This window comes from Rhinolophus sinicus, linkage group LG09 (genome assembly GCF_036562045.2).
Source record: "Rhinolophus sinicus isolate RSC01 linkage group LG09, ASM3656204v1, whole genome shotgun sequence".
NCBI lineage: Eukaryota > Metazoa > Chordata > Mammalia > Chiroptera > Rhinolophidae > Rhinolophus > Rhinolophus sinicus.
The window spans coordinates 33,035,620-33,320,910 of record NC_133758.1 but is presented as its reverse complement, the minus strand read 5'-3'; the positions used below and the strand labels follow the sequence as shown (position 1 = coordinate 33,320,910).

The 285,291-nt window shown below is 38.9% G+C and overlaps 2 protein-coding genes and 1 long non-coding RNA gene across 10 annotated transcripts; 2 read left to right on the top strand and 1 right to left on the bottom strand.

Moving 5' to 3' along the window:
* The first annotated feature begins 14,066 nt into the window (after positions 1–14,066).
* On the top strand, positions 14,067–22,163 carry LOC141573070 (uncharacterized). Its single transcript, XR_012498639.1, has 4 exons — positions 14,067–14,132; positions 14,232–14,446; positions 15,697–15,898; positions 21,891–22,163. It is a non-coding gene; the product is annotated as an uncharacterized LOC141573070 (long non-coding RNA).
* A 2,410-nt stretch (positions 22,164–24,573) lies between these two features.
* On the top strand, positions 24,574–47,969 carry MEP1B (meprin A subunit beta). 6 transcript variants are annotated; one of them, XM_074340192.1, is made up of 15 exons: positions 24,587–24,740; positions 26,373–26,391; positions 27,452–27,496; positions 27,582–27,625; positions 29,555–29,633; positions 32,286–32,403; positions 33,144–33,322; positions 34,873–35,091; positions 35,708–35,860; positions 36,977–37,192; positions 39,470–39,913; positions 41,377–41,556; positions 43,665–43,800; positions 44,343–44,547; positions 46,777–47,969. In XM_074340192.1, the coding sequence occupies exons 1-15, from the start codon at positions 24,678–24,680 to the stop codon at positions 46,789–46,791; spliced, it is 2,115 nt and encodes a 704-aa protein (XP_074196293.1). In that variant the 5' UTR covers positions 24,587–24,677; the 3' UTR covers positions 46,792–47,969. The 6 variants fall into 6 exon arrangements, with proteins under 6 accessions (XP_074196287.1, XP_074196293.1, XP_074196290.1 ...); XM_074340186.1 differs by lacking the exon at positions 26,373–26,391 and having other exon boundaries at positions 24,574–24,740; XM_074340189.1 differs by lacking the exons at positions 24,587–24,740; positions 26,373–26,391; positions 29,555–29,633.
* A 20,227-nt stretch (positions 47,970–68,196) lies between these two features.
* Positions 68,197–258,092, bottom strand: GAREM1 (GRB2 associated regulator of MAPK1 subtype 1). Of its 3 annotated transcripts, none has more exons than XM_019714080.2 (6): positions 257,515–258,092; positions 188,944–189,084; positions 107,930–108,060; positions 89,586–90,758; positions 74,989–75,155; positions 68,197–73,493 (listed from the first exon to the last, which is right to left on the bottom strand). In XM_019714080.2, the coding sequence occupies exons 1-6, from the start codon at positions 257,633–257,635 to the stop codon at positions 72,596–72,598; spliced, it is 2,631 nt and encodes an 876-aa protein (XP_019569639.2). In that variant the 5' UTR covers positions 257,636–258,092; the 3' UTR covers positions 68,197–72,595. The 3 variants fall into 3 exon arrangements, with proteins under 3 accessions (XP_019569639.2, XP_019569640.2, XP_074196286.1); XM_019714081.2 differs by having other exon boundaries at positions 68,197–73,490; positions 257,515–258,091; XM_074340185.1 differs by lacking the exons at positions 107,930–108,060; positions 188,944–189,084; positions 257,515–258,092 and adding an exon at positions 107,749–107,877.
* Positions 258,093–285,291: the final 27,199 nt, after the last annotated feature.

Genomic DNA, 285,291 nt, shown 5'->3' with positions numbered 1-285,291 from the left:
TAATGATAGGTACATTATGACTCGTTTTATTTTTTAAATGCTTGTTTCTTAGCCAATAATTAACATGAAGAAACCGCTGTCTAGAAGAAAACTTGTTATATTTGCAATGTTAGCAAATCACTTGAATAACATGATTACCTAGACTAGTGGTTAGTATATTTAAGAACTTAGATTTAAAATAGTTCTGACCTTTTTGCAAAGTCTATGAGTGTTGAGAATATTACTTTATTCCAACTTTCGTTTCCTGTTTGCGTGTAGAATAATAAACTCATTACAGTATTTTTAATGAGAACTTCAAAAATATTTCAATGAGAATAGTGGCATCGTTGGGTACTTTACAGATCTCCCCTATCTGGCATAGTGGAAGACAGCTGGGTACTTTTATTTGCGTCCGCATGGAATCTGTTATGATAGATTGTTTTGATTGAAGGATAGGAAGGCAATCTAATCTCACACATAATGTAGTTGGAAAAAGGAATATAAACCTGTTTTTAGATGGCTGTGGATATTTGTATAGTATCAAAGAATACTTTGATACTATACCAAAACTCAACAAATGGTAACCTCTTAAAAGTTAGTTGCAATCCGAAATCAGGTCAAAACTTTTTGTACACTGGTAACAGTAAAATCCATTTGTCTTCCACTTTGAATGGATTTTTTACCCGTACATGATTTTGTAACATTGTGTAATAGTTGGAAGATGGTGGTATGATTATGTAGATAACCCAAATATTGACACTTTTTTTACATCAAATAATCATGTTTGTTAATATCATCACTGATCTTACCACTTTAGAAAGTGGGAAGCTGAGAAGATCACAGCTTTTCCAAAATTCTAATTTTTGCTTAGAACCTCAAATTTTGTCATTGGCAACAAATGGTTGCTTCTCTGAAGTGATGGGCTCATTTCCTCCACACACGCAAGTCTGAATAAACTTGGTTTGTTCATCAGTTGCTCTTTTAAGCAAAAATGATGGTGCCATGGAAAAAGCTCAAAATTCATCAATTGCACAAGTACATTTCTTTGAGACAATCATTGCACCTTTTTGTGCAGGAAAGTGTGCATATTACCTATTATACAGGATTTTAAAAATTCTTGTACTTAAGGGTTGTTAAATGTTAAAAGATTTTACTGTTTGAGTAAAGGTATTCACTTGTTGAGCATCAGAGTGAACCTGCCCCAGCCAATCTTGTGCATCTGCACCATAACGGTTTTGATTTTTGCATTTTTGAACCCTATTTTCTTACCTGGTTCTTCATTTTTTTCTTATTTTCAATTTTATTATCAATATCCATTTCAATTTTTTTTATTCTCAATCACATTTCGTTGTGCCTATTTTTAAAGGATATATATATATATATATATATATATATATCATATACTGCATTAATTTGAGTGTGATTTATTATAGATCTATGCTCCATTCAGATCTACTGACTAATCATTTACTCATTCATTTACCTTTTTTAGTATTCAGTCCAAAGGACAAGATTTTAACCGCCCCCCCCCATACTAAGTAAATGCCAATTTAATTTCAAGGAAAACTTGATTAACTTTTTTTGTGCACAATTATCTCTTAGTTTTGTTTCCTTTTTAATGACTGACCTTGCCGTGGCTTATAACCCAGTGAACTTCACAGGGATCTACCATCTTCCTTTAAAGGATTTACCCTTAGACCCTCAGGTGTGCTTCAGGAAAATCTCATGATCACTTCAGGGCTTTCAAATGGGGGAAACCAGCCCAACAGTGAATGAAATTACCCAGAAGCCTAAGTTCTTTTGACAAAGATTTAATAATATATTTCTTATGTCTCCTTGAGAGCAGCTGGGTGCCCAGGAAGGAATTTTGTCAAACTGGTGAAAAGACATTTGAAGGCAGTGTTAAAGTCATTGACTCATGTAGTTCATAGTCTTTCTGTTTATAGAAGCTCAAAGAGAATTTGGATGAATTGCTCATGTCACAACAGCCAGTGAGCAGCAGAAGCAGAAAGTGAACACAGTCGTTTTACTCCTGATCCTGTGACAATTCTATTTTACTCAATTGTAGAATTGTGAATGTCGCTTCAAAATCTAGTTCTCTATAGTCTTTTTGCTAATTGCCTCTTCTGTTCATGTGCCTTCTGGTTTTGAGCTATAAAAAATTCCAGGCATAGGGTACTGAGATTCATAACATTGTCTCTAAGGTTTAAAAAGAAGGGGGTATGTGTTCTTAGTTATAGAAGTTATAACTGCCCAATGGAGAAATTGAAAGGCAATGAAAAGCATCTAAAACAACACACATACAAACTTGCCATCTAACGTAATGATTAAAAATTTGGTTTATGAGAGAATGCTTTATGTATATTTATATGTTTAACTTTTTGTAGTTTTTACTAAGATGGGTATGTTTTGTAGCCTATGTTTTGTTTATCATTTTCCAATGTCAAAGATTCTATGATATTTTTAATAGTTTCATGCATTCCAGTGTATAGCTGTCCTATTAGTCTCCTATTTTGCACATTCAGATTGCTTTCTTAAAATTATGTCTGTGATGATACTCTATTCAATCTTGCCTTTTGCTACCTTGCAACCAATCTGGAAACCAAACAACCAAGCTTGTTAGAATTGTGTAAATAATAAAAAAGCTCTGATTGAAGGGATGTGGATTTCTCCAAAAGTATTGTAAATTTAACTTCACGGAATTTTTGAATGTCATAATAATTAATAGAGCCCTAAGTTATTCAACCTTGGGTTTGAAACCAGGTCGCATCATTTATTAACTATCACCTTGGGGAAATCATTTAGTCTGCATAATGCAATCTGTTTCCTTCTCTGTAAGTGAGGGTAGCAATGCCCTACTTCATAGAGTCAATGTCAAGATGAAGACAATGCCTGATAGGTAGCAAGCACTTGGTTTCAGCCATTTTTTTTAAATCTATTTCTTTTCTCCTGAAAAAAACAGGCTAGAGTCACTATGTATTTCAGCTTTTGTAAATACCTTACCTATTTATTCATCTTTGTGTTATAGTTACAATTGTATCTAAAAATAAAATACAGCTTAAAAAATGTACCCTGTGTACATGGTGAAAACCACTGGTTTCTAAATGGTTGAGAATGTGTGGATCCACAGCAGGAAAAATTGCTTTATAAACGAAACTAACTGGGCAACTGGAGAAATTTGAATGCTGACTATATATTAGATAATAGCATTATAACACTAAAATTGTCTTAAGTTGGTAGTTGTATTGTGGATATGTATGTATAGTTTTACAAGAAATTGCCAAACTGTTTTCTAGATTGGTTGTACGTTTTATCAGCAATGTATGAGGAATTCAGTTTCTCTGCATCCTCACCAGGATTTGGTAGTTTGATTTTTTTATTTTATTTTAGCCATTCAGTAGGTATCTAATCATATCTTATTGTGGTTTTAATTCATATTTCCCTAATGGCTAATGCTGTTGAACAACTTTTAATGTACGTACTTATTTGCCATTTGTATATCCTCCTTAGTGAATTATCTGTTCATATCTTTTGCCCATTTTCTAATTGGGTTGTTTCTCTACTGTTGAGTTTAGAGAATTCTTTATACATTTTATATCCAAGTCCTATGTCAGATGGACTGGTTTTCGATATTTTCTCCCAATCTGTAGCTTCTCTTTCTTTCTTAAAGGGGTCTTTCACAGAGCTAAAAGTTTTTTTAATTTTGATGAAGTCCAATTTGTCAGTATTTTTCTTTTATAGGTTATACTTTTGGTGTCTTATGTAGGAACTCCTCACCTAGACCTATGTCTTGCAGATTTTTAAAAAGATTTCTCCTTAAAGTTTTTCATAATTTTACGTTTTACATTTAAATCTATACTCCATTAATTTTTGTTTAAGGTGTGAGGTTTAGACTGAGTATTTGTTGTTGTTTGTTTGTTTTTTGCCTATGGATATCCAATTGCTCCAGCAAAATTTATTGAAAAGACTCTCCATCTTGGGTGGGCTTTTTTTTTTTTTCTAACTATTTTTATTAGGAGAAAGAGTATAAATTGTGTCCTGCCTTTTGAAATTTAAGACCAAACTGTCTTCAGTTAACAAGCTGCGGCACTCCAGCAGTCTATGCAAAAGATTACAGGGAAGATGATGGTTTAGCAAAAAGAAAATAGTGATTAAGTCTGTGAGCCGACTGCTTATTTGTGTGATGTGGCCTAAGATGATGATAAGGAAGGAAGTTGATGTGAGGTTTGTGAAAGTTATAATACAGGAAAGGGCACGTTTATTGTATAACAGTTTTGAATTGGGTTTCAGACATCATATCATTTAATCCACTGATGGAAATGTACACATGATCCCAATGTCGCTTGTGTCTTGGTTATTCTAGACCTGGGACTTTCTAGTTTACTCGTCTCCCCTCTTGCCTTTATCATTCCTCAAGGATTATTTGCAGTAGTCCTTTGATAAATTGCTTTAAATTTGATTAAATTTAAAGGTGATTATTGCCATAATCATCATAGATTGATATTCAACCCACCTTGGGAATATGACAGGGTGGGGTTCTCCTTGGCTGTACATCTTGGGTTATCTGTGAACCCAGATCCAAAAACAATCCTGAGGTGAATGATGTCAGAGGGCAGTTAATGTGTAGTCAGTTCAAAAACTCTGAGACAAGAGGGAAGAGAGAAACTGCAGTGAACTGGTGGGAGGATGGAGATGCTGCTCAACACAGGCAGACACCGAGCAGGAAAAGAAGGAATAAAACATGAGTATGATGGAACACAGGCATCCCTTTCATTCTTTTCATGCTGCCTGCAGATTGGATGTGAAGCTTTAATGTGGAAGGTTCTCAGCAAACAGTTGCTATTGTCATTGTCATGGGGCTGTCACTCTCATCCTTATCATACTGGGATGTGATTTATCTGAACCTAGAGATAGGAATTCATCTGAAGCAGCTGTTCTATTCATGCATCTCGAGATTCAATTCTATATTAACTATGTTTATGCCACTCTTTCTGGTTAAGTATTATTTTCCTGAGTAGGAAAAATGGAAATCAGGGTTTGTATCCTAAGAACCTTAATGCTGAAAAGTTCCTTATTTCCTAGATGGAGGTCTCACAGCTACATAGTACTTGCTTTATTTTATTGTGTTGAGATGGTGTTTTTTTCTTGGCATGTGGGGCACTCTGCTTTCTTGTTCTCCTTAGATTCCTTTTCTATTCCTTCTTCTTTGCTGGTTCAAGTAGCCATTTAAATGTTAGACTTCAGTGCTCAGTCTTATCCCTATCAAGGGTTAGCATCCTTGTACACCGGTGATCATATTCATATAGGTTTCAAGTACCATCTTTATGTTAATCAATCTCAGATTTTCATCTGCACCTCTCCTCTGAGCACCGGACCTGCGTATCCGACTATTTGCTCAGCATCTTATTGTCTTGCAGTCCTCTCAAACTCATGATAGCTAAGGCCAAACCTACCTTTTCCTCACGCCTAGTTCTCCGTATTCCAAAACTCAGAATTATAGTACCTTCCCGCACTTGCTTAAGCCAAAGAAGCCTTGGAGTCATCCTTGGCTCTTCTCTTTCCTTACCGCACATACCCAAATCATTATCGTCTTGTTTATTTTATCTCCTAAATATCTCTTAAACCTCTTTGCTTTCCTTCCTATTTACTGTCATTCCAACTACCCAAAGATATTTTCCCTATTTTTGGACTTATCAGTCTTCCTGAATCTGCCTTTGTGTCTCTTATCCTTGAATTTCTCATCATTTTCTGGTTAAAATCATCCAGTGACTTTCATTGCTGTCATGAAACAAAAGTTCTTAACTTGGCCTACAGACCTACATGGGTTGCTTCTTGCTCAGCTTCCCAGCCTCACCTATCACCACTGGCCTTTCTAGAGACCAGTGCATTATGACCACAAATTGCATTCTTCCAAAGTTGATGGCAACTCTCTTCCCATCGGAGAGTCTTCACACATGCTGTTTCCTCAACATAGGACACTCCCACCATCACCCCCTTCCCCGTCTGGCTATGTCTGATCTGTTCATCTGAGAGCTCACTTCTCACCTTATTTGCTCCTGACGGCCCTTTCTTGGTCACGTCTTGCTATATGCTTGGAAATTTTTGAGTCTTGTGACTATGCTATTCACTTGGTATTATTGCCCAATACCTAACATGTAGTGGGCAATCGATAAGTGTTTGTTGAACTGTTTTGTGGCAGTAAGGAGAAATGGTATTGGCTCTCTCTTCACTCAGCTACTAAGACGTTGAGATGGATAGTCTATGCGGTCTTTAAGAAATTGGGTTCATTTTTGGTGACTATTAAGCTGTGTAATCAATAAAACCTAACAGGTAGATAATATCCAGAAAAAACTATAGAAAGCATTTCAGAAAAGAAACTTGAGAAAAAAACCTGAAGGTTTAAAAAGGGAAGATAAGGCATGGATTATAAATTAGGAGAAGGTGAAGAGAATCATGAAAGAGTAGTTAAAAAAATATCACCCTTATATTTATTAAACACTACAATTTTAATGTACTTTTGAGCCCATTGTTTTTATTGAGTCTCACAATGGGGATGTAGACGGAAAAATATCACTCCCATGTTACAGGATTCTGAGTCGAAGTAGATGAGGTGAGGTGACTGATCCAAGCTTATATACCAGCCGGACAGTAGATATATCCCAGAGTAGACACTTGTCGCTAGTTCTTAATCCAATGCTCTTTCCAACACACTGGCTATCCACAAAAGGGAAACTTACTCATGAGTTTGGCTGTCAGGCAGAGACATTAATGAGTTCCGTATTCCCCTTCTATGTGTCTGGGTCTCCCCTCCAAAGAGACCTTCTGGATCCAGGTCTCTGGAGTTATCTGTTACCCACCGAGGCCCTAGGTGGTGCTTTTGATGTGCTCTCCCTGTATTTATCTCCCAAGACTGAGACTAAGGGACTCTGGCTTGTTGAACTTACTTAATAAGTGATGTATATTTAATGAGTGGTTAGCGTATTTCAGGAGCTGTGCTATCCCCTGGACAAACAATATTGAGCAGGAAGACATTGCCCCTGCCCATATGACATTTTACAGTTGTGAGTGAGGGACAAACATTAAGTATTCATGCATGCAGATACCCACACATACATACATACACATGATTCTAAAATTGCAACTGTGATAGTTTCTACAGAGGAGAGTTACATGATGCTATGAGAGCAGAAAATAGCAGGATTTGATTAGGTCACAGGCCACAGAAAAGATCCCAGGTGAAATCTTATCTGAAGGAGAAGTAGGCATTAACCACATAAAACGGGTAAAGAAGCAAACCAGTTCCAATCTTTTCCAGCCTTGCAAACTTCTTTCGAACTTCAAAAAATTTCTCAGACCTCCCCAGGATGAGTCACTGATTTTTGTGATTGAGAAAAGATGTAGTGCTGTTTGTTAATCCAGTAACGACTCTAAATGGGTTTACAATTTATTAACCACTCAACATTTCTATACATTTAAACCATATCTCTTATTTTCATCGGATATTATGCATTGACTAGGGTTTCTGGGTGGGAATTATCAACCACCTGGGTTCAAGGAGCTGATTTTCCCGATTTCCCGACCAACTTTTCTTGGGATTTGGGAACAGAAAAGCGAAAAAAATTCCCCAGAACTGGCAGGAATTCCCAACTGGAAACCCTAGCAATAAATAGGAAAAATGTCTAAAAGATACATTGTGAGTAGTACGTTTATTTCCCATTGTGGGTTTTACTGGGTTCAAGGAGCCGACTTTCCTGATTTCCCGACCAACTTTTCTCAGGATTTGGGAAAAAAATTCCTGAGAGCGGGCGGGAATTCCCACCTGGAAACCCTAGACTGACTACAGGGACAATATGCTACAATGTGTGGCCTGTTTATACTCTTGAACTCCTTAACATTTGGTGCCTGTGGTTGTCTGTCTCTGAGCAAATTTGTGAGCATCGACCATCCGGAGAAGAGAAAGCAGGACCTTTCTTCTCCTCTCTTTGTTTCTCCCCTACTGGGTACATGTATTTTTCAGTGATTTCTTGGGAGATGTCAGTGTCAACCAGTCTCCAGTCCAATTTCAAGGGATGCATGGGCTGTGAAAGACTTAGTGTTGTTTAAGAATAAGTAATCTTGAAATGGGAACATTATATTAAGGAAAGAAAGAGCAAACATTGGCTATTGCAGTGGTTGGTCAAACTATCTCAGGAATACCCTATGATTCAGTGTAAGATTTTGTTCAAAAAAAAAAAAAAGTTCTCCTAAGAATATTGAAACATTCTGTAAAAACCAGATCCTGGAGTGCCGCTTGGGCTGGTGAAACTCTGGGAATAAAGTCCCAGAGTGGTGGAGTGTGTGTTTCCCACCCAAACAGAGCGGCTCTTACTTCTGCATAGAATGTCTAACCTCCCCCCAACCTTGAGCCCTCGACCTTCTGGCTTAAGCCTCAGCCTCTGCTCTTCCGTGAGGATATCACTGACCTTTTCAGAGACCCCAGGGCTCTTTCCAAGACCCCCAATATACAAAGATCCCCAATGTAACAGGACTGCATTACAATTGTCCTGTGGTCCTGTATGTTTCCTCACAATGCTGGGAGATGCTCAGGGTAACCGCTAATAGCTAGGTGCTCGATAAATGCTTGTGAAAGGAATTTGTTACTGCTCGTGGAACTGGGGTTATAACATAAAAATTACATGGTAACTTGGGAGAAAACTATAATTATGCCTAACTCCAAAGTAATGGGTAACCCTGCCATGATTTTAATTTAAGCTCCTGGGACATTTGTTATCCTAAAGGATAGAAAGTATTTGTAATCCGTTTTCATGAGTCTATGACAGGAAAACCGGCAGCTCTGGGGGAAGGAAGCACATATTTCTCCTCTTTACCTGTCACATAAGTAACATGTTGTTCCTAAGTGGCCGGCGGAGTTAGTGGTAGTGATGGAAATGCGGAAGGGATGACGAATGGCATCGGATTACAAACGTAGCGAGGCCCGCGACTCATTCACAAGGCTGGTTAAAACACATACACGTCTCAGCCACAAGGGGGCATCTTAGAACTATGATATTACGGAGAGATCCTTCAAAGACCAAACTGTTTGGACTATGGCCAGAAAAGAAAACAGAGCCGGTAATATGGGGGCGATTCGAACCGGGAAAGGAAGAAAGAGACTGTGACTTGCAGTACTTGCTGTGCGCATCTTTAAAATTTTGTTTCCCCTGGAAAAAAGGACAGGCACACAATGTACACACTCATACACAGCAACACCTCATCAAATGCACGCTTGTGTCACTCAGGAAGCCCCACATTGAGTCTGACGTTTCAAGCATGAGTTGGCAGTTTCCTCTGGTGGGCCTCACTTCCTTTGTACCTTTCGCAGTATGCTTTTTTAATAGGCTATTCAAGCATTGCCTTGGGGGGGTGGGGGTGGGTAATTTTACTTTATTTGGTTGTCACTTGACGGATTTACTTTCGAACCTAACCCTCTTATTAAATACTACTTTACTCTGCTTATAAAAATATACATATATACACATATACGTTATATATAACGTATTTTATATATTATAAAAACGTAATACATACTGATAAATCAGGGAACCAGTGCTTTCCATCATGCCTCGAATACAGTAGGTGCTCCATGTGTGCTTGCGGAACCGGACTGAAAGGAAACAGAGATAAAGTGTCCAGGAAAAGGAAGGGGCAGACTTAGCAGCAGAGCAAAAATTCAACATAGAGTGGGGAGTCATAGGGGGTCATAGACTATTCAACACAGTGGAGGAGGGCAAAAAGTCACAAGGGAGAAAGAACGCTGACTTCTCTTCCCTTTCTTGGAATAAACTTGCTGTGTCCAGAGATCAGTGAAATTCAGGATCCCGCCTCCGATTTTGATTCAAACTATCACCATGTCCACGTCCTTCTGGTGATTTGAATACCAATCCTTCTAACTTGATTGTGAAACACTGGGAAAAATAAGGGTATCGTGGAGGCGATTGCGAGAAGGCAAAGTTTATGAGAACAAACATGCTGTTTGAACTCTCATATTTCCAGTACCTTGTATACAGTAGGAATATAATAAAGACTGATTACAAATCCAGCCTGCCCTCCAAAAGTCCGAGGTAATCACTGAAACACGTGAATGTAGGGAATTACTGAAGTAATTAAAAGGAAATGTTATTTATAGTAAACCATTTATATACTACATAAAATATAGTTTTTGTGAAGTATCTAAGAAGCCAAAATTACATTTTAGCAAAATCACCTTTTCTCAGACCCACACTAAGCTAAAAACTATGAATATAGGGCAAAGGGTACTGTATCATCCTGCTTTAAAAAACTTATAACTTAGTGGGAAAAGATTGCATGTCCATAAAATGAGTTCAACGATGTACGGCAAAAATAAATTCTGTAGAATTTCCCAGGAGGGAGAGATCTTTTTGTTGATGTTGAGGAGGAGGCTGACATTGACCTGGTCCTTGGAAGGTGAGCCGTACCTAGATAAAAACAGGAGGTGGAAGCATTCTTGGAGCGCAGAGCCAGGAAACAGATGCAGAAAGGTGTAGTCAGGAAAGTGTGCTGGGAGGAGAGTGGACAGACCGGAAGTTCATGGAGGGTGTGGTGGGAGATAAGACTGAGATGCAGATGGTACCGAGCGTGAGGACTCCTGGGAGCCAAGCTCAGAGTCTGTTCTTTACCCCAGAGACACTGAAGGTCTTCGAAGAGGGTAATGACCTGGTAGAGGTTGAACTTTTGAAAGATTATGCAGTGTATGTTGGCTTGGGTATGATGAGAGATTTAGATGGTCTTCTATTTTGTTTTCAAAACAAAAAACACCATGAAATACAATCTGTAGCTATGATGCATAAATAAATGTTCAAACAATAGATTTATCACCTGTACATGAAATGATGAATGCATAAATACAATGTGGCATATTCATACAATGAAATATTATTTGGCAATAAAAATAAATGAAATTCTCATCCATACTACAACATGGATAGACCTCGAAAATATTATACTAATTTAAAGAAGCCAGACACAAAAGACCAATATTGTATGATTCCATTTACATGGAAAGTCCAGAATGAGCAAATCCATAGAGACAGAAAAGAAATTAAGGTTGCCAAGGTTTTGGGGAGATTGTGCAGAAGTGGAGAGTGACAAAAGGTACAGGGTTTCTTTTGGAGGTGATGAAATATTCTAAAGCTGATTGTGGTATGGTTAGACAAGTCTGTAAATATACTAAAGCCATTGACTTCTACACTTCAAAAGGGTGAATTATATCTCAATAAGACTATTTATTTCCAAAAGAAAAACACCTGCTGCAATATCATAGTACACACTGGAAAGGACTTCAACATGGCATCTAACGTATTTGGTCAATTAGATGTAGTTCATCAACTAATTCATTGAGCACCTATCACATGCTAACATTTGGATATGATGTTATGAGAGCTCTGAGGAAGGGCACTCAGCTCAAGCTGGATCAGAGAGAGTTCCCTGGGGGAGACAGTGCCGAAGCCAAGTTGAATGGTAGTCAGGCATTAGCATGGAGGTCTTCCACAGCGTGAGTGATGTTGTTTGCGGGAAATTTGTGCAGGGAGGTCAAAAAGGCTTGGTATAATTGGCATAAAAAGTACCAGATTGAAGGGGCAGGAGATATAGCTAAAGATGTAAACATAGCGTGGAAGTACCATGCTGCATAGACTGGACTTTATGCTGTAGCTTCTGGGACGCCACTGAAGTGTTTACCCCAGAAACTGACATACTCGTAGTGTTTGTGTTTTGAACAGCTATCTCTGTACATGGGGAAGAGAGATTCAACGGGGGCTATGTTGACAGAAGGGGCCAGGGAGGAGACCAAAATCCGGAAGAAAGAGATGCTTGAGAGTCCGAAAGAGGGGAGTGGTAGGGATCATGGGTGGGGAGGAGAGAAAGGGTTCCCAAAATGTTGAGGAGGAGAAATGAGGCAAACTTGATTTGGCTCAGATGTGTAAAGTATAAGGAGGATAAAGGAGAGGTGGAGATCGAAAGCTGGTATTCTGGTTGATGTGCTGAGGTAGAAGGAGGCACTGTTAACTGTGATAAGCTTGCAGGAGATAGAGTTGCCCTGGGAGAAACAGAATGAGCTGAGTTCTAGATCTGTTGATTTTGAGGGATGTCCAGCAGGAATTGCTGAATTTTGAATCTGAAGCTTAAGGATAGGAGGTCATTGAAACCATGAGAGCAGATTAAATCACCCAGACTAACATATAATACTATTTATTGGTTGATAACGTTTATTACATACCTCCTTTGTGTTTATGTGTATTACTTATTTAATCTCCCCCCCCCAAATCTATTCAGTTGAAACTCTTACCCCATTTATGTAGAAATTAGAGATTTGAAATAACAGTTTCCACAACCTTTTTACCCTCATCTACCTACCTGCCCTGTGTACTTGGTCTACTACGAATGAAAGTGATTTTTTTCGGAGTACCATCTCCCTACTTGTGTACTAGATCTCATCCTTGCTACCTACTAATTGTTTCAACAATTGTCCCCTCTCTCTGTCCATGATAAAAATTTTCCTTCCTACTGGATCATTCTTATCAGCCTATATTCTGATGTTCTTTCTTCCGGTGCAAACAAAACCAAAAACAAAACTCTCTCTTGATCCCATTCTGCCTTCTAACTCACATCCCATTTTTTGTTCTTCCTTTTACATCTCCAAAGAGTTGTCTGTACGCATTGTCTCTAGCTTCCCTATTCCAGTCTTGTTTGACTCACTCCAGCATGGCTTTATGGCTTCTAGTCTGCCAAGACTGTTCTTAACAAAGTGGCCAAAAACCTCCACTTGGCTAAAGGCAGCAATCAGCTCTCAGCTCTCATCTTATTTGACCTGTCTGCAGCATCTGACTCAGTTGATCTCCCCCTCCTTTTCGCCACTTGCTTTGGAGGCTACCACGCTCTCTTGGTTCTTCTCTTGCCTCCCTGGTCACTCCTAACTTTCTCTTGCTTATTCCTCCTCATATCCCTGAGCTCATTCTGGCATTCCTGATTGCCTATGTATGTGACTGTTCTTCAAACTCTTGTTGAAATGGTTCTTACATCTTAGGGTTCTGTATTAATAAATCAATTAAAATCTTTAATATGTATACGTATGTAGTTGCATGAGAGTCATGATTTTACTTTATGGAAAATGATACCTTAGCAGCATTGTGTCTTAACAGACTATATGGGAATTGTGATCAAAGCAGAATTCATTTGCCTTCAATCTTTAATGGAATTAATTTATAGAAGTCATATATGCTTATAAAGTAATTCTACAGAAGCCAGCAGGCTTAGAGATCTTAAACCCTGGAACGATCATGATGTCCAACCCCTTACTTTAAAATAAAAACAATATTAATGTTAAAGAAAACTTTTCAGTTTTTTTTTTTAGTCACAAGGACAACTTAGTTATGAGCAGATACCAAAGTTTTATGACAGTCTCGCATGCAAAGGAAGAGGCCTTTAGGAGGCTAATTCAAAGGTTTATTCTCAGTAGGGGTATTTTATAGGAAAAGAGAACATTTTTATAATCCTTGTAAGCTCAAGTCCATAAATAAGCTCAGGTTGGCAGCAGGCAGAGAGTGCTCAAATGGCGAGGTAGAGAACGACATTCCTTGAACTAATCTCAGTCCCATTAAACATCGATCAGCAAAGGGCTTATGTATTTTATCAGGAACGCTAATTTCTTCCCAGGAAGACGTTCTTTCCAAGCCCAGGTCCAAGACAGTTTTTTGTTTACCCTAGTCTTAGAGTTTAGTGTAAGTATAAGAAAGTACACGAAAGTTCTGAATTTTCCTTGGCTTCTTTGGTGCTTTCAAATACACCTATCAAATTTCAAATACGTTTAAAGATTTTCTCTTTCGGGTCCCCAAGCACACACTAGTCCAACTAGCTAAAAGGTCCACAATTAAACAAACAAACAAAAAGCCCTTTTCTTGCTCCTGTGCTTCAGTTCCTTTCTTCAGAGTGGACTCTTGCTGTCAGTTTCTTGTGTATTTCTTGTATATGTTCTGGGCACAGAGGAGAAGGCTCATCTGAAACCTTTATTTATCTTTCTCCTTCTCAACTCTAGAGATGACCCCCTGCCACCTTACCACAGGTGAATGCCCAATGAGATCCAGATGGAGGAAGAACAGGTAGGACAATTTCTCCCCGCAGTGTGGCTTGTCACTACTCAAAGTGAAAAAGCGAAAAAGATGGGCTTATCTGGCTCTTTTTTATTTTTCCCCCTTCAGGAAACCAGCCACACAGCATTTTCTGGTGGAGCGAGAGGAAAAACCAAGAGAGATGACTTGAGAATCCCCACTTGCACAGGACATGGCACCCTCCATTAGAGGCTCAGAGATCTGGGCAGAGGAAAGCCTCGATAACCTCTCAGGAAGCCTGAAATGGCCATTTGCAAAGACCTGAAGGAACATTAAGACTGGGGCTCTTTTATCTTTCTCAGAAGGTGAGGTGCTGCGGGGCAGGCAGGGGAGTGAGGGTGAAGGGAGGGGAGCGGAGGATGGGGAAGCCCATAAGAGGAAGGGAAAAGGGATGCCGTGGTTGGGAGTCTTCCCAGAACCTGTGTAACCTCTGAGGCTGTTCTCACGGGAGCCCAAAGGACATGGTATAACTCCAGGTCAGCGCGGATTTGAAACTTTTGAAGGCCTGGGATCACCCTCTCATTTGGAACTCCAATCCCATATGCTTTCAAAATACTAGAATGTACTGATTTTCCACATTATCGAAATATGTTTTTCCCCCCCATAAAACATCGGGTGTATTTTTATAATTCTGCGTTTGAAATCGATGGCTGTAAGTCACTTTAAATTTTTTTATTGCCTTGCTTCATAATCATGTTTACTTGAGATTTCTTGCAAAGTGAGAAAATCTGATCTGTAGATTTTTTTTTTCAAATGCGAACATATTGATGAATAGTAAATGTAATGACAGATGAGTTTTACATACGAGATTTGGTACAAGATTTAATTAGACATTTATTAATTGCACATCTGTAGCTTTATTTTTAGTTTACAGCAAAATCTCCCCCACCCCCCTAGGTCTGTCTCAAGCATTTGTGCAGACAGCATTGTTCAAGCTCATTGGCCCTACGCCCTGTTTCTATGGCGCCTAATGGAGAAAACAGCTCTCAGTCCTCTGGCTTGAAGATTAGAGCTGCTTTCTGGAACTGTTGTGAAAAATTGCCTATTCCTTCATGAGAATTCAGTATGATGTCCATCCAGGGAAGATGGGATACAATGGAAAGAGGCAGCTCTGCCCCTAACATTTTGGGGCCACGGGCCCCTTTGTTAGTCTGGTGAAGCTCACGGATCCCTCCTCAGAATAAAGTTTTAAATGCACAAAATAAAATAGGTAGGGTTAAAAAGGAAATCAATTGCACTGAAATACAGTTAGCAAAAAGACTAAATTTGTGATATAGTAACACATGTGTGTATTACTGTATTAAATGACAAGGTCTAGCTGTGGGCCAAATAACTACCATAATTCAAAGCAGCAATAAGTATAAACAATATTTTGAGATATCAACACTTACTGGGCTCTGATATGAAAATATGTGTTGTTTCTATGGGTGGCAGTCACAGATTCCGACACTACTATTAGGGTTTGTTGCTTATTTTTGCAATGGAGGTAAATGCTACATTTTAATTAGAGGTTGATGAAATTGAGCTGTATCTATTTTCTCCACTGAATTCACAGAACCCCTGAATTCTATCCATGGTTGTGAACCTCAGCTTAAGATCAATGGAGGGTGAAGTATGCTCTACTTTCAGGAATTATTATGTGTGAGGATTACAGACACCAACAGACGATCAGCCTGAAAGATGTTAACGCTGCGTCTCTGGATCTCTCCACCCAGAACCGCTGCCGCCAACTCTCCTGACGTAGCATCAGTTAGAAAGTAAGTGCCCTTGAGTATGTAAGATCTTCAAAGTGATTTCCAATCTCCAGTTCAAGTCCAGTGCTATGACTCTGAATTGTACTTTCCATTCTCTGGGCAAATGACCTCCAGCTAGCTCTCCTGAGCTACCCTACTTTAGAAGATTTTAATTTCCTCCTAAAATTTATCTCATCTTTAACTCTCAAGTTCCCATTTCAGACCATACCACCACTAACTTACCTTCTCATCCATCCATCCACTTAAACATACCTTTAATAATGACACCATGCTATAAGGGTATTAATGTGTAACATGTCTTCTTTGTTCATAATCTCATATTGGGAAATTTCTACATTAGTGCAGAGGATCATATCTATGATAGAGCCCTCCTCAGAAGTTTCTAAGATAATTAAATCATTTCACATAAGACCAATCTGTGAAATATGCAGGTTATTCTTGGCTTCTAGTCCTCAGATCTGAAGTGTCTAATTCTTGATAGTGAAATTCGCCAGTCCACATGTAAGATGACACTTGTTTCCATGGTTGCTCATTACCCCTTTTTTCCCTTTCTCCTTTCTCGAATGAAGGTGGATCAGCGACCTGTACCGCCTGTCTGCTTTGTCAGAAAACAATAATGACTCTATCTGCTGTGTCTGTGAGGGGTTCCTTCATGTTCTAGGCCTACGCATAACCAACCCTTCAGAACTCTCATGTGGGGAGCCAGCTCCACGGAAACACTGAGCAGTGGCTTAAATTATGACACTTGAATTGTAACACTTGAAGCAAATGTTGTTTCTTCCCTTTTTGCAATGAATCACATCTCCCCTAGTCCATGCACACCTTGCCCTTCTGGCCACACAGAGTAAAGTCAGCAACTGGAGGGCCCAGAATCCAGAGCAGCACCTGCCAAAGGAGAAGTCCTTGGTCATAGAACAGCTGAGCATTATTTTTGTATATCCAGAGGTTCCCACAATGTATGGGTGAGGGATCCCCTGCTCCTGCACCTCACCACTGTGGTGGGGTTCTGAAAATCTGGTGCTCACAACACTATTGCCCTGACTCTCTCCCCCATCCAAGGGCATAGGCTGCGCAGTTCAGAATGCTGAGGCTCCATCTGTCTCTCTTAGTTCATCAGGCACTTTGGTGACCAGTAAACCTTGTCAAAACCAGGCTCTCTGTTGTCTAGTCCACTTGGGCTGGCCCAAGAGTCCATTTTCTCTTTTCAATTGGCTTCCTAAATCCAGATAGAGATCATATGCAAGTATTTCACTGCTTGATCTTGGCAGTTCACACAGACCTTTTTGTTTTATATAACACTGATCACATTGAGTCCTTACAGTTGATTTCAATGCCAAGTTGTCTTGATATAGATTTTCTAAAAGACAAATGAATGATGTCACAAATCATACCTAGGTAAAGGATTCAAAATGAAACATAGACCAATGGATTTTAATATTACAGAGTATGACAAGTTCATTGATGTGGTTTAAGAAACTACAGCTTGTCGAGTTTAGGTATAGTATTTAAGAAAACCCACAATTATCTAAAAAGGATATTAAAATACTCCTGTTTTTTCAAATACATTTCTGTTTGAGGCTGAATTTTCTTCATATACGTTAATTGTGGCAACATATTGCAATGGGTGGAAAGCAGCAGCAGATCTGAGAATCCAGCTATTTTCGGTTAAGCCAGACGTTAAGAGATTTGCCAAAATGTAAAACAATGCCACTCTTCACACTATTTTTGTTTTTGAATATATACTTATTTTTCATTAATATATTATTTATGTTAACGCACAATTTCGAATTGGCATTTTTATTTACTTTATTAGTTTCAAGTGTAGAAAATAACATAATGATTAGACATTTACACCCCTCACAAAGTGTACAACCCATCTGAGATCGTACGTAGCTATTACACTACCATTGACTATATTCCCTTCAAATTGGCATTTTTAAATGAATTAATAAATATTTAAAATTTTTCTCAGTTTTAATTTCTAGTCAAGTCATTATTGATAGAGAACTCAATATGTCTTTGGGGATCTTCAATCATTTTTCATAATGAAATGGGGTCACAAGACACAAAAGTTTGGGGACTGCTATGGAGGAATGCACATGTGACAGGAAGGAACAGGAGCCAAACACATACAGCAGAATGCTTAGGAGACCTTTCCTAGTCACAGCTGAGAACAGAGGAATGAATCATACATTCCATCATACATCTGATGTTTTCTTTCTCAATAATTCTTGTGGTTAAAGTGGCCCAGGCTGAGTGTGACTGTGAGTTAAAAGCTGGAGCCCAGAAAAACAGAAGGAAGAAAAAAGACTATGCTCTCAAATTTCCTTTGCGTCTATCCAGCAAATTTTCTCCCGCTGGATGCAGCAACCATTTAAGCAATGTGCCATTGACCCTCATGCACTTTAGCAAACTAGAGTTGAGTTCATCCCCAAGGCACCAGTCTAGTCCTGTGTCATGTGTGCCACCCTGTTTCCCTTTTGCTCTCTTTCTGTTGTCTCACTGCAGGTAGTGTCATTTACACATTCTTTAGAAACTGTCATTTTAACACTTGTCTGGGTGGCTTTCCTCGGCAACCACACACTATAAAAAAAAAGAAGCCATTGTGGTGGAAAACAAGCTAGATGATGCATAGAACTGTACACATAGGAGGCACCACCTTCTCGCTGTTAAACCAGATTAATTGAACTTTGGTGATCGTATACAGTAGTCCCCCCATTATCTGCAGGGGACATGCTCCAAGGCTCATGGTGGATGCCAGAAATTGCGAATAGTCCTGAACCCTCCATATACTATATTTTTTCCTATAGGTACAATACCTTTTCACTTACGGGAGAATTTAACCGCCCTCGTTGGCATATCCTAGTTGCCAGCATCACTACTCTTGCACTTTGGGGCAACTATTAAGTAAAATAAGGGTTCCTTGAACACAAGCACTGGCTATGGCGACAGTTGATCTGATAACCGACATGGCTACTAAGTGACTAACGGGTGGGGAGTGTATACAGAATGGATATGTGGACAAAGGGATGATTCATGTCCCGGGTAGAATGGAGCAGGATGACGTGCGATTTCTTCACGCTACTTAGAATGGCACACAAATGGAAACTTATCAATTATTTATTTCTAGAATTTTCTATGAAATATTTTCAGACTGTGGTTGACTGAAAATGACTGAGACCACAAAAGGTGAAACTGTGGACAAGGGGGGACTACTGCATAAGGGGCCTATAACAGCATCACCTTCGTTGTCTCAAATAGCCACTGAGACCCTCAACTTACATGTTTTTGAGGAAAAGCACTTGTGTGATTGAGATGTGAGCTGAACTAGCTGTTTTTTTTTTTTTTTCATATTTATTTGAAAAACAACCGACAGACAAACTATGGTTATTGGTATTTGGCAGCAATTTTCTTGAAAATGAATTGAGTGAGACTACACTGGAATATATTCATATTGAACATTGGCTTTTTAAACCACATTAGTGTTGGGCACACATAATTTCACTCTGCAGAAGTACTTGTCACTTTGTTCGTAAGTCTGATTTGGCCGAACCAAATCATGATGCAGTGATGGGCACACAGGAAACCCATACTAATATATGACAACAAAGCCTTGCATTATTTCCGAGGGGAAATATTAGTTCTTGAAGAAAAAACAATATGTAGGACAAAAACATGTAATTTTATTGGCCTCTGTGCCAATAAAATTTTTTTTATGTGTCTAGCAGATAAGGTAGGCTATGAAAGCAATTCATAAATAGACACGGATTTTTAGTAGTTCGTTCTTTCAACAAATGTTTAGCAACTGCCAAGTACTGGAGTTACATATTTCAGTGACACTGGTTTCTGCTTAGTTGCTCGAGAGAGGCAGATTTATAAAATACAGGCATAACTCATTTTATTACATTTTATTATGCTTCATAGATGTTGAGTTTTTTTAACCAATTGTGGGGACAGAGTCCAGAGAGCAATTTCCAGGCTCTCGGCCTCACATGGAAAGGTGCTGGCTCGGGTAATAGATGCCTGTCAGCTGTGGCTAGTTGGCCGTCTGCTGTAACCAGTTAGCCAATTAGCCACTGATATAACTGCTGCGGCTATGCTGGTTGGGGAGTCAGTCGGTTGGCAGGCAGAAAAGCAGACAGCAGGTCGCATGTCGTGTGGCTCCAGCCTCCAGTGAGACTATAGTGATATGACTCCCCTACCTATGGCCCCGTGGGTGTTCCTTTTGGCTTCACCATATCCTGTGGGGAGCAGGAGCTGAGACCCTGCATGCCACCCTGCATGACACCAATCCAAGGCAAGACCCCCCACCAACCCAAAAGATTACAACTCGCTTTATTGTGGTGGTTGGGGACCAAATCCACAATATCTCCAAGGTATGCCTGTAACTATAATCCTGGGTAACGAGTGCTGTAGATAAGTGCAACCAGAACACAGAAGGAGTATTAATCCTTTCTTCTGGGTGTTTGCAGGCCTGAGTAACCGGGGCAGTGTAGGGACGGAGTCCCAGAAAGCAGTTTCCAGGTTCTCCGCCTCACGAGGAAAGGTGCTGGCTTGGTTGTTAGATGGCCATCAGCTGTAATCAGATGGCCATCAGCTGTAACCAGTTAGCCATTAGCCACTAATATAACTGCCGTGGCTATGCTGGCAAGGCGGTTGGCAGAGAAACGGACAGCGGATTGCGCTAGCAAGTGTGGTTAGCAAGTGGATTGTGGAGTGCGGATTGTGTGGATCCTGCTTCCTACATCTCCAATCCAGCCACCAGAGAGAATATAATGGTATGAACCTATTATGCATGGGTCCATTGGTGTTCCTTTTTGGCTTCACCATATCCTGCATTCTTGTGTGGGGAGTGGAAGCTGAGTCCCTGCATTACAGGCGGTAAACTGGACTTGAGTTTGAGGGAGTTAAAACTCTTGAACAGTCCCACAAAGCAGACATACAGGTACCAGTTTAGGAGCAACCGCAGATGTCACTATTTCCATCGCAGACTCAATGGATGCTGACCGTAGGCCTGTTATAGCTTGAGGTGCCAAGCAAGCTGAGCTATATTAGGGTTGCCAAACTTTACAAGCCAACTGGTGATCCTTTTGTAGTGGTGGAAGGAAGCTGTTTATCTCATTATGCTGCAGCAATTTCCCCTCACTGTCCCTTTGTGGACTGGCTCCCAGTATGAAAGCTCCCTATGTAAAACCAGTCCAGGATTTTGACGTAAGATCACCTTGTGTAGGAAGAGAATTGTTCCTCGCTGCCTCAGCCAACTGGCTTCTTGAAATCTGAAGGCTAACTCGTGGTTCTTTAATATTTTCGTATCAAAGATGTGACTCTTGTTATTCATGCCTATCATGAACTATAAGAGTTTAGTGGTTACCAGAGGGTAAGGGGGCAGGGGGTGGTAGATGGGGATCAAATATATGGTGATGGAAGGAGAACTGATTCTGGGTGGTGAACACACAATGTGATATATAGGTGATGTATTACAGAATTGTACACCTGAAACCTATGTAACTTTACTAACCATTGTCATTATATATATATATATATATATATATATATATATATATATATATACATATACATATACATATATATATATAGTATCTTTGTATTATATATGTATATAGTACCATATATATATATATATATATATATATATATATATATATATATGGTATCTTTGTCTTCAGCCAGGAGTGTGGCTGACTGTCAAGACAATTGTGCTAAGTGGCAGCAATAGCCACCTCCTGTGTGACCAGTAGCTACCCCATAAATAGATGATTATGAAGAGTCTGTCATTATGAAGAGTCTGACAAATAGAAGTAAAAAGGTAACTGTGATGGTTCATTTTATGTGTCAACTTCACTAGGCCATGGTATTCAGATATTTGGTCAAACACATGTCTAAATGTCACTGTGAATGTATTTTTTTTTTTTATATGAGATTCATATTTAAATCAGCTGACTTTGAGTAAAGCAGATTGTCCTCCCTAATGTAGGTGGGCCACATCTAATCAGTTGAAGGCCTTAAAAAAATAAAAAAAGATAGAGGTGCCCAGAAGAGGACTGCTTTTGGACCCAAGCTGCAACACCAACTGTTCTCTGGATCTCCAGCCTGCCACTCTCCCCTACAGATTTTGGACTTGCCAACCTCAACAATTCTGAGCCAATTCCTTAAAACAAATTTCTCTATCTACATACCCATCCTACTGGTTTTGCTTCTTTGGAGAACTCCAATACAGTAACACACCACAATTTTGAAAAATGAGGTAAGAGACGGTAATTCTGAGGAGAGGCTTAGAAAATCTGCACAAAGAACATGATTTAATCTGCTCAATCCCAGGGCATGCAAATACCTTATGAACTTTTCTGCCCTTTAATTGTCTGGGGCCCTGTTGCATTCGTGTTCTCATAGCTGCCCAGCGACTTCTTTCACCCCCACACCCTCATTTTCCTCCTTTTCCTAGATCCATTTAAGTTCATTTAAATTCAAATATATATGTGCCTCCCAAATATGTTATAGAATTGTTTGTAAGATTTCATAAAGAGCAAGTATTGGGAAACTCACGAAATTACTAACAAAAGCTTTTTTGGGGGGTGGGGGGAGGAGAATCAGGTGAAGGAAATGGACATTACAAGAGGAAAGCTATGAAGCCTTCTGGATCTTTGGTTGCAATTGCTGCACTCTTTACTGTTAGAAAGCTTTTTACACTCATGATCTGCTACCCTCAGGTCTAGAATGGACTCATTTTCCATGGGAATTTTGAGAATCACATTCCTAAGAGAAATACACTTTCCTAATGGTTCCAGGGGGCTCTCAGAGCAATCCATAAGTCCTAGGCTCTCAAGCACTGGATTTCCTATTCCTGAGATTACCTGGGAGAAATGAAGACCAAGGGGGACCAGCAACTGGAGGCAGAGATGGTTTCCTGGGATCAGACTCCATATGTCATAACGAGGCTTGGAAAGGTTTCCGAGGGGCAGGATACGAGTAAGGGGAACTGGGGAGAGGTTAGACCAGTCAAATGTAGCTTCTGCATTAAAGACCTTCATTGACAACCCAAGAAAGAAGGAAATATAAACGATGTCCATTAATTGTAGTCAAAACACAGTTTTGGAGTTGGATTTCAGCCATGCCTCAATGATTGTCCATGAGATTCCTAGCAAGGCTCTGTCCTTATGCTGAAATTAGGGTTGAAAACAGACTTCAACAGTCCTCAGAACCTTTGCTTCCAATTTCCTCACTTTGAATGTGAGCTGCCTGTCCCAACACATAGAATGCAGCCAGGTGTCTCTGTTACATATCTCAGCTCACAAAAACGTATGTGCAAAATAAATACCTTTATTTTTCTGTAACTGTAATTATTATTTTGGGTCTCCATCCACGTAGGTGGGAGAAATTTAATTGCAGTGAAGTCAGGATTGGCTTGACTTGGACGCCAATAAGGAAGACTAATTGCATCTTTAGTCATCTGCCTGAGCTTAACAGCCCAAGGCGCTGGGAGGGCCCCATCTGATCCGATGCCATCTATCCTCACAGCACCCTCTGAAACAGCCGTCTCTCTGTCTGCTCCTTGGTTGTTATTCTGTCCTTTCTGCTATGGACACATTCGTATCCCTCTCCACATGGCCTTGCAGGCTGGGAGGCTTTCTCTTGTTCCACTGATATTCCTGTTCCACTCTTGGCCTCACAGGAGTTACTCTCCTCCTCCCAAGACTCTTCTGTAGCGTATTGTTTCCTAGTTCTAGCCAGGAAACAGGCCTATTTGGGTTTGGATCCCACAAACTGTCTTGCGGATCTCAGGGAGCAAGTGAGGAATTGGTCCACAGTTACTACAGCTTTTAACTCTCATCCCATCCTTAGATGGTGGGAATGCCTTGCTTGTCCTCATGAAACATCCTTCCATGTCCTTTATCTATGCTACATGTCTTTTCATATCCTTTCTATTAGTACAGAATGGGGCAAAGGCCAGCATTGAGTAGGGAAAGAAATACCATGGACAACAATACTTTTCAAAAAAGTTAACCTGCATCTCAACAGTAAGTTGAGCGTGAAACTGTGGGACCTGAGTTAGAGAGTGGGTTGTCTATAAAGAGAAATTATTCCAAGAAAAGAAGAAAAAAGTGAGACAGAATTGAGAGATGGATTGGGACATTAGTTTATTAGAAAACCAGTAACCAATCCTAGTGTTTTTACCCTAAGTCTCACCTGAGTTTGATTGATGGAAAATTTGAGGAGTGACATATGTTGCTATTTTGCTACCGTAATCTGGATATCAAATATGCACATTATTCTAGCACATGAATGGATTTTGTAACTCAATAAATTTTGGTTTAATGAATGAGTGATAAAAAGCTCTGGATATAACTAGGTACGTGAAAGCCAAACAGGGCTAGATGAGTAGGAGGAACTTCACAAATGTTTACTGTTTGAAAGATTGAAATTCAAAATTCATTTGATATTTTCTTTTCCTCAAGTGACATTTAATAGTGTATGTATACATTAGAGAACTTATTAATAGGTCTCAGCCAGGTATTCAGCTATTGAATGCTGACACAGAAAAAAACAAAAGAAAACAAACAAATAAAACCCAAGCAACCAACCAATAAACTCTACAGAGCTGTGCTAAGGATACCGGACTTTAACTCCTTGATTACTACAGCAATAAGCTGACCAGGAAGATGGATCATTGAGACCAAAGGCTATCAGTTATGAGGTTTGCCGTTTAGAAAGTAAACACAACTCTGAATTTCGTAGTTTGCACCCTTTAACTGGAAGTGACAACATGGATTCATGGTGTCTACCTTGGTTTCTGTTCTCTGCCTCGCTCCTCGTGGTTTCCGGCTTGGTAAGGAAACGATATATGGAAAAAATTAGAAAAATTGGGGGCAGTTGACAATGATTGTTAAAGAATAAATTGTTCACTTTTTGTTTTTTATGAATTTTGAAGCGTTAATGAAATGAGCATTTCTTTTTGGAGAGAAGGGGCAGGCTGAGTAGAGGGAGTGAGAAAAAGCCCCGACAGAGAGAGTCAGAGACATTGACATAAAGTTATGTTTTTCTTCTGGTTTCATTGTTGTGTAACAAGTTTTCTTTTGATAAGATGGGAAATGTGAAAATTAAAAATTATTCCATTTTTAGTGCTGAATGAAATCGTATTGCTGCTACGGTAATGCAAAACACGAATGGAGTGAATGATGATTGTTACAGGCATAGCAAATATTTTTAAAGTTTTGTGGTATGAGATTTCTCTTCTCACTATTCATCAGTTTAGACCAATCTTTCTAGAGTGACAGGTAGTTTGTACCACAAACCAACCTAAGGTTATTAATGAGGTTTCAGATGCTTGGGAGAAAACCTTTAGTTGTGATTTTAAAGTAACTGTTCTTATATTAAGCTGATATTCTATGACCAGGAACTAGAGCACTGAGAACAAGAGACATAGTTTGATACCATTAAAACTGTAATTATAAAAACATACTTGATAATTTTTTTAGTAGGTCCTTTGGCAGTCCTCTGTGACTATGTGCCTACATGTGGCTGAAGTGTGGGACAACCATGGCACTTGTAGTTATCCAAAAAGATGGTAATCATCCAACCAGCTCATTCCCACTACTTTGCTAAATGTTCCAAATGATTCTGTTTATATATGTAAACTGTATTTACATAAAATTGTACTTTACAATTGTGGAACATTTTATTATCAGTTAAAAAGTGCTTTCCATGACATCATAAGCCCCCACAATACTCATGCATCTTACAGATAGTCTGAGTATTAGGAAGGTGAACTAACTTGCTATTAGATGGTGGAATCAGGAATATAACCCAGATCTATTGATTATCAGTCCCATGGGTTTTTTACTAGACTAAACTAAGAAATTTCTCAGGTTTAATTAATTTTTTTTTTACTGGACATGTAGTTTATATAGTCTGGGTTCCTTTTGTGTTTTTTTAATCAGAAAGTATACCCATCGCGTTTTTTTTTCTGAAACATTTTGTATTGTCTTTGAAGGCAGAGACTTGAGAGAAATATGAATATTAACCATGATTAGTGAGGTCTTCAATAAAATTTTAAAAAAATGATTGTTATAAATTATAATAATATTTCAACACTTGAAATAAATTATTAGGTTTTCAAACATTGCTCCATGAATCCTTTAGAAAATCATGTTTAAAGTGAACATTTATTGAGGGCCGGAGTCTTGTGTTTGGCTTTTTCGGTCTGTGAAGTTGTTTTTTTGTTTCTTTCACCTTCAAATCCATATAACTGGCAGTTTCATTTTTTATATGAAATGAGAAGACCCTTTGGTTAAAAAAGTTATCTTAGTCTCCAATTGAACTGTCATGGATATATGTTAGAAAGTAATCCATATTAATGGAACTCCCCTCCCCTTACACACACAAATGGATAGATATAAATGGGAACCAAGAAGACCATTTATATCATAATAATATCTTCTTTTATGTGTTTGTTTCCCAGCCAACTCCAGACAATTTTGGTGAGTCTATTTTGAGATTTACTCTAAGTTATAGTAAAAGAAAGTTATGTGGATAAGAGAAAAACATACAGAAAAACTTAGGACACATTTAATGCTAAATATATGCATAATTGCATTGAACTTTGATCAAATACTGGCTTCTTTTGATTTATTGAGGAACATTTTATGTTTCCTGTTTCAGGGTTTCACATATGCAGCAGAAACATAGATGGTGGTATAGTAAAGGTCAAACACGGTGGCTAACATATGGACATCCCCTATTATTTTTGCTATTTTGTGTCAAATCAGATAAACCTGATGTCCATGTTATTCACTTGCACACTTAGACATTTGGCCATATGATCCACCTTTTTGCAACTTAAAAGAGAAATTAACATTTAAATTAGTAATTTTGCTTGAGAGTTCCAAGATATGCTACCAGTAAAGGATATGCATACTGTGTTTCCTTGAAAATAAGACCTACCCCCAAAATAAGCCCCAGTTAAGATCTCAGCCAGATGGACACATTTAGTACATTATGACGATGTTCCAGTAGAAGATAACATGACTGTATTTGAATAAATGTAGATTGTTGTACATGAAAAAAATAAGACATCCCCTGAAAATAAGCCCTAATGGAACAAAAATTAATATAAAACCTGGTCTTATTTTCTGGGAAACACGGATATATGGGTAGATTGGGCTGGTTTGACCAATTTAAATATTAGTTTTCTATTTAATCTGGTCACCTAGCCTACTCTCCAAATTCAGCTTAATTGATCACATATGGAGTGATCAATTTCTTATTCTTGAAGTCACTTGGCATTCAAGCGACATGAATAAGTCAAGAGCATATATACAAAAGCCCCATAGCCTCAAGTCTGGCTCATGAGACGTTCTTGATCAATCAGTCAATGAATCAATCAACAACTCAATCAATCAATGTATATGTATTGAATCAGAACCTAGTTGTCACTTACTGAGGCAAAAGAACTTTGCTTACTTCTAATTTGGTAATTGATAAAGATTAACTTCTTTCATAAACATAATGTTCAATGTGTTTTTCTTTGTTATTTTAAAGATGTCGATGGTGGGCTTGACCAGGATATATTTGATATCAATGAAGGTTTGTAGATATATTTTTTACATTATTTATTAAGTGGGGAGTTTGAATCCAATTTGCTAACATGAATTTTTATCTTTCCTTTTAGATTTGGGACTGGATCTTTTTGAGGGAGACATCAAACTTGATTGGGTGAGTTGAAATAATGCAAGGAAAAATCTTCTTTTAATAACTGCAAGCTAAAATACAGAATGTTCTAAGAATGGTTGGTCGGCATGGGCTAAGTTATGCCCAACTATCTTTAAGGACACAGAGTCATAGTGACACATTTATTCAATGAGTACATTGTACTGTAAGGGACTCATATAATACTGTCATCCTCCATCACTCAGATTTCTGTGTGGTTAAAGCCACCATCACTCACAATAGATGCATTGGTCTTTTTGATCTTTTTTATTTTAATTATTGGAACAATAGGATGTTTTCATTTTTAAATAGAACCTCACTATTCAATTTAGCTGAAGCAAAGTTAAACTGAATTTGTAAATGTCTTCAATGAATCAGGTCTTTTACCATAAGCGATAGATTTTGTGACTTCTACCCTGACAGTTAAAAATAATATTGTTAAGAAAAGGTCTTCCCAAACCTACTCATAAAGAATACTGATTCTTCACTAGCCATCATGGCACACAGATGACACAGAGGTACCTTACAGGTAGTTTAATTTTGCTGCGTTAATTGATTTCAAGTTCTTTTTCAAAATGTGTCAGAAATCCACAAAAAAACCAGAAAGTTGATATTTTGAGTATTTTGTGCATTAAATAATAACAATTTGAGCTACTTTGTATATAAATGACATTATTTTTATGTATAAAAATTTCCTATTATTCATTCTTGAAAAACACAAAAATATAGAAAAATGTACATCTGCTTTCCTAAACTTCCTTTCTGGAAGTTTCCATCTGCAGTCTGCATGGAAATATTCATTTGGATATATCCCACCGTCGCGGCAAAAGGGTTAAGGGAGCTAAAACATTCGCTATCATAAGCACTACTGACATCCTTCATACCCTCTCTGTAAACCTCAACTCAAGAACTAGAGCTGCAGGGTCTGAGGTTTAGTCCTAGGCCTGCTCTTGTATCTGAACTCTCTTCTTCTGGATCTTACCTTGTGCCAGGGCTTTAGGTGTCATCTCTCTGCTGATGACTCCAAACATATAACTCTACTCCATCCTTTTGCTGAGATCCAGACTGGTCTATCCAGATACCAATTTGTCACTTCCATTTGAATGTCTATAAGATACCTCAAATCTAAAGTGTCCTATAAACTCTGATCTCCCATACAAATTGTTCCTCCCCAGCCGTTCCTTATAGTAAAGTCATCACCACTCCCTCACTCCATGCCAATGAAGAAGTAAAAAAAATCTAGTAGTCACTTTTTCTTCTTCCCTTTCTTCACCTTGCCATCCAGTCCATCAGCAAGTTTTGTCATTTCTATCTCCAGCATAAACCTCAAATCAGTGTTTGTCTCCTCCACTAGATATTAGCTCCATGAATGTAAAAACCTGAGTAGTTTTCTTATCAGAGAATCCCTATTCTCTACAACAGTGTTTATTTTGTTGACTGGATGAATAGAGAAATGAAATATTATTAGTTCTTTATTATAAAAGCTACAAATCCTTTAAAATTATTTGAAAACTTTGGCCTAGCTCATGTGTGACTTTTTCTGATATTGTGAGATCAAGATTATTGAGGTTTTGCTATCACTTTTTTCTTGTATATTTTCAATCTCTTATATAGGAGACTAGTTTATAAATCTGCCAATATTTATAATTCAATTTTCCAATAATAATTCTTTACTTGGTTTTGCATGATTCCTTCTCTAACTCTATCAACATAAGTAATGATAGAAGTTAGTGATTTCCTCCTGGAAACTCTGTTTTAATACAATAAAAGTAGAGGTACACATACATGTGCACAGGTACGTACACACACAGGCAATTTCTCTAGGTTGGCTGAGACAGCTTTACACTTGATTTATTTCTAGATTAACTATTGATTGCTTCATAAATTGTTGGCTTGATTTATTTAATTACCCCCTTTCACATTTGTTTTTGACAGACACAAGATAGAAATTCCATCATTGGAGAAAAATATAGATGGCCACATACCATTCCATATGTTCTAGAAGATAGCTTGGGTTAGTATATACTTTGGAATACCCATAAATAATGTGTGTTCCTGACAGAACATGATTGCAGTATGTCCAAGGTAGGCTTGTATGGTGTTTAAGGGTTTTGTTTGTTTGTTTATTGCTTTGTGTGGCTATATACAGTTACTTAAAAAAATAAGCAAAGTGAACAATGAGAAGAACCTAAGTGATTTTGTCTGCAATATTTGCTGAATTTTGACCAATTAAGGAGTTAATTCAACCAACATTTATGGAGCGCCTACTCTGTGCTGGATTATTTATTCTGTTCTAGGGTCATAAAGATTAGGGAGTCAGTCTTTCTTTTAAAGCAATGGTTTCTCATATGTTCAAATTTTACATATGAGTAAAAACAAAACAACCCAAACAAACTAAACTTTAGGGATTGGCCTTGCTTTACCAACATTTTATTTTGCCAAGTCAGGAGCTTAAACAACAAAAGAACCCACTGTCTTTCATCACCACCTTTTCATAAAATAAATGATGTTTTAATACTAAAAAGTCAGAATATGGAGGATATCAAAAAAAGGATACACATTTTAAGAAAGGAAAAAAATGTATTAAAATTGTAATAGCAGTATATACTGATAACAAAAGATGAATACTGGTCACATTTGACGCCTGCAATTACAAGAGGTGCTCAAAGTGGTTACCGTCAGTGTCCAGACACTTCTGATTACAGAGAAATCCTGCTTGAACAACGTTGACCAAAGTGTCCACTTATATACATTTTTTGGCACCCCGGTATCTGTCTGTCTGTCTCTGTCTGTCTGTCTGTCTGTCTGTCTGTCTGTCTAGATAGATAGATAGATAGATAGATAGATAGATAGATAGATAGATGGATAGGTATATATGATCATGAACTCCATAATGATGTCAATGATGGACTGCATATACAATGGTGGTCCCATAAAATTATAATGGAACTGAAAAATTCCTATCACCTGGTGATGTTGTTGCTGTCTAATTGTATTTGATGCATTACTCACATGTTTGTGGTGCCATGTGGTATATATAGGCCACAAGCCTGCGAGCACCTTACTGTGTAAAACAACAGAGATTAAATCAAACACAAGAGAAAATGATACAATCAGGAGACATGATAAACATGAGATGTTTGAGGCCACTACCAGAGTAACATGGCATACTGTTTTACAGCAGAAATTTTTTCTAAGTAGAAAGAGTACACTCTAAAATAATAATAAAAACTATATTCTAGTGAGTATAAACCAACAACAGTCATTTATTATCATTATCAAGTATCATGTACTGTAAATAGTTGTATGTGCTGTACTTTTAAACTACTGGAAGTGGAGGTTTGTTTACGCCAGCATCACCACAACTCGTGAGTAATGCGTTGTGTTAGAAATTAGACAGCAGGGTCACTAGGCGCTAGGCATTTCTCAGCTCCATGATAATTTTATGGGACTGCCATCGTATGTGTTGTCCACCATTTACCGAAATGTTATTATTGGGTGCATGACTGTAATCATTTTCAAATGTCTGTGTAAAGGTCATGTAAAGGGGAGAATGGAAATGAATATTTGATACATGCTCATTTTACTTGGAACTTCACCTCTGCTTTCTATTCTTATCCTCACAATATCCCTGCAAAGTTGATTTTATTTCCCCACATAAATAATGATAACACCAAAGCTCCAAAGGTGAATTAAATTGGCAAAGGTTACACATCAAAGGGAAGTGGTGCGGATAGAGGAGAACTTTAGGTGTGTCTAGCTTCAAAGTTCAAGTGCTTTCCACTCTGCATTAGTGTCTCCCACCTCCCACAGCCACCATCCTTCACTTCACCAGGAACTGATCCCGTTTGTGATGGTCTCTCCACTTGCATCTGGTACAGTTCCTTCCCTCTGAACATTGTTTCCTCCATGTCTTTGTTGCTTTCATGCCTCTGCCTTCTTTGAGTTCCAGTCTATCTAACCTTGTTAGCATCATTCTTAACTCCAAAGCCATGGTTCTTACCTCTGTTTGGGGCCCTGAACTCACCTGTGAATCTTATGGACACTCTCCCCTGAAAATGGACTTTGCAGATATAGATAGATATAGATACTTTGCATACTGTTTCAGCATATTCGTGGACCCTCCAATCTCAAGGTCCTCAGATTAAAATCTCCACTGCAAGGCTTTAAATACATATGGTAGCTTTTCAGATGAAGTGTACTACAGTGTTTGTTCATTTTGTTTTCCTGTAATCCAAAGTGCTCTGAGGTAATGCACCTCTAATGGCTCCAGAGAAAGAGATATGGGACAAAATAAGGGCTCTGAAGAATAATCAAATAGGTATGTATGATTCAGCAGTTCCTGGAATAATGCAGTTTTGTTCAATGTTATTTTGTTATAACATTGATGAGGTGCTGTAAGAACTTAACTCTTCTTTATATCAATTAGCCGATGGTAAAATTGGTTTCATCATACACAAAATAGCAGAACCAACAGACAATGTTAAAGTGATGACTTATTGTACTTAATTGGTACTGAATATTAAATGTTATTAAAATAAAACATCAAACATTCATGAAGGAACTAGCTCATGATGAACAATGCAATGCACAGACTATTTCCATGGTGAATTGGTCAATGTTGATTATTTTAAAAAGTATATTTTTATTTGTTTTCTTTCTTCAGAAATGAATGCTAAGGGAGTGATTCTGAATGCATTTGAACGCTATCGCCTAAAAACCTGCATTGACTTCAAGCCTTGGAATGGGGAAGCTAACTACATATCCGTGTTCAAGGGCAGTGGGTAAGATGAAGAGTTTGTCTTCTAAAGGTGCGAATGAGAACTGTTGGTCTGGAGCCGTGTATCACAGCAATTGCCCTTGGCTCTGACCTTGAAAGGGAGTGGGGGCCTCTTTCGCTGTTTGTTGGAGAATACAAGACAGCTAGATCTAGTTTCTGTAGGCATAAAATAGTATTTTCATACATACAAGCAGACTACAAATTTCTTTAGATAAGGAGGGTGGGATTGATGCCCCCCATTCTACAATTTTGTGAACTTCAACTCATTTGTAGTTTACATACTCCTTATGTCCCCCTTCAAGTAAAACACGTGTGTATGCGTATGTGTGTGCATTTAAATTTATTTTTACCTAATGACTCTTACTACTCGAGTTAAGGTGACAGTGTTGTCTGGAGCTCAGCAATTCTGAGTGGCTGCTGTACCTATAAAATCTTTATTAATGGTCATCAGCATAGCAAGGACCATCAGAAAGACTTGGAAACTTCTAGGAAAACTCATGACGAGGCTGACTTGGGGATGGCTTGCTCCTATGTTATATTTGGTGTCAGGGCAAGTTCTCCAAAGACAATCTTGTCTGGAAGGTTTTTCATACCTCACCGTGGTTATGAGAGAAATGCACTCTGTCCAGATCTTTCCATTGTGAAGGATCTAAGTGGGTAACTAAGTGGATTAATCGTTGGGGATTTTGCCCTGAGACCTCAACCGGTATCATTGTAACACCCTCTCTCCTTTCTCCTATAAAGCTGCTGGTCTTCAGTGGGAAATCAGCATGTTGGGAGGCAAGAACTCTCCATTGGGGCAAACTGTGACAGAATAGCAACGATTCAACACGAGTTTCTCCACGCACTGGGATTCTGGCATGAGCAGTCGCGTTCTGACCGGGATGATTATGTCAGCATAATTTGGGACAGAATTCAGTTAGGTATATCTCTCTTGTTTCCTTATGTTTTCAGTTAGTTAAAGACTGAGTTTCTAAGCATTATGCCCTCTCCTGCCATGTGTGCCCACTGTTCATCAAGGAAAAATTTTGATGTTTTGATGTCTCTTTTCATTTAGCTCTAACTCAATGCGAAGTGGCTGAAGGTTGTTGGGACAGAGTCTCCGAGAACCCTAGTGCATTTGAGCTGGATATGACCTTAGAAACGAGTGTTTTCTAAAGCATCTTTTATGGAGTGCTGCCCCACAATATGCTCACGGGTGTTGTGTGGAAAGGAAAGAGTGGTCAAATGAGTTTGGGAAATCCTAGGTTAAAAGAACTTGAACTTACAGTTACTTACACTTAGTCTGTGTTAGAGTAACATGAGTTGTAAATCTCCAAAAGAGGAACCTTTCCCAAAGTGACCTGATCGTGGTTGTTTTGTGTTTTCTTTTTGTGGAATATTTGGGTTTATCGGTCCCTGGAGCCCACATTGGGAAAGAAAGACTACAGTAGTCGGACAGCCTGAATTTTTTGTGACTTTGTGTTCCAACTCAGAAAGGTCTTAATACCACATCCAACTAGAGCTCATGTTTGCCACATTTTTTTCCACAGTGACACTTAGTGTGCCGTGTGTCCTGCCTCCGTAGGGTATGGTGGAGAGAACAGCACTGCTGTCATTGGAAGCTCTGTGAAGACTGCTCTGTACTCAGGCCCCCTGACATCACAATTTCAACATCACAGCTTACTCCTTACCACCCCGCCCCCAATATCTAGGGATCTTAACTGGGGTGAGGCACAGCAGCAAACTAAAAGATTTCTAAAGCAAGAGAAGTATTTAGCTTTACTTTCTACTCTCATTCTTTAGGATTCCCAAAATCTTATTTTTGGTTGAAACCTCTGCCTAGATTTGATAACACATCTATATACTTTGGAGATCAGATCTATCTCAACGAGTTCACAAAATCATCCAATTTCAAGTAGCAATCAGTTGCCTATTACTAAGATGCTAAGCAGCCTCGTATCTTCTCTAAATGTATTCATTTAAAATACATCTACTCATATTCCAGGAACCATGAAACCCCTGACTATGTCAATCCTTTCTAATGTCTCCACATTATCATTCTCAGGTCTCATCCCACCATACCTCCCAAAGTCCTCTTACTTTCATCTCCATCTTCTGTAGATGCCCCCACCCTGCCATCATCGTTTGCCAATGACCTTGACTGTTTCAGCAACAAACACTTTTTAGAATTCTCCTTTCCATGAACAGTTCTTAGAACCTGAGGCCAAATACTAACGTCCAAATTTGGGCTGCAGTGAAAACTTAGATATGTTCAGCATGCCTGCTGGTTTCATAATTCGAAGCTTGAATATTATAAGACAGGAATAGATGAAACACCACTGAACTACTATAGATCAATTGCAAAGGTTGCACTATGTTTATTACAGTCTCAATTTCTAAATTAACGGTATTTGGAGTAAAATAAGTTGAATTTTGTGAACATCAAGTGATTACTTTTTTTTTTTTTTTTTTTTTATAATTTATCATCTAGGCAGAGAGCACAATTTTAACACCTATGATGACCAAACCTCGGACTCTTTGAATGTCCCCTATGATTACACTTCAGTCATGCATTACAGTAAAACGGCCTTCCAAAATGGAACACAGCCAACAATTGTGACAAAAATCTCAGACTTCATGGATGTGATTGGCCAACGGATGGATTTCAGCGACTATGATCTCTTAAAGTTGAATCGACTGTATAACTGCTGTATGTGACAGGTTTTTTGAAATGACTTCTGTTTCTCTCTGCTACATAGGGAAAAATTTTGCTGAGCATGGCTGAGTGTTCTGAAATTATAGAAGCTTGATATTCATAATAAAATTAGAATAGCACCCAGATCTTAATCTACAACTTGGAAGCAGCATTTTTCTTCTCACAGGGCCTACCTTTCAGATCTAACAATAAATTGGGTCTTACAAGGAACATGCCCTGCACAGGTTTTTTGAAGCTGTTACTAATTCAAATGTGGACCAACTTGATATTCAAAATTCTTTCTGTCAAAATGAAGTGTACATTTGTAATATAAATGCGATCAAATAATCTGGGTGGTGGCTTACTCCTCTGAATCACTAGAGCATGTAGACTCAGGTTTCTATAATTATATAATTTAATAAAAAAGACTTGGGGCAGGCAGCTTATTCAGATCTACAGAGTTGACCGATGTCTTGGTTCTGCAGATAGCAAGAGATTTCCAAGCCATCACCATCACCCAGAATCATTTAATACCATCGTGGCATTCCTGGTACTGCTTAGATAAACTCAATTTTTATCACTTATATTATCATGTTGTCTGAGTGTCAATAATTGTTTTATGTCTTTGTAGCCTCTTCCTTGACTTTTATGGACTCGTGCAATTTTGAACTGGAGAATGTGTGTGGTATGATTCAAAGTTCAGGTGATAATGCTGACTGGAAGCGGCTGTCACAGGTTCCCAGCGGGCCCGAGAGTGACCACTCCAACATGGGCCAGTGCAAAGGTAACAAGAGGGAGACATTTCCAGATTTTACTTACACTTGGTAGTTCTAGCCTTTCTCTTTGCTATAAAAGCCTGGGATTTTATCTCTAATTTCTATCAGATTTATTCATTATAACCCCGAGGTGGCTACTAAGGAATAGTTTCTGTGCCTTATATGGCTATGGCAAATTTCTTTGCTTTTACTCTCTGACTTTGCTTTTCTTCCTATGAGTCAGAGATGGGCTCCATGAAGCCTTTACCTTTTCCATTATAATTTTGTTTGAATTTATAGACATTTATTTGGTTACAAGAGCCAAATTTTTATTTATTTGCTCATTTCTGGCAGCAAATATATAAAACTAGACTTCAGAATCAAGGGCCATTGATTGACAGCTCAGATGGTCTAAGCAGGGAGTAAGGTCTCTAGTAGTGAAGAGGTGCTTTTCCTTTTCTTTTTTGTGTGGGGGTGGGGGCGGGGAGGAGCATGAGAGGATAGGACAGATGTTGTGTAAGGGTACAAACTTGCAACAAGTAGTAAATAAGCTCTAGAGATTTAATGTACAGCATAGTGAATATAGACAGCAGTATTGTATTATAATCATCAAAGTTGCTAAGAGACAAGAACCTAATTATTTCAACTACTAAAAAGAAATGATTATGTAATGTGATAGAGGTGCTAGTTTTCGCTACAATGGCAATCATATTGCAGTCTGTAAATGCATCAAATTAACATGTTGTGCACCTTAAATCTACACATTGTATATGTCAAATACATTTCAATAAAAATATTTTTCGTTTTTAAACGCAGATTTGGATACTGGGTAGTGGTCCTACATAGGACAGAAAGAGGGAAGAAAAAAAGGAGGGAGGGAAAAAAGAGAGCGAGAGACCAGATCAAGTAGGTGACACTTTTTCCATTTTTGAAAACTAACATCTATAGTAAGAAAAAGGTGGCCTGATGTTGTCTTCCATAAACTTCATGCTCCTAGAACCATATTTAAATGCCCATGGAGACATATTTAAGTGCACAACACAGAGCTTTGCATACGAAGAGAAGTGGAACTGTAGTGCACCCATGACCGCTTTCCTATAACCAGTATCTGTTTTCTCTCCATTTTGCTTTTGTCCTCTTAACAGGTTCTGGTTTCTTCATGCATTTCGACAGTAGTTCTGTAAATGTGGGGGACACAGCAGTGCTAGAAAGTAGAATGCTGTACCCTAAAAGAGGATTTCAGTGCTTGCAATTTTATTTATATAACAGTGGAAGTATAAATGACCAACTGAACATCTACGTCAGGGAATATTCTGCAGACAATGTGAATGGTACTTTAACCCTCGTGAAAGAAATAAAAGGTAAAATATCCACATTCTTACTCTTTTGGTTCAGAGCAGAGCAGTCTTAACTGTTTCACGCAACAACTTACAACAGGGTAGGGGCTCTGGGCTCGTTACTTTTCAACTTGGAACTTGAACCCCCTTGTTTTATGCTGTAGTAAGGAAGCTATTAATAAAATGAGGGTCCTCTGTGTGCTCTAATACATGACACTCATTTAAGAAGCTGTAGATCAGTCTCTGGCACTGAGAAGGTCAGTTCTTGGCAAGTAATAAAAATGCAGTGCAAACTTGCATAGGAAAAATGGGAAGAGTTACTGGCTCAATGCGACTAAATTGTGGAATAAAGGAGGACGTGGCCTCAGGAGGGACTGCACCTTCCCTGGATGGGCTGTATCCTCTCAGATGGGCTTTGTCCATCAGACTGGTGCTTTGGCTGTTTCACTTCCCGGCTTACATCTTACCAAATGTGCCATCAGACTGCAAAGGGAACTCTTCCTCTAATTTCTAGCTGAAACATAAGTCCCAGTGAAGGGTTCCAATTTTTATGACTTGGGTTAAATGTAACTTCTGGAACAATTCCTGAGTGGAGAGAGAGCAATGCTATGATCGAGAGCCTACCCTTCATTTTAGTCACGGGTCAGAGAGGTGGGTCATGTTGACCACCTATTAAAGGAGATGGTTAAGAAGGTTCCCTGAGGAGGAGAGGCTGTGAGCTGGCAACTATATTACTGTCTGCTCCACATACTGACCTCTTGGTTTGAATTAATTGAGTAAAACCTAACCTACTGTAAAATCGATCTACATTATGCTATATGTCATGCCATTTCCACCGTCCCCCCATTTAACTATGAGAAACCATCTGAAAAACGATGATATTTTCCTTTGTAAATACCTCCAGTGAGGTTCTTAATCTGTTTATATATGCACATACATATATGTGTGAGTGTATAATGTATACACATCACATACTATACATAGCCCTTATATGTAATTATATAATATAACATAATATAATATAATATAGTACAATATAATGCAATATAATATAAATAAAATACATTATAGATATAGATATTCCTTTCCATTAGCAATCTGTGGTATTATTCCTGATAGACAAAATCACAAAAGGTACTTAAGAAACTTGCTTGGGTGACTGGTTGGCTCAGTTGGTTAAAGCGCAGTGCTCATAACACCAACGTTGCCGGTTCGATTCCCTCATGGGCCAGTGGGCTGTGCCCTCCACAACTGGATTGAAAAAAACAAAAAAACCCAACAACTTGATGTGGAGCTGATGGGTCCTAGAAGAATACACTGTTCTCCAATATATACAAAAAAGAAAGAAACTTGCTTAAATCAGAATTTAAGTTGGTAATACTCATAATGAAAGCTCTCATGAAAGGTTTTTGTTCAATCTAGAGTCCATCCATGGACAATAGCATTTTCTGTAATTTAGGTATTTCTAACTTATTTTCAACAACTGTGGTTTGCATTAAGTGCCAATATATTTAAATTTTAAATCATTGTATTAACTACCACTTTCACATGAATTCCTGTACTCTTCTCCACCTGGGGATTCTTAAAAAATTTAAATGTACTGCTTCTTATTTGGGTATGTGACATAGGAAGATAAGACAGAATGGTATAGCATGTGCCGCTAGCTAGGGGTCAGGGAAAATAGTGAAGAGAGAAGTGCAGGTTGGGGAGAAAGGAAATGGTAGTAAATTTCAGATCATATTTATAATGCTGAGTCACTGCTAAATGATCTAAGGAGTAAAATTGTAGGATGGAATATTGTAGGATGTAGGCTTTCTAGGTATTGGTGGATTTTGTTTAATACTGCCAAAAAGTTGATTGAAAATCTTGTATGTGAAAGAAGTATTTCAATTAAAGTATAAATATATTAAAGGAGGTTTTGGCTGAGTATCACAGGATTCTTGGGTACAATGTAGAACATTGGGCTTGGTTGACCATTTGCTATCACACAACTAACTTAGCATGAAAGGTCACTTGTAAATAGGGCATGGAGTACTCATGAGGTGCTGTTTGCTCACCCATCTCTGGGAAACGGTGAGCTATCTGAGAAACAGCTACATAAACAGCCAAATATTCCAGAGAGGAGTCCAACCCCACAGAAATACCTTGAAGTAAATCAACGTGGGCCGGAGGAATGAGACAGATGGCTCATTCAGTAGCTCTAGGATGATCATTTATCCATGAAGGTTAGAACTCTCATGTTATTTTGCACATGATTCATTGTCCTTTGTTTTATTTGAAATAATAATGTCTCTTTTGCAGATATACCTATTGGGAGCTGGCAACTTTACTACGTAACACTGAAAGTAACCAACAAATTCAGAGTGGTGTTTGGAGGGGTCAGAGGCGGTGTTACATCATTGGGTGGCCTGTCTATTGATGACATCAATCTTTCGGAAACACAGTGCCCTCATCATATCTGGCGTATAAGGAATTTCACACAGTTCATTGGCAGTCCAAATGGAACTCTATATAGCCCTCCATTTTATTCTTCTAAAGGTTATGCCTTTCAGATTTTCTTGAATCTAACCCATTTGACTAATGCAGGAATATATTTCCACTTGATCTCTGGAGCCAATGATGATCAATTACAGTGGCCGTGTCCTTGGCAACAAGCCACAATGACACTCTTGGATCAAAATCCTGACATTCGACAGCGTATGTCCAACCAGCGGAGTGTAACTACAGACCCATTTATGACCACCGGTTTGTGACTCATTTTCTTTATTGCTAATACATGATCATTGCTCTTGGAGGGACGGATGATCTGGGGATGAGAGACTGCACAGTTCAGTACCTAGAGAATTTTGAGCCCCAAATCTTAGGGACAGAAGATATTTTGCAGAAGGTCTTCAGCAGTTGTGGAGAGTTTCCCAGGCAGGAGACTGTCAGGAATGCCAGCCAGGATGCTGAAAAATAGAGAAGATATTGATTGTATTCCAGGGAATTGATGACCATACCTGAATTTCCAGTGTTGTGCCAGGAGTGTTGCTTTTAGAATCTGATATGCCTGGGTTCAAATCCAAGGCTTGCTTCTCTTTAGCTAAACAATGGACTTTGAGCAAATAATCTCTTGGAGTCCTAGTGTCCTCATCAGTAAAACTGGGGCAGTAATAGTAACCTCACTGGTTGATTATGAGAATCACTACAGATCAAGCATGGAAGCTTGGGGAAAGGCCTGGTATGGAGAGGACCTCAGCTATTGAGTTCTCCTAATCCATGCTACACTGATCTTGCCACTGGCATTGTCAAAACCAAGTCAGCTCTTGTAATGGCGGATGGTTTTTGATCAGAAGGAAGATGTTGAGCCAGCACTCTGTAGTGTTGGGAAGGGTTGGGAATGGATTATTACTTTTTATTAAAGAGTTCTGGAGGACTTGCTAATGGTGACATCACCCTGCATTGTCCAGTCTCAGAAAGGAGCAGCACCCAGAAAGCAATGACCACATCTAATTTTAATAATCCTTTGCCCTCTGGAAACCCAATAAAGGGAAAACAATGGAATTATGTCAAGGCGAATATTATTGCCAAATCTGAATTCTATATATGAAAAAAATGGTCCTACGTGACATAGTAAAAAAAAAAACTGATAGGAAAAAAAATAGTATTCATGAAAAGGGTTGTAGGTACTTGATGTTCCGAATTTCTTTACTTTTTTTTTTTTTTCCCCAAAATTTTTCTTCCTGAGTGACATTGGGTGGGTCATCACCTTATTCTGAAGAAGTGCTTCTCTCTGTCTTCTACTCTTGAAGGACTTTGCTCTGTTAGGTGAATAATTCAGTTAACAAGATAAATTGTTCTATGCTAATATTAAAAACTCTCTCAGCAACATATTGATTTAACTCAGTTAAAACAACTATCTGTACCTCAGAAGGCCTCCAAGGAATGATTCTAATGGGCAGGGGTGTTTCTATACCATCTAGGAAACTTTTGGTACCTCTCCACTCATACTCCAGAATATGGGCCTCCCTGCTCAGCAATCTTGTTTCCTTTAGGACACTATAAATGCACAAACTCTAGAGACTTGCCAGGTCACTACCACAGGTCAACAGTATCATTTAATTATTGTGAGCTCCATCCTAATTGTGTTTCACATTGCCTATTCTTTCCTACCGCCGAAAGCTATGACCATGCTAAACATGATCCATTAATATAAATTACTTTTTCAGAGAATGGAGACTACTTTTGGGACAAGCCTTCCAAAGTGGGAGAAGTGGCTTTTTTCCCTAACGGGACTGAGTTTAGAAGAGGTAAAGGCTATGGAACCAGTGCCTTTATAACCCATGCAAGGCTGAAAAGCAGAGATTTTATAAAAGGAGATGATGTTTATATCCTGCTGACAGTGGAAGGTATGTCAATAAAAATAGTTTTATGTAAGCTACTTTGTTATTGTTGTAGCCACTGATTATTTACTGTGTTCTTATGGTTCCATTTTTAGGTGTATTAGAGATGTGGGAGGAAATGGGCCTAAGTGGGATTTCTTTTGTTGGTATGAATCATTAACAATATGAAAATAATTTAAATGGAAACAGTGAGGTTCCAAGATAAAGAATTTAATTACCACTACATGGAGTAATAGTGGAAAACTTCAAGCTGGAAAATTTCTTTAGAAATAAGTTAAAGTATAGCCATTATACCTTAGAATTATAGACTAGAATTTCAGAAATAAAAATATCACACAAGCACATGAAATTAAACTGAAAATTGATTGTCTTTGTTGTGTCTTTCATCAAACACACACACACACACACACACACACACACACACATACACACACACATCTTGGCAGTAATAACAACTTACTTTCTTTTAAAGTTTCTTAGCCATGGCAGCCAAAAAACACATTTTCCAGGAATACTGGTGGTTTCCATGTTTTATGTGGTAGGATTTTAACTCATTTACTATTAAAGACCCATTCGCATCTCAGTAAATCAGAATCTTGTTTGTGATGAAAAGAGGTGCAATTAAAACCCATGAAATTTTGATTTCAGTGTCAATTAGAGTAAATCTAAATGATAGTTCTTAGAAAAATTATTCAGGAAAGCTTTTGTCAAGGGAGAAAACAATTGATGTAGCAGAGAAAAAGTCACATATTCATCAATTTTGTTTGACCTTCTTTGGATAAGAAGCAACAGAAAACACTGCAAAGAACAGAATCCTGGATATCAGGGGCCTGGTGTCGGTGTCAAATATCCACCTACTACTCCACCAAGCAAGGGACCCATAACTTTGGGTGAGCCCCTGAGCTGCCTTGCAATCTGCACTTTAGTTTTTTTGTTTCCCCCTTGAGGATTGGTAACGTAAAAAAAAATAATAATAATAATAAATGGAGACACTTTAAAATGCAATTGGAACAGCCATTCCAGAAGAATTGCCTTGTGCGTCTTATGCATCAATCCTTTGGAATGTTAAAACGGGACAAAATAACCTTTAGGCTGGGACTAAAGCAACCTTGTGTCCAAAGAACTGTTTGTAGAGATAACGAGAATGCAGATATTATGACTACTGGACTGAAAAGTAAAAACTTTCTTAGAACTAACATCACTATGTTATGTTATCTGCACAATAGAAATGCCTTCCTTCTATTGATAGAATTTCTCCCCTACCTTTTCTCATAAATACCCCTTGCCTTTGTCTCCTATTTGGAACATTATTTGGGCTTCTCCCTGAATCCATGCTTCCCGAATAGCTCTTCTTTTGATCTCAAGAGCTTGTTGCCTCTCACTTTGAAAGAAAGGTCTTATATGTTTAGGTTGACAGTAACAAAAGCTTGGGCCCCTTAGAGTTCAGGCAAGCCCAGGCCCAGGCAAGCCAGACATGGTTTGGTTGTAACACCACAGGCTGACCCAGCTTCCCTCTGCATCTAGATTTCAACCTATTAATATTTATTATTTCATTGCCTCTAAATGTTGCTGGACTATGCTAAAAGATTACCTGAATTTATTATGCTAAGTGAAATAAGTCAGACAGAGAAAGATAAATATCATATGATTTCACTTATATGTGGAATCTAAAAAATACAATAAACAAATAAAACAGGAAGAAACCCACAGCCACAGAGAACAAACTGATGGTTGCCAGATAGGAGGGGGCTTAGGGGGATGGGTTAAAAAGGTGAAGAGATTAAGAATTACAAATTGGCGGTTACAAAATAATCATGGGGAATATTGTCAATAATATTGAGGTAACTATATATGGTGTGAGATGAGTATTAGACTTATTGGGGTGATCACTTCGTACTCAGGTATATAAATGTCTAATCACTATGTTGTACACCTAAGACTAATATAATATTGTATGTCAACTGTAATTGAAAAATTAAAATTAAAGAAAAAAAAGAAAAGAAAAGTTTACCTGAATTTTTCACAAACCCGAAACCCAAGCATTTTGAAATTCAAAGATCAAATGTTAAAGCAAACAGTGATTTCCACCCATGTTCTACCCCTGTCATCCTTAGACATATCCCACCTTAATTCTACACAACTGCTGCCAACCCCAACTACTCCCAAACCCAACATCAGTGACGTTTGCACAAACTTCAAATGTGAGAATGATGGCATCTGCATTGACCGAGATGGCAAAGCTGAGTGCAGGTAAGGGGTCACTTGGATGAGACCTCCCCATTCTTTTATTTGAAATTTTATCATTCCCACAACGTAGGATTAAATACTAATATTTCATAGAAGTGAAATCAGTTCATTCTCATCTCAAAACCATTTTAATTTATTTTTAGCTCTTCATGTGGGATTTTGGATAGCTATAAGGACAATACAATTTTTTATGAAAAAATAGCACATTATATTCAAGTTGCCTGAAAAAGTCCTCATGAGTTACATATCTTAATTAAGTCCTCACAATAGTCTGATGTGGTTGAGTGTCACTGTCCCCCTTTTTTAGATGGAGATACTTAAGTTCTGAGAAGAGCTTGGCCAAGGTGTAAGCTGGGAGGTGCGGTGACCGGGACTCTAAGAACTAAAGTCTCTCCATTCCTTACACTACCTTCCTTTCCCACCTTGGAGCTGCTGGTTTGGGTACCAGATGTCGATGATCTGAATATTCACCCGCACCTTGAAGGGTGAAGATTTTCAGATTTAAATATCAACTCCTAACTCCGAGTCACATTCTGAATGTGTAGGTGTCCGTCGGGGGAAGACTGGTGGTACATGGGAGAAAAGTGTGAAAAGAGAGGTTCAACTCGAGATACCATTGTCATTGCCGCATCTTCCACCGCGGCTGTGTTTGCCTTCATGCTGATAGTCACCCTCGTCAGCGTCTATTGTACCCGGAAGAGATATCGGGCAAAGACAAGTTCAAATACGGCAGATATGACTCTGGAAAATGTAAGTTGAGTCTGACACTTGGTTATTCAAAACGTGTTGATGAAATCATATGAAGAATTCGGATTTTTAAAAATATGCTTAACAAAAATCATTGTTCTCTTCATTCCCTATGGTGGGGACAGCTGCTTGAAGACCACAAGTTCCTGCTACTTTTCACTGTGAATCAATGGTTCTTAAATGGAGGCTTTATAGGAGGAGTTCATTATCCTCCTACAATTGTATCCAGATTTTGTGTGTGGTTGTATGTTGTTTTCTGGGGTGAGGGCCTGTGACCTTCTTGAAAAGCAAAACTGATTTTGCCTATAAGTTTCCACCTTTCTCGTAAAGGCGAGAGGTGACCTGTATGTATTTTTCTTCTAAAAGTCTTTGGGTGATGGTTGAGCTCAGTCTTGTAAAAAGGGGGTGCAAGCATATTTGTGCCTTTTTAATTGAGGAAGTTTCCAACTAATTCTGGCTTCGTGTTCAGTAACTAACTCTAAGGCAAGATTTTCCAAATAGAGGATTTAAAGTCTTGCCTCAGAAGGTTTTGTAAAATGGCAATAGACTCTTGAAAACACCATGTCTTAGATGGGGTTCCTGGGAAGCCGACTTGGACACGGATACTGGCATGCAGGAGGTTTACTGGGAAGTGCTCTTGGGAACAGCTGTACTGGAGTGGGGGAAGCTAGACTGGGCACAGGGCGAGGCTGGACTTGGATGTGATTGCAGCTGAGGCCTCAGCCCAAACTACTGCAATCTCTGGAGCTGGGATGGCCCCTTAGCAGTGTCCTGAATGGAGTCAAGGGGGTACTCCCCACATCAACAGCCATTGCATTGGGGCTGCGCCCAAGAGGGAGCAGAAAATTGAACAAGTGCATTTATGAGAGCCTTCACTTTGAAGGGCAGGACTAAGCAATGGGTCCCAACATCTACTATGTACCCCAATAATAGAGAGCATAAAGTTTCATATGTAGATTCATGTCTAACTCACAACATAGCACAAAGAAAATGGCGTAAAATCTGAACATTGGTAAAAAGGGAAGCTTTAAAAATTTTCCAGTTCTGTTTCATTCACAATAGGGTCTCTGAAAATTACTAGTAAAACTAAAGAAAAACATGCCCAATTAGACTATCTCTGAAAATAAAAATATGAACAATTAGCTATAGCAAGAGTATACCTTCTTAAGAAAAATGATTATTCAAGACGTACTGTATATTAAGGTTACAATTTTTTTGGAAGTGGACAGCACAGTACTGAGATACTAAAATTGTTTGCAAAGTTAGTCAAAAGATGGACAATGATAATGAACAGAAGGCAACTAGTTTTCTTCTCATACACTGCTGTCATCTTTCCTCAACATCAGGAAGCTGTTTAAAGCTAATCACAAGGCAATGGATCTGTTACCTCACAAGCTCGCTAGAAAAGTACTTACAATGTTTACAGGTTGCTTTGTTTTTAGACAGCTATTTGCAGCTTATCTTATGCCTCATAATAAAAGGAACAGATCTGCCAATACAGGACCCAGTAGGTCGACCTGATGGGAGCTGTGTCTGCACGCACGGTCTCCTGGGCCAGGACTGAGGAATCTGAGTGTGGGATTGGGGAAGATGGAGGACTGTTTAGGAAGGAGAGGATCAATTATCTGGGTGAATGCGATTGCCAGGGTATTCCTCAGGAAATATTATAAGAGCTGACTTAAGTAAAAATCGGAAGGAATTAAAGAAAATGATAAAACAAGGGGAGAAAGAAGCTAGTTAAGTCATGAGAGGAGGAAACTACAAAGGTATCAGGGACATGGTAGGGCCTTTAAGTGGACACACACACACACACACACACACACACACATACACACACACACCACAATATTACAGCAGAACCGTTTTGCCTCTGGGTCATTTAAACAACCACAAGAGCAGGGGATCAACTTACATTCTCCTTAGTCTAGGCATTTCTACAGTTGGCTGTCTGATAACAGACTCTCCAGGTCTAGTTTAGATCTGATATCAGTGTGACCTTCTTTCTGAGGCTGAAGTGTGTGCTTACCTGAATGTTCAGCATCTGAATCACAGGAGTCCAACCGTCCACTGCATCTTCCTGGAGACGGGCCGAGCTGCCTGCCAGTTGGGAGGGATGCCAGGCGACTGCCGATGGCATTTCATTTAAAAAATTAGACCGTTCCATTGTAATTCATTTAAATGGCAGTTTTTAAATTTAGAAATTAAGTCATCAATTGTTCTTTCCCCTTTTAGCGGCATGCATTTTGAAGATTAACTCAACAATACCGCCAGCAAATGAAATTGAAAAAGATTCTTCATCGTGGATTTCACCTAAAATGTATTCCAGTCACCTCATTCTCCTATAAATGATCTTCTCTGCAAATAGCTGGATATACTATAGTAAATCATTATTTTGGTAAAAGTCCAATTGGTGAAATGTTGTGTGTGTGTGTGTGTGTGTGTGTGTGTGTGTGTGTGTGTGTTTACCAGAGGGGAAGCAAAAACAAACAAACAAACAAATGAAGGGGAAGCAATTTAGGCTTCTCCAGAAGTATATTGTCTATAAAAGGAGCACAACACCTAGAGTTAGCTTTCCAAATTACCCTTTATTTGGAGGCTAAGGGTAGTGACCTCACAGGTGATTTCCTAGAAGCCCATTGGAAGCATCCAATGGCCATGATCTTGCTCATGCAACTTCACCATTTCCATGCTGTCCTGTCCCAATGGAGGGAAGGTCAGTAGGACATCTCCCTTTCCCTCTGGGGACATGTGCCCCTCCCTCCAAAACGGGCTACTCTCTTGTTTCCTTACATAAATCTTTTGGAATGTGAACTTGGTTTAGAATTTGTCTGAACCCACAACTACGACCAACAAGAAAACTTTAAACTTCTAGAACAGTGGTTCTCAAAGTTTTAGGTCCTGGGGACCTTTACACTCTTAAAAATTATTCAGTGCCCAAAGAGCTTTGCTTATGAACATGACATTTATCAATACTTATCTTATTAGAAATTCAAACCAGAAAAATTTAAAACTGTGTCTTTATTAATCATTAAAAAGAATGCCCATTCATATTAGCATAAATAATACTTTTCAATGAAAAACAAACTATATTTCCAAGCAAAATAAAATTCAGCAAAAGGAGAAATGTTGTTTTACACCTTTTTGCAAATTTTGAATGTCTAGCTTAGTATAAAATAGCTGAATTCTCATATGTATGTCTGTAGTCTGTTGTGATATATTATTTTAGATGAAGGATATGAAAAAAAATCTAACCTCACACAGATACGTAGATGAAAAAGGAAGATACATTTGAATAGCTCTTCAGGTAATTGTGGATATTATTTTTGGAAGACTTTGTTAAAAGCTGACAAATGGTAATTTCTTAAAGGTTCGTTGCAATTGGAATCTGAAACCACATCAATAAACTTTTGTATTCTGTTCAGTAATTCCATTGGTCTAGCTTATATTTTGAATGAATCTTTCAGCTATGTGTGATTTGTCATGTTGTGCATTGCTTATTTATAAAATATTGGCTCACTGGGTTATACATCTCTTACAACTTTTGGTGCATTTCATTATACAGTATCAAAACATATCATTAGTTAATACCACCACTGATGTCATAAAAAAGTCTTTCAGTCTTGGGAACTTGGTGGCATAAACAGATTTTCCAAAATTCTAATTTTTACTTGAAAGCTTAAATCTTATCGACCACAAGTACTGTCTATCTTGTAATGACAGGCTCACACCATTCAATTTTTTTAAATTCAAATTTTATTTTGAGGTCATTGTAGACTCACATGCAATTAGACCATTTCATTGTAATTCATTTAAATGGCAGTTTTTAAATTTAGAAATTAAGTCATCAATTGTTCTTTCCCCTTTTAGCAGCATGCATTTTGAAGATTAACTCAACAATACCGCCAGCAAATGACATTGAAAAAGGTTCTTCATCGTGGATTTCACCTAAAATATAAGAAATAGTACAGAGAGATCCCATGCACCCTTTCCTTAGTTTCCCTCAATTGTAACATCTTGCAAAACCATAGTACAATGTCACAGTCAAGATATTGCATTGATCCAACAAGTTGCCTTCATATAGACACATTCATTTCTTTCTTGTTCCTACCTCCTGCTTAACCCCTGGCAACCATTAATCTGTTCTCTATTTCTTTGTCATTTTAAAGATGTTATATCAGTGGAACCATACAGTAGAGAACATTTGGGGGGTTGCTTTTTTTTTTTTTTAACTCAGCATAATTATCTGCAGATTCATCCAGGTTGTTGTATATACAATAATTTGTTCTTTTTTATTGTGGCGTGGTATTCCATGGTATGAATACACCACAGTTTGTTTAATCATTTACTTGTGATTAAATGATTCACATCGCAGGACATCTGTGTTTTTTCTGCTATGAACTCTCATGTACAGGTTTTTGTATAGACATAAGTTCTATAGAAGTTTTGTATAGAAGTTCAGGAATGTTCAGCATTGTTTCAAGGCAGAGAATAGGTCCCTTCAGTGGAATGTTTAAACCCTGTAGCATGAGAATACTGGCCTTGATGCTCTAAAGACCTTTTCCCATGGAACCATCATTCCATGGTACCATGCCAGCCATATCCGCATGGTTGTCAAGTTATGTATATTTGTGAGGTCCATGATTGTAAGTTGGTGATGCAATTTGTATTTACCGGTTTTGACTGACAAGGGACAATACGTATTTCTGGAAACCAGCTAAAGTGGCACTGCCTGTGGTTTTAGCATAATCACAGTTTTCAATTTATGTGGGCCACTAGCTGTAAAATTATGAGATTCTTGAAGAATTTTAAATTTGAGATGTTTCACACTACTTTAAATTTTGCATATATAAAGAGATACTTTATTAAGACATGTAGTATTGTGTTATTTCAACTAAAATTCACATTTTGCATAGAATTTAATCATATCTTATTTCACAGGCAAAGTCACTCTCTAGTAGTTAAATACTGATGGAAGCACCTGAACTTTTTCATTCACTCTCTTGGGCCTATTGATACCTGGGAATGTTGATGAGTTCACCTGCTTCTTTAAATATCAAGGAGAGAGTGAACACTGTTTGATCTTCGGGCTCAAAATGATCTTAAAATTCCTGTATTTCTAAAGATACTACTGCTTAGGGCCTGGAACGAATAGGGTTCCATTCAAATTATCTTTATTATCATGAATCACATTTAAATAAGAACATGGACTGCAGGAAGGACCAATAGCCATCCTTTGGCACCTAGAATTTTAACATAAAACCAAATTTCAGCATGGAAGTCAAGTCTGACTGCTAAAGCCATTAAGCTAGAAGCCTTTTATAACATTAGCATTAGGGCTCAGATGTACTTTACATTAGAAATTAAGTGCTTGAAGTCATTAGAGTGACTAATTATAGGGAATTTTTTTCAGAGCTCTCAGATGGCTGGGAAAAACTGTTATGGAAACATATAATTGATCATTGTTCACTTAAACACCCATTTCAAACCAACCCAGGTGGTAGAAACAGGCCATGGGGTTGGGGATAGTGCATAAACTTTTGGAACCTTGGAGATCAGTAAGATCAGAAGAAGGAAACTAACCTTCTTGTTCGGAAGAAGTGAGCTAATATTTTTAGGAGGGGTGGGTGCTGTACTCAATTCTAGACTCTATGTGAGGTGTTTTATATATTTAATTCTCAAAATAGCCCCTTGTGATAGGTGATATTGTCCTTATTTGGCAGATGAGAAATATTTAGAAATGTTTAGAATTAGGTCAACCTGGCTTTCAACTTGTGCTTGTTCCACTCTGCTATGTAGTTGTCATGCTGCCGGCAGAATGTGCCACCTCACTGAGTGTCCAGCCACGCCTCAGGCGTGGGTGATTGTACATCTGGTCTACCCTTCAAGGACAACCTATATAGAACCTATATTAAATCATTAAGGTGGTAAATTAACAAGCAGAACCAAACCAAATGAAACCTCTATGCCCAGAACAAATAAAAAGGAAATTGTGTTCCTCAAACTGAGCAGTTTGCTTTACCAAGGAACTTATTTGACCTGCAAATCCAAGGACTAGGCCTCAGGCCTCAGGCCTATCTTTGTTTCTGCTTTTAACTGTTCTGGACTAAAGGCCCAGGTTCCAGGGTCTCAAATTAGTAAGCCCTGCTGTCCCAGAGCTAATGCCCATCGCAGTTTCCAAAGAAATATCTTGAGATTCTCTCCCTTTCCAGCCGCCCATGTGTACACAGCATGCAGAGGCCTCCCAGACGCTTAGGAAAGGCATACATGGGCAGGAACAGGAGAAAGAGACAGAAGGTACAATATTTCCTTGTTAATTTTTTAAATGATTAGATTTTTTACTTGTTTTCCAATCACACCATTAGGATATCTAAATGGTGAGGAGAATGTGTTTTATAAGAATTTCATTTGTACATCTTTCGTATTACTACCTCAAGTGTGTATAGTTTAGATAATGTGCTGAGTTAGATATCTTTAAAAAAATTTTTTTCCTTTCTATTTATTTTCAAATATTATGTGATCTTTTTGGTTTTGTGTTCTTACTCTAATGGTCACAACAAAAATTTTAATTTTTCTGTCATCATTTTTTTGATAATTGTATAACAAACAAAACAAAATCACCTCCAGGTTCTCAAGACCAGCTTTTCTGGATGAACAGCTTTAGGTCAAAGGTGTCCCCTTTCTAGGAAATGACTCAGTCATCATAAACCTTAATGACAGTGATTTGGTACACCCCAGATCAGTAGGATTATGACACATTTCCTTTTAGATGGAGCCTTGAAAAGGTCACATGTAATGAACACCTAGAATTGTCAGGATGATGCTGATAATGCATTAACTGATAAGGCAGTATATACTGTCAGCAATGTACAACCAACACCTGCTTATCTGTGAACCTTAACCATAGAGGCACCTTACGCAGGAGGGGGTTCTTGGCTTTCACAGTTTGGCAGTAGTTCATGAATTAATTTTCATATTCTCCTCTGAAAGCCTCTAAGCCAACATAGAGGCAACTATCAAAAAGGTAGTTAATATCAGAAAAGATCTGAATATATTTCTTTCCTTGGAAGCTCTAATTGTCTGAAGAAACTTATCTATTTTCTGCTTTTAATTTATTTCACTCCAGTTTTTGTCTTCTGTTGGCTGCCGCAGCGTCTGTGTTAGTCTGTCTCTTGGTAGTTGCTTCTTGGATCATTTGCAAGACAATGTAAGAAGGAACAGGCAAGGAAGGAGAAGCTGAAGAATGATGGCCCTGAATGACAGAGTAGGAATGTTTTCTGGAGACAATGCTATGAGAGCCCTTTAACTAGTGACATTCATAAGCTCTGTGATATGCCAACCTACAAGTAGCCCACAAAAAGGATTCTACCATTAAATAGAATCTCTTTAAACAGACCACTTTCCCAGATGTCACCACTGAGATTTTAACCTTCTAGCTAGTAAACGCTCAAGCTGAGATTTGTCCAGGACCTTCTGACTCAAGAGTCCATGCATTTAACCACTGTTACCTGGCAGAGTCTATGAGAAATGAGAAAAGAGTTGTAGTTGTCTTTAAAGGTAATACAATTACTGCTGGTTAGGGATCAACTCCAGAAACGAGTTGAAACTTGACCTTTGGCTGTACAATTCAGGATTCTTTGGGCCATAAATGAAGGAGTTCCAAGTTTGTTTAAGCAAATGAGGACTTTATTGACTTGAAATTCTGACCTTGGGAAGGGTGGGGCTCAAGCAAGAGAATGACAGGAATCAGAAGAAAGCATACTACCAGGACTTCCTCTGGTCCTCGGTTCTCCCATTTCCACCTATCTCTCTGTGTGTTGGCTTTGTTCTATCAAACCAGCTCCTTTCCTGTGGCCGTGGACGTGGCACTGGTGGTGCCAGACTCGAGTTCTAATAGCTCTGCCATGGACAGGATGTGGCGCTTTCTGCCTCCAACCCCATTTTGAAGCATTGTGGGGAAAGACTTTGATTGCCATGGCTTAGGTTATGTGCCAGTGTCTTGTGGCCGGGGTGAAGGTGTGGGGATTGGCCCAATATGGCTCAAGCGCACACCCCTGTGGCCAAGGAAGGGGTGGCAACATGGCTGCTGGGAAATCACTGTAGATTGGGTGCCTGTTCTGTTTTGTGCCTGCTGTAAGTGACTGGTAGTGGAATAACAAACAAATAAACAAGTAAAACATAAGATTGTGGTTTTCAAGCAGTTATGCTAGAAGCCAGATCCTATTCCTTAACCAGTTGATGATAGAACTAGACTCATTGATTATCCTCTTCTCTTTGGGAAAAAAACAAAAACAAAAAAAAACAGGTACTAGGGAGAGAGTCCGGATGGTGAATTTCTGCTACATACTTGCCTGCTGGATATAACCAGCCCTGACTATCAGAATGCCTCTCCTCCCCACCTATTCACAGGCTGTATTATTCTTGAAAACTTCAGGTAATGAGAAGGTAGTTAACGGACCCCCCCAAATTCAGTGATTCCTGCGGTATGTTCCAAATAGTTATTCTTTAAGAGATCTTTTTCTAACTCATTAAAAAAAAAATGAAACACTGCTACTCAATTTAGCATTTAAATGTCTTAATCACATGTTGTTTTTTCCACTTGATCTTAAAAACTGCAGATGTTAAAATTTGCAGAAATGAAAAGAAATAATTAATTTAGCATCAGAGAGTCTTGTTGGACAGAAAGGAAGCCTATTATCATTCAAAAATTCTGATAATAGTTGAGGAGGAAAAATAATTAAAAGTAAAGGAAATAAAAAAAAATAAACATTTGAATTTTGTAGGTTTTATGACCAAAAGAATAAAAATTATCAGAGATAATACATTCCAATTTTATGTATAAATGTGCTACATTTATTATTTGTACATGTGAGTGCCATATGCTAAAATATAAAATGAAAACGAAAGATTCCTTTTTTTTTGTATGTGCAAATATTGAATTACTGAGAATTAACTCAGGACATATAACATTTAAAAAAAATCATAAAACCCTAACATGAAAAATAAAAGAGGACAAGAATAAATGGACAGACATATAATATTCCCAGCTGAGAATTTTAAATAAGGAAGACAATAATTCCTAACTAAATATAGTACACAGGTTTATGCATCATTGATGCATTGTCAATGGACGTTATAACAAAATAGACAATTTGATAGTCACCTAGAGGACTAAAGGACTCAATATGAAACTATAAATACATATTTACATAAAATTATTCTATCACATTTGAAACATTTTAGAAAGCAATGAAGCCAAAACATTATAGTACTGGGTTAAAAGAAGATAAATTGCCCAGAGGAGTCTATTCCATTGTTCATATATTATAAAATTAATGTATGACTGGGGAATGACTAAGTTGTCATAAACCTTAATGACAATGATTTGGTACACCCCAAATCATAGGATTATGAAACATCTCCCTTTAGATGGAGCCTTGGAAAACTATCACATGTAATGAACACATGGAATTGATGCAATGTGACCGCTGAGGGGTGATTCTGCCTTCTCCCTGCCTCTCTGCCTCGTTGCCTCCAGGTCTGAGCTTCTATGCACTTGGCTAAGTGGATTCAGGGCCAGACAAGTCTCTCTTTTCTCTACATTCACATCTAAAGGGGCAGAGCACTATGGTGCTGCACCTTGCATCTGGTTAGAAAGTGGTGTTATTTCAGGCTTTAGCTGGGAGGCCCAAGTTGTATGCTCCAGCCCTGCTTCATCACCGGGAGACACTGGGACATTGAACACTAATGCAGTTCTAAGAACGTGGCACTTTCTTCTAGCAAATATATGGTGATGGTAAGAGACCTGACTCTGGGTGGTGAACACACAGTGTGATATACAGATGATGTAGCACAGAATTGTACACTTGAAACTAACCATTGTCACCCCAATAAACTTCAATACAAAAAAAATTCCTTGGGAGCCTGAGGTAGAAGGAAGGCTTGGATGAATATGGCTGACAGAGATGGGTTTGAGAATTCTTGCCGAGAGTAGAATGGTGGGTGCCGAGGGTGTGGAGTGGGAGAAATGAAGAGATATTGGTCAACCGTTACAAACTTCCAGTTATAAGCTAAATAAATTTTGGGGATCTAATGTATAGCATTTATTCAACAAATAGTTTCAAATCAAAAAGTTTGGGTTCTTAAAATGGTAAGGTTCATCACCTAGATAAGTTCCAATTGGAAGTGAATGAATACTTTTTATTTTGTATCTCAACATACTTGAAACAGGCTATGTGAATTGACTGACTAAATTCATTGGCTCATATTGGGGTTTCGAGTCTTACAAAATGCCAATGGGTGTAACTCAACATGTGAAACAACACAATGCTTTCTGAAATTTATAAAAAACATCCAGCTTTCTTACCCATGGAATTCTTATCTGTATCATCTACCATTTAATAGCAACCTCTGTTCCTTCTTTTGAAAAGCAAACTGAAAAAGAAGGATGTAGAAATCTTTCAGAAAGAAAAAAAAAAGTATATCTGTAGAAATATGGGTTATTACTATCTTTTAAAAAACTTAACCTAAAATTTCCATTTTTCTCCTTCTGTTCAAATCCAATTGTCCATCTGCTATGCATTCTTTGCTTCCCTGTGGCTGCCTTTGCACCTTTTCCTGGGTTTGTTAACACATGTCATTCAATCATCTGTCCTCTCAAATCAGCAGCAGTCTAATTTAACAGCTAAATGACTGGCTGTATTTCTGGCTTTAATGTAGACTAATTTGAACAATCTGCAGTCCTCTGTTGATTTTAATTTTCAGCCTTCTGTGGATATCTTTTAGAAGGGCAGAGGACGCTTTTATTTTTGAGCTCAATGCAACAGATGCTCTGCTAATTTTCCCATAGAGGAGGCAACCAGGAAAACTCAAACCACAACAACAATTTGGGGGGCTGGGTGAACCCTCACTGGTAACGTGCTTCTGTGACATCAGGGCAGCTTTCTCTGACCTTGTTTTCAGTTTGAATACTGAAAACACAAAATGAAAATCGGCACGCTCCTTTTAAATATGGGATGTTGCATAAAAATGTCCTAAAACACATGGTAAGATACTGGGTTTCGGGATGCGGAGATTCCTATTCATCTTTCCAACATTCCTAGCCTCCAGCCCAATGCTTGGAAGCACTCAGTAAATATTTGGGGAATTGAATTGAATAAACGAACACAATCCAAGGCATGGTAAAAGGTTATGCATTTCAAAGAACTATTGTTTAGAAAGAAGCTTTTAAAGTAGAGAAAATATCTAATTTGGATCACTATTATTAGCTGCTAGTTAGGCCTAAATAATAGTCAGGGTACATTTTTCACTTGGCTATCAAATATAATTGTGCCATTTTCCCCTCTTCTTAGAATGGCAGTCCTTCTGTTTGACATAAAATATTAGGAAATGAGCAAATACATCATGCAAAATTTTAAATCCTCCTGAAATTTGAACTGAAAGCCCACAAACTTATAGCTAAAAGACCACACTTCTCTATCTCACTCACTTTCTTACACAGTTGATATTATTTGTTGATTACGAATTATGTTATCATAATTTGATATTTGTGCAGACTTAGCGCAAGTTTCAGGGTTGACATGGGCCTTGGATCCGACTGCCACCCTTGTCTCGGGCATCAGGGCATACTGAGAGGGCATTTGTGAGGGTGTGATGAGCATTCTGTGAAACTTATTTCCCAGTGGAAGAATATTGGCTGTTGATCCAGGGCTAACATGGTTGGGGGAAAAGTGGGTGGAATGGGAAGATTCAAGAGAGGGAAAGTGGCGTGGCCACAAGGCTGGTTTGAGAAAAATCCTGTGAATTAACCATTTATCTATTCAAAAATATTAGTGAGTACCTTCCATGTTCCAGGTGTTGCGTCCAGCACAATGTGGGTTGTGGGGAAGGAGAAGGGCGGCGCAGGGTTAAGAAAAGACAGTAGCCACAAATAGAGTGCAAGCTGGGTCAAGGGGAACAGTCTCAATGGACTGAACCCCGAATTGAGCCAACGTGTAGTTTTTATTGGTAAACTTCTAAAGAGGTAATGATTGTTAATTTCAAGATCTCTGTGTTACGTAGCCTGCTGGCTGTCTCTCCGAAAGTTCCCATTGTGTTCCAGCCTGAACTTTGCCTTCACAAACGCGCACATCACCAAGGAATCCATTGAAGGGAAGGGACTGAAATAATTCCATCAGGCCTCAGTTTGCTGAGGCACTCCCTTGTGAAATCCTGGGAAGAGCTCGGGGAACAAACGGCTTGGCAGCTGTAAGGCAACACCCAGGCACTGGGGATACAGCAGGCAACCAAAGTCCTGGGTGTCTTTGAATTTATAGACAACATATAAAACCGTAAGAAAAGCAGTCAATTTTGACAAATGTTAGGCAAAGGTTATATAAAAAAGAGTGACTATGAGGCTACTCTATTTGGGGAAGTCTGGTCAAGTTTCGTGAAAGTTACAATTAAGTGGCAATCCGAATAAGTTACAGTACAAAATGCAGAAGTCACCAAGGAATACCCTGGAAGTGGTATTCTTTAGGAACATTTTCTAATGAGTTCTTGAAATGAGCATTCAAAGGAAACGCTGAAAGGTAAAATCCTATTCTTGGAAACTTCTGCACCATTCCCACCTGTGTGATCTTCCTTTTCTGAATCTCCTTCTGGTACTTTCTGTGGGTGTGCTGTCAGCGTTTTGCTTATACTTGTGCCATAGAGCCTAGAGCACTTTGATGCACTAATTTCTTTGTATGTCTATCTTTTTGTTCTATACTGTAAGTTCCTGAGGACAAGCTTTGTGTCTTCCATTTTTTGGTTTTGTCTGTGGCTGGCAATTCCTAGCATGGAGTAAGTATTTAATAAGTGCAAGTCCCATAAGTGCAACTTACAGTTGTCTCATCTCCACATTATAAAGGTAGGATTATGTCTCATGTATTTTTTAATCTCCCTGAGTCCGGCATTGAAAGGGACAGAGTATGGGGTGGGTAAAGATTGCCAATCTCAAGTTCTTAGATAGATGAAAGCACCCTGACATCTTTACTCAAACTCCACTTGGCCTTTGAGCCTTTGCTCAAAGGGTAAAGTAAGAAGATGGGGCATAGCCTATGTTAGAGGGAGATTTAGACAATATTCAGGTTTTTCAGGGGTTTATTGGACTTTTGAGTAGATCAAAGTTGGAACTTAGGGCTGAATAAAAGGGGAGAATAAAGAGATACGTGGGGAGTTTAGGGTAGGGGGTTGATGTATTGGACACAAGATATTTGCGAAAAGGTCAAATGATGTCCTCAAAGATAAAACATGTTTCCAATAAAAGGCAAGCACATTTTTATATAAGAAAATGAGGCCACAGTAATTGTGCTAGTTTGGCTTTTTGTTTTCTTGCTAATATTACATCACTGAGTCACACAAGCGTGGTGAGAAGGGGACAATAAAAATAAGTTATCAATGCACTATTAACTCGGCGTGCTCTTACCTATTAATAAGACATTGATGTCTCCTCTTATGCGTGTCCCATTGAGAAGCACTTTCTCATTGCCTCCAAGCGACATACACAAAATAGCTTTTTAAATATACTCATGCTTGTGGATGCTTGGTGCTAAAGACTTGTTTAAATGGTCAAGGGTGTCCTATTTAAGAAACAGGAAACACTTACATTGCACATTATCAACATTAGAATAGAATCTCATTATCCATTAGCTGGTATGTGTGCAGTTTATAACTCACTTTAGATTGAGTTCTGCAGAATTTCATGATTTTTGCCACATCATCGGCTGAAAACATAGGTGCTGTGTCTGCTCATCAGTTTGATATTATTAGCTAGTATTATGGCCTTCTGTTTTCTAGGCTGCAAAATCTTTTACGAGATGCTGCTAATTAACTATTAAATAAATGCTTGGATAAAGTTATCTTCATAACACATAAGTTACTTGGAAATTGCTTTCAATAAAATGGAACGAGTTAAATTTCTTTCTATTTTTCTTAACCTTTCCCTGGTTTCTCCAAGTCTCAGACGGAAAGCTATACTGTGTATTGTTTTGTTTTGTTTTCCCTCGAGACTTGTGCTCTCTTAAACTTTTGAAAGAAGGAACTGGTAAAGAGATCTTGTCTGAAATGGACTGTGGGAAATAAAGATGCTTCAAATGACTACTGGTGTTCTCTTTGCTTTGAGATAAATCTGGCACAATGCGTCTGGTTGTTCACACAGGAAGAGAAGGAAGCCTAAAAGAGGCACATGTTTCTAACCACAGAATGTAAATTACATGATAATTTAGAAAGAATTATATATTCATTAAATATTTTTTCTTATCATTTTCAATGAGAAAATAAAATGAAAAACTAAAAAGCTAGGAAAATTGGGTGACTTTTTCAGGAACTATGATGGATTATTTCACTGGACTGGAAACTAAATGTGGGTATCAATGTTAAGAACACACAAAAAAGATTTCTTAAAGAGGGAAATACAGTTATCTAAAGACATTGAACACTTTTGGCAAACATTTGTTTTCAAATGCAGAACTGAAAAGGGTAATTTGCTTAAATCCACCAATTCAACGATGTAAATATTTATTGAATGTGGCCAGGGAGGGACAGGCTGAGGGGGGCCAGGGTGGCAGTCTTGGGGGTCCAGGGTTAAGATAAAGGAGACATGGGAGCTTACACTCTAGTGACACAACTGGAAGCTTCGACCCAAATTCACCTTCTGGAGGAGAATGGCCCTTTACGGTACTAATGGGAGAACGTGCATTCTGGTTCAGATGGTATTGAGGCCAGCGCCAGGGTAAGGCATCTGTGGCAGAGACCAGGAGAAAGAGAAAAAGGCTGCTCTGACACTGACAAAGAAAAGAGGAAATTGCTGAATTTAAATCCACCAACCAACTCACCCACTCACCCATCAAATAACCAACAGGTACTACTGAACACACCAATTTCCAATACCTCACTGTGGTGGTTGCTGTGGAGAGAGTAAAGACATATAATACCCAGTTGCTGATTCAAAAAAGGAATCTAAATGCCAACTCTTTCCTTCCAATGAAAAGGTCAATCCCTGTTGGTGCCTTACCTTGCCATTTCGCATGACAAATAATGACAAAGAATCTCCTTCCCTCTTTCTGCTAATACATAAATTGTGTTGCTTTTCTTTGCTTTTCCTTTTGGCTTAACACTCCTCTTTTAAAGCAATGAAAGCCTGGTTCTTGCTTCCTAAAGGTAACTTTATTTTTTCAATACTGCTCCCAATGGCACTGGGCTATTATGTAGAACACGCTAATATTTCTCAATACCTAAACTATATCATGAGCTATGTTTTCTTAGGGGACATGAAAAGGATTCTGGATCGCAAATTGAAAAGGGCTGAGTGCAAAGACCAAAGTACCCAGTGCAAAAACCAAGATGGCAATGGGGCATTGTGGGCAAAGAGTACCATGAGCAAAAGGGCTGAGTGCAGCAGGAGAATAACTACACATGCCTAAAAAAGAACTTAATGCCTCCACGCCACAGCCTATAAATACAGAACATTCCTTCCCTGTGGGAAAGAAGGTGCCATTAGCACATTCACTCACCCTTCTCCATTCCTTGATCAAAGAATAAAGTTTCGGCTCTGCTTTAGGAACTGTGTTGTTCTATTGGTGCTAATGGCACTGGGCAGAAGGACCTTGGTTTGGGTCCCAACTCAGAAGGATTGGTAACACCAAGACCCTATTTAAGCTTTTCAAAGTCGAAGAAAGTTAGATGTGGATTATCCTAGGCAGAGAGGTATACTGACTCATACACTATCCTTTGTGGAAGACACCACTTTTTATTTTATTTTTTCCCCTGTGATGTCTTGTTGCCTTTCTTTATGGGGGTTGTAATGATAGAGGTCATTGGTATAAATACATTTTAGGCTGAAAGTGGTAGAACAGGGAAAAAAAAAATTAAAAACCGCATATTTGCCTGGAGCTAAGATTGAGGAAGTAAGCTTCCTTACTATTTTTGTTTCTTGGTTAGACTTGTGGGTATGTCTGTTTATACCATTATATCATTCTTGTCAATATTCAGAGATTTCAAAAGTTCTAATTGAGAAGCTCTCCAACCTAGCTCTGATTATGTGAGTTTTGTTCCAGTTTTTTGGTATTTCCTTCAATATGGAGGACCAGTGAGACTGGTGGTTGCTGTGTGTGTGTGTGTGTGTGTGTGTGTGTGTGTGTGTGTACTCATGTGACTAGTTCCTACTCTGGCATATGTTTGAGTTCCAGAATTTTCCAAAGAAAATTGACAAACAGATTGATTGGCAGTAGAAAAATAGATCTTGGGATTCATCAGAGTCTGTAGTGGGTGCCTGGGTCTTGGCTCTGGCTGCCTAGAGTGTTTCTTTAACATGGGTGAGGTTTGTCAAATTCATTCACTCGTCAACCACTATTTTAATCAATTGGACAGCCGGGTACCTACTATAGACCATGTACTGTGTTATACCTTGCACATACATAAGTTAATAAAACATGATTACCTTCCTCAAAACACTCAAAGGCTTGTGGCTTGATTTTAGTGTTTAAAAAAGGTTTCCTTTAAATTCCTTTTCATATCCATTTATGATAATAAAATGAAGCTAATTTCTTTTTTCACCGCGTCTGATACTAACTTGACATGTCTCTCTTCCTGCCAAAAAAGGAGTGGGGGAAGAGTGTTGAAATGAGAACTCTTCTCTGTTTTAGCATCTTCATATAAATTAATGCATGTCAGCAAGAAGGGCAAATGTATTTAAACTAGCAGGAGACTGCTTCTGAAATAGGAAAAAGCTAAAAATATGAATCATATATATCTGGTCTTGATCTTGTTTGCTTGCGACCAGCTACATAGCTTGCTGAGCTCAATACGAAATGAAAATATAAAGCCCCTTGTTCAAACATTAATTTCAAGGCAGCAAAACTGAGTATTAACTCAAGTGGGGGGCACTGCTAAGCACGAGGCCTTGTGTGACTGCACAGGTTGCACACCCAGGAAACTGGCCTCGTTGGTACTATTATATAGGGTGGAGATCTCATGATTCTTATACCCTGACAGCAGCTTAATTCTTAGTGAAACACATGACCAAGAAGAACTGAAATAGATGACCTCAAGTTACGGGCCTAGACCAGCATTTCCAAAGCATGGTCTGGGGAATGTCGGAGAAATGTTGGGTTAAATATAGTCAAACAGGTTTTTATTGAAAATTTCTCAGAGCCTTTAATACACTCATATACATTTCTAAGAGGTGCAATATAATAGATTTGTTTTCTTTCCTTGAATATCTTTCACCTTCTCCCTCCTCCCATTCATCTTTCTAATTCCTACTTATCCTCCAGAGCTCTGTTTAGATGCCACTTCCTTCAGGAAGCTGACTCTGAGCTTCAAGACCCAGAGAGGTTCTGCCCTGTGAGCTCCCAGAGCACCTTGTACATACCCCCTTGTAAGAGTGTGGACACTGGGTCAGAAATACTTGGGTTTGAATCCAGGATCAACCACTTACTTGCTATGTGATCTTGGATGAGTGACACTTTTAGACTCAGTTTCCTCATCTAAAATGGGAATAACAGTAGTGGCTACCTCTTATTGCGTCTGTGTAAATTAAATGCATGTGATTTCTTATGTTACAATGAATCAAACACAGTAGGCACTCAATAACTGATTTTATTACTGTCTGTAAACCATCAGCTTGTAGACAGAGACTGTGTCTTATTCACGTGGAGTGGCTTTAGCTCTCAGGTCTGTGCTGAAAACTTAATATATGTCCCAAAAGCACTTGCTGAATGAATGGACAGATAGAAGGAATATGTAAGTTATTCCCACCACGACCTTCTCTTCTCCGTCATTTCTAAAGGGGTTTAGTTCTATTTCAAAACAGCATTAAGTTTTACTTTGAACAAAGTGCTATGTTAAGAGCTTCACATATATCAACTCTTTAATTTTTATAACCATTCTAAGAGGCAGTTGCCAGTATTCCCATTTTATAGGTAAGAAAATGAGGCCATAGCCACAGTGACTACCAGCAGCAGAGCTCTGATCCAAACCCAGGCCTGGCTGACTGCAAACGTGTGAAATTATTGTCAACAGAGAAATAAACCCTCCCTGAGGATACGTCCTGACAAGGAGGATGGAAGCACATGCAAAAGCACAATCATGCCTCAATGGGTGGTATTGCAAAGCTTCACCGGGTGTTTGTTAGCTGAGGGTGCAGTTATGAAGAGGTCCATGGTTCCTCGTGGGTTTAGACTGTGAGTCTTTGAGAGAACGTTTGTCTGTAACATATGTATGGGTGTATGTATGTGTATATATCTGCTAGACACCTGGGATGATAAGAAAGCACATTTGTAACTCACCTGATGGAGCAGCTGCTCACAGAAGCTTTATACTGGGGGCAGAAAGGGACAGTGGAGGACAGGAAATGCCTACATGAACATCTAAAGTGGTGTTTGCGTGCAGGAGCAGCTGTCTAACCAGAGGTCATGCCCAGGAGATTCAGGTGGTGATGAGAAACAGGAAGTGACCCTGTGGTCATGGCAGGGCTGGTGTGGTGGCCAGGGCTGAGAATCAGAGAATAACTGAGTGTTGGTCAACCTAGGAGCAAATCAAACACACCTTCCCCTAAACATCCTGGGAATGTCTTCTAGGGGAATGCCAAAGGGTAAGGGGCTGGCTGAAAAATATTTTATTGATACTCAATTTCAAACCTGTCTTTAGCATTCATGCATCTCGTATTAAAAAGGCAACCTTTTACTGCTTGGAAATGATGGTAGGCATTTCCCCCAAATTACTTTAATTAATGAACCCATGGAACCACATACCAGCAGCCCTGCCCTCTTCCATCTGTCTATGAGATCAGTCCACTCTCTCCAGTGTTGTTTGCCTGGTGGGTCGCTGGCTGTGAGTAAGAGCACATTTAGGAAAAGCACGTTGAACACATTTAGGAAAAGCAGGTTAGAGAATGTTTTAAAGCATCATAATGAGCTAACTGGAAAAAGAAGGAGAGAACAAAAGAGGAAATCAGGGAAATGTGGAATTTGGACTAAGTCTGTGTAAAGATCTAAGAAGAAACCAGAATGGGAGAAGACAGAGTAGATGGGTTCCTTTACTTCAGTGGACAATCAGACCTGTCGTGGTCAGTGAGGAGAGCACCTGAGCTAGGTCAGGCGATAAGCTGAAATGAGTTTGGTGGTGGGTAATACACAGCTTGGAACATGGCTGATGGATTTGCTGAGGGCGTGTTGGGTATCAGATTTTCATCTCTAGCAACCACTGCTGTCTTCTCCTTCAGAATCCTTCAGGATCCTCCTAACAAAAATCATACCCTGACACTGGGTGACAGTCAGGATGGGACAAAGCCTCTGGATGGAAGATGAATGCTCTATAAATGGCCAATAGTGGAAGCATGGTACGGCAAAAAATAAACAACACATCTCTCAAAAAAGGCGGCAGGGGTTAAATAATAGCATTTCCCCCCTTGAACATAAATTCTGGTAAGATACCTAAGACTTAACTAAATAAGGAGAACGTGGACTTCATTTTCCCATTCCATATTTCAAACTGTTCTTGTACAGTTAGTTATCTATGAAAGACAAATCAGTTATCTCAACCTTCCAAATAACAAGCTATCAATGATTAACTGATTCACGGATTACGGTACTTTAGAAGCTACTGTAATAGTGGTATTGCTATAGGTTGCCTTTTTCTTCTGTCAGCACAAATAAAGTCCACATCTTTCTATCATCCACAATGATTAATATACAGAAATCGTCTCCAAATTGTGCCCAGATAGCACGTGTACACAGCACTGAACACTTGGTGACAACTCAAGTGCTATTCTCATCACAGGGAAACTAGAAAGACAATGAACAGTCTCTTGGCCTGAGAAAGAATATGATCGAAAATGACCCGATTCACAATTTATGTCCAGGGAAGAATAGGTGAAATTTTAAAGAAATTGCTATAAAACTTACATTCCATAAAATTAGGTGGACAATTGCAAAACAAAGCAGAGAAGGAAGAACTGAGAACCGTTCAATGTAGGAACGGGACCTTCAACTCTGGAGACCTCTCCACACAGGAGTAGATCACCACTGTATGCGAGGGGCTTGAAAATCCTGTCCAGGGCTCAGATTTTGAGACCAAGTGTGCTCATGAGTGATCCTGGCTCAAAGACAGACCAGCCAAATCACTGCTCATGATTGCATTTGCTTCAATGGTAAAATGATAATTTACATTCCTAGCCTATTTCAACTTTAGATGGGGCAAATAAGATGTATGTGACAAATTGCCATAATTCTACCATCTTCACCTAGACGAAAAACCAAAAGTGAGGGCCTTCAGGTGTTTGACAAGTGTTCAATAAAAAGAAACCTGAAACGAGGAGAGCCGGCCATTTTACAATGTGAAGAACAGTGTTTCTGAGACCTTCGGTTCACTCTCAGAACAATCCCATTTTTCCATGACCCTTACTCACCAATCACTGAAATGTGACAAAAACAGGTAAGCATGGTTATATGAAAACTTCAACCGGCAATTATACTCTTTCAAGATGGCAACTTAACCTAAAACTGAAATCATTAGTAGTTTACTGGATTTGTAACATCAGTCGGCTCCTTAAAAGTTGAATTGAAAAGGAGACTTCCTTGATTTTGCCAATAATTGCACTACTGAAAATAGTACAAAGCAGAGAGAATGGAGCATAAACATATTTAGGAAAGAACTAAAGTTTAACATTCTCTGTTAGAATTTATCTTTTCCAGGATCAATTAGGTAAGTTCGTGGTTTGGTTGTTAAGGTGAAGGAGGACTGAAGCAGATGTGCTTTCTCAATCCGCACTTGGAAGTTAACTTTAGTGTAATGACACTGGATACATTTTGTTTCTGGTTTTCGTTGTTGTTGCTCAAAGCCAACCAATGGAATTTTAAAAAATGAAGTACAACATTTTTTCACTCAAGAGCTTCTAATTTGCAATATTCCGTTTCAAAATTCCAGAGACCCTGAACCAAGAAGGAGAAGAGCATCTGAGAGGTCATTTTACACTTTGAAAATCGCTCTACCCTCTTCCCCATGGATGTATGGCTTGCAAAAACTGGATGTGACCCACTTTCAAATTCCTTATCTTTTTAGAGCCACTTCTTTCTGTTTATTGGTTTCCGTAACTTCAGGCTTCTAATGCCTTTGGCTAACTAAGAAAAGTGGAAAAGTGACTGATGGGAAGAGATCACTTCTCACCAATATGTCGGGACTTAAAATTTTACTCTGTGCTAATCCTTGACTCACTATTGCACTCCATCCGTTACGAAGGTAGTCATTAGTGTTGGAAAAGCCTGACACCATGTGGCCATATTTGGTAGTACAGCCGTTTCTCCACCTACGTGACCCACTTTGTAAACTCGAGAGGCAGCCCTGGAAACCCTGGAATGAAAGGTGTGCGTGCTCACATGTTTTCATCTTATATCTGTCTCATTTATATCTCCTCTGAGTCATCCCTTTGGATCAAAAAGTAGGAGACATGCTCAGAGCCTCCATTTTATAAGCAGGAAAGCTTTCTCTTGATTGCCAGCTAGACTATGGAGCATCCGTTCAAGAGCAACTATTTTTTAGCTTTGGAAGAAAGCAGTTGGAGGACTAGGATAGGGCATTCCAAGACTTAAAAACAAAAAACAAAACATTAAATGTTATTTTAAAAAGACAACATCTGAGGAAACGGGAGACAATGTTGTAATGGAATGAGTACAAAGTGAGGAACCGGGAGATGGTATTAGTAGCCCTGGTTCTGTCACAGACCACATGTGGTCTGGGGGAAGTCATTTTCCCTCCAAGGAGTGTATTCCTACAAAGAGGTTGGACCAGATCATTTCTAAAGTTCCCTCTGGCTCTACACTTCTGTGATGTGCCAACCAATGATATTTCCTATGCCTTGCACAATGTCTCCTAGCCAGTTGTGCTTGAACACAACTGGAACTTGTTTCTTATCTTTGCCCATCACTGCGTCTGGTCCTGAGATCACTCTTAGCTTAGGTCATTCAACCTTATCTACTACTCTTCTATTACGTGTGTCTTTTAGAGCCAAGTTTTGAGTCAATCTGTGGGAACACACTGATCTTTTTTAGTTCCTTTTATATTCATTAAACCATTGAAGCTATTGGCTTAAACTGTTAGAAGAAAAATTTATTCATTGGCAAATGATGCAAATTCAACTGGGGATCGCTCTCGTTTACTCTACTCGGAAATCCTATAATCCATACAAGTTTCACCTATTTCATTCTTTTGATTTTGTTATGTGGGTGCAGAATCTTGATCATGATGGTACAAAGACTAGCAGCCATCGGGAATGTGATGGCATTTGTGTTGTCATTCTATAAAACCTCACATTGCATCTACTTGTGAAGATACACAGTAAAGACCTAGACCTGAAACCAAAGAGCTTACAGCTTACTAGGGGTTAGAGATATGCGTCGGAAGCTATGTCAGCACAGAAGAGTGAAACCTAATTAACTTGGGGGATGACACCTGGTAAATTCTGAAGGCTGTGTATGAGTTAGGTAAACAAGAAGGGGCCAAGATGGGGGAGGGGGCTTCTTAAGGGAAAACTCATTCAATGAAGTAAGAATTTACCCAGCACTTACTCTTTTCAAATGATTTGGCTTTTTCTAACCTCAGATATGTAGGATTCAGAGAATATTTGATCCCAATTCAAATTATTTCTAAATTCAAACTTACTTTGCAATATTCAACTTGGGGGAGTTACATGTCCCAGTGTATAAGTGATACAAGCACTCCTAGGACCTTGAGTTAGATCCTTGGCTGTTTTAGCCAACCCACATCAATCTTATAGCTTCTTCCAGCACACATTCCTATAGTCCAGGAAAGTGGTCACCTATGGATTTAGTCACAGGTTTTATTCCTGTGAAACAGGACAGAAGGTTGAAGGTTTAAGTATAAGATGGGATGAATGATTTGTGGGTACATTGTCTAGTAAAAGAAAACAGGAAGATTTTTTTTGTGTGAAGCTGGGGAGGTCCCAACCAGGCCCCATGCTGAGGACATCTGATCTCATTGTCCCGCCAGACCTTTGACCCTCCCCAGAAGGCCCTCAATAAAAATTAAAATGGATTAAAAAAAAAACAAAAAAAACAAAAGAGGAAGACTTACAGCATAAAATGTTGGGAAGCTATTTCATGCTATTTGGAGTCCACTAACAGCTCCCTGAACCAACCTCCACTTGCCATTTGCCAACTTTTCTGTAAAACTTACTCGCGGATGCCACAGTGCGCTAAATGGTCATGACTTTCTCTGGTACCGACAACCATTCCAGCTAACTGTCTGTGCTAGTTGTAATTATCTAACTTACACTAGAGATGTGACAAGAGAAAAGCCAAACAGATATGAATTTGTACTATCTTTCTTTTCCCCATACAAACTTTTTTTTTTTACGCTCACCAGGTCATCCACATTTGTCTTTTGTTCTAACTCCTGACCACACAGGTACTGGATTCTGTTTGCATGCCGTCAGGTTACTTGGTTTCTAGCTCCTTCGGTGTACAACAGCCATAGTTTTCAATCTCTCGTTCATACAGAATGGGATTGCAGCATTAAAATCCCTTCAGACAAGATCCCTTCTCCTTAATGAGGATGGGGAGGAGGTTCTAGAAAACTGTGTACCACATCGGCCTCATGAAGGAACAACTGCAAGAAGAGCAAGTTTTAAAATTTCTTTATTTATAGACATTTCAGAACCATTTAAATCAACAATGAATTATTTTAGACATAACATACCATGTTTATCTTGAGGTACACATTGGGCCCATTAGACAGTGCTCTGGAAAGTAATGCAACTGTTCACTGGTAGTTAACAACCCCCCGTTTTCCAAGCAAAGAAACAGTAAACTGGTTACAAAATTCTTTGAAAAGAATATACCATTTCCATTTAAATTAAGGAAAACTCCCCCAATTTTCAATTAATTGGGTTCAATTTTTAGGCTTAGCTTAAACAATATTTTAAATGGAACTTAATGTGAAATGGGAGGAAAGGTTTATAGCTAAGAAATTATCTGAGCCCTACTACATGAGATTGTAAACAAAGTAAATTTGTAATCTGATGAGCTCATTCCAAAAATCATAGCCTAAAAATTAGAGCAGCAAAATTACAGAAGATATTTCTATATCGTTTTAACTGAAATCACGTTTACCTCTTGTTTCTGGCTTTCACAATTAGACAAAAGTTTAAAACACCAAGTTTTAAAGACTATATATGATGTTTTTTGACAAGAAGCGGCCATAAGAACTCCATCATCTTACAACTTCACACTATATAAAAGTCCCACTTTCCATCATTTGCACTCTGGGCATTTTACTCTTCTTGCCCTAGCAGCCCGGTGCCTCTACGTTACTAGAAAAATAGTGGGAATTGATACCATGGACAACATTTCTGAGCCTCATGTGTCCAACAGCAGGTTTAACTTTTCTGGTGGATGAAGTTGCAAGTTTCTTTGAACAGTTCATGAGGTTCTTTGGAGAACTGTTTTGTTTTCCAGCTTGTTATTCAAAATGTTAATCTTATACTCTTTAGGTGTGATGAGTAGTGACTTGTTATACAAAGTGTTTGGAAAATGAAGAACCCTCTTATCCATCCACACCCACCCCAGAACTTCTCGAGGAGCTGTATGGAGGCTGTGCAGGTGGTTCTGGAACGTGAGCAGAAGGTGTTTATGGACATGTCTGAGAACGGTCGGCATGGACTGTCATAACGTTTTCCCGTAAGATTGTTGTGTGATGTCTATATCAGACAAGAGTAAACACTGCAATTTAGTTGCTCCAACTTCATAAACTTGCATGGTATATGTGGGTTGAAAGAGTACAAATGTAAATTTCACAGTTCAGCAAGTTGAGCAGCTCAACTGAACGAAGAGAGGACGTGCAGGCATTTACAAGATTCCGAAAAGGAATTGATCTGTGGGTATTGGATGGAGCTCTCCCTCCCAACACAAGCCAGGTCCGTATTTTATATTCCAGTTGCTTGGTTTGGTTTATTGCTGATTTTCTTTTCTGATGGGGCCATGATGATTTTAGCCATGAATTTAAGGACCCCCGCCCCCGCCAGAAAAAAGGGTCCTGTTTGGACACTTTCCCCCAAGCACTGTGGTCACTGCACTGTTTGCAGGAAACTGGCCAGAAAATATACTCAGTCTTGACCTGGTTGGTTGGAAAGGTTCTGTTTGTGGGGATCTTTATACATCACTTTTCACTACAAAATCTCAGCTCTCAGAAGGGAAAAGCTGTTTTCTTTCTCCCCCAGCTCTGCGTTTCTTGTCGTGATTCTCTCCGGCTACGCATGCCTTGTCTAGTTAGGGCGCCAAAGTACTCTACTGACACGTGCAGCTCAGGACCAGCAAAGACAGTTATGTGTGGCTTTAGAGATGCCAGAAGATACTGATTACAATGAACAAAATTCCAAATCAGTAAAAGAGAATACTAGCTAGCAGGGGTCAGAGTTCCTGTCTGCCTCCCACAGATTCCAACAGTCTTGTGATGTTTGTTTTATACCCCTTTAATGGAGGTTGCCATTTCTTGCATCTGTGGGTTCTTTGAAGACAGGGCACACTTAACTTTCCACACATCCAACTGTGTAGAGGATTTCATGTCTCTCTTACCCACACATACACAGTCTCTGCAACTGTGATTTTAAATATAATATTATGAGTTCCCAGAGGGCAGGAGCCGTATCCTTTTTTCAGCACTGTTGAGTCATACCAGCATAGGGTCTGGCACACGAAAGATGCTCAATAGATTTTGAAGACATGAATCAAAGGCCACAGTCTCTGCCCTCAAGGAGTCTCTATATTGCTATCAACATAAACTCAATGGAAATATGCCAAGACAAAAAACAGAAACTAATTTGTGTAAAGTTTGGCCGAAAAAAAAAAAAAGATAAAAGGAATCAGTTGTTTACATGGGGCAACCTTCATAGCCAACCCAAACCCACCCTGTTCCTCCCTCCTGAACTTGAGAATTGTGTCCAAAACCTATGTAAGAACAGATTCAGCGAGGCTGTGCTGAAGAAAACATGCAGCTTTTCAATCACATCCTGTCTGTTATTTTAAAGGAAAGTTCTGGGAGTTTAACATGACTAAGGGAGTTGCCCCTGACACAGAAGAATCCTTTCTAAACGAAAGTGATGAGGGGACTCCTTTCATGGGAGTGCAGTACTGCAAACGTCTACATAGATTTGTCAGTTACTTCTGAACAGCTGTTCCAGTCTGACAAGTTGTGCCGGGTACTCTTTTTATGGGCTACTTTTTACTTAGGAGTATAGAATTCACATTTTGGGAGACATGTTTAGGGGGGAAATGCCTTTTCTTTTTAAAGGAGATATAAGATAGAAAATGAGAAGAGTTATCAATTCACCTCAATTCTAAACCATAAGATGGGTTGAAAATATCTCTGATGCTAAGAAATAGAGCCATATTGCACAGGTCTGCCAAGGTAGATGCGTGGGTCTTGTCTTTACATTTGTTAATTTATTTGGGTGAGCAGGAAGAGCGGATGATAAGACAGAAGCCAATTCTGCAAGTCACGCTGACACTTGGTTGGCTGCCCTGTCACAGACCGTCTGTCTGCACATCCAGCATCTGGAGACAGGCTCTGGCGTGGGGGGGTGGGGGCGCGGAGCTATGGGTGATGGCTTGCTTGGAGAACGACAACTTTTCTAACATTTACAGTCCTTCAAAAAAGTCAAGCATGATGACGAGGCCAGTATATTTTGGAATATTTATAATCATATTTGGCAACAATTCTCAGAATCATGTTCTGAAATTCTTGGAATAAAAGTGTAGTAATAATGTATTTTCTTTGAAAGAGAGGCAAGAGGTTTATGAACTAAACACGTACTCTTATCGATACTTTAAAAATTACTCAACAGATGTAGCTCAAATAAAAGACGGTACATTTGGCCCCTGCGCTCTCCTGAAGCATGAAGCATGCCAAGGACACCTGACATGCTCTGAGAAATGCTCTTCAGACCTCTCACCGTCAGACACCAGGAGAATAAGACCCTCAAACCCGAGAAGAACTGTCATTTGACACAAACTGTCATTTCCCCAAACATCAGCATGGGAGTATTATATGCAAAACCCAGCCCTATAGTGGGCTTAAAATTAAATTCTTCACTACAGACTCTCTGCTGATTTCTTCCAAGTTTTCAGTGACAAAGCCCTAAAAAGCCTGAGCTTCGAGGGGCAGGGTTCTGAGAACCTTTGGATCTTTCTGTCCACTCTTCCTAAGACTCAACTTAACTAATGGCTCCAAACCTCAGTGGATATTTGAAAGTGAACAGATGTTACCTAAAATATCAGATTCAAAATGATGTCTAAAACATATACATTTGGACTGTGTATACATACAGATACATATATGCATCTATTCTGTTTTTATCCCCCTCTGCTCAATAAAATTAGCAGCAGTTACAGGTAAATTATTGTAGTCATGATTTGTAGTTTTTCTAAGGACATCATATATCTTCTATCAACACGTGACTTTTGGAAAGTGCCTTTTGATGAAAAGCTCCCCACCAAACACATAACATCAGTATCATTTCATCACAAACACTGTCAGGCACAAGAGTAAAACAATTAGCATTGAGTAATCCAAACGACAGAGCACAGAACAGAGTTAATTGTCTAAAAGTCGATTCCCCCAAAGGAGGGAACTGTTGTTCAAAAGTGTTTTGTTTTTTGTTTGTTTGTTTTTTAAAGATGCTTATGTCTTTCAGCTTTGGCTAGTTTGAAATAAATATCATACCTTCTCGCATAAACCTACGTGGGTAAGAATTAGTTCTCTGAACATGCCTTCTGTCTTTTAGCAGCTATTGAATATTGAGTGATGTACAAGGCACACCTTTAAGTGTTCTGTACAACATTTTTATTGATGTACAAAATAGCCTGTTCACCATTCAAAAACGTAATCTGCATAGTAAGAGTTTCTCTTATCCCTATATACAGAGAAGGTTTTTAGTGCAAAAAAACATGAAACTGTGTCCCAGTCCACCTCTTCTAGCACACAAATTTATCAGTTTTGTTCAATGCTAGCTGGGGTTATTTGGCTATATTTTGGGCCTCCAGCCATTAATGAATTGCATGATTTTCTTCACTTGCAGTTTGCTTAATTTGAAATCCTCTGAGAGGATTTCTTCTGTTAGTTGAACAAGCAAATTCCCATCAATCTTTTCCGTAACAAAAAAGGATATGACATCTTCAGACAAACCAATAAACCGTAATGACTTGGACACTTCTTCTATAGACAGTCCCGACAGGTCAGCAGGGGGCTGCCATGGGGAGCCATCGCCGCAGGACCTGGGGGCCAGCTGGAGGTGGAGCGGAGAGGAGAAAGGGTAAGAGACTGAGAAGATGTCCTGCAGGCCCCTTTTAACAAAATACTGGTCCTCAGAGAGGTCCGGTGACCCAGACTTGGGGTCTTCCTCAGCACCATCGATTTTCAGAGGCAAATGAGAAGTTTCGGAGGCGGCTTTCTCTTCCACTGGTTTTGGGGCCCTGGGGGGTAACGCAGGGCATGACATACTCTGCTTTGTCGCGCCCGCTGCAAGAGTTTTCTCATCTGTGCTCTCCAGAGAGTAGCTGGCTGACTTGGGACAAGCGGAGACACTGCTACCGAATTCTGCAGTGACGGAGCTGGTGGGGCTGGCCGAGAGCTCGCAGCCTTCGAAATCAAAAGGGGCTGGGCAGTTTCTCTTTGGTGTGCCTGGCGTCTTCTGTCTAGGGTAACTGTAACTCCGGCTGGGATCCAGGAGGAAGTCACTCCTGGTCTGGCTCTCCGACGCTCCTGAATAATGGTTAGGCCACGAAAGCCTGGAGGAGAACACGTCCGCAGAAGGACTTCCCAATGGGGACTTTAGGTCCACAGAGTCAGTTTTCACTCGGTGACAGGGATAGCAGGAAACAGGAGCACTTTCAGAAGGACTTGTGTCACTTTTAGTAACGCTGCTTAAAAGCAAACACAAACAGGGAGATTAGATTAGTTCAAAAAAAAAAAAAAAAAAAAGTCAAATCCCAAGCCTTTCTTTATCCCATAGATGTTATTTTCAAGTAGAAAAATGTAGTTAGGAAAATTGTTATTGTAAATTCAATCAAGTACCCGCTAACCTCATTGAGTTTTTTTTAAAAAAGAAACTTTAAATTACTAAAATACATGGGTAATTACGGATATGAACGTAATGATTTAAAATGGTACAGTGGAGATGGCAAATATATAATTATTATTGTTTTTTATTTTTTTAAGTAACAAGAAAATCCTTGTTAGTGGGTGCCTAGATCTCTATGAGAAAAATTCTTCAGCCATGTTTGGGCTTATCACCAACAGGTGCTATGATTGATTAGTGATGTCTGCAGCGGGCAAAGGTGGAGGGAGAGTGCAGTCAGTGGGTGCCTCCTGCGTGCTAGCCTTGTGCTCCAGTGACATAACTGTATCACCACCACCTATGATTCTATTTACACCCAAAAGTCTGATGCAGGAAGAAATGCTTCAGATACAATGTTTATTTTGCCTAGGTTTCTGCACAATTACATAACATTAGCATAAGGATTTAAATGTCTGGAGAACAAAAACACCTGCAAAGATGGGCTACTTTAAACTGCAGAGATCCCAAGTGGAATAGTGCCAGTGCATTCTGCTCTGGGGCCACAGGTTAAGAGTGACAGTGAAGCCAGAGTGCTGAGAGCGGGTGAACAAACTGATACAGGATTAGGAAGTGATGTCAGGGGCACAGCGGATGGAACCGAGGCTGTCTCTTTTGGAGAAGAGGAGACTTACAGCACAGCTGACATCATCTTTTCACAGGCTGACAAACAGAAGGGAGGTGTACCTTTATTTGTTTTTCTAGACACAAGAAAGAGTTGACAGTTCCATGGAGATAGATTTCAACTCGATGTAACGAAAGATTTCTACAAAAAAAGGGACCCGCATTTGCTAAGGATGGAACGAGCTGCACCGCAAAAGAATGAGCTCACAGCGCTGGAAAGATCCAGACAGAAGTGAATGACGACCCGACAGCGATGGTAAGAAGAGATTCCGGGACTGGGTGGATATTCAGAGGAGAGCGCCAAGAGGACCCTTTCAATTCTAAGTCCCTGGTGAAGGTGCTGTCTGCTTACTTGTGTTGAAGTCAAGGTGGAAAGAACTAGATGCGGGTTTGTGAGAACTGATGGCCGTCTGCCGGTGGCTTCTCAGAGAATCCAGTTGGCCTTCATCCCTGAATTGCTCACGGCTTTCTTCCTAGGACCCTGGCTCTTTCATCCTAGCTCCAAACCAACTGGGGCTCCATCGTGCTCTCCCACGAACACTTTTTAAAACCACAAAGAACATGTTCTCTCCCCCCACCTGCCTAGGGTCTGGCTACCTTAACACGGTTCTCAAGATCCCGTGTCCTGGGCGCTGAGCAGAATCGTGTCGGAGGGGGTGGGCCCTGGCATGAACACTTACATGTCGTGCAGCCCTGAAGAATAGTAGGACAAGGTAGGGCTGGGAGAGCGAGTCTGCTGCCGCGCTGGCTTGACTGTGCGAGGAGGGATGGAGGGGCTGGTGGACAAAGGCTTTGCACTTCGGGGCGGAACAGGTGGGGCGTTCAGGAGCCGGCACTCTTCCCTGACCTGGCGCAGAAAAGAACACTCTGGGTTAGCAACAGACTGGCAATGCCACCGGGAGCCAGCTCCATCCTGTAGGGTCAAGTCACTACTCTTACACAGGAACAGCAGGGGTGTCGGGAAGGGAGAGAGAGGACCCAAGCCAACAAGAGTGAAGGGAAACACAGAGGCTGCCAGATAAATCGCTGCCTGTCACATACTTGCTGGGACAAACTGATTTTCAAAGAAACTGTGTGGCAAGGGCCAGCTGCTGCTGAAAGATACCAAGTAATGCGAACTACAGTAAGTGAAAGAGCTAGTGACATGTGAGGACATATGAAAATAGCAGTATGAAGAAAATAAGGGCATAAGGCAATCATGATCTTGGGAGAGGATTAAATTCGCCTATTTGTTTGTGTTTATTCACTGTTCAAGGGGAATTCCATTTGATCCAAACTTTAGGGCACAGTGGACCTTTCCAGTGTCAAAGCTCCTTCTGAAATGTATGCTCAGGGCTTCTCACATGTAAATGTGCACCTGGGCATCTTAATATGCAGATTTGGATTCCGTAGACCCAGGGTGGGGCCTGAGACTGCATTTCTAACAAGCTCTCCGGAGACACTGAAGCTGCCGGACCGGGACCACACTGTGAGAAGCAAGGTTACGCTTGGAATAGTTGAGGCAGCTCTCTAACCGCGCCCCCCGCAGACGCCCCCCAAATAGTACTTGTTACAAGAGATGCCTCCAACTTTCTCAGACTCCCTTCATCTGCACATTGGAGAGGATCTAGGTGACCTGTGATGTCCTCCACTTCTGCGAGTCCAGCCATCACCCCCGTTTGTTTTCCATTCACGGCAGGCATTCAGAATACGATTCTTTTTTAATAAAGTGGACATGTTAGTGTAGTTCTCTGTGTCAGACAGCAGGGGGCAGTTTGTACCTGGCTCTGCCAGCCTACCCTAGCGTACACAGGTAAAAATAGAACCAATTCTGACTTCATCAAAACACCCTCGCCTGCTTTTAGGCTGCACCCCCACCAATTTCTTCATCTTTGTCTTCAAATCCTTTCTGTCTCAGCAGCTCTGGGGTAATAAAGACAACGAAACAGCCAGGCTCCCATTAGCTTTGGTATTGCATTTGCTTAAGACCAAATGAAATGGGTTCACCGTACGTTACATCTTCTACCACCTACACTGCAGGCAGCGCCTCTAATTGGCTTCCCAGGCCTGATTCACGTGCCAGGGAAAATCGGACGGTAAGAGAAGTCATGTGACTGTGGTGACCTGGCAAACCACAATTCTACGTGAAAAGGAAGCACTTTTTAAAATCTCATGTTGGATTTTGTCCTGGGGCTGGGGATTACTGCTCCCATCTGGAGGACCCACCACCCTGCTTTATTGGGACCCACTGGTTACGGTGCTTCACTTAGAGAAGCTCTCTAGGCCCAAACAAAATAATCAGAGCAGCAGCTTTTCTTCTTCAACAGCTGCAGGCTTTCCCCCTTTGAGCTTTTAAAAACGTGGCGGCGGTAGATGCAGAAAGAAAATCTGGGAGGAAATGAGGTCTGGATATGGAAGAGATGATTGTTCAGCCAGCCACGGGAGTCTCTTATACCACTTTTGGGTCTTCTTAAGAGGCTGAGAACCAACTAGGGCATTGAAAACCTCTGGCTGGGTCGCCCCTCTCCCTGGCTTGGGGTAATATATACTGGTTACACAAATAAGTAATATAAGTAACCAATAATCACCTGGCATCTGCCTTGTTAGTGAATTACACAGTAGCCAATTGTGTTTCTTTTCTTCCTTAGGGAATGTCTATAGAGTCTAGAATGGATAGGTATAACTATATTATAGATGTGCTTGGTTCTGTTTATGCTTATAGAAATAGGAATCATGGAAAATGTGAAACGATGAGGAGTCTGTCAGTTAACTTTTTCATTTTTAAAATAAACGCTTAGTCACTCCTCAATATTGGGACAGAGGGGAGGAGCAAGAGGAAACTTCGGTTAATGCTCAGTTTGATTTAGAATTTTCTAAATTTTAGAATTAATCATTAAGTACATTTCATTAGACACTGCTGACCTAGATGTCAATTACAATATGCTGAGATGTCAATTACAATATGCATTTTAATGTAAAGTGATCTGCTGACCTAATTCTTAGAACACAGAAAAGCCACTTGTATTTGATCTATGGGAAGTCCTCTCTTCTGGTTCTTATAGCCAACCCCAGGCACTCAAGGTCACTTCGAGCTGGTTCTGCCACCTCCTTCCATATTGGGAGTCCTAAAGAGCTTTCCAAGAGGTTTCCCACATGAGAGGAGATTGGGGGCAGTGGGGTGTGTAGTGAAAAGAAGCATTTGTAGGCCACAGGGCGCTGTGAGGTGAGGTATGAGGAACGGGGAGTGTGTACAGGTCAACTCCAAACAGCTTTGAGATATAGAAAGCTTTTGGGGTGGCCACACTCCTGAAAGGAGACACAGAATGAATATGTATGTGTGAGAGAGCGTGTGCATGTGTTATTCTTACTCTTAGAAAGTGGGATATGGTCAGCGAAGAGATACTTATATAAGGCCAGAGACAGATTTGTTTTCCATTGTGATGACAGGGCAGCTTGGATGTCATCATGTGAGTTCAAAGGGAAAGAACTAGGCTTGTTTGAAACCCATTTTGGAGAAAAGCTAGTTAAAAACAAAAGAAAACAAAAACAACTTGAAAGGGTCACGTCCATGACACAAATTCAGATGTAGTTTTGTCGAGGCACAAAACAAGGTCTTGGGGTACACCAGGCCGGGGCGTGAGGGTGGTTCTCCATGGGTGAGCGCAGTGGAGGACCCTTCAAACACATCTCCACGTGTTACTTTCAACTTGAGGCTGCATATGTGGTCCTTCAAATGAAGTCACACTTCACTGCATTTTATGGGAAAAAGTATATGCTTTGGTGGAATGAATATATTTTGGGACTCAGAAGTAACAAATAGTGTGGGCTCATTGTACTAGCTTACTTCCTATCTCTCACACCCTTACAGCAGGAAACATTCTACTTTTCTTTGCTTCTTGATTTGATTCAACGTGGGACGTTTATATCCAAGAGGAATGTAGCTGTGTTTGACGTGAATTTTATCTGACAATAAAAGGCAATTTACAAGACTGGATGGCCAATCACCCTATTTCCAGTTTCCCCTCATATTCGATTTCACCTTTAAATGCTATATTTTCAGCACATTCCGTCTAAAAGTCTCAGCATGTGGCTTTCATCATGTAACTTCCCATCTCCAGTGGCCCCCTCTGATTACTGGAAAAAGTCCAGCCTTTCCTGCCTTCACTGGGGCCTTCTGCAGTCTTTCTAGCTATGTCTTCCAGCTAGAAGAAATTACTCCATCTTAGTCCATCTTTCTGGTTACTTCTCCCACTGTTCCTCTATAGTAACACACAGGTCCATCCAACGTGGTGGGTTCAGTATTACCCAAATACCTGTGCTCTCCTGCTCCTGTCTCTGCTTTGGTTCTCACTGCTTGTCCCCACTTAAATGCCAGTTTCTAAGGCCCAGCCCCAAATATTACATGCTCGGTCTGGGAGCATCACAGATATTCTGAACTCTGCTAACAGTTTATAGTTATTATTTTCCATGTATATTCAATCAGCCTGAAAGTAAAAAATGGTATGGAGTGTCCTCACTGTTACTGTTGCCCAGTTTGGGGAATTGTCACTTCTGGCACAAATATGTCATAAGCAATGCCAGGTAGAGGTTAACAGAGGACACACACACACACACACACACACACAAAACAACAACAAAAAAGTGCTTTTATTTTTAAACATATACCATAAGAATGCTTTTTATATCTTTATGTGAAAATGGTCGTTGATACATTATTGGAGCTGGAGGATAATATTTTTGTGTCCTCACGTTAGTGTCAACCTAGGGGAAAAAAGGCGCAGCAGACCTGGCACATATGACCACCATCAACTCCACGACCACCACTAAATTTGACATGGTGTCAGAGTGAAAATGACAATGATGGTACTTCTAACCCGGGACAATGTGGCTTTCATCATCAGCAACCCCAGAGCAATCACTGCCCTAAAACGAGGACGTAACAGAATACACCGTGCCTGGTGGACTACTGCCCTTCTCTTCATTTCCAATGCAGCATCTACGACAGAGCTTCAGGGGGCAGCACAGGGACGGAGACGTACCTGGATTAGCAGGAATAAACCTCCAACACGGGTGCTAAGTGAGGGGTGGGTATTGTTTCGAGGCAGGTGTTACTGCCCATCACAGATTATGGGTGACTTTTGCCTACCGGTAGGTGATATCGGGGTATGAGTAGCGCGGGTGTTCGCAGAGAATCTCCTGGCACCCACTGTTTACGACAGCGTCAACGAGCACAACTTGGATCCAGGAGGCAGCAGGAGCGCTACCTCCCATCCGTACCCAGAGCCTCGCTTCACAAGTGATTCTCTGGTCTAAAGCTCTTCTTTCCAGAGGTTATGCTTCCAGCAATTCTCTCATCCTTGCTCCTTCACAGCAAGTCTTTCTTTTTTCTAAAATGCTCAACAATTCAATGCTTAGCAAACCTAAGATCCCACTACCCAGGATTAAAACAACTGTCCCCACGGATAGTTGTTTTAATAAATACAAAGCTAATTTACTGAAAAATGATGAGTTCTGCTCTTTCTAGGGCTGTCACTTTTCTTTAGTCCATGAGGCACATTCTTAGGGAGGCATAGTCAAATGACTGCCATCTAACACACTGACAATTGAATAGTGGGGGTTTGGAGTAAGCTATAAAAGGTGTCTGTCCTGGGGGCTCCCAGCCAGAATAATAGGTACCATCTACTCCCACTCTCCTTAAAAGTCCAAAGAACACGGACTTTTCCAAAAAACACCCCCTTCCCTTTTCCTGCATACTACATTAATTCCATTTAAAAAAATTTCAGCTATATGTTGAGTGCCTGCCATACTCTCTTTGAGCTAGAGTTGAGTATACAAAAAAGAGTAGCTCATGGAATTAGTTGGGAGGGAGGGAGACAAACACATAATTGAGATACAAATTGGCCATGTAATAATAAAAGTAAGAGCAAGGGTTAGAAGGAGCACCAAGAATTTATTGAAGGTGTCAGGAAAAGAATAAATTCATAGGGAATTTTACCGAGAAAGTCTTGAGGAAAAAGGAATTAGGAATGTCAAAAGGTATAGAGGGATGGCTAAAACCACCAGATACTCTGGTCTGGGGGCTTAGATGGTGAAACAAATGCTGGTGCCATTTATTGGATAAAAAACTTAGAAGGAAGAACGGGGCTTGGGAGAAACCAAGGAGTTCAGTTTTGAAAATACCGGGTTGGAGCTTGATGTTCTACTGATGAGAATCTAGAGTCGTGAAGGCATTGAGTTCTCAAATGAGAAGCGAAGAGGGCCAAAGAGGGTGGGCAGAAGGGCCGACAAAGAAGAAAAACAAGTGACCGCATCTTATTGTTCACAGAGCAGAACCAGGCCTGAATGGTTTCAAAGAAGCCAGGTGGAGGGGAGGGGGCAACAGCCGGAGAAAGACAGTGGAAAGGTTTCAGACGGATGTCAGGAAGTCAGGAAAGGTCTGGGAGATATGTACCAGTTGGCAGGTCACTGGGGATCTTAGCAAATGAAACTTGAGTTAAGTGAGGGGAGCGGAAGCCAGATGCCAGGGAGTCGAAGCAAGAACAGAAAGTGAGGATGGAGTTAGTGAGGACGGACCACTCTTTTCGAGAAAATTGGCTGGAAAGGAAGGGAGGCAGTTATTGGAAAGGGATACTGGCATGAAGGAGGCACGGCCTTTTTCTCTTTATCTTATTAGAAACTCGAAAAATATGCCTGGGTATGTACACACACACAGGTAGCCTGGAGGTCGGGTACACGCGGACTCGGGGGCCCAGTGCTCTTTTCCTTTAAGAAGACAGAAAGAACACACATCTTCCCATTGCTCTCAGCCTTCACCATACCATCGGTGGCCGTGTAAAACTAGAAAAGTGATCAATGGTAGCTTATTATCCAACAGCCAAGGCAAAGATAGAATACACTCAATAGAATAAATGACTGGAAAGCTTTATGTTTCTAAGTGAAGGTGATCAACCATGTCAAAACCCAACTCCAATCTGTGGTCAAAATCAAATCCATCACTGAATGGGACTATTTTCTTTATTTTCAGAGTACTATCCAGAAAGCTTAACTTGATTGCCTGACTCCTGGAATAGGCATTTAACCTTCCTCTCCACTCCCTACAGCTCTAACTCTGTTTAGCTGGGAGGGAACTGAACACAGGATAAAGAACCAATTAATTTGTGAAAAATGGAGAATAAAGTCTTTTTCCTAAATAGGCACATGTGAAAAATAATGCAGGAGAATCTTTTAAAAGTATAAAGCTCATTGTTGCATGGTTGGAAAAGAGGGTTGCATGCAGATGGTTAGAGGACAAAAATTCAAGCATTATATACAACTGGAGTACTTTATGCACATTACCTATGAACCAATTTCTTTCTCCTGTGATATTAACTTTTTTATGACACTTCCTAGGGATTAAAAGAATATAAGAAACAAAGACACACCCACTGTTTATGAAGCAGCATGGTGTGGGACTGGGGCTTTTTGGTATGATACTGTTTCTTGGAAAGTCTTTGTTTCTTGGAACTCCCCATTTGTTTTCTGTGGGAGAAAGGACACTTTCACACCTCTTTACTAACTGGACTAAAGAAACAGCTTAAAAAAAGTAAATGGTACACTTACTATGACATGTTCTTTGCTGAACTTTTTTGGGAAAAAAAAATCAATTTCATAGCAGTGGTTACTCAACTTTTAAATAAAAGGCAATGGAACTGAGATACCTGTCGACAAGGCCCTTCCTTGTCCATAGGCTAAAATTCACCACCATGTGCCTATGGGTGACATCTCCTGCCTCAAAGAATTGTGGGCAGTCACTACAGAGATTTTGGCATACTTAGATGGGTTAAGGATCATTCTCTTTCTATGGGACGATTCAGAAAAAATATGACACTATAGAGGAGTTTGATCTAAAATTGAACTCACCTATCCTATGAGTTTTCTTCTCTAAAAAGCCAACTTCAGGCTCATGTCAGCAATCCAAAGAATGGCGTTTTGTAACCATGCTTCCTTGAACTTTGTAACTTTGCCTTCGCTGCATGCCCTCTGCCCTGTATTTTACATTTCTTCCCACATTCCCTCTCCCAGATAACAAAAATCATTACAGCCTTAAGAAATCTTATTTATAAAGAGGCTTTTATACAAAGAGTTCATAACCCTGTCATATACCCATCAGGGGTATTTTCAGCCAAACAGAAATTAAAGTTTTCTAATGACAAAATGGCAATAAATGAGCCTCTATTTGATTAATGGCGCAAGGGCAGATGTGATTTACAGTCAAAATCTTGATTATCAGATGCATACGTTTCTTGTTCCAGTTTTCTACATTAATGATAAGGACCTAAGACAGACCGGTGTCTGAAATGGCCTCCAATCTCCAAGCCTCAGGGGAGGGAGGCAGGGGGTGCAGGGGCCCACTCACTGGGAGGCAGAAGGGCAAGTGGCTCTGAAAAGAATACTTGTTTAAATTCTAGGGTGCTTCTATGGATTCAGAAGAAAGAATATGCCACTGGGGCAGAGAATAAAGACCTTTTCTGAGCAAGGCATATAATACATGGTAGATATACTTAAATGGTATATAACCTTCCTATTTACATGATTTTATGCAAATGGTATCTGAAAGTGCAGATTTTTTTTCAGCATGCAGATCTGAAACAAGAGCTATCCCATAGAATATTATAATTACTTTAACAGTCTCTTCCTTGAGACTTTTAATGAACACAGGAGAAAAAATTTCTTGGCATAGAAGGTTTCATTTAAAAACAAACAACCTACATGAAACTGAAGGCAATTAGTTTCAAAATTACCAAAACACAATAATAATTTAGACCTTATTTCAATTAACAAGTGGGAACGCAGGTATACGCCTTACTTAGAGGGTACTCCTCAAAAGTTGTAATTCCAATTAATTAAATGTCAAATGCCTTAGGAGACATCATTAATTAGTGGAATCCTGAGTGAAGCCTTTTGTAGAGCAATTATTTTGAAAAGTAAATAATCACTTTCAGATTAATATTTTCAGTACCAAAACTTGAATATTAACGTGTCAGGTTTTTTTTTGAAAATCTGTCTTTTAACGCCTTTTCTAATATTAATATTTGAAAGGAGTTGAAAGCCCCAAGACAAAATAAAATAAAAATTCGGAGTAGAATCAATTTTCATAGCCACTTTCCTTAATTTATAAACAAATATTTTTATAACTTTTTTCCTTTTTTTTTTAACCTTGGGTAGTCACATGAGGCCTATAATTATGTAGGGTGGACATTTCGAGGGTTGTGGCGTCTGAAAGCACCGGGACCTCGTCTAGCCATGCCTGAGGAACAGAATCAGCTCAGGCAACGTCTCAGCTTTAATATTTCTATAGAGGGTTGCCTGGGAATTTCAGTTTCTGGACACGTGTTTGCAGCCTTAGAACCACATGTAGCTTTTTCATAGGCACTCTAGTTCTTCAAAACCCCAATTCCCCCATTAAAGGGTTACATGTTACTGAGGTCCACGGGATGCAGAGCCCTTCTGCAGCTCTTTTTTTGGTTTATGCTGATGACAAATTTGGCTCCACAGATAGGTAACTATAATACAACACCTAGCTTATCAAGAAGTCAGATAAAAAGAATGTTTTGTTGTGTTTAAACCCCATTAGGTTTTGTAATATCTTAAGAGACCCAGTGAAATGAAACAATCACACACAGTTTTGGAATGTGGAGACAACTGGCCCCTGCCTGGGTGCCAGGGCCCTCTGACTGGTCTGGTTATGGAGGTAGATACGCCCATCCCCATCAGCCTCCATGACTCTTTGGAGACGCCTTCTACCCTTAAGAAAGGACAGAGGAAAAAAATCTTCTCCCCAAATCATCTTCTATCTGCCCCAAAATCAGAAACCACCTCCTATTCAGTGACTGCTACTATTTATTGAATGCTTACCAAGTGCCAGGGGAAAGTGCCAAGTACTTTGTACAATACAGTAGTGCAACGAAGAAGTTATTATCCCCACAGGGAATGATTCAGGGAGGATAAATATTTTGCCCAAGGTTTGAAGCTACTAAGCAATCGAGTGTGGATTCAAATCCACGTGTGGTGCTTAGACGCCATGCTACATACCTCTCTATCACACAGTATGGCAGACCACGTCTCTCTCTGCTTCTACTAGTTCAATTCCACTAAGAGGAGACATGAAGACTCTCAAGGTGCCTGATACTTCCTTTCATTTTCTCATCAATTGATCCACCTGTCGGAGGCAGATTCAGACACTCGGACTTACTTCTCTATAGCTCGGTCATTTTTTTCAAGCACCTACTGGGCTAGGTCCAGTCAATCTGCCATGAAGTTTACCCTTTAGTTCTTATTTTCCTCAAACACCAACAACACAGTATGGTCTGTTACAGGAACTTTATTTACGATGAACCTTCAGCCTTATGACAATGAATATAGGCCACCAATCCATCTTCCAACTCAATTCCTACACCCTGTTTCTCTCATAGACTGTGGGGACATCCCTGTCTATGACAAAGGTTAACAAATTCTTCATCAATATTGCAGTAAACCTTGGTTTAAACCGGTGGTTCACAGCCTACAGCTCCTTTTATGATTTTCCTTTCATGAATCTCAGGAATTGCTATAATGTCAACAAGAGTGAATGCACTTTTTCTATTACTGAAGAAGATGAAGGCTATGAATCTCTGGGTTCTGAGGTCCCCAGTTGGATACTGCTGCATAAAGGGTTTTGGAAGAGCTGTGATCCTGTAGTTTTGACAATAACTTATAATTCAATGCATAGAACAGAACAATTTGTAAGTCAAACATTCTATTTATAGAATGTCATGCAATATAAAGTCTTCCCATCATTGCTCTCCAAAATGGCATCTTCTAAAGACGGGGAGAACAAAATGGACTGCTTTGGAAGACTGTCATGCATAGAGTGTATCTGGGTAAATATTTTAGACCTAATTCCCAATACCCAGAAAACTGAGCTTATATGGATAGAGACCCACAATGATATGAAATAGAGGGTGTGCTTAGAATATAGGAAACAATAAGGACAATCCACGTAAGAGGGACTGTCAGCTCATTCTGATTGGAGGGCACTTCCCACAATTTAAAAAAGTGAAAATGTCACCATTCAGTGAGCTGGGCGTGCTCCCTCAGCTTGGGCTCATCTGAAACAATTCTGAGGGATACAAGTGGCTGCTTCCCTTCTATGCCTGGACCCAGGAACTGTTTTCTTTTCCCCAGGACATTCCTGTTAGGAAGAGAATAGTCTCTCATGTTTTGGAGACGTAAGTGGCAATTTTTTTTTTTTTTTGTAAACCTTATTAAACAATCTTTACAAAAGACACATGAGGACTACAGCATAATTCTATATAGCCACATCAAGTACAAAGTATATTAAGAGGGCTAAACCTCTGAGGATTTTCTGCTTGGCCCCACAACATAGTTTTGCACTAAGATACGGGTAGGAAAGCGCTGACAAGCATGACCCAGGTGACGCCAGAACTGCAGCACAACGCAGAAGGAAGCACAATAAGCATTAGCACCGAAGGGGAAAGATTTCTTCTCACTTTTACAGAAGAAACAAAGATCATCAACATTTGCTGGAGAGAAAGAGCAAAAATATATGTAATAACTCAGGACACTGAAGCAAGAAGTAAAGAACAGAATCAGAAGAAAATGAACAGGGTGGTAGATGAGGGCAAAGGGGATCCAACATATGGTGACGGAAGGAGAACTGACTCTGGGTGGTAAACACACAATGTGATATATAGATGATGTATTACAGAATTGTACACCTGAAACCTGTATAACTTTACTAACCACTGTCATCCCAATAAACTTTAATTTAAAAAAAAGAGAAAATGAACAGATTGACATACACTGCAGTGGATCCACTGTACCTCTAGTTCTTGACTGGGTCATAGGAGGTCTGACAATTAAGTTCATGAACTCATCCTAGAAAAAGTGCTACATACCTCATTGCTGAATATCACTATGGTCACCTTCGAAGTGCTCTCCTTGGGAAGCTATGCACTGATGCCAGCGCCTAGTTCACCCTTCAAAGCAATTGGAACTCTTTCTGGAATGGCCATCAGAACTGTCATCGTATTATCCCTTGATGTCCTCAATGTCATAAAAATGTCTTCCTTTCAATATTTCCTTTATCTTCGGGTAAAGAAAGAAGTCATTGGGAGCCACACCAGGTGGGTTGGGAGGGTGTTCCACTATAGTTATTTGTTTACTGGCTGAAAAGTCCCTCACAGACAATGCCATGTGAGCTGGTGTATTGTCGTGATGCAAGAGCCACAAATTGTTGGCGAAAAGTTCAGGTCGTCTAAGTTTTTCACGCAGCTGTTTGCACTTCCAAATAGTAAACTTGGCTAAGAAATTCATAATGAATAATCCCTCTGATATCAAAAAAGGTTAGCAACACCATTGTAAGTTCATGAACTTAATTGTCCAACCTCGTAGAGTACAGCAAAACAGACTTTATTAGCTGCTAATTACCAGCTCTGCTTCCCTTACTGTGAAAGACATGCTTTCTTTGACTGCTCCATTGTTTCAGCACTTCTATTCCTAAAGAACTGGTGGGGGTCATCACCTTCCCAGATACTATCTCACTTGAAAGTGGCCTCACTTGAAAGTTTAATACCATCTTTAATTATTGGGCAGAATAGTTGTTAGACACATGACATGTGTCTCTCCCAGAACTAACTCCACTGTAACTATCCAAAGAACTTTTATTTAATTCTGTGGAAGCATTTGAATTTATGCCCCATTAAAGTTCCCTTTTGAAAATTACAAGCTGAAGCCACATTTAACAATTATGACGTCCTTTGGATCCCACACACATCCTAAAGATGGAAAATTCATTTCATGGACAGAGAACCAATAAAAAATATGACTTCATTTCAAATGCCTAATTTCTCAAAGTAAATTAAATGATTTCAGGTGCTTAAAAAAATCTTTATGATTATAGCATTCTATAAACACTGGACGTGCTCTGTTAAGATGCTCTTATGTCATAAGAAATGACATCTTACACTGGAGACCAAAACCTTTTCTTCTGCTGTAAGATTTGCTTTTCGTTTCAGAACTAACATCTTTCTTTTAGTACCAAGGTCAAAATAGGTCCTCAATATTTATGTTCTTACTCATCTGATGAGCCACAGAAAAAACAAGTGCTGGTTTCCTACCTCTACACTTGGTTACACAAATGACTCTGGGTGTGATCATCATGGATGAGTCAATCAATCAATCAGTCAACAAACAAGAGTCCCCACTATGTTCCAGGTAGGACCAAAGTTCTATAGGAACAGCTCATGTGGTCCGACTCCTATTGAAGATCAGGGTTTCAAGGTTCAAGTAACATCAAATACATAGATGAGTTGAGACATACCTAAAAATTGCATAGAGTACTTGCCAGGAAGTGTCCCCTTAGTTTTTACCTGTTTTTTGGGTGAACATCCTCTGACATGAATAAAAGGACCAAGGACTCTAACCCCACCAAGATTTCCCCCAAATATTCCACGACCCCTACTGGATATAAGGATCTCTGGGTTTGTGCCTTAAGTCCCTGGGAGATCCTGCAAGGAACAGGGAAAAGTCCAGATCCGAAGTTTCTGGGGAGTTCTTACGTCCTGGAATAGTCAGAGATGGGTCCTTTCTCAGGAAGCTTTGCAGCAATGAGGGCTATGCATGGACAGCTAAACATGACGCCTGGCACAAAGTGCTACCCGACATTCAGGGCTGTCCATGACCTGGCTCTAGCCTTTCAGCCACCAGTGCCCTTCATACACCCTATTCAACCCTATTCCACTGGCCCAACAGAACTTCCTGTTTTCCTCACCTGTCCTAGTTTCCACACCTTTGCTCACGCTACTCTGGAATGCTTTTCTTTCTCATCTCTCTGATTTCATGCATACTCTCTCCTCTCATTTAAAATTTCAAAATGTCCACGTAAGGCTTCTCTTATTCATTACCCAACTACAAATGTCTTTCTCCTCTGAACTCCCACACACATTCTCTATGTACACTACTTCTCGCTTCTATTGTTTATCATATGTTAACTTGTATGATAGTCACCTCTTTCCGTCTGCCACCTTCCCTATAAAACTGAAAAATACTAGCATCCAGATCTTATTGATGGTCACATTTCTAGCATCCCACCCTCTAATTCCATGGTTTTGAAAGTGGGTTCTTCCAGAGAGGTGTCCTGAGACCACCTGGTTGGGGGCAGAGAAGGAAGAGGGGTACATGGAGACTCCCTCCTCCCAATCTGTGCTTTAGTCAGATGGGTTTTTATTTTAATTCTTCTACTTATTGTGATTAATATGCTTTATATTTCTTAAAGGATTCTGCCAGAAATAGAAAAAAAAGAAAACCACGGCAACAGATACTGTCAAATAAATAAATGAACAGAAGTACACCCAATACTGCTAGGGCTTTCTCTCTTCAGATATAATGAAATCCAATGACCAGAAATGAACAGCAAAGGTTCAGAGTGCCTGTCAATCAAAGACCATGGTCAAAACAGAGGGCCCTGTCTCTTCTCCTGTGTTGACTTTTTTACATTAAAATTTAATAGAAGCCCCCTCAAGCTTTGAATGAGTTATGTTTAAGGGATTAAACAGAATCACTCTGGCACCTGGTTATGCTCAGGTGTGTGTGTGTGTGTGAGCACACCAACAACTATGCTTTGATCTCAGTGTAACTTCAGGGATTTAGGAAAGAGTTACAAATGATGCTGATGTCGCTTGATCCCTCCTCTCCCCAAATAAATCTCCTCCTTCAGTTTCCCCATCACTGTAATGGCACTAATGTTCGCTCTGTTGCTCAGGCTAAAACTCTAGCTGTCCTTGATTTCTCTTTTCCCTCACTACCCATATGCAATTTATCTGTAAATACGTCAGGTCTACCTCTAAAATGTTCCAAAGCAGCTCATTTCTCCCTGCCAACCACTGCTACCAACCACTGTGGTTCAGGGGACTATCATTTCATACCTCTGGTAGTGTGATTGCTTCTTCTCTAGTCTCTAGGCTTCAGCTTTCTCCTCCCTATTTATTATCTGTTGTCTAGGCAGCAGCAAAAGTCATGTTCAAACCTCTCCTATTAAAAACTCTCAGTTTCTCATCAAACATAGAGTAAAACTCTAACCCCTAACTGGTGAATAATCTAGCAAGCATTTACATTTTACTCCAATTAAGCAAATTTGCTCATTTTGATAATCTTCCATTGAGGGAAGTTATCCTTTTTTTAGGAAAGAAAAGAAATGAGTGGCTGACTGAGCAGAGAGACAGAAGGACCCACGTATCATTCAAAAATGGAAATGACTTACAGCTTCCGATTTGGGAGGCACTGGAGGTGGAGGTAGGGCAATCTCTGAAGACTTCATCACTGCTCCCAGAGTTCCAGAAACAGGAAGTGGAGAAGTTGCACATTTGGACCGGACAGAACCTCTAAACTGATCACATCTGCTCTTCTCACTCAGGGAGCGAGTGAGGGGCTGATGGCTGGGATTGCTTTCCTCCAGCCACAGCTCTTCATAAGGAAGTTCCGACTTCCCTGGGATGCCCGCTGACTCTTCATTCGATTCTGGGAAAAGGTAGTCACTCCCACTATCCCCCGAGTCCTGATGGGGCAGGATGTCATGAGGAAAGGGGGCCCACTCTCCCCCTAGGTCCCTGCAGCCATGGAGGTTCACCTCGCTGTTGCCATGGAGGTTGTTCCCATACACACAGACCGAGAGCCGGTGGAAAGACTGGGTGAGCTCATCGCGAGCATAGCTCAGGGAATTGGGCACGTGGTTGTGGCCCGAGCACCGGCCCTTTTTGGGGCTCTTACAGTCCTCGTTCCAGTCGGTTTTCACATCCCGGACAGCCCGTGAATACTCATCGATATCAAACTGCTCTTGGCAGATACCCAGCCAGTGATGAACCAGGGTTTCGGGCCATACCTCCCCCTTCACCAGGTGTTCTGGGAGGCTGAACTTGGGGACAGTCAAGTGCAAAGGGAAGTGCATGGGGAGGATCTTGTTATTCCGCAGGACGCAGCAAACCACCACTGTCTTGGTCTGGATGTTCACAAACTTGTAGCGGTGCCCCTCGCGGATGAAGTGGAGGTCGTAGGGGTTCCTGGGTGGGGGGCTGGGCACGGTCACATTCACAGGAAGCCGGGTTTTCTCCACGATGTTTCGGATGGTGTGTTCGCCCTCCTGCATCTGCAGTTCCAGAGGACTTCGGGTGCTAAATCTGCCCTTGCACTGGAAGGGAAGGCTAATGCTTTCATTGGTCCGGTGATTCATGCAAATGAGACATGGCATTTTGCCTTTCCCCAGCTTGCTGATGGAATTGAGCTTCCCAATCTTTTTGAAGATTGTGTTGAGTCGAGACTTTTCCTTGAAAGTCTTTGCGTAAAGGATTTCTGCCTGCCCCATTAGAGTGAGTTCATCCCCAGTACACAGGGTGATGTTGTAAACTTCGGTGTCTTCATTGCACTCACCCGAAGCAACCTACGATAGGATAAATCAAATTTTAGGTCAGTTTCCTTTAGTCTCTTCACACAAAGAAGTAGAGAACTTGCTAGTAAGATACATATGTGCGCGCGTGCACACACACACACACAGAGGATATAATGTGGTTTTGTTTAATGTTAAATTTAGCCACTCCATTTTAAAAATAATATTTATGTGGCTAACAATAACAAGATGACATCAGTTTAGACTTTAAAAAATATGTTTTGTTCTGAAGAGAAAAGAAATTGGTGAAAATTTGGGAAATAGGAAAAACACAGAGAGAAAATAACACCATGAGCCTAATTCAAAGGTAGCTGTAGTTAATAGTTTGATAAACATTCTTCCAGTTTCTTTTCCTATATAGAGTAGCTTATCATATGGATAATTATTTTGGAACATTAATATTATCATTATAACTTTTTCAGTTATAAAAATTGCTTTCATGAACACCACTGTAGAAAAAAAAATTTTTTTTTTTAACTATTAAAATTTTACCAAATTGTCTAAAATTGGAATTGGGAAGGAGGATTTAAATATGTTTCATTTCTCCCTCTTCTTCTATTTTATTAGACAATTATTCATGTTTATTGGAAGAAATGTTAGAAAATACAGATATGAAAATGAACAAATTCTATACATCTTACCACTAAAGATAATCTAACAATGTAACACAAATAAAAGAAAAAGAATGAGATGTATCAATCTGTTTCAGAGGCATAAATACATTCACATGCACACACATTTTGTTACTGAGTTTGTCACTATAATGTATTCATTTCCCCATGTATATGTATACACCATCAGTTGTAATACTGACCTAATACACGCCATTATACATGGATATGACTTAATTTATTTGACCAGTTCCTTATTGCTAGACAGATGGGTTTTCCCAATGTGTAGCAATTGTAAATAGTACCACAATGAATATTTTTCCAGTTCAATTACTTCCTTAGGATAAAGGCTCAGAAGTAGAAGTACACAGACAAAGCTATGGATGTATTTGAAAGGTCTAATGTTATTGCCCATTATGCTTCACCAATGGCATTCTTACTAATATTTCTTCCACTTTATGAAATTATCTTCTTCCCTTACTCATGCTGAGTAAGTTTAATGTTTACTAATATTAAAGGCAAAGCACGCGTCTGTATTTATTTATTCATTTTTTATTTTGACTATTTTGGATATTAATATGGTGAATATTTTTTGATATTTATATATCTAGCCATTTAGATCTGTTCCTTTGTGAATTTTCTATTTGTGTCCACTCATTTTTCTATTGAAATGGTTTTCTATTGAAATTAAGCAAATTTGCCCATTTTGATAATCGTCCATTGGGGGAAGTTATCCTTTCTTTTTTTCTATTGAAATGGTTTTCTATTGAAATTAAGCAAATTTGCTCATTTTGATAATCTTCCGTTGGGGGAAGTTATCCTTATTACTTTTTATGTAATATAAATATCATTTATGCTATGTGTTTTTCAATTTGTCACTTGAATTTCAATTTTATAGCTTCTTAAAGTACTGAAGTTTTTACTTCTACTGTGTTTCCCTGAGAATAAGACCTAGCCGGACCATCAGCTCTAATGCATCTTTTGGAGCAAAAATTAATATAAGACCTGGTATTATATGATATTATGCCTGGTATTATATGATATTATACCTGGTATTACCCTGTCCTATCCTACCCTACCCTACCCTACCCTACCCTACCCTATGCTACTCGGTCTTATATTAAAATAAGACCAGGTCTTATATTATTTTTTGCTCCAAAAGACGCATTTTAGCTGATGGTCCGGCTAGGTCTTATTTTCGGGGAAACATGGTATGTAGCAAATATTTTCAAATTTTTTCTTTGTAATTTTACTCTTGAATATTGTGCATCTATTAGTTGAAATGCTGTACATCAGTGATTCTGAACTAGGGATGATTTTACCATCATCCCACAAACTGAAAACATTTGACAATGTCTGGAGATATTTTGGATTGCCACGACTGGGAGGGCTACTTATGTCTAGTGGGAAGAGTCAAGGGATTTTGTTAAACATGCTATAATGAACCAGACAACCCCACAACAAAAAATTATCCAGTCCTAATTTTAATAGTGCTGAGGTTGAGAAATAGTGATATAAATAACCAATATTTTCTTCTAGTATTTCGATAGTTTTATTTATTAACCACTTAACTTACTCAACCAAAATTTCTTTGGTGGGTTATTTAAGGTAGGTATCTAACTTCAGTTTTCCTTAACAGTTAATTGAGTGTTCAGTACACTTCCTGAATAACCATCCCCTTCATCATTGATTTGAAGTGCCACTTTTATCATATACTAAATGATTAAAACACATACACTTAAATGTATACATATATTGATATCTATTTGAGGGCAATTTTATCCTAATGGTCTTTCTGCCTATTTTCCCATCATAACTATACTGTTTTAGTTTACATAGCTTTAACTTACATTTTTGGATCTGATAACAAAAGCCTTCACTTGTGGTTATTCTCACTCAAAAAGTTTTTGGGTGGCAAGAGACAAGAGAAGCAAAGTCACTAAGAGAAAATATATGCCATATATACCACAGGTAAAGCAGCTAAAAATGTTCAAAAATCCATGTGCCCATTGGGGCACATACATCTTCAAGGGTGAATGTTTTCAGATTCCTTCAATAGATGATTGGATAAAGATGTGGTATATATACACAACGGAATATTATTCTGCCATAAAATGAAATACTGCCATTTGTGACAACGTGGACCGATCTTGAAGTTATTATGCTAAGAGAAATAAGTCAGACAGAAAAAGTCAAGAACCATATGACTTCACTGATATGTGGAATATAAAACTGAAAGCGACAAACGAACAAGACAAATAAACAAAAACTCATAGACTCAGACAATAGTTTAGTGGTAACTAGAGGATAAGGTGGTAGATGAGGGTAAAAGGGATCAAAATATGGTAATGGAAGGAGACGTGACTCTGGGTGGTGAACACACAATGTGATATATAGATGATGTATTACAGAATTGTACACTTGAAACCTATGTAATTTTACTAACCATTGTCACCCAATAAATTTTAATTTAAAAAAAAATGACCAAAAATCCTGTAGATAAACAGGCAAAAGTCATGAAAAACCAATTCACTAAAAGATGCAAAATAGACTTCAAATGTAGGAAAAGTTATGTTCAATTTCTCTCAGAATAAGAGACATATAAATTGAAATTATACTGTGGTATCATTTCTCACCAAGAACATTCATAAACATTTAAAAGCTCAACACTGTGCTCAGTTGGTAAGGCTATGGGCAAAGAGGCACTGTTGTTCATAGCTGGTGGAAATGAAAAATGGTACAAGGTCTGTGGCAGGTAATTTGGCAACATCTACCCAAACTATCCGTGCATGCCTTTAAACCTCCACCCAGCAATCCTATTTTGAGGAATTTACCCTGAAGATATTCCTCCAACTGTTTGAAAATACACATGGACAAGGTTATTCATTGTAGCATTATTTGTATTTGCAAAATATTGAAAGTGATTTAAATGTCCAATCATAGAAGGCTGATTAAATAAACTATGGTACACACCCAAAATGGTGCTACGCAAAAAACAATGAGAATGATGAGTTTGATAAATTTATATGAAATAACTTCCAGGATTTATTGGTAAGAAAAAGAAAAAAAAAAAAAGCAAAGTGCATAAAAGTTTATACAGAACTACTTTTCTGTCTAGGACAGTAGGAAAAAAACCTATGTATATACTGTCTGCTTATGTTTATTAAAAAAAGGAATATGAGAAAAATAAGCTGGAAAACAATGAAAGTGGTTACTTATAGGAGGTAGGGGAAGGAAGAACCTGGTGGAAGGGACACGGGAGGGAGTGATACTGCTGTGAGTATGCTTTGCCATCGAGTTTTGACTTTCAGGAAGTATGCTGATGTTCTACATATTCAAAAAATAAAATTATGTCAGTAAGAATTAAAAGAACAACACAAAAATCCTTAAAGCTGAATGTAAATGAAAACAGATGAATCCAACCATATTTCAAATGGATAAATTAAACACATTGAGACAGAGAAATAATCTAAGTAACTCTGTAACACTTTAAATTTATGTGTTGCCTGTAGGGAAGAAAAGACCAACAAATACTGTGTTCTTTTTCGATCTGTTTTGCACAGGGGTATGGGTACAGAGATTCTGAAACAACTTCATGTGTATTGTAGGAATGAACAAATGAGTAAATGTGTTGATATTTTGGGAGCCAGTGTGGAAGGGGAGATAGAAATATGGCAATGGGGAAGGCAAGAAAGAACTCCATGGGGCTGGATTGATATTGGAGGTATCAGTATTAACTCATAATTTAAAAAAAAACTATATATACACATGCACATATATTTCTTAGCATTGTTCTTTTCAAGGGACTAGAAGTAAAGACTCCCACTATCCTCAAACATACCTGTGCCCAAACTATTTCCAACTAAAAGGAATCAGGGCTCTTTGGAGAAATGACTGCTTCCAACGCTAGGGAAAGAAAATGAGCTTGGAACATTTCGTGGTGCCAGAAGGTAAAGAAATGCTCATAAGATGATGTCAAAAGGACACAGAAGCCAGCCTGAATCTGCCCCCACTGGCCAATACTGGGGCGATTTCAGCATCACAATAGACTGTAATGAATTATAATCTATTGAATAAAACAGGAATGTCTAAGTCCATATTATTAACAGATAAATGAAAAAAATAGAGGAAAAGCTGATAAATGTGGAAAAGAGGTAATGTCGGAAACTCCTAATTTTGCAACTATTACAGTGAAGATTTGTCGATTGGACAAAATAAGCCTTTTAGATAGTCCACCAAAAGGTGGGTTTATTCAGGAAAAGAAAAAAGTAAAAAACAGAAAAACAAAACCACCACAGCAGTGTGAGAATGCACATGTCTGGCTGGCAGCCCACGTGCAAAACGAGACCCCTCTTCCCAAGACGGCCCCAATTTATATCCCCACCCCTCTGCAGGAACTTAGAACCATAAAGTTTAACAGGAAGTCGGGACTAGAGAGTAACAGGAAGCCCAGCTCCACCAATACACCTCTCAGTTCCCAGGTCAATTTTCTTAAAGTGCTAGTTTGCTTTTATTAGGTTATATACTAGAATCATCAATGAATGCTAAAGTTGTAGGAGAAGTTTGATTAAGGAGTAGGTTATGTGCATGGTCTTAAAGTGTCTTCCCCCAGAATGTTTATTAATTGCAAGGGGAAAAAAGCAACTATAGAGTAGATGAACTGGACATTTTGACCAAGTGATCACATTTAATAACATCACCAAAGAGAAGCATACCCATGTCGTGTGCCTCTGGATGGGACTGCCTAAGAAGTTCAGATGGAACATTCCATTTATCAGACAAAACCAAATGGAGAAACAGTCTACAACATACCTGGTGTGTATTCTTGAAAAACATTCATGTGATGAAAGACAAAGAAAGGCTGAAGAACTGGTCAGAAGATTAAAGTGAAACAAAGAGAAATGAAAAGTAAATGTAATACGTGATCCTGGAATGGATTCTGTACTGGAAGAAAAAAATGCCATGAAATATGCTATTGGGACAATTGGCAAATTTGGAATGTAGATTGTAACTAAAAATAATTGCATGACTGTTAGCTTTCCGGAATGTACTGTGTCGATATAAGAAAATATCCTAATTCTTAGGAAACATGCAATGATGTATTAAGGGATAAAGGGCATATGCAATTCACTCTCGAATGATTCAGAAAAGTATAAATAAGATTATATATATATAAATGTATACGTGGGAGTGGAGGATGATTACAAAATATGGCAAAATGTTAAAAGTTGGTGAATCTGGCTAGACTGTTTGGGCGATCTTATATTATTCTTGCAACAATTCTTTAAGATCGAAATTATTTCAAAATAAACAGTTAAAAAAAATGACAGTAGGAAAACTTTCAATATTTTTGCCTACCTATTTTTCCAGATCAACTTTAGAATCATTTTGGCCACAGTATGCATCGGTATTGTTATTGGAAATACATCTGCAGTGTTTTTGGCAAGAAGTGGCCTCCTTATAATAGCATTTCTAAACAGGCACATGGTAATTCTCAACATTTATTCAGATCTTTTATTTTCCTTGTTAGTATCTGAGTTTGCCTACATTTTCAACCCCTGAACACTGCTGTTCATTTATAGTTGTTGAATGTGGTTTGTTGCTATTCTGTAAGTCCAGTAATCTTAACTGCAATTGTTTCTTCCAGCTGATTCTCTTGGTATTCCTAGGTGATTATATCTGATGCAATCAATGAAAGTTTTTAAATCAAATGGTGTTTCTGTATCCAATAAGATGGTCATAATTATTTTTTATCTTAATGTATTGATTTCATCCTATAATAAATAGATCCCCAAATATTAAAACAACCCTATATACCGGGAATAATCTCTATATTATCATGGTGCACTTAAAACTATATTGCATGATTCTCTTTGATAATAGATGAGCTACGATTTCTATATCTTACTTGCAGGTGAGATTAGTCTACAATTCTATTCTATTCTCTTTATTAGGATTTAATATCAGGCTTACATTAGGCCTAAGATTGACTTTTTCTTTTATGTTAATAAAAAAGCATCTGGATAAAGTGACGAATAATGCAAACATTGCTTACTGACTAGTAATCATTAGTATGTGTTTAGAAAACTAGGTAGTAACAATCTTTGTAAATAACTTATCCACTATTTTTGATCATCTCTATATAATTTTAACCTTTGGAACAAGCAAATTGTCAATTAACAATAGTGCTATAAAAAACAAACAGCTCTGTTGTCTCTATATTGAAGTGAATTTCTCTGTAGGAGGCATTATCAGTACATAAATGGCAGCACAATATTGTTTTAATGGTAATTCAGGCTCCCAACGTTTAAAGTCCATTTTAGGTGACTCAGGTAAATTTTTTTTTTTTTTTTTTTTTTTAATAAGACCTCAACCTGACTCTGCTTACTTTCAGACTCAATCTTCACCTTGCTCATATGGATCCTAGGCTTCTACATTGGAGTTAAGTTTAGAAATATAAATAAATAAATAAAATTTAACTTTTTCTTTGGAGTGATTTCAGATTTGTAGAAAAGTTGCAAAGGTTGTATAGAGAGTTCTTGTATACTCTTCACCTTGCTTCTCCTGTTAACATCTTATGTAACTATGGTACACTCTCAAAAGTAAGAAATCAACACTTATACCATACTACTAGCTCAGCTACGAGCTTTATTTGAATTTCACTCATTTTTCCACTGATATCTGTTTTCTGTTCCAGGATCAAACCAGGATACCACATTGCATCTCGTCCTTTGATCTGTGAGTTTCTTTCCTTGTTTTTTCATGACCTTGACAGTTCTGAAGAATATAGATTAGATTGTTGTTGTTTTTTAAAGTTAATAAATAATTTATAAATGACAGTATTTGGCACATATGAGGGCTGACTTCCTTTTCCTATGGGACCTGCAGCTTCAAGGTTTCAGTGATTTTATTCTCATGACTTTGGTCACTAAGAGTTCATTTGCTGTTAATTCTAACTTTTGGTTTATCCCTAAGGGCTTTTACTTTTAGCTAGCATCTAATTAAGTTTACAACAATATAGATCTGAGGTCGGCAAACTACTGGCCACTGTCCAAATCCAGATCACCACCTAACTCTGTAAAGAAAGGACACTGCTATGCCCGTTCATTTATGCAGAGTCTATGGTTGCTTTCACTCGATAATGACAGTGTCGAGTAGCTGCAACAGTGACTATATGGCTCACAAACTCACAAATATTTATTCTTTGCCCCTTTACAGAAGAAGTTTGCTGACTCCTGGTATAGGTAAATGGAAAGAACTATGGCCTTTGGAAATTAATTGACGCAATACTAATTATAGTACAATATTATTAATGGTACGGTACCAGCAACTAAAGCAGAAGCTCAGTCTGAATCTTGCCTTTATTGTTAGGTGACCTCACACGAAGTGTTTTATTTTGTTGAGCCTCAGTTTCCTCATCTATAAGCAGGGAATGCCACTATCCACTCTGCAGGCAAAAAACATATGCAAACAACTTCCCACAGTGCTTAGCGCGTGATAGCTCTCACTATATAGGGACCATTATTATTATCACTTTTATTAACAATAAAAACATTTTAATTCTAACAATTCTGTCTCATATAGCCTTCTGTATCTCTGTATTTTCATATTGGTTTCTATTTCTATCCATGACTCTTTTCAAGCCCAAATCACTACTTTTAAGCATGATCCTGTCTTCCGTACTATGAATTGCTCAAGTTTTTATTGAATGTGTTATCCCAGAATAAAACTTAATGTCAGAATAGGGCCTGAAATATTACAGTTATATCTCAAAGGAAGTGAACATACTGAAATGATTCAAAATAGACTGTTTTAGGATGGACAGGTCTCCAAAATGCTCAGCTGCACTGCTATACTTCCTTTTGACTGGAACTTTGTGAAAAACTTGGCAGCTCATCCATTTGGATCAGGATGGAGACAGCGATGTTGAGACAGTGTTCTCCTGAGATTTGAGAAACACACACACATTCCCACTTGTACAACAAACCATTTGCAGTTACCATACAGGGAGCCAATAGTGCTTCTCAAAGATGAAGTTTATGTTCCTTTCTAGCTCTTTAAATTGATACTTACTCTATTTTTTCTTAACTTACCTTTAGAAACACACTCCTTCCAGAATGAATAAGTTATAGGTCTAGTGAGTACTTTATAACAAATGAACTGAAAGAGAATGTCCACACCGTGTTTGAGACACAAATCAGACAGTATGTGCATGGATTAAACAGATCAAAATTATCTTTACTGCTATAAATGGCACGCTCTGGGCACATTCAACAGTTTTGTCAACACTTTGGTGCATGTGTGTGCTTATGCAGGAAGTTATTCCTACTCCCATATATAAAAATGCCTAACACATGTGAGTATAATCTGTAATCTCCATGCTCCCAGTTCTGATGTCATCATTAATGTTAGCAATTAGCTCTGCACAAATGATGAGACTAACAGACCAACCAATCTTGTGGTCACTGTCAGTGACACAGATGAAGAATCTCATAAACAAATGTTCCTCCTTTGGTAGTTGAGCCAGTCTCCTCTGGTTTCTACAGATGTGATTTATTTGCATAATTTCTTTCCTTTTAAAAAAAAAAATTTTTTTTTAATGGCAAAAGAAACAATGTGCTCTGTCTAAGTGCTCTGGTATGCGTGCCTGGTTAACATTTCCAGTTTCAATGTTTCCTGAGAGGAAGTAATTCAAATTGTGTTATCTAAACAACTCTAATAGGTCTAATCCAGGAAACTATCAGGATTTTACTATTCGTAATACCATTTAGAATTAATACCCCATGGTCAAGCAACTTTTAAAAACACTGATGTAAAATTTCTCTCTCTCTCTCTCTCTCTCTCTCTCTCTCTCTTTGATGCTCTAGCAATAGGCAACCTGTTCTCTAAGAAGACTTGTAAAGATCAAACATGTAACAGAGGTTAAAATTTTAACTCCTGGGGGGAAAAAACAGGATTGATCTGATTGATATATACATTAAATAGACAATATTGGATTAATGTTAGATCATTTCTCCCCATACTTCAATTTTTATAATGTTTTCCTTTGGGAAAATGGCAGAAAAGGAGAAAGAAAGGGCATGAAGAGTTCAGATAAATGTCAATCCTGAGTGTCTTTTTATTTCAAAACAGGAAGTAGGGCAAGGATGACAAATACAATGGCAATGATTTAATCTGTGATGGCACTGCAGAGGACTTGCCAACTGGTAGTTTTTCAGAGGAGGTCTTAAAACCTCCGATGACATACTCGTAAAAAGCATGGATCTGTCTTCAAACACTGAAATAATTAACCTCACAATTGTATCCAATTTATCATGCTGAATGAATCTTAAAAATAAATGACATCTGACTCAATGTAAGAAAAACATGCAATTTTTAAAGACTGGAAAGTAAAAATAAAAATGAGCTACCTCTAAATTCATTCACTCTCTATATTTAAAATTCATTTGTACACCAACAAAATTCAGATTGCCCAGTAATTGATCATTTCTGATCTCTCTGGAATACAGTCATGAGCCACATAGCAATGACATCTGGGTCAACAATGGACCGCCTATATGACAGTAGATTATATTAAGATTATAATAGAGCTGACAAATTTCTACCGCTAAGTGACACTGTAGCTGTCGTTAACTTCCTATGGCAATGCATGACTCATGTGTTTGTGGTGATGCCGGCGTAACAAACCTACTACACTGTCAGTTGCATAAAAGTACAGCACATACAATTATGTGCAGTACATACGGTAATACTTGATAATAAACAACTGTTACTCGTTTATGTATTTACTATACTATACTTTTAAATTATTATTTTAGAGTGTACTCTTTCTACTTATAAAAACAAGTTGCTGTAAAACAGTATGCCATGTTACACTGGCAGCAGTTTCAACAATCTCGTGTTTACCATGTCTCTTGGTTGCATCATTTTCTCTTGTGCTTGATTTAATCTCGTGTTGTTTTGTACAGTAACATGCTGTACAGGCTCGTAGCCTAAGAGCACTAGGCTGTACCATCCAGCCTAGGTGTGTAGAGGGCTGTACCATCCAGGTTTATGTAAGTGCACTCGATGATGTTCGCACAATGACGAGATAGTCTAATGACCCTTTTCTCATAACGATACAAATACCCGTTGTTAAGCAGCTCATGACTGTATAGCCAAGAACAAGTGAGCTAAAAGATTCAGAGCAGCCAAAAAAAGAAAAGAAAAAAAGTGATGTTGATGTTAGGGCTTGTAGAAAAACCTTTAAGGACCTTAACTTACTCCTAGCTAATCTCTATCTCACTTGGCTACTAGTTTCCTGCCCACAGTGGAATAGAAATGAAAATTGAAACTAGAATATAGAGTATTAAGGTAAGTATTCTAACAAACACAAGAAGCAAAAAAAAAAAAAAAAAAAAAAAATTAAATGAGACCATAAAACACCACATTTTCAGGGTTGTAGGGTCTCTCCATAGAAAGGCAAGTCATATACATCGCAGGAGATGAGGAAAAATTTAAATTTTGTTCAAGTGCTTCTCCTTAAGATGGCAGAAAAGTGCAATATGTTTTAAGAAACTGAAAGAAAATGATGGTCATTTTTGGACAAGAGTTTTGTTAAAATTTACAGCTACCCCCCCAAAGCTGGCTACCTTGAATTACTTGTGCTCTAAAAAAGGCTCCAGAGACGCAGTAGAAAATGCCAGAGCAAATGATCCCTATCCTTTCAAAAACTCACAGGAAAAGACTGCCTTTTTGCATTATTATAATCCTAACCATGAAGAGATTCCTTTTCCAAATTGTCAAGGAAGAAACTAGGAGTGGTGTTTCAAACCAGGAGTGATGGTTGCGATTAAACTACGGGTACATTCTTAAAACAAAAGAACAAAACCAAAAAACTCCCCAAAGAACACTAATGTTTCATTTAGCACCACTATTCTGTATGACTTTACAGGATGACCATAAGATGGCTGATGAATGCAGAAGAAAGGCTACTAGTAAGCTGTTTTTGTCTTTTAAAAGACAGACATGATCAGAAAGATGGCAGTGAGTACAATAATCACGACAAGAGCAGAATCACAAGCAGTTGAAAACCTCTCCATTGATCTGTTTTTTCAAGGCCTTGTCCATGTTTGTTCTGTTAAAATGAGTAAAGAAAGTAAGATGACATATGTTGAATTTGGTAACCACTTTTATATATGGAAATACGACACAGACTAACTAGTTGGCAGGAGGGGGAAGACCTTTAGTTCTTCAGCACTTTTTCATATGGCAACTTTAAATAGGGTAACTAATATGTTAAGATAAAAGGCACACGGACACCTCAAGTCTATGACTAGGGAAGGGGAACCCCGCTGAGTCTCAGTAACTCAGAAGCCTTGGAAAAAATACAAAACTCAGCATCAAGTTGTGTGAATCATCTTACACTTTAGAACTTTTCTCATTTATTCAGTGATGCACATTTTAGCCACTTCGGTGTATCTTCAACACTTCTTCAAGCAACAATGCAAGAACCTAACTCAGGTTCTTGTTTCTCTATTAATACTGGTTAATCTAAAAAATTCTGGGTTAATACTTTACAGCAGCGTTTTTGAAGGGGTTCATTTTGACACATGTTAATCTAATAAGAAACTGCACTGATGCTGATAGAGAGAAAACATCAAGTTAACTGGTAGGATTTTCTTTTTTAAAACATTGGCATGATACTCTGGTGTGAAGCAAGATGCAAAAATCTACACATATAACATTCATAACAGCTGCCAAATCCTGTGCATCTGACCCTAGGCGTTTCAGAAATACAAAAACAGAAGGATTTGCTAAGTAATAATTATTGAACATGTTTATTTAGACTTTCAACATAAAAATAAGTGTGCAAGCTACGGTGTCAATATGAACGGACATTCTCATCACCATGTGAGCCTTATCTCAATTCCACAAATAGAACGCGAGGGAGCAGAAGGACGACTGGATTGAATTAAGAGACCTGGCTTTGCTGCTAAGTAGTTTTGTGGCTTCTTGTGAATCAGTGAAGTCAGCTAACCTCTGTTTCTTAGTTTTCACAGTTGTTAAAAGAAAGAGGAGGAAGGACTAGGCGACATGGAAGGGCCTTTCCAGACTGAAAAGTTGATGATGATACTCAACTCAATGTCTATAACCTTCTGACCTGCTGGGTTATTTATAATATTTTACATCATTGTACTCTTGGTCATGTTTCTCAGTATTGAGAAGCTCAGAGATCACTTAAGTTCTCTGAATCTTGCATGATTTTTTTTTTCCTATGACAAAAAGACAACCCTGACATCCTTTGCCCCACACTACAGCAGCTCTGCGGCTAGACACGGACACCGCTGCCAGAAACAAGTGCCAAACCGAGTGAGTAATCAGGCGCTGATATGCAGGTGAAAGGACTGTCAGCTCAGCTCCTGCCCCAGACCACATGGTAATGGTGCTTAAGACGTCTGTGCAGGCTGAAGTGGTGACTATGCTCCACAAATGACTGAAGTCCCATGGGTCCTGAGTGGGGGAGCACTTACCCAGCTGAAACCATGCAAACTTGTTATTTTGCCTCTAGGGAAATATCTATGCTAGAACAGCTGAAAACTTGGATCTCACTATCTGGAACGAAAATAGCAACCTTATAGCATCCAGGTTCCCTCCAATTTGAGAGTAATAATTTTAATGCAGAAAGCTTTTGGGTGACAGCAGCGAAGTCAAAATGCTTTTTGCTCAGTTCAAAAGAGTGGCAAGTTACCCGATGCCAAATCGAAGGCTGCCCTTTCTTCCCTCTCTCTCCACAAATGTCACAGTAAAGACAGAACTTAAATTAAGACCTAATTTGTTAGTCATTATTTTGATGGCAGAAAATATGTGTGTGGGGAAATTTCTCATCATTACCGGGCTGAGTTTGAGAGGCTGGAGCACATTTTTAAACAATGTACTAAGTACCGGTGTACTTAAGTTTTCATAAAAGTATTTGAAGCTGAAAGGCATATTTTAAAATGATATCAACAACAAACACACATGATGTACTGAGTTCTTACTATTAAGACACTGGGAATAAGGACTAAATAAAAAGTGAAATAATCTGTGGCGGGAAATTTTTTAAAGAATGTGAAACTTAATTTAGTATGATTTTATGTTCTGAATCAGGTGTTGGCAAACTTTTTCTTACAGGGCCATGCAGGAGTAATTTTAGGCTTTGTCGGCCATATGGTTTCCATGGCAACTACTCAACTCTGCTACTATAAGGTGGAAGTAGCCACAGACAACACTAAATGCATATGGATGGCTGTGTTCTAATAAAACTTTATTGGCAAAACATGTGGCTTGCCCCTATACTTAGATATTTGCAAAGCACTTTATAGTACATTACTTCATTTAATTCTCATGACAAATCTTTGAGGTGGGTAGTGTCACCCCCATTTTGCAGATGAGGACTGGGCTGGGGGGGAGGAGTCATGTGAATACAGAGCCTGAGCTACACTACACAGTCCGACGTGCTTTTGCTAAAGAAAAAAAACAAAAAAAACCCCCAAAAAACAAAAAACCAAAATCACAGCAGCTTGTATAAAGAAAGTTGTATGCCTGAAAATTGTTAGTGTAGCTATTTTTCTTATTAAAAGATAGAGGAATGAGCCTTCGTCCGGGCTGGCCAACTCAGAAACAGGGTATCTTTGGAAGTAACATAAGAATAGAGATGGTTGATGAAAAAAACTAAAAGATATAATTAAGAAAGAAAATGTATTACAGTTAACAACAAATATGCAGGAAAGCAGGTAAATAAAAACCAAATTCTCACCATGGAAACCAAAAACTGGATGGATAAAGGAAAAAAACGTGAAAGAGGCAGGGAACTGTAGTTCTAAAAATATCAAATGCCATTAACTTGGAGGGATTGGAGGAAATGTACACAAATGATCAGTGAGAGGCGACCTGCCCACTTATTCTTTCATTTTCTTGGCCTCATTTCCCGTTTTCTGTTCCTACTACCTCAGCTGCTCACTCAAATGGGCATACTTAGAGTTGAAAAAACATCTACTGTCATTTCCTATATTACTACCTAAAGTTCAATTTCAAGCATTTCACACTCCACCACCACTCCAATTTGTACCTCACTTTCTTAAGCATATCGACTTCAGAAGTACCTTCACTCCATGAGGATCTCCAATTTTCACTGGGGGTACACTTCTTGTATTCCTTACCCAGTGAGGAGTCTAAGGGTAATTGCCACTTGTCACTCTAGAGTATGTTTCATCTGCATCTTGGTTGATCTTTTATACTCACCTGGTAGAACCCCAACTCTGATTAAACTCAACCCTCTCTCTCTCCCTACATTCAGGCAGCTGACGATGGCTAGAAGAAAAAACGTTGGTGCTGAGTGGTGTTACTTGAAATTTACCTTGACCCAGCTCTGGGACCATCCTACTATACTTCTTCCCTGGTTAACTTACTTTCCAACTCTCTGAGCTGATTATTACTTCGTTTCAAAACTACCAAAGGCTTCCATTTTGTTAAATTTAATGGTTTGTTCCCAGTCCTTATCTAATTCAATCACCAAGTAGCATTTGACACTGGTGCCCAATCCTCTTTGAAACCCTTTGTCATTTGGCTTCTGGGACATCTACACGCTCCGCCATCTTTCTCTGTCATTGCTACTCCTTTCAATCTCTTCTGGATCCCAGTGGTGGGGTGTTCCAGGGCCCAAGCCCCAGTCTCCTCTCTTCTTTCCCTAGTCTCTAGGTCAGAGTTTCTCAGCCTTGTCACTATGGACATTTTGTGCCACATCATTTTTTGCTGTCCTGCGCAGTGTAGGCTGTTTAGCAGTATCCCTGTCCTCTTCCTACCAGATGTTAGTAGCAACCGCACACCAAACGCCCCAACCTGTGCCAATCAAAATTGTATCCAGACATTGTCAAATGTCCCCTGGGGGGAAAAATGTCACCTGTGGTTGAGAACCACTGGTGTAGGTGAACTCAACTACGTAACCCCATGGCTTCAAATGCCATCTAGGAGATGAGGAGTTACAAATACATAGCCCAAGCTCAGACCTCACCCCACAGCTCAGACCTGTATATACAATGGTCTTCCTGATCTTATTTAATACTTGATGAAATCTTAAAAGTCATAAAAATAGTTTTTTTCCCCTTCATTTCTTATTACTTATCAACAAATGAAAGGTTTTCAGAAAAGCGTTTAAAAGTATTAGCTTTCCTTTCTAAATGACTTTTTTTTTTCCATTTAGATAATCCTAAACATAAATTTTATGGAGAAATTTAATCATATCAAGACACTAATGGAATAGACTTTGATTAATTTCGGGCCTATCTTGCTAAGTTTAAAAATGAACATGTTCTCACACATCGTTAATGTAAATGAACACAAGTTGTCTTGACAACTCATAGACTGGGCCACTGAAGAACTTAAAAATTATAAATATTTTTAAAATAAGCATAATATGTTTAGTAAAACATTTTACAAAACATAAACTCTCATCCATTTTAATAATAAAACTAAAGGAAGTAAACTATAGCATTTGTATTTTAGAACTGGAAGAGAGAGTGTTTGAGCCAATTAAATGGACTGAACCACTTCTGTAATAGGAGGCTGTCTTGGGCATTTCCCTCCTCTCCTGAGGAGTGTGGGTGGAGTGATTCACCCACAAAGGCACTTGCATTCTTGGGCTAAGATAACATGCAGTTTTTCACATAGAGTGGGTTTCTAAGAAACACGCACCTTGCCCTCTAAATCTTGAAATGTTCAGAGTACGTGACTCAGTTGGACTTCCTGCTGACTTGAGGTTAAACAGAAAATCCTCTCAATGTGCACACTTTCTAAAATGTTTTAGTGTAATCATGGATGCTGCTCAAGAAAATGCAGTGGATTTACAGGCAATAAGGTTGGATCTAGTTGGTGACATTGCTTGTGTGGTTAGTCCGTCTCCGACAGCAAGTCAGTTGAAGGAGCTCACTCAAGATGCAGAAGGGGACAGAACTGTCTCTCCAAGAACACAAAACGAACGTAGCACAGTTAATGCTATTTACCTTTTCTCTCATGAACAAAGGTCAGTAAATACCTATTGGGCAACCTTTCATACATTAATTTTGCCTAAGTACCCTGATACAGATAGTCTACACAGGATGGAATGAATATATGCTGATCTCAGGGCATACTCTGGAAGTCTCTCTCTTTTTTAAAATAAGTATCTGGTATTAGATTCTTCATATGCTTCTTTGCCTGTTCCAACAAGTGGAGCATCCAGACTCACAGAAGATCTGGCCAAACAACTGTTTCATATTAGGGAATAAAGCCCACATGAAACAAACAAACAACCACTTTTTATCTGCCTTAACAGTTATCCTAGCAAAAAAAAAATAATGCTAATTAAGTATAGTTACCTGTCTGGGCACCAGGTCAGCTATAGTATATGTAGTTCTTAAAAGACTCATTTTGGCCATGACATCTACACATTAAGATGGAACTCTTCCATGAGACCCAGATGGACACTCACTGTGTACTTAACAACCTGAAAGTTAAATTATTGTAGTGAGGGTAAATATTTGGTTCTTCCAGAGCTACCTTCACGTTGAATGTTATTTCCTCCATGACGTACACACGTTCAGGAAATGCTTTAGCCACCTCCTCCACACTGTTGAAATATTGCACTGGCTCCTTTATATCTCGGTCTTGTTCCAGCAGCTTGAATTGTCCTAAAATACACGATAAACGGAAGAGATGTGAGATGTTTACACTGGACAGCTGTCACCGTGGCGACAGCATCTCCTTTCCTTACTCCCACTCTTCCTTCTCAAAGGCTTCTGATCATTATCATTCTTCTACCGTGGCAGGAGGTTTTCTTAAAACTCAGCTTAAAAATGAAAACAGACATGTATTTCTTACCCCCTCTTTTTGGCTTACAGAGTTTGTTACCAGAGGACCAAAATCAAACTGAATGATGCGCACCTGTAATTTAATCGCAAAGTGAAAACTTACTGTTATAATGGTCACTCATATTGTTTTTTGCAGTAAGTCACGTTGTTATTTAGTGGTAATACATATTATACTCTAAAATTAAGGCCGAGTGGTCTGGGAGAACTAATTGTTTTAAAGTAGCATTTTAAAAATTTCCAAATAGAATAAAATAATATAATGAATCCTCAGCTTTCACAGATGTCGTTGGTTTCAACAATACATGGGTGATGCCAAGGGCTCCTGAGCTGCTATAACATATCTGTGCTGTCGCTGTGGTACAAGTGTGAAGCCTGAGCACAGAGAGGCTGGAGCGGCGGGGGGATGGTGAGCCTCCTTCCAATGAATGGACCACTTGGCATCTGCAGCAACATGTGGCTTCCTTCTTTCCTTTTTTATTGCTGTGTATGAAATGCATGACAGTAGAATACACTCTCATGGTATCGCTACTTTGGGGGATTTTTGAAGAACTTTGAACATATTCCTAAAAATGTCAAGGGCCTATTATGTTGTTTATACATTTTCAATATTTATGATACTATTGCTACTTTGTAGAGGAGTTGTTTTCAGTTTAGAATAAAAGACTATATACAATCAAGTCAATGACAGTGTTTCTTAGCAGTCATTTTCTGAATGCTGTTTACAACGTAACACTTGAGCAAATTGAAAACAAATTAAAAGCTATTCTGAGGCAGATCTCTCAGCATGTGTCTATGGGGTATCAGGCAGAAATAGGGAAACTTTCATTCATACTCTCAATACATTTTTTTTTTTTTTTTTTTTTGGGCATCTATTAGGTGGAAGCATTATTCTAGATGTTGGAGATAAATCAGTAATAGACCAGACAAAAATCTGTCCTCCTGAAGCTCACATTGTCGTGGGAGATAGATGATAAATACAATAAATGAGTAGAGTCTGTATGTTAGAAGGTGAGAAGTGCTAGTAAAAGTAGGGCAGGGTGAGGAACAGAGAGTACAGGGTGGCCAGAGTGGGTGACCTTTGATGTCGCTGGGAAATGAGTTCTTCAAATTCTAAATACAGTAACAGTCTACACAAAGACCCTCAGGAAGATGGGTGGGTACCTGCTTGGTACCAGATGGCTGGAGTGGGGTGAGTAAAAGGTAAGAAGGAAGAGAAAGAAAGTCAGAGAAATAACAGGTGGTCAGACTGCATGCCTTTGAAGAATTGTAGCTCTTCATCTGAGTGGAATGGGGACCCACCGGGGGAGAAGAGGGATCTAATCGATGTTATAGAAGGATCACTCTAATTGCTATGTTGAGAATGGACTGTAAAGGTGCCAGGCACAGAAGCAGAGTTAGGCGGCTCCTGCCATAACCCAGGTATGAGATGGCAGGGGTTTGATCGCAGTGAGAAAGTGTTAGGAAGCTGGCCTGAGCAGCTAAAGGAACAGAAGGGTGTGGGTAAGGTCAGGGGTTCAGTCTGGACAGGTGAAGGCTGCGATGTCTAGTAGACATGCAAATGCAAACATCCCAAAAGCTCTTAAATGGACATGTAAGTGTGGAGGACAGAAGGAAGGTCTGGCTGGAAATAATACATCCAGGAGTCAGCATCAGCACCTACATGATACTGAAAGCCATGGCCCTTTAATGATGACGACTGTGGGCTTAAGTGTTGACAGAGAAGACGGCTAAGGTTTGAATCCCCGGAGACTGAGGAGGCCTGGTCAGGGGAGGAAGAAGGACATCCAGAAGGAGTGTGTTTGACAGATGTCAAATGCTGCCGACAGGACAGTGAAATGAGGACTGAGAACTGCTGGATTTTGCTGCTTGTATTTAATTGGGAACTTTGATACGAGCACTGAAACAGTTTGGGCCAGAAACCTGACTGAATTAGATTTAAGAGAGACTGACTCACAAAGGAGGGCTGGGAATAATAAGAACGGACACCAAATGATGTTTTGGGGAGTTCTGCTATGAATCCGGAGAAGAGCTATGGACTGGTAGCTAAAGGGATGAAGTGGAATGGGATCTAGGGAGTGTTTTGTTTTCCTTACTATGATGGATGCTGATGGGAATGACCAGCAGATGATGAGAAGAATTACGGGAGCATATCCTTGTGTAGGCAAGGGGGACATCGGCGTGAAGGGTCTGGACTTCAACAGTTCATCTCTAACAATTTCAGTGACCGTTGTGGGAGCTCCCTTTTATTGTTTCAGTATTTCCAGCAAAAGTCAGAAGGAAGGTCTCAGTTGAGAATAAGGTTGAGAGAGGAGGTGTTGGAAAGTTAAAGAAAAGACTGTAAAAAGTCCAGTGAGAGTGAATAACAATATGACTGCTGGGCAGCCATAAGTTCCCCCTTGAGGTTCATGGTCATGAATTAAAAGTGAAATCAAACAGTACAGTTTTGTGTTTTTCTCCAGCTAATGTCTGATTCACAGGGGCTGGCGTGGACCAGGCAGAGATTTGGATTCTGGTAAAATTGCCAAATGAATGTGAGATGTGAAAGAGGGCAAAAGAATCAGGATTCACGCAAGGGCGTGCATATGACGACTGTCCATGGAACTTGAGCTGGACCAACAACTTGGGAGGGAGAGGGGGGATGAAAAAAGTAGTGGGATTAATGGATGGTAGGTTCCGATGGAGTTGATTTCTGGACTTTGGAAAGAATGAGCTCAAGAGCCAAGCACAAGAGAGTGGTCAGAGAGTGGCATGCATGTAAGTGAGAGAATGGAAGCATGCAGTACTTGGTGATGATGTATTCTAGGGAGCAAGCGTGGGAGGTAAGGCTGAGGTAGTGAGAAAATAAGGAACTGAGAAGCCAGGAGTATCAGAAGGATTATATATGTAAGCACTGAAATCCCCAAGAAAGAGGAGAGAAGTATTGCTGGAAAGAACGGTGTGGAAGTGAGCCGGGAGTGAAAATTACGGAGAAATGAGGAAGGAATCCTAGGCTTGGTAGATGCCTGTGACAATGATGGGTTAGTGGGTGATCCAGTCTGATGACAAGAGGTTTAAGGCTGAGAGTTTTTAGGGAGGACTGAAGTGGAATGAATGTTCAAGGTTGCAACGAAGAGCACAGAGACCAATTACACCCCCTCAACTTTGGGGCAAAAAAATAAGAGCTGCCGAGGGGGTGGAGGGCATGGGGGGTTGGGCTTCAGTGAAGCCATGTTTTCAGGGCATATCCAGGTTTGTATTTAACAAGAGGAAAGTAATTTCAGAGAAGAGTTTAAGAGTATAGAGATTTTGCTGGTGATGGACCTTGATGGGAGAGTTTTCAGGAGTTAAGTAAGGGATAGGTGATGAGGACAAACTATAGGACGCACCTGGACATACTATAACGGCTTGTATACCTTTTAGAAGTATATAGAGGTGTGAATAATACATTAGAAAATACAGTCAAAATGTTAATTATATCATTTTCATAAAAAAACCAGAATTTTTTAAAAATCAAAAAGATTATGGCAATTTCAATATACGTATTTAAATAAAACCTGCCACCATAACAAATCAAACTTTTCATTTGTCTCTAGTCTACTTAGTCATGTACAAATTCTTAATTATGATGATGAATCTACAGTTTTATACTGTTTTTTCCCTATATTTTCCTACATTTGAACTATTTTTCTATTCTTACACTAGTCTGAGTTAGACAAATGCCTAATTTAAGTGCAAATGGTGCCACTTACAAGTTTTATGATACTGACAAATTTCTAATCCTGTCTGAGCCTTGTTCCCTTGCCTATAAAGTGGGGACACTTCAAAGGGCTGCTGTGAGGATTAACTGAGATGACTCACTTCAAGTATTTAGCACAAGTCACCATTTAGCAACTCTCAGCACCCTTTCCTCATCTCAAGATGCAGCGATTTTTTCCCCTCTTTTTAGCTCACATTTTTAAGGTAACTTTTCTAGAGTGGGATTATTAAATCAAAGGGTATCACACAATTCTTTGCATTTGACATGCATGGCTATATTGCTTTCCAAAATACCTAAATCAATTTATATTTCTGCCAGTAGCTGACATGCGTCCTCGTTGGACCATAATACTGTGTATTCTTTTAAATTAGATAATTCAATGGGTATTAAACAACATCGTTTTGCTGTGTTAACTTGTATCTCTTTGAAGATCAATGAAGTTAAACAGCTGAATTATTCTTGTGCAAATAACTGTATAAATATATAGTAAGTATATTTGATACAGTCTAAATTTCTCTTAACTCCTGGAGACATACCTCTAAGAGTCTATTGGCTATTTATACTTGCCTATTAGCATCAAATTCAACTTGTCTAAACTCAGGGAAGCACACTGCCTCGCATGCAATAGGTGATTCATAAATGTTTACTGAACAAAGAACAGAAGATTACTTTAGTCCTGGGATTGGCAAACAATGAAGTAATGTATTAGTAAATGCTGGTTTTCAAAGTTATCTGTAAAAGTTGAACTAAATTACTATACACAAAGTTTGTTTGCTTATGAACAGAAGATGAATGTTTCACTCACCAGAGTAAGAAAGCAATGGTATATTATGGGTCTACTTAAAAGTCAGTATCTGAATACTGCACAGAACCTCAAGAAATACTTTTCAGTGTCCTCTCAACCACAAGGTTGCCGGTTTGACTCCCACAAGGGATGGTGGGCTGTGCCCCCTGCAACTAGCAACGGCAACTGGACCTGGAGCTGAGCTGCGCCCTCCACAACTAAGATTGAAAGGACAACAACTTGACTTGGAGAAAAAGTCCTGGAAGTGCACACTGTTCCCCAATAAAGTCCTGTTCCCCTTCCCCTTCTTCAAAAAAAAAAAAAAAGAAAAAAAAAAAAAGAAATACTTTTCAGGGACCAATCCAACCAACGAATAGATAAGCAGTTGAAATTATCTTCCAGGACGAAATAGGCAATCTTTCAGCATCAGGATGTGATATACCAAGGGATACAAGTAGTTGTCAGGGAGAGTTCAAATTTATAGGTCCATTGGGTTGGAATATCCAGAACTATTTGACAGAGACACCAGACACTTGCCAACATTTCCAGTTCTCTGTAATTGTGATTTTTATTTTTCACTTTGGTAGAAGGATAAGAAAAGACATGACAGATTTGGTACCTGAACACAATTCAAGCAGCTGTCTATTATTAAACCAGGTATAATTTATGAAAACCTATCCATGATACCAACTTTTCATTACTATGAAGTAATTTTAAATTTGTGATGAATATTTTAGGAAAAAAATTTTCTGTACGGGGATCTGTATGCCTGCCAAACACTCATTAAGTGGTCTGCAGATGTTCAACCTCTGAGCTAAGAAACTGCCTGAAACCTACGCAACTAAGTTCCATCCTGTCCTTTTGGCAATGCACTCATAGGCCAAGATGTGTCACTGCACCCGAACACTTCTGTATCAAGTGAGACATCACCCTGTAGAACAGTGCTGCCTAATAGAAACACAACGCAAGCCACATACGCAATTATATATTTTCTAATAGCCACATTAAAAAAGAGGTAAAATTAATTTTAACCATGTTTTATTTAAACCAATACACCTAAATTCAATATAAGAATCATTCGTAAGATATTTTACATCCTTTTTTCCCACATAAAGCCTTTTAAATCCTGTGTGTGTTTTACACTGTGGCACACCTCAGTTCAGAGGAGCTACACTGCAAGTGCTCAATAGCCACACGTGACTGGTGGTTGCTCCATTAGACAGTTTGGGTGAACACCATGCGTTCCCTTAAAATTGTGATTGCAGATACTGTTCAAGTCTTTAGACAAAGACCAGGTGATAAAGTCCTCTTAGGGAAAAAATGTATCTCCTGACAAAATAGAATGTTTTCTCTCATGAAATAAGACCTTTGGAACTCTTATATATTTTCTTTTTCTTGCCCTGTTTGTCATGATTGCTGATATTTTGGTTCAAATAATAGCGCCTGGGTTTCATCTACTTCTGTCCTTTTAACACCATTTTTCTTCTTTCCCAGTTTGGGGGCTTGCTCTTTAAGCATTCTTTAGTTAATTTTCTATTGTATTTGTGATCTTATACTATTAGCAGCCTCAAAAATATTTTGGCTTATGGGCCAAATAATCATACTTGGTATGGCTGTGGTGTCAATATTAAGCTGCATAAATTTGAAACTTCTCGTCTCACCTGTGTTTGTCATTTGGACAAGACGACTTCAGAATCACATACACATGGGAGCACTTAACAAGAAACTATTCTGAGAACAATTAACATAAACAGAGGAAGGAATAAGAACAAAAATAAAGCCAACAGCTAAATATGACCAAATGTTACAAGTTTTAACATTTGAACATATTGTACATCAGAAAAATAGAACCCTTTCATTCATTCTTTTAAATGTTTATTGACGATCCAAGAGTCAGTTCACTTCTCTCTCCTCTTTTCCATAGTTTCTTTACATTGTCCTGGAAGATTTTACTTTATACCATTCTTTGTATACATATATTATTGTTTTACACATTTTTCTGTCATATGTTCAATTATCTAAAACCAAATAATTATCTTACATTTCTTACACCTCACAAATGCCTTTAAAATCTAAATATACCAAATGTCTTAATGTAATGTTTTAAATACTGGGTCACAGTATATATATTGCAGATTGACAAACTTGTTCTGTAAATATTTTAGGTTTGTGGGCTAAATGGTCTCCGTCACAACCACTCAACTCTGGTGATCAACTCTGGTGATCTATCTCAAAAGCAGCCACTGACAATATGTAAACAAATCAGAGCAGCTGTGCTTCCATCAAACTTTATTTGCAAAACAGCTAGCATGTTGGATTTGCTGATATGTCCTGCTTCAAGGAGTGGAAAGGACAGATGAGAACAGTGACAAGAAGACAAGACATAAGAAGTGAAAATGACCAGTCCTTACGTTCCAACACTCCTAAATATTTATACCAAGGTCTCTTGTAAGATATTTGAAACCACATCCTAAGTTGCCCCATGTTTATCTTAGAATGGCAGTTTTTCCTTTCAGTAGGAGCGTGAAATCACAAAGTGGAAGCTATAGAAGTGGACTGTATTAGGAGAATAACACAGATGACCAGCAAACATGAATGCCCACATTCTCTTGCTATATTTTACAAGACCAAATTTCTACGAACTTTTACTTAGCTTCTATTCTTTTATAAAAGAACATGACACTGTCAGATGTGTCAACGTGAAGTACTCTGGGAAGGATGCTAAGCTACTGGGTTGCTAGCTCCTCCCTGATGGCTGTAGCCTGGGAGTCAGACTGCATCCAAGTCAAACCTGGGAGACAATCTAAGAGTTAAGAGCCAGTTCCCTGCCAAAATCCGGAATCGATTTACATAACACATATTCCCACAACCCCCACACAGAGGAACTAATTTTTTAACAGACCATTTCATGAATAACAGAGTCTTTGTGCCACCAAATAAAAACATTAGCAGATCCTTTGAAACATCTGTTCTGAGATGTTACTGTCAAACTCTGCTCTTGGAAAGGGAGGAAATTGCATTGTCTTTCAACAAGCTTTGATGATTTCAGAAAAAGTCTCCACTGTGAGAACTGTTCCATCAGCAGGACACCAAAACTCCCAGAAACAAATTCAACACCAATGACATGCTCAATGATTAGAGTTTAAATAAATTTAAGGTAATATTTAAAAAGCAATGATTTTTAAATACAGTGCACCGCTTTCATGATGTGCTTCTGAAATTACATTACATAATTAATATGTTGACAAGAAATAATTGTCATCCAGAAAATATCCGTGTGTGTGTGTATCTCGCAAAAACAATCATAGTGATTTACCTCCAAATGGATACGCATTAAACACAGTGAAGAGGCCCAAGTCTTACCTGAGGCCTCTATGTACAATGCTGAAAGAGCTATACTATTAACACTCTTTTTTACTTAGAGGGAAAGGATCACTTGTCAGAAATGAAAAATGGAAACAAATTTTGCTAATGAAGAAAAGAGAGCAACAATGCTGAGACACGTAGAAATAACAGGGAGAATTAGAAGTGAGCCAATTCAGGTCTGCCATGTTTGTTATTGGCTGGGAAGTTACGGTCAATGGTCTGTGGGAAATAAGTTCCATGCTATTGGTAAAGATGGGACTCCCTATGATTTGTGCTTCCCCGGCCCCCATCCTTGCTGGTAATGAGCACAGTCTGTGGTAAATCTTTTTTTACAGCTCTGCTTTTACTGTGTGCCATCCCTTCAGCACAGTGGTCGACTTTATGTGTGTAAATAAAAAGAAACGAAATGAGAGCTGAGGCCTTTAGTACCCATCTGTGAGACCGTAAGTCAAGCGAACAACATTCGACTGGTGTTTACCTCGTTGCAGGAAGTAGAAAAACGCTGCATCAACCAAAACAAAACGAAGAAACCTTTGAGAAAGCAGCAGCAATAAAAATGGCACTGGAATACCAAAGCAGTCTGAGAATGGCTAAAATGAGCAAAAATTTTTACAAAAAAGGAACCTCAGAAGGTTGAAAATGGCACAACCCTGGCTGTGCTGTTCAGTGTGGTACTACAAACGGCATAAAGTTGGTGTTGATTCAATAGCAAATGAATGAATGAAGTCTTCTCACTTCTCTACATCTTTCAGAAACAGGCCACCAACATTAAATTTGAAGGTTTCAAGTTAGTTGTGCACATGAGATACAATCTGGTTCAAATAATTGAACCTTAAAACCACTGGGCAATTTCCAAAGGTGAAGAAATGAACAATTCTCAAGTCATAGAAAAAACAAACCAATTGCCATTTTTCAGGAAGCAAATAAACCTGGACAGGAATCTGTACTTATACTCAAGATTTAACTTTACAAATACTTTTGTATTTTGAAGGCTGTTGTTTCTATAAGGTTAAAATGTAAAAGTAGGATTACCAGGTAAAAGATATGTACCTTGTTATTTTGAATGGCACCAACCAATAATATATTCCTTTTCAAAAAGTTCATGTAAATGTTCAGTTCCACCAACAATGCATGAAAACTCAAAACTAACACTGTGGGTGTTGGTGAACCCTTAGCTTCCATTTTCTTGAGTAATGTGAAGAGTTTTAAAGATTACTTAATATATGTAACTGCCAAAAAATTCAAACAGTACCTACCAGAGGGCATAGGATGAAAAGTAAATCTCCTTCCCTATCTTATCCCCAGATCTAGCCCCTATCATGGTCTTATATTATACATCCGTCCAGAGAGTATGTTCTATAGTCTATCTGCATACACAATGCCAGTCTTCTCAAAACAAATGGTAGCATTCTGCACGGTTCTTTTGTCATTTGATAAAAATCTGTGTCATTCTTTTAAAGAGCTGTACAGTATTTATTCTACACCATGCAAATACTGAAACTAATTTAACCAGTCCTCTACTGATGGGCATTCAGATTTATTCCAAACTTTTGTAGCCATAGTGATGCAGAAGTTAATATCCTCGTACTGAAGGCTTTGCGTACATAATGCAAGTACAGGCGTACCTCATTTTATTGTGCTTCGCTTTACTACACTTTACATATGTTGCATGTTTCACAAATTGAAAGCAAGACCCTTCACCAGCAAAAAGATGATGACTTGCTTTACTGCGGTGGTCTGGAACCAAAGCCCCCGTATCTCTGAGGTATGCCTATACATTGCTGGGAAATGCCTAAATGTGGAATTGCTGGGTCAAAGGGTACGTGCATTTGTATTTTTGATAGACATTGCCAAACTAATTTTCATAGAGTTTGTGCGCACTTATACTCCCACCACCAATGTGTTTCCTCATATCTTTCTTAATGGTTTATTGCCAGACTTTTTCTTTTATTATCATTGCCAATCTGATAGGTGAAAAATAGTATCTCATTGGAATTTTAATTGCATTCTATTATAAAGATGTATCTGATTATTTTTATGACAATTAAGCAATTTATATTTCATATTCTGTGAATTTTCTGTTCATTTTTTTATTACCAATTCTTAAAATTTCTGCTAATCTTAAGCATAACGTAAAAATTAAAAACAAAAACTTGAAATACTACAACACAGCATTTCCTATTCTAAAATCTGACTCCCTACATCACTTATAGTTCGTTACTAAAAGTTACAATTTGATGGTAGTGGTGGTAGCGGGGCGGGGCGGGGCGGAGGGAGAATGAAAGTGGAATTGGGAGAAAAGAAAGGTAAAGAACAAATCTCAGCACACAGACTCAAAATATATAACATATAACAAAACATAAAAGAATAAAAATTAAGTAAAGCCAAAGAACAAAAAGAAATCATCAACCCCAAAATAAATGAATTTCATAGTAGTCTGTGGGTATATCTTTCTTCATCTGAGAAGATTATATAAAACAAGTGGTCAGACCATTACTTTCTATTATGAAATTCTATCCTCGAACTTAACTGGACGATGCAAAACTAAATCATTCTAGTACACATATTCTAACCAGCCAAGCTATTTCACACCATGCAAATGGTTTCCTTATTCTTTGGAAATTGGGAAAATTGCATTTTTCATTGCTTCTAACTGTTTAGTTGCTTCTTCAGAATTATCAGACATTTTCTGGGGCACAATTATCATAAATGAGATGGAAGCTAAAAAGGTTTTAGATTTGAACATGGTTGCTAACGTTAGGGTGGAAATCTTGGGGTCATCTTCACCTTTCTTCTTCTCCTATACTCGTTTTCCCGTAACTCTTCCCCTTTCTTTCCTTCAAAGCTCTTTGCCCTCAGCACTCACTGCTACTGTTCTGGTTTTGATCCTTATCACTTCATAACCGTATTACTGCTTCGGATTTGAAGCCCATCTCCATCTCTGTCCTTACATCATAACTCTACTCATCTTAAAACACAACCTGAGTGGATTTCATCTCACTCACGAACCTAACTGTTCAATGCACATCCATCCGTAGAATAAACAAATAAAGTATAATAGCTGTTCAATTTCTAATCCAAGCCCAGGCGCCTCTGCCTTAGCTTTCAAGTGCCTCCATGATCTGATTCCACTCTTCTGCCAATGCTTCCCCCACCACCAGTGCAATCAACATTCATACTCTCCCCTTTGCCTGTGCTCACGTTCTTTTTTCAGTCTGTGCAAAACTATGGATCCTTTCAGTGACATTCTAAGTTCTGTGCATGACTGTCTTCCCTCTTATTCTATTTCTTCTCCCACTCTCCCAGGGGACCTCCCCTATTATCTTAGCTTCAGCGACCACCTGTAAGGTGACAATATACCAACATTCCCTCCAGCCAGATTGCTCTTGAATTCCACATCAGTCTACCCCATATCTGGTGCATATCTCCAACAGCTCTCCCACAAAGATCTCAAAATTGATATCTGCAAAATGAAACTCATCTTTTTACTTGAACCAAGCAGCCACCTAAGTCAGAAACCTGGGTGGTCATCCTTGACTTGGCCCTTTCCCTAATCCCTCATTTCCTTTTGGTGTTAATTCAACTCCATTCCCTTCCCTGTATCAATCAATTCCTTTTTATCTCTACAACTATTGCAGATTCCCAACCACATCATCTCTCACTGTCGCCAGTTTTCCTAGTTGATTGTTTTGCCCCTTGACCTCCATTCCAGGAAACCATCCTTCACACTACTGCTTAACATTAAAATCAATCATATTTTAAATGAGGATAACTAGCAAAGAATTTAATCACAATAGAACTATTGATAATATTGTGGGTGGGCTGCAGAAGCAGCACAGAAATAAACTGGGGATAGTACAGAGAAGACGTCACCATCAAAAGCCTGAAGGGACAAGGGGAGGGGCTTGTTGCGGGAAGGAGAGAGTTATGTAAATAAGGTCTCCTTGGGAAGGGGAGAGATAGCTGTTCCCTGCTGATTCTTCAAGGGAAGAAGCCAGGAGAATAAAGACCTTGACCTTTCTCTTTCTGCCCATCTCCTCCTACTGGGACTATGTATTCATTGGCTGAACTCAATGGAAATCAAAGGGCATGAGAGTCTGCTGATTTAGCCTACGGGTCAGCCACAGGGTGGAGGCAGTAGAGAATGGATGGGTGATGTGTGCCCTTCCATCCTGATTAGAAGACTTTGATGGCCCTCTACCTCCTATAAAGTTGAACTTTTTAATGAATATACAGGACCTCACTTCCCTCTCATAATGCTAAAACCCACCTAGATCCACCCATGGTGAACTATGCCGCTTCTCATACTGAACTTGCCACCTGAAATGCTTCTTCTCTGTTCCCAGGTTTGGTCAATCTATGTATCCAGAATCAATTCACTCATCACCTACTCTATAAAAAAAACTTCGTATCTCAGGTATGTAATTGACCACCCTATTTTATGATTTCATTATCTATCTACAGATTTTTATCTAAGCATGTATAACATTTTATTGGCCTTATTTGTTTACATGTTTATCTGTGTACACTAAATAGTAAACCCTCTAAAGAAAGCAAGGGATGTGTCAATCACCTTTTTATTCCCTGTGCCCAATACTTTGCAAGACATATAGTAGGGTACTTAAACGATGGTTGAATGAGGGAGTGGATTTAAGCACCAGCTCAAGTCCAGTGTCATCCATGAAGCTTTCCCTGACAACCTCAGCCCATGCTGATTGTCATTCATATTTATTACCAGGGTTTAATGTTTAAATATTCCCTGCTTATTTTACCTGTTTTTGTATTGTTTTCTTAGACCACAAGTGCCCTGACAGCAGGAATCATATTTTCTGCATCTCTGACAGCACAGTTTGAGTCCCTACTAGAAACTTAATAAATGCTTGCTTTGAGGCGTAGGCATTTAGAGCAGGATGGAGATCTATATATATATAGTAGATATCTATATATCTCTCTATATAAAATAAATATCTATAATATATATCTAGATATCTAGATATATCTAAATCAAATATTTAGGTGACCAGAAGAGTTGTGTAAATTGGTAAAAACGATAAAAACGTGGAGATGGCGATCTCACAGCTCTAATACCTGCTTATTTCCCGAGGCAGAAAATCTAGGTTTTATGTAAATATGTCCAGTTTTTAATAGTTGGCTCTGATGAAACATCTCATCTAACTCAGGGACCTCTCTGTATTTCTAAGAGAAAAGAGGGCAAAGCTGTGGTTTGACCAAGAACTTATGACGTCATCACCTGATCTATGTGAGTGGGTGATTATCCGTCAGGAAATATCCAAGAAATTTAGGTGGGAAGTCCAGGCTCTCATTCTCCCTTAAATTCAAACCATGACCTGAAGTGGGAGGCCTCTGTTTACAGCTTTTGGCGTAAGCATTATGAGTAAGCTCATTTAAAACACACAATGTTGACAGCTTTCTGTGTGGATGTATCCTGAGTTTCTTTTACTTCTGGCCAGCAAATAGATTCAATCTAAAACATGGTAACAAAGGATGGTAGGCCCTGCCTGACTCTGAAAGCCAGAAGATGTTCAATGCCAGCCCTGACAAAGAATTAGAAGAGAGAATTACATACCGAATAACCAGCTTCTTAAAGAAAGAGACCTGATCAGATGTGGAAAGACAAAACAGAAAAGAAAGAGGGACTGCACCTCTGGACCAGAGCCATCTCAGGAAGATTCTTTACAGCCAGCCTGCTTTCACACACACATTACCTCACTCAACAATCCACAGAGGTGGGTGGGGATTATTAGAGCTTTTACCTATGAGGAAACTGAAGGTGGCAGAGATTAAGGAATATGCCTTTGGTGGGTAGCAAATCCAGGATTGTAACTCATGTGTTCTGACTTCACCTCTAGCTTTATTATGCTGCTTCCCCAAAATGTCCCTCTTTAGGATGAAGTCAACAGTGTGAGGAGCTGGCTATGCCTTGTCTGTTACTGAAAAAATATACCAAAGCCAGTAGGAAGAAGGGTCATTTACTATTTATATTTGCAATACATTCTTCTCTGATAGAGTCTGAAATTTGCATGTCTGCTATTCAGATTTGTTTAATCCCCAGAAGGACCCTGGCAGTTGGTTAAATGATAAAACGTGTCTCCATTTAAGTGTAACTTAAGAGTGATTGAAGCATGGAAGGTACATGGTGTCACTGAGAATTCACTCCATTCTGTGGAGTGAGCATCTCGCTCCTCTTCTTAATCTCTGGCCTTGTAATTAATTGCCAGGATGAAACAGCTGCTTCTATTAAGGTTCAAATACCTACATTTTAAAAACCCAGGTTCTAATAAGTAAAAAGCAATTTTAGTTGAGGTAGGATCCTTTTGGAGACATATAAAATGATCTATGTTTCTACATGAAAATAATTAAGAACAGCAAAACTAAAACTTGAACTTCTATTTGTAGAATTTACAATCGTATATTATAAAAAGTGAAGAGGGAAAAAAAGGTGAATAGAAAATGGGAAGAGGAAATGAGGAGAAAGGGAGATATGGAAAGACATGTAAAAAAAGAAACAGGATATAAAAATCTACACAAGAAAAAAATAATTATCCCAGATAAACACAATTTCAATCCAGATGAAGCAAAGGAAGACTACACCAATTCAGACAGACAGAATGTGCATGTACACAACACTGACAGACTTTATAGTTATGTTGTCATCTTACAGGCAAAAAGTAAAGGCGTACTTGTACAGAATCAGAGTTGAGGTCTAGGAGTTTTCAATACCATGGTTTTTATGATATACGCTTTTTTTTCTTGCCTTATGGAAGCATTTAAAAAGGAAAAAGAGAGCCAAACTGCATGTCCAAAGTGTGGGGAGGGTGAGGAAAACACTCAAGGATTTGAACATTCCACTATTATTTCTCTATTGAAACATGACCCTATTCTTGGCTTCTAATTTGCTCCCTTTTCCACAACCGAACAGTAAACTCCCACACACCAGAGGAACCACAGAGAAGAGACAATAATACAAGCAGCTGCTCAAGCTGTGGTTTTCATTAGGAAAAAAAGTGCCTTGATTATAAGATTTAGTTTTTAACCTTTGGGCCCAAATTGAAGTGATTAAAACTCCATGCACAGAAACACGAATTGTTTCTTAAAAGTCCAATTAGAGCATTTTAATTATCGGACTTTTATTATAAGAGTCCGATATAATAAAATTATTGTTTTTTATTAATAAATTTATTATTATATCGGGCTCTTCTTATAACTGGGAGGTGAGGAGAACAGCCTGAATTTTAACACCCACCTTGGCTTAACGCATGGACTTGGATATGGGAAAGCTAGCAAAAACACATTTAAAAACCTATTGTATAGGTTCTAATTTGCATGTCTGCAAAGGTTAGGGATACATTTCCACCAAATTCTTTAGCTACAAAAAGCAAGGCAATCAAGCCATGAAAAGACACGGAGGAACCTTAAATGCATTTTACATACTATATGATTCCAACTATATGGCATTTTGGAAAAGGCAAACCTATGGAGACAGTATAAAGATCAATGGTTTCCAGCGATTAGTGGGAAGGAAGGGATAAACGGTGGAGCCCAAGGGATTCTTAGGGCAGTGAAAATACTATGCATGAGATACAATAGTGGACACTTGTTATACATTTGCCCAAACTCACAGAACGTACACCACCAACAACGAAGCCTAAGGTAAACTATAGACTTTGGGTGATAATGATGTGTCAATGTAGGTTCATCAATTGTAAGAAATGGATACTAGTAATGAAGGAGGCTATACATGTGTGGGGGCCAGGGGTATTTGGGGGACATCTCCATACCTTCCCTTCAATTTTGCTGTGGTCCTAAAATTGCTCTAAAAAATGTCAACTATAATTGAAAAATAAAAATTAAGAGGGGAGAAAAAAAAAAAAGCAAGGCCACATCTTGAAGGTTTGCGTTTGATAGAAGTGCAGAGCTAAGGTATGACACCCCCAGAGCCAGGCATGTTTTGTTCTCATGGCTCAGTACAAGGGCTGTGATTCCCTATCAGACATGTACTCATTGGTTATCGTTTTGCTTCCCATAGCAGTAAAGGGCATACACTTCTGGAGAGGAAATCCTGGCTTTAACCTCCTATTGTGTAATTCTGGTTAAGTCCTAATCATCTACACCTCCGTCTGTCTCCTAGTGCTATAATATAATACAAGGGCAATAACACCAACACAAGTTATTGGGATAATTAAACATATACGTGTCTAAAGGGCTTACGTAACACAATAGGTGCCACCTGCTAAGGAAGGGCTCAGTGAACATCAGAGAGAACTCAAATGTGACAACGATATCTCCCTGTCATGAAAGAAAAGGAGTACAATCATGCCATCATTTTGAATTTCTTACTGGTTAGGGGAAAAATGTTAGCTCCTTCTTACATTAATCCTGGAAAACTTCCTCCAGAAGAGCCATTAAAAAGCATTCTAAATTTGACATAGCTACATAAGTGGCACAGTTGGTAGTGAGGTAGGTGGGATAAGAAGAGAGGAGAGAGGTGCAGAAGATGGGGATTTAAGGTGGTGCCCGACCTCGTCAGAGACCCGGTTGTGGAAAAGATTGAGAAGGAGAGATACATGTTATCTTTTCTAGGACAAGCTGCCTAATGAACCTGCTGCTCAATGAAGAGCCATTCCAGTTAAAATGTCTCATGCTTAAAATATAATTACTCTAACACATTTGTGACCACAGTGACTGTGGATGAGTCCTAGCCTCCTGAGCAATTCGTCAAAACTGCAGTGAAAACGGAAACACCAGTAAAATAAAAAGGCCCTATACGACTGAGAGGCCCTCATTCTTGTCAAATCTTTCCCTTTTAATTAAAGAATGGAGACGCAACAGCCATGCGGGTTGCTCTGAGACTTGGGGGCCCCATTTTTGTTCAAGTGTGCAGTGAACGAGCAAGCTTTCCACTAGTAAATACATACCTTTGTCCTACACTCCAGAACCAGCCAATTGTTTTCCCCTCCACCCCCTCACACAAGAACTACTCTCTTGTTTTCTTTAGTCTTTGCTGACAAAATGACCCTGCTCTTGCTCCCTTCTTCCAATATACTTCATTTTCATCAAAATGCCTCCCCTTTTCTTCCCCACAGACCTAGCTTATTGAGCATTCTGTATTGCCTTTCAGGTTTTGTCCCTGTTCCATGGTAAACAGGCTGGGGTGCAAGCACAGGACTTTGCTCAGTAAAATATTCCATCCACCAAGGGCAGTTATGTAAACAGGGCTGCTTCTGGCAGGAATGCCTGATGGGATAAACAAGGCTGGAGGGAAGAAGTTCTCTTTGGGAGGAGTGGCTTTGTCGGCACAGAGATACGTTTCAAATAAAAATACTCTTGTTTCTGATGTGAGATCAGGCTTTTAATAAGCCTAAACCACTGAGGGAAAGTTAAAAAGAGCAATGAGGACTGAGTCAGCAGCTCTGATTTCTGAAACTGTACTAAGGGGACTTTTTCATTTTCTGGTTTTACAATTTTTATTTCTTTAAAAATAAAACCCCCAAAACATTTAACGTGCCAGGGATAGTAAAAGACTATTTTAAGAATGTATAACATTTACGAATCTATGTAGATGCTGAATGGAAATTAGGGCTAATAATCTATCAATTAAATAAAACACGTAATCATCAGAAAATTAGTATACCTGTACCCATGTTGATGTTTAGTGCTGATACTGTCTTCATTAATATTTGGTCCATTGGAAGAGGGATGAAAACGCAGTATTTACTTCGCAAACAAGAGCATATATAGAAAATGCACTATAGTAAGGTGATGATAGCTCGTAATGAAGAAACCAGGTATCACTAAAAACAAACAGGAATTGCAGTAGCTGAAGCTGGACACCAGCGACCAGTATGACAAGGAGAGTGACTACAAAGTTAATAGGTTTTGTTTACAATTTTATTATAAAACATAGTGTAACTGGATACTGAATGTCTGAGCCCAAGTTCTTAGTATGAAATGCACAACATGCTGGTCAGGTATTTCTGTGTAAATATAAACACATCTTCACTTAACAAGATATTACTTAGGTTTAGTTTGCATTAATAGGAGGTACCTTGAGTGGTGAGCAAGAGCCAAGCTTAGGAGCAGGCAAACCTGGGTGTGAATCTCAGCCTTGTGCCGTAGTAAATGTACAACCTTGGGAAAAGGGCATCTCTCTGGGCTTCAGTTACCTCATGTATTAAACAGGGACGGTAATACCTACCTACTTCATGGGATTGCTGCAAGGATTAAATGAGACCATGTATACGAGATCAGACAATTAAGTTCATGAACGCATCCTAGAAAAAGTGCAACCTACCTCATTGCTGAATATCACTACAGTCACCTTCGAAGTACTCCCCTTGGGAAGCTATGCACCAATGACACTGCCTAGTCCATACTTCAAAGCAATTTTGGAACTCTTTTTCTGGAATGGCCATCAGAGCTGTCATCGTATTAACCTTTGATGTTCTGAATGTCATCAAAATGCCTTCGTTTCAATATTTCCTTTATCTTCGGGTAAAGAAAATCATTGGGGGCCAGATCAGGTGAGTAGGGAGGGTGTTCCAATACAGTTATTTGTTTACTGGCTGCAAACTCCCTCACAGACAGTGCCCTGTGAGCTGGTGCATTGTCGTGATGCAAGAGTCATGAATTGTTGGCGAAAAGTTCAGGTCCTCTAACTTTTTCACGCAGCCTTTTTGACACTTCCTAATAGTAAACTTGGTTAACTGTTTGTCCAGTTGGTACAAATTCATAGTGAATAATCCCTCCGATATCATAAAAGGTTGGCAACGTTGGTGCAATAAGTTTGCGAACTTAATTGTCAGACTTCGTACACAATACTCAGCAAGGACCAGTGTGTACTTCATTAATAGTAAGATAATTAATACTATTGTTTTATTATCAGAATTTAGTAACTGAATTAAAAATTAAATTTTCCTCCCTATTTTAGCTATTAATCAAAATAATAAAACAATTCAAAGAATAGTTATGTAATTACTACTCTGTTCAATGCAGTGTGCAAAGTGCTGAAGATATTTCAGGTACTCAGAAAAACAGTAATCTCCATGTTTCTTTCTCTTTCATTTACATACACATTTGAGTTTTTCCAATGCCTATCCAATTTTTAAGATGTCAGTGATTTAGGGTGGCACATTTATTTGGTATGCTTTGTAAATTAGTCTTAAAAACAAAACAACTGGATAGTTGATAAATTGAATCACTAAAAGATAAAGTGGGATGGGACCTGAATTCATGCTGGCGGATACGGTTGACAACCTGTAGGTGGAACCGACAGTGTCAACAATAGTTTCTTTCAGCAATTATACTGTATTTCCACCTGGGGCCTGGCTGAACGTTTCCAAGGCTGGGATAAGGGCGTGTTGACATTGTTTTCATGAGTGTTATTTTTACTAGTCATCTAGGGGCTGCGGCTTCTTCTAGACTTCTGAGTCATTTCAACTAATACAAACATTTTTGCGGAATGAATTAAGTTTGAGAGGGTTAGGGAAATGGAAAAAGAAAATCTATGATAAAGATAACTGGAAAAGACTATTTAGTCTTTGTTGGTAAAACTGGCTCACTAGATGGAGAAAAACTAAAATGAATCCCTACCTACACCACCCACGGGCAGGGAAGGGCTTAAAAAATAAACTATAAGGTAAAACAATGTTGCATTCAAATTAGAGTTCTGTTCAATGAAGGATATTGTGGGGGAAATGGACAGGTGATAGAAGAGATGATGCTTGCAAAGCCTAAAATTGAAAAGAAACTGAAATCTGAATTATTCAGTGGAATCCTGCAAATCCCCCAAAAAGAAGCCATTGCCAATACAACGAGGGGCCAAGAATATGAACAAGCAATTTACTAAGGCTATTCTAAAGACTAGCAAGCATGTGAAGAGACGCTGAACAGTCAAATAAATGTAAATTAATAGCTATTACTTCACATCTATTTGAATGCAAAATTGTAAATCCCTTATGTGGGTAAGGAATCCTGTTGGGCTGTGGTGGGAGTAAGGCTTGGGCAGCCATTTTGGAGAGTGACCTAGCACCATTTAATCAAATGAACTCTCCATATTTCTAAGAGTCAGCCATTCCACTCCTGCGTGTATATCCCAAAGAAATGTTCACACAGACCATAAGGGGAACACATGAAGATGCTCACGACAGCATGATTTTCTTGCTGCCTACCCTTGGAGTCCGTACAAACACACAGCAACAAGAATGAATTTTAAAACATAGTATCTTTAAAATAGTGCTGAAATATATATATATATATATATATATATATATATATATATATATATATATATACATATATACATATATATGAAATTTAAAACAATACAGTTCATGTAAATTTAAAATATCTGAACACAAATCATTACACTTTTGTAAACACATATCCAAAGGAAAAAAGGCACAATAAACACAGCTGAATGGTTGCATATGGGAGGGTAATGTACTATTAGGATGAAACAGAATAAAATGAAATCTTCCCTTACACTTTTATTTCTAGAGAGAAAACTCTATCACTAGTATTTTTTCTTTTAACAATTATTTAATATATCAAGAAGCAAAGGGTTGGCCCAGTGGCTCAGGTGGTTGGAGCTCCAAGCTCCTAATGCTGAGGTCGCCGGTTCGATTCCCACATGGGCCAGTGAGCTGCGCCCTCTACTGCTAAGATTGCGAACAACAGCTCTCCCTAGAGCTGGGCTGCCATGAGCAGCCGAAGCTCGGCGTGAGCTGCCACAGGCTACCGTGTGCTGCCAGGAGCGGCTGGTGGCCAGCGTGAGTGGGAGCACAAGGCCCATAATACTAGCATGGGTCAGGGAGCTGTGTCCTACGCAACTAGACTGAGAAACAACGGCTTGAACCGGAGTCGGGTAAAAAAGGGTGAAAAAAAAAAAGGAAAAAAAAAGGAAAGAGTGAAGGACAGGAAAAAGAAGAATTAGGCCAAGCATTAGGTTTGATCAACAAATTAAAATGTTCTTTTTTGAAACAACAGGTGCCTTCCACCACTCTCTACAAAATTCCATATAGGCCCCCACAGAGATAGACTCTGACATAACTATACCTGAGCCTTTGGAAGTGAATGGGAAACACCTCCCAACCTAACCAAGTGCTTTAGCTCACACACAAAAATCTATCGTTCCTTCTTCTATTTGTTCATTTCCAACAAATTGATGATACACATATTTCCCCCCCTCTTCAATTCTATTACCATTCACTTTAGGGATAGCAAAAACGTAATTATTTCAAGAACATTTCTTCCTCAAATTAAAAAAAAACCCCACAAAGAATGGTTTTTGGAATTGTAACATAACCTGTGGGGACAAAGCCCCAGAGAGCAGTTTCCAGGCTCTCGGCCTCATGTGGAAAGGTGCTGGCTCAGGTAGTAAATGCCCATCAATTGTGATTGGATGGCCATCAGCTGTGGCTAGTTGGCCGTCAGCTGTAACCAGTGAGCCACTGGCCACTAATATAACTGCTGTGGCTACGCTAGCAGAAAATGGGGACTAGCAAGAAGATGGTGGCTGGCAAGCATGTAGTGTGGCGGAGTGTGGATTGCGGATCATGTGGCTCCTGCCTCCTGTGTCTCCAACCCAGCCGCCAGCGAGACTATAGTGGTGTGACTCCCCTATCTATGGCTCCATGGGTGTTCCTTTTTGGCCTCATCATGTCCTGCGTTCTTATGTGGGGAATGGGACTAGAGACCCCAGCGAGACTATAGTGGTGTGACTCCCCTACCTATGGCTCCGTGGGTGTTCCTTTTTGGCCTCACCATGTCCTCCGTTCTTATGTGGGGAGCGGGACTAGAGACCCCAGAAGAGATCCCGCCTGTCACCCTGCAAGACATAACCCTTCCTGCATTACACTTCACTCCATATCAGTGAGAACTTCTCAGCTGGTGTCAGAGGTTGTGAAGAACTGAACATAGCTCTGCCTGGACCATGGATTCCTAAGCAACAAGATGAAATTACTAGTCCTATGGAAAACCGGTGAGAACTGACTGGAACAGCTTCTGGGGATGTTTCCGAATGTATCTTAAACTGTTATATATAACACTGTGTAAAAATATGTCAGCAAAATACACAGTGGACTTACAACCTCATTGTAGAAGCAAACTATTAATACATGAAACATGAAATAAGAAAACAAGCAACACATCACTAAAACCTAAAGGAGGCACAGAACTAGTTCTCACACAGTGTATATCCAGATCACCTGGAGAGGCTGCGAGAACACAGACTGCAGCCCTACGCCCATCTCTGATTCAGGAGGTGTGGAGCGGGGACTGAGACTCTGCGTTTCTAACAAGTTTCCAGGTGATGCTGGCACTGCCAGTGCCCACTTTACACCGTAACTTAGAACTGCCATAAACTATTAGAGAAGAGATAGATCACAATGGCATTGTTGGAACAGAGAGAAACTGGACACTAGGGAGACAGACCCTGAAGGTGGGTTGGCCTTTGGATAAGCAGAGAATATGGAGGTGGAAGACAGGGGAGAAAAAAATGCAGGTGGAGAGACTACCTGAGCACAGGTAGAGCCGTGGGTGGGAACGGTAAGCAGCTGGGACTGCCTGATGGGCTTGGTGACAGGTGGGAGGACGGTGGGTGGTCTCGATCTACTGCAGTACTGTGAGTAGAGGACCGACACGAGCATATGGCTGTTCGGGATGGCCCTCCTGCCCACTGTGTATGCACCTGGTCCATCTGCCACCCTGTCCTTACAGCTCCTCAGGCATAAAGCGGGGAGATGGGACAGCTAAGAGCCTCAACCAATATGGGCTTTGGGCTGCCACACTTTTGTAGCAATGATCACAATTCCAGTTAAATAATAACCACAAAATGAGCTGTACAAAGTGTTCTTTCTCCCAGTCATATGTGAGAGCTGGGGCTATATTTCTCGCACGTTACCCAGCATGCCACTCCACAATAAATACATACTGAACGAATGAGTGCCAGTGTGCAGGCCCAAGCCGGTCAGAGCATGATGGCTCCCTCTAGGGCTGTCTTTTAGAACTCGGTGCTAAAGTCTCCACTAAGCCATGCATGTCTCACTTCTCCCCTGGGCAGATCCAAAGGTGTAGCACTTAGGGAAGGTAGTACCCCCGAATGAAGTCTTACCACCCCAAAAAGGAAGGAGAAAAGAGGGGAGGCAATCAGGTCCCCAAGGGAGTTGTTCTCTCAAGGTAACCTAGATTGAGAAGTGTCTGTTCCCATCTCTGGGTAAAGCATGGTCCCTTTTATTGACCATCTGACAGGAAGCCGTGAGGACTAATTGGGAGAAGCTTAGACAAATGTTTAATGCAGTGCTTGGCACTTAATGCTTCACACATGGAAACTATTACTTCTAAGACCTTAATGCTGGTCCCTCATGTGTGTGCCCTAGAAGCCTGTCTGAGCCCTTCCCTGGGAAGACTGGCACAAAAAAAACTATGAGTGACCATCATGATGGACTAGGACGTAGACTAAAATGGTAACGATGGAAATAGGCAAAGCAGGAGAAGGATCCAGTTTTAAAAAAGGCTTTTTTGTCTGCATAGGTGAGGCTGAGATGATAATAAGGAAATGCAGGTGTATTCAGTAGGCACCTGAACTTTGAAATAGGAGAAGATTAAAAAGTCCAACCTACAGGAGGTGACAGTAGAAGCTGAGAGGGTTAGGTTTTCTGTGGAGATGGAGCGAGGGAGACATTTAGAGGGGGAGGGAATAGAGAAAAAATAGGCCCTGAATCTTAAAGTCAACAGTATAGGGAATGAACCATAGACGACAACAAAGGAACTGAGAAGATTGAGGGAAGCCAGCAGAGTGGACTGTCAGGCCGAATGGGAAGAAGAGTTTCAAGGACAGTCCTCACTAGTGTCTGGTGTTACAGAGTCAAGGAGCAGAAATGCAAAAGACCACAGCTCTGATCATTAGAAGACATTATGACTTCAAAAGCCCGATGTCAGTTGGGGGGTGCCAGCTGAGAAGACCAAGGCCCTCATGGGCATTGCTGGGATCCGGGTCTCCAAGTCAGAACCTCAAGAATGCTTGACTTGACTTCACGAACCAGGTACACAAACCCCAATAATACGGAAACCTAGCCTACTCTTTTTCATTCAGAACAGCCCAAAATACTGTAAGTCTATGTGATTTCCTGAGAAGAGGCGTCTGGCTGATGGCAACAGATCTTATCCTCCGCATCGTGAGCTGTTCCAAATACTCCTCCTGGGCTGACAAGGACCCTTAACCTGGTGTTGATATTCATTATTTTTAAATTTCGGAAATAATCTCCAGGTGCTCATCATTGGTGTAAATGAGGGGAGGCGGGGAGCAGTTTGGAGAAAGACTCATATCTCTGTGCAGGCTGGTGTGTGATCTGTAGAGAGAAGAGTGGTCTATTTCTGTTCCACCTAAACTGAAAGCCGGAAGGAACCACACAGGCCAGCAGCCCCTGCAGTGCCCGGGGGGATGATTTCAGGCAGGATTCATCAGAGATGCTAAGGGCCATATTGTGCACGGAGCAGGTGAGAACATTGTGAAATTATAGTCAGAAAGAAGCAGGTGTCTGGAGAGAGGGAGAGAGAGCAGAAACCCACACAAACTGTAACCGAGCCAAATACTGCAATTCCCAACCTGATTTAGCCACTTTCCCAACAGAAAAATCTGTAAGAGATAGCTTTACAGAAGGTTTAGTCAATCAGACCCCGAGGGGTGCAAATTTCTGAGGTGGTTCTGATGAGTAATGAGGAAGCCCAGTGGTGTATTTATAGACTCCACTGGAATAGCTTTGAGACAGATGACACCCTGAGATGTCAGAACTATTATTTTTTGTGGAAATAAAATCTGCTGCCAAATTTTTATTTACCAAAACTTCTACCCTTAAAAGAAAAATAAACAGAAAAGTGCAAATACTCTAAAACAGTTACATATTTGGGGGAGAGTGGAAAAGTGAAAGCAAGGATGGTCTTGATACTTTTCTAGCCCATTGAACACATGCAGAAGAAAGTCCAACTTTACGTGGCAGAAGCCAGTTTCCCCTGAGTGGGGTCCACATGGGAAGAGAGAGGCAAAGGAGGTAGGAGATTGGTGGTGTCGTTCGAAAGGGCACAGGCTGTCCTCAAATGACATAACCTATTACTCAGATTTTTGCTGGTGTTTGGTCTTTTATGAATGTAACTGTCAAAAATTAAGGATATCCTAACCTTGTCTTCTTCCCTTATAACATCTCTTGAGCAAAAGAGGGAAATTGACCCTTATTAGATTATCACTTCTCTGCCCCGTCTTTCTCAGTGAAATCCTGTAATTTTTAAATTGTTCTCCTCTTGGTACAAGCAGGACACAGTTTTGGGTAGGAGATATGTGAGAACTATCAGGAGAGTTGACAGAAATATAGGAGACACTTGCAACAAAAGGAGGTGACTATGACACCCTATCATTGCTGGCTAATGCCCACTCAGACTGGGGAGCCTTTGGGAACGCTGTTTCTGCCCATTCCTTCCTTCCTCCTCAAATATAGTCACCTTCCCCCACTGCCAATTTTCAAATTGGCACAATGATTAATGACCCAGGCAAGAACTTAATTTCCTGTCCAGTAGTACAAGGCTGATTTCCAATAAAAGAACTCACTCAAGACAACTATTTCCTCTCCACAGCTTCTAATCTTTTATTCAATTGTAGGCATTCTTCCCTCTCAGTGTGAAAGCAGAATCAATTTTTAAACTACCGTTTGGTGAATATTCCAGAGTCACAGAATGCTAAAGCTGGAAGGGACCTTAAAGGCAATGCAATTTGACCTCCTCTTTTCTTGCAATTCAAGCAGGATTTAACATGGAGGCTTTGACTCATGTCTTCTGTGTGCACATGGTCAGCTGCAAGGGACGAGGGAATTACTATCATGAAAGCACACAGCTTGGGTCCTCACCGGTCTCATTACAGAGTTACCTTTAATGAAACAGTCTATTTTAAATCGGGAACTAATCACCACGGGAGAACAGTTCTGCAATTACGGGCTCAGGCAAAACACAAACAAAACAAGTGTCAGTGAAACCCTTCTGAAGCAGCAACACAATTACCACGTTCAATTACTTCAGGACTCCTTAAATACCCATTGTAGATGTAATGAGTTGTCCTGATTTGAACTACACGTATCCATCTCTTGTATTTATTTTTCGTAAATGCTTGATAGATTAACTCCACTGCTTGCAGTGAAATTCTCAAAAGCAGAGGTTCCTGAACAAGACACTAATGACGGCATAATACAAGGACCTTTTGTAGATGCATGATTTCCCATAGATAATGCCAGTTACAATTCAGGAAATGCTTTCTGGGTGGATGCCTAAATATCTGAAATTCATAAGTGAGGGTATGCAAATGGTGCGGAATGGGCTGTGCTGATGGACTGAGAGGGACAGCACGGTGACAGTGGTAGCAACAGAGCGTGTTGTCAGCAGTGAACGTGAACACTGGTAGAGAGAGTAATGGACATGAAGTTAAGAGACCCCAGCACATAGCTAGCTCCACAATTAGCTCTGTGCCCTTCCTCAAGTATTTTATTCTTTTTGAGGCTCAGTTTCCTTATCTGTAAACAAGCAATAATTAAGGCCTACTGGAATGTCGTAAAAATCATATTAAATAATGTTTATGAAAGTGCCAATCACAGCACTTAGCAAATACTGGTGCTCTATAAATACCTGTTGAATTTAAATACCTTAATCGCTTCATGTTGTGCTTTCTTCTCAGTTGAAACATCTCAATTGCCATAAAAATATGCAAATGCAGGCATTTACATAATTTCATTATTACAGTTAGCACAAAGCAACGATAGACTCCTCCCAAAATTTGCATCAGTTCTGACCTATTCCCCACTCAAATGCTTTGATGAACTGAAATTCAAATATGCATCATAAACGACCATAGAACTTGATGATATTGACCTGAACACTTGCAATGAAGCAAAGCTTAAAGACTAGAAAAAGCATGGGCCTCAGACCAGATGGGCTCCACTTACTAGCAGCAAGACCTCCGATGGATGATTTAACTTCCCTGAAACTTGCAAGTACCTTCCTCACCTATAAAGTGAGAACCACACCAGCTACTTCACAGGATGTTATGAGGATCAAATAATATTAACAGATGTATGTAACACAGTCCGCTAGAAACAGTGCCCTGACTCAAAGTAGGTGACTGAGAATGGCAATTGCTAAAAATAGGCAGTCCAGGGTTCTTGAGGTGAATGTTATTCTTCTGTCTCCACTTATTTTGTAAAACATGCACGACACCAGCTGTTCTACCGACTGCCCAGATTTGTTATGAAAATCCAATGAGATAATCTAGGGAGAAGTTAAAAAACTATGAAGTATTAGATATCATCTCTATAATTCAAGCGAAAAAAATATTGTATTTTGGTATTATCTTTAGGAAATCAATCCCTGGAAAACATATGTTTGATTTTTAATGGCCTCATTTTAGTTCCAAAAAGATCAAAACGGTGCCCGAATTGGGACTAACAAAGCCATATGCAATTTTGCTGTGCAAGACCAAAGGGAGCTGTGGCTCCCGAACTTGAACTTTATCCACAAAACCAAGGCACGTGATGGACACAGGACTATTTTTTGAAAAGTTACCATATGTAAGTATGGCCACCAATGAATACACATTTTGTACTACAATTCAGTATCTGTTGTACAGGCTTGAAAGTGGTAACTCAGGAAAATTCTGTCGCCCTGTGTGCTGCTACTCAGCTTATCCACTTGAGGGACAGATTGTTGCTTGAGGCTCACGGCTTCCTATCTACATTAGTCAGAGAAGAGGACAAGCCTCCCTTTCATGACCTTCGAGAGCTAGGTGATCTAAGGCTAGGTGATCTAACATTTGAAAATGTTACACTTTCAAAACTCAAATCTTTACCACACTTAATATACGAATGAGTTGGGATATTAACTTTCCAAATGGCCAAGACCTAGTGAGCCAGAAGATCTTTCCAAGGGCTAGCATGTCTGAGGAGGATATTATTTTCTACTGAAAACTCAATTTGTGCTCCAAGCTTTCCCAGCCTAAAATTAGTGGGTAGTTTGCTCAATCATCACCCAGAGAACTCAGCCAGTGTGCCACTCATAAGTTGGACAGCACTTCTACCCTAGCTGGCTCTCTCAGAGACAGTATTTTGAACTTCCTTGGTTGAATGCAAAACATATTAGCTAACTAACCAAACAAACTGGAAGGAGGCATAACACAAGACCCAAACCTGGCAGACTCAGTGACTGTGAAAACACTCTTAAATGCTACAGGGCAGTCGGGAGGATGACCCAGAGAGAGTGAAGGAGGTGGTTTCTTTAGTTTCAATACTTATTCGTCCACAAATATAGTCACCAAAAAGGCAGAACTAGAAAGGAATGGACTGCAAACCTAAATTCCTCTAACTTGAAATACCCACAACCCCAGAAGGGTCAAGTAAGGCATACGAATACAAACTGGTAACATTTTTTTACTGCTCCTATCCTGAATTCAGGTAGGAGTTCTACTTTAAATAGTCATTGTCATGTTCATTCATTTCTCTCTCTTCCTCTGTCTTTAGAAATAAGGTGTTTGGGGGCAGGGGAGGGGAAGGAGGGGAAAGGTACAATTTAAAGTGAGAAGACCTAGGTTCAACCCAGCCACTTGATGGCCATCAATTTGGGATGGATCCTAAGATTGCCTAGCCTCATTTTCCCCACTTGTGGACAAGAACCATGAAATGCTGATTTCTGTGTGTGACTGCCTGCACTTTCGCTTTGGCAAAACAAAACAAGGAAACCATGATGCTTACACACCTCAAAAGCAGCAGCAAATCTCCTGAACTTGGATAAGTAAGTAACAAAGGCCTCTTGGTTTTCTTTAAGGCTCACAACATTTTGAATGTTTTGGGCACTTTACATTGAAGCTCTAGATCAGGGGTGTCCAAACTTTTTTCAACGTTTTCCACCAAGGGCCATATCCGGTAAAATATACAAACAGCCGGGCCACTCACTCGAGGTGAAGTACGTATTGCCTCACCTGGTTTATTTAAGTAAACTAAATATATTTTCGGAATTTGCTGCGGGCCAATAAAAAATGGATCGCGGGCCGCAGTTGGTCCGCGGGCCGCAGTTTGGACACCCCTGCTCTAGCTGGTCAGATTGAAATCTGACCTTCACACGGAGGCCATCTTTCATAGACACGCAGCGTCACAGAGCATTCCTGAAACAGACGAATGGCATCGGCAAGGGCAGCTTACTGGGTGTGACGGTTAATTCTGTGTCAACTTGGCTCAGCCACGGTTCCCAGAGAGTTGGTCAAACACGATTCTAGATATTTTTGAGAAGGTATTTTTTGGGATGGGATGAACAATTCAGTTAATAGATTCTGAGTAAAGCAGACTTGCCCTCCATAATGTGAGTGGGCCTCATCCAATCAGTTGAGGGCTTTAAGACAAAGACTGAGGTTCCCTGAGGAAAGGGGGATTCTGCCAACAGACTGCCTTTGCAGTTGAACTGCAACTCCTCGCTGGGTCTCCAGCCTGCCGATTTTGGATTTGCCAGCCTCCACAACTGCTATGAACCAATTTCTTAAAATAAATCAATCAACCAATCTCAGTTTCTCCTTCCATCTTTCTACACACATTATATGCATACATCCCACTGGTTCTGCTTCTCTGGAGAAGCCTGACTAATACACTATGATTCACCCTTCTCAATTTTCTTTAATAATCAACCATGACAATTTATTTCATATTGTCCGTTGCCTCCACACCAACTGCTGATTTGAATGCTAGTCCTGTGGCCCATGATGAATGGTGGAACCAGCATACCTACTGTGATTCCTGCATACCTACTATGTGAGAGCATTGTCCTAGTGCTGCAGGGAGAGCTCTGTGGGCAGAAATGACATCTCTGCATAGAACAGCTTCTCTGCAGGCCTCTAAGAAAAACTTCTGAAATAAAAAAGTGCTTGGGGAGCTATTTTGAGGGCGAGGGGATAAATAAAACCTAATAATATCTATAATCCAAGTTGTGCAGTTTAGGCAAAATAGGGAGACCTGGATTCCCTGTCGACTGAAATTTTCTTTACAGAAGATGATGGGCTTGGGCTGGGCCTACAGGAAGGGTTGCTGCCCACCCACATCGTCAGCCCTCACCATGTACAAACCCGTATGTCCTAAATCGCTCGCTCTCGAACCCAGTCCAGCTTAAGCCTCCACCGGACAACTCCTCCAGGATGTCTCATAGGCATTTAGCACATAAAACTCTCATTTCATTATGTTGCTCTCGACATCTGGTCTTTACCCTCTGTTTCTTAACTTCCCAAATGAAAGTCGCAATCCGTAAAGTAATACCAACCAGACGTCTACAAGTCATCTTCTTCTTCATCGCATGGCTGCATATCCACTCCGTCACTCGTATTATTAGTTCTTTCCATCCAAATATTTCTGAATGTCTCTGTTCCCTCTGCTGCATCCCTGCTGCCTACATTCTGGCCCTTGCTAGTTTCATCTCTGCACTGAACTACAGTCTGGCTCTGGGCTCCACTATCCACCCACCACACTGGTGCTGGAGTGACTGCTCTAAAATGCACCCTAATCCTATAATGATGGCCCTGGCTAACATCTTCATCAGCTTCTCAAAGATATCTGGATACCACTCAAAATCCTTGGCAGGAACGACAATCTCCTTTCAAATGTAGCAGCTCCTTTCCTCTCCACTGTCACTTCTGCCAGTTCCTCACAGAACCTATTGTCTTTCCTCCACTCGGTCTGGCACTCCAGGTTCTGTGAAACACCCATTTCCTCCTTAGTTTGGCAACCTGCTGTGTTAGGCACTGGGGACAGAATGGTGAGTGACATAGACATCTTGGCCTCTTAGAGGCGCTAGTCAAGTGAAGGGGGTGCACTGGGTATCAGTTATTAAACAATCACTCAAAGAAATAAGTAACTACAACTTGAGTAAAAGTTATTAAGCAAAAGGGCTGAGTCCGTGGATCTGGCCTTGTCTACGGGCCTGGCTCTTGTGGAAGTCACTCTGACCTGAGACCTGAAAGGTGAGCAGAAGTTAGGCTGCCGGAAATGAGAAGACTGGGTGACTTAGGTATTGAAGAGCAACAGAAAGAAAAGCCGCATAAGACGAAGTGAAGAACAGGCAGGGGCCTATTGCACAGAAGCTTGTAGGCAGCAGTAAGAATTTCGCCCAGATATCCTTGAGCCTCTTTGTTCCCCTTTTCTTTAAAACATCTAAATGCATTTAAAGGTATCTGTTTATTGTAACAAATCAACAATAGGAAAAAAAGTAACAGTGAGGAAAACAGCGGCAAACACACAGTACTAGACACTAAACATTTTCTAAGTGCTTTCACGCTGTTATTATCCTTATCAAGGCACAAAGAAATTAAGTGTAAGTGAAATGCCCAAGAGGATATAGCAGGCCAGTGAGAGCTGGATACGGACCTAAGTAGTCTGGTCTTAGAGTTCAGCTCTTAGCAACCATGCTAAGGCCACCAATCAGTTCCATCTCCAATCCCATCCCCTGAAGGACGGATGCAAAGTGTTTTACATACCCTTGAATAGGTTGCTCTGTGCTCAAACACATAAAGACAACTAAACAAGAGAGAACTGAAACATACTGAATTTTTTTCTTACAAAAGAGAAATTTTGATATTTCCCTTAAGAGCAATGGGAAGTCACTTGACTTTATTTCTTAAACATGGCAGTAACATGATCAGATTTGTGTTTTAAAAAGATCCGCACACTCTGGCTTCCAAATGGAGCAGGGACAAGAGGAGGTGAGAGCAACCTATTAGGACACTGCTGCGATCCTCTGGGTATGTTGTTGCATACTGCAGGATTTCCTTCTTTTAGTGAGTATTATTTATTGTGTGTGTGTGTGTGTGTGTGTGTGTGTTTCTACCTACTGTTTCTTTATTCATCTGTTGATGAACATTGAGGCTATTTCCACATCTTGCATATGGTCAGTAGTACTTCAGTGCACACTGGAGAGCTAGTATTTCTTTGAGATCCCGATTTGAATTCTTTAGAATAAATACCCAGAAGTGAGATTGCTGGATCATATGGTAATTCATATTTTTAATTTTTTTGAGGAATCTGCATTCTGTTTTCCATAGTGGCTACACCATTTTTCATTCCCACCAACAGTGTACAGGGTTTCAATTTCTCTACATCTTCACTAACACTTGTCTATTGTTTTTTGTTTGGTTTTGATTAACAGTCCTCTTAACAGGTGTGAAGTGCTTTCTCATTTATGGTTTTGATTTGCATTTCTCTGATGATGAGTGACACTGAGTAGATTTTCATTTACATGTTGGACAGTTGTATATCTTCTTTGAAGAAATGCCTAATTCAAGCCTTTATCCCATTTTTTAATCAGTTTTTTTGCTATTGGGCTGTAGCCATTTCTTGCATTTCTTATATGCATTTCTTATATATTTTGGAAATTAACCCTTTATCTGATATATGGTTTGCAAATATTTTATTATATTCTGTAGGTTGCCTTTTTACTCTCTTGATAGTTTCCTTTGCTGTGCAGAAGGTTTTTAATTTGATGAGCCCCACTTATCTATTTTTGCCTTTGTTGTCTGTGCTTTTGATGTCATATTCATGAAATCATTGCCAAGACCAATGTCCAGAAGTTTTTCCTCTATATTTTCTCCTATGAGGTTCACAGTTTCAGGTGCTATGTTTAGTTTTCAATCAATTTTGAGTTGAGTCTTGTGTATGGTATAATATAAGGGTCCAATTTCATTACTTTGCATGTGGATATCTAGTTTTCCCAGCACCACTGAGTGAAGAGACTATCCTTTTCCCATTGTGTACTCGTATTCTTAGCTCCCCTTTCAAAGGTCAATTGACTTTATATGTATGAGTTTATTTCTGGGCTCTCCATTCTATTCCATTCGTCTATATGTCTGTCTTTATTCCAGTAGGATACTGTTTTAATTACTGGAGCTTTGCTATATATTTTGAAATCAGGAAACGTGTTGCCTCCAGCTTTGTTCTTCCTTCTTGAGATTGATTTGGCTTTTCACAGTCCTTTGTGGTTCCATATTAATTTTAGAATTTTTTCACAAGAGCACTTTCAAAGCAAGCTAATTAAAAACCAAACCAAACCTGTACCTCATACAATTAATCTCGTATGTTCCAAACTATTATAGATTTCAGTGCAACATATTATGGTTTGCCCAACATATGTTTATATCATCTTCATAGGAAGCAGTGGTTACCATCTTTAGTACTGTCTAGATCCATCTCAGTTGTTAGGACTACATCCAAGTGTCAGAGAGCCACCCACTCCCGGCAGCCTGCTGAGGGCAGCAGTCCAGGATACTCGCAGGCAGCTCTGCCTCCCAGCTCTTGTGTCCAAAGCTTGAATACAGAGGGCTGCTGCCTGGATCCCTTGCATCTCAAGCCCTGGGGCAGGGGAGTTTTTCCAACCACCCCCCTGGGTACACTAATAGTCTCTGGATCATGTCCTCTTGTGTTTCTGCCAAGGCTCAGATCTCCAAAGGCCTGTGTACATCCTGCTCTGGTCTTCTCACGTCCCACCCTGGAGGAAGTCTTGTAAATGCCCAGCTTGGTAACTGGATTAATATCACCTCTGCATTATATTCACACAGCTGTGCTGTCCCACCTCCAGACCCCATCTATCAGACTGTTTCTTTTGAATTTGATCTCTTTTTGGATCCAGATACCCAACTGGATTTAGATTGAATAGGCTACATTCTTATTGAAAGCTGGTCCTGCACTACTGGGTTCTTCACAGAAATTACCAATAGTTATGTCTAATTACACTAAACGGGAAAAAAAAGTAACTACTCACTATGCTGAGTAAACAGCAATTTACTATATCTAGAAATACCTTATTATTTGAGTAATATTTTTTGAAATTAAATTATATGGGTAAAAAATTAAGCTAAGGATTGCTGAAATAAAAACCATTTTCAAAATAAAACATTACAAAATGATACATCACATGCATATACTTATACATATATTTATAACAATGAAGTGACAGGTCAGAGAGCTAGTGAATAATCTACAATAAAATAGTCTATAGCCTATAAGCAAACCAGGAAAGTAAAATGTATGAGCAAATCAAACGTATGCACAGAGTACAGTTAACTCTCGATTATCCAGGGACAGATTAAGTATAAAATCATGGTATTTGTGAAAAGGTGAAAATGACTACAAATGAGTGAAGTGTCTTTGTACTAGAAGACCATTGTTAGAAATCCAGTATTACTATCAATTAGCATGGGAAGTCTTCTCCAGCAGTCATATTTCATCTCATTAAATTGTTGAAATCTAAACCAAAACTAAAATTTGTCAAAAAATTTTAATGGATAATTAGAAATATCATTCAATGATAAACAAGTAGTACAGAGAAAATAATGCCATGAAAAAAAGATAAAAGACAAATTACTTCCATTTTAATCGGTACTGAGTTCTGCCAGTAGACTGAAAAATAGGAAAACCTTTAGAAGTCTTGCTATGACCGTGGTAAGGCAATGCTAATTTGGTTAAGTTGGCTATGAGCGTAGGAAATGGCAGATTCTGGTTAAATTCGCTCAAACAAAAAATGCTTATTGGATTCTCAGGATGAAAAGAACTGAGGAGTTTCGGGCTGGGATTCACATGGACAATTTGATGAAAATGACATTGGAAGCAACTTGCCTCGGCTCTCAGAATCAGGAGATGATGGCACCACTGACACAGGTAGTCAGAGGAAGGGTCCAGCCAGCCAAAAGCAGATCACATGTCGTGCGGTGGTCAATCACCTCAATGTTCTCATCACTGGATGTGCTTTCCACTAAGATTACGTTACGCGTAAGTCTATTTTATACTACACTCTGGGCTGGTTTTGTTTTAACTCTGACTTGGGTTCAAGTCTGGGAGTCCCCACATAAATTGCCATGTTTATCAAAAGTTTACTACAGTATCAACATCAATGTATTGCTTAATTTAAACATAACTGAAAAAGAAGGAAAATCAAGCAAGTACAGAATTTTAAATGTAACAGTTAGATAAAAACATTTAGGGGTGCTCTCACAAAATAAAAGTACTGACCTTAACTGCTTAGATCTACCAATACAAACTCCCAATACAACTGCACCATCCTTTTAAGAGAATTCCTTTAAGTATTCTGCAAATGTTTCACTGATATAAAGCAAATCCTCTTAGAAAGTGATAGATACTGTTAGAGGTATCTTGCTATTAAAGAAATGTATCCAAGCTCTGAGATACTTTTGTTGATCGCTCTTTTGTTTCAGACCATACATAAAAACAAAATTCCCATACAATCAAAGGATTTGGGTTTTTCTTTGGTGGCATGAGAACAAATGGCTTATTGTTCTGCTTATTTTTATAGTGCATTAGTGTTATGGGAATCAGAAAATCGATCAATTTATTTATCCTGGTAGTGTTTCAGATGTTGAAAAAATAAAGGGATATGGAATCACTGGGTTTTGAAGAACTTCATAGAATCTGATTCAAGAACTTTTAATAAAGTTCCCAAAACACAAACTTAACATTAGAAGAATTTTACAAAGCGGAGTTGAACTACCGGGGAGAAAAAGCCTTGCAGAAGGCAGCAGATCTGAAAAGAACTTCCCACAAAAGGGAAGGAGGTTGTGACCAGGGTTAAACAGAAGGGAGGAGACACTGTGGCAGCACAATCTCAGTTCAATTCCATCTCAGTCTCGGCTTTGTTTACACGCCGTTTCTATTTGGAAATAGAATTTGGAGAAGTCTGAATAGAAACTCACCCTCTGAGAGCCAGGTATGAGGCCTTAATTTATGGACATATGCATATATATTGTGTCCCCAACTGCGGGCCATGTGCATACAACAAAAAACAGGTGATTTTTAAGACAGTTAGAAGATAAAAGGAAATAGTTGAGAGAATAAAAGATTAATGTTTAGTAAAAGAACATGGACGACAACAAACAAACATGGTGGTCCTGTGGTCTATAGAAGGCATTGCCCTGCAGCTTCCGGAATGGCCTGCTGTCCTGTTAAGCCAGGATGCCGTCACTTCCCACAACCTCCTCCCCTCCCACCCCAGTTGCCTGCTTGTGAACAAAAGGAACATGAGGGAGCTCATATTGAAAATTAGGAGACAAGAGAAATAATAAAAGGAACCAAATTTAGAACAACAATTTCAAAGGTGATCTGAGGGAAATGTACTAATTGGATAATAGAGAACAAGTTTGGGTCCATTGGGGAAGACTTCTTGAAAGGGGATTTTTCTTTTTTATGAAGTGTCACAGGATGCACAAAACAATCAACAACTACTTGAACCCTAAATCAGAAAAAGCCCAAATCAGCGTCAATTAAAAACATATTTATGTGTTTTGTGCAATGTGTAAAAGTAGAAAAAGGGCGTATCATAGTGTTTCTCAGACAGTTCCTGCCCACAGAGAGACATGAGTCATATCTAAAAGAGTACAACAAAATATGTGGCTTACTAGACACTTCTGTTGGCTATCTTTTCATGCCAGGTAACTACTTCATTTGTTTGAAGACTTCTATGGTATTCTATTATATACGTACTCACTTGCCTAAAGCAATTCATCAATTTTGATCTGTCACGGTCATGAATTCATTTTGGGAAGGCAGTAGTATCTGGAAGTTGGACATGGTTAGATTTCAGGTCCTTTTCTAGCTCTGCCAAGTTTACTCTGGAAATTCTAGAGAATGTGAAACATGGATCGAGGCCTTCTTGCTAATTTGAAAATTACCTTTGGAATCTGCAATTATTTCTTAAAATAGAGATTTAAAAATCTCTGTATTCCAACTCGATTTTTAATGTGCCTAGTTTAAACTTGTTTGGAAACTTGTAAAAAGCCACAAGTGAGTGCTCTAGAAATTATTAAAAGGATACACTATGCGGCTCCAAAGAGAACAAAGGGCAGATGGCCAGAGCTATGCCTATGATTAATACTTCTCTTAGTTTTGGCTAGGATCTGTTTCAAGAAATCCCATTATTTTGAATTAATCAAAACTTGGTGAGGAAAAAAAATTATTTACACCTCCATCATCGTAAGAGAAAAGTAGGCAATATCTAACATTAGCCTAGAAAGTCAGGCAGAGTTCAATTAAAAAATTAATATACAGATGATGTATTACAGAATTGAACACTTGAAACCAATGTAATTTTACTAACCATTGTCACCTCCAATAAATTTTAATAAAAAAAAGAAAAACAATTAAATATTAAAGAAAATCCCCCTTTCCCACCTTGTAAATATGTAATTTACCAACTCACAGGAGAGGATATTTTAAAAAATCAAATATATTTAAAGTATAAATAACTTTATTTAGGTTAATTAGTTCATTAATGTACATTAATTGTAAGAAATCCAAACACACACACCCCACACACACACATATCTGTTTGGTATCTACAAAGAATTCTGTCTGAGGATAAATATATTTCACAGAATTTACCACACTTAGTCCAATTTTCCTAACATGTAGTTAAACTATCCAGAATTATTCAGGTATCTTGGCCTTACCCGTAAAATTTTAGTCAGACTATTTGTTCTTCAAAGATCACCAGAACTAAAACTCTACACATTGTTTCAGATATTTGGGAATAAATAGATCAAATATAGCAGATATAAAAATGAACAGGTTTTATTTTAAATCTTTGTTCTCTGGAAGTCCATAAAATCAATCTTAAACACATTTTAAATCTTAGAAGGTCTGAACTTTTCACGGTCCTCAAAAGTTCTCCATATATGAGAAGTCCATTAAGTTTACCAGGGCAGGAATATCCAATGTTAAACTTCACTTCAACTGTAACTATCTATCTCTTTAAATAATCTTCAAAAACTATCAGGTTTTTCTAATGTTTATAGCTTATTGGCCAAGATCATTTATTAAATAATTAGAAATAATTGTCTACAGTACAGTGGTTTCCAATCAGCTAACCAAGAACTAATTAGTAATGCAAGCTAAGAATTCTGTACACGGATTAGTATCTACATATAAGTATTTCTTTCCAAAAATAGATAGATGCCATTGTAATTGGTAAACATTTAAAAATCAATAAAACAATACATTGCAAATTACTATATTATAACGTAGAATAAAATAAAATGATTATTTGCCAAATGAGGGAATACTAAATTCATAAAAATTTCAATTTATTAGACTAACAAATCTTACTGGTTTCACCACCTGATACACTTTGGGTCATTTTGTATTTCCTTAATCAAGAAATACAAAATGTATCATGTGGGCTTGTAAACTGTCATGCTGTTAAAAATGGATCCTTGATTTTGAAAAGGTAGCATCAAGTACTGAAAACAAGGCATGCTTTTTAAATCCACCCCTAAAACTTCAATAAGCTCTAAAAGGACATTGCTTGAGCCCAGGGAATGTGGAACACAGCATGAGAAATGTGAACATTCTTGGTAAACTGACATCATCATGACCACTTTGGCAGGGCTCCAAGTGTCTGAAGCAGAATTGGGTCTTGTTTATGAAGCGGGAGAAAGAAACTTGGGCTTTCTGATTTACACCTTGGCAACAAGGAGAGATAGTTAAAAGAAAGGGAACACTTTTTATGTACAATAACTGGCAAGTTTCAGTGAAGAAATGGGAAGAGGAGAAAAGAAAGCTATTTGAAAAGTTAAAAACTGCCTGGTCCCCCTCCCCCTTCAGAATGAGTCATTCGGAGTCTCTCTTCTCTCTAAATATACATACACATGGAGACATAAAAAAGTCTATTTATGAAAGTCATTTAACCACTTTACAGTTTGGAAAGGAAGAAATAAAATAACCCGAAACAGCTCAACCTCAGTAGAACTACTATTATAATAGACTGATTAGGATTTTGAGCTGACAGTACATTCTTGCCCCGACTCCTTTAAAAAGAGAGCCAGGGTTTTTTAAGATACTGAATTTGGATCCAAAGACATTTAAATTAGGTGATAAACATTTCTACTCAAACTTGTGGATGTCAATATTTCCGACTACATGTGGTCTAGCTGATGCTGCTTCAAACTAAAGACAAGAGCCCTTCTCTCTAGGAAATTTGAAAACAGCTCTAAAATGCACTTTTAAAGAGTTTTATATATCAAGTCAACTCTTGCAGGTCACTTTTTAAAGCTCTTATTTGGGTGCTTGTCCATTATTCAGCAAACTATAAATTGAAGAGCTTTCATTTCTACTCTATGCAATAAAAAGATTATGTGAGTTATAAAAACATCAAAGTTCATAATGTAAAAACAATGTTGATGGCCTTCTGGTTTCAAAATACACATGAAACCAACTGGTCAAGGTTTTACATTTCTGTTCCACATTACATTTTATGGCATATCAGGAATGTAAAGCATGATGTTTTAAGAAAATTGCAATTTATTAGGGAAGTTTCTACTTTTTGATAAATGGGTGAAGTTTTTGAATGGTGTGCCTAATTTTAACTTGAAAGAGAACAAACATTAGCAAATCATTTGGGAGAAAGTTGATGCAAACTAGGCACCTATATCTTAAATTAATTGTTTAGTTAAACAATTGGTTAAACTTCTGGTACTTCTGCCTTGTCAACTGTTAAATTTCATGGTACACTGTTGTATTTTCTCATATCATTAAAAAAAAGTTTATAGTAATCAATAATGCTATTTTAACGTAGTAGGAAGTAATTTTCATTCAACTGCATTCAACTAGAAAGGAACACCCATACACCTGTGTGAAATGCATTTGAGTACCTTAGTCACATAACCTTTTTTTTTTAAGATTTTATTGGGGAAGGGGAACAGGATTTATTGGGGAACAGTGTGTACTTCCAGGCCTTTTATCCAAGTCAAGTTGTTGTCCTTTCAATCTTAGTTGTGGAGGGTGTCGTTCAGCTTCAAGTTGTTGTCCTTTCAGTCTTAGTTGTGAAGGGCGCAGCTCAGCTCCAGGTCCAGTTGCCGTTTTCTAGTTGCAGGGGGCACAGCCCACCATCCCTTGCGGGACTCGAGGAGTTGAACTGGCAACCTTGTGGTTGAGAGCCCACTGGCCCATGTGGGAATCGAACTGGCAGCCTAGGAGTTAGGAGCATGGAGCTCTAACCGCCTGAGCCACCGGGGCGGCCCCCAGTCACATATCCTTTTAAATCACAATTACATATTCACTTTCTTGGCTCTCCAATGGGTTTAAAAGGTTACCTTTAGATTTATTACTCATTAGTCTGACTCAAATTTATCAGTAGAGAAGACTTATGTAAAACTACTGATGCAAGCAAGAGAACAACAAATATAGTGCTTAGCTCTACTTAACTCAGATATAAATAATATATTAATAAAGGTTCAGACATTTTCCACACAAAGCTTTAAAATGTGGTTTCAAGTGCCTGCACGACACAGGTTTCACACAATTCAACCAAATTTCTGAATACACATTTCATTTAGTGGAGTTTAACCAAGAGAAGTGTGGAGATAATTAGGTTCAAGGATGACCTTAAATACTCAATGTCCTGGAAACTTCCGTAATAAATATTCTAAGTAACACCTTGAAAAGCGAAAATGTGTTTCTTAAGCAATAGCTTCTCCTTTTTTCAGGTCTCTTACATGAACAAAAAACATCACTCACACACACAAAACAATTTTGCTTGCCATGGACGACACCACAATGTTAAGTCTGCTATTACTCTACATTAAAATTCTCAGGACGTTCTTCGAAAAGATGGATTAAACTATTAGTTTCCATGCCATATAGAAAAGTGTGTGAAAAAGAATCTTTCTTCAGTGATATGTACATTTATGGAATTATATGTATCTGAAATACATGTTTTTCTGTGCGAATGCATTATGTCTAAAATGCTCCCATTTAAATGGAAAAATCACAAGTGAAAATGATTCAAAACTGCTTTTAGAGCTAAAAATTCTGAATGTTAAAACAAAACCAACAACCGCCTTTTCCTTCTCAACCCTCACCTCAATGCCCTTTTGAACAGCAGCTGTAGGATACACCCTTATCAGAAAAAAGGTAGGCACCAAATTACAAATACATGGTCCCCAAAGTTCATTTATTAATTCTTCAAATTTTTCACATTTTCCCAGGAAAACAAGATTACAATTGGGGATTAAATTCCCAGATCAGCACACAAAACCTGATTTAAAGCATAATAATACTAAGACAAGGCCAAGGGTTCTACAGAACAGGGAGAAAATGCATCCCAGGCCACCCCCCCACGGGGTGGGGTGTGGGGGCAGGAACCCATCCTCCTGTACTGCCAGGCTGGCCTGTGGGCGGGCATCCTTTCCTTCCCACTGGAGCCCAGAATCCTTTCACTGCCTGTCCTGCTGAAGGATTTGGGGGTGTAGGCTCCATAAGGCAGGGAGGGGAAGGAGGTTGAGATGAAGTGAAGAGTGAAATAGACAGAGGAGGGGGCCGGAGTCTAGGGGAGGCTCATGAGGGTTCATGCGAGCCCAAGTTCACCTCCTCCCTCCTTCCTGTTGCATGTACCTTCTCTTTCCCCAGGATCAGGTTAAAAAACCAGACCCATGAACATCTGTCATTATGAGGGAAGGGGAGAATCTCCATGGAAGTAGGGTGTGGTGTGGAAGGATGAGGGTGGAGGAGAGAGAATTCCAGGCTGATGTGGGGTGTACAGAAGAGGAAAGTCCTTAGCTGGGGCCTGGGGACAGAGGAGTCCCCAATTACCTCCCTCTGGGGCTGCTAATATGTAAGTGATTCAATTGAGAACACAAAGGTGCTTAGAATATACACAACAAAATAAAGGCTTCAATTCATTTTGTTTTGTTAATAAGAGACCAACTCACACTAAATCTTTGATCTGTAAATTTCCATACCCTAACTAGATCACCTGTTGCTTTTCACTGAGTTTTTAAGAGTCAGATGCTAATATGAAAATAAAAGTTACACTGATTTTCTATTTAGAATGAGAATCTATATGAACATCTTTTTTCACTGACTTTTATTCCATTAATATAAAATTTTTAAGTGTTCCCACATAAAGAAATGTGCAAAAACATTCTAACCAGATGCTAATAAAGTCAGAGCATTTTTTTTTACCCAACAAATACCTACTGTGTGTGCGAGGTATTTTCTCAGTGTAGGGGATACAGCAGTGTTGGGTCAGAGAAATCCTAACTGCTACTTTTAATTTTCAGTGACAATACTGCCACATAAAGGAAGGATTGCCTCAACTTTTGGGGGCCTGTGAACACCACTATTTATTTACATAATAGCTATTTCATTCGTGTACAGCCAACTTTTTTGACGTTGGCCCAACTCTAAGAGTTAAAAGGATTTGTCACACTTTGGTAAGTTCTTAAAGTAACTGGCATAATGTAGTGAATTTCTTGCTTTGATTACATGAGGATGTTTACAGGCTTTGAATTCTGAGTTACATTAGGTAAAAGTACATTAAAAATTACATAAAGTTTACCAATAGATTAAGGATAAGGAGACAAAAATGAGCCATGGAAGGAGAAAATGATTATTTAATCAATTTGACTACATTGAAATCACATCACTTTCGGCAAGTGGACTCTAAATTGCCTTCTTGATTGTGAAACAATTCTACGCTGTTCTATGAGTGTGTGAAAATACTGGCCACTTGGAACCTTAATCTTTATGATTTAGAACTATTAGAGGGCTGGGGAGACGTTAACCCAGGGAAGAAAGGGAGGCAGTAGAGGGGAGGGAGGACTGAAACTCTTGAAAGTCAAGAAAACAAAGTTTTGTCCTTAGAAATATTATATAATCTTATATTAATAAACTGACTAGTTAGAAACGATTACACGTAAAAGATGTCCTACATAGTCAATGTTAAGAAACTGATGAATATTAGTGATGCCAAAGGACCAAAGATGACATACGTGACGTGTAAATCATCTTGGTAATATAAACTGACAAGTTCACTAGCATTATAAGGTTGCAGTGAAAATTAAAGAAAAATTTAGTACCAGAGGCTGTGCCTTTTCTGCTCCACATTTGTTTTGCGTCCTCTATACCGAAATCCCTATCAGTGGTGAAAATATTATTTAACTATATAAGCAAAACAAAATTAGGGAAGGATTATGTGAGTTTCATGGATTTTGTGTGCACTTCTAAATATTCATAGCTTAGTTTGAAAATATAAAAAAAGTCATTAAAAAACACAGAGTTGCAAAGTTTAAGATAAATGTATTATACAAAACATTCTATTTCAGTGCCTAAAAGAATGCCTGGTACCTAGCTCATAGATCAATACATATTTGTTACATGACTGAGTGAATGTTACACAAAGGAGAGATAGCTATGGCTAGAAGGATTGCAGTTTTCATCTGGGCGAGTCCAAAATTAACTCCAATTGCTACCAGCACTAGCACCACATGAAAACTTGTTTCTATAATGCAAACTTAAAACTTTAATAACACATTGTAGCTCGGAGAGAAACAAGCTATAATTTTCTCTCAACCTTGTCTACAAAAGCAGGATTGCCATTTTAATCATCCCAGAATGGCATACAAGAGACGTCAGAGATAACAGGGTCCAACTCCTTCAACTCTGGTTAAACTTGGCCCAGAGAGGTTCAATGATTTGCCTGGGGTCAAAGTAGCAATTAGAATTCTAGTCCTGTGACCTCCCTCCAGGGTTTTAGTAACTGTGTTTAAATAAACGTTTTGGGAGAAACCCGAAGTCATAAGCAAGATAAGTGAAGAAAGAGTGACAGAAGAAGCTACTGCTACTGTATTTGCCTGATGATAAATTTACCACAGAGAGCATTGTATCAATAGACTCTGGGCCAGTAAATTCCACAAACAAAATTGTATTTATAGGCCATTAAGAGAGAACGTTGGGAGTCAGAGATGGAAGAAAAAAATTTGACAGAGAAAATAGTCTAAGGCTCATTACTGATATTGAAGAGCTCATGTCTAATTACGACATTCTAAGTGTTTTCCAAAACTAGCCAGCAGTTACACAATTTTACAAATCTACATTTAATTCCTTAAAAAAAAAAAAGACTCTTAAAACAAGAATGGAAGAACAAATGCCTCCTAGAATCGTATCTTTGGGTAAATAAAAGTTTCTTAGTTTGCATCTTTGGAATAAATTTTAGATATGGCTACATTTTAGATCTATTACCTGGATTTCTGTTTATGATAATCATAAACTAAGAAATCAAGAACAGAGCAGAAAGTAGTCAAAATTACTAGCTTTGTACTCATGGTTCAGAGGTTTACATTCAATATTTCGGTCACTAACAACAGCTAGGAAAAAATGTTCAACGAACATGCAAACACATCAGAAGTTTTTTATTTCATTTTTATTGTTTAAAATAATGACATTCAAAATCACTGGTTTTATCCTGATACTTCTAAATATAGGGGCACTAAGGACTTGCCACACTTAAGTGTGATGTACATTCACAGAAAGAACAAGAGTGTGTTAATGGGTAAATAAGTAAATAAATAAATAAAAATTAAAAAAAAAAAAAACCTCAGTAAAAGAAATGGAGGATTTTTCAGTGAACAGAAGTAATCAACAGGTTATAAGCCTGGGGCAGCCGGATGGCTCAGTTGGTTAGAGCACAAGCTCTGAACAACAGGGTTGCCAGTTCGATTCCCACATGGGCCAGTGACCTGCGCCCTCCATAACTAGATTGAAAGACAACGACTTGGAGCTGATGGGCCCTGGAGAAACACACTGTTCCCCAATAGTCCCCAATAAAAACTGAAAAAAAAAGGTTATAAGCCTAACAAAATTGAATATGCTGTAGGTCCCCACACAATCGTTGAAAAAAAGAACACTCGATACAGTGACCAGGAAAATTCCACACAAACTTATTATTAGAGAAGGCTTATTTTAGAAAATGAATGTATCTGTCAGTGCTCTTTGTTGCCATGAGCAACATCCTACTGCCTGAATCAGGTCAAGATTACCTCTGAACAGACCTGGCCATTCTGGAGAAGCACTTTTTCTTTCATTCAGCATTTCTAAGGGAACGGCTTTCATCTTCGGCAACTAAACATCTGGCTTCTTGGTTTGTTGTAAGGAGCAAAATGGGAAAAGAATGAATCACCGTGATGCAGGTCAGGTTAGCAATATTTTCCTATTTCAAAATAAATTATGGTCTCCAAAAACTTTTCCTTGAGAAAATGAGTAATTCTAACTGCACTGATAACTATATATCAGGGATTTTTAAATATGTCAAATGACCACGCACATCAAACTCCTATGTTTGCTTTCTAAACTCTTACCTACAAGCTGTTTAACTTTATAATTACCCAAAGTAAAAACGCCCAGGAGGAAAAGGAGTGAAATTATTCAAGTTCTATTGCTAGGCTTTCTGAGTTTTTCCATAACAAAGACAATTAAATACATGTATTTTTTTTGGCTCCTGTCTTTGATTCTTGGAACAAACTCTTACATGTATCCCTTTCCTACTTAATGACAAGATAATTATTACCCTAGTCCTCTGCCTACTTACATTTGTTTAAATTCCTCAAATACATAATAATAACAGTAATAACAGGTGTCTTACATCTGTCTTTCAATCTCCACTATAATATATGGTATTATCATGCCAATTTTACAAGAAATGGAGACTCACTGAATTAAGCCATTTGCCCCAGGCCACATGGCTAGCAAAGAACAAAACCAGGATTCGAACCCAGGTTTATCTCACTAAGCCAAAAGTCTCTGGTAAGGTGTCAAAACTACCTCCTAAGAGAACCATCATTATGATGGCATTTGAAGATCCAAGACTTCTGGTTTTTCTGTTTAAATCTTTCCCCCATGTATTAATAATGGCTTCCATTATATGCATAATTTTAAAATAAAACCCTTCATGGAGTGTTTGGTCCTGGCTGTCTGACCCCTCCCTGCCTGTGCAGTGCAATCTTGTGCCACTCTCCTCCTTCCCTTCTGAGCTTCAGGGACACAGACCTTCTCTGGATTCCTTTCATATAAGGAGCGTCTTCTTGCTTCAATGTCCTCTACACACTCTGTTCCATGTGCTGGGAATTCTCTTTTCCCTAACTCATTGTTCAGGTTTCAGCTCACCAGTCATTTCCTCAAAAAACGTTTTTCCTGAACTCCACCTAAATTATCTCTTCCTTTCCTTCCCAACTCTCAAGACTCCTTGAACTTTTCATGCATAGCCTTTCTCTCAATGTGTCACTGATTAGTGTTTTTCCTGCCAGGACTGTGAACTCTCCGATGAGAGACTTTCTCTTGATCAACCTTGCATGTCCAGTGTCTAGCACGGCATCAAGCACGTGACCAGAGCAGTTATCGAGAAGAGCCACATACACTAGGAAAAAGGAAGGCCTCTGATTGTTTCATCGGCTCTGCCTAGCACTCTAATGCATGCCTGAGTTAGCGTTACCTGCAATGGGAGCTTTCAGCCTTAACAACACTTTTACTCAAAGAGTGAAAAAAGCAAGAACTTCATCTAAGCCACAAGTCACAAATCTTTCCTGACACTAAACACAACTATCTCTAGAATACTGTAATTTTAAATTATTTTAATGAAGAAATAAGACATAATTATACATAACTTCTTTTAAGAGATACAGCAAATTCAATATATCCAAATTGGTTGTGTCTTTCAAATGTATCTTTCTGGAGGCTTCCCAATGGCTGCCATTGCTCTAGACAGTTCTCAGGCTCTTCTTTGGTAACTGCCTTTAAAGTCAATTTACTAATCAAACAGGAAAACCTGCCTCTTCACTTTGTGGTGACAAGCCATTAACCCTCAGTTGGCACTGTCCATCCCACGCCTCTGGACACACATGACACACTCAGCTTAGCCCCCACCACTAAGCTCGAATGACACCCCACCCCCATGCACAGGTCTCTGGCTGGCTGAGAGAGTAAAGATTCATAGCTGAGTTGACAGGTTCAGTCAGCCCACAGAGGAAGGGGGCAGAGGAGACACTTTCAGAGAGCACACCACACTTGCATGCTTCCGAAAACTGGCCTTTACAGCAACACAGGTGGGACACACCAACTGCCCAGGGGTGACCAGGCAGGACCTGAGAACTGCCTGCAGAGGGTGGTGCTCATTATAGGAGTTGGCCATAAGGGACCGATTTCATTTCAGTCCTCTTTGTGCTCTCCTTGCTGGGGGTGGGCGTGGGGGTGGGGTAGGGGCTCCTTTCCCACCTCAGGGTCATTACCAGCTTCCTCCTCCCAAAAGGGTGCTACAAACTTCAGCTTTCCACTCCTCTGTTGTGTAGCACTGCTAATCTTTCCTAGGACAGCCATTTAACTCCATACATAGTGCAGAATGAAAACTAACCAGGGGCCAGCAAAAGGGAGGGATACATAAGTGAAACACTAACTGAATGTTTGTGTACCCCCCCCACTCCCAAATTCCTATGTTGAAACCTAATCCCCAGTGTGATGGTATTTGGCCTTTGGAAGGTGATTAGGTTATGAGGGTGGAGACCTTGGGAACCAGATCAGTTCCCTTGTAAGCGAGCTAGCAGGGGGCTCCCTTGCTCCTTCCACCATGTGAGAACACGGGGAGAAGACTGCCAGCACGGCTGGGAGAAAGCAGTCTCTCACCAGACACCAAAACTGCCAGTGCCTTGACCTAGGACCTCCCGGCCTCCAGAAGCATGAAATAAAGTTCGGTTGTTTATCAGCCACCCAGTCCAAGGTTTTCTGTAATAGCTGCCGGAATGGACTAAGACGAACACCAAGAGCGGACCTTAATGTAAATTATGGCCTCTGGGTGGTAATGATAGAATCAAGTTGGTTCATCAATTGTAACAAATAACCACTCAAGTGGGGATGGTGATAATGGGGGAAGCTATGAATGAGTTGGGACCAGGGAGGATATGGAAAATCTCTTTATCTTCCCTATAATTTTGCTGTGAACCTAAAACTGTGATAAAAATAAAGTCTTAAAAAAAACACAACACTTCTTTTTGTGTCAAATATCTTCTTGAGGAGGACAAAACATTAACTAATGAAAGATGCCAGAACAGTTTTCTGGGGTGTCATTCATTTAGTAGACTTCCAAATTCCCTTGTAAGGAACGTTAGTTTCCTCCAACCCTTGTGGCCATAGCAACGTCTGGGTGATGAACACACCAGACCACTAGAAGAAGGTCAGGGTTAAAGGAAGTAACAGCAACCTCAGCCAGGCCAGAATTCCAACAGTGTATCTATTAGAAGCAGGGCTGGCTACATAATTTGCAGGGCCCAGTGCAAAATGAAAATGTGAGGCCCCTTGTTTCCAAATTAATAAGAATTTCAAAACAGCAACAGCAGAGCATGAAACCTAGCGTGGGGTGTCTGTGACTGCGCGCGCAGGACGCAAGGCCATGGAGCCAGACCTGAGAAGAACCAGATAGCCATTCGCAAACTGCCCAGCTGGGCACTGAGTTCACATCCCTCATTCTGTGACATTCATATGTTGTTTCAAAACGGCATGTTGTAGGCTTTGTAAAAAAAATCTTTGCCTTCTGTTTTAATTTTTTAACCAAAGTTAAGCATGCCCATGGTTTTTAGCAGTCAGATGGTATGGCCTTATAATGAAAAAAAAAAAAGAAAAATACAAGAAAAAAACAGCAGCCCCTTCCCCACACCTTCCAACCAGATTCCTGCTCCCCAGATTTGTATAATATCCCGTTGATTTCTTTTCATGTAGGAGGTTTATTACACCACTTACACTGATACCATCCTTTCCCGTCCCAGACCACCCGATTTGGTTCCATGACAGTTTGGGGATTATAATCAACATTTACATTACCAGTTTACAGTGGTGCCAAATGGATCATATAACCTTTCCTGTGCAATATGTAATTCTCCTCTCCCCCCGCCACCCCTCACTCCTGGGTAGACAACTGCCCTATTTCTATAATTGCTTTGTTTTTTAGGTAACTATCACTAATTCTTATTCATCCAAAGCATAAACACCCTCTCAATATGGGCAAACACATAAGGTAATATATCAGTTCTCTCTTAAAAAAATAAAAAAGGAGCTGAGTCACCTCCACCCACTCTTTTGCTGGAACACCTATCATTCAACTCAACATTGAGACTCATGGAGCCATTCTCTAATTTGTTTTTCTTCCCTTCCCTACACTCCTCTCCTTTAGAAAATTTACTTTCTGGGAAAGTTCCTCACCTTTAGCTATCCAACCATTCCACTGAGTTTCTTTACGTTATTTCTCAAATATTTTAAATTTTCAAACGAAGAGTTTGCTTATTCTGACGGCTTCTTTAAAAAACAAAACAAAAAAATCCTGTTTATGTTTAATAAATATTCTCTACCCTCTGATCTCTTTCAGGTAATTAAGGAACTTTTCTTCTGATTCTTGGATGACATTTCTACCAAGATTCTATTTTCTGGTGTGTGGTTTGCTCTGGACAGTCATGTTGCAGACATTCTTCGTAAGCCTGGTTTGCCTGTTCTTGTTGATGAGGGAGGTACTAAAACTCAGATGTTTCATGTGAGTGACTGGGCTTATTGATTGGGTAATTTCAGGTAAAGGTGATCAGCTGGGGAGCCTGCTATTTCATTAGGGGACCCCCGAATGTTAATATCTATTGACCCCCTTTTGGGGATCACTTTTCCAAAGAGGAATCCTCCCCCCTGGAGGAATTAGACCTGGCCAACAGCCCGAAGCCAAGTGCAAAAGGGTTCTACAAAGTTATACTTGGTATTTTGTCTCTCACAGAACTGTTTTTAGTACATATTGGCATCTTATCCTCACTATGGCTCCACTTTGCTGAAAAGTCAATAAATTCTGGGTGAAATTTCTGTAATTGACTCTAGAGACTTGTTAACATTTTTCATTCTGCTATCGCCTCTCCCGTTTGTTCTTAAGGGTCTATCGCTATTTGTTCCTTCACTTTTTCTGGGTTTTGAGAGAGAGCACATATTAAACACTTGTGCTAATTCTGCACATTTAGTAAGAGTTCTCCCTTTGCATCAGACTTTAAATAGAAATACTGTTATTATGGCATTTCCACTTAATATGCTTTTTCAAATACTGTAACTCTCACAGATAACAGACTTCTGACTTTTATCTAATGGTTATATCCTGCCATGCAACCATAAGAAAACAAAATACAGTCCTATCAGGTCTTCTTAGGCAGATGAGTTTTTCTCTCCTCCCTGTCATCACTACCACCACCTTCCTCACCCCACACAGGCACATGTTCATATGCAGACGATGTGCTTTGGGGATAACCTACAGATCACCCTGAAATCTCAGACTGGCTCCTTACCTCCATAATTCCCCCATAACCACATACACCTGACCTACTTCCTCATTCACTCTCTGTTGGCATGAGCTTAAGGACTCTGGCTATTTTTAATGTTAGAATCAGTCAAGCATGGTGAGGAATGCAAATCGGTTGCAAAAACTAATAAAAATACGGAATATTCCAAAATTCAATTCAAATATTTTTGGATATTTGTTTCCCTTTGATGAAATTAAGAAGGCAGAATCAACTAAAATATTACCTCTGAACAACTGGAACTTCGTCATTATAATAGTATGATTAACCAAAAATTCATTTGGGTGCATAGGCCAATTCTCTTTAAGTTTTGATTTTTAGGAAGAAAATGATTTTCAAACAAAAATGTTTGGAAATTTGACCACCCCCTCCCCGCAACAAACAGAAGGTAGAATGAAGACATTCTCTGTAAGACTTTACATCAGTATTTTAGAATTTCCCAATATCCTGTTTAAACCAACTAATTTAGAAAACTTTGTAAACTGTTTTTATTTTCTAGTAGCATTTTTAAAATGTACTATGTTGATCTCAAATAAAATCAACATCAAGAGGTTAAATCGGTAGGTAAAAATGGAAACGGAATCGCCTTTAAATCTGTTTATTCAATTTGAAGACATATGTGCCAGGTTAATAATTAAAGTTGAATACAGTGCATATCTTCACATCAGTATGTATCTCCATTTTAAGTGCAATCATCTATATGCATTGTTTAACAATGACTATTTTCAATACAAAATAACAGTTTATTAAACTATTTCTGCCACCTTTAATAGCTACTAGAAACTACCATAGTTGGTCTGGAAAGGAGGGTGGCAGACATGCAAATCCTCAATATTGGGACTAAGTTAGCTATATCTATAGTCTTCAGTATTTCCTGTATCAGATGTTCTAGCTCCAAAAACTCCTATTCCAGGATATAGCGTCTTGTTCACTCATATTTGCATCAGTCTTCACTATTCAAACTTCCTTTCCAACCCGCACATTCACCCTTAGGGTAACCAAATCAGCTCTCTAGAACACGTCATTTTGTAGGATTAAGACCTTCTCATGTTCTCCGTAAAAACCTTTTTAAGAATTTCAGTGGGTTAATGATCTAACTCCTACTGTATTCCTTAATTAAATGTACTTGAAATTACAAATAATATTTGAAATTATATTTTTCTTCAGTTGTTAAATATACGAGTATGTAGCTAGTCAATAAAGGACAAATGGAATATGTGTTTCACATATTAGTTGTAACAGGCAAATTATAGAAAAGGGAAATTACTGGTAAACATGAAAACCTCAACTATAAAATGACTGAAAGAGACAAATTTATATGGCTTAACCAAGTGATAACTATGCTAGTGTTTACTGGGATAAAACTCCTAACATCATGCAAGACATCAAAGAGAAAAACCTAATCATCCATTTTTATGATAACAATATTTCAATCTGTTTCATTTTCAAAAGAACAAAATTCAGGATATTTTAACTATCAAAACAAAAGAATGTATACTACTGAGGAAAGAAGAAGTGTTTATCAACAGAGTTTGCATTTTTAAAACAGTAATGTCCCCTTCGGGTACCCCTCTGTAAACCTAAATTTGCATCTATATTTCACTTCTATAAGTAGCCATCCCAGCCCTTCCCTCTTAGAAACAGACAATCCCAAAGCAAGACCTATAGTTACTGATTTCATGCAAGTCTGGTGTGCTAGGATTAACAAAATACTATTAGCTCATGAATACACTGAAGTTATTAAAGTCCGTTTATAAAATTCTCTGCTTTAGCTCATAGGACTGATGTCTAGAAAACTATAAACATAAGACACATGTTAACAGCGGTAGAAAAATGGGGGGAAAATCCACCATGAGATGAAGGTAATCAGGTCAAAGTTTTTAAATATCGGCATATATACCATGTGGCAGGCACACAGAAGAGCACAAGAAAACATCACACCCTTTACAGATATTACCTCTTTAGATGTCTCAATGTATTATTTTTGAAATAAATTGAGAAGGAAACCGATCTCCAGAGTGTTAACTTACTGAAATCACAGTAGTACATGGCAAAGCAAAAACTCAAACCCAAGAATGCTTAATATCTGTGCTCTTAGTCACTTACAGGAATATTTAAAAATGGGCAAACGTTAGTGAGATGGAATTGTCTTCACTCCTAGCCTTTGGGAAGAACAATGGTTCAGAACAATAATTGAAACTATAACTAGAACCTTTATATACTGACTTAATTTTATTTTCACTGGGAAACAATAAACATCATCCCAATTGGCTTTAACTTTGATGTTCCACTATTCTGGCAATGATACTTTATCCAACAACAACAAAAATACTAGCCATTCGCATCATCATGAAATACTATCATTCTACACCGAGCGCTTGCACTACAGAAACCATCTTGATTTCAAATATTTTGCTCACTGTACAAACATATCATAAAGATTTCCTGTAAACCCCATATTTAAGGATCTAAGTATTTCACAGGAAGTAGAAAAATATCTTTTATATGAGATTATGGTTCCAATTTTTGGTTCAAAAAAATATGGACACTATAGGTAAATGTTCTTTATATATTATGATGTAGAAATGGGAAGTGGACATGTGGAGGTAGGGTTGACCAAAATTCTAAGGACAAAATTCTAAGGAGTCCACTCTTAGGTAGGGGATCATTTACAGAGGAGGAAGATTTCCAGAACCCCTTTAAATAATATTCCTTACATGTTGCTTGAAGTCCTTAGTAAATCATCTATGATCCTCCGGATTGGACTCCTGTTTAACAACTCAGCTCATCTCCCCATTTTCCCGTCTTCAAATCATTGGCTCCAGTAGTTTCAAATGTGTAATTTTATTTCATTGAAATATACTGCTCTCACTTCCTGTCTATAACACTTCTCTCCTCCCCTGACCCCAGCTGACCCACCTCATGACCCAGCAGAAGCACCACCTTGCAGTTCCACCAACTCTAGTCTAGCCTCGTTAGGAGCCTTCCTAGATGGTCCTATAGCACCTGTGTTTCCCTTTATAGCAGTAATACTTACGAGCTTACATTGTAACAGTAAGTAAGCTTCTGATGTCTCTGTGCTCTAGTGACCAGTACAGTGTGGGGCATAGAAGAGTCCTCAAAAAAATATTTGCTACATGAATAAACTTACAATTAAAGTTATGGCAAGGGCCATCCCTGGAAAAGGCAAAAGAGAAGTTTTTTTTAAGTATATTAAATTTATATATATTTATAGGAAGAGCTTGTATCTAATAGGGAGACATTTGTGTTCACTGAGATCCATCAATTCAAACACCTAAAGGGCTGGAAGTCTAGAAAGCTGTGACAACGCAGTTTTTAATCATCTTCTTCATCCGTTTTACAATAAAGTCTAGCCACGACATCATAATATGAGATAAACTTTGGTTAAAAGTATTAAGTAAAACTAAGTACCAGACTGAGTCAACTGCCAGTTATGCAACAAAGAGTGATTTAAATTATATTTTGCTTCCAGCTAGCTGGGAGGTCTACATACCAAAACTGGGTTGGCAGTTCTTAGTTGTTGAGAAAGTTCTACAAATATTCTGGAAAAACCAGTGGGTGGAATTTAGGTCCTTAGTAAATACAGCATGTACTGTCAACAGGTGAAATGTAAGGCTGAGAAACCATATATCAGTAGCATATGAGGGTGACGGGCTTCATACTAAACACTGCATATCCAAAAACTCAAACCCAAGAATGCTTAATATCTGTGCTCTTAGTCACTTACAGGAATTTTTAAAAATGGGCAAAGGTTAGTGAGATGGAATTGTCTTCACTCCTGGCCTTTGGGAAGAACAATGGTTCAGAACAATAATTGAAACTATAACTAGAACCTTTATATACTGACTTAATTTTATTTTCACTGGGAAACAATAAACATCATCCCAATTGGCTTTAACTTTGATGTTCCACTATTCTGGCAATGATACTTTATCCAACAACAACAAAAATACTAGCCATTCGCATCATCATGAAATACTATCATTCTACACCGAGCGCTTACACTACAGAAACCATCTTGATTTCAAATATTTTGCTCACTGTACAAACATATCATAAAGATTTCCTGTAAACCCCATATTTAAGGATCTAAGTATTTCACAGGAAGTAGAAAAATATCTTTTATATGAGATTATGGTTCCAATTTTTGGTTCAAAAAAATATGGACACTATAGGTAAATGTTCTTTATATATTATGATGTAGAAATGGGAAGTGGACATGTGGAGGTAGGGTTGACCAAAATTCTAAGGACAAAATTCTAAGGAGTCCACTCTTAGGTAGGGGATCATTTACAGAGGAGGAAGATTTCCAGAACCCCTTTAAATAATATTCCTTACATGTTGCTTGAAGTCCTTAGTAAATCATCTATGATCCTCCGGATTGGACTCCTGTTTAACAACTCAGCTCATCTCCCCATTTTCCCGTCTTCAAATCATTGGCTCCAGTAGTTTCAAATGTGTAATTTTATTTCATTGAAATATACTGCTCTCACTTCCTGTCTATAACACTTCTCTCCTCCCCTGACCCCAGCTGACCCACCTCATGACCCAGCAGAAGCACCACCTTGCAGTTCCACCAACTCTAGTCTAGCCTCGTTAGGAGCCTTCCTAGATGGTCCTATAGCACCTGTGTTTCCCTTTATAGCAGTAATACTTACGAGCTTACATTGTAACAGTAAGTAAGCTTCTGATGTCTCTGTGCTCTAGTGACCAGTACAGTGTGGGGCATAGAAGAGTCCTCAAAAAAATATTTGCTACATGAATAAACTTACAATTAAAGTTATGGCAAGGGCCATCCCTGGAAAAGGCAAAAGAGAAGTTTTTTTTAAGTATATTAAATTTATATATATTTATAGGAAGAGCTTGTATCTAATAGGGAGACATTTGTGTTCACTGAGATCCATCAATTCAAACACCTAAAGGGCTGGAAGTCTAGAAAGCTGTGACAACGCAGTTTTTAATCATCTTCTTCATCCGTTTTACAATAAAGTCTAGCCACGACATCATAATATGAGATAAACTTTGGTTAAAAGTATTAAGTAAAACTAAGTACCAGACTGAGTCAACTGCCAGTTATGCAACAAAGAGTGATTTAAATTATATTTTGCTTCCAGCTAGCTGGGAGGTCTACATACCAAAACTGGGTTGGCAGTTCTTAGTTGTTGAGAAAGTTCTACAAATATTCTGGAAAAACCAGTGGGTGGAATTTAGGTCCTTAGTAAATACAGCATGTACTGTCAACAGGTGAAATGTAAGGCTGAGAAACCATATATCAGTAGCATATGAGGGTGACGGGCTTCATACTAAACACTGCATATCCAAAAACAAAAAAACCAGTCTGAATGCTAAAAGTTCTTTTTATTTAAAAAACTTTTAAAACAGCGAGGAGTTACTGATGCTTGGCTCCACGGACAAGTGCAAGCCGGAATCTACTCAAACATCTTCATCTTCCCTCAGGCCCTCCCTACTGCTAGAGCCAGCTAGTAGCACTGCTAATGTTCTCCATTTATAAACCTGCATTTCAGATTTTCACATTGATTCATGTCAAATAAAACCAACGACAAAAACCAAAAATGCGGACACAAATAAAAACAGTCAACACTTCACTTTCTTTTGAAATACATGTAAATTTTTTCATTTTCTGCAAAGCCCCAGAAAGCAGTCTATTTAAATAGAACTGACCAACTACTGTTTTCAAACAGTGTTTTTTAAAAAAAGTACCATTTAACTAATAGCAATAATGCTTAGGGTTTACATAAGACACTGATTTCTGACTGGGAGAAGAGCACTGTTTAGTAGCTATGATACGCATGTAATACCGCTGATTTGGGTAAGGGCACCCTTTTCCGTACTATACATTCAGAAGCAATAAACTATTTATCTAAGACTGAGATGATACTTTGAGTCTAAGACTCAGACTAAGCCTTTTTCTTCTCCTAAGATACTTAGCTTTATAACATGCAGGGATAACCCAAATTCCAATGATTAACAGAAAATATATTCCTTTGAGAAATTTCTTCATCTGGTTCCGAGAATACATCTCTGACAAAACCAACACAAGAAGAACAATCTCATTAAATTCTTCATTGCCAAAGTCCAAGTTTTATTTTACTTTAGCTATTGAGCATTTCCATGCTGGCACTCTCCTCGGTTGTAGGGATACACGGATGATGAACAGGGTCCAGTCCCAATCCTGAGCAAGCCAGGGAGACACACACGAAGCGTAACAACCGTAAGAAGCAAGAGGCTCCTTGGAAGTAAGAAGAACAAGCTCCTTCACTGGAGGAATGACTAATTACCTACGGGGGCCCAGGTGAGGTGTCACATGGGAGGTGACATTCACCTGGGGCTTGAGGGATGGGTAGGCAGAGGGCATTCTTGGCAGACAAGGCAGAGCCACAAAGACTATGACATGTTTGAGATTTTTCACTCCTAAACTAATCTAGTCCAGGCACCTCCATCTACTTACTTTTGTTTTTAAGCCTTAAGTTTTTTAAAGAGCTGTTTTAGGTTCACAGCAAAATTGAGAAGAAGGGACGGCGATTTCCCATATACCTCCTGCCCTCACACATGCATAGCCCCCCTGCCCCAATCAGAGTGGTTCATTTGTTGAAACTGACAAACCCACAATGACACATCATTGTCATCCAAAGTCCAGAGCTTACATTAGGGTTCCCTCTTGGTGCTGTCCATGCTATGGATTTGGACAAATGCATAAAGACATGTTTCCGTTGTTATAGCATCAGAGTACACCCTCTTCTGCCTGTCACCCTCTTCACTAGTGCTTAGCCCTCCACAGGGAAAAAATGCTTAGTGAATGCCTGCTACCGCTGAGGAACAACTGATCAAAACTGAGCTATATTTATTATTTCACAACTTGATTGCCCTTCTGTGAACCTGTGGATCTTCACATCTGTTAGCAATGCGTCAGAGTTGGTGACAGGTAAGTAATTTTCATGGACTATCAGGCAAAGTTGCTGCACAGTAGAATTGAGAGAGGTCTAAATATTTCTGTAGTTAGTAAAAAACACCATTCTCCTTTTCAACAGCATCATTGTTCCTACTGCTTTATTGATAACTTCTAGATTGCAGGAGCTCTGTCTTTCACATAGTAAGGTCATAAAGTCTTCACAGACCCCAGTGCTAAGTACCAAATTATTCACTTTTGGATATGGATCTATAAAGACCCTTCACAACCTAGCCCTAGTTACTTTTCTTAGTCATTCCTGGCCACTCCTTCTCTTTCTTTCACATACTCTTCTCCTCTTCCCCTTTTCTTCTCTCCTCTTTGCCCTTTCCCCTCCCCTCCTCCTCACATGCACACACAATATGAATGTGGCTATGAATAAGCTCTGCATTTTGATCAAGAATCTGAGAAACCTAATTCCCTGGCAATAATAAGTAACAGTAAAATTACACAAACAAAAGGCATTGCCTAACACTTTTGTTTAAATATAGCTAACCAAAGAAAATCTGCTTTGGGAATTCAACGTAAAATATAATAACGGTCCTTTTAGCAGGTGGGCAGTCAGTCTGCATTTGATCTGAATGGTACCCCTACACCATTGCTCATAGTGAAGCAGATCAGAACAGTTGTGGCAACTGAATACTTTTATTGTGCTGCCTTTCCCACAAATAAGCTCTAACGTGACTATATTCTGGCACAACTGCATGCTATCAGATGTCCTCAGAGTGAGTGGGTTAAGTGACAGGCAAAACTAATTCCGAATGTATCATTACATTTCTGGGCCCCCGTACTTCTTTAAGAGATGCACAATACTTTTCACATCCTAAATCTGGACAATGATCCAGATTACTTGAAGTCTGCATATGTTAAATCATTTTTTTGGTATGTTTTAGAGAAGAGATAGTTCAGCATTAGTCTTGTAGAGAGATTTTTAAAGCATATCCAGTTTACCAATCTGAAACTCTTTCCTTCTTTCAGCACTAACAGAAAGACATCTTGTTGATAATGTTACTTGTTCAATACCATACATATCTCAACCCCCACCGCCCCATAGTTTTAAAATGAGATACTGGTAATTTTATGTTTGCTAATAAACAATACTTACAGTTGAAAACTTCAATAATTTTTTTGAGTGTTTGGCTTCGGTATCATTCAAAATAAAGACTTCTGATTTAATTGCTTCCTGATGAAATAAGGTTGGTGCAAAAGTAACTGCAGTTTAAAAGGTTAAAAAGAATTTCAAACACCGCAATTACTTTTACACCAACCTAATACAAGGCACCCCATAAATAAAGAAGCCACGATTAACATCAGTGAATTCTTCCAACATCATTCTGAAACAATCATTTTAGTGTCTTTCTCCCTGGATATGGATTTGTCCGTATCACATAGACGACAATGAGCAGAAGACTGTGCAAACAGTGGCCTGGATGCCAGTCCTGAGTCTGACACTAACTGCATGTGTCTTTCATTTCCTTCAACTGTGAAATTTGAGGGATGAACGGGGTAACCCTTCCTTTTGAGCTGAGTAGCTATAAGCACCATCAGAAAGTACTTAACGACAAAATTTTATTTGGTGCTAGGCGAAGAACATCATAAAAGTTTCCACTGCCTGATAATTTATACACTACTTTGCCACACAGTTTATATTGACGTGCTTTATGAAAGTATAAGATTAATTTTTACCCTAGGTATAACTCCCAACATTTACAATCACGTTTTGTGAAATTATTTAAGCCAATGTTCCTCAATGTATAAGTCACACCCCTATGATTCCTAAATTTCTATTTCCGTTGTATTTAAAACTTCAAGATAAATTAAATATCATATAGTGCATATAACAAGGGAGGTTTAAAAACAGAGTGTGCGGCTTCAAACTGTTCAAGCTCAATCAATTTGTGTCACCTTCATCACTTAGTAATCAATGATAGAAGCCATGGTACTACGAATGCTAAGGTTATGTTCAAACTACCTCTTGTTTACAATCTTTATACAGCCTAACTCTTATTAGCAACCCAAACTATGTAAACACATCATTGATCCAAAAGATTTACTGTTTTATCACATGCCAGGTCCTCTGACAGGTACTTGAGATACAAAGGGAAATCGGTCCTTATCTTCAAAGAATTCAGGATCCATTGGGGAAAACCATCATAAATGTGGGCATACAACATAGCGACAGTCTACAGGAACACATGGACCTTCCAATGAGGCTTCCTAGCTGATGGATAACCACTGTAGGTGGAGAGGAAGCATGACCAAGGGAATGGAGGGAACCACATGTGTTGTAGAAATGTACAGGCAGGACCTGATCACGGTGTGTTGCTCTGTCATACTGACTTTCTCCTGTTGGCATGGAGATCCATGAATGGATTTAAAGCAAAGGTGTAAGGTGGGTAAATTAAAAATGCTGTGTTCCTGAAATACTGAGGACGTCTCTGGCTACTGTGTGGGTAGCAAATTTTAGGGGAACAAAACTGGAGGCAGTTTTGAATTAGGGCAGCAGAATTATTATTTTTTTAAAGGACACATCTGCTGTGCAGAGAAGATAAAATCAGTGGGATAAATCACAGGATGTGGGGGATGAAGTCGTGGGAAGACTCCCAGGTTCCTGGCTTGGATGGTGATGCCACCAAACAGGGTGCAGGGAGAAGAGCAGGTTTAAGGGGGGTAAATTTAGAGTCAGTTCTACTGAGTTGAGTGGGACATCTCAGGGAGGGAGAGGAGTGGGCCAAGGACAGGTGACACTGAGTACCAAGGGGAGGGTCACAATGAGACTGAGAGAGCGTGGAGAGGAACCAGGAGCATGTGGTGATGTCCTGGAATTTCACAGGTCCAGAATTTCAAGGACAAAGACACAAATAGTCTTAAATGTGGCAGAAAGGTCCAGCAAGGACTGAAAAATGTCCATTATGTATAAAGTCGGGTGCACTAAGGATCTTAGTTAAGAGAACAAAAGTCAGACCACAATGAGTTTTAAGGGAAATAAGAGGTAAGGAGCAGAGATGATTGGTTGAAGAGCTGTTAGATATAAATAACAGGGTTAAAGGTGGGGTCTTGGTTGGTTTGTTTTTTTAAATCAGTTGAAATCTTATTACCTAGATATAGCCAGCATTAACATTTTGGTGACCATCCTGTCACACATTCCTTTACACACACACACACACACACACACACACACACACACACACACACAGATGAGGTCTGACAATTAAGTTCGTGAACTTGTTGCAACGATGTTGCTAAACTTTTTTTTTTTATTATCGGAGGGATTATTCATTATGGATTTGTATCAACTGGACAAACAGTTAACCAAGTTTACTCTTTGGAAGTGCTGAAAAGGCTGCATGAAAAAGTTAGACGACCTGAACTTTTCGCCAACAATTCATGGCTCTTGCATCATGACAATGCACCAGCTCACATGGCACTGTCTGTGAGGGAGATTTTAGCCAGTAAACAAAGAACTGTATTGGAACACCTTCCCTACTCATCTGATCTGGCCTCCAATGATTTCTTTCTTTACCTGAAGATAAAGGAAATATTGAAAGGAAGGCATTTTGATGACATTCAGGACATTAAAGGTTAATACAATGACAGCTCTGATGGCCATTCAGAAAAAGAGTTCCAAAATTACTTTGAAGGGAGGACTAGGCACTGGCATCAATGCATAGCTTCCCAAGGGGAGTACTTTGAAGGTGACCGTAGTGATATTCAGCAATGAGGTATGTAGCACTTTTTCTAGGATGAGTTCGCGAACTTAATTGTCAGACTTCGTGTGTGTGTGTGTGTGTGTGTGTGTGTGTGTGTGTGTATCACATATATACACATACATAATAATGCACAGACACAAAGCACATTTATTTCCAACAAATTATATACTAATAAAGTGAATTATATCTTTACACCTAAACCACCCTTGAAGTTATCAGAATCACAAACAGACACATAAAAGGAAGTAGTCTCTTTTCTAAATCAAAACCCAAGACCTCTTTGTGACATACAGCACTCTTGGACAAATCTGCATCCTACTTCTGAGACAGGTAACACAGAACAGTCAGCCTGGGAAGAGACGCACCTAATACTATTGATTTCTAGAAGGTAGGGAGCAATTACCCACTTGGAATGTGTCCAGGGGTTTAAACATCTAATTGTATGAGTAGAGCCCTAGGAGCTATACCTCTGAGGGCAAATCACCTCATAGCAGGGGTACTGACAATATACACCCAGAGTGGCACCCAGTGAGTCATCATAAAAGGGCAAGTTTCACCCTGTGAAGCTTCCACACCTGCCTTCTGTCTTCACCACCACCACAAAAACACACACACACACAAAACACCACACCACAAAGCTCTCTAGTGTGGTGTTGCAATGTCAGCAAAACTGGGAATACTGGTTAAACTGGCCTAGTGAGCTGAATGGCCACTGGATTTGGCTTGTGTTTGCTCTACCAGGAAATGGGGCAAGAGATCAGAATTGTAACACAGATAAGGTGGCCCCCATGGACTTCCGGAGAAGAGAACAAGACATGGGTCATTATTGCAGAAAACTGAGTGTCATGTCACTTTTTCAGTAGGGGGACACAGACACAGCAGCTCCCAGGCAGCTTCATTGTGATTACAGATCTCTCTCTCCTCTCACCCTCACTCCTACTCTTACGGTTTTTATGCCAATTTCCCTTCTACAGAAGTTATCCTAGCAGTTAGCAGAAGGAACATGTTTGATAAAGTAGATAAAGATCTGAATTTTTATTTTCAACTGGAGAAACTAAGCAGTCAAATAGCCTGGGTGGAGGGGACACAAAATTGTTCTACCAACTTGGAAGATAATCACATGTCTCGTTTATAATGTCAAAACTCAACTCTGTCTTACTACACATGTTTTAATACAAGGAAATGTTATCTACTTAGATAAAAACTAGGTTCCATTTGGAGAGAGGGGACGTCTTTCTACCACCATGGAACAAACATGAACGTCAAGGGACATTTGGGACACAGCAGACAAGACTGTGTGGAACTCCAAGTCCAAAGCAGCCCACCGACAACAGCCATGTTCTTCAGGGGGACGATCAAAGGGGACAATGGGTAAGGGGCACTTCCTGCTGGGCTCATCACTTCCTAGTCTCCTTGGCTGAGTTCTCCAGGGAACAGTACACACTTTCACAGAAACCAGCGGAAAATGGTGTAGAACTTAAAGAGGACTTTCTCTCACTTCTGGTTTAGTCAAATTATAAAAATAATACAAGAAAAGAGAAAAAGATCTCTATCATCTCCTCCTTCACATTTTCCCAAGAAGATTGTGACAAGAAATGGTGAGAACAAGTGAATCTTTCAGGTCTTCAGGGCATATCTTTGTAAGCAGAGCCACCTGAAAATAACATGCCAAAATGGAACAGCTGTCACACAATATGCTCTAGCTGCCCACAAATATTTCCATAAAGAGGTCACTAAGGTTGGTTATGTCAACGGACACAATGAGGATGTGTCATCCTCACTGTCTTCACCCTTCAGAGATAATACGAACCTGTTAATTGTAGATCATCTGCTTTAAGGTGAACCAGATTTATGTCATTTATGAGAAGTCTCATAATTATTTTTGTAACTCAGTCTTCAAGATCTTATAAAGCTACAGATAAGAATTTTTGGCAAAATGAACACATTGGCATCACCTGAATAAACTATGCAAACATAGTGTTTACTATTGATGGACAATGTGCATATATACATTTCATTCTGCCAACAGACTGATTAGGAGCTTTGATGCTTAAAACCTAGTGTATGATTTCAGCAGCTTTTATAAACACCAGTGATGAGGCTGGGCTGAGTTCTCAGATGTGAAATGCTTTAGCTCCCACTAAAGAACATAAACTCAGTGTTCACACCATGCATTTCCTATCAGATGTTTCACACATAGTCTTTAAAGACGTGAGGAACATTCAAGTAGTTGTTAGAAAGGTGACACTCTGTCACCATGTGAGGTCATAAATTCCTATTCTGGGCAGTTAGCCAATTTTATACATTGGGTTGTCATTACATACAACCCCACTTCTTGCTCTGTACAATAATTAGAGTGCTATCTTTAATTTGAGGTTGGTTTTGTAGATACAAGTTTATGTGTTCATGGATCAACGACTTAACTCTCATCTACCATGCAAGTGATAGTCTCCTTGATGGCATGTGCCCACATAATATATAATGTTCTATTGCTAGCTTAAACCAAACTCATAATAATAATAATAATAATAATAATAATAATAATAAATTACTCACCTTATGCCAGACCCTTCCTTAGATTCAAGCAAAACAATATGGCTCCAACAAAAGCAAATAAACTTTGCATTAACTTTAAGTAGTACCTCTGGAGAAATACATATCATATATCATACATGATATATGCTAAGGGAATATAAAAAAGTAAAAAAATGAAAGGTGAAAAGAAAATGTCTGAATGATTCTAAAAATAAAAACTGTTCTGTATAACATGTGCCTTTGAGAATAACTCTAAATGGTAAATGACATGTAATTTAATACTTGTTCATGTATTCAATTGTCCAACCTTTTAAGAGTCTACTATGTATCTGGCACACTGCAAGGTACTGTGAAGAATGCAAAGATAAATGAAATACTATAGGCAAGAGCTTACAATAAAGTAGTAGACACATATAAAAGGCATTTCATATACTGAAGTGCCAGACATGATTTAAATAAAGTGTTATGAGACTTATACGAGGGCAAAGCTCTTCTAAAAGTAGGATTTAAGGCGAGGATGTTTAGCACACCATTTATTCTAAGCACAAGAGACACCCACTTCTTCCTAAAGAAGGTACTAACTATATGAAGGACCAGGAAAATCTAGATCTATTAAAAATAATGCTGGGCCAAAGGATAGTTCATTATAGTTTACAAAGCTCCTCTATTCAATATATTTAATATTCACAAATATTATTATCACTATTTTTAAAATTTCGGAACTGAGAAAGGATAAAGGCACTTTTTGAGGTTATAGAGCTGGTAATGTAAATTCCAGAGGCAAGTGCTAGAATCTGTGACTTCTGACTCAAAAGTCTAAAACCCATTGCACTCCGCCCAGGGTCTGCACACTTGAAAGAGCAAATCTAAATACTGGTGGGCCTGCAAATCCCACACTATGTGGGGATTTTTCACAGCTTCATCTGCGTTTGGGAGACCTCATATCTTACTCAGACTGAGTCAAGAATCACTTGAGAAACCCAATACATTCAAAAGCTGCCAGATGGAGTAATGGAGTAATCTTTTCCTTGAACTAGGTCTCATGTACACCCAGCATTGTCATGAGATATCCTGCCCACCCTACAGGCAGGCATACTGGAAATCATTTGATTAAAGGCAATGGTTGGAAGCAAGATCCACTGATTTGCAATTGATTCCAATATTCAATAGATTAAAGAAAGGCAATGGTACATGTCTAGCTCTTCAATCCCATTTATGTTTAATTTGTTTGGAAAGTGATCAAATAGATTTTGTTGAGATGCAGTGCTCACTTTATACGGCCATCCCAGAGTAAGAACTACCACAATTACCGCTGTGCAGTCACACATGGATTGCCAGGCACCTTAATTTCTGACAGGTGGTTTGCATGTACTTAGTTGAATTAGAAAAAAAAAAAAAAGAAGATCTGGACAATGACCTTAAGAAGACTGTCTCATCATACTTCATCATATTCAGACAACTGACTGAATTAAAAGTATGGTACAAACTAATCAGGATATCTCAAAATAGATTTTTGGAAGAAATCTATAAATAAGATCCTCCATACAAAGGTAGAAGAAACATTTTAAATATTAAAAAACAATCTATACATAACATTTAACATGTTTTCACATGCCAACAAAGAATCACTTGTCTTACCAAATAATGGATGGGTTGACATCTCAAGGCTTAACTGTCTTCATTTAGATCATGAAGAAAGATCTTTGCAAAGGAAATAAAAATGTATTCTGGATGCTGTTGTGTATTACTTTGTAAAAAATTACATTTTCCACTAGGTTATTTCTAGTATACTAGAAACATTTTTGATTTTTATAATCTAATCTTACATCTGACCACTGAATTCTGGTATTAATTATAATCTTTGGTTCAATCGATTTATTTGGATTTTCTAGTGAGACAAATCATATCATATTGTTCCTTTCCTTTCCAATGTTTGAAATCTCATTTCCATTTTTTGCCTTACTATATCAACTACAAAATAACAGCAACAGCAGCAGAGAATACTGACATGGTTCCAGCATATGCTTGACGTTCTTCTACGTGTATAAGTTATAAGCTCATTTTAGCCTCAGTACAAGCATATGAGATAGGTATTATTATCTCCATTGTCTAAGTAATGAAAAAATGAGGCATAGAAAGGTTAGGCAACATTTATAGAAAACAACACAGTCCCTATGAGGCTGAGCCAGGACAATGAACTTCCTCTGTTCTCATCATTTTGGTATCCCCGTAGTACATACTGGCGTTTCAAGTAGGAGAGGAAAATTCAAGCTGTTGGGCTACAGTTATGGACCGAATGTTTGTACTCCCCACCCATTCACATGTTGAAATCCTAAAGCCCAGTGTGATAGCATTTGAAGGTAGGGCATTTGGGATGTGCTCAGGTCCTGAGGATGGAACCCTGATGAATGGGCTTAGTGTATTTATAAGACAGGCCCCACAGAGCTCCCTATGTGAGAGAGGACACACATGTGAGACAAGGTGAGAAGCTGGCCATCTGCACCCTGGAAGAGAGCTCTTACCAGAACACGACCAGAACTGTGAGAAAATACAATTTCTGTTGTTTGTAAACCACCCAGTCTCTGGCATTTTGTTAAAGCAACCCACACGGAATAAGACAGCCACAGAAGAGAGGTGAAAGCGGGAATCCTTCACTTGATTCCTGACTCTAACGAAATCGGTACTACCTTGTTGTTATTTGTTTTTTGCCATAAGGAAGGGAGAGATGAACTTGAGTCTTTGCCAGGAATCACAGAGCTGACCCAACATGGCTCCTGCCACCTCAACATCTTGGAGCCCATGTCATTCAGGGTCTAGCAATACTATTGGGCCAGTGTGGCGATGCCCAACTGGTCAAGCATGAAGACAGTGGTCGGACAATGACTGGATACCAGCAGCACTAGCGGACATTGTCCCTCTACACGGCAACATGTTTGATGGCTGCCACGTGGGAACTCACCCAAACCACAATATCACACAGAAGATAATTTCTTAATGGTTCCTGCAATAGGTAAAATGAGCCATTTGATTTTCTTTCTACCACCTCACAAAAAAGACCACTCACTCGCTGTACAACAATGTGTGTATGTGTGTATATTCAGGAGGGGAGCAGGGCTGAGGTGAAGTGAAGTTATATATGCCAGGAATTCGGTAGTCCAGTGTCAGTATCTCTAGTCCTTAAGTTTCTATAGTTGCCTGAGCTGTTAATTCAGACATAGAGTTACTGTTCAAAGACAAGGGCTGCCTTTCCCCAACCTGTTAACACCCTGGAGACACAAAGAAGACCATTCCTCACGGCTCCGATAGAATGTGTGAGCTTTTCCTGTTAGATGAGTTAGAACACTGTGTGTCTATGGCTGGAAAGAAGCGCAAAGGTAAAGGAAAGAGGGAAAAACAGAAAGAACAATTAAAGCCTCAATCAGAATCCGTTCTCAAACCTGAGATGATATCCTTCTCTTCATGATTCACCAAGTCTGCCCGTGAGAAACTCGAGCTGTCCAAGAACAATGGAACGTATTATTTGCTATTTCCACCTTCCTTATGCAATTCATTAGTCACAAAGGGCCATCTCCACCTGCTGCCACAGGGTTATTTCAAAAACACAATATAATATCATGGGAGTGAGCTCCCTGCTGACAGGATACAAACCAAACCCAGAAGGTTCCTGAGAACTTCGTGATCTGGCCACTGTGGTGGCAGGCGGTAGGGCGAGCACTCGACTTCACAGCTGAGCGGCTCTGAGCCTGAATCTTTTTCACCACACCTAATGACTGGGAGACCTTGGTTAAAGATCCAAAGCTTCAGTTTCCTCATCTAAAAAGGAACAGTTTCTACAATTAAATGAGATCCTGCAGTGTGTGACAGCAGCCCCCCAGCCACCAAAAGATGCTCCCCCCCCAACTCTCTACTGTGGTCTCTCTCATCACCATCCCCCCCCTCCCCTCCCCCCCCCCCTCCCCCTTCGCACCACTGCCAGTAGGCATTCAATTATTCAGTCAATGTCTGACTGTATCTACAGACACAGCAACACTGCTTCAATGTATTCTCTCCTTTCTAGGTATGTTCTCTCTATGCAGTTGCCCAAAGTTAAAAATAAATAAATAAATAAAAATGCTGTGGTTAAAATGTTGGGAAGGAAGAAGAATTAGCAATAGAAGTGGTGTTAGGGAGGGGGGAGGTCCCAGATCTTGACTCCACACAGATACACCATGCTAAATTCTTAATTTCAACAGCTTTTTAAGAACCATATATTATGTAGACGAGAATTGCAATCTGAAGTGGGTAGGCAAGGTTTAAAATGTTTCAATTCTTCCAAAATCTGTTTGCTCTAGACATTTACAGGGATCTCCTTTTTTAATATAAAGGGAGAAGAAAAGAGTCAGAATAGTCCTGGAGGATAAAAGCTTTGCAACTAAAGAGATTGCTCCTTTGCTGCCCCCTGAATTTTTCTGCCATGATACACATGGTTGCTGTCAGTCTCATGCAGTGTGTGCAGAAAGTAATGTCAATTCACAAACTATTCAACTCTTTTCTTTTTTCTTTTCAGTCTGGGCAACTGCTTGTTATGTTTTAGAAATCAACTCTGACACTGGTTTTCTAGACAATGTCTGTCTGAAAGCCTCTGTCCAAAAAAGAGCTTTTTTGATAATGTAGCAGAAAAATAAAACTGATTAGCAATAATAATAAAGACAGGAATAATAATAATAAATATCCTGGTTTCTCCACCTTGGCACCATTGACACTGTGGGCTGGATAATTCTTTGTTATCGTGGGGTGTTCAGCAGCATCATTGGTTCTACCCACCAGATTACAGTAGCCCCCCCTTCCCTCATGTGACAATGGAAAATGTCTCTAGACGTTCGTTGCTCAATGTCCCGGGGATGGGGAGATAGGCGCAAACTCTCAACCTGGGTGAGCAACTTGATTGTTCAAACTTAGTTGAAAACCACTGGTCTATGTTAAAGAAAGAAAACTCATTCTTTTTTCTTAAATAAGGAAGTAACAGAGTTAAGAATTGTGACAAATTCCATGACAGATGTTTTGATCCTAACAAGTCAACCTACAATACATATATGCTCCTTCAGAGAGTAATTTCTTTATCATACTATTGAAAATAGATAACTAGACTAATTCATTCAATTCATCAAACTTTGCTATATTTTGAAACACAAAACAAAGAATTCCTACTGGATGTAGGAAACAAGGAATTGTCAAAATATAGGTAAAGCTATTCAATCTTTATGGTATCAATCTTTTAGAGCTTAGGATTTTTGTATATATTTTTTTCTATAACCTGATCCCTTACTGCAAACATACTTTTCTAAGGAACAACTATCTCTGATATACCTGAAAGGCCCAAGAACTAAAAAGATAAGAGCATTTTTGCCAATCTAGAAATCCAGTACCTGAGACGATGCGGGAACTTATACTAAAGGACCTGAGTGTCCCAAACGATCACAAAGAGTTTTTAAAAGAAACCTGAATCTTTACTTTCTTACTCACTTACTTTCAGACAGATTTTATTTTGTTGACCAAATGTATTTTAAGGGGATAGAGTGCTTTAGCATAAAAGAAAATGGTAGAAATAAATTAATGCCATTAGAAGTGTGCATGAGCAAGTGCCTATGCCTGGAAGGTAAAAAAAAAAAAGTTTATTTCCTTAAAAAATGGACCAAAAAAAATATCTCAGGACATTTTTTGTTGTTGTTGTTGTTCCCCTTTGTACTTGCATTTAGATATCAACTTTTACCTCATCAGCATTTCCCTCAGCCTAGTTCAGGATGACTTCACTATCTTTCATCAGGTCTATTTCAACAACTTCCTATTGGGTTTCTCTCACCTTCTTTCCATCCTCCATTTCAAACCAGTGGGGAAGGTAGGAGTGGGGGAAAGGCGCCCTCAGGTAATCTTTTTAAAATGAAGATTATGTGAGGGACACCCAAGGCCCAGAGATTACAGTTCCCATTAGTCATCTTAGAATTCAAATCCCTTCACGTTTGATCCAAGCTAGGTTTTTAACCTTCTTTTTTAAACATTCCTTCCCCCTCTATCCCACAAACCATTTAAATGACCTTCACTATTACCCACAATCCACACCTTTGTTCAAGCTGGCACTGTCTGGAATGCCCTTTGCTCCCATGTCTACCTAAAGGCCCTTACCTCCTACTCCCAGACACAACTGACCTCTCCTTACTCATAGTTCAAAGCACTTGTTTGTGTCTCTATTAGAGTACTCCCAATTAGTGCTCTTCATATCCACGCAGGAGCTTAGAGCTGTAGCTGCCTGCTGTGAGAGAACCAGACACCAGACTTCTCCAGGCATCTTTGTAAACCAACCAAAAGCATCTGTCCTTTAACGATGAATCAGTTTCAGGTTGGTCAAAAATATGGACTGAGTCCTTAAACCTGTGCTAGATTCTGTGAGAGACAGGACTGTCCTCAAGGAGCCTTCAGGAGACAGAATAAGAGCAAGCCCTGAACACTTTTGGGCCCAAACTGTTACAGGGATTTCACAGTGGAAGGAAGGGGAAGGACCTTATCTAGATACAGAGTGTGGAAAATTAGGAAAGCTTCTTGAGGAAGGTGGTGTTGAGACAGGAATTCAAAGCTGGTTGGGGACTCTAATGTGTGAGTTCTCCAAGTACCAGAAAGAGCAAGGAGTGAGGCAGGCAGGGCAGGTGGGGCCTGAGGAACAAGGAACTGCCCAGTGGGGCCGGCACCCAGGGGGTGTCTCTGGGAGAGCAGTGCTCTTAGCCCAGTGGATGCCAGGCCTCAGAAGGGCCCTGCGTGACACGAGTCAGCATTCACATGGGGGATGCCCCTAAAAAGTCCCGGCCAGCAGCCCAATAACAGAGCCACAGCTGAGAAAAACTAACCTGACAACAGCACAGACGACTGACTGGAGGAGGAACGGAGGTACTTGGGTCTTTGGAGCAGGTGAGACCCGGTGAGAACAGATAGAAAGGGGGAGCAGCTTCGATAGCATTGGAGGAGATACCCTGTTTCCCCAAAAATAAGACCTACCCGGGCAATCAGCTCTAATGCATCTTTTGGAGCAAAAATTAATATAAGGCCCAGTCTTATTTTACTATAAGACTGGGTATAATATAATATAATAAACATAATATAATACTGGGTCTTATATTAATATTTGCTCCAAAAGACACACTAGAGCTGATTGTCCAGCTAGGTCTTATTTTCGGGAAAATAGGATAGCATCAACGGGAATTGGCACACAATTATTTTAGGAGCAAAGACGAAACGTCATGAGGTGGACAAAAAACTAAAATTCCCACCCAAAGTGACGGGCTTCATTAGAAGTAAGAAAGCCAATGAAACGGTGTGAAGGGCTGTAACAAAAAACACAACTGACTATTAAACTCATGAAAAGCAAGACATGAAGGGTGAAATGGCATATTTCAAATGTATATGTGCCCACTGCATGTCATTTACATATGATGATTTTTAACACCTAGAAAACAAAAGCTCTGTGTCTCACGCTCACTCATTGGTTTGACTCACTATTAGGGACAAACCCCATGATGTTCTATAAACCAGTCCTAACAAGTTGGAGGCCCTAGTGATGTCTACCTTACTAAAACCGCACACGGAAGTGTCTGAATCATTTTTCCTCTTGCCCTAAATGTCAGAAGAGTTTTGCATGGTACACGTGGTCTGTTGCTTTTCTGTGTTCAAGTACACCTGACAACTACCCAGATGGGTAAGTGGTTTGACAGAAGGTCAGTGCACGATTTCACTGGAGAGTGAGTCATAAAGGTAAGTGGTTCCAATTCTAAGAAATGGAGGGGAGTGACTTCAGGAAGTTTTACCAGTACAGAAACCAGTTTTGGAAGGCATTGTCAAGCCTGTTTTCCGCAAAGAAAAACAAATACAAAAACTCAAGGCAATTCCTAAAAGCTGAAAGGGAACCTTTTAAAAAGGTCACACTACTTCTTGGAGGTATAAATCCAACATGGAAATCAAATTATGAAGTGAGGTGAGCCCATCCCCATCCATGCTATAAACACTCCATAAACAGTGTGGTTTCAGGAAGCTTGTTCAAACTTTCCATCTGATGATAATCACATTATCTCATAGGTTAAATTACACTAGAACCAGAGTTATCCCTTTCAAGTACCAACTTTCCATTCAGTACCATCATACAAGTAGAAAAGAAACAGAAAACAGCAGCCTAGGAGTTTTGTACCCCAAACACCATCTCTGTTTTTTGCCAGAGTTTTTGTTTTATTTTCTTGATCCTAGGTTTTCTGTTTGTAGATGATTTGCAAGGATTCTTGAGAGCAAACCGGATGACATGTGAAAATAGCAATTAAGGGATTCTCAATTTTTTTATTAAAGTTGCTTTACAAGTTTCTAGATCAAGAAAAGCCACATAGTGTGACACGAAATACCTTTCCACTGTATTTGCTCATATTTCCCCTTTCCACATCTCCCATAAAGCTCTTATTTTAAGAAGCTAACAAAGAAAATTTCCTTCTTTCCAAATCTTACATACACACAGCTCTTTCCCACTTTATACTTAAATCACTACCACCAGCTGGGGCAGCTCCTGGAAACCAGCCAGAGCTGTGAGCAGTCAAGTCTGCCTAGGAAGCCACTTGCTGGATGGTTCCACCATGCTGTGAAAACTGAATCATTTCTTCCTGAGTTCAGTTTTAACTGGGTGGTTTCCACACACACTTCCAACTGGAACAAAACAACCCAGAGAAAGGTGAATTTTCACCCTTACAGAAATTACTTAAGAGTATAAATGGGATTCAAGGATGGGGGTAGAGTGGTTTTGGTAAGAATACCAGTGAAATGTTTTACAATATAATTAACTGTGCCACTGGTTGCTTGTGGCAGTGTCAATTTTCCCTTTTTATTACAAAAAATTTCTAACATAGAGAAAATTAGGGTAATGAACACCCACCCATATATCCTCCACCTAGACTTAACAACTTTAACAGTTTGTCATTTTTTATGTTATTTTTATTTATTTTTTTGCTGAAGTATTTTGTAAGTTTTAATCACATTTTTCCCCCTAAATAATTTAGTGTGTCTCTCTAAAAAATAGGGGTATTTTCCTTCCTAACTATAATACTAGCATCACATTAACAAAATCAAAATAGTTTCCTAATATCCTCTCATCATGAATATCATTCAAATTTCCTTGGGTAATTATTCTTAAGCATGCAGAAGTGAGATTAGAAAGCTGTATCAAAGGCGAGTAACAATCCTTCAGTCCTTCTTCTATGAAAGGTAGACACATAATTTCTTTATCATTGTTTTGAGTTAAAATATCAGGATGAATACCCAAGTGTGAAAGATACATCCACCTAACCTCTGATGGCCACAAACACTATATTACAGCAGTTACAAAAATTATATCATTAAGTAAAGAAGTGGAGAGGGAGAGAGTAACAAATGTCTCTTGAGAAACAAAAAAGGGCAATTGCCCAGATACCAGGCTATTATATACTAGTTTCCCTCTCTTCTCTCTTCTGAATGACTTTCTACACTAGATTCTTCTGACTCCATTATTCTTAAAAAGGAATATTAGAAGCCGTTTGCTTCTATGTACTTTTTCTTGGCTTCTCTTTAACAAGTCTTGACAAAAATAGTTGATCCTTGCTTGCAGTCTCACTTTCCACTAATTTTAACGCCCCCCTTTATAAAATCTAATTTCCTCCCTTTTATTCACTGAGATGCCCTTTTGAAGACCAATTTCCTTAGTCACTCTTAAAAGTCCCTTTTCCCAGGCCTTTCAGCACCCAGCAGGTTCCCACACTTTGCCATCTCCTTCCCACAGTGGAGTCTCCTGGAAGCTCTTACTGTCTGTGCTTTTTTCCCTGGCAATTTACTCAGAGAGGGGAATGTCACCTGTATTTAGATGATTTATAAATCTGGAAAATGTTAAATATATATTTATTTAATTTTCCCCTAGAGTCAAGCACAAGTGGCGAGCTGTCTGTGAAAACAGAGAAAAGCGAATGCTTTACTCAACTTACTAGTCTAACAGATCTCTCATCTTTAGGATGGTTAGAATGCCTTCCATGTGGAAAGTGCCTTCTAGCACTTTCCAGGGAAGAGTGGTGAGGGAAGTAGGCCTGGAGCCACATAGCCCAGGTTCAAATCACACTTAATAGCTGTGTAATATTACAAGATACTGAACACCTCTAAACCTTAGTTTATACTCGTACAAAATGAAGGTAATAATAAAACCCACCTCATGGGACTGTTGTGCAAGTTACATGAAGAAATAAACATAAAATGCCATGTTAACAAAGTGCCTAGAATATATTAAGCACTGTATACATTTTAGTTATTGCTAAAGACTCAATTATTAAAAAAATGGTTACTTCTTAGCTATCTAATATTTATTTATTACTGGCAAAACTGGCTGGAACAATATTCCTTAGCATACTATATTTGTTTAGGACTTTTTAAAAGAAAGTTTGGTGACTTCCTATTTATCACATTAGCTTTATCCCATGTAATAGAGAAAGTATAAAAAGTATTGTTCAAACTAGTAGTTACTTTTGTAAACGGAGGATTCATGCTAATTAAACTGGTCACCCAGGAGAATAAAATTAGCTTGTTTCACCATTTCCCTTTGTTCGGTAATTACAATTCAAGGTTATGTTAGCTACCACATGAGTATAATTTTGCCTGAGAGACAGACACCACACATCCACATTTTAAAAACCAGGCATTGAGGATATAAATTCAGGGACTTGCTGAATAAGGGCCTTGCAGACTTCATAAGCAATTCTTCCCAACCTTGTGCTCCAGTATCACTTATTTCTATACATAGTGTAGCTAGGAGGGAAGTACTGAGATCATTTTAGCTTGTTACAGATTCACCGGATTTGCAGGAAGATGAGGATTTAAAAATAGAAGCCAAACGTGGCTGGAGTTTATCTCAGATGCTTATGTTCCAGTAGCAATCTGTTCATCCATGATGACAGCAAGCACTCCATAGAATGATTTAAATTTTTATACTCAGTCAGAATTCCACTGCTGCGCAAATTGGTGGACCACAGATATCCGAGCACCTCACATTCTGATTCATTTGCTTTCTCAAAGCTGTGTCTCTCTTGAGAGCTCTTTGGGTTTGGTTTTCATGAAAGAGGTGGTCATGAGAAAGTAACATATAGTTAGTACTCATCATGTGCCAGGCACAGTGTTGAGTCATTTACACAAGTTACATCTCAGAGAATCTTCCTGACATTTTCTAAGGTAAATCTCTATTGGACAGATTGGAAACTTGGAGCTTGGAAGGGCAAATAAAATTCCAGAGGCAACTGGCATATCCAGGTTTTGTGGAGCCTGGACTTTACATTAGTTTGAAAGGGGGGAAAAAATGTCAAATTGTGAAGACTAAATTAAGTATAAGGCCTAAAAGGGATCAGCATAAAAAAGGGACCCTGACACATGAGTTTTAGTGGTAGCCAAGTTGGGTAGCTTGATTGCCCAGTCTGAGCTACAGAGACAAATGGAATGTGGTGAATAGAAATGTGAACTGTGAAATGAAAATCACTAATCTTTAGAAACTCTTGGCCATAATTAAGTTGCACTAGGTTTTCTTTTGATTTTTAAAAATAGATTTATGTTTTGTTGTTTAATAAGTCAGGATAAATGGGAGAGAGGGTGTGCATGCAGGGTGAGTTAACTGTCTGATGACGTGCCAGGCAGTAATTTAGATGGTCTGAGTAAGCAGAATGCACAAAAATTCCAAGTTCTGTATTGTACGTTTCTTAGGAAACCTTTGCCCTTTGGGGAACATTGAGAAGTTAGAAAGTTTACCTAAAATTATCTGTGATGCCTTTCGAATAAAACTTGTATGAAAGCAGCAATCTTTTGTAAACACTACGCCAATTTTTCTTGAGTGGTTTCTCTGCTGTTAGTAAAATATGTGATGCTGACTGAACACATTCTCCCCCTCGGAATCAACTATTTGTTATAGCAAGAAAACGCCTTTTATCCAAAATGAAAAACTTCTTTTGCCAGAATGAGGGAAGTCTTTTTTTTTTCTCCCCAAAGCACATCTAATAATTTCAGAATTCAGAATAAGGCGATTCTCATTACCACCCCATCAGAGTGCAGTTCTGATAAAAACTTCAAGATATATTTATCTTTTCCCAAAGTTTTATAAAATTATATCTATTCATGTGACAAACTTCATGAAGGTCTCTGATTAAGAATATGGAAAAGGCATTCTGAATTCTCATTTCCTAAAAATGCTGAGTTTGACTACTTTCCAGAATATATGTGAATAGAGCTGCATATGGCTGCCCAGGCTGTGCACTGCACAACTCCAAGGGACACCATTTACAGAGATTACAAAGTGAGGCACATTGCCTGGAATACGACAGTGCAGTGGCCCTGAAAAGTATATTCACACACACACACACACACACAAATGGTTCACTATCTAATCCAAAAAATAAAGACACACTTGAAAAAACGAAAAGGGCATGCCATAGAGATACATGAGCCAGCTTATACACAAATGGCTAAATTGAGGACAATTTGAGCATAGAAATAAATAAGGTCAGGAATATATTATAAGCCACTGAATGGAGAGTCCATAATTCCACACAGACACTAACAAGTAAATCAATCAATAAATAAATGGGAGACAAGGAAAAGCTCTTCCTTACAGTAAAATGCTAACTAACAAATCTAAGAAAGAATGATGGAGTTCAGTTAGAAATGCATGGTTTTCCACCTTCACAGTAAAAACTAAATCAGACAGAAATCATCAATAGCTCCTCAAGGGTGTGTGGGGGTGGGGGGAGAGTTAGAGAAGGAACAGGGTACTTACAGAATATCAAAGTATTTCCTTTCAAATGTTCTAGGAATCACAAGGTAGGTGGTAATAACACAGCAGAGAAATCAGACAACACCTTAACCAAGTGATCAAAATGAAGTCACCAATAAGGGGCAAAGGGACCTCCCATGCACCCAGATGTGATTCCCTGAGAAGGACACATCACGTACATAGCAAGCAACAACCAAAAACGTGTAACCTAAATCTAATCACCAGGAGACCAGGAAACCCAAATTGAGGGCTATTCTATAAAACAACTTGCCTACATTCTTCACACAACGAAGGCTGAGGGACTGTTTCAATTAAAAGAGACTAAAGAGATATGATGGTGAAACACAGTACGTGGTCTAGAGTGGATGCTGTCCGGGTGGGAAAAAAAATGCAATAAAGGTCATTATTGGGACATCTGACAAAACTGGAACATGGACTATAGATTAAATATTAAATGTGCTGAATTTGTTAACAGTACTGTGATTACACAAGAGGATATCCTTGTTCTTACGAAACACAGAGTGAAGTATTAGCGGGATGTATGCTCTCTACTCTCAAATGATTCAGAAAAAATAAGTGTGGGTGTGTGTGGGGAGGCAGTGGAGAGACAGGGAGGAAAGGAGGGAAAAGAATGATAAGGCAAACATGGCAAAATGGTGTTAAAAATGTGTAAAACTGGGCAAATGGTGTAAGGAAACATATTATACTATTGCAACCTCAAAATAAAAAGTAAAAAACAAAACCCAAAAATAGCAGCCAAAACAATTTTGGGGGGTATCAGTGTTCCGTTTGCTTCAATGAGCAAAGTAATTCAACTTGTAATTAGGAGTGCAAAACAGAGTTAACTCTTTGGAAACGTTTTGTTGCTATCATCAGAATCTTCACCATTAACATTTATGGAGCACTAAGTGATAAGCACTCTGACAGGTGTTTCACTTGCATTACCGCTTTTAATCTTCATAATTGCCCTAAGGAAATGGCACTATAATTATACCTACCTTATGGATGAGGAAACTAAGATTTAGAAACTTGCCCAAAGTAAATAACACAGACAGTAAATGACAGAACTAGAAATCCAAAAAGGCAGATTACAAAGCGGGTGGGATTTATTACTATGTTAAACTTATTTAATTATTAATAATTTATTAATTTTCCTCAAAGAAAGAGAGATGAATCTCAACCTAAATGAAATTCTGACAAATTAATAAAATATGCTTAGGTAAGGGTTTCTTCTAATTATAATCAGAACACTAAAACCAGAGCAATACTTGTAGAAATGATATTTTTGGTCTCCACGATTTACTTTATGGTATCTTTCTTCCAAGGCTGAATTTGGGAATAAACAAATTCTTTGAAATAAAACATGTCCCAGTATGTCCCTTGAAATGATCTTATCAAATATCTCATAAACCATTTGGTCCTTGCTATAGAATGAATGTTTGTATCCTCTTAAAATGAGATGTTGAACAGCTATATAAGATGTCAGAGGAGTAGGTTGGGGGTGGGGTGGGTTATCCCTTTATGAGTGGTTTAAATGTCTAACTATAACGTTGCTCTGTACACCTGAAATTAATTTAAAAAATCCATAATCTCATTTTAAAAAAGAAAGAAAATGAGATGTTGAAGCCTAAATCCCCAATGTGACAGTACTTGAAGGCGGGGCCTTTGGGAAGTAATTAGGTCATGAAGATGGAACCCTCATGAATAGGATTAGTGCCTTTTTAAGAAGACGTAAGAAAGATGATTGCTCTCTCTCCGCCATGTGAGAACACAGTGAGCAAATGACCACTTGCAAGCCAGGAAGTGAGCCCTCACCAGTTACCAGATCTGCTGGTACCTTCATCTCGGACTTCCAAGACTCCAGAACTGTGAGAAATAAATTTCTGTTGTTTATAGTCCATCTAGTCTACGGTATTTTGTTATAGCAGTCTGAACTAAGACAGTTACATTTCAAGTTTTTCTTCCTTTAAATACATTTTCCCTCCTTTCATGTAAAGTGATGTGATCTTAGCATTCATGTTTCCTTTTATTCTTGGCACCTCAGTTTTACTTTTTCTAAAAATGTATCATTTGCAATACACTGGTTTCCCGATTCAGTGTATTATATTTCTTGCAGATAAAAAAAGAGTAAGCTGCTGACCATACCACAGCTTTCTGCCCAGTAGAAGCAGAATGACTGTTAGTAATAATAATAATAAAAAAATTTTAAAAAGTATGTTCAAAACAACACTCGCAAATACTTGCAGGTATTTGGTGAAATATTATCATCTGACACAAAAGATTCTCAACCATGGCTGCATAATTTAACCCCAGGAGGAGCTTTTAAAATCCTGACGCCGAGCCCACACTCAGGACCAATTAAACCAGAACCTCTGGAGATGAGACCTGGACATCAATAATTTTTAAAGCTTTCCAGATGATTCCAATATTTAGCCAAGTTTGAGATCCCTAGATTGAACGTCTACAGCCATAAAGAGTTATATCTTTTGTGTACAGAACCAAAGGAGTCACAAAGGTGTTCTAGAATTAGTCTTACTCGTCAAGGAGTATACAGCCCAACTGGTGAGGGAAGACATGTGTGAACGTAGGAAATGGTAACTGAATGAAGGCTGAAGATATGTGCCAAAAGAATGTGATACACAGTAAGTATGTCGGGAGACCACATGGGGACAGTAGTGGACGCCTGCACTCTCAGGACACAATGAGAGGCTCTGATAAGAGCAAGACTGAGGAAGGCACCTCCGGCTGGGGAATGGTGTAAATGGAAAAGAATCCGATTATGTCCAGGAAACAGTGAGGTACCTCATCTAGCTAGAGTTTTACGCGTCAGAGTGGAAAAGTAAGTTTGGAGGCGTAGACTAGAACCAGACCCCGGAAGGCCCTGAGCAACAAGTACGAGAGTCCGGTGGCAGTTTAGAGTCTCTAAAGAGACTTGAGAAAACGATCAAATGAAAGCAGTCCTTTGGGAGGACTAATTTGACAGCTATTCAAAATGGGTTTGGGGGAAAGACCAAAACTCTATCTACTAAGAGAAAAACACAGCAGCTTTGGTAAAAATGGCATGTTGACGAAGCAGGATCTTATAGCTCGCTTCCTTTTCAGTTTTCCACAAAAGACAGGAACCAGAAGTTCGAGCCTGCCAAACACAACGTGGGTCTCACCTGTTGTGGGACCCTGTGCAGGAGAGACTGGGCAGCCGGGAGGGTCTGTCTCCTTCTCTGCACCTCTGGCCTGGGTCCCAACCTCACAGCTGTAATACTTCCTGCTGCACTGTGTTCCTCCTTTTTCCATGAAAGCTACTCCTATGGCTAGGAAATACAATTCTAGGGGACAAAGTTTCAGGTCACACAATTGCTTTCTTTCTTATAATCCTTTTGGAATAAGAAGGATTTTTGAGAAGCTGAATGATCCTTGGGTCATTCTGGCAGTTAAAGACTCCTAGGAATAAAAAAGGGGACCAAACCATTCACTCACTCAATGAATACTTATTGAACACGTACCATGTGCTATTGTTTGAGACATTGGGAAGGAAGGCAGTAAGGTCCCCTTTCTGGGGGACAACTCTCTGGGTATTTGTAGCAGGTTCACTCAAAAACACAACGGCAGTCTAAGGCTATACAATTTATAGCTAATTGACTAAAGTGTGCTGCTACAGACCTTTAAAAACTGAAGAGCCAAAAAAAGAAAGAGAGAGAGAGAGAGAGAGAGAGAGAGAGAGAGAGAGAGAGAGAGAGGAAGAAAGAAAGAAAGGAAGGAAGGAAGGAAGGAAGGAAGGAAGGAAGGAAGGAAGAAAGAGTCAAGATCCTTTATATAATGAACTATAAGTACCAGAGACAACACAGGGTGACATAAATTCTTTTCTAAAAACTGTGTGTGTGTGTGTGTGTGTGTGTGTATTTTCAAGCCACGAGATTATCCTAAACTCCTAAAATAGTACCAGGACCAAAATGTGCTCAATAAAAATTAAATGGCATCGTTGAGCTGAATGGAGTTCAAAGTGCGGAAAGAAGGCAGCTATTGTCCTGATTTAACAAAAGCAGTGAGGTCATCTCAGCGGCCTGTGTTCTAAATGCCACGTTTGCAAAGGGGGGCATGTCCAGGTATCGGAACTTCCAATCCCATGCTTTTAAAACCAGACCACAATGCTCAGTTGTGAAGCGGTATCTTGTGAAATCATGACATCCAAGTCGTTCACAAAAGCAACGTTCAAGCTGTGCCCAGGGTTATTCAGAGATTTTGGAGTTCAGAGGTTGGCTACATGTACTGACTGTCATTCTAAGATTACAGAGGCACTCTTTGTGTTTCCAAAATTTTCATTTCGTACAATTCTAATAAGAATATGCATTTAACTACATGCATTAATTAGAAATACTATGACAAAATGAATCTGAGCTTGCAAATAACCACACAAAAGTGTTTGATGCTTCATTTTCTAAGTCATTACACTCTTAGTTTACAGACAATGTCTATTTTCTCACCTTGGAGAAAAAAATAGCATATCCCAGCCCCCTTCCTCTCCCTCTTCTTGCCCCCCAGAGGAGTTTTACCTGCATAATGTACCGGAATCTCTATCTTTGGCCCAATGACATAGTGCCCCTCCTCCAGACTATGGGCAGTGATGGTTGTCCACTGACGGCACGAATGAATCAGAAGGTAGTCGTTTTCCCGCAGCCCTTCTATGCATTCTCCTAAAAAATACAAGTTTATATAAGAAACTCAGAATTAGCATATGCTTACTCCATACCCTGCAATAAAATTTTACTAGTTAAAACTTGGCTAGTGCAGAAGTTGAGAGTTCATCCCAAGAGGAGATAAAGTTCACTTATGAATTAGCAATAAAAAATCATTCTATGCCAAGTTGATAATTTTACACGATTCCATAAAAATGTTTCCTACTTATTTACAAAGAGATTTTCAAATACTACCTCACTGTATCTCAATAAGTATATTTCAATGATTATAACACAAACATTAAGTGCCTACAATACATTAGGTAATACTTAGATGCTTTGTATATATTACTTATGTAATACAGTAACATGAGGTAGGTATTGTTCCTTCTTTACAGTGAACAAAAAAAAAATCAAGGTTCAGAATGTTCAGTAACATGTCTAAGCTCACAGATTGAATAAGCAGAAAAGAGCAGATTCAGGCCTAGGTCAGATTGATTCCAAAGCTTATGTTCTTCAACATTACAATATAATTACCAAAAAGAAATAATAAACTTTATCTCTCAATTGAACTATCACTTGAAATTAAACGCCTATTTCTCCTTTTAAATTTTATATGTTTTGCCAGTTCTCTCTGGCCACCTATCAAATTTCCCAATCAATTAAAAACAGTGAAGTTTAGAGTATACCAATGAAATTATTTGTTTCGTTTCAATATTTCCTGATGTACCCTTTTAGCATGTGAAGAGATGACAAACTATTTCAAAAGCGAAATCCATTCCCTGGAACTTCAAAAGATAGTTTTTTAGATGCTGAAATGATCCATCCCATTAACCCTGGTTTAGTAACTTTAAATGCTCAAAGAAAATACCTGAAAAGGCTAATTTCTTTATACAGAAAACGATTAGCCTTCCTTAGTTTTGATGTTTTTTGTATTATAATAATTAAAAGAGTTCCTGGTGACTTAGCTTTATGTTTTGAAATGGTATTTACAGATTCCACACAAACTCTTAAAAGTTTCAGTTCTTTTTCAATTAGAAAAAGGTAGATGAGGCTGTAATGATCCATCAACTTGGTTATCACAACCATAAACCATCAAATTTATTCCCAGACCAATGAGGCCATAATCTTTAAAACAGGCTTAATGCAAGAATCATTTATCTTTGTTGCAGGAAATACAAAGAGTTAAAAGCCTTATTGGGGAGGAAGTGGGAGAAAAAGAAACAGACCTGGAAGTGGAAGTACCCTAGCAGGAGGGGGAGGAGCCTATGGGGGGGAGAGAGGTATTTCCAAACCAGACTCCCCTGCATTTCACACTTTGGGAGGACCAGGTTCATAAATATACCACCATGGGAAGCCACTCGTACCCAGCAGCCCTTTGTATCCCTCGAGCATGTTATGGCAGAAAAGAAAGATCTAGAAATGCTGCCCATAATATAGCCCCCTCAGAGCTCCCCACCAGGGGCAGAGGGTGGGAGGGACACATACACAGCAGGCGGGAGTTACAAGCATGGGCTCCAGAGTCCAGCAGACCTGGTCTAGTCACAGCTTTGCCCCCTAGCTCTCTGTGGTCCTGGGCAGGCACATTCTGTTCCCCCAGGAGATGGGATGACAACAGTCTCTGCTTCCCAGAGTGGTTGTGAAGTTACTTGGTGACAGTGATGGAAACTGCGAAGCACCAACTCTGTCATTTTATGTTAGGAGTGATCATGAAACATCAGCTATCAAATTTAGATTTTTCTTCCTAAAATTTAATCCTTTATGTAAACATTGTAATTTAGGTCATAGCCTCCTTTTATAGGTGAGGAAATGATCTTCAGAGCAGTCAAGGAAGGAACTTGCCTAGAGCTACACATCTAATAAGCTGCAGAAACTGACTTCAGGGGTCTCTCTGTGCACCTCTCTTCTGCTCTTCCAACACCATGTCTATTGCTTTGAAAACCACCATCAATAATCCAAGTAATGGAAGAACTGACCTTTGGCTTTAAACCTTACTTGTTCACTCAAATGGTATGACAAGCACTGTTCCTAGCAGGGCATGGGACACCCATTGGAGAACAAAACATAGATCTCTGCACTAGGACACTTATTATCCAACAGATAGGAGACAGATGGTACCATTAACAAGAATGATTAAATTATGAATAAATTAGAAAGTGAACTGTGCTTTGAATAAAGGGTAAGAGGACCAGGAGAATGAAATGTACATATTTAACATGTACAATTGGACGACCAACAAACACTTCTTGGGTATCTTTTATGCACAAAGCAATGGGGGAGTGGGCATAAACATAAAGAAGACTTGGTCCATGCATTCAGGAAGTCAACATTTGCATTGGTAAGATGTGTTCATATGCAATTTCATGTAAGGTAGGGCATTATGAGTGCTATGTTGGAAGAAGAAGAAATCTAGAGTGGGGATAAAAAATCTAGCAGAGAAGATCCAGAAAACGTTAACAGGAATATAAAGCATTAAGGCTGGTCCTTCTTTGATGGATAAGATGAGCTTAGATGAGGGAGGCAATGGAGAACCACTGAAGAGTTGTGGAGAAGAGAATGGCCAAAACACCACCGTAGGAAAATTAATCTGGTAGTACTATAAAAGATAGATGGGAGAAAAGGAGAAACCAGAGCCATGGGGTGTATGCAGGGAACTCAGAGGGAAAACAAAGTGACATTCAGGGAAAAAAGAAAAATGTCATTTTCTGCAACTAAATTGTTATATCATAAAAACGGTTTTAATTTTATTCCACAGTGGGCTCTAAAGAGGCGGCTAAGAAACAACTGCAGTTAAGTTAATCAAAATGAAAATTTAATGTTAAATCCTACTGCTAGTTGATGCAGTAAACACTATCAAGAGGATTCAGGATGATTTTTTGAAGCCATAAAGTAGTAAAAAACCAAGGCCTATTTTTGAGCTTATGTCTTCTTTATTTTTTTAAAACAGTCAAACCATGTGTCTGCTTTAGGAAAAAAAAGTTTCACAAAAATTGTCTAGAAATAAAACTTAATATAATCACTTAAAATATCCTAGGGTAGGCCATTAATCGAGAAATTACATTAGAGGAATAAAAAAAACAATTTTTTTGTGATATAATTATCCTGTTGCTTAACTACTATGTATATAGCACACTAAACTTGTACACTTAGCTCAATGATGTAGTAACGGAAAGTCTGAAAGAACTGTGTTCAATTCCAGATATATTGTAATGCCATCCTGAAATTTCCCCACATCTAGCACGCTTCTGGGATATACCTTACTTGTCTTGTTTCAACTGGATCCCCTCTCAACATTAGGTCTTACATACTTGTTAAAATCATTGTTAATGCTAGGAGAATCTGAAATCCATGAATTCTTCGATGTAAGTCTGCTTAAAAAAAGAAGAATCAATCTCAACATTTTAAATAAATATTATCACCTGAACATGCACAGATTCTGCTCTTTGGCTGCAGGGCCAATATAATCTGATCCACCTTTCTGATCTCTCCTTGCTACCTGCCCTGTTTTTCTGCCTTTTAGATTAGCTGCGACTGTAGGGGTTAATCAAAGTTCCACCCATAGCCTATTTACCTTTTCTCTCTCCTTTACAATCTTACACATCTCTCAAGGATTCAGTCAGTTATGGACAACTCCCAAATCCATACTACCAGTTACTAATTAATTTCTATTCTGAGCTCAGAGTCCACACTTCTACTCATTTCTTCCTGGATGCCCCCCTACCATTCATCCGGGCATCATAGCTTCATTCAACAAACACTTCTTGAGGACCAGCTATGTTCTAGGACCTGGTGATACAGTAGTGAACCAAATACCTGTTCTCATGGACCTGGCTTCTTGGCTGGGTTTTCAATGTCCTGTTTTTGACTCCTTCAATTTATTTAAATATTGTTGCAGATGAAACTTTTAAGAATATAGCACTGCTCATCTTATTCTTCTGCTCACACCTGCCTTTGGTTCCCGTTCATACAGAAGGAGGACTTAATTCCTTGGCCCCAGTACTCAAGGGCCCCAAAACTAGTTCCAAAGGGTCTACGACGTGTGTCTTCGATGCCATAAATCAGAGTCCAAAGAACACCTTCTCTGTTCCACATACACACTGCACTCACACTTCTGAGTCCTCACCTCCCTGTCTTCCACGTGCCTGAGACATGATCTCACTCTCCCTATCTACCGACGACTTACCCTACTTGCTCTTGAAAGACCAACTCCTGTGTCACACTCATGAATGTCTTCCTGATACGAATCCTAACCTTTTTCATTTAAACTGCATTATTGTGTAACTTGGCTTATATCCTATGAATTTATAAATTTTCTTTTAGAGGCATGAGCATGAGGAACTTAGACTATTTAATGTTTATAGGTATTTAAATAACAATAAAAATAATTTAACACCGTGTGAATTGCAAGTATTTCTTTGTTTCCTTTTAAAACTGGTCCATATATTCATCAAGTTTGAGAAACATGTTTGAAGAGGTTAAGCAAAAAAGATATTAGGGACCATCACTGCTGTTGGATGAGAGCCCCACTCTTACTAGCAACCACAGCAACACAATGGAACAGCCCAGATTCACTGCCTCATGGTTTTGCTTTGCAAATATTCTAACTTATGTTTATTTAGAGTATTTTCCCCCCAGACACGGGAGTCCTATGTTTTTTATGCTGCTTGTAACTATTGTTAGCTTTGTCTGAACTGTAATTAAGTTCATTACAGTTGAATCTATCTGAGATAGTACATATATAATTGTAGTGCCTTATATATATGAATGAGTTCGGATGTGTCTGAATCAGTTCGTGAAGTTGTATAAGGTCTCTTGCAGTAGAATCGAAATCTCTATTAACTGATTCTTTATTTATTTTTAAACGTGAAGACCAAGTATAAGTGTACTTAGATGACAATTTATGTTTGATACTAAACCTGTTAACTTTCTACTAACGGGTTTTCTATTAAAATATTAAAGTTGGTCCAAATCCAGAGAACAAAACAGACACATACACTTTTTTTGTTTCTTTGGTTTTTTTTGCTAGTCTCCTGTCACATACAACAATTGTGGGATTTTACACAATTCCCTAGGTTGTACTGTGATTTTGGCAGCTTTTGTGCCAAAATGTGGAAGTTTTTGATTTTCTACATTTGTGTCTCTTTGTTCTTGGTGGTGTATTTCACGCCAGAGTAACAGGCTCAGTCAACAATTTGGGGTTGTAGCTCTGTTGAAGGCATGTACTTTTAATAGTTTCAACTCCTAGAATACCTGACTTTCCACTTAGCAAATGCATAATTTTATCATGCTGATTTATTCTTTTTAAGAATGCTTTTATCCCCGATTTGCTCGGTTTCTTCTCAGTACATTGGTAGAGCAGTAGAATAAGGCCCTGTTGAGATAATTTAATTTGTTAATAGATGGGCAATGAGAATCGGACTCACTGAATGTGGTATTGTTTTTATATCTGTTATAGACCTAAACTGTTTCTTACGTCATAGCCAAATCTATTGACAATGGGTAAATTAATAGGTTCTGTATATCTGAGTTCTTGCTACAAATTTAACAGTTGTGCATTGTTTTATTTTACCAATGGTAAAAGGAAAGCTGGTCAAGTGATAACATTGTACTTGTACTTCCTCACTTAATAAATAGCGTTGCTTAATTTTAATTATGTGTTTACTTGACCTTATAATCCTTTTCACATAGACAGGAATCCTAGTGAGTCAGTTAAATACTCAAACCACTGCATTTCTCTTACAACTTACAAACATTTAAAAAAATTACTTCCAATGGCAGGGGCTGATTACCAGACAGATTCCTCTTCCTTCCGACTCCCCTTGCAGTTAAATGGTGCCATGCCACTGAGTTCTAACCCATGGTGTGAGCAGAAATGCCATTTCCCACTTCCTGTCTTGGCCTTACCCATGAACACCGCTCACAAGCCATCCGCTATGCTCTTTCCTCAGCCAAGGGCTGAATATCGGTTCTCAGGAAGACGTTGGGAACACGCTGAAGACAGCACAGCTGCCAGCAGTCTGGGTTCCTTAATTAATACACAGTGGAACAAACTGCCCTGACCACACACTGAGTTGTGATGTGAGAAATACACTTCGACTGGGACGTTATGCCAGTGATGTGTGGTCCTGTTGTAGTTTGCCTTTTTGGTTTCTGTGATTAGACTCCCTTAACTGAAACATCACATAACCTTCCATAGCAGGACGTCTCCTGATCATAATGACCACAAAGTTGTTGTTACAGAAGCTATTTTTTCTAAGCAGTCTTCATAAACACAAATTTACCTTGAATGCGCAAAGGTAGCTTAGACTAAAAATTCCTCTCCTCATTCTTTTAGTTACATTTCATCCCATAAACGTGATGGATATAATTAAATGCTGTTTCTACAAATTAGCATCCCCAAACATTGTGAATGTATGAGGTCCTAGTTGTTTTATTGTCTCCCAAACAAACAAGAAATATTTACTGGGAGAACAGAACATGGCACTATGATAACATTTCTTTGTCCCAAAGGACTATAATCCAAATGACATGGTGAGTAAAGAAAGGGTATGGACATGGTGAGTAAGGAAAGGGTGAGTAAAGAAAGGCGGGGTGGGGGGGATAAAGGAGGTGACAGGATGAGGTCATAGGAATGGCTCTAAGACACTGAAAGAGCAATCATAAAATCATGACATTAAAATGTCTGTAATGAAAAAGCAATAAGCTGTTCCAAAAAGGAAGTATTAGAAAGGGAGAAAAATCCTAAAAGAAACAACTAATTAACAACTAACTAATTAAAACAGGGAGACATTATAAAGCGATAGGGGAGAATATAGCTATAGGACATCATTAAAGCACAGGTAATAATTTTGAAATCAGTGAAAACTGAAAAACAAACAAAATTTCTTTGGTGGAAATAAAAAAAACCTCTAGGAATAATCAAAGACATTGCTTTTAGCCTAATGGATATAAGAAAGTGTAAGACTGAAGAGGAAGAATCAGACATAGGTATCAATCATATAAAGGTATCTGAAGCCACATGATGATAAGAGCTTCTCAAAAAGCATATAAGGGGTTAAAAAAAGATACAGCTTCTGGCACAGACACCCTGAATGCAAAGGAAAGTGAGTGTCCTAGATCTGGGCAGACAGGAGGAATAATTTTAGCATTCTAAAAGGTCACATTCCCCTACTCCACATGTCAAACAAAGAATGATCTTCCAATGATGTGCACGCACCTGCATTTCTGTCTTCATCTACTTCAACGGGCAAGTCCATTTCTAGGCGCTGTCGTTTTATGAACACTAGGCTATCTTATGGCACAGAGAAAGGGCTGGGACGGGGGAAGGGGGAACCACAGACAACAGCTCTGCTTGAGCTTAGCTGCTGTCCAGTTCTAAAACTGAGAACAATCATTACCTGCTGTCTCAAGTCCTACCCTTCCTTCAAGGGAGGCTCATCCCTGGGTGTGAGGGGAGGAGCCTGCAGCACTAAGGAAAACAGCGGTTCGGACCCCAGGCTGCACGTTCATTGCCATCATTGGGAGACTTGTAAAAACTCCAGTGGGGCAGGTGAGGGGAGTGGGACCCAGGTACCCACATGTTCTGAAATCTCCTCAGGTGTCCTAACCTGTAGCCAGCGTTCAGTGAACAACTGAGGCAGCTAAGAGCTCGGGTCCCGGACAGACTTTATCCCAGCCCGTGATTCAGTTCTTGCTCTGCTCTCAGAAGGGAGTGAGATAACACTTACGCAAGTACTTAGAAAGTGTCAGCCACGTATTAAGTGTTATTACTATTACTGTCCTCAAATACCTCAGGTCACAGGATTCTCTCAAGCTACTAAATGAGCATAGCATTTGCTTTATTTTCATTATGTAGTAATTATAAATGATCCTACTTAGTGTTTTGTGAATATACATTATATTTCTCCAATTAGACTGTTAACGTGCTTGGGAGTCAGGGACTTCTCTTGTCCTCTTTCCTGACCAGGGACAATCACCCAGCTGGTATCCATAAACCATCGTTGATAATTCAACATGGTCATTTCCCCCTATTTTGATACAAAATAATTGCATCACAAATTGATACATTTAATTATCAGACAAAATTAAAGATATTTTCCTCTCTTGTTGTCTTCTATTTTGCAATAACAAGCAAGGCAATTTTATTTTCTAAGATCCCTCTTTCTACTTAAACCATTATTTTTAAGCAGGTTATTAATTCAGGCTGATAGGAAGCTTTCCAACAAGAAGGATTGTTAACCACAATAAGTTGTAGCAGTTTTTTGCCATGAATCACCTTTAAGTAGAAAGTGACAGAGACTGCTAGACATCCAGTAGTATCTCACTCACCCCCGTCCACAGTAAGAGTCCCTATTTCCTGTCCCCGGAATAATTAGGTATAACAATATAACTAAGACAATGGGATGTAGTGGAAGTAGTATGTGCAACTTCCAAGATGTATTTTTTTTTAAATATCTTTAATATACCAGAAAGTTTACTGATCGAAGTTTACAATTCAATGGTTTTAGTATATTCAGAATTGTGCAATCATCACTGCAACCTAATTACAGAACATTTCTATCACCCCAAAAGAAACCTCCTACCCATTAAGTCATTACCTACTACTCACCCCAATCTTAGGCAACCACTATTCTAGTTTCTGTAGCTATAAATTTGTCTATTCTGGATATCTCATATAAATGGAATTATAAAATATGTGACTTTTTGTGTCTGTCTTCTTTCACTAAGCATAATGTTTTCAAGGTTCATCTACATTGTAGCGTGAATCAGTACTTCATTCCTTTTTTATGGCCAAATAATATTTGATTGTACATATATAGGTACCATGTTTGTTTATTCATTCATCACATGCTGGGCATTTAGACGGTTTAGTTTTGGCAGTTATTGAGTACTGCTGATATGAACAGGTGTGTACAAGTTTTTGTGTGGATATATGTTTTCATTTCTCTTGGAAGGGGTAGAACTGCTGAGTCATATGGTACCGGTAACTCTAAATTTAACATTTTGAGAATTCTCAGGCTATTTTCCAAATTGGCTGGACCAATGTACATTCCCACTAGCGATGAATGAAGGTTCCAACTTCTTCAGACTCTCCAACACTTGCTATTATCCATCTTTTAATTATAGCCATTTTAAGGGGTGTGCAGTGTGTCTCACTGTGGTTTTGATTTATGTTTACCAAATGATTAGTGATGTTGAGCATCTTTTCATGTGCTTATTGGCCATTCGTATATCTTTTACAGAGAAATGTTTATTCAAATCTTTTGCCCAATTTTAAATGTGGTTATTTGTCTTTATTATTGAGTTGTCAAAGGATTTTGTATATTCTGGATACAAGTTCCTTATCAGATATATGATTTACAAATATTTTCTCATTCTGTGGACTGTCCTTTCACTTTACTAAAAGCATTCTCTTAACCACAAATTTTAAAATTTTGATTACCTCAAATTTATTTTTCTTTTGTTGTTTGTGCTTTTGGTGTCCTATGTGAAAAACTGTTGCCTAACCCGAGGTCATGAAGATTTATGCCTACATTTTATAGTTTTCAGCTCTTACATTTAGGTTTACAACTTATTTTGAGTTTTGTGTATATTGTGATTAAGGGTCCAACTTCATTCTTTTGCATGTGGATACCCACTTACCTAAGCACCAGTCAAAAAGATTACTCTTTCTTCATTGAATTATCTTGCCTCCCTGTCAAAAATCAACTGATCATAAATGTAAGGGTTTATTTCTGGTCTCTCAATACTATTCCTTATAACTATCCTTATACTGGTACACACTGTCTTAACTACTGTAGCTTTGTAATAAATTTTGAAAATGGGAAATGTGTCTCCCACTTTGTCCTTCAAGTCTGTAATGGTGTTTTGGGGGGGTCCCTTGCATTTCCATATGAATTTTAGGATTGGGTTGTCAATTTTTGTCCCTATAAAAGCAAGCTGGGATTTTGATAGTGATTGTATTTAGTCTATAGATAAATTTGGGGAGTAGACATCTTAACAATATTAACTCTTCTGATCATGAACATGGGATGTCTTTCCATTTATTTAGATCTTTATTCCAACATTTTTCAGTTTTCAGTGTGCAAGTCTTGAACTTCTTTTGTTAAATAAATTCCTAAGCATTTTATTATTTGTGATGGTATTGCAAATAGAATTGTTTGTTTGTTTTATTTCATTTTTGGAATGTTGATAGTATAGAGAAGTGTAATTGATTTTTGTACATTGATATTTCCTGAAATCTTGCTGAACTACTTCTAATAGTTTTTCTTTCTCTTTTTGGTAGATTCCTTAGGGTTTTCTATATGTAAATTCATGTCATCTGCAAATAGATATAGTTTCACTTTTTCCTTTACTATCTCGATGCCATATTGTTTTTCTTTTTCTTGCCTAATGCTTTTGGCTAGAATCTCCAGTACAATGCTGAATGTGAGGCAAACAAGATATATCTTTGGAGAGGATGTGCCATTCTTTTTCTTGTTAATTCTTCCTGATAGATGGAATGTGGATGTGATATTGGAACTGAAAGGTAGTGACCATCTCAGCCTCTGACGGGGAACTTAGGACTGAAACTGAGTCCATAATATAGAAAGAAATGAAAAGAAACCTGGGTCCCTGTCACCTTGGGCAGCATGCCAACCTGGACTTTTTGTGTCTCTATGACCTTCAGCTAAACTCAAGCCTAAATCAATTCAGGAGTATTGGAATAAAGTTAAGAATTGTGGTGCCTGCATTATTCAATCAAAATAGATGAACTAATTTCAAAACAGAAAAGAAGTTTTGTTTTTGATTATTTTTAAAACCCATTTTATTAAAGGTGCCCGTCTAAGGAAGTACTATCTAAACCTGGTTCCTGGTTGTAAAATCTGAACAATGTCTGGTATCTAATGTTTTTCACTTCAGAATAATTCCACAGAGTTTATAGCAAACAGTATTCATCAATATTATGGTTCTGGTAATCACTTTCACGCTTCCTAACTAGTTTGAGATTGTAGAGGCTGTATGGCTTTTACTGACTCAAATTTCCTTCATAAAGACAAGAATATTACTCAAAATCACTTAAAAGCTTTTGTTGCACATTTAATAAAACTCTTTACTTGTACCTAATTACAGATAAGAGTTATATATTAACTCACATTTGAAAAGTTAAAATTACGAGCTTTAGCTCTAAGTTATTTAAGAAACCAAGTCAAGGGCATGGCTCTAAATGGGATAATATTGTGTATCCCTAATGCAGACAGAAAAATAATAAGTTTTTGTATATTGACTAAAAAATCATGAGGAATATAGATTTTTCCTAGAATTTACCTAGAACTTTCCTAGAATTTACCATTAACAGGCGACTATAATATCAGCATTAAGTACCTCAGTGATAACACCTGGTGAGTATTAGAAAGAAAAAAATCACTCCATAGCCTGTCAATTATGCATCCATTTGACCAATAAAGACCGAATCACTAACTCTTAACTCCTCCCCTTGTATCTCACTTTGGCCATGAACATGCAGCACAGAAATTCTAGTGTAACCAATGATTAGGATTGCCCTATTTTCTTCAAATGTGTAAGAATTTAAAGGAAGCAACTTAATTCTTTGGAGCAGAATCTATAACATGCCAACCTAATCCAGAAGATTTTTCTTTTGTAGCCCCCAGGATATTTTTATTCTTGGAAAATATTCTGATTAAGCCAAATATCTGCTGTCATTAGCTATCTGACTAATCGAAATGTGACTGCCAGTCAGTTCCTTTATTGACTACAAGTATCAAAAGTCTAGGAAGACAAAACAAATGCTAAGGAAGTAGTTAAACCTGCACAGCACCCATTTTTACTATGAGTGCCTAACACATGAAATAACAAGGATTACCATGGGGTTCTTTAGGCCCAAATCATCTCTTTTCTGCTCTGTCTGCATTCCACAAGCTGCTGAGCAATGAGTAGGTGTGTAATAAATGCTTTCTGAATGAACAATCTTGAGTAGAAATTGGTGAGCATTTATAGCAAATAAGTTTAAGTATAAATGAAGCACTCAGGTCTTAATAAGCCCCTCAAAGAAAGCAGAGTATTTACAAAAGGCTATTTTTTCAGTTATCCTCTACTGATCTCTTCCTACCCAAAACAAACATACACAAATCTACATTGTCTAAGATCCCTTTTTCGATGAATACTCTATTCAAGGGCCCAAGGACAATAATCTTGGGTTCTAAGCAAGTGAAAGCGTTGTTATGCTTTTACCTTTTATGGTTTCCTGTGAAATCCCAACAAGAAGGAAACAGAGATTTAGTCGAAGCACTAAGTGGTCATGAAGATAAATTCATAGTGAAATCTAAGCAAAAGGAATGTGTGAAACAAAAGAGAAAGATGTTTAAAAGAGAGAGAGAGATTAGGGATATATTATTACCTCTTCTCAAATGAAGCTTTGGACAAAGGACTCCTTTTCAACAGTAGATGTACCAGGAATTATCGATAATAGATTCTTGCCGTGTGAAATGTAAGTATGCCTACTTAAGTCAAATCTGAAATTTTACACTCTGAAATACTGAACTGTACCTAATATTTAAAAGATAAGACTCTATGCCAAGCGGTTTTTAGAAAAACAGGTGAGCAACTAGAGTATCAGTATTTCTACAAACATTCAAAACATAGTCTATCTCCCAGCACAGCGCCTGGCACATACCATGGAATCACATTCCCGGCAGTAGAGAGAAGGGGCTCAGACTGACCTAGGAAAAACACTCTTTGGTAATCCATCGAAAGAGAATATATAGACATTCCTCTCTCAGTAAGTCTACAGCTATAAGTCAGTAAAGATAGATCTGGTGCGTCCTCCAGTGTTGGACAGTGAATATAAGATGATGCATTTGGTTGGTGTTATGTATGTCTTTATTACACCGTGAGACGTTCACACCATAAAGGCATGCAGAGACCAAGAGCAACTGAGAACCACAGAGGCAGGGAGGCGTTGGCTCTGGCTCCTCCAGACACCAGCTATGGGAAGGGAGAGCAAGCAAAGGCCAGTCCCCAGGCACATTATCTAGGATTTCCCCCTCTCTGGCCCCAGCTCTCTGTTTCCACTAATTCAAACGAATATATGATGACTCCACATGTATAAGGCAATGTGATCTCAGAAATAGCCTAGGGTTTGGAACCAGATTTAGGTTTGAACTGTGGTTCTAAGATTTATTAACTATATGACCACGTGCAAATTACTTAACTTCTTTGAGCCGCAGTGTTCTCACTGTTCAAAATGATAGTAACAATATTATAAGAGAATTTGTAACAGAGTGAAATGCTGGTCCTCTCTGAGTCCATCTTGTTCAAGCCTGCTTTGTTGCCATGGCCTTCTGGCTGATTGCTTTTGCTTAGTCCTGCTTAGACGTGTTAATCATTAGAGGAATTCTGCGTTCAGCTTGAGGTTTACAAAAACCGCCCCTCACCAGAAAGTGCCGCTCCGAGGAGATACGGGAAGTACATATTGTTTATCAAAGATTTGCAGGAATCTCACAACTGGACTCACATCAACTAGGGTCAACAGAATAAGCACACTCTTCCTCGGACCCCTGCCCGCACCCAGCTGTCTGTGGTCCTCAATCAGTAAACCTTTCCTTACTCCAAACTCTGACATTTTGAGCTTAGCCTTTCAAAGCGTCGGCACACGGACTTTGGACCAGTAATAAGTTGGGATAATTGAATGAAAACAAATCTAAAGGACTCCGGATAGTACCGTGTAGATAGAAGTCTCATGAAAAATACGGCTTTGATTTTGTTTACGTCCTCCATTAGTTCCCTTTCCCTTATTAGCTCGGCTGAGGTACACAATACAGTGTCTTTGTCCAGTCACAAAATGCTCTACTAATGTGCAGTGATTTGCATTATGCTTCGCTTCAACTAATAAAAATAAGGGGTGATTTTCATCAGTGACTGGCTCTGTGAACACAACCATATGATTCAGAGTGTTTAAGTTCCCCCAGATACATAGACAGATAGTTGGGATATAGTTAATCATATATAAATTTTTTTCAGATGAGGGTAAACCTAATTAAAGAAATTCACTGGAATAAAGTGGACACATTAAAAATGAATATGGAAAACTTGCTACCCCATCCTATTCTCCCTTGCCGCTCTAAGAAATAAGAAATCATTTTACAAATTATCCAGTGGACCAGTGTCCAGAATGTTATTCCATTAACTTAATAAAAAGAGAGAATATTTTCTTCCATTTAATTTTTTTCTAGATGCAAGAGAAATATTAGACAGAGGGTCTAAATAAAACCAAGAAGATTAAAATAGAACAATCATCCATATGTAAGAGAACTGACAACCTGTGTCATCTTTTCCCCCAAGTGAGACAGTCAAAATGAGATACTTTCTTCTTGGCGTGCTTTCAGGTCTCAGTGGCAGGATTCTGAGGTCAGCAGTTCCTGTGGCAGTGCAAACACCCGCCAGCCCATCCCACACATCCTCTGTTCTAGGTCCCAATCTTACATCAGCCATGGGATAGCCATGCACTGCTCTTTTGCTGGTTTTCTGTATGTGAAATGGGAATAACAGACTCACTCCAGTGATACCGTGAGAAACATCTTCTGCACCACGATATAACATTGCCAAGAATTACATCCGTGAAGTGACAAGGACCAGAAACCTACATTCTCAAATGATTTTAAGCATGGTGATACTTTAACAATCTAAACACGGGGAGAGATGACAGCCTTCCACACTCCCCCCCACAGGTTGAAATCTAGACCAAGCATCATGATAAAATAAAACCAGTAACACTGGGCTCAGGGTTTTAGCAGAGAAAAGGGGAAAAGAAACAGAGTGTCTGTCCTTAATTCAATGCAATGGTGATTATGAAGGCAACAGATGGGAAGCATCCTGTAAGCTTGTGAGATGTGAACACTGCAACTCTGAAGACCTATAGTCAGCATTCGGAGAGAGACAGGGAGTGACAAACACTGTATTAGCTTTCTAATGCTGCATAACGAATCACCACAAATTTAGCAGCTTAAATGCAGGTCAGAAATCTGGGATGGCATGGCTGGGTTTTCTGCTTAGGCTGAAATCAAGCTGTTGGCTGGCTGAGCTCTCATCAGGGGCTCAGGGTCCTCTTCTAAATGCATTCTTGTGGTTGGCAGAATTCGGATGCAGTTGTAGAACTGAAGAGCTTCTTTTTTGCCTGGCTCCTAACTGAGATTATTTTCAACTCCTAAAGGCCGCTTCAGGGCCTTGCCCTGGGGCCTCCAACCTATCTCAGCAATGGACAACCTGTCTCATGTTGAATTCCTCTCATGCTTAGAACATCGCTGATCTCCTCTTCTGTGATTGGCCAGAGAAAACTCTCGATTTTAAAGTAGGGTGTGTCTCATTAGGTTGGGCTCACCAAGGATAAGCTCCCTATCTTAAAGTCAAATGATTAGGGACCTTAATCACATCTGCAAAATCCCCTCTGCCAATGTAACGTGTAACAATCTGGTATAAGACCAGGGAATGGAGGTCCAGGGCGGCATCTTAGAATTCTGCCTGCCATCAACAGTAACATGAGCAGGAAGCCAGTTACTCCAGCATAGAGCAGATACAGTATTTAAGTCAAACATTATGGGTAAACTTGGTGCTTATAGAGTAACTTTCAAAGAGAACGTAATGGGTAAAAACAATCAAAGTCAACATATACTTTGAGATATTAGGGCATGATAACAGTTCTTACCTTGCCCAAGGTGAGTGGAAAAGCCAAGTGAGAGTGCAACTCGGCTTTATTTTTAACATCTCAACTAGGCCAAGAAAAAAACAAACAAAAAACATAGTTCACTTCGACTCTGGAAACAAATAGAATCTCACAATCAGATAAATTTGAGAAATGACTGCAGCCAAAACTTACTAGTCTATATTTAAGCATAAAGTTTTAAATAATTTCCAATTTCACTTGGCTTTTAAAAATTAATTGAATATAATTATCACAGTTTTAAACTCCAGGGTTGCCAAAGAAATGTATACACATGACTTGTATTCATCCTTTGTTATCGGTATATATGAGAATTACAATTTCAATACAGTTATTTTCCTTTCTTAAAATGTGTACACATTTTTTGGGCACCTTCTGTAGTTTCAAAATTATTCCTCTATATATGATGCTTAGGTCTCATGACTCCTTTGCTATGGTCCTTTGTACTTTTCAACCCTAGATTGGAGGGAGGAAGAAGAGAGGGGAGTCCTTTTTTTTTTCTGAAAAGTATCAGCCACTGACATGGGGGGAAACATGCATTACCATTAAGCCCCCGTGCATTGCTCCTTCCAGGACGCATGCTTCTAGTGCAAGCACGAGCTCCTACTGACTTTGGATCCCCATTCCTAATGCTCAACTGTCATCCTGGCTGGGATAAAAGCCACCAAGTCACTCATCCATCCAAAGGACCACCCGGAAACCACACACCTTTTGGGAGGCTGGTAAAGAACATTTCCATTTAAATTGTAAACAATGGAATCCAAAGCTGGATGTAAGAAGGCAACACAGTACTTAATCGCACTGGTTTCGTAAGTAAACATGAACAGAATGTGCTGTGGAGCTGTCTTCATTACAGAGAATCCAGCAACCCTAGGGTTTCTCAGACTACTCCCACTGACGCCGACGCAGTATTTGTGCTGCATGAACCTATGGAGAGAAATATTTATGAATACTTCTGAGGAGATACAAAAGGTGCATGAAGGCATGTTCTGCCTGCCCAGTGTCCTTCAGGTAGAGAGTAATTATGGAAGGGTCAGTAAAACTATCCAGTTTCATCAATTCATTAGTTTGTCGGAATAGCAGTTGTACTTAGAGTGATACACAAGTGTCAAGCACAAGCCCTTCCTGAGGTCCAGGTCTGCACATCTGACTCCTTCTGGATATCACCAGCTGAACTCCCCACAAGAACCTGACTTCCTGTCTTTCTTCCACAGCCCCCGCTCCTTCTAAGTGAGTGGGAGCTTCAGCCTCCCCGTCAACCAAGCAGCCATCATCCATGGCTCGTCTCTCCTCCCATCCATCCATCCATCCATCCATCCACCCACCCACCCACTTCCTCACCAAGCTTTACAGGTGCCTATGGATTCCAGCAACAGAATGTGGTAATTAAGAGTGTGGACTCTAGAGATAGGTTGCCTCAGTTCACATCCCCAAACTGCCCCTCACTGGCCGTGTAACTCAGCAGGCTGATGTCTCTGTGCCTCATTCTCTCATCTGTAAAAGGTAGAGAATAATAACAATAGCACCTACTGCATAGGCTGTGGTGAGGATTAGAGTCAGTAACTATAAAGCACTGACACTGTAAGCACTCAATAAGTCCTCGTATTACTGTCGTCGTCGTCGTTCTGACTCGGTATCTTACAGCTCCATCCCCTACTCTACATCCCTTCTGCTCTCAGCTTCATCCAGGCTCCCAACAGCTCCTAACAGAACCACTGCGAGGGTTTCCCTGTCTAGATTCTGGCACCCCTCTAACCTAGCTTTCATTTCACTGCAATTAGAAACTTCCAAATGCAAAACTGCTCTCACGATGACCCTGCTTGGAAATCTTCATTGGCTCTTCAATGCTCAGAGAAAAAAATTCCAAACTCCATGGGTTGCAGTATGAAACCCTTCCTGACATGACCAGAGCAATCACCCTGGGAAAGTCTGAGGGATAGGAGGGCCAAAGAAGGGCCTACAGAGACTCACACAGCCCCAAGTGCAATCTCTCTCAGGTCTCCAGGGTGTTTCCTCAAGCTTACCCTGTTGTTACCTAGAACGCCTTTCCCTCTCTTACATGTTCAAGCTAGAAATTTCAGAGTCTCACACTGCCTCCTCTCTTATCTTTACAAGAGATCTGTTCTTCCTTACTTTTTAAAAGTTTTCTTAATGCCGAGGATAGTCTCGAGTCCATATGAGACTTTCCCAAACTAGGCGCATGTTACCTTCCCAGCATATCACTCTCCAGCATGTGACTCGAACAGAACTACCTGAGGTTCTCTGAAGCAGTTTCCTTAAGGCCTCTGCTCTTCTATGCACTGGATGTGTTCCCTTCTGCCTAGGATGGTCTATAATCCTTTCTCCATCTTATAAAACCCATTCTTGGTGAAGTCTTTGCTGGTCCATCCCTTCTAGTTTTCATCCCACAGAGGGGACTGTCTCATTCTCTTCTCTCTTGGCATTCTGTACACACTTTTCCCAGGGTTCCTTTAACTGCAGTGACATTTCATATTTGTGTGCTTGCCTTCCATGCTATGCTGGGAGCTCAAGGTCCTGGCAGCCCAGGTGTTCAACACTAATGCTAAATTTATTCGTACATTTGCTGAACAGATTCCTATGTAACTGGCATTCTGCCATCATTTCCCAGTCTTCAACTTCAGGATGAGAGCCTCACTATGTGACACTATTTCTTACAGAATAGAATTTGGTATAAGAAAACTTTTCTCAGAGTCACCACAAAGGGGGTTTGTTATTACTCCTATCTAAAACTCAAAGCTTATCAATCCTTGGCAAAGACTGCTAGGAAAAACTCAATGTACAAAAATGTGGGCTAACCACATTGAGGCAAATAAGTTTTTTTTAAAGTAACAATTCTGAATGGAACAGTAATAATTAAATTTGGAATTAACAGAATTTTAGAACGAGAAGGAAGCTTGAAGAGCCAACTGCCTTCCTTTATAATTGAAGAAATATACACACGGTCTCCAATCAGTTAGTGGCAACAAAAGACTAGAATCCAACTTCCTGCTTCTTAGTCTTAAACCTCTCCATCCCATTATGCCAGATGAAAAGGAAAACAAAATCGCCTGTTCTACAAATGAGATACTCAGATTTCACTCAAGCACATAGGCAGTTCCCCTAACTTGTATATTTCAATGTAGTTTCAAAGCAAACCCAGCCCAGGTGAATGCTGGGTGTGACAACAAAAAGACAGACAGTTGGTTTTTAAGTCTGAGTGCAAAGTCTGAATCCTGGCTCAGCGCTCGCTGTGTAAACCCAGTTAAGTCACAATAATCTCGGAGGCAATTTTCTAATTGAACTGTGAAGAACACTACCTCTTTCATAAATTGTTGGGAGGATTATATGAGAACATTGATTAGTGTATTCTGTGAATCATAAATGCTACACAATTGCCACATATTACTAAAATAAAAGGTAAGGTATTAGTGTACACTGTATTTCTTTTCTCTAGCATTGAAAACTAGTTGCTACTTAACTGTTCTGTTTCTTCTGTTCTCTCTCTCTCTCTCTCTCTCTCTCTCTCTCTCTCTCTCTCTCTCGTTCTGCTCTTTAGAATTGCACTAGCTCCTAAGTAAGGAAAAGAAGTGAAAGGTATTATTTGAATAAGAAAAAAAATTAGGTATTCTTTGCACTCCACTGCCAGTGACGAAACAGAAATAGCTCTTAAAATAGATCACAAGTATATTATCAGCCTACAACTGTATAATACATATTGCGACTCACTGATATATTCTTACACAAGTTCTTACACCAGTTCAATGTCAGTGAAGCACAGAATCTTCAAGTTGCAAGGGGCTTTAGGGATCATCTAAACCCTATCTTTTCTTTAAAGCACATTTAAGTGAGAAGCCTAACTAGAAAAAAAAAAATCAGAAACTATACTATTTTATACTTCAACACACAAGTTATTTCATGGTACTTGTACATAACTATATATCATAGACGTCCATCAATAAATAGAACTACATTTGAATGTACCATGGAAGTACTTACATACGTATAGTAAAACCTATGATAAATTAAACTTGAGATAAATACTTAGCTTGTGAAATTGAAATATAAATAGAAGTATTATAAACATTTTTGAGTTATTTCTCCCTTTGGACATTAAATCTCACTGACTTTTATTACACTAGTATATACATAGATACATAAACATATAGATCAAAGTATAGCTTTCATTTAGAAAGGAAATCATAGTTACTTATGATTATAAACTAAGATAAGCTACTAGGATAAGATCAAAGTCAAGGTTGAGGAAAAGGAAATGATCATAAATGTGTGCCATGTTACAAATCAGTATGGCATGAATCTGGTTAACATAAATCAGTTTATCGGGGCCTGATACATTTCAAATCAACAGGGCAAAAACCTGGATTCTGAAATAGTACCATGTGTATCAGGATACGACATATATTAGGAACCAGATAAAATAATTTTCTCTCAGTATACATATTTATATGTATTGAACACAATTTAAAAAAGAAACCGTTAAGCATAGCTTCATACTGCTATCAACTTACATATAAATAGAACTTGTAAACATCAGATGTTTTACCCACTTTCCTTTGTGAAACATCCTTATGACATTCTCTTAATTCAGCATGTTGTCAAATAGTACTTATTAAGCACTATTCTCAGTAAATGAAACAGAACAGTCCCTTGTTCTGTGTTGTACTTTGGCACAGACAACGTCCACACAGGCCAGCCTTCCCAAAGATGTATCAGAACTGTTCTAAAGAAAGACCACAACAGTAAGGCCCAAGAAAAAGGCACTTCAAGTTCTGTACCAGTCCCAATGCAGTGGCTGTGATTGAGTAAAGTGTCAACCAAATGACCAACCGGCTCCTCCCCTCCACTATATTTACCCCCATGGATTGGCATCTATTAGTTACCACGCCTACATTCTCCCATAAATGTGTTTGGGATTGTCTATGCTATATTTCCCTTTTAAACTCTATTAGCTGAGGAACTCCCACTTAAAAAAAAAAAAAAGAACGTTTTCCATATTTACTGATAGGAAACACAGTTACTTAATCAATTTACTATACTATCATTATGGGGGAAAGAAAATTGTTTAGAGACTCTTCCTATTAACAATTGTGAAAGTTTCCCTAGAGCTTTTCCATTTCTAAATGCAATTTAGTACTGTTTGAGGTAAAGACTGATTCCAAGTATCTTGATAAACATTGTGGGGGGACCTCTGTCTCAGTGATCTGCTAGTTGATCAGGTCCAAGAAAAGTCTCTTTTAGGGGCTCCAAGAATTCATTTTGTGCTCTACATGATCTTATAATTTGGAACAGAGAAAGAAGAGAGTTGGAGAAGCAAAAGAGAAAGACTAACATGCATGAACAAACCAAGAAATACAAGATCATATGAGGTAAAACGCTACTTTTATGGCCGAGATTTTAAGTCAACAGATGTTCAGTGAAGTCATGTAGCCGACCTCCTAAGAACAGAGGCAAACAGTCAAGGACCCAGAGCCGTCTATGTGGAAGAGCATTTCTGACTATGGATGGCATGCCTTACTCTTTCGCAAGAAGTATCTTTTTCTTTTTCTAAATCTAACCTACGTCTCTCTTGAACCATTTCCCTTTCTTCAGTTCTTCCTGAGAAACAAATGCTCAGCATCCTTTTCATGACAACCCTTCATAAATTCAAATAGTTATTAAGTGGCTTCTTGAACTTCTCTTCAAACGCAAGATTCACAACTCCTTTTCCCTTTCCTCATGGGCCTTATTTTTTATAATCCATTGATTCCTTCTACTGCCCGTCTCTGGATCCTTTCCAGTTTCCTTTCTTTAACTCTAGAATCCCAAAGAGAAAATAAACGTTCTACTAATGGCTTGGCCAACAATGGGCAGAACAGGAGTAATTTACCGGGTTTTTTTTTTTTTTTAATTGTATTGTTTTATTCATATTAAAATGTGAACCCCAGGCTTTAAGGTAAAATATACACATGACAGAAATTCTCACTTCAATCTATACTTCACTTTATTGTATACAGGTCTGTTCTTTCAGTTTCTATCTTCTACTTCATGTGTGAGTTTTCTTTTCTACAGAAATGCTTCTTTTAATTCTACTTAGCACTTTCACAATTTAATCAACTCAGTCAATTTAATATTCTATGAATAACTCATAAGCTTGCCACGTATTTCATTAGTTCACTCCTCAGTTTGCATCACCCTCATTGCCCCAACATCCCATGATAGCTTCTGGGAGTTCCCAGTCTGAGAGAGCCACGTACAGTTGCCAGTGCAGAGCAACAAAGTGGCCATCAAATTAACTAGGACAGACTACAGAAATCAGTGTGGAGGTATCTCAAATAACTGGAAATGAAATTACCTTATGACCCAGCAATTCCACTCTTAGGTATCTATCCAGAGAAATCCAAAACTCTAATTCGAAAAACATATATATGAACCCCTATGTTTATTGCAGCGCTAGTCACAATAGCCAAGACATGGAAACAACCAAAATGCCCATCGGTAGATGACTGGATTAAGAAACTATGGTACATTTATACAATGGAGTATTATTCGGCCATAAAGAAGAATTAAATCTTACCATTTGCAACGATATGGATGGACCTAGAGAACATTATGCTAAGTGAAATAAGTCAGACAGAAAAAGACAAATAGCATTATCATCTCACTTATATGTGGAATCTAAAGAATAGAATAAATGAACAAACTAATCAGAAAGAGTCTCAGAGACATGGAGGAAAAACTGAGGGTTGCTAGATGGGAGGGGGGTGGGAATAAGGGGGACGGTGAGGGGATTAGAAAGCACAATTGGCAACCATAAGATTGCCATGGGGATACGAAAGACAGTTTGGGGACTATAATCAATAATGTAAAGATTTTGTAGGGTATCCGATGGACACTTGTCTTCTTAGGGAGACCACTTCAGGGATGGTGTAGATGCTGGACCACTGCACCGTACACATGAAGGTAAAGCTGAATAATAGTGAATATCAACTATAATTTAACATATACATACATGTAGTCACAGGATGTGGAGTACAGCATAGGAAATAGAGTAAGTAGAACTGTAACAGCTATATATGATATCAGAGGGGTAGAAGATGGGGGTTGCCACTTTGTGAGGGGTATACATGCCTAACTATTACATTGTTTTGTACACCTGATACTAATGGGGGGAAAATGTGTCACAGAGAACAAAAAAAATTTAAAAAATAAAGAAATAAAATGGGTTAGATGTGCCCAAAAGGCATTTACAATGGTGTCGAACAATACTGAAATATTGGAACAAGTTAAATGTCCCCTTATTAGGGGGTTGGTTACATATTATGTCTATCTGTGTATACTTAAGTGAAAGTGTCTATAACGTTTTTTAAATTAAAAAAGGCAAATTATGGGGAAAAAATTAACTACGACAGGGGCTTTTTATTGGTGGTTATGTTTTACAAGAAACACATCATTTACTAAAAATGAATAGTGTAGTAGCTACAATTTAGTGAGTAGTGATTCTTTTCCAGGAACTACATTAAATGTTGTTTTCAAGGGTCAATAGGTCTATAACCTCTTGCTCCCAAATTTATAGATGAGAACAACTGAAGCTCAAGAGGTGACATGATTCGCCCAAAATCATTCTCTTAATAAATAAAGGAAGTGCAGCGAGTGCCCGGCATTCCAGTCCAGCTGGAGATGGGAATCAAGAGCTCAACTCTCAACTGGTGACAATGGTGACACACAAGGAGGCCATGGTCTGGGTGTAACAGCGCTACAGTCCGAGGCATGAACAGGAAAGCTGATAGAAGGCACATGTTTACCACCCACAACTGCACAGGAAAATCTCTACTTCACAGGGCTGTATTATTATATTCTGTCATGTCACAAAAGTAAAACCTGGCCTATGGAGATAAGTGTTTAAGATACTCGGTGTTTAAATTAAGCATCTAACCTTGGAGAGAAAAACTGGCATTAAACTCAGACAACTAAAATGACTCACAAATATTTCCGATTTTCTTTCCAACCATAAAAAATGTGACCTTTCAAAAATGCCACATCATTTACTGACATATTAAAGCTATATTTTCTAAATTGAAAGTTAAATTTCTTAGGTCTCAAAAAAATTCTCAACACACAACAGCATGAGGGAAGGGGAGGGGAGGAAAGGGGTCTAGTGCAATTCAAGTAAAATTGCATGAAAGAATATGACTATATATGGAGGAAAAGTGTGTTCCACAGCGTTCTAAAAATGGTGACGGATTATGTAAGAGGAAAGGGAAGTCATCCCTTTAAAAACTATATAATATTTTCGATCTTTAAGAGACAGAGCAGCCATCTGGAGGGAAATTATTAGAACAGTAGGACAGCTTGTGAAAGAAATGGCTGAAAAACTTATTTGCAGGTTTCATAAATGTTGAAACCTTCCTAAAGGATACACCCCAGGAGAGGCTTTAATTGTAATAAGCTGGAGAACTGAAACATGGTATTGTAATAGTTCACTTTTGGGGGTTCTGTTTTGTTTAGCCCTTCATCATTAAATACCACTCCTCCCCCACAGAGGAGCCCCAGATACAACATTTGAACTACACGCCCAACTTCCCCGACACAGGTGATTATGACCCAAGATAAGCCAATCAGGTCATCCTCCATCTTTTCAGTTCTTCTTGTTTTAGTCCGGTGCTGAGTTCCTGCCCTTGGATCTCACGACACTCCCGTATTCTCCTTTTCTGATAAGCAGTTCACATCTGTTTTTATAATTTACTAAACCCTAGCAAAAGTTTACATTTTCAAAAGCACTTACAGAATGAATTTTATGTTTCTTTGTGTACTACCCCTTCCCCTCAAAAAAATAGCCTTCTAAAGCAGAAGACAGCAACCATCACGTCCTTTTATGAGTGGGGATAAAAGGGCAAGGTCATTTTTGGAGATTCTAATCTACTAGCCATATTACCATTTACTATCTCCATCAAAAAATAAAGGAAAATGCCCCCATTTGAAATGTGTAGTCCCTGTTAGGCTTTTTGCATAGCAATGACAGTCAGGTTAATGACAATTATACATCATTCTACACTAGCTATCACAAATGTACTCCTCTTAGATCTCCCCAGTGAGATCCTAAATCATTGTAGTGACTTTGGTGCCCATGATCTACCACTGAGGATTATTTCTATTATAAAAATCAAATAGAAAAAGTTCAGAAAACATTAGCGTTCTGGATAATCATGTCCACCTCCCAGAATCACTGTCAACGGCACTCAAATCATCACCTAAACCTTCCTCCTAACAAAACAAATCCTTTCTTCAAAGGTAGCCAGTCACCTCAAAGGGGAAGCTCAAGCCATTCTAAATTCTGGCGCTGCTATGATGGCTTTGAACCTCACAACACAGTACTGTCAAATTCTAAAAGTGAATTCTAGCTGTGAAGGTATGAGTGAGAGAAGCCAGAGAGCGCTTCAGTTCGCTGGCTGTGTTTCCGGCTTGAGTTCTTGATAACATTTTAATCTATGCTGATAAAGGACACTTTAGTTCTTTAATGAAAAGCACTGATCCAACCAGAGGTGATCTTTAATTCCAAATGAACAGCCTTTCTAGCTCACCCCTTTCTGGTTTGGGAGGGCAGGAATGATATTCTTTCATCTTAACTGCTGTTGGTGTACAGTATGCATGTAACAAAGCAAAAAACAGTTAAATACTTGGCCACTTGGTACACTACAAAGATTAGTTAACATGTTCAGAGAAGATGAGAAATTATGGTTTGCCATGGACAATCCACTAACACGAAACTGAGGGAAACGACATAGTAATTTAGTTTCAAACACCACGTCACAGTATTATATCTTCATTTGAACTCTGAAACACAGTGGATCAATGGATGTCATATGAATTTTTTAAAAAGCTTTGTCCTTTTCTGTTAGCAAGCACGTTACCGGTCAAATGTCATGGCACCGTCACCAATCAAGCCCTAGAATACCATTTACATACCAGAGTTATAGTACTGTAATGAGAACCTACAGCAGTTGTTGCTGAGTGGGGTCAAAGCAAGAGGAGGGTGGTCACCGGAAGAAACAGTGAACACTGAAGTACGACTTCACATGCTTTCAGACCCAGAAAATACTCCAACGACAATCACGTTAGAGAGTTCAGGGTAACTAAAAAATGGGAAATTCAACCTCTGAAATGTCTTATGAAACTAACTGTATTACAAATGAATGGTGTATGTACATAAATACCCTGAAAGGGATGGAAGAAGCTGACCCTAGGAGCTTTGGAAACAGTATTTTTGACATGATATTGTAATGTTAAAGGGAGAAAAACCTGTATACAAATACTGTACTCTAGGTGCTAAATTTGTTTTTCACAGGGGAGGGTGTGAGTTCAGAAACTCCTCTCTCTCTCTCTCTCTCTCTCTCTCACACACACACACACACACACACACACACACACAAAGATTGAACAAGTAAGTAAATATATTGAAAGCAAGGGGCGCCTCAGCCTGGCTGGGACTCGCAGACAAACCACAGGCTTTTTAGATTCTTTTGCGATTCCAGATAAGATGGAGTAAGAATGCCCCTCTGTCTTTCCGCTGAATGCAATTACAAATCCTGGACAGAATGCATGGAGCAGCATCTGAGGACTCTGAAGAGTGAGTGTGTGTGTGGGGGGGGAGGGGTGGTCGATGAGGGTAAATGGGATCAAATATATGGTGATGGAAGGAGAACTGACTGGGTGGTGAACACACAACGTGATGTATTACAGAATTGTACACTTGAAACCTATGTACCTTTACTAACCATTGTCACCCCAATAAACGTCAATTAAAAAACAAAACAAAACAAAAAAAGAGTAAGTGGCAGCAGACAGATTGGGGAATGGAACAAGAATTAGGCACAGCAAAACACCAGAGTCTTCAAGCAGTCCAGTGGCAGTGGCAACGAGCTGTGCAGGTCCTAAAACTCTGAGGAGGAGAATCCTCTCTGACCAGAGAAGTCGTGGTCCCAAGAGGATGGACAAATCACTGTTGCTTTTTTGTCTCTCTGTCCTCCTGCAACATGTTCTGGACACAGATGCAATTGTAAGAAGTGCCGGGCAGGAAGGAAAAAACTAGAGCTTTTGACTTTGGAGCTAGAGGACTGGGAAGGGGGCCCAAAGAAGCCAGAAAATGCCAGTGAGATCACAGAGAAAAGGGAGCTCAAGAGAGCAATTCCATAAAGTTGTATAGAACTGGGCTCACCTCCAAGCTGCACATAGACCTGACCTTGAATAACCTACCAAACACCTTAAGACCTGAACTATAGTGTAGACCACTGCCCAGTCCCAGACTAGGGCTACAGGGTGGGGCACAAGGAGATCAGATGCAATTAGCCATTCAAAGGCTGTGAAAACTGAACTGACACTGGAACCACAGACCACAAGAGCAGGCTGAAACTTGTAACCTGAAACTAACCTGTTGAATGCTTGTGAACACAAAGCAAGACAAATGTCAATTTTCTGCTTAAAGTTTAAACGAGACCCTGGGTTTTATAACTGAACATTCAACATGTCCAGATTAAAAAACAAAATTACTTGACACATAAACAACCAGAAAAATATCAACTTGCAAGGGCAAAGACAGACACCAACCCAAATACTGAAATATGAGACCAAGACTTTAAAGCAGCTGTGAAAACTATGCTTCAAGAAGTAACAGTAGGGCCGGCCCGGTGGCTCAGGTGGTTAGAGCTCCGTGCTCCTAACTCCAAAGGCTGCCGATTCGATTCCCACGTGGGCCAGTGGGATCTCAACCACAAGGTTGCCAGTTCAACTCCTCAAGTCCCGCAAGGGATGGTGGGCTCCGCCCCCTGCAACTAAAATGGAACACGGCACCTTGAGCTGAGCTGCCACTGAGCTCCCAGATGGCTCAGTTGGTTGGAATGTGTCCTCTCAACCTCAAAGTTGCCAGTTCGATTCCTCGACTCCCGCAAGGAATGGTGGGCTCTGCCCCTGCAACTAGCATCGGCAACTGGACCTGGAGCTGAGCTGCGCCCTCCACAACTAAGATTGAAAGGACAACAACTTGACTTGGAAAAAAGTCCTGGAAGTACACACTGTTCCCCAATAAAATCTTTTTTTTTTTTTTTTTTTTTAAAAAAAAAAAGAAGTAACAGTAAACACTCATGAAATAGATAAAAAGTCTGCCATAAATCCCAAAATACAAAGGAGAAAATGGAAACTTTAGTACTGAAAAATACAATAACTAGAATAAAATATTAACTGATGGATTCTATAGCAGAATGGAGATACAAAAGGAAAATCAATCTGTAGCTAAATCAACAGAAAGTATCCAACAGAAAGAAAAAAGATATTAAAGAAATGAACGAATCCTCAGGATCCTGTGGGACAATAATACCAAAAGGTCTAATATTTGTGCCATCAGAGTCCCAGAAGAAGAGGAGAAAGCGTGTGGTGCTGAAAAAAGGTTTGAAGAAAACATGGCTAAACCTTTTGAAAACTGGTAGATATAAACTTTCAGATTCAAAAGTCTCAGCAAATACCAGACAGAATAAGCTCAAAGAAATTTATGCCCAGAGACACTATCAAACTGCTAAATGTTAAAGACAAACACAAAAATCCTGAAAGCAGACAGATTGTAATGAAATATTACCTAGGAAAACAATGATTGACATGACAGATGATTTTTCATCAGAAATCATGGAGGATAGAAAGAAGAACATTTTTCAAGTCCTGAAAGAAAAAAACTGTCATCTAGTGAATTCTATATCCAGTGATAATACCCTTGAAAAATGAAGGTGAAATAAAGATATCCTCAGATGAAGAAAAATAAGAGAACATTTGCTGCCAGCAGATTTACTTCTGAAAGAATGCTAAAGAAAGTTCTTCAAACAGAAGGGAAATGGTACCCGAAGGAAACATGGAATATTGGGAATGAAGAAAAGCAGCAGAAATGATAACTATCTGGGTAACTATAACACAATATTCTTCTATTAATTTCTATAAACTATGTACGATGGTTAAAAGCAAAAATTATAACAATGTCTTTTGGGATTTTCAATATATATTAGATGCCACTAAATCAGCAATAAGAAGGATACTTATAACATTAAATGCTTGTATTAAAAATGTAGAAAGGCTTTAATCTAGGTTTCAACCTTAAGAAACTACAAAAAGCAGAGTGAGATAAATGTAAAGCAATCAGAAGGAAGGAAATAACAGCAGATAAAAATTTTAAAACGTTAAAAAGAGGAAGAAAATGAGACCACAAATCAATGAAACTGAAAACAGAAAAACAATAGAGAAAAAAATCAATCAAACCCTAAAGGTAGTTAGGATTTCCGGTCAAGATGGCAGAGAAGGTAAACGTTGTGCTTACTGCCTCTCACAACCACATCAAAATTACAACTAAACTACAGAAAGACAATCATTGAGAATTGCCTGAGGTCTAGCTGAACTGAAGTTCTACAACTAAGGACATACAGAAGAAGCCACCTATAGTCTGGTGTAAGGGGCAGAAATGCTGAACAGACTGGTCCCACACCCACATGTGACCATTAAAAATCGGGAGGGACATCTCAGCTGCGGAGGTCACCCCCAGAGGCGTGAGAGGTCACAGCACCACACTAGGCTCCCCAGCGCAGTGTTCCAGTGCTGGGGAGAAAAGTCGCCATAACTTCGGAATGTGAAAACCAGCAGACTGTGGCTGAGTGAGAAGACAGTGGCTGGAGTCCCAGGGTATCATCTTAAAGAGCCCACGCATGGACTTACTTGTTAAGAGATTCACTCGCTCTGAGCGCAAGTTACTGGGGCAGCTGGAAAGGTGCCAGGGACATACAGATCAAAACTGAGTTGTCTGGCCTCAGGGCTAGGGCTTGAGGGGCAGCTTTCTCCTGGACAGAGGAGTTCGCGGAAGCCGTTGTTTCTTTGTTGAGCCCCGACCCCCCAAGTGTGCAGATGTAAGTGGCTGACATATTTGAGTCTCTATCAAATTAGCTAACACTCTTCATTACCCCAAACTGGTAATTCTGAGACCCTGTCTCACCCAACTTTCAACCACATCTAGGCCACTTCCAGTGGCTTTTCCTTATAAACTGCTTGCCTTGGCTCATGCTATAGACTTTCCTAAAATCTCTCAAAGGTTCACAAAACCCAAATAAGCAGCATCTGGCTTCAGTGTGTCCCGTACCTCTGGCTGAGCAGCCCTAAGCCCAGCACTAGTGACAGCCAGTCTTGGCATGTGGCTTGGCCTCTTGAGGCAGCTCCAAGTACAGCATGGGCGGCATCCATCTCTGGATTGCTCTGTGGCTCATGCCAGGTGGCCCTAGGCAGGGCACAGGCTGCGGCTGAACTTGGCCTGCGGTGGGGCCCCTCCCAGGAGGCCCTGGGGCTAGCACGACTGGTGGATAGCTTCTGACCAATCTGTAGCATCATCTGCCTGCCTCCAAGGATGACACATCCGAAGGGCACACTGGGCAGGCACCAGAGGCCTGCAAAAGCAAATCCTGCTCTGTAGGGTCAGCCCCCGAACCACAGCTCCTCCACTGTAGTTACAGTCAGTCCTCACAACCAATCAGCCCAAGGGTCAATCCCTCCCATTGACATGCAAACAGCAACCAAGGCTCAACTACAACAGGACACATGTAATCTACATAAGGAACACACCTGGAGTACCTGGCTACGGTGACAAGGGAAACTGTGTCATTGGGCCCCACAGGTGACACCTACTACATAAGGCCAGTCTACTAAGAGCAGGAGACATAGTAGAGTCTACTAATAAATAAACAATCTCCCAGATGCAGAGTTCAAAACACTGGTTATAAGGATACTCAGTGATCTCAGGGAGAACTTTAACAAAGAGATAGGAAACATAAAAATAGAGATAGAAAACATAAGAAAGAACCAGAAATAAAGAATATAATAACTGAAATAAAGAACACATTAGAGGGGATCAACATTAGATTAGGTGAAGCAGAAGAATGAATTACCCATTTAGAAGATATGGTAGCAGAAAACAGCCAATCAGAACAGCAAAAGGAATCCAAAACAAGGGGCCTATGGGACAACATCAAGTGTACCAACATTCTCATCATAGGGGTACCAGAAGGAGAAGAGAGGGAGCAAAGAATTGAAAACCTATTTGAAGAAATAATGACAGAAAACTTCCCTGCCCTGGAGAAGGAAACGGATATTCAAGCCCAGGAAGCACAGAGTCCCAAACAAGATGAACCCAAAGAGGCTCACACCAAGACACATCATAATTAAAATGTCAAAGGTTAAAGACAAAGAAACAATCTTAAAAGCTGGAAGATACAAGCAGTTAGTTACCTATAGGGGAGCTGCCATATGACTATCACCTAAATTCTCAACAGAAACTCTGCAGGTCAGAAGGGAGTAGCACAAAATATTCAAAGGGATGAAAAGCAAGGAACTACAATCAAGATTACACTATCCAGCAAAGCTATCATTTAGACTCAAAGGACAGTAAGAGCTTACCAGACAAGACAATGTAACGGAGTTTACCAACACCAAACCAGTATTATAAGGAATGTTAGAGGGACTTCTTTAAGATGAAAAAAAGAAAAAGATAAAAAAATCTGAGTAATAAAATGGCAATAGCTATATATCTATCAAAAATTTACTTTAAATGTAAATGGATTAAATGCTCCAATCAAAAGATAGGGTGGCTGAATGGATAAGAAAACAAGACCCTTACATATGCTGCCTACCAGAAACTCATTTCAGATCGAAAGACACACAGAGATTGAAAGTAAAGGTATAGAAAAAGATATTTTATAAAAAGGAAACAAATAAACAAAAGCTGAGGTAGAAATACTTATATCAGACAAAACAGACCTTAAAACAAAGGCTATAATAAGAGACAAAGAAGGACCTAGTAATCCCACTTCTGGGTATTTATCCGAAGAAACCCAAAATGCTACTTTGAGGGGACACGTGCATTCATATGTTCATTGCAGTATTATTTACAATAGCCAAGCTATGAAGGCAATCTGGGTGTCCCTGAATGGATGAATGGATAAAGAAGTGGTGGTACATATATACAATGTTTTATTATCCAATCATTAAAAAAAAGAAAGAAAAATGAAATCTTGTCATCTGCAACAACATGGAGGGACCTAGAGGGTATGGTGTTGAGTGTAGTAAGTCATACAGAGAAAGACAAATGTCGTATGATTTCACTTATAACTGGAATCTAAGGAACAAAAACAAACAAAACAGAAAGAAACTCATTGATACAGAGAACATTTTGATGGTTGCCAGATGGGAAGGGGATTGAGGGTGGGTGATAAAGGGAAGAGATTAAGAAGTACAAATTGGCTGTTACAAAGTAGTCATGGGGATACAAGGTATAGCAGAAAGAATATAGTCAATAATATTGTAATAACTGTATAGTGTCAGATGGGTACTAGATTTATTGGTGTGATAGATGGGAGGAGAGATGAGGGGCAGGATGAAAAAGGTGATGGGGATAAGAAACATAAATTGGTATTTACAAAAGAGTATGGGGATATAAAGTAAAACATAGGGAATATAATCAATAACATGGTAATAACTATGTATAGTACCAGGTGGGTACTAGACTAGTCAGGGGATCACTTCTTAATTATATAAATGTCTAACCACTATGCTGTACATCTGAAATTAATATAAAATAATACTGAATGTCAACTCTAAGTGAAATATTTAAAAAGGATGGGAAAAGGTTACGGAGAATAAGAGGTTCATATTTCCAGGTATAAAACAAATAAATCATGGGGATGTAATATACAGCATGGGGAACATATATTGTGATAGTGTGGTACGGCATCAGATGGTTGCTGGACTTATCATGGTCATCACTTCTTTAGGTATATAAATTTTGAATAACTATAGTGTACACATGAAACTAATATAACATTGTAGTTAGCTATATTTTAATAAAAATCTTTTAATTTTTTTAAAAAAACTAAAGCTAGTTCTTTGGAAAAAAATCAATAAAATCGATAAATCTCTAGGCAGACTGCAAACGAACAAAAGAAAGTCAAAAATTATCAATACCAGAAAAGAGGAGACAGCAATACATATCCACCAGGTCTGAAAAGGAAACCAAAGTACCACTTAAGAACAACTCTACACAGGTATCTTCAACAATTTAGATGAAATGAACTAACTTCTCAAACATCACAAACTATCAAAACACACTGAAGAAAAAATAGCTTGATTAGTCTTCTACTAAAGAAATTAAATTTGCAGTTAGAAAACCTTTCCAAAAAAAGTAATCGCAAAGCCCAGATAGTGTCAATGGCAAATTCTACCAAACATTTCAAGAACAATTAATATCAAGTCTACAATCCCTTCTAGAAAACAGAAGAGAAGGGGATACTTCTTCCTAAATCATTCTATGGGGCCAGAATTACTGTGATAGCAGAACCAAAGATAGGACTGGAAAAGAAAATGACACCAATATCCCCCATAAACCTAGAGGTAAAACTCCTCAACAAAATATTAACATCAATAGTAGTAAGCCACTTCTATCTGGAGTTTATCATGGGAATCCATGGCTAAATTAATATTTGAAGTCAACTATTGTAATTCATATTAATAGAGTAAAAAACTATACATTATCATTTTAATGGATATACAAAAAAAGCCTTTCACAAACTTCAACTCTCATTCACTAGGAATGAGAAGAGACTCTTCTAACCTCATAAAGAACATTAAAAAAAAAAGATCCAGCGCTAACATCATAATGTCATGGTAATAAGATAAATGTTTTCTCCCTGACTGAGATCCAGAACAAGGCAAGGATATCCATTCTTGCCACTTTAATTCAACATAGTACTGGAAGTTCTAGCCACTGCAACTGAAAAAAAAAAAAAAAAAGAAACAAAAGAAAAGCATATATATTGGAAAGGAAGAAATAAAATTGTCCCTATTTGCAGAAAACATGAGTATCTACATAGAAAATCCTAAAGAATCTACAAAAGTTCTTAGAACTAATATCAAGAATCTTATAGATGATGTAATACAGAATTGTGCACCTGAAATCTATGTAATTTTACTAACAATTGTCACCCCAATAAATTTAATAAAATAAAATTAAAAAGAAAAATGTAAATAAAAAAATAAATTAAATAAATTAAAAAAAAGAGAAAAAAAAAGAATCTAATATCAAAGAATATCAAGTTAACATAAAATTCAGTATCTGTATTGTAGCAATGAGCAATTAGACAGAAATTCTAAAATATAATACCACTTACAATAGCTCCTGAAGAAATAGTTAAGTATAAATGTAACCGAACACGTACAATATCTGTATGCTGAAAACTATCAAACCTTTGAAAGAAATCAAAAGAAGATATAAATAAATGGAGAGACATAGCATGTTCAAGAATTGGAAGACTTATTATAATTAAGAATATCAATTCTCCCCCAAATGACTTACAGATTTAAAGCAATTATAATCAAAATCCTGGCAGGAGTTTTTTGTTTGTTTTTGTTTGTTTGTTTGTTTTCCTTTTTTGGTAAATGGAGATAAGATGACTCTAATATTTATAGGTAAATGCAAAGGAACTAGAATAGTCAAAACCATCTCGAGTAAGCAAAATAAAATCAGAGGACTCACCCTACCTGATTTCAAGGCTTCCTATAATCAAGACTGTGGTGTTGGTGAGTGAATAGGCACAAAGATCAATGGAACAGAATAGGGAATCCCAACACAGATACACACAGACATGGTCAATTGATTCTTGATAATGAAAGCCAGTTTCTTACTGTTTGAAAAAGAAGATACAAACTAGCAAAGAAGGCGTGTTAAAATGAACCTTGTGCTACATAGGAATCAGAGGTTATATAGTGTGAAGCTCCCCACCCCCGTTCATATACAGATAGATGGATTTGAAAACATAGAGAGCTATGTATGTATATACATTTGATAGTTTACACACATATATGTGTCTTAACTCTGCTGAGAGCCCTAGAAGCTGTGATAACATCAGGGATCCTTGGAGAAGTGGGTGATTCCAAGGCTGAGGCAGGGAAAATAGAAAATGAGCCTGGAGCATCCTTCCTGTGGTGTCAGAAGTAAGAGAGCACTTAAAAGAAAGAAGAAAAAAAAAGATGGCGGCAACCTGAAGGACACAGAAGCCAACATAAGAACTCCCTTTGGCCAAAGCCGGGACAATCTGAGCGACAAAGTACACAGTGATAATACTGGGTAATAACCCAAAGGATAAAATAAATATCCACGATTCCATGCTGCTATAAGTTCATGATAATAAATAAATATGAAAGAAGATAAATCTTCCTTACAGAAGAATTCCATTTCATAAATGTAGAAATGATGAGGGAAATAGAAAAATCACTATTAGAACACCACTGTCACCTTGCTGCAGGCAAGAGCCACAGATCTACCATGAAGATCCACACATCTACAAGGAAAAAGTTTAAGGAGATCAAGTCTGCATAGTCTCCAAGTGTCTCCCCTGAAGTATTTGTTCATTACAACGGGAACAACAGTCAGCTTACAGTGGAGAAACCGGCAGAGACCACCTTACTCAAGGGTTCAAGGCCAGTAGCATTACCAGCATTGATATCATGGATCCCTGACATAACGCACTGACAGGAGAACCTCACCCCCTCTGGTATCCTCCCCGGGAACGCACAACCTCAATCTGATCAACAGAAAACATCAGACAAACCCAAACTGAGGAGAATTCTACAAAATAAATGACCAATACTCTTCAAACACGTCAAGATCACAAAAGACAAGGAGAGACCACGGAACTGTGATAAATTAGAGAAGCCTAAGCAGATGGGACAACTGAATATAATGTGGGATCCTGGGTTAAATCATGGACTAGAAAAAGGACAACATTGAAAAATTAGTGACGTCCAAATGAAAATGAAATCCACAGTTTAATTAACAGTATTGAACCAATGTTAATTTTGGTAGTTTTGATCATTGTACTACAGTGACTAAGGGAAGACGGGTAAGACTACGTAAAAACTTGCTGTACTGTTTTTGCAATTCTTACAAATCTAAAATTCTTTCAACAAACAAAGCTAAAAAGCAAAGCAAAAGTTTTCTAGCATTTACTGTTAAAATGACTGAATACTGGATTATTTTTGTCTGCAGAAATATTATACATCGTGGTTAGGTTTACAGGATATCCTGCAAAGTCTATTTGACCAATAATGGGATTTTTTTTTTAAGACAAGAAATCAATGTAGTTATAATGGTAGCAATTAAATAAAAATAATGATGACATAGAATAAAAATGTGTTTAAAAATATTGTTATATAAGGAAAAGCAATATAAGGAGGAGACTGATGTTACTATAGATGTAAAATTTCAGGAAATTGCTGGAAAACTACTGACTAATTTCACAGTGGAACCTGGAAGAGGGTGAAGAACTGGGGTGAGGAATACTCATGTCTGAATTCCTAGAGTGTGCCAGGCAGAGTTTTATGTGCCTTTCACACATGATCTTAGCCAATCTTTCTGTGAGGGAGGTATTACTACTAGTCCTGTTTTACAAGTGAAAAAACAATAACAAAAAAACATTGTCACTGAGGTCTCATGGCTAGTTAAGTGGTAGAACTGAGTGAGTTTCAATCTCAGGTCTGACTAATGCCAACAATGTCTCTTTCTCTGTATTTATTGCATCTAATGAAAACAGAGAGTAATTCTTCTTAGCTAAAGGGCGCAACTTCAGAGGCTAAGAGTGAAAGGCACCAAAGGGACAGAGTATGAGACTAAAGAAAATAGGATTAATTAAGCTGTTAAACGATAAAGGAAAGATGCTGGTGGAAGGTTGTATTGTTCTCTACACAAGAACGGCAGGGCTGGGAGGATGGGAAGGGATGTAAGAGATGCAGCACAGAACCAACCTAAGAGCTGTTTTCTAGACAACCTCTGAAGGTCAAGTAAGTTAAGTAAAACAACATGAAACATGGAGCCATTACAGATTTACACTCTTGCAATTACTGCAACTCTGCTTTACTACTCATTTAGGTGTGTGTATGTGTGTGTGTGTGTGTGTGTGTGACTTTTAATGTTTTAAATCTAGTGATTCACAAGTTTAAAAAAAATAACTATTACAATAAGAGAACATATATTTATCTATACCTTTCTAACCTAAACGAAACACTTCAAATTAACAGCTGATACATAGATTCTGAGTAAAGGTTTACAACATTAAAAGAAGGCTTCTTTTTATAGCCAAATATCAGTGCCCTTTCTTATCAACTAACAGTCCTGACGAAACAGCTGAAGTCAGATGTCATTTCTGCAACGCAAACATCTTCACTGTTAGGACTGTTTAAATGCATCACCCTATTCAACAGTTTCCCTTGAATTTTATTTTTAAATTAAAGCAAAGCTGGATAATAGTTTAAGAAAAACACATTATACTGATTAGACACTTTCAGATTTAAAATGGATAAAATCTCAAGTGTAAGAGGTTTTCTTTATTCTGAACATGTAACTGTGAGGTACTGAGAAGGCAGAGATTTTGATGACAGGGAAACAGTTTCAAACCCCAGTTCCCTCACTTACTAGCTGTGGGCACTTACGCAAGATACCTTTAGACCCACAGGATGTGAAAACATATTTTAAAGGTTATCTTGGAATTGACCAAGAAATGCCATGTGTGTCTCCTAACCCTGCATTAGCAGACAGTCAGCCTCTAAGACATGGTTGAGAGAAAGTAACCGTATCACATCGTTCTTAATTTCACACATGGACTTTAAACCATTATAATGATACATGCTAAGTCATTAAAATGACAAAAATGACAGCTGGGCAACAAACAAGTTTAACCAACCAAAGCAATGTGTGATAGTTAAAAGCGCACCAGACAGAGCCAAGAGACGTGGGCTTTAGTTATATTTCAACTGTTCCTCAGCCAGTGACCTTCACACGACATTACCTTTTGCACTTGCTTCCTCCTACTGCCTCTTCTGTCAACGAAAGGGATGGTGTGGGATTGTCTTGGTGCTTCTTTCTAGCTCCAAATTTCTGACTGCCTAGCATCTATACTGTGGGGCTTGAGAGAGAGCTGATGAGAAAAACTGTCAACATTAGCTCTAAATGGAAAGGAAGAAGAAATGGGCAACCTGCAAGCACTCGACAGGTTATCCCAAGCTCTTTCGTGTCTAAAATTCCACAACCAGAGATGCTGGTGGAAACTGACTTTCTAGAGTGGCCAGAAGTAAAGAAGTGAGTGAGCACTAGGGATGATGAATGTTAAGGATGATGATTACGCACTGAAACAGGTTGCCAAGAGGAATGTCCCTGAAAAGTCAAGGCTACCCCACCTCTATGGGGACACACTTACCTACAGACAGCGAACTAGGGGACTTTCAAACACAAGAAAATGGGAGAAAGAATAATACTCTAGTTTCTATATCTCCTTCCATCTTAAAATTCCAATACAAATAATTCAAACACATGTTTTACAGAATGTTTCAGCTTTCAGTGATGTAGAAATGTGCTTTATTCAGTTCCTGGGCGCTTCAGAGTCTTAAACTAGGCAAAATGAGCCTACCTTTATGCAGTGTTTATACCTTCATATTTCATCTAAAAACAACCAGGTAGATCTCTTTGAATGGGTAAACTAATGTCCAATAGATCAAAATAACCAAAATCCAGCACTCTTAAAGCCAAGAATAAAAACGATTTATCAAACAAACTACTGCTCGCACCAAGAATATAAGGGATTAAACCTGTCCACCACCCATCCCCGTTTCTATATTCTTTCTTTCTTACTTGGAAAGGAATGAACTTCAGCTGCCATTTCTACTCTAAGCAAAAAATAAGGAAGGGAGAAGGTCTACAATTTACAACTAAACAAGAGACAAAAATGAACACACTTTATCTAGCCGAGAAAGTCTGTTTGCTCTGGTCTAAACCTGGGGTCACATGCAAGCTAGCAGTGTTGGGATGGCCACCAGCCTTGTGAATTTATGGCTTCAATCTGTGAACTTCCTTCCACAAGGTCTTGCTAAGCCCTCACACTTTCCTCACCTTGGCCCCTTGCCTGGCTCCAGTGCTCCCTCGATGACAGCTAGCACTCCTCCAGTGGCCCCTTCTGCCCTCGAGGCAGCTGAAATCCTTATCAAATTGACTCTTCCCCTCAGGGAGCTGTGAATCACTTGCCCTGTCACTGAGAAAGGGGGTCAGAAACAATGGCAGCCCTCCATTCCTTCCAGATCCTGGAATAAAAGAGTGTCAAGAACAAAAGCCTATCCAATCCTTATCCTGATAAATTACAAGGGATTGACTTTGGCTGATTTTTAAGTTTATAATGGAACTTACCTTTTACGTTTACCTTTGGGCAATTACCTAACTGCTGAAATCTGCAGAATGAAAACCACAAATGCCAATACTACCTTCTAAGACCGCTTGTAAGAAATACATGGTTACCAATAAGGATTTTAAAGAACTTATCACTAAAAGAAGTGTTAAGCTTCTCAACACCTGGTGTTCCCTAAGAAGAGCTTCAGGGTTGGAGGCAGGAAAGAGAAGCAGCATAGGTAGTGCCTCGTTTCAGCAGGGACACTTGGAGAAGGGAGTATCTACTATTTAGAATAGGTGCCCAACTGTTCCCCAGTCCCACCCCCACCCTTGCTGTAGCCAACGCTGGAATATCTAACAGTGAGCAAGTTAGATGTTGACTGTATTGAGCTGGAACTATCATTTGCAAGACTAAGAGCTTAAGCTACATGATTGCAGAGAACCAGAGAACCCTCACAATAGCTCACCGGAGCAAATACGAGTATCCCTATTTGAGAAACCATGAAACAGGCTCTGAAGGCTTGCCAGGCACTGGAAGGCAGAGCTATAGAATTCTAAAGTCCACTTTTCTTTGCCCTGGAGTTACAACTTTTGTCATGTACCATGAGGGGGTTGTAGAGAAGTGAAAGTTGAGTCTTCCCCCAAAAGAATATGGAGGAAGCCGATAGAACCGTGGGAGAATAAGAGCCTCGGTTGCCCTAGGTTAACAACGTCAGATCAACATGGAAATGACTCACAGATCAGGAAACCAAAGCTATTTGTACAAAGAGACGCTCTATGATTACTTTGGCAAATTTACTTCTGATAAGGTGATATTAGAAGGGTTCTCCAGTCCTAGAAAACCTTTCCAACTAAAGAGGGCTCAGCAGATTTACAACCCTATGGGATGGGCCTTATTCTGGGTCATTTCTGGACCAACGATATTGAGGAAGCAGTTCAAATGCCAATGGTTACAAAGTCACAGAGTGACTAAGCTATCTTTGATAATAATTTTTTAACTTGAAAAGGTGGGGTTATTTTTTGGTAAGAACACGCCTGGTCAGTGGTTGAGACAGCTGAGGAAGGGCAATGTCGGGTGGAGGACTAACAGCTACTGTTTTCTATCAGTTCCTACTGTCTCCATCAGCCACACACACACACATGACTTTCATTGACACTCAGGGAAGGTACTATGTAAAGAAAGGTGCAAGCCCTGTCTCCCACTGCCTGGCCTCACCAAGGGATTCCAATTGTTCGGATCCTCCAGGAAGGAAGGAGGCCCTCAGGGCGTCAGGCGCCCATTTGTGCAGTTTCTGGGTATTTGCTCCATTCTCCTCTGCAGACTGGCCTCTGCTTACGCCTTATTCCCTACTCCCAATGATATCAGTCATTCATCTGTTCACTAATTTATTTAACACAAATAGCACTTACCAGCATATAAGGCAATGTTTTAAAGGTGCTATATAAATCATCTCATTAAATCAAAAAACTCGGAGGTGGAAACTGTCATCTTTTCCTTTTTTTTTTTCTTTAAGATGAAGAAAATGGAATACAGAGAAGTTAAATAACTTACTTAAGATCACACAGCTTCCACACAGCTATAATGGGCTTCTGGCACTTCTCTACATCATGATAGTTTAACTTCCGATCCCCAGACTGTTGGTATTTCTTATTTCAAATTCTCAAGAGTGAGTTAACCAACCAGCCTGCTTAATACTGTAAATAGCACATTGCCTGTATTCTTGTTATCATTACGAGTAATAACTACACAAGCACATTCAAGAGGTAAGAATGATGGGCCCCATTCAAGGTGAAGTAAATAAATCTGGACTTTTGGTTTTGTCTCTCCCTCTGATATTACAATACTGTATTTTGATTCTATGATGAATCTCCAAAACTACGTTACATCTTACAATCACTGTTGCCCAGGTGGTAGCTGTGATGTATCCTCATTTCCTGTGCATACCCATTAGAACTTGTAGTTTGGAAGAAAGTCCTAGAGACAATGGTAGCACATTCCTAAGAAATGCTGTGTCAACAGTGCTCTTGATGGCACAGAGAACCATCAAGAATCGTGTGTAAAAACATGGATGTCTACAGCTGAGTGGACAAATACTGCAGAAGAGTTCAACTCGGAATGTAAAGAAGACTTAGAAATACCTTAATTTATTTCAGATATATTTTCTTGTTTATATGGCCCAAGAGTGAAAATCTATGCTTAAGTAAGTCTCAAGGAGCTTATTTAACAAGTGTTTAAAAATTTTAGGTGATAAAAAGCACTGTGAAGAGTTTATTTGACATCTGTTTTCTTTCTTTCTTAGCTATATATATATATCAAATAATAATGCCTCTTCTAACTGACACTTTTGTAAGATTTAATAAAATACAGAAATAGAATCGTAACTAGCTGAAGTGATCTCAGAGACTTAAGGGACATCAGGACCTTAGTTCCTATGTTTTCTTTGAAAGGCAAAAAAAAAAAAAAAATCCTCTGAGGAAGTCTAGAGACGCAGAAGCAAGTTCTCAGATAATATGCATTGAAATACGTGGAAAGCAGTATCTACTGTAACTAAGGATACTTAAAATTTTTTCCCCAAAGTTCCTAAAAGAATTTGGGTTCTGGCAGTCCAATCCCATAGGCAACCTTCGTTTACCATCCTCTCCTGGAAGATGGCGATAACAACAGTGCTTCACGGGTGCTGCTCTAAGGATTAAATAATCCATCTAAAGAAAGCACATTCCTCAGTACGAGTAAACAATAAATGTCAGCCTCCTAGTAGCCACCAATCAAGATAAGGCAGCTTTTTTATACAGTCACAGGACGTAAATAAAGTACAGCACAAGGAATATAGTGAATGGTATTGTAATCACAGTGTTGTTGGGGTTATCACTTTGTGAGGTGTGTAAATGATTACTATGCTATTCTGTACACCTGAAACAAACAAACAAAAATAAATAAATAAATAAATAAATAAATAAATAAGAAACTACAGCTTTTCACAAACTGAAAGAAGCAGATGAGGAAAGGTGCTACCTGCTGTACTCAAGCACATGATTTAGACTCCTTCCATGATTGTATTCTCTATTTAATGACTGTTCACCCAGCAACAAGCAATTCTGAATCAGACAGAAGCCTTCCCTTATATTCAGAAACAAAAGCAGCCCCTACTGTCGTTTTATTTCTCCGTTTCTGTAATCAGATTCGAATCTGAAAGGGTTCCTTCTTCGGACACAAGCCAACCCACACAGCAAATCTCTCCACACAGAGCCCACCCTCTCGACCCTGCAAAGAAAGAAAAGTGCTCTTAAAGTCATCTGAGAGACAATGTGCCAATATTTTTGCTTGCATTCCAATATACAGCAAACTTCCTGTCCCTGGGACAGCCTACCGAGTTCCTTGGAAAGGTCACTGTCATAGCAGCAGACGCAGTTCACACACAGAGAGCCCCAGAACGCAACCCCATGTGGCTGAGAGCGGCTTCTATCCATTGTCAAGGCAGGTGCAAACTGTAATTTCCTTCTGTAGAAGAAATCCCTCTGAATTGGCTAGAAGCAGCTTTGCCAAATACTAACCTAAATTACTGAATTGCTACATGAAAAGCATTACTGATCTATCATTTTAAAATAAAAAGTCTGTTGTTCTATTTGATACTGCTGAGTAAACAATTTTATGGCTTTATATAATGCCCACTACCTTTTATATCAAAACTATGGCAGCATTTATCAGATAATTCTCAATTTTTATATTCATTATCATAAACCGTGAAACTAAGCTACTTACAACAAAATAATTTTTAACAGTCTGAAAAGCTAAGTATAATAAAAAAATAACTAAGGAATAGACACCAATTTATGTGAATTCAGTGCCAAAATTCCAATTTAGCTTTTCATTTAGTGTATATTTCAAGGTAGCTGAAGCGCTTTGACATATAAAGTATATTTTAAGAGATAATGATACCCTTAAATTTAAAACACACTATTTACAAAAAGAGTGATATCACTGAATACTGAACTAAGCATATTAAAGAACTAAAAATCATCCTGTTTTACTGCATAATAAAAGTAACAGATAACTTTACAAGAAAACTTTACAGCGTATTATCTGAAGAGTACAAAAGTGACTGAAATTTCCCAAGCACCACTTTGGTAGGGATGTAAATTTTCAGCACTTGCAGCATATGGGATGTGGCACTTTCCAAGTCACCTGCATGTCTTAAGCTTTTGCCCTCTATTCAGTCGCTTTGTTCATTGTGCAGATAAGAGGCTGATGGGAAGAGAGATGCTTTCATTGAAAGATCACAAACAAATGTTCTCAGAAAATGAAGATATTGTTCTAGAACAGAGACCAACTGTTCAGGTTAACAGAGCAAGAGTCTTCAGTACTACCCCGACTTGTATTTGGTACTGTAAAAGAGAACATGTGTATTCTTCAGCTCACAATAGCATTAGGTTAAAAAAAAACTGAATTTAATTACTGTATGTCAGTTAAGTACAGTTTCCTAAATGACCAACATTAGACACAGAAGAGTGAAAAATAAGAGTTTTTCTTAAACTGTTCATGTAATTTCATGTGGATTGAACCACCAGAAATGTTTTAAACATCAAACAGCTGGAAAATACAGAGAAGCCATAATTTAAAAGTAATCTATACAAAAGTCAACTCAAAATGAATCAAAGATCTGAATGTAAGAAGTAAAACTTTTATAAAACATATAGAACAATACAAAGGAGTGAATGTTTGTGACCTTGAATTAAGCAATAATTTGTTATATGTGACACCAAAAGTAGAAGTGACAAAGTGAAAAACAGATTTACTGAAAATCATCAAAATTAAAAATTTTTGTGCTTCAAAGGACACCATCAAGAAAGTGAAAAAAAGATAACAGAGAATGGGAGAAACATTTGTAAAACATATATCTGACAAAGGGCATATATCCAGAATACACAGAGAACGCTTACAATTCAACAACAAAAAGACAAATAATCCAACTAACTAAATGAGCAAAGAATCTGAATAACTATTTCTCCAAAGAAGATAAACAAATGGCCGTTAAGCACGAAAAGATGTTCAACATCATTAACCATTAGGGAATTATAAATCAAAACCACAAAGATACCACTTCACATTCTCTAGAATGGCTATAATAAAAAAGACAGACAAGAAGGATGTGGACAAATTAGAACCATCATATATCTGTTGTTGGAGGGAATGTAAAATGGTGCAGATATTTTGGAAAAGTTCTTCAAATGATAAAATACAGAGTTAAGCTATGACCCAGCAATCCCACTTCTAGGTATACATCCAAAAGAAATGAAAACACGTGTCCACATAAAAAGTTGCACATGAATGTTTATAGCAGCAATATTCATAAGTACCAAAAGTAGAAACGACCCAAATGTCCCTCACCTGAGGAATAGGTACAAAAAATGGGGTCTATCCATACAGTTGACTATTAGCCATAAAAAGGAATGACGTACTGATACATATTACAACATGGATGAACTTCGAAAACACGATGCTATATGAAAGAAGTCAGTATCAAAAGGCCACATATTGTATAAACCTTTTATACAAAGTGTCTGGGACAGGCAAATCCATACAGACAGAAAGAGACTGGTAGCTCCCAGTCGCTAGGCAGAGGGAGGAGTGAGAAGTGACTGCTAGTGGGTATGCGGTTTCTTGGGTAGCGATAAAAAATGTTCTAGAATTAGACAGTGGTGATGGTTATACAATTCTATGAACATAACATCTCTAAATTGTATACTTTAAAAGAGTTAAATTTACGGCTTATGAATGTTTCCTCAATAAAGCTGTTTAATGAAATTTTTAAAAAGTCTGTGCAAATAGCATGGGGCCCAGAGGTGGGGTTGTCAAGTCCTGCTCTGCTTACGCACCCAGACTTGCCAAATGTTGGTGGCTCTTGGAGCCTCAGTTTCTACATATGCCAACTGCTTGGCCTGGTTTCTAGGATAGGGGCCCTCTCTGGCTTTAAAGAGGTGATTCTACACTCATGCTAGATCTCAAAACATACCAACAATTCCACTGCATATTTGGGAGTCACTCGAAATTTCATATTTTATCCTAGTTAAGGTACAGTCCTCAGATGAAGGGCAATCATTGAGAGAGTAAAGATTTCCCAAAACAAAAAGGATCAAAAAGGAAACAGTAAAACCAGCCCCACCAAGCGGCCCCCGGGAACCCCAACCACCCAATAGTGCCAAATCCCACCCCGGTTCTTCCCAATCTGCCCTGATGAATTAACCTAGCCCTAGCAAGGGAAAACTCTCTCTATCCATTTTCCTGGACAGATGGGTTCAGAAAATTGTATATTGAATGAATACGTTCTTATGGCACAAACATTAATTTAATAGAAGGCCATATCTGGCTAAGAGGTGTTTGACAGCTAGAGGAAAACAGAGCAGCTCTCCTAAGCTGGCTAATGCCTATCTGTCCTTCAAGACAGCACAGGCAACAAATTCTTCCTGGAAGTGCAGCTTGCCTCCCTTCCCAACCGATAAGCTGGACCCATTTCCTGTATGCGATCCCAGAACACAACCGCCCATGGACGGGAGCAAGCACTACCCGGGGGACATCCTCCCCGAATGTCCCACCAACAACTCAAGCTCAGTACATCCAAAGCCTGACCTCATCCTAGTCTAGTACATCCAAATCCTAGTCTAGTCCATCCTAGCTCTGTACATCCAAAGCCTGACCTCATCCTCTAGTCTCTCCACTACCCACCCCCAAGCCTGCTCTTTCAGTCCTCATTCTGGAGAAGGGTAGCACCATCTATACAGACAAATGATTGCAAGTGGAAAATTCTGCACACATTAGTAAAAAGGGTGAATTACAGAATTAAAAAATATATAGACAGCTTTCTTTCAGGATCATACCAGCACACAAAGGTCAAAGAACTATTACAGATCTTTCAGAGCGTATTTTAGAAACTGAGAAGAATTTATTCAAAAGTAGCACACCTATGATCTATGTCTAAAATAGTTCATCAGAAATGCTTAACAGCAGTCTGCTCCTCAACTGGAGGTATGTACTCCCCCACAGCACCACTCATGCTATTTGGGAGGGAAAAATGAAATAAAAGGAAAATGAATGGTATAAATCAAGTCTTGTCAAAGTTATTGCATATATTTAGAATTCATGAATTAAAACTTTCTTGCCTTTGAATATAAACCAGGAATGTTCCAATGAAAGATGACTAAATCAAGCTGACTGACTGAAGCTGAAGACTGCTAGTTCCAATTGCCTATGCTGAATGCGTAAATATGGTTGAGTTTATAGGCTTCTAATGCAAAATTAGTCACCTTACTATAGCTTAACAAATTATCTCCACCTCCTAAAAAACAGTTTAAAATCTCAACACTAAATCCCAAACATTAAATTAGCATATATAATAATCCCAGATCAAATCATATGGTATTAAACTAGATTCATTTTTCTATCAAAAAAATATAAGTGAAGACCATAGTAGCATGATAGAAATTATTCTCATAAATCATCCTTTCAGTAGCAAAACCATGTGATCCCAGGAAATATAATGCTGGGGTAAAAACGCATGTTGCTCATCAAACGAATTGCTCTAAATCTTAAATGATTCTCTGCCACAAGGGTAAGACAGACTTCAACTTAATTCAAATAACAGATGGGGACATTGAAACAATGATATAGAGCTGTGCAGGAAAAATTTCTGATGACATAAAGTTGTAATTATTCCTTTCAAAATTCAGAGAATGTTGATTACCAATATATAGTAACTGGTTACCAAATAGTCTCTCCATTTCTCAGATAGCAACTTCCCCATAGGATGTATGTATGTATACATATATTATACACACACACACACACAAAATGAAATTATTCACCATTATTATAGAATTCAAGGTTATCTACTGTAACGAAAATTTTATTTTGTAAACAAAAAGAATTACACTGTTCGTTTTCACATTGTTTCATAGAATCACACATCATAACAAGACGAGGAGGGAGGTATTATCTCCACTTCACCTATAAATAGGATATCCCCAGAAGGTAATGCCCAAGCCAGGCCACTTCAGAGTGAAAGAGGGCACTGTTATTAATTATGCTAGGACAGATGTGCAAACTGGGACTATCCCGGGCAAAGTGGGATCCTCCATGTAAGAAAACAAATTCAGAAAAGTGCCTTAATTTCCCAAATCCACACATAGGGTCAAGAGGCAACTAAGGTTGAGACACATGTCTCACTCCAAAAGGATAACAATTTCCAAAACAGAAACAAACAAATCAGGAGGAAAGCAACGAATGTAGTACTAGTGCTCTCTATCTCATATATTGCAGTAACTGTGAGTTCGTCAACATGACGTATGTGAGGTTTCTTGAGTGGATAATTATTGCTTCCACCAACACTTTCTTAAATCCCCTTGCAATTCCTATCTTATGTCAGGTAACTATGTCTCTTAAGTTTTCAAGACACTGGGAAGAAGAAACTCTACGAAGTACAGAATGAAAACAGAAAAATCTAGCCCTGGTAAGAGTTACCAAGCAGTCTCCCAGTCGTAACTGGGCAGCAGTATCTTATTAAGGGACGTGTGCTGTATATATCATCCCAGCAGGCTCAACTGCCACAAGCCTTCAATGGCCCTGATTGTACTGTATACATAGAGAGCACTAAGTACATGTAACTTTGCCGCTTTTAAAACTGTATCTGCTGTTCCTGTGACGAGCATGCACAAACAGCAGTCACAACTGTTTCACAAAGATTAAAAGCATCCATCACCACCTAATTTACATTCAGAAGGAAGCTCTGAGTGGGATTCTGATCATTCATTTACATTTACTACACAAATTTTTCCTCCATGTTTTAAGCCAAAGAATCTCTGAATTATGTATTACCAAACTTAAGACACTTTTTCTTCTCTGGTTGGAATTTACTATGTATAGCTCTAGTAACTAATCAGTTAACTTAGCGATATCAAAATATTCAACTGAACTCTCTATTTTCAAATTTTACTTTTGCATATTCAAAAGCTTATGTAATAAAACCATTCGTCAAATAAATTTCTAAGTCATAGTCCTACCCATTACTATGACACAAACTCCTCTCCAATTTATAAAAAATTGTCCTTGGTTTTATAGAAAAGTAAATTTTTTAAGAAGAAATATAGACACATTAATGCGACCTTTTCTTTTCTTATAGCATATCAGTGTAAAGGTGAGTAAAGAAAACGACACTTGTTTTACAGAAAAGCAATAACTCATTAATAATTACCTCTTAGAATTGATACAGATTGCTTCTCTTTCTTAAATCTCCCAAATCGACTGGGGATAGTTGTAAAAAACATGATACAATGCTAGTACTAAAAGATAAAGTATTAAATTGAAATTTGTTGAGAGCTGGGGCCTTATGCTTGTTTGTTCCGCCCATTTGCTTTACCCATCATGGGCACATTCCCATACTGCTATTTTTTTCTATAGATAGTTCTTAGTGACACTAATGAAAGGAGGTACTGTGGATAATCCAAGAGACCACATAATTTAGAAGTAATGTCGTTGAAATTCATTATATGTGATTACTGAGGTTGTTTTGCTTTCCTGATTCTAAGCTATGTAGTATTACACTAAATAATTTAGTTTGTATTGACTAAGTACACGCTGAGAGGGCACTGGAGAACCTGGCCTAAGAGGAAAATTAAGCCATTCCACAAAGAGATAAGGACACAAAGAACTGCTATATTGTATTTCTAAAGTGCTTTGTTTTGGGATCTCTCTTGCCCCATTTTCAAAGAGCTAGCTACCATTTATTAAACTACTGTTAAATGAGTGTGTTCAGAAGAGTGGCCTACTATGTCCACATTACCTAGTTTTCCAGAATCCAGACATCTCTCCTTTCATCTATGTAAATAAACACTATTCTCAACAAAAACCAGGTGAGAACCGATGGCTTAAGACAAGGGTTAGCAACCTTTTTTCTGTGGAGTGCCAGAGTAAAAATTTTAAGCTTTGTGGGCTATACAATCTGTGTCCCAACAACTCAGCCCTGCTGTTGACGTGCCAAGCAGCCCTAGACAATATGTGACAACATGAGCATGACTGTCTTCTAATAAAACTTCATTTCCTTAAACAGGCAGCAGGCCTGATCTGGTCCACAGGCCAATCTGCCAATCCCTGGTTACATACTCTGGTTAGGCAAACTCATTGCTACTTGGTGGGGTAGACTGCAGGTGGGGGGAGGAGACTCAAGTAAAGGAAAACCAGACTTGTGTGAATAGCACATAGTTCCATCTCTGGGAAACCTTCTCTACTACTTCCCACCCCAGGGTACTCCCATACTGATGATAAAGTCCCAGCCTGATGAAACTCAAGGTTCAAGGTAAAATAATAAAATACCATGATGGGGAGTGCTTTCTATCCATAATGACATCAGTGATTGTACTCTGCTGCCTGGGCATTTGCCCCACAGTGAGGTAGTGTCCACATAATATGCAGTGACAGATAAACTCATTCAGGGCTCTGAGTCCTTGGCTTTAGGGTGAGAGGTGGGGTGGGCAATGAACACTTTGAAACCATGTGAAAAACTCTGTTTATGCACATGTCTATTCGCAGCTGTCATCAGATCTCCAAAAGGTGAAGCAGGAGTCACTGGTAAAGTCATTCTGATAAATGCACACTGTAAAACTATTGCCCAGTACAGATGTGTCTTGGGGAAGAGGGGGTTCATTTGTTGGTGTTGGAGCTTATATGTCCCGATCATGCCTCCGGTGGTACCATCCCATCTTGGCTTCCCCTGTGTTTGCTTAGATTCCGTAGCATTTGCTGAATCACTTGGAGATCGTAAAATACACGACTCCTCTGTTAAGAGAAAGGATCTGACTACACGTGTGGGCTTTGTGACGGATGCACATCAGAAGCAGAGCTTCTCTGGAAAGAAGGCTGGAGTTTCACCAAGCCTTACTCCCAGGTAAGAGAATATCACTAAATACATGGGTTTCTGTGCAGAAATATCATATATACGTATGCAAGTACCATTGAAAGCAATTAGAGCACAAGCATTTAAATGTCAAGAAGTGAAAACAAAGATGGCTTTTCTTTTGCCTTAATAAGTCATCTTCCACCCCGAGTCTTTCTTGTTGAGGAAGATAAACAATTGAAATAGAAAACCGGGTAGTTCGCATCCTCTACTAACAGGTCTGTGGGGCTCTTTCCTTCGGTTAGTGCCACCAGGTCTCTCCTTCGTACCCTGACAATTAGTGGTTCAATTTTTAATAAAGATGACGGACAAAAAGTCTCTCACTCTGTAATGTGCAACAGGAATGGGGGGGAGATGACTCCTTATGGGTGCAAGAATTGAGAGAGGCAGGCTCGGGGAGCAGTTAAAGGCAGAGCTCTAGACCTGGCTGGCTGCTGGCTACTTCCACTTCTCAGCTATGTGACCTTGAGCAAATTATTCCCTTTCTCTCAGCCTCTGTTCCTTGTAAGTAGCCTTAAGTCAAAGAGTTACTGTGAGAATTAAATGAAATAATGTATTTAAGTGTCCCACAGCCTGTACCATAACTAATTCTCAGTAAATGTTAATTATAATTACCATCCAGGAGGTAACACCAATAGCTTTGTTTGGGGAACACAGAGCAGTTACTTTTAATAGTTTCATGCGTCTGTGTCTAGAAGGTAAAAGCTGTAGTTTCCCTCTGTTTTAGTTTTTAATCATTCACAGTATAGCAATATCAAAAAGTAGTTCAATGAATACTTATTCACCTTGACTGTGAAAACCAAGATTGCCGTTTTTGCCATCACTACTATTGTGATTGGGCAAAACTTCCTTCCAAGAAACAAAGGCGATGTGTATTAAAGCAGGTTTGTTTTTGCATTTTCCTGATGAGTATATAATCTTAAACAGAAGAGAGTTTATTTGAGATACTCACGTACATCTACATGAAAAATTTAAAAAGTGAGACCCCTATGGAGCTATCAGGCAGGCAAAAGCACAAAAACCTTTTAAGAGAATAGAGAATAGAAAAAGCATGTCTCCTTATATATGTACACAGGCCAACAGGAGAAAGTGCTATTAACTACTTCCTTTTGCCAGTAATTGGAGCTATAAAAAGAGTATCATTATAGCAAGGTTAAGCCCACATATTTTTGTCTGAGGTACAAGCAGTCAGAAAATTTCATAAGATATTCTAGTAATTTTCTGAGGACTCAGCAATCTAAGTATCAATCAACTTATAACTTATCTTCAGTTGAAACTACAATGCTAGTCTTTGCAACATTTGCTCTTACCGGCTGGCTCAGAAAATTGGCTGAAATCCTACTGCAAAATCTAAAGGCACCTTTTCAATTACTGAATGCAAGTCAGCAATTTTGGAGTCTGAAAAAGCTAAATTCCGTTTAAGTGATTAATTCTACCCCTATGCCAACAGTTACTTAAAATTATTTAAAAGTTATAACAAGCTTAGGGGTTACAATATTTGTAACCACAAACTTATTAACCTTGATCTTCCATCATCATTAGAACTGGTTCTCTTCCCTCCTGATCAAAGTTATGCACTCCTGTGGCTCGTTCTATGACCATTACATTGAAATCTTCCAATACTATTTCTGTAGCCCTGAACGCTCTCAAGATGCAAGCCCAGATGTCCAATTCCTTCTGAACTGAATTTCCCTTAAATATTTCATGCTCAACCTATCCACAAAGTAACATGCTGCCTTCCCACACCTCTCACCACAATCATCACTGGAGTCATATACCCGGCAAACTGAAAGACTACACATCTCTCCCCTCTTCAAAATCAGGAGTGGCCATGGCAGTTGCCACTAACCATGAAATGTTAGAAGGACATGAGGTACATCACTTGTGGGCAGAAGCTTTAAGGGGCCATTGTGTGATCTGCCATATTCTCTCTCCTGCCTCCACAAATGTGAAAGCATAAACATGGGCCTGCAGGCCTGGGTCGTACAGTGAGGATGGTGATGGAGAGCAGAGCTCCAGGCAACTAGTAATTCACAGGTAGCACAAGGGAGAAATATACTTCTGCTGTTTTACAGTACTGACATTTTGCAATTGTTGTTATTGCAGCCTAACCTAGCGGACCCTGACTAATGCACCCACCTGCAATCTGCTACCCAACCTGTGTTCTTCTCTCTGATAAGGGCATTAGCACCCAAGCCAGTGACGTCAGGACTGCTGAATGCCTCCCTCTTTCTCATATGCCATATCCTGTCACGAGTCCTGGAAATCTCACCTTGAAGATATTTCCCCTCCGCCTCCTCCCCTACATTCCCACTTAATGAGTTTTGGCTAGAGGCCATCTTTCTCCTTGATTATGACTCTATAGCTTCCAAATATGTGTCCTTCTATAATTCCAAATTTTTGCTGCGGCAAATGATATTCCAAAATGACACCAGAAAGATCCTTCTAGAAATGAAATCTGATTGGGCCTTTCCCATATTTAAAGCCCTTCAATATTTTCCCATGGCGCATATTAATGAACATTTGAGAGTACTTTTGTAAACAGGCCCTGTGCCAGGCACTCCAGAAGCAAAGATGAGTCGTTTGTCCACACACTGATCTCCAAACTGTAATGTGGTGCTATAGCTTGTTGTAGAGTGTGTTGCTCAAACTAGGATTCGGTAAAATATTAAAGTTTGTGACATAATTAATTCTTAAAGAAAAACAAGAACTGGAGGGGACTCAAGTTTCTCTATGAAAAACGACTCACACTCAAATTCTAACAGGAGAGAAAGATGGGGTTTATCATTAGTGGGGCAAGGCACCGTATAGTCCCAAGAGTCTACATTGAGCCCCTCCGGAGGCTGCTACTAATACTAGTAGCTTACATGTTATTAGAACACATATCGTTGTAACTCACTATTTACTCATTTTTGTATAGGAGTTCATCAAAATTTGGGAACCAAGTGGATTCTATTGCAGTCTGTTCTGTTCTCACACCATCTGTTATTTGCGTCCTGCAAAGGCAGAAAAGGCTAGAGCCACCAGTTCAGCCACAGGATAAAAGTCAAAATTCAACATATTACAGCTCTTCAAAATCTGCTTCCAACTTGCCTTTGCGGCCTCATCTCCTATCACACTCCCCTCAGATGCCTCTGTTCAGTACATTCCTAACCTCTCCAGAATAGCATTCTCCCTCTTCAAAACCTACCAGAACTCCACGCACTCTTCAAGGACTAGCTCAGTAGTCAATTAATGTTTTCCGTGAAACCTGCCTCCAGAGCTCTTGGCAATATCAGACGACCTTTGGAATGAAGCATTTCCATGCTTATTACACAACAATAGTGTCTAAGAATCTACCTACCTGGCAGGCCTCTGGACTCCTCGAGAATCAGGACTACATGGATTCAGCTTTGTGTTCCCAGCACTCGTACTGTGCTTGTAAGACAGCAGGCATGGGACCCATAGCTGTTAAATGTGAAAACCACATTCCATAATCCCACTTATCCATCAGCCCATTGATGGATTCTAGTGTAAATTCTATTTTGAAAATCCAGAAGAGAAGGTTACGTTATTTATAACTTGTAATTTTAAAAAATTATCTAGCATTTTATTTAACTATAGGTTATCAAAACGTGTGTCTGTATACATATGTGTGCGCGTGTGCGTGTGTGTGTGTGTACAGTACTTTCCTATGGCTGCCATAATAAATTTCCACAAACTCAGTGGCTTAAAACAATAGAAATTTATTTTCTCCCAGTCCTGGAGGCCAAAAGCCCAAAATCAAAATTCAAGCTGTCAGCAGGGCCGCACTTCCTTGGAAGGCCCTAAAGGAGATTCTGATCCCTGCCTCCTCTTCCAGCTTCTAGTGGGTTCAGGTAAACCTTGGCTTGTGCTGTACCCCTCCAACTTCCTGCCTCTTCTTCTTCTGTATACCTCAAATCTCCCTTTGCCTTTCTCCTCTTGGAATGACACTTGTCATTGGATTTAGAGCCCACTCAGATAACCCAGAATGATCTCATTTAAGGACTGTTAACTTAATTATCTGTGCAAATACCTCTTTTCCAAATAAGGTAACAAGGTTCTAGCAATTTGGACATGGACATATCTTTTTGGGAGCCACCATTCAACCCATTACACTATGGATATATGGGTGTTTGTGTTTGCACGCGTGTGTGTCAGTGTGTATTATGCCAAAGAACCGTCCGTAAGCAAGGCTCTAGTGAACACTTGTTGCCAAGGTGACACAGTCTGAAAACATAATAATAAACGTGAAAGACATAGACCCTGCCCTCATGGAGATCAGAGTCTACTGAGGAACACAGAAATCAAATTATTCCTTAAAGTTGGAAAATGTAGGATGAGGGAAAATTATACCATGGTTGTATATAACAGGGAGTTTCACCTTATCTGTTATTGTTAAATGTTATACGTAACCCTGATATTTTCTCAATCAGAGATGAATAGTTCAGAGAGTATTTCTTGATTTTCAGTTTAGATTATCTCCCACCCTATGTTGGGACATCCATTAAAAGTCCTTGCTTCCCATGTGTGCTTTGTACTTTAAATGATCTGACTCAGATACTCCAAGGAAGCAGCACAGTTCATGTACTTCAGGATGCCATCACTTATAACGCAATCATTACTTTACAACTAAGAAAAAATAAACACAGCTGATTAAACTAGGACATGCCATTAATTATAAGATGCATCCCAATTTCAGAGATATAAAAATGCGTACCTTAGAACCAGTGAAATATTGTTCATTTCTATTTTGAATTATATTCTCACAACACATCAGGACAAATTAAATGGCTTGTGACTAAATAGTACAGCCAAATCTCATTGCTCTCCCAGCAAAATTTTAATGCTGAGTTGGCTTCATCCCACCTCAGAATATTTTTCACCTTCTTTCCATGTGGTTAATACATGTAAATATAATTCAGTCAGTCCTAAAATAAAACGGATACTCATATATTGGGTTTCTTCTAGGCTTGAGATAATCTGAGAAGAGAGATTGGGAAAGAACTCTGAAACTTTTGAGCTGAAGCAGGAAAAAGTGGCTGCTGGAATTATTACTTCTTTCCTTGTCCAGAACTTGGTAAAAGGTCAGAAGGTGAAGAACAGAGTATGTGCACCTGTTTGTCTACTGGGGCGGAGCTTACACATACTTTACAGATAAGCCGGAGTATCCTGAGAACTCTGCAGCGGAGTCATTCAGACAAGATTTCTGATACATCTGGTGGACATCTGGTGGTTCTGTGAAATGTACAATGGAAAGAGCAGACAGGATGCTGGCTCTCGAATGGCTTAGAAAGAAATATCCAAAAGAGAAGTGATAAAACTTTTTACACATACTCGACTCCAACCTCCTCAAGTTCCTCATAAAATGCAGGATTACGATTTTGTTGAAGTTTAACACAAAGGTCATGCAGTAGGAAAAGACGCAGAGAATAATCGATGTTATGAGTTCTCTTCTCACCCTTATTTCATCTCTATGCAGACAAGCCTGGGTTTTGACATTGAGATACAATGTTCACATTGACCTATGCTTTTTTCCTAAAAAGATTTAATTTTGATCCTTGCACGTGAAATTAAAAAGAATCAAGAAGACAATACCATCAAAGATTTCTGGGGTGGTAAGGAAAATGTAAGCGAAATTTAAGTCTTTAAAAAAATGAACAGATGTGGGTCATCAGGGGATTTTTAAGCAATAGACACACACATATATATTATGAAGAGTGTGTTAAAGTGTGCCCCTCATCCAAAAAATAATGGGGGAAATGCACTTTCAGTTAAAAGTAGTCTAAAATTGAATGCAACTTGCAAATGCTTCTTAAATTCTGAAAGGCTCTTACACTCTTACACACACTCTTACACACACACACACACACACACACACACACACACACAGCAGCTTAGTAAAGTATCATTTTAAAACAAATTCTTCCCTGGAGAAAACTTATTGCCAAAGCATCTGGACTATGCTTCTAGAAGGCATTTAACAACTTACTATCATTTCCCAGACTCAAAAGGATAGCACTGGCTTTAAAACGAATTAAAATTTTCTTTAGAAAGATAAGTCTCAGGCCTCCCACAGACATTGAGGGGGAAAAGCAAATCAAGGTTAGGGACTACTCTAGCCACAACTTTGGGGAATGAAGAATTGTTTTCAGATTTAATTAACCATATGTTTTCTTAGATCACAGCCCAAGGCACTCCCTGAAAGACAGGTGTGGCTGAAGTGTGTATTTTCTACTTCTAAAGAGCAAAACAAATTTGACAAAGACAGTTTAATTCAGTAGTTAAACATTCTTTTGACTAAATGGGCTGGCAGAATAGTCTGGAAGGAAATAAAATTTTTACATCACATGCAAAAATTAATTCCAGGTGGATTAAAGACTTAAATTTAAAAAAATTCTAAACCTTCCTAGAATATCTAAAAGACTACATGTACAATCTAGGGGTTAGGGAGATCTTTCTTAGCCAAGAGTGAAAACACATGAAAAAGAGAGTTGTCTATCCATGTAAAAATTAAGAATTCTGAAATGGATAAATATAATATAATCAAAGTCAACAGATAAGATAAATTATATATAAGGAAAAATATCACTGTAATATACAAATAGCATCTAGCAATTGGCAAGAACAAGCCAACAATAGGAAAACCAGAAAAAAGTATGGTTCCAATTTGGAGATGAGCCATCTAAGTGCACAAAATCACGAATAGTCAGGAAAACTTAAATTAATAGAGCAATGTTTTAAATAAAAACTTTCTACTACTTAATGGTGGTGACATGGATTTGGAGAAACAGTGTTCTCATATATCAATGATGGAAGCGAGAACTATTACAGACTTTTTGGATAGCATTTGGCAACATCTATTAAGTCAACTCTACTTTTGTGAATTGGGTTTTGATTCTGGGCTAGAAGACCCACTTTTCCCTATTTTTTCTAGAAATATTTAATTTTGGTCTCCGCAGGTGAGGTTAAGAGAAAAAGTAAGACAATGCTATTAAAGATGCTTTGCTGGAGAAGTGAAAGACATCAGAAAGAAACCACAGAATTCTTAGAAACAATGAACAAATTAATGATAGTATGTACTTGGAGGTTTAGTGAAGTGTAATTCACAGGGGCCAATAACTAGAAACAAATTGAGCACCAATCAACAGACGAATTAGTATTTCCACATCATGGAAAATTATGTAGCTGTTAAAACACAATGAATTTGTTTTATTCCAGATGATTCAGAAAGATTTCCCTAAGTGATATAAACAAGAGGCCAAACGTATGTATAATATAAAAGTATGCATAATACAATCCCATTTTCATAAAGCAATGACAGAATTATGTTTCAGTACATGTCTTCATATGTGTATCTAATGTCAATATAGACCTATGAATATGGAGAAAATATGAAGGATACATACTGGATTATTAAAGTGGATTGTGTGGGTAGGCAGGGTTGGGTTGGAGGAATGGGGGTTGAAGTGACGGGAGAAATTAAAATAAAATGAAGTAGCAAAAACGCCTCCTTTATACAAAATTCTGAGAGAGAAAGTGAATAATGGACACATGAGAGGACAGTCACCAAAATATTGATGGTGGTTATCTCAGAATGTTGGGACTTCAGATTATCTTTAGTTTTTAAATATTTTTATGTATTCAAATTCTTCATAATGAATTATTAACATAGTAATGTTAACCAGGGGAAAATAAAGTTTGTTTCATTGTAACAATTTAAAAAACTGGGTAGACTATAAATGGTATTTATACTTTAGTTCATCTATTTCCCTCCTCTCTAGTCTCCACTTATTAGATGAAACTCCTATGCTATCTATTGCACAGTGTTCAATTATACACAATCTACTCAGATTAATATGTTCCCAAGTGAGTCAAGAAAAAAAAAAGGGAAGGCTGGGGGTAAGGGCGACATTAATTCATAAACTACCTGATTTACTGTACAGTTAATTTAAGGCTTCTTCTTTGGCACTAAAAGATCATCTTAAAGCCATCTGGTACTTTCACTTTTAGGAACTGTCACCTCAACCCTCTGAGAAATACTATTTATTAGTCCTTGGGTGCCAAGTTGGCAAAGAAGTATATGTTTTATTTCCCATCAATCACAGTCTATACACAGAGAGAGAATTAAACTGAGCCTTTCTTCTCTTCTCTAAGCTGGTTCCCTTCTTCTTAGCCATTACATTGAAGTCAGCATTTATAGAGATATTCAACAGAAGAAATGAAATGACATTCAAACTATCACGTTTGCTTCTCTCCCTGTCTGAAAGTTACCTGTGAATCTCTATTGTTTATTCTCTCTCATTAGCACTCAGATTCTAAGTGTCAACAAGAACTCAAGTTTCTGTAGTTCATCTCATTCGAGAGAGATTAGGAACTTTGATGTAGGAAACTCTAATGGCCCAAAATGTAGCACTCAAGGGTTCGTTATGGATTACATGTAAAAAGAACAAAATATTTTTATAAACTCGTCAATTTATTCTTAGTCTTTAAATCCAAATAGTGATGAGCCTTGTTTGTCAGCTTAGTTTTGGGCAATGCACAGGAATTTATTAATAATAAATCTCTGGGGACCTTTCCAAGACTTATATTCACACTTATGGTTGTGAATACACAATATGGTTTTACCAAGACTTTCATGAAATTATTTTATTGTACAATGGAAGGGGATTCTTTCTTTCAGAGGAATGGCCACAATGCAACAGTGAACATAACACTTAAATCCTATATTCTGATTGATACAGAAAAGTAGTTTAATCACAATTATTCAATTTCAGAATCAGATGTAATACCTATTTATGAATATCAACTGAAGAAAAATAGGTTTCAAAAGTGATTAAACCCACATGAAATTTGGAGATTGTTTATAATTATCCTCATTAAACCAAAAAAAAAGGACCCTAGAATTTTATTTTTATTAGAGGAGTTTTGAAAAACTCTACCAAAAAATTGAACAAAGCGTTCAGAAAATTCACAAAAGAAATAAGTTAAAGTTATTGATGCTATTCTACTACTAATCCAAGAAATAAAAATTACAAAAGGTGCCAATTTTTAAACTGTCTAAATTAGCAAAGACTGAGAAACACCTATGATATTCAATGAAGGACAATGTGACGGGCTTACTCATTCACTGCTAATGGTACAAACTTTCCTGGATACAATTTAGCAATACATAGTAACAATCTAAAAATAATAAATTATGAACAATAACCCCATTTCCAGGAACCCAAAATAACGAAATGATGTAAAACTGACAAATTTAAGTACAAAGATAACCTCAAAATCATGACACTCAAAAAAAACCAAACGTCTGGAAACCAAACAACTGGAAAACAGTCAAGTAAACAATGTTTTATTGGTAATAATAGAATCCCATTCACTCATAGTTTCAAAGAATATTAATAATAAAGGAAAACGCTCATGATCTAATATAAAATTTACACAGCACTTTACATGCCTATCGTTTGGGATACAGTCTCTATTTACATGTTATGTATGTTACAGTGGTTATATAACAAGTTATATAAAAGCACGCAAGCCAAAAAAGAATGTGAAGGGTGCCTTGTCACAACGATTCCTACAATTACACAAGTTTTCATGGCTTACTTAGAAAGTACTTCCACCTCTAATAAAGGGCCTCTTAAATAGAACCACTTCAAGGTTTTACCTCATGCTCAAGGATGAAGAGAGCGAAGGAAGTCGGGGCAGAAGTTCATACTATCTTAGCTGGAGGAAGAACCCAAACAAAGAGATGTCAAGGAGTTAGGACCCCATATATGGCTATTGTAGTAGGTTTTGAGAAGGAAGAAAAAGGGAAGAAAAGGCATCAAAGCAAAATTCTGAGTGGCAGAGGCTGCCAGGTAGGTGGCCCTGAATATCCAATGCTCTCCTCTCCTGCAGCCAGAGCCCCGGGCACTGCACCCAATTCAAAGACTTCAGTTCCTTGCTTCTCTGTCCTATAGGAAGATGTAAGTCCTGACTTGTGAGATGTAAGTGAAGCGCAGTGCAGAACTGGTGGTAAGACCAATCCTTTTGCCGTTCCTGCTGCCTGGGACGCACACATGATAGCTAGAGCGCCAGCAGCCATTAAGGACCATAAGACGAACCAGGGTCCTTGATTCTGTGGATCTGCCATATCACTCTTGGCCTAGGCACTTCCAGATTTCTTCTATATGAAGAAGAAAAGAAATCTCATGTTGTATAAGCCACTACATTTTTTTTTTTTTGTCTTGTTATGCACCACTGAAATTAACCTTCACTGATGTACCTGGCCATGATGAGCTCGGGATTATTTCTTCTGGTCCTCTCGACTCAGTGGCTCCCTTCCTCTTAACTGACAAAAAAGATGGGACAAAAATAAACAGGAAAAAAATAACAGCAGAATATCTGCATAAAGCTTTATGTTACTTACTTATTTTTAAGTAGGTATTCTGAACCTTCTAGAGCTCTGTCTCTCTAGACATTTCTAATTAAGTTGTTTTTAACTTGGGTGTGGTGCTTGTTTGATTTTGTGGGTCAGTAGTCCAAGGTGAAAAAATGGATCTTGCATTATTTTAAATGTTAACCTGAAACAGACTAAAATGGAAGATCCTGGCACATAAGATATTGATGACCAGGAATGACAATGGAATTGATGTCAGTTCTTTGATTCCAACCATCCTTTCCTTTCCATTGCTGCTAAAGGAAGAGAGGCAATTCAAAGTGAGTATCCATCCCGGAATACAGCATCTGAACAGATGGATGCCCTGCAGTTATTCAAGTGGGCTTCCCCAGGCATTTCCGTAACCTTTTTCTGGACGGATGACAGAATCTGTTATAACCAGTGCTTCCCAATTACCTACAAGGTAACAGATATGTTTAAAAACAGAAAAGTAAACATTTACCCTTTTCTGGTTACTTTTGATATTCGAATCTAGATCCCTGCTCGAAGGAAAATACTGTCAGCGTGAACTAGTTATCAAGAGCAAATGGTCATTTCTAACATCTTAAAGTCTGAAATCGAGAAAACTGTCATCTTTAAAAAACAAAAAACATCTAACCAAGGAAAAGTTTCTCTAATGAGTACATCACTTATTTTAAATTTCCCCAGAGATAAATACATAAACACCGCTCACAATTACTCTGCCTTCCAAGCTATAACCAGGCCTCATCATAACTTACTGTAGATGTTAAATATTAACCTGAATAACAAATATTTTCATAATTGTAAGATTTCATATTGCATTTTAAATTCAGTAATTAGGTATTTATTAAGCCATCAAAGCCCAAGAGGTATTTAAACACTTTAAACTAAGTTTATGAATTTGCAGAATTAATTAGTGACTTGCCTTATAATTATAAAGTAATTCATCCACAAAACTGAAAAAGGGCTCGGGAATATTGTTCCATCCTTCTTTTACCACTATGTAATACTCCTGCAGTGGCATAAAAGGAAACTCATTGTCTGGGATTAAGACACTATGGTTTCAAGTCAATCTTGGGGCTATTCTAGGAAGATGACAACTGTACCAAATTAGCAGTTGTAGTTTTGTGACACTATTTAAACCAAGTGGCTTGCTTTGCTTAGAAGTAAAATCCCTGGTACCCTGAGAAGATGAGGACAATGGATAAATGGTTAGCTGACTATCCAATCAGGCCTTTTCTTTATTGTGGTAAGAGTTGACTAGTTCCAAAGACTTACAGCATTCTAGTCCATATAAGATTAAAAATTCAATGACATAGTTACATGTCATACATAAAGGAGGCATCTTAATTTCCGAATGAAAAAAAACTAGCAAGAAGAAAAAAAATCCAAAACTGAGTTGTAATTTATAGAAAAAAATTTAAACTTGGTAACTAATGACCCTAAGAATCATTATTTCATCATGATGGTCCACTGCGTAGTCTCTATTTTTCCTATTGCTAATTTTAGGATCTACCATCTCAGTTCCAATTTACATATTTAAGAATATAATGACTATCTCAACTGAAACAAAGGTGAAATTCTATTTCAGACTTGCAGAGGTCATAGATAGCTTTAGTAATATAGAGATTTTGGACCTTAAAATTTTTAATACTGAGATTAGCTCATTCATTTATTAAATCAAGTGCATCCTACATAATAAAATATCTTAGCAGTTATTGTATACTTTGTCAAATATGACAAAATAGTACATAAACCAGGAATAAAAGTTGTTTTTCAAGTTGAATATAATAGCTGGTGTTCTTAAGATTAATAGTCCTGCTGAAGATGAGAAAGCAGTTTATGAGTTTTCCTAGAACTGTAGCTCAGTAAGTGAAAAGACAGATACCTCAGGAATCTCAAACCAAAATAAACGACTTTATAAGCTGGTCTACTAAAACTTGCTATTTCAATAAGGTGGTCCAATGAGCAAAAGAGATCAAAATACTCTCCCTTTAAACTGTGACGCAGTCCATCACAATGGTCAAACCAGTTTTCCTTTTACAGATGAACCAAGCGTCTTAAAATTTTTACTGGCCATGTGGATACTCATTTAAGACTTTCGAAACAGTCATCTTACTTGAAAAGCAAAAGCATTGAAGGAGCTAAGTCCAAATTTTGTCTTGTGGGTCTAAATGTTTATCAGTGTCCTCTCTCCTCTGCAAGGTCCTCTCCTATTATTATTTTGTTGTTGTTGGAATTTTTAGGCATGGCCAATTAGAATATGTGATAACTAGAGGAAAGTAAAAGTATATGGGATCTAAAAGAATATTCAAGAGACTTTCTTCATCACCCAGTACAATGTGTTAAACGTTGTACTAAGTACTTCCTTTCTGCTAACAGTTATGTAAGTATAGGTGCTCACAAAATCACCATAGACTGAGTAAACGTAGCAATGAGTACAGGCTAAAAATAGATTCAAGTGTCTTGCTAGCATTTAGTCAGACTCACACGAGATTCAGGATTAAGTTAAAAGTTCCTTTCAACTTCTTCCTTAATCTTGGGTGAGTTAATTCCTAACAATTTCTCCCTGATAAAGACCTTACACCACCTTTTTATAACCTGTGGATTACTAGATCAGTAACAAAGAAATAGGTTAGAGTCACCTACAGCATTTCCCTCAGTTTCTTTATCTATAGGATAGTAATAAAATCTATTATCAGTTGACTTTTGTTCCCTAAATGATATACTGTGAAGCCCACTCCACCCCTGGCAGTGGGTCTGCACCTTCACTATTCCAGTCTTGTATGTGTATATTGTTTTGCAATGCACATGTATTTCACACATATTATTGCATTTAATATTCATAATAGGTAGATACACAAGAATGTAAGCTCCATGAGGACAGAGGTTTTGTCTTATTTGTTCAGTGCTGCAGTCCCAATACCTATAACAGGGTTTGACACATAGTAGGGGCTGAAATATCAGCCGCCTGAGATACATGGGCAAGTATAATATTTGTCCGTTTCTTCTGCAAGAGAAAACCACAAATCAAAGGGAGTAAGAGAACTGACGAAGATGACCTGCTATGAAATGGCAATAGTGGTAACAGAACAGAGGTCTCTAGGCTCCAAATCCAGGATCCTTTAAACTACTGTCTCTCACACCTGGGGCTTATGTACCCTCACAGTACAGACTGTCAGGGGAAATGAAGACACACACAAGCATAGCACATCTTCCTGGAGCAAGATTTACACTGTGTTACTTTAGAAAAAAACATATATATATAAAATAACATCAATCATGGAGTAGATTTTAAGAACTTACATTAATTTCAAAGATAAAACATGGATCTAGAAACACCTTTGACATTTGCAGCCACTCGGAGCCTCTCTTTGATCTGAGTATCCATGCTTCCGGCTCCTTCAGACCTCCAGGCACTTAAATGGTAAAGTTAAAGGACCACAGCACAAAACACAAGGACCAAAGATCCCCCAGTCCTAACACAGCTGGGGCTTAGAATCAGCTCTGACTCCTCCACGCAGCTAGAAAGAAGAGATCGTTGCTGATCTATCTAAACAGCTGCCTCCAACTCCTACCATCTTTTTTCTCTCTCCCTGTGAGTCCACACAGCCTTGGTCTTCTTTTCCTTTCAGCAAACAGGACCAAAAACTCATCTTTCACTGCTCCAGACTAGCATTCTTGGAAGTGGGGTACACGTCTGGAGTAAAGCCAACATGTCTCAAGGGGTTCACCATCACACCTGTAAGGGAAGCAATTTCCAGATCCCTAACTTCCAAGTGTTGTCTTGTCTACAAATCGATCTGTCTGGAGCAGGACTGTGAAGGAGGGACTCCATCCCACCGTGAATGGAAGCTGGCCTTCCACATCTCCGGTTCACAACAACCCTTCACACACCTAACAAAAGTCAGGCATTTGCATAACCTTCCCCAGATCTTCCTAAACTGCCAGGGGGTAAAGAGCTCAGGGTGACAAACAAAGGAACAAATACAAGTGCTAATGTGGAACAGGAAAGTCTTCCGGATTTGGGTAACAACTCCTCTTGTAAATCAGGTAATTTCCAGTTCTTTGTTTTAAAACAAACTGAAATATTTAAATACCAGAGACTTTTGGTCAAAAGAAATCCAAACTACTGGGTTTCAATTTATATACATTTTTTGTTGTTACAGAAAGTATATCAGAGTGATAGATTAGACACTTTTAAACATAAAAATACATTGCATTGGGATAGAATTCTGTAGGGGGAAGGAAAATGGAAATATAAATTTAAGGAGACAAAGGAAAGGTGTAAAATTTTTAACTGCTGAAGGACTTATTCATGTATTTTTAAAAATGAATTGTACTGAGAATCAAATGTAGATATTAGAGCTTTTTATAGATGTAACAATTTCACTTACAAGGTCAATATGTATAATATGCTGAAAAGTTACATCCTTGCAATTATTTTAATTTAGGATGAAAACTTTTAGGAATTAGCTGACCGTACAGAGTTTTACAGAATCCTTTAGGAGCAACAGGAACAAAAGAGCTGGAAGAACACTCACTGCTCCAGATGAAACCTTCAGACTTTCCAAGACGAAACGCTGAAGAGACATAGAATGAACAACTTCCCACCTACCCCGTTTTGAGTGACAATGGGTTGGAGACGGGGTGGGGATCAGCGTTCTCACCAACCTCTCTTTGGTCAGAAAGACATTTGTTGAACGTGGTTCTAAAGCAAACATTTTCTAAGATTGGAGATCAGTTTAAATATCTGATCGTAATTGCATTGCTGACTGGGGTTCGATTTTGGCTGAGGAGATATATCTCACTCCTAAAAATTGCTAGAGTACTTTTCCTTGAGTTCTCCAGAAAGATTCGTGAGGCAATACCCATAAAAGCTCACTAATTTTGTATTTATCTTACCATAAGATGACAAATTTCACCAATGGGGATGTAATGTTGAATGCATCTATCTAACTGGCATTTCACCAGTGACAGGAACAATGCAACGAATTGGAGAGTTGTTAACTTACTGTGTAGTTAGTATTCTGAGTATGGCGAATGCACTGAGGCATCATCCTGCTGCCCCTTACCTCTTTTCAGCCACTCCTTTGGGAAGCAGAAAGTTGTCTACATATGATGGATGAGGCCAGCACTTAATTCGGTGTCTCCACTCTTTTAAAAATATTGACTTTCCGGTCCTCGGGCTCTCAGAGAGACAGTGGGGCTATTTAGAGCAGATGTTAGACCTACTCTAAACCTACTCCCATTTAGTTTGAGGAGGTAGTACACTTTGCGATAAAAGGTTTGTCTTTAGAGTCGGAAAGCCAGCTGGAAATCCCACGCCACCATTTACTAAGGATGCCATTCAATTTCTCTGAATCTCAGTTCTCAAAGTTCTTAGAGCGGGGTTGCTGAGGATTTGAGGCAATATACCCCAAGCATGTAGAAATGTGCCCACACACAGTAGACATTCAATAACCAACAGTTCTGAAATTAGATGTTTACTGTTCTTTAATGATTTCTTAAAATTAGCCTATAGTTTTCTCTTGGCAAAATGTCAACTAGTGGCATGTTTTTCAATTTCTTTCTAGTCTCTTTTAAAACAAGTGATTTGGAAAATGACTACCTTTCATGTCTAAGTATAGGGTGTGTGTGTGTAAAATGTACCTGCAGTACTAAAACTGGCAAAAGGACCAACACAGGATGAGGGCTGCATGAAACCTGAGGTTTCACATACAGTGTATATATATATATATATATATATATATATATATATATATATATATATGGTGGCATGTCCTTAACAGGTTATAAGCATTGCTGTGAAACACGTTTAAAAATAAGTGTGACATCTATGATCGACTCTTTTAACATCTATCCAAATTTAACTGGTAATCTAATACTTCCCTCCATCAAACTAGCCAAGTTTTTTGTTTGTGTTTGTTTTTAAGATATTTAATGCTGTAAGGCTGTGGGAGAATGGTACTCCCACAATTCTCATATTAGTATAAATGAGTACCACCTTTAGTCTCCAAACAAATCAATTTGACAATGTGTATGTATCAAGGACTTACAAAGAATACACATGCTTATTCAGCAAGGCAGGAATATATTCAAACTAACCAATTTATGTACAAGAGTGTTAATCATATCACAACTTATAATAGTAAAAAATAAAGCAGCTTGATGATCTCCATAGAGGACTATAATACATGGTATAGCCATGCCATTGGATATTATGCAGCTTAAAAAAAAAGGTATTTAAATACGATGGGATTGTTAAGTGACAGAAGCAAGGTTTAAAGCAGTCTTTGGCTTTGATTCCAAATCTGTGTGTGCCACTGTGATTTTCAAGTGGTAATAAGAGAAAATCTACAATAAAGAATTGGAATTACACATAGTGATCAAAATCCATTCCACAGCTTGAAAGGACACAGTGTTAAGACTTGCTACCCACGTCCTAATTTTAAAAAGAAGTGTGGGATGCGCACACTGCTGATTCAGACCCTTTTTATGAATGGCAGGGATAGGAAAGTGGGTAACAAAGCTGAAAGTTATGTCTGCAACTGATATTCAGCCTCTTTAAACTTTCAGTTTAATGAAGCTTTTTAGTGACTTTTATGCCACCCATGCTCTGCCTAGCTAAGAAGTTTTGGTGGAGGGTGCAGAGATGAGAGGTCGGCAAAGGTGAACACAATTTTGCACAGTGAAAAAGGAAATGAAACACTCTGAATACACACAAATACATACACACAGATTCAGATCTGCAGACGCATATTTAAAGCACAAAACATTTTCCCACCCTCTAAGCAGAAATGCCTCAAAACATCACCTATCTTTTCCTGGATTCATCTGCACTTCATTACTAGTTTTAAAACTCCTAGTTTATTCCCAATACCCACCACTACCACCACCACCCAAACAAGACTAACAAGCATACCAAGATTGTTTTCTAGCTTTCATGAACATTCCTGCATTTACTTTTCACATCAGTATTTTGAAGGGCTAATCTAACCTCACAGATAAGAAACAGAATAAAAATGCCTTTGGACATTTATTCATCTCACGTTACACACTCTTGTACTCTAGAAAAGAAGTAACCCAAGTAAGTCCTTGTGACTTGAAATGACATCTTTCTGCTCAGTGCTCTTCTGACTTGGCCTGCCTGACCAATAGCTCTATCTGCCTGTCTGCCTGCCAGCCTGGGCCCAGGTGTTTCCAGAAGCCCTAAAAGCAAGCTTCTTTCTGCAAACAGTCGGAAATCATGAAGCCAAAATCAACTGAAGTTATTGTGAAAACACAGAGAAGACAAAACACACCTAAAGTACCACCTTACATGTCACAACTCTCAAACTGAAAGGTGTCTGCTTGCTTGATAGTACGGTACGCACATCTATCTACTTGTTTGCAGATGTCACACTGCAGAACAAACAGCTGGGGGACGTTTGGTTAGTTTCTGGTGGTCAGTTTCAGGAAGTACCTACAAGTATTAGTTCTGAGCTCAGGTTCTAAGTCAATATAGGTTTTGGTGACTTAAATTTTTTCCAGGCTGGAAACGCGCTAAGCTAATAATTAACCTGAAGCATACCATCACTTCTGCTAAAAACATTTTCTACACACAGCCCTAAATTACTTTCAGTTCGGGTAAACAAAACAGACAAGCTGTAATAAAAAGTCTTTGAGAAATGTGATCCCTTTCATCAGTCACCAGGAGCTTTTCCTCTTAAATTTGCTGCTTCTTGAGGGGGCGGGGGTGGTGGTGGTAGATGCCACCCAAAGCACAATTATTTTGTAAGAATGTTGCCTAAGATAACTCTTCAGGGTTTCCCAGGTTGAGTAATTCCTGCAGGCGGGTGGGAGGGACAGCTCGCCTCCAAGATTAGGATCTGCAGAGGTTTCCCCTATGTTGGTTTTTTTTTAAGACGTCTTTTTTAATTATACGGCAAGGGCTCCGATTTCCACATCTCTAGCTGCTGCTGGGGGGAGTTGAGAGCGCCGCGCCAGGGCTGCGGCAGCCGCTCCGGCCAACTCCAGTGCTGGGGGGCGGGCAGCCCACTCCCCACCCGGTCCCACCCTCCCGGGCACCCACACTGCGGTCCGCGCCCGTCTGCCCTGCGCCGGCGGTCGGGCCGGGACTCACCGCTGTCCAGCCGCGCGATCTGGGGCAGCCGGTAAGTGCTGACCAGCAGGTCAAGCGGAACGGCCACCGAGCTCCACTTCACATCCTTGAGGCTGCAGCCCAGCGAGGGCGCCGGGTCCATCTTCCCCGCCTCCTCCTGCCCCGCGCTCCCGCCGGCACCACCCGCGCTTCGGCGGCCGCCGCTGCTCGCGCTGGAGGTCTGGGACGCGCGGGAGGCGCCGGGCACTTTGGCCGCGGGCAGCCGGGGGGCGCGGCGGCTGAGGCTGCACAGAGGGAGGGGGCCCGCGCCGGGCTCAGCTGCCGCTGCGGGGCATGGCTGCGGCGCCCCGCGTGCCCTCAAGCCCCGAGAGGACTCGCAGCAGCCCCGCGGCGGCGGGCGGCGGCGGCCGGGGTGGCTGCGGCGACTCCCGCTCCGCCTCCTCCTCTGGCCCCGGGTCTGCAGCTGCGGCGGCCGCCGGCTCGCCTCCTCCTCCTCTTACCCCTCCTTCCCTCCGCCTCGAGCGTGTGAGGAGGAGCCGCGGGTCTGAGAAACGCCATAGCAGCGCTCCCAGCACTGACTAATCAACAAGGTGCGAGCAACGCCTGCGCGGCTCCGGGAGGCAACGCCTCCGCCCCCGCCTCCCCGGCGCCGCCCGCTCCGCCTCCTGCTCCGCCTCCGCCTCCCGCGGCCGGGCGGGCTCGGCTCGGCGTCGGCTTCCCGGCCTCGGCCGCGGGCGCCTCGGCCCGGCGCGCTCCGTAAGCTTTAGCTCTCGCTCCCCCGTCCGACCGCTCGGGCGCCCTGCAGCCTCGCCGGGTCCACTGCGCGCCCAGACTCCTTCCTGCCTTGCCCAGGGCCCTTCCCCGAGCCCAGGAGCAGCGGGGCCCCCGAGCTTTGGAATCTTTCTTAATCTTGGTGTCAGGCATCCTCCTCTCCTCCTGCCCATCCTGGCCCTGGTGCTTGGTAATACCAGGCACCAAAGACACCATTGGGTGTTCACCTCTTGAGAGGTTGGAAAGGCAGGCGTGGAACACTCCTTGGCGTTTCTCCCCAACCCTACGACTCAACAAACGGAGCTGGAAGTGAACCCTACCAGTCTAGACTTGGGCTGCTAGGCCGAATGAAAAAGGTCGAAGTTCCTACAAGAAGGATGATGAATGATGGTGATTGTCCTGTTTCGTACCTACCGTATGAACAAGCTGCTGGAGACCGCGGGGATGAGCCCACCAACTGCCATAGACATGCCAAGGAAAAGGGCAAATTAGGTTACCGGAAGCCAGCGGAGGCCAGCTTTTTTCACATGCTTCTTTCACTCAGTTCTCTTCCAATCTTAAAGGTTGGGATAATTCTCGTTTTCTACATACGCGTACCAAGCCATTAGGTAGTTTGGTAAGATTACACAATTTGTAGATGGCCGTACTGGGATTCAAATCCACGGCTTGATTTCCAGGATAAATCATTCTCTTTCCCTCAATATTGAACGTGGCCTGCTGACTGCCGGCAGAGCTCAGAATGTAAAGGTGGCTGTGCGATTTCCGTTTCCTTAGGCACAGCCTTACTTTTGTGTGCTAACTTTTTTTTATCATTATTTTATACTGGCAGAGGTGAGTGTTTGCCAGGTGAAATTGTTGCGTATCACATCTTCCTGTTTTTCAACATGTATTCAGTGTTCAGTGCTTGATAAGGCAGAAAAAACACCTGCTTCCCCCACCCCCACCCAGGGGATTTGAAAGCACCCTGCTACCTTTTAGTGGGCTGACTTAGGTCTATGCCAATGAATAAACCACTCCTTTAGCAATTGAAGGAAACCACAGAGAATCTTCTACATCCACCTTTCTTGTTCTCTCACTTGGAAGCATTGGAGATAATTTTCACAAAATTATTTTGCTGAAAGTTTTGACCTCTGTATCATTCACGTTAATGTTTTGAAAAAGTCTTGAAAAAAGTTGAGAAATATTTTAGTATATATTTTATTTAGAATCATAGGTCTGTAAAGTTCTGAGATTTACTCACCTAGAGAAGAATTTTAAAAACCATAAGGAGCTTAGTGCCAGCTAATACTTTTTCTATCTAAATGATTCATCGTTTCTTTAAATAAAGCTCAGACTCCAAAAACAATATAGGAAACATTTAAGAATGGGCAGGGTCAGGGGTCCTTCAATCACAAAGTAGATCTTAAAACCTTATATGGTAGATTGATTTTTTAAAAAATAACTTGCTGCTACTGTTTATATCTTTAAAAGCTTCGGGGAATAGAAGTAGTTCTCTCACAAAAGTATTGGTGACTTATGACCTAAAGACAAGATAAAAATAAAAAGATTGATTCAACGAACTTTTTTTTTAATCAATGAAGGACGTACATTAAATTTGCTCTTATTGCTGACCTTGCAGAAAAGATTTCATTTCAACCTTAAATATGAAAGGGAAGAAATTTGAATGGGCTACAAATGTTTATTTAAGTCTCAAGTTCTGGCGGAATTCTTACAGAAAGATCTTAATTGTTAGAGTTTGGTTAAACTGTTAAAAAAAAAAAAAAGAACAGTAATTTTTCAGTTTGGCTGAACTATACTTCCAAACATAATGTGAGGAGGTGTGTTTCTCAAGATTGTTATACCGATGCAAACCATGTATATGAAAGCATAACAACTGGATGCAACGGCAAAACTTGTAGGATTTTGCAGTTCATGAAAAACGAGCATTCAACTAAAGTTTTCTGTAAAGCAAGATTCAATGTACTGGTCCTTGTTCCTACTGGGTACCTTTATAAATTGAGATTTGTGAGTGGCAGCATATTATGGTGATTAAAAATATTTACTCCAGAGCCAGATGGCTTGGGTTTGTTTGGTAGCTCTGCTTCAATTTCTAATCTTGGCCAACTTGCTGTTTCCTCCTCTGAAAAATGAGGACAATTGCTAGAGACTGTATTTTTTTGCCATCCTCCCCCCCTCCTTCCCCTCCCACTTCCCCCTGCCTTTAATTCTTATGTTGAATCCTAGTCCCTAATGTAATGGCATTTAAGGGTGGGGCCCTTGGGAACTGATTAGGTCTATGAACTAGGAAGTAGGCTCTTAACCAGATACAGAATCTACCTTCATCTTGGACTTCCCAGCCTCTAGAACTGTGAAAACTAAATATCTGTTGCTTATAAGCCACCTACTCTATGGTGTTCTGTTATAGCAGCCTGAACTAAAACAGTAATAGTTCTCATCTCATAGGGCTGATAGGAGAATCAAATCATTCGATATATGTTGAGCACTTAGAATAGTGCCTGATACATAGAAGGTGCTTTGGTAGAATTTGCTATTATTAAAAGAAGTATTGGCTTTAAGGGGCAAAATTTAGTGAAAAGATGAAGAGACAAATGTAGCTGTGAGATAATCATTAGATTTTGCAAGAGTAGTTATATCAGGCAAGGTGTAGAGAGGAACATTCCTCAAATGGCAAACCCAGGTGCCGGCTCCTAGCTGTGAGACCTCAGTCCCCAAACCTAGAGTCCATGGAAGGTTAACTTATTCCACAGTAATCCAGCCCTGCTACCCAGCAGACCCTGGAAGTGCCCGTGATGACCCTTCATAGGCTGATCTAACAATGTTGATAAGCCCAAGGGTGAATCAGGCTTATGATACTATAGGACTCAGATGAGGGACATGTCACTGCTTCCTAACTGTGAAACTACTGTTTCTACCTACGGAACGTGTTAATTCTCTTCATTATCAGCTTTGCAAGATAAAAATATTACATGTTGGGTTTCCCCATATCAGAGTGCCCCGGGTCACATAATGTGCTAGTGGTCAAGTGTGATGTCAAAGTACACAGTCCTAGCTGTTTTCTAGGTCTCTAAGCTCTTTTTCTTTTCAGTTAATTTCCACGCTGTTGCCAGAATTAACTTAAAAATCACGCTATGGCTAAAACTTCACACAGTATCTGTATACTCATTATATGTGGAATAAAGTACAAAGCCTTCTGCATAAAAGGGTCTTTCTTTATGTGGCTGGGTCTGACTCCCCAACTTCAGTTTTATTGTACACCCTAGAAACTAGTAGTAGTACCTTCTTGTAGTTGCCCAAACATGCCATGCTCACTCGTGCCCTTCAAGAGGTGGCTCTCTCAGCTTGGAATGTCTTTCTGCCTTTCTTTTCCTGTGAAGCTCCTATTTCAGCTCCCACTACTTGCATTTCCTGAAGTGCTGTGTATCTTCAGGGAATGTATCCTCAGCTGAACACTCCTTTTCCTGTGTCACCATTACACCTGGCCTCCCCCTTTTAATTGTACTAATTGTACTATGATTTGTTTTCTGTTCTTATGTTAGCTTTCCATACTAGACAGCAAATAACTGTGGCCACCAAAAGTGTATTTTATTCACCTTTGTTTCTCTGGCTCCTGTTACCATGCCTGGCACATGAAAAGTGATCGATTAATGTTTGTTGAATTAAGTAACCAATGGGCTAACTCATCCTCTCACTCTATTATTTCGTAGGTCACTGCATCTCTTGATTGTAAACTATTAATGTTCATGAAGTCTAGAAATTTTCAAGATTTTTAAGGTTCCAATCCCATACAACAATGTTTACTATTAGACTGGCTCCCAATTCTTTTCATTCATTTGGAAATTTGAATTTCATTGAAATCAAGATCTGCACTTTTGTCACTGAACTGGAGATATACCTCTAGACTATTGGTTACACTTATTAAAACTGTTAACGTATTGCTAGTTTGTTGTTTGTTAGCTTATTTATAGTCCCCCCTACTAGGACTTTACCCTCAGAGGGGCTTGCTTTGTTATCTTTACATCCGCAGCACCAGGCACATAAGAGTCTACCTGTCTCCCTCCCCCTCCCCTCCCCCTCCTCCTCTTCCTCTCTATCTATGGAGAAACAGAGAGAATGGATAAATGAAGTACCACAAAGAAGCATATATTGTATGGAAGGATTTAAAAACATATTCAGAAATTTGCTTTGTTGTCTCTCCCTTTCTTGCTTTTGATATAGGATGTGTCTTAGTTAGATCATTGGATAATGCAAAAATCACAATATAGAAATATGAAGGAAAAATATCCCAAGTTGGAAATAGGATTTTATGGGATGTAAAATTAGTTTTTCAAAACAATACACAACATATCCCCATTTAAAAATACGTATCATATTGCAACCCAGTACACACATACACACACACGCACGCACGCGCACACACATATATATATTACTGTAATAAAAGCTTTACAAAATTATATTTTTCTGTACTTGTAATGTGTACTGCATCCTCATCTTTTAATCTATTCTTTTGTTTAATTTTCTTACTGTTAATCATGACCTACTAATTTTATTTCACAGTCTATAATACAACCTACAGTGCTAAAACCAGTATTTTAAATAATAGTTCCTATGGTGCATTGAGCATTTACAATTCAGCAAAGCAGGGAACGTTGTGGCTGAAGTTGTAGGAGCTTCTAAAATTCAAGAATAATCAGAAATCAAAAGGCAAACGATAATTTAATTATCGAACTTACCAAAATCATTATCATATATATGTATATATGTGTATAACTTTATAGGTTTGGGTTTTTATAAAGAAGCTATTTTTTTGGAAGATGGTGTGTCCTCCCAACCAAGCACACAGCCTCAGTTTGAGACGCTGCTAGCAATGAGTAGTGGTCCTGGGTCTGGTATGATTTCAAAAATTATGTGCAAGGTCCTGCAAAGAAGTGGTTAAGTGAGACTACGTTAGCTATATAATTCTGCAGTTTCAAGAAATTCTTTACTAAAATAAAGCACCATCACTAACTAATTACTAATTATTCATTGTACATAATGTTATACATTGTTCTAATGATACATTTAAAGTATTGGTTAAAGAAATAGCTCAATTGGCTATATCACTTATGAAGTAGATAAGTTAAGGTTCTTTCCACCTAGAAGAATCTATGGTTCATGACATCATTTAGATTTTTCTTAATACATTTATCTATTTAAAGTGAAAGCCCAGGTAGAAAATCTTTCATTTTGTTTTTATTAGTGCCAAAATAATAATTAATATTATTAAATATTTATTAGTGCCAAAAATCTTTGCAGGGTGTATACAAGTTTGTTGTTGACTTTCTGATGATTTGAAGCTTCAAAGGAGTTTTAGTGTCCGAGGCAGTTATAGATAGCTTCCACTGTTCCGTCTTTCCCTAGAAAGATAATGAGATGTCAGCTCCCTGCTGACAAATCCTCTAAAGAAAGGCCATTGTGTTATGTTTCTGCCCCTCTTTGTGGTAAGCAGTGAAAAGAGAAAGACGGGAAGATTGTGTGTATGCTGGGCACCTCTCCTGGACACCTGACTGAATACCCTGGTCCGAACTGTTAGTATTTTTCCTCCCTGACCACTGTAGTCGTTCAGGTTCCTGGTCTATGAAGCTAGAGAGTGTTAATTTACTTAGAATTGCTCAAGATCATACTTAATTTCTCTCGTCCACTTTCTATGCACCTCAAACCCACTTCTTAAAGAGTTTATGCCTTTCCCCCACCTCACAAATATATTTAAAATTTCCTCCTAATGGTGTCTATTTTATCAACATGTTCTATTTTATAAAATGTTTAAAATATAGAAAAATCCAACGAGGAAAAATTATGTCCTATAATCCCATCATCTTGAGTTAACTATTTATCTCTCTTGATATTCAGTGTGTATTCTTCCATCTTTATTGTATATTTGTGTATGGGTCTATTTAATTTGGGTTAACCTACAATATAATTTTGTAGTCTATTTTTCTTACTTAACAATATATTGTGAACATTTCCCCATGTTGATATACGGAGGGTTCCAAAAAAATGTACATACATTTTAAGAAAGAAAAAAAACTGTATTAAGCTCTTTTTCTTTTCTTTTCTTTTTTAAGGAGGGCGCAGCTCACAGTGGCCCATGTGGGAATCAAACCTGCAACCTTGGTGTTATTAGCACCGCGCTCTAACCAACTGAGCTAACTGGCCACTCCAGAAAAAACTGTATTAAAATTGTATTACTCAATATATACCGATAACTAAAGATGAATACAAGTCATGTTTGACTTCTGCAATGACAAGAGGTGCTCAAAGTGGTTACCATCAGTGTAATTTTATTACAGTTTTTTCCTTTCTTAAAATGTGTATACATTTTTTTGGGCACCTTCTGTATGTTCCGAAATGTGATTTTTAAAATCTTTTTTATTATTAGTTTCAGGTGCACAAAACAACATAGCGATTAGGTACCTCACAAAGTGAATACCCCAGCTACTACCTATCTGACCCCATACATAGCTCTTACAATACCATTGCCCGTAGGGATGGTGTACTTTACATCTCATGACTATAGAAAAATATTGAATGTCAATTAAAATCAAAATGTGATTTTTAAAATGACTATGTAGTATTCCATTATGTGAACATAACATAATTTTCCAATTCTATGATTTGGCATTTTTATTATGTATATTTTGTCTATTAATATTGCCTTTATGACTCTGTAGGTAAATCCCTTGGCATATACATGATTTCCCCACAATACAAATTCGTATGTGCAGAATTTCTATATTATAAAATATGAACATTTAAAAAGGCTTTTGATACATACTGCCAATTTACTTTCCAGAAATGTGTGATTTTTCACTTCCACAGCTTGGAAACTAAAGATTCTACGTTATCTTTTCTTTTTAAATAATTATACAAATGCTTTTGAAATTATTTGACCAAGTTTAAAGATGTAACAAAAACTAAGTGTAGTTAGCAATTAGTCCGTGTGAGTCCATGAATGGGCAAGAATATTTAATAATAGATGCATGAACCTGGGTAAAACATTCTTCCTAAATTTAGTAACAACACGTATAAGTAGAAAATTATTTTTTAATGGAAGATATTTTGGGTTGCCTAATTAAATGAGAAAATTACCAGACAAAATACTGGAATACAGCAAGAGGCTATCATATGTTAAGATAAGAAATAGTGGTGGGGGGAGAGATTTATGCATACAATTATGAAGATAATGTTTTTATGCTTCTGTTCTAGATCTGCATTTGTATTTCCTCCACAAAATGATCCTAAGTTTGTAACTTTTCCCTTTCTTGACTTTACTACACATAAAAAAAAAATTCCTTTACTTTTTAAAAATTCTCATCATTATATCTAAGAATACATATCTAGCTTAAGTTGATCTACCCTCGCTATCACACTACGTTTAAATAGGCACTGGGGAGTAGTCCTGGGAGGCAGGGAAGACCATGGGGTTCTACTTTGCTCTAAACTATTCAAGCTAATGTAGTGAAAGATGACACCATTAGAATGATTATGTAAACTCTACACAAGTTTCGTCAGAGGTTCTAACTTTCCTTGTGAAAAATAGCTCTGTTTTCCTTTCCAAACTCCCATCCAAATTCTTTTTTGAAATACATTTATCTTGCATTCTTTGCGTATCTCAGATTTTTTTCACTACTACATTTATAGCAACAACTTAAAGTCTTACCTATTTTTTCCAAATATTTTATCATTCAATATCATCTAGTCTCTGTAGTTTCTTCTTCCTTTCTTATCATGTTCATCAGAGTCACACCTGAACTTAGTGGCATCAGTCTTTTCCAAGGACTCAAGTCATTTGTTATATTTTTTTGGTATGAATATAATGGGAATGAATTCACTGAAAAGAAGGAGGAAAAACAAAAATATGCAATATTAATATAAATTTTGCTGTTTATGTACTCTAGTGTTATAAATATTTTACATTTAACATTTAAAAAGATTCTAAATCTACAAATTTGAAAATATTGACTATTTATTACATGTCTAACTTATTAGGAGGTTAGCAGGAGAATAATTATTGTAGCAGTAACTAAATCTATCCTAGTGTTGATATTTTTATCCTAGTAACTAATGCCCTTTCAAAAGAACATCATACTATGGTCTATTTTTCCATTCAGTTAAATTTAAATGTACCCTGATTAATTGCTAAATAAATGTTCATAGCTCATCTCCTACTCTTTGTTCATCCATCCATCTATTTATCCACTCATTTAATAAATATTTATTGAATACCATGTGCCAGGCACCATTAAAGCTAATAGGGACGGAAAGATGAGTTCTTGCTCTCAAGTGTCTTAATCTAGTGGGAGAGCCGGAAACACAGTAAATAAATGTAATTACAATCCGGTGTAATAAGGGTTAGAGATATGTGGTGGTATTTTGAGACTACAAAGGGAGCCTCTTACTTGGCAAGGAATTGCGTGAAAGCATTATAGATTTCTTTGAGGAAATGACCAAGTAGAGAAGCGTGCAATAGAACAAATTTGCCAAGTCAAGACAGAACATGGAAAGAGGACTAGGAATTGAACATTAGGGCAAAGGAACAGTGTAAGAAATAGCATGGAGGCAGGAAGCAACATATTGTACGGGAAGAACTGTAGTCGGTTTGGCTTTGTTGTATCTTGAGATTTGAGGTGGGGAGTGGCTGAGACAAGCCTGGAGGGTAAGACAAGATCCAGAACATGGAGAAATTTGTCTGTCCTATGAAGGAAATTGAACTTTATCTTAAAGGACTTATAACAAACGACCTATGTATTAGTGATGGAAGCCACCAGGGTCTTAAGCAGGGAATTTGTTAGTCATGATCGAATTTTGAAAAGAATATTTTAGAAAAAGTATACAAGATATATTTGAAGAGGTTAAAACTGAAGAGACAAAGGATAAGTAAGAAGCAGTAGAAGAAGCTGGTGATAGGTGATCAAGAGTTGAACCAGTATATTCCCAGAGGAGTAAATAAAGGGGCAGACAGAAGATATTTATTAAAGAGGTAAAATCCGCAGAACTGTTTATTAATTGCTTCATGGGATGAAGCAACTTTTCGAAAATGATCATTAATCCACTGGACACCAAGCAGATCTAACCATAGAATCCAGTTTGAGTAAGCATATGGTATTGTGTTTCCCCGAAAATAAGACCTAGCCAGACAATCAGTGCTAATGAGTCTTTTGGAGCAAAAATTAATATAAGACCCGGTCTTATTTTTCTATATAAGACCCAGTCTTAAATTTCTATATAAATTTCTGTTAATTTTTCTAAAAATTAATATTTGTTCCAAAAGATGCACCAGAGCTGATTGTCTGGCTAGGTCTTATTTTCGGAGAAGCAGGGTAGTGCACAGGGACAGTCATGAGAAACCAACAAGAACTTTAAAATGAGAACATAATATTGAAGTATACAGTCAACTGATCAGAGTGGAGATAAAGCAAAGTCCCTTTGAAGAGACAAGACAGCTCCTAGGTCAAAGCAAGTCTTTATTGACAGTATCAACACTTAACAAATTCTAGCGGCATAGTTTTATATCAGGCTGATAATATTAAATGGACTTTCTTTGCTTTGATGACATGCCTGCCTAGTAAGGAGAATTCCTTATGGATATCTTGTTTCAGGCTCTGGGGGTGATTACTCCTTTAACAGTTAGGGGGAGGAAGAGACTAGTGAGTATATCAGGGGAAGAGAGAGAATGGGTTCAATTTTGTATATGTAATATTTGAGTCGCCTGTAAAATACCCAGATGTGAAGTAGACAATTAGAAATGAGCTTGGAAAGACATTAGGGACAAAGTTGCGTATTTCGTAGGTGAAGTCATATGAATGGATAAAATTTCCCAAGGAAGGGCACAGATTTCAAAGAGAAGTGGAAAAATCACAGAATCTTGGGGGAAGAGGACTCACTAGAAAATACCAAAAAGAGTGGACAGAGAAATAGAAATAGTAGTATAATTTTTCATGCTTTCTTTTTCCCATTCAAGTTCCTTCCCTTAATTTCCTACGTGAAACTGCCTCTTGGTCAGAATCAATTTTGTCCCTGTCTATAGTATTTTGGGTAACTATTACCACAAATATAATAACATATCATGGTTATCTGTGAGCTTTTCTTAAATTTCTTATTAAAGAGTAAATTTCTTGATGGCATTTCAAGAACTGTGAAGGTCTAAGATGTTACCTACTTGCAAGCTTACAAGCTAGTTGCCATCTTTTCATGGATGCTGGCAGAAGACAGGAGACTTCTGGATCAGAGACAAAGGATGTATTACTCTTAGCACATCGAGCAGCATGAACCTCATGTTTACATCAGTTCTCCTTGTCCTCCAAGACCCACGGGGTGATTCAGAGTGGCCCAGGTGGATGCTGCACACCTAGTGGGTTTGTGTTATAGCCAAGAAATGCTGAGATTAGGGAACCAAATCTTTAACAAGTAAATCTGTTCGTCAGAGGGAGATGGTATTTTTATTATATCGGATCTTGCTAAAACTGGCCTCTGCTCGACAGAGAGATATTATTTCTACCTTCTAAGGCTGTTCACTCTGCAAACATCCTTGAAAAGATAATCCAGGCTATCAATGCCTCTGCTCACAATACGTGCAGAAACACTAGAGACCTGTGGACATTTGTCTCCCTATAGACACACCTAAATGTCTTGTATATTTTTACGTACCCATTGCATCTTCCACGTTAGTGCCTCACATTAGACAGGTGCTAACAAATATTTGTTAAAATAGTGATTTAGAAATAACGTCAGCAATAGAGATAGTTTAGAAGATATTTCCCTAGAATTATTTATAATAAGACAGTGTAGAGATTGCCTTCAACTTGTGCTATATGCTATATAGATTAACAGTTCAGCTCTATCTGTAACTGCCTTGAAAGCAACAGTGTGTATTAATGTTTTTGCTCCCTAGAATCTAAAACAGATCCTGGAACATAGTAAGAGATAAACAAAGATTTGTTAAATAAACTGAAATATGTGGCAGATCACACAGCTCGAAATGATGTAGAATTAGGAAGCAGACTATTTGCACTTCTTCAGCCCACCACTAATTCTTGGTAACAACACTAGCAGGCTTTATACTCTCCAAATCATCTGAAGAAAGGGAGATGAAAACACCAATTCCTGCGAAATGCTAGTAACTGGGTGGATTACAAGAGCAATCTGGTTCTCAAGGATATGATGAAATGGGTTTTCTCATATGTTGTTGGTGGGAATGTAAATTGGTATAATCTTTATTTATGCATTTGGCTATTTTCAATGGGGCTTGAAATGTCTACCCAGCAATTCACTTTTGGAGAAACTGCTCTAAATAAATTAACTACAGAAAACAAGTTTTATGCACAAATATATTAAACCCAGAAATGTATTTGTAATAGCATAACATTTGAAGAGTCTTATAAGAAGGAATTCTACCATGAAATTCTACCATGAAGGTAAATCTCTGTATAGACCATGAAACACATTGCCAAATTCTCCTCCTTGGACATCTTTAAGAAGAATAAATTATGACCATTCCTAGACAATTTCAATATTGGTACTGTGTGTCTTTTCCAAGGTCTTTCCATTTCATTTAGTCTAGGTTATATGATCTATACTGTCTATAAGGAAAGGTAATAAAGTTTTCAATTGCTTCTCTTGTTATTATGGGTGCATCTTTTAGTACAGTGATACTCAGCCAGAAGGAAGGAATTGAACTCTCTGGGAATGCATATTTAATATTAAAACATTTAAAATTTTTAATAGTGGAAGAAAGTATCAACTTCAAAATTGTTTCAGAGTCTAGAAAGTTGTTTTTTTGAATTTTATTTTAATATAGAATCATCCAATATTGTTTGTATTTACTCAAAGACATTGAGGAAGTCAAATGACATCATATCAATTTACATCCCATTATTCTGCCCCCAAAAGTCACCAGTTCAGATCAAATCAGGAAGTGGTATGCAGAGGATAAGAATACTTATTTCAGGCTTATTTAATTTAAGAAATATAAAATCCTGATGAAATCTACTTTGTGCTTTCAGAATTTTGTTAAATTAAGTGTTGCTACTGGGTTGGTGTAATGTCCAAAAGCAAATCCTACATCTAGAGGAAAGATGACAATAATTCAATAAAGCATTTGACCTTTTCATATTAGTCATATACTTGAAAATGTATATATTCTATTTGTTCAGAGCAGGCTGTTATACCCATCTATTTGTCCACTATTATTAATTTACTGTTGAAATCTTTTCTATTCTACATTCTTTTGTCTGTTTGCTATGTCTGTTTCTGATACTGCTCTGTTAAAATTGCCTACTATGATTGTGGATTTATCATTGCTAGTTGCAACTTCACCTTTTTTGTCAGCTCTTAGTAGTTTATGATTTTTTTTTTTTTTTTGGTGGCTCTCTCCTTTTACTATTATGTTGTCTGTCTTCATCTCTATTTGTCTTATTCTATTTTCTTTGATATTTATATCCTACATCAACTTTCTTTTGGGTGGTATTTGGCTATATATCTTTTCTATTATTTTTCTTTATATATTTCTGTGCCATTACATTTTAGGAGTGTCTCTTTAAAACAATGTATAGCTGGATTTTCAAAAAGTATAATCTGGTCTGAAAAACAGGAGAACTGTCTTATTGTAGAAGAGTGCCAGGCTTCTTATGCCATTCCAATTGGTTTATTGTCTTAATCTCCTTTGTCTCTTTGGTATAAAATTTCTTTGTGAGAAATACAAGATGTCTTTCTCCAACAGTTCCAAGCAAACAGGGACTTAGTTTACACAGTAGCACATCAAGATACCCAAAGCAGGCAATGAATCCAACACTTAGTTTGGTTTTCTTGTGTGCCTCTAGAAATTAGGATAGAAATATTCTGCAAGTACACTAAAAGAACAATTTAATCAATTCTACTTTGCTTTCCATTATTTTCCCCTTAAGTTTTTATAGAAGATAAATCTTGGGGTGGAATTTTGCTGTGATCTATTAGGTAGATTATTTCATACCCTCACTGAATTTTAAATTCTTTAAAGGCAGCCAAATCTTGTACATGTTTGTATATCTAGGTTGTACAATTGAAGCACAAAGGCAACCTGATCTGAAATCTTAATTTTATAGAGGGAGGAAGAAAAAAAAAAAGACAATGGAAATTTACAAGGTGAATTTTTTTCTTTGTGACATAAATTATTGTGAAAAAATTGGCAATGTTGGTAGAAGTTCTATTGTATTTTATTATTGATCTGGACTATGGCCTCAGTGACCAATTAAAAAAATATGCCCAGTATTATAAAGTATCATTAATACTTTTCAGAAGAATAAGTGATGGGAAATTTCAGAAGAAAAGTGGAAACTATACTCCTATATCAGTCACTACCCTGTAAGCTCCTTGAACAAAGTACCATGTCTGTGACCCTAGTATACTGTAACAGTGGATGGCATATTAGGTTTTCAATAAATGTTTGAATGAATAAATGGATAGATGTCATACAGATCAATATTATGTAACCTTACCTGCACTGAAAACTACAAATTCATATCATTTCTTTCCTTACCCTCAAATATAGGTTGAAATTCTACAATTTCTGCAAGAGATTTCTGACATCCCAAGGAAAGAATTAACTATTTCTTTCTCTGTGTTCCAATTTTGTCCATTCTGTTAAGATAGCAGTTTTAGAATCACATTGCAGGGAGCTATTTACATATCTGACCTCATTCTAGAATAGCTTATGGAGGATTGTATCTTAATCACTTTTAAAATCTGTTTTTGCAGTTTGCTGCATGATATGTCATAGATGGCTCAATAAATCTTTCTTAAATTGGATTTTGAGAGAGTCAAATTGAAGGGCCAAAACTTGTTGAACATCTACTGTTTTAGACTGCACAAGGCAATTTAAAGAAGTTTTCCCTTTGGTTCTCATAGTTATGAAATATGTATGATTGATCCCTTTTAACAAAGGGCAGAGAGATTAACCCAGTTGTCCTAGACTAGGCATTCAGTAAGAGAAGAAGGTGGGACTAACCCATGAGCTCCTTTCACCTAACCACACTACCCTGAACCAAACTGAACTCATAATGAAGTCCACACATTTTACCCCCCCCCCCCAGCCTCTGAAAGCACATCATATTGAAAATAGAACGTTACTTATTTGTCACTGGAGTCCTTTTAGGATGAAACTGTTTACCTCAGAATGTACACCATTGTTTTTACTTCAGACATGTTCACCTCTAGGAAAGAGTATTCCTCCTAGTATCCAAGCACCTAGAAAGCAGGGATTATGCCCCCTTATACTAAATAATCCCCCATCAGTTGTCCAGAGCATTCCTGGATGTGATACTTAGTCTACAAATCTGTCCTCTAGATGCTTAGAATCTATGAGAGAATTGAAGGCAAATTCAAGGCTGATAGTGAACATTAATGTACGAGGTGTGATCAAACAATATGATGAATGTTTAAATAAAAAAATTATTACAGTAAAAGACACATTGCCCTAATCTCCCTCAAAATACTCCCCCTTGCTTCGAACACACTTATCCCATCATTCTTGCCACTTTCTGAAGCAGTTCTGGAAGTCCTCTTTCGTGATTGTCTTTAGTTGTGCTGTCATGGCTGCCTCCGTGTCCTGAACCATTTTGACTTTGACGAAGAGCCAGAAGTTGCACAGTGCCAGATCCAATGAATAAGGTGGATGAGAACACACCATAATGTTTTTATTTGACAGAAAGTGTCGTATAGCAGAAGCAATGTGTGACACGTAGCCTTTCTGTTGTGATCACAAAATACGGTGAACGCTGCTGCAGAGTGCCAGCCAGTGGAAAGGCAGAGTTCTTCAATATGGGAAGCAGTGCGTTGAACCTTAGTAACAGTGTGTGACAAATTTCAACTTGTTCAGTGCAGTCAGTCAGGTGTGAGCTGTGATTGAAAGAAGCTGTGTTTTAAAGTGTGCACTAAATCATGCTCCATGTCACGCATTGCTTCTGGTATATGGCAATTTCTGTCAAATAAAAACATTATGGTGTGTCCTCATCCACCTTATTCATTAGATCTGGCACCATGTGACTTCCGGCTCTTCCCCAAAGTCAAAATGATTCAGGATATTGAGGCAGCTATGATAGCGCAGCTAAAGACAATCACAAAAGAGGACTTCCAGAACTGCTTCAGAAAGTGGGAAGAATGATGGGATAAGTGTGTTTGAAGCAAGGGGGAGTATTTTGAGGGTGATTAATGGCAGTGTGTCTTTTACTGTAATTATTTATTTATTTAAACAGTCACCCTATTTTTTGATCACACTTCATACACGATGATGACGATAAAGAATATTCTTCACATATTTTGTCTTTGTGGCCAGATATACCTGCACTTGAACCTTTGTTCTAATTCCGTACTAGCTGAACAATTTTGGACAGGTTACTTAGTCTTCCCAGGCTCCAGTTTCTTCAACTGCAAAACAAGAATGAAGATACCTGCCTTAGGGATTAAATAAGATAATACCCATCCTATAAATGGTAGCCATTATTGTTATTATTACCCGCAGTAAAGCATATTATCCAAAAACAATGGGTAAGTTAGATTTGTATATATTTATATATCTGTTAAATGTCTCTAGCTAATACCTATTTATTTAATACCACTTGGTTTTGGGGCTACTCCCAAACCAATACAGAGACAAATAGGTAGAGATTTAATGCCCCAGACAGAGATTAAAGAGAACACAAATGCCATTTACTTCTATTCCTTTGTAGCAGTTTATAGGGGCATTAGAGTAGGATGTGACATAAATTTTATAAAGATATTGTACATTAAATATACATACTATTATACTCCATCTAGAATTACAGCAACATCAATTATGAACATTACCTATCAGTCACTATTACTGGTGTTTTCTCTGTATAAACAAGCTCAAAAGGCATGTGGTGATCTATTAGAGGTTTTCCATATCCTTCCTCCACCCCTTTCTGATCCTTTTAGGCTCTTATGAGCAAACCGTTGATCATGTCTAAAAGCAGCTAAGTGCATTCTTTCTTGGTGCTTAGCAGTTTCTCTGGAAGTCAGCAGACAGTAATGTAGCCCTTAATACAGACTCAGACCAAATTTAGCGAGTGGGGGAAAGAGCATGATATAAAGTTAAGGAAACATGGTCTTTCAAGAGACCAAATGAAGACAAATATTTTCAAGGTAACCTTTCAGTCACACGGCTGGGAATGTTTTTTTTTTACGCATGTCCTTTGTAAATTACTTTTGAACCTTCAGTCCTATAGGGAAAAGTGCTGAATAAAATGGAATGAGCTAGTACCTTAAAGACAGGAATAGAAATTTGTAAGTTACACATAGCAAATATCAGCTTTGGAAGATGATAGAAAAATTCCTCTAAATCCTGGGGTAAAAATAAGAGTAAATTCTGAAATGCCCCCCTCACCGTTCGTTGTAAAGAAATACCCCTCAGTAAAGAGGAGCCCTCTCTTTTGTGGGTGCCCTGTTAGACAGGGATGGCTTGGGCAGTGCTCTCGCCTTTTCTCTTGATGATCTTCCGCTTTGATATCATAGTCACCATTGAAGTTTAGGGTAAGTTGCAAAGGGACACATTAGTGTTCTCCCGGGATCAGAGTCAATCGTTTTTTCCTTGCCACCTAGTAAAATGCTATTGTTCATTCTACCAATAATTTAACTTTGGATGTAGAATTATATAATTAGGAACACAAAGGGTATATCATACCAACGTTAATATTTTTGAAGTAAACATTACCTAGCTGATTTATTTATTTATTTTTATTTTATTAAATTTATTGGGGTGACATTGGTTAATAAAATTATATAGGTTTCAAGTGTACAACTCTGTAATATATCATCTGCATATTGCATTGTGTGCTCACCACCCAAAGTCAAATCTTCCATGACCATATATTTAACCCCCTTTACCCTTTTCTACCTCCCTACTCCCCTATCCGTCTGGTAACCATCATACTGTTGTCTGTCATATGTGAGATATATGTTAGGAAAATAAAAATTATAATAAGGGTTCAATTATGAATTCTTTTTACTCTTCAAAAATATTTTTAAATTGCTTGCTTAGAATTTGCATTTTCCCATAGAAATAAGGTTTGGTTAAGGCCCTTTGCCCAAAATATATCTAATGGATATATAGCCTGCCTATTTTGGGTAAAATTTTGGGTAAAAATTATGGCACATCAGTCTGACAATTTCTAGATCATGGTCTTGCCCTCACTTGCTCAGACAGGATATTCAGCTTTGTTCAGAAACATCCCCAAAATGATTTCTGGAAGTCCTCAAAGTATCTTTTAAATGTACCCATGAGATATTGATACTGCTATCCCTATTATGTTGATGAATCTCATGGGAAAAATCAACTACGCTGGCTTATTTTAATTACTCGGATTTTGGGAATGGGAGAAAGAAAATACAGAAGTAAAATCAAAGAGGTGAAATAAAAATCTATAGTCCTGATTTTGATAGGAAGTATCCATATGAACTTAAAAATATATATTTGCTAATTCTGTCCTCTGAAAAGGCTGAGAAACAATGATAATTGCAGTAGCAGTCAGCATCCTTTACACTCAGACAGTGGTCTCAAAACACCACTAACCATGAGAAGGAAACATATCTCCTTGAGATAGTGAATGGCCACAGGTCTGGGACAGGAATTTTACAATACTCGTATGAACCTGGAACATCTCATCATATCAGAAAGCAAGGAAGCAATGCAAGATTCACAGGGATGTGTCAGAAGGATGCAGGGACCAATCTGGAGGCTCTCACTGGTCAGTTTGAGCATCAGTTTCTAAGTGGGATTGAAATACCTGAAATAAATTCATGAACAAACTCATTGGCCACCATTAGAAGATACCAGAGAGCCAATTTAATAAATTTTTAAATTAATAAATGAAGAGAAAAAAAATTAAGCATTGCACTGACTAATTTTTATACAAACTGTATCTTAGAGTAACCAAATAGTTGATGAAGTATCCCTTAACAGAAATACTCTAATCAGACAATGAACAAGGACTTTTAATATCAATACTCCTCTCAAGCCAGCCCTCTACAGGCCTCTTTTTTTCTGGGTCCCTGGAACTACTCTCTCCTCTCTTTCCTTTGGGCCCAGAGCTTGTATAATAATAGTTTTTTGGTACAGTTCTACTATCACTTGTAGTTTTCCTCCATCTTACCCACAGCTTTGTGAATAGTTTCTTTATTAAACGCTCCTAGAATTATCCTACTTTGTGTGTACCATCTGTTTCCTGCTTGGACTTTGTTACTGTAATTCATTCCATAATTGACTCAAGAAACCAGACCCTCAAAATAAAATTCTGAGATTGGCTTCTCATATATTGTGGGAGTACAGGAATAAATGCTTTTCCAGGGAGAAATGGAATATGGGTAATCCATAGCATGTGGTGTCTTGATGATTTTCAAATTATTACAGGTGATAACAGAGGATGGAGAGCAATGGAAGACAAGGGTTGTAGGACAGCAAATGACTGTGGCATACAGTTACTATTGAAACAATAGTGATTATAAAGATTGTGGAGTAACTTGGCTTCTTCTGACCCTAGAGAGCACACATAAGGAAAAAAAGAAGTTAAGAGCTTTAAACATTCAATGAAAAAAAATATATATGGAGAATCAGAAATCCATGATGGCATCTTTAGCGCAGTCTCTTATAGTTGCATGGCAGATATTGTTGAGGACCAAGCCTAGGTTACAGTTGTAATAAGGGCATTATTGGGTAAGAAATGAGAACTTGAGACAAAGAATATGGATATATTAGCATCATAGCTGGGTCTGAGAACTGTGATCCTCAAGATTTACTTGAAACTCACAAATTAATGCCAATTTTTCTCATTTCTTCTAAGCCCATAATGAGAGTTAGATTCCAACATAAAATGGAGAGAGAGGGATAGTGCCTGTCCAAAGAGGATACACTGAAAGAGTCACCAGAACTTTCTGATCAGCAGAAGCTTAGGGAACATATACAGAAGTGCTAGGCCGAGAGAGATGGATTCATTTATCTAGGATCTTGGACTTAGTGTGTCTTGAGCAACTGGAAGTGGCATAGTCGTTGTGTAGGTTGGTGAATTAAAGTCTGGACTCAACCATACTCTATAGATACTGTGTTTCCCCGAAAATAAGACCGGGTCTTATATTAAGTTTTATTCCGAAAGACGCATTAGGGTATATGTTCAGGGGATGTCCTCCTGAAAAATCATGCTAGGGCTTATTTTCCAGTTAGGTCTTATTTTGGGGGAAACACGGTAATAAGGTCAACATGTTACAACTTCCCTAGCGTACTATTGAAGAAGAAGTGAAACTGAAGACTCATGGACCTGGGACAGTTGGCATAGAACATATCAGCCACTCCCTAACCATATTCCCTGGGTGAACCCAGAGAACATTCCCTTCATCAGGGCATTATGAGATGTGTTGGGGAGGAGGATCACTGTCTTTGAAGACCTCTGTGGAGGCTGTTCTCTTAGGCCAGAGAAGACAGTGAGGGGTTACAAATCGAGTTCTCTGATATTATTGGTGTGATTCTTGATTAGTAGAGGCCAGATGGTCAGGCTTAACTGTCAGAGATAAGGTAGGCACAAATATCACAGTAAAATAAAGGGGACGAATAATATTTAGAGTATTCACAGTGTTTTGAACTGCAAGGATTTTCTACAATGGCTAATTGTGTCCCCAGAAACGAAATAAAAAGGCAGATAGTGCTTGACATATTTAGGCAGAAAATCTTAAGACTGCTAATCAGAAATACGCTGTGAATCACTGTTGTAGGTCTTCACAGACACCTATCAATTTCCTATGCCTGAAGTAGTTCATACACTTAGAACTAATTGTCTGAGAGGAACCCAGTTTCCTTTAAGAGAAGAACCCTGATATGTGATCACCAATATATATCATGAATCTTCTCCTGAGACTTACCCAGGGATCTATAGCCATGATGACAGAATTTGCACTCAAATTTTATAGTAGGGAAGGAATGAGACCTTCAGACAAGAAGTGAGAATACTTGGGTAGATATTGATGAGCCTGAGAAATTTGAACTTCTTCACTAATCCCTGGAGACCCAAAATGTAACCATGATTCACCAGTGAGATGGAAACTAATGGAATTTAAATGATAAAGTTTTGGCTCAAATTTGTTTAATAGTGTGTCCAGTGAGACTGTGGACCCATGGTGGTTTTCTTCCCAATCTTAGACTATATAGCAGCAATAGATATACTTAATAAATGGTAGAAGCCCCTCATTGATTCCCTGACACAGGGAGTGAGGGCTTTTATGTTAGGAATAGAGGAAGCCCCTGGAATTGTAAACATAAAGCGATATTGCATCCTGAGAAAATTCCAGATGTTAGTGCCATCATAAAAGACTTGAAAGATGCAGAGATTGTGGTTCCTACTACATATCATATAGCTTGCCTGTTAGCTGGGGCCAAAGTAAGGTAGGCTATAGAAAATGACAGGAAATTGTTGTGAACTCAGTCACACGGTGGTAACTAGCATAGCTGTGGTTCTAGGTATGGTATCTTGACTGGAGCAAGTCAACAGATCCCCTGGCACTTCAGATGAAAATACCTTCTTTTCTACTTTCTTCTTCAGTTAAATCAGAAACAGCTTGTGTGTATGTAGTAGGGACAATAGTATGCCATTGCAGTCATACTCCAGGGGATCATAAAGTGAGTCCTTCAGAAAACGCACTCTAAAAAGGACTTTGGTATTCAAAATGATTATTAGGGATCAATACCCATGGAAAGGATACGACATATATATGCTTGCTAAAGGTGACATAGAAACTCTGAAAATTCATAGACCTACAGTATCAGTGAAGTTTGTAGGATGCCAGTGATCTGAAGCATAGTGGGATATCCCTTCTGACGTGAGAGAGAGAAGCTATTGTACCTTTTATCACTGATGCTTTGTGGTCCTTTTTGGGTTTTTGAGGCAACATATACCCCAATTAGGCATGCTATACCACCCATTTACTGGGTAGCTCCATACGTTGATTGTTTTTAGTGGGAGCTGAAATAGGAAAGAGCTCTGAAACAGTCCAGGCTGCAGTTCAGGCGTTCTTGCCTCATGGACCCTGTGACCAAGCAAAGCCAATGATCTGCTCTCTCTGTCGATGGTAGATAGAGATGCTATATGGCATCTGGCAAGCACCAGTAGGAGGATCACAACAGACATGCTAGAGTTTTGGAATAAGACTATGTCCTATTCTGCCAACCACTATTCATTAGAAGAGATCCTGACTGGCGGCTGATCTGGGAACACATTGAATTCTTGACCATAGGATACCCAAATTGCCAAACTTGTGCTTTCTGATTCGCTGAACCATAAAATTGGATATGCACAGTGCATTCCATTATAAAGTGGAAGTACTGTATCGCAAGGGTCAGCAAATTTTATCTATCAAGGGCCAGGTAGCAAATATTTTAGGCTTTACGGACCATATGGTTTCTGTTGCAAGTAGTCAACTCTGTTGCTGGGGCTCAAAAGTGGACATAGCAACTTGTAAATGGATGAGTCTGGCTGTGTTCCAATAAAACTTTATTTATTGATACTGAAATTCAAATTTCATGTCTCTTTATGTGTCAAAATATATTATTCTTATTTTGTTTTTTCCAAACCTGTTAAAAATGTAAAAACCATTCTTAGCTTGCGAAGAACGCAAACTACAAAAGGCAGTGGGCTGGATTTGGCCCAGGGGCTGTGGTTTACCAACCCCTGGGGCATATGAAACAAGACCCAAGTAGGTCCACAAGGCGCAATAGACTGCCAGAGCAGAGCCAGTGGTTCTGGCTCCCATGATGCCTGCTCCTGCTGCTTTTCTCTCTCTTCTTTGATCCTCTTTATGATGCCTTAACAGAAGAGAAAAAGATGTGGGCTCAGTTTGTGGATGGATCTGCATGGTATGCTGGCAACAGGAAGACATAAATGGCTGCTGCATACAACCTCACCAGGAGTGTGCTCAACTTTTGAGGAATACACATAGTTGCTCACTTTGTATGGGAGGAGAAATAGCCGGAGAAGTAGTTCTATGTTCACTCAAGAGCAGTTGATAATAGGTTTTTACACTTAGGAACTTGGAAAGAACCCTATTGGAATATTGATCACCAGGTGAAAACGAGGAGAAGTATATGATGGACTTCTTGGAATGGACAGAGTATGAAGATATTTGTGTCCCATGTAAATACCCATCAAAGGCCATTCAGGGTGGAAGAGGCTCTCAGTAGTCATGATGACTCGTTCTGTCAATGTCAGTGAATGTCTTTCTTCAGATATCCCAGTGTATGCTGAACGGACTGTGGTGGCAGGGATGGTGGCTGTGCACAGGCTGACCAACTTCATCTAACCTTGATCAAAGTGGGTCTGACGACAGTCATTTGCACAGAAGTGCAGACTTTATGAAATTGTGGTCATTGTACTTGTCCATTGATAGTTAAAAATAGACAAGGGAATAGTAAGAGCTGCCACAGTGGATCACTTGAGTGACAAACATATTCTTCTATGCCAAAATTATACAGTAGCAACTCTATGTCCTTATAATGATTAGGGTCAATTATCCTTCTTGATAAGTTAACCTCTTTTGTGCCTACTGGTCTACTGGCACAAAGATCCTAAAGTGACCAGGTGCCAGCAGTAGCTTTAAATTTAATTAGACTCTTAACGTGTACCCTAGTGAAAGCACACCCCTTTGAGAACCAGCATCTCTAGACACACAGAGCCCTGGTCCATTTGGGCTGCTTGAATAAAATACCATAGACTGGGTGGCTTATAAACAACAAGAATTTATTTCTTGCAGTTCTGGAGGCTGGATGTCCAAGATTATGGTGCTGGCATGGTTGGGTCAGGACTCTTCCAGGTGGCAGACTTCTTGTTGTAGTCTCACATGACAGAAGATGGGCAAGGGGGCTTTCTGGAGTCTCTTTCATGATGGCATTAACTTCATTTATGAGGGCTCCCTCATAACCTAATCACCTTCCAAAGGTCCCACCACAACATTGGGCATTTGGATGTGAATATATGAATTTTAGGGAATCACAAGCATTCAGTCTAGAGCAGAGCCTAACATTGCAGAGGTGGGAAGCAAGCATTCTCTAAGTGAGCCATGAGGAGTAATGGTGGACAGAGCCACTTCTGTTTTCACTCCTGGATTCCCTGACCCATATACCCTATTGGGGAGACAGCATAATATAACTGCATTGGTTTAAGGTACTTACTGCACCCTGAAGAGCATTGCATCTTCCTGAAAGAATGTCATCACTAAGGTGGTGCCTTAGCTTCACCTTTAAGAGGCCACTCTAATGTTTTATCAGGCTGGCAGACTCTGAATAATGATGTATGTGATAAGGGCAATGGAGTCCATGGTCATGTGCTCACTGACCTACATACTTCCTTTGCCAAAGTGTCCCTTGACACAAAGTGATGTAAAACAGGACAGGACAAAGATAGATGTCTCAGCTCAAGCAGAAAGAACACATTTGCCCTTCCTCTGCCTTTTTGTTCTTTTTGCCCTCAGTGGATTATATGATGACAATCATAATTGGAGAGAGCCATCTGCTTTACTCAGTTTGCCAATTTAAATGCTAATCTCTTACAGAGACACCCTAATAGACACACCCAGAAATAATGTTTTACTGGCTACCTGGGCATCCTTTAGTCCAGTCAAGTTGACCCAAAAAATTAGCTATCATTCCAGGTCATCGAGAGTACTTACAGCTTCTTGCTCATCAGGTCTGATTAACATGATATCAGCAATATAGTGGAAAAATGAGACATTCTCTAGAATGTTCGGATGGCCCAGGTCCCCTTAGATCACATCATGATAAAGCGTAGGAGAGATGGAGGACAAGACCATGATTATAATCTGTTGTAAACGTGAACTGCTTCTGAGTCTCCTTTCTTATGGACTTAAAGGGAATGTATTCACTAGTGTATTCAATATCAGACGCTGAGACTGGAGTTCCCCCTTGATTAAGTTTGTATTGGTACTCTGTTATCTGCCATGATCTATCCATTTTTTCCAAGGGCCAAACTGGTAGTATAAATGGGAGTATAAGAGTTCTCCCATGCCCCCCAAGATGTATTAGGTTACTCTCTTGGTCAAGGCTAGGGGATAAATTGGAAGCAGAGACTGTCCCCTGATCTTTTTAGCTTCCTCATGCTTCTGAATTTTTAGGGGAGGAGGTTGTTATTGTCAGAGAGAGCTGCCAGGTGTCAAGGTGGTCAATTAATTAAGAAGTAAGATGATTTTATTAACTTACTGTGATAGTACAAACAAGAAGCTAAACAGAAAAGGGTGACCGCTTCCCAGTGTTCCATTTTCCCCATGGAATGGCACTGAGGAAGAGTCAGATGTTCGTTGCAGAGAGAGGGACAGTGTCACCACTGAGGGAGATGGAACAAAAGACTCCTCTAATAAAAAAGCTCCTGGGGGAAGCAGAGGGGAAGGGGCTCCAAGTGGAAAAGTGCTGAATACTGGGTCAGAGCAAAGCGTTCAGGTCTCCCTAATAAAGAAGTCCCAGCAGAGGAACCTGGATGGTATCTGTCCCAATAAAGAGGCTTCCAAGTGGAGGTTCATCAGCTAGGAGTACAGATATGTTTGAGAGCGTGACTGGCCTAGAGAGGACCTGAGTTTTTTACTGTAACTCCCTCCAGAGACTGCAACGCCCCACTGTTCACCAAGTCTGGTGTGGGGAGAGTAGTCCCTTCACCCCCAGGCCTACCAGATAAAGTTTTTTTAATTGTGTGTGGTCAGACTTGAAAAGTCACACATAGTGACCCTGGGAATTGGTTAGTGGGGAAAACTGGGATGCTATTATACCATGGAACAAGAGGACTATGTCTGGTACCCAGAGTAATTACTTTTAGGGAGTGTGTATTTCTTTTTGTTCAGTATTTCTTTTCCCAATAGACTTACCAATGGAGAACTGAGACAACTTAATAACAAGACCACCAAAGGCTCATATCCTACAGAAATGAAGGTTTGGGTCGTCCTACCAGGTAAAAAGCCCATCTAACTGAGGTTCTGGCAGAGAGTAAGGGGAACACGGAATGGGTAGTAGAAGAAGGCAGTTACTATTATCAGCTTAGACCTTACACACACACACACACACACACACACACACACACACACACGCACAATAGTAGCAGCTATGCTTATGCTATGTAACTGTTTTTCTCCCATTTCTCCCTGCTACCTTGTTTGAAAAACACAGGTAGAGGCTAACGTTTTAGGTCGAGATGGTAGTATGACAAAATTAACTGCATTCTGCTTCGATTCAGCAGCTGATGGAATTCCATCTGTACTGTGGCTTGAGGATATAAGTCTTTCTTTTCATTTTTTCATAACAAGTATGCAGATGTCTTTTAAGAGGACATAATTTTTTCAACTGGATGAAAGAAACAAGGGGAGACTAAGGGGCAAAAAGGTATATTGTGTTGGATGTCTTCCATTTATTCCTTCCCATCCTCTTCCCACCGTACTCTTTGCTCCTGGAGGTAGTTCTGTATGGATATGGACTGCATCAAAAAATCCCTCTTGCCTTCTGGTTTCAGATTAAATAGCCAATGAGATAGCCATTGAGAAAACCAGGCAGGAGACTGGGTATTCAATATCAGAAGCTGAGACTGGAGAGGAAGTGGGAAGGGAGGAGAACGAGGTGATGGCATATATTCTTTCGGCTTTTTTCAGGCAGGTTTGCCTTAGGTTGGCTGTGACACTTCATCCAAAGTACACTGCTCCTCTCAAGGTCACTGCTTCTTTCAGGGTGGTCTCTTTCTCACAGCACTTCCCTTTGGGTTTCCAGTGACTGCTCTGTCCCCCATCCTTCAGTTCTGGGGGGGGGGGTAAATACCACATTGTTACTAGCCCCTGGGTACTGAGCTATCCATTATATTTTCTTATATCCTGCCCATGACCTTGTAAACACTAGTCCTTTTGCTAAATCTGCCTTGACTTATCCTGATTAGTGTATGCCTTCTGTTTTGTGTTGCAACTCTAATTTACAACTGCCCCCCCACCTTTAAAAATTATTCTATGCCTGGTGTTCTCCATTCTAAAAACTTTGAAGTTATTCATTCATAGTAATTAGTTAACAGTCACTATTCCAAGTTGATATCATTTATGACTATCGTGTATCATTTACTAAGATGCTTCCCAGCCCACCCTTTTTAATCAAACCGCCATGTTACTCTAGGTGATATTTCTGAAGGCAAATTGTAGCAAATCCCTTCTTTTCCTAAAATCCCTAACGGCCCTCTGTCACCTACAGAATGACGTTTACGTTCCTTGGCATGCTACGTAAGGACCGCTCTCCAGCGTATTCAGACACGGTTTTCCCCTACGTGTGTGAGCTTCCAGCCACACTGAACTTAGAATTTCCTCGTTGGAAATTTTTGAGACAAATAGTTGACTCTTCTTTCTGCTTTGCAAACTATTTCTTCTTTTTCGAGGCTCAGCTCAAGTGTCATGTCCTCCCTGCAAACTTCCTTTCAGCGTGCCCAGAACATTTCTCTTTGTTCCCACAGTATTAGTGATATTTTATTTTAAAATTCAACACATCATTTTAAAACTATTTGACTTCTCTCAATAGACTTAATCATCTTTAAGAGATAGAAATGTCTCTTTTGCCTAAAACATAATAAGACTGTTGCAACTGTTGGTTTAAATACCTTCATATTTAACAAAATGAGCTTTGAGTTCCTCAGGGTCTATGGTTGGCCTCTTCCCCTGGCTTCCAAACAGCTGGTCTTTCTCTAAATCATCCCACTTTTGAAGTGAAATCTTCCCTTCTCCCCTCTAACACAGTCACTTCCTCTGAGTTTTAATTCTTACTTCTTCTCCCTACAGAAAGTCTCCCTCATGAGAGGGAGCAAATCTTTGTCTGAATTTCCAGATTGTCATTATACACTGGAGACCTGCAGTGACTTAATTATTTCTTGGATTCCAGCCAAACCCTCACGAAATCTCTGAGTAAATAAATTACCAGGTTGGCATTTTAAGCCACAC

Excerpts from the sequence above, each read along its gene's own strand:
- MEP1B (XM_074340192.1), top strand. The coding sequence starts at position 24,678 with ATGGATTCATGGTGTCTACCTTGGTTTCTGTTCTCTGCCTCGCTCCTC. Across the intron at positions 27,626-29,554 it reads GAGACATCAAACTTGATTGG|ACACAAGATAGAAATTCCAT; the intron begins GTGAGTTGAAAT and ends TGTTTTTGACAG. Across the intron at positions 33,323-34,872 it reads TTGGGACAGAATTCAGTTAG|GCAGAGAGCACAATTTTAAC; the intron begins GTATATCTCTCT and ends TTTATCATCTAG.
- GAREM1 (XM_019714080.2), bottom strand. The coding sequence starts at position 257,635 with ATGGACCCGGCGCCCTCGCTGGGCTGCAGCCTCAAGGATGTGAAGTGG. Across the intron at positions 189,085-257,514 it reads GATCGCGCGGCTGGACAGCG|GAGAATGCATAGAAGGGCTG; the intron begins GTGAGTCCCGGC and ends TGTATTTTTTAG. Across the intron at positions 75,156-89,585 it reads TGCCTCCCAAATCGGAAGCT|GTCAGGGAAGAGTGCCGGCT; the intron begins GTAAGTCATTTC and ends TTTCTGCGCCAG.